Source organism: Lynx rufus, unplaced genomic scaffold (genome assembly GCF_022079265.1).
Source record: "Lynx rufus isolate CCGP_SWC_20201006 ecotype Redwood Valley unplaced genomic scaffold, mLynRuf1.p SCAF_4, whole genome shotgun sequence".
Lineage (NCBI taxonomy): Eukaryota > Metazoa > Chordata > Mammalia > Carnivora > Felidae > Lynx > Lynx rufus.
This window is the reverse complement of record NW_025814856.1, coordinates 16118662-16394932: the sequence shown is the minus strand read 5'-3', so window position 1 is coordinate 16394932 and position 276271 is coordinate 16118662. Positions and strand designations below refer to the sequence as shown.

The 276271-nt window shown below is 46.6% G+C and overlaps 5 protein-coding genes, 2 long non-coding RNA genes and 1 other non-coding gene across 11 annotated transcripts; 4 read left to right on the top strand and 4 right to left on the bottom strand.

Annotated features, from left to right (window-relative positions):
• The first annotated feature begins 843 nt into the window (after window positions 1-843).
• ELP6 (elongator acetyltransferase complex subunit 6) lies at window positions 844-13463 on the top strand. Of its 2 annotated transcripts, none has more exons than XM_047095970.1 (7): window positions 844-957; window positions 3011-3089; window positions 4315-4385; window positions 7242-7360; window positions 8776-8977; window positions 11029-11175; window positions 13045-13463. In XM_047095970.1, exons 1-7 carry the CDS (start codon window positions 904-906, stop codon window positions 13171-13173), a joined length of 801 nt encoding a protein of 266 aa, XP_046951926.1. In that variant the 5' UTR covers window positions 844-903; the 3' UTR covers window positions 13174-13463. The 2 variants fall into 2 exon arrangements, with proteins under 2 accessions (XP_046951926.1, XP_046951925.1); XM_047095969.1 differs by having other exon boundaries at window positions 7242-7399.
• An 18415-nt stretch (window positions 13464-31878) lies between these two features.
• LOC124525201 (U6 spliceosomal RNA) lies at window positions 31879-31981 on the bottom strand. Its single transcript, XR_006965424.1, has one exon. It is a non-coding gene; the product is annotated as a U6 spliceosomal RNA (small nuclear RNA).
• A 25593-nt stretch (window positions 31982-57574) lies between these two features.
• Window positions 57575-96575, top strand: SCAP (SREBF chaperone). Its single transcript, XM_047094759.1, has 23 exons — window positions 57575-57795; window positions 59912-60131; window positions 73457-73586; window positions 82820-82977; window positions 83760-83980; window positions 84158-84263; window positions 84903-85075; window positions 85472-85598; window positions 87144-87256; window positions 88266-88360; window positions 89571-89669; window positions 89818-90036; window positions 90871-91247; window positions 91735-91923; window positions 91994-92195; window positions 92274-92389; window positions 92495-93017; window positions 93113-93198; window positions 95144-95226; window positions 95337-95494; window positions 95652-95732; window positions 95915-96121; window positions 96203-96575. Exons 2-23 carry the CDS (start codon window positions 60010-60012, stop codon window positions 96446-96448), a joined length of 3831 nt encoding a protein of 1276 aa, XP_046950715.1. The 5' UTR covers window positions 57575-57795; window positions 59912-60009; the 3' UTR covers window positions 96449-96575.
• A 332-nt stretch (window positions 96576-96907) lies between these two features.
• Window positions 96908-132523, bottom strand: PTPN23 (protein tyrosine phosphatase non-receptor type 23). The gene is made up of 25 exons (XM_047094758.1): window positions 132390-132523; window positions 124038-124112; window positions 105616-105743; window positions 105287-105363; window positions 104590-104639; window positions 104300-104431; window positions 103953-104033; window positions 103727-103858; window positions 103579-103626; window positions 103168-103224; window positions 102970-103028; window positions 102731-102810; window positions 102502-102616; window positions 102343-102408; window positions 101826-101971; window positions 101218-101538; window positions 100989-101143; window positions 100750-100901; window positions 100477-100656; window positions 98612-100403; window positions 98324-98508; window positions 98133-98237; window positions 97917-98055; window positions 97705-97818; window positions 96908-97625 (listed from the first exon to the last, which is right to left on the bottom strand). Exons 1-25 carry the CDS (start codon window positions 132471-132473, stop codon window positions 97146-97148), a joined length of 4953 nt encoding a protein of 1650 aa, XP_046950714.1. The 5' UTR covers window positions 132474-132523; the 3' UTR covers window positions 96908-97145.
• On the top strand, window positions 101902-104610 carry LOC124523020 (uncharacterized). Its single transcript, XR_006964895.1, has 4 exons — window positions 101902-101992; window positions 102288-102892; window positions 103391-104051; window positions 104225-104610. It is a non-coding gene; the product is annotated as an uncharacterized LOC124523020 (long non-coding RNA).
• A 27565-nt stretch (window positions 132524-160088) lies between the features above and the next one.
• KLHL18 (kelch like family member 18) lies at window positions 160089-215422 on the bottom strand. 3 transcript variants are annotated; one of them, XM_047094468.1, is made up of 11 exons: window positions 215270-215359; window positions 208717-208821; window positions 182154-182284; window positions 179585-179725; window positions 175336-175534; window positions 172363-172523; window positions 171012-171148; window positions 169417-169654; window positions 166178-166282; window positions 164063-164174; window positions 160089-163321 (listed from the first exon to the last, which is right to left on the bottom strand). In XM_047094468.1, exons 3-11 carry the CDS (start codon window positions 182216-182218, stop codon window positions 162935-162937), a joined length of 1545 nt encoding a protein of 514 aa, XP_046950424.1. In that variant the 5' UTR covers window positions 182219-182284; window positions 208717-208821; window positions 215270-215359; the 3' UTR covers window positions 160089-162934. The 3 variants fall into 3 exon arrangements, with proteins under 3 accessions (XP_046950424.1, XP_046950422.1, XP_046950423.1); XM_047094466.1 differs by lacking the exon at window positions 208717-208821 and having other exon boundaries at window positions 215270-215422; XM_047094467.1 differs by lacking the exon at window positions 208717-208821 and having other exon boundaries at window positions 169417-169639; window positions 215270-215422.
• Window positions 215423-215692: 270 nt separating this feature from the next.
• KIF9 (kinesin family member 9) lies at window positions 215693-273458 on the top strand. The gene is made up of 22 exons (XM_047094464.1): window positions 215693-215858; window positions 216856-217100; window positions 220728-220825; window positions 222573-222738; window positions 224512-224618; window positions 227191-227415; window positions 234280-234363; window positions 234493-234585; window positions 235357-235504; window positions 236575-236639; window positions 239226-239303; window positions 246619-246687; window positions 247435-247539; window positions 248700-248755; window positions 249761-249851; window positions 250308-250441; window positions 251767-251958; window positions 253967-254181; window positions 258255-258431; window positions 258879-258994; window positions 259404-259508; window positions 271206-273458. The coding sequence occupies exons 2-22, from the start codon at window positions 217064-217066 to the stop codon at window positions 271254-271256; spliced, it is 2412 nt and encodes an 803-aa protein (XP_046950420.1). The 5' UTR covers window positions 215693-215858; window positions 216856-217063; the 3' UTR covers window positions 271257-273458.
• Window positions 220813-265679, bottom strand: LOC124522828 (uncharacterized). The gene is made up of 3 exons (XR_006964867.1): window positions 265630-265679; window positions 242202-242286; window positions 220813-220904 (listed from the first exon to the last, which is right to left on the bottom strand). It is a non-coding gene; the product is annotated as an uncharacterized LOC124522828 (long non-coding RNA).
• Window positions 273459-276271: the final 2813 nt, after the last annotated feature.

The following is a 276271-nucleotide window of genomic DNA, read 5'->3' as shown; positions in this document are numbered from 1 at the left end:
TATAATTGAGTACCTTAATAGATTTCATCTACAGGGAGGCCAACTAGAGTGAGGCTAAACCTGGGACTGGTAAAGAAGCCATAGTCCTCAGGTTGGGGAGAGGATGTCTAGTAACTTGTGGTTTGGACAATGCTCATGTTTTGTGTTCAACATAAAAGCAGGGGGAAAGGATAGTTTGCAAATTTAAACAGGATGGTCAGGGAAGGCCTCGAATATAGTGACATCTGAGCAAAGAGACCTGAAGTAAGTGGAGGATTTTTTTAATCGTCTCAACATCTAGAGAAACAGCATTCCAGTAAAGAGGAACAGTTGGTGCAAAATCCCGGGCAAGAGCATGGGTGTGTTCCAATCATATTTTCATAGGGAGTCTACCCTCACAACCTCTTTACGAAACCTACCCCTACCCCACCATTACTCCCTCATCCTGCTTTTGCTTTTTTCCAAGAACTTTTCAACGTACAATTCTGTGTTCATTGCGTTTGCGAGAAAGAGCAGGCATCCTCACTCATCTCGTTCCCTATGTAGCCCTAGCTTTGAGCAGTGGGGGACACACAGCAGGTGCTCGACAGGCACGTGTGGAGGGGCGAACTGCATTGCCCCAAATCCCAGCGTTGGGGAGAGAGCGAGGCCAAGTGAAGGAGCAAAGCACCAGCACCTAAGACCCTCAGAAAAAGCGCCACAAGACCCGTACCATCCACCACCCCAGCCGGATGCCCGCCCTCGCGCGTGCGCCGGCAGCAGCCCAGATCCAGGCGCTTGGCTGATTGGCTGCGACGGCTCCTCGAAGCGGCGTTGCGCGTGCGCGCTTTCCTCGCGCGGGCTCGACTGGTGTGTAGCTCTTCGTATTCCCCGCCTCCGCAGCCCCAGCTCCCGGTCCGGGAAGGCTCATCCTCAGAGTTCGGAATGTTCCCTGAACTCAATAACCTTCTCAACACCACTCCTGACAGGGCGGAGCAGGTAAGGCGTCGCGCGGTGGGAAGGGGGCGGGTCCCGGAGCGTGGCGGAAGACCGTATACCCGGATGAAGCGCACGCGGACTCGTGGGAAAGGCACGACCTCCGCGGGCATGAAGCGCCTGGGAGTTGTAGTCCAGGGATGGCCGCCCCGGGGACTGGGCTCCGCCCTGGAGCCTGCGGGAGGTGGGGGTCTTCTCAAAGGCTTGTGTATCTTTGAAAGTGCCCAGGAAGGTTGGCCGACTATGCATCGGCTTACGTACACAGACGGATACCGGGGGGCCCTGTGCGTTCTCACTGGGGTGGGGGGCCCGGCGTCTAGAGGAGGTTGCCTGAGAGTTTGATTCTCCACCCTTCATTTGAGACCAGCCTCTTAATCGCCCTCGGTCTCTCTCTGGCCCCTCAGTACTCCGCGGTGAACGCTGCTCCTCCTCCTTTTCCTCATCCTCCTGTTGGTCTTTAACAGTGCTATTCCAAACTGCCTTCAGCCAGCGTTGGCTTGTATCAAGTCTGCCTGAGGCATAGCAGCCTCGCCACTCTTTCCTTCTTTCTGTACTTTGGGGCATCCCGAAATTTTTTATTTTAACCCAGGGGTTATTTCTTTCAGGAATTTACCTGGTTCATTTTATAACCATTGTCTTCCTAAGGAAATGGTAAACTCCAGGCAGCCAAGACATCGTGTGTATCGATCAGGCTTGCTTGCTTGCTTATTTATTTATGAAAAAATTTAAAATGTTATTTATTTTAGAGAGAGAGCCAGAGTGCGAGCAGGGGATGGGCAGAGAGAGAGAGAGAGAGAGAGAGAGACAAAGAATTCCAAGCAGGCTCCAGGCTCTGAGCTGTCAGAATAAAGCCGATTCAGGGCTCCAACTCACAGATTGGGAGATCATGATCTGAGCTGAAGTTGGATGCTTAACCGACTGAACCACTCAGGCGCCCCTCAATCAGGCCTTTTTATGATCCGCTCCCCCCCCCCCCCAGTGTCAGGCAAATTATAGTTTTAAGTAGACCCTTGTGGATTTCAGTTGCTCAAGCCTGAAGATGTTTCTGGTGACCTTGCTAATTACTGCTGGCACCTCCAAACTGCTCAGCCCAAGGCCAGAGTAAAGGAATGGAAGATCAAAGTGGGCACCAGGAAATGACAGCCCTGGAGGTAACCCTCAAGGTCTGATGGTGCGATCTTTCATATTTTATAAGTGAAAAAAAAGTCACAACAGTACAGAAGTGTCGTGTCTGATACCATTTGATTGCGACCTTCCCTATCACTGAAAAGGAACTAGAGGTGGCTGCAGCAAGGCAGTCAGCCACTGTGGAGACCATCTTTAGAGGTCTTTCCAGAACTCTCCATGATCAGAGCTTTTCCTGAAGCAGTGTCTAGGGCCATTGGGATGAGAATTTTGTTATTGGAATTCTCTGTCAACAACTACTCTTCCCTCTCTCCCACCCTATTGTACAGATTTGGTATCGGAATTAAAAATAGGGAGGCGCCTAGGTGGCTCATTTGGATAAGCCTCCCACTCTTGATTTTGGGTCAGGTCACCATCTCACCAGTAGTGAGTTCAAGCCCCTCGTTGGGCTCAGTGCTGATAACTCAAAGCCTGCTTGGGATTCTTTCTCCCTCTCTCTCTGCCCCTCCCCCGCTCATGCTCCCTCTTTCTCTCTCAAAAATAAATAAACTTAAAAAAAAATAGGAAGGAAGTTGGATCATACTACTTTTTTGGAGGTCCATTCCAGTCTTAGCAGGCTGTGATTTTTGTTGGATTCTAATGGTAAAAGCTTCTCTAGTTCTTCCAAGACCGGTCCCTGAGTTACCAAGGTATGAATGAGGAAGAGAAGGGTTTTTATTCTCTCTTTGCCTTGGGAAAGTGGAAGCTGAGATGTGCTTGTCCGTAATGAGTGACTTTAATAACAATCACTCTAACTTTTGGTTTTTCCATAGTTTTGACTTACTTTCTTCTTTCTGGTAGTGTGTGTGTGTGTGTGTGTGTGTGTGTGTGTGTATACTGACCTCTTTCCAGGGAGTCTAATTCACCTTTTTGTGTTCCTCTTAACTCGTAGGGGAAACTGACTCTACTCTGTGATGCCAACACAGATGGCAGCTTCCTTGTGCACCACTTTCTCTCCTTCTACCTCAAAGGTATACGACTCATTGGTGCTATAGAAAAAGAAACCTAAGGCTAAAAGCAATGGGAATGGTATTAACTAACTAGGTCTTAGGTGTTTGGGTAGCCAGATGGCTGTTTATTAGGTAACAGGTTACTTGACCATCTTGTTCCCTGCCCATCCCTGCCAAAGGGTGGTATGTGCTCCTATCTTCCCTTCTCCACCCAGTGTGCAGGCATGGTCTCACTGAGATCCTCGTGTGGCCTCCTGATCTAGTTGCTCCTCAGTCTTTATGTATCTCTCTTTTTTTTTTTTTAAACATTTTGATTTATTTTTGAGAGAGAGAGAGACAGAGCATGAGCAGGGGAGGGGCAGAGAGAGAGGGAGACACAGAATCCAAAGCAGGCTCCAGGCTCCGAGCTGTCAGCACAGAGCCCGAAGCGGGGCTCGAACCCATGAGCTGTGAGATCATGACCTGAGCGGAAGTCAGATGCTCAACCAACTGAGCCACCCAGGCGCCCCCCAGTCCTTGTGTATCTTGAGGTTTTTGGGCTCTGGACCCATTGACATGTTGCCCTGGAAGTAGATGCTTCCTAAAGAACATAGGAAAACTGTGGGGCCACTGCAGTTTACATATGAAAATGGATTAGAAGAAGAAAACAGCCAAATGAAAAAAAAGACTCATTTATCAGCTGATTCTCCGTGAGCCCCTACTGAGCCAGGCCAGAATAGAGGGTACACCTTTGGCACTCTTAGTTGTAATCGTTTACAGCTTTGAAAGTTGTTTTCTTTTCCAGATGATATTATTGTCAGGATTGAAAGAGCAAGAGAATCTATAGATAAAATATTAGAACTAATTATGTTCATTAAGGTAGCTAGAGTTTCTTTGTGTTCCACTTATAATTTCTTGGATCTAAGACCAGTTTTTAAAAAAGTGAGTTGTTAAAAAAAAAGTTGTATTTCTGTACAAACAGAAAAGTATTACTTTTTAAAAACCACAATTTATTTACAATAGAACAAAACAAGGGACCTATTGATACACATAACTGAAGAAGTACATTTCAGGATCAATGAAATAGGTATAATTATTATATATGAAAAAAAGTGCAGCTTAGAATCAAATTGGGGATGTCTGGTTGCAAGGCCTCTTGGGTCTATAGACCCAATAAAGTCAGAGCTTTATTTTCTAGAGGTACAAAGTATATGAGACTGATTATACATAGAGACTTTATTAAAAATCTGTTTATTTTGTTTTCTAGCTAATTGTAAAGTCTGCTTTGTGGCACTGATCCAGTCCTTCAGTCACTACAATATCGTGGGACAGAAGTTGGTAAATATTGTAGACCTGTGTGGTGCAGAGTATGTGGGTCATGCAGGTGTGAGTGGGGCCAAGGCTGGGCTCCCCTGGTTGGGTTGTAGAGAACTTAGCAAGGGAGGGACTGAGGAAATCATGGAGTTCTGAAACCCTTATCTGGAAAGCTAAGGCAGCATCTCTACCTGTTTTACTCATTTAGAATTTATAGAACCAAATCAGTTGTTAATTAATCAAGCCTAGCTCTACTGACTCTGGACCAGTTAAGATTTTCTCCTTCTCACTGTGGGCTTTAATCTTAGTTCTGCTGGGTTGGAGACCCACAGCTTGGTCTACCACCAAGTTGAGTGCCTCCTACTGTTTCTCCCTAAGTCTACGGCTTAGTACTCAAAGGTGGAGAGAGGTGCTTTTGTGACCTGCTCCTTACCTCATCTCGGCCTGCCTTTCATCTTATCAGATGTAGGCAGGCAAGAATAAGATGGCCAAGAGTCTGGCGAACCTTCAGGCCTAGTCTAGGCCATCACCTGTGACCTGTGACCAGGTGGGCTTACTAGTTTTTGTTTGTTAGTTTTGTTTTTATTTATTTATTATTATTTAAAAATTAAAAAAAATTTTTAATGTTTATTTATTTTTGAGAGAGACAGAGACAGAATGCAAGTGGGTTGGGGCAGAAAGAGAGGGAGACACAGAATCTGAAGCAGGCTCCAGGCTCTGAGCTGTCAGCACAGAGCCTGACGCAGGGCTCGAACTCACAAGCTGTGAGATCATGACCTGAGCTGAAGTTGGATGCTCAACTGACTGAGCCACCCAGGCACCCCTATTATTATTAAAAAATTTTTTTTTATTTAATTAATTTATATTTGAGAGAGAGACAGAGAGAGAGAGAGAGCATGGGGGGGGGGGGTCAGAGAGAGAGGGACAGAGAGAGAATCCCAAGCAGGCTCTGCACGTCAGCACAGAGCCCAATGTAGGGCTTGAACCCACAGACTGTGAGATCATGACCTGAGCTGAAACCAACAGTTGGATGCTTAACTGACTGAGCCACCCAGGTGCCCCTTGTTTTGTTTTTAATAGGCTAGCCTCAGAGAGGGAAAGAACCAGACCACCCATTAGCAGTGACTACTGAAATGCCAGTCTTCCTATTGGGCCATTACACTGCCTGATGTCACTCTGATGGGGAGAAACAAATGAGAGAATGGGAGGAGGGTAGACTCTTTCCCATCCTTTGCAGAGAAGGAAGACCTCCTGTGGTAGAGGTCAGAGCATGAGCTCAGGGAGAGCAGTCATGTCAAGAACACACGTGCATTCCAGGTCTGTGAAGCATGTCTCTATGGCCCTAGCATCAGTGTCTCTGGGTGAGAAAGCTGTGTATTCTCATGTCCAGATTGGCTCTTCTTCTGTTGCCTTTGAATCATCAGCACAGCAAGAATGACAGACATGGTACTGGGCACGTGAAGTCCATGAATGTGAGCCTCCATACTCTTGGCGTATTATTGAACTGCCATTAGTAGAATTGTCATGAGCAAGAGCAAAGGTGAACAGGAGTCTTTCTCTCTGCCAGGGGTGGCTGTGGAGCTCATGGTGCTGCATAGCGGAGGACACTGGGGTATAAATGAGCAGTTGAGACCTGGTCTAGGGGCATGAGGAATCTAAAGAGTTCCACGTGACCTATTTCTGCACAGAGAGAGCAGTGAGTTGCAGATTTAGATTGTGTCTGTCCTTGGGTGTTTGTTGAAATGCAGATTCTTGGGCCTTGCCTGCAAAGCTTCTGATTCTGGAGGTTTGGAATGGTGCTCAGGGATCTGCATTTTAATTGGGTGTTTCCTAAGAAAAAGATTCTTAATTGGGTAGTTTATAAAGAGCCATATTAAGGAGTTCTGGTCTAGAGGTGCCTGGTGGCTCAGTCGGTTAAGTGTCAGAGTCTTGGTTTCATCTCAGGTCATGATCTCATGATTTGTGAGGTTGAGCCCCGCACCAGGCCTGCGCTGACAGTGTGGAGCCTGCTTGGGATTCTCTCTCTCTCCATCTCTTTCTGCCCCTCCCCTGTTCATGCTCTCTCTCAAAATAAATAAGTAAACTTTAAAAATTTTCTAGAAAATAAGTTTTAAAAAAGCTCTGGTCTAGAGGAGGGCTAGACAGAGTGTAGCCACTGCCATTTGTTTATGAATCATGTGCGGCTGCTCTTCCTCCACAGAGTATTGCAGCGTAGATTGTCTCGCCCTTTGCAAAAAAAGTTTGCTGAGCTCTGAACTAGTGCATCAAGAGCTCGTATTGTCCTAACTCTCATGGGAGTGCTTCCTCAGAGGTAGAGGGAAGAGAAGGAGAACTTGCTGGTAATGCAGTCTTCCTGTATTCTAGGCAGCCTGGCAACTCCAATCTCTGAGTTATGTTATTTGAAAGCCTCAGAGCAACTCTGAGGTCCTGTGCCACTGATGCGTAAACAAGAGGGTTTGTGAAACTCAAAGCCAAAATCTGTCCCTGTCTCCTTCACCAGCATTTTTCAGACCTTGGTCATTCTCCCACCATTTTATTGTCATTATTATTGTTTCTAAATATACTTAATTTTATAAATATGTGCATTTGTAATACTACTGCAAATTAGAACCAAGTATTGAGTAATCACAAAAATGAGCATATAAACAAAAATGTCAGTTTTTTAAAAAGTGATAAATGTAGAGGCTCACCTCAAAACCGTGGGGATCGTGGGTTGGGACACGCAGTGGAAAGAAGGCGTGGGCCCCATACAAAGGTGTACAGGTACACATTTGCAGGGCTTAGAATGTGCCCTGTACCTTTTTGTGAGCTGGAATCCAGCCTCTGTGAGGGGTTCCTCTGCAAGGCACAGTAATTCACTCTCCTCTGTGTTGTGTTTAGGGTGTCAGCCTGACTGTGGCACGGGAGTGCGGGCAGCTTGTGTTCCTAGAAGGTCTTAAGTCTTCGGTGGATGTTTTCTTCCGGGCTCAGGCTGAGCCACACCCCTTGCAGTTCCTCAGGTCAGTCAGCCTGCAGCCCAGCCCAGAAGTGCATGCCTGGTAGGTGGACCCAGACCAGCTTTGCTGGGTGATTCCTCCCGTGCATGGGTGGGGGGACAGAGCTGGCTTTCAGAGGTAGCCATTTCCCTGGTGTTACAGCATTATTGGAAAGCTCTTGGCTCTTACCATGGGCTAGAGGGTATATGGCTGACCCCAAAGCTACAGAAAGCATTATTTGCTGGGAGTATGGCAGAACGGTATGTTTTTCTAACCTTGCTCAGAGCCCTAGCACACACCTTTATTCTGTTTTGGGGTTGATACAGGGATCGGCACACTATGGGCCATGGCTAGCTACCTGTTTTTGTAAATAAAGTTTTATTGGAATAGCTGCATTCATTTGTTTGCATATTGTCCCTGGCTGTTCTCTCCCATAGCACAGTTGAGTAGTTGAGACAGAGATCATTTGACCCACAAGCCTGAAATATTACTGTTGGCCTTTTAAGAAAAGTTTGGTGACCCCGGTTTGCTATTCTGAGATTGGTTTTCCTGCTTTTTGTCTTTTATGAGTGTCAGCCACAAACATAGCTCTGTGCAGACTCCCCACCTGTTCTTCCTTCACCACAGAGGAGTCCGTATGGGAACTCTCCCTGCTGCCCCCTCTCTCAGATGCCACCTTTTGCAGTGGCTGGAATGCAGTGTGGAGTCAGAAGGCCCTGTGCCCTGACCCTGTGTGTGTGATCTCTCACATAGCTTTTAGCATCTCTGAACCTGGGTGCCTTCGTCTGAATGATGGGCCTGGCGACACCTGACCCCAGGTTGTGGGAAGTTGTTGTCCTTGCTGTTAGTGGGCCGCAGACCTGGAGCGTGAGCAGGTGCCTGGGCCCTGTGCTCTGGTGCTTTTTGAGCCTCTCTTGCTGGGAAGTGACTGCCAAGGTAGTCATTGGAGAGATGGAGGTAGCTGGGCCAGCTTCTTTAGAAATAGGTGGAATCCGGTAGGTACACAAACTGCCCTTAGACCTTGGTTCTCACCACCAGGTCACCTGAATGGCTATTTAGCTTTTTGCACCCATTATGACCTCCTGGGAAGACGTCTTCTGCCTGCCCAATCCAAATTAATCTTCTAATACCTTAAGGTCTTGGGTTGAGGGGCTGGCTGCATGGTGTCTCTTAAGGACCCAGGAGGCTGTTTATTTTTGTGTACCCCAGTTTCTAGCACAGTGCTTTGTACCTACTAGGCCTCAAGGAATATTTGAAGTACAGCTTGCTTGTGTATGCATGCATGCCTTTTCTTTCCAACCAGATCATGAACCCCTTAGTGCCAAGGACTATGATCCAGTTCTCTGCCTCCCCCAGCCCTTTCCTGTGGGGCTGCTTGGTCCCAGATAAACATTTGTAGACAGAGTGAACTCTCTGGTGACTCTCGCTTGATGTTCCAGGGAGGCCAATGCTGAGAACCTGCAGCCACTGTACGAGTTTGTGCGGGAGGCTCTGAAGCCCGTGGATGATGGAGACGCTGCGTGGAGGTGCCCAGTGCTGCTGGTGGACGACCTCAGTGTGCTGCTGAGCCTGGGCATGGGTGCGGTGGCTGTATTGGACTTCATCCACTACTGCAGGGCCACCGTGTGCTGGGAACGAAAGGTACCGACCCGCCTGCTCTCCGTGCTGCTGCCTGTGATCTCCATAGGCCCAGACAGGCCCATACCTCCCTTGCTTGCAGTGATCTTTTTTGTTTATTTGGGGGTTTGGCTTTACCCTGGTAGGCCCAGAAATCTTTTGGTCTGCCATCCTTCCCTCCCCTACTTGCCACTGCTAAAAAAATAAAGCCCTCAAAATTAAAAGATTGACCAGTACTGTCTCAAATGGGACCAGTCGTGTGTGGTACCATGGCAGTCCCAACTCTGCCACCCATTGCCTTGTGTCCTGGGAGGAGTCATTATCGCTCTGGGTGTGTTTTGAAGATCAGTTGAGATATAAACTGCATTAAAAATTGTGAGATGCAGTATAAGTACAGGATGTAACTTTTACTGTCAAATTATGAGGCAAAAATGGGGATTTTACCATAATAGTTAAATAATGATAGTAGACCCACGTATAAAATAGGAATGGCTGTGGTGCCCACCTCGCAGGAACCAAGCTGCAAGAGTTAAGTGACATGAAGCTTACAACACTCCCATGCAGCGTCTGGCCCCCAGTGGCAGCTCTTCAGCGTGCGATGGTGCCCCTGGGAGGGACCTGCGGCCCTTAGCACGGTGTGGTCAGGCCGAGGGTGCTGGGCGGTTGGGATGAGCCAATGGAGTCAACCAGGGTGCATATACCCAGCACTGTACGCATAGCACCTCCCAGGTGCAAGAGCTTACCTGGCAGCTGTGTTTAGGGGAGCTCCTGGGACTGTGTGGCTACAGGCACGGGGTGGGAACCAGGTGATGGGGAAAGAATGGGAGGAGGAGAGAGTGGAAGGGGCGTGGAGGGCACGGCTCGGTGACAGTGAAGTGGCCACAGCTCCTGCAGCTTAGCCTGCTCTACTAAGTGCAAGTGCCCACTACCTCCCTCGTTTGGTTAAAAAAACCTCTTTTAGCTGAAAAAGCAAAACTTGGGAATAGTTTAAAAAAGAAAAAATAGGGCGCCTGGGTGGTTCAGTTGGTTGGGCAGCCGACTTCAGCTCGGGTCATGATCTCACAGTTCTTGGGTTTGAGCCCCGCATCAGGCGCTGTGCTGACAGCTCAGAGCCTGGAGCCTGCTTCAGATTCTGTGTCTCCCTGTCTCTCTGCCCCTCTCCTGCTTGCACTCTGTCTCTCTCTGTCTCTCTAAAGTGAATAAAAATGTTAAAAAGATTTTTTTAAAAATAAGTAAATAGCATAAAGAGTACTTTAATAAAAAGTAATGATCTCTTTCCTAACGTGTATTCTGGAGAGTGTGTTCAATTATGAACATGTTTTATGTGTATGTGTTTCTGCATTTTTCTTCACATTACTGGTAGCCTGCCTTTTTTCTCATTTCATAATGCACGGTGTCTTTTGATGTCCATTGCCCAAAACCAGAATAGACAGATCTGCTTCATCCTTTTTAACTGGACGGTATCCCTTTGAAAGGACTTACTCTTCAAGGTATCCCCTTCAGTGGGTCAGCCTTCCCCTCTGGTTCTGGTTGGGTAACTCCTACTTGCTCTTCTGACTCGGCTCAGGTGTGCACACCACGTCACCCTCCCCTCCGGGCCAGACGTGATGCCTCTTCCCTGGGCTCCCCTAGCCCCCCATGCTCCCCTTTCTCCTGGCTTTGTGTCCTGTGTTGTTAGTATCTTTCTGTCTCCAGGGTCCATACCGGTCCCCTCTTATCCCCACTGTGGTGTCTGACATGTGCTGTGCACTCAGGAGCTGCTGACTGGATGAATTGGTGCCTAGCAGAAAGGTGGCACTTTTTGCTAACATTGAGAACCACAGACTGAGCTGAGCTTGGTTTAAGAGGGATTGAGCTGGCAGTATAGGTTGGATGTGCTGGTGAGACTGTCCAGCAGGTGATTGGAATTAGGACCCTAGAGCGCAACAAGGGTCCTTCCATGGAGGGGGTGGTTGCAGCGGCAGCCAAAGGCTGCTCTGGGTGAGGACATGCAGGGGAGTGGAGGCACTGAAAGCCCAGTACTCCCTGGTGACCCTGCCCGGAGGAACGGTTTTCATCTTCCATCTCTGTTGCAGGGAAACATAGTAGCCCTGGTGCACGACAGTGGAGACACCGAGGACGAAGAGAACAACATCCTTTTGAACGGCCTTAGCCACCAGAGCCACCTGATCCTGCGGGCTGAGGGGCTGGCCACTGGCTTCTGCAGGGACGTGCATGGGCAGGTGCGCAGGGGTCACTAGGCCTGAGCCTAGACTGTGTGTGGGATAGTGTCAGGCCCTGGGGGTTGTCTGGTTGGGGTGTTCCTTCGGACGGACGGAAAACCTCAGAAGTTGTGAGAACCCAAATTAGAGTCTGTTCCAGATGGTGCTAGCCTCATGTACCTGTTCAGGTGTTCCATGGTGGTCCCGTTTGTGACCAAAGTGCAGCTCCTAAAAAGGAGACCAGATTGCCTTCTGGAACAGAATGCAGGGGCCCTGCTATCAAATAGCAGAATGCCTCTGCAGGACCACAGCAGGCTTTGTATACTCAGGTCAGTGCTGCTGCTTTTATTTTTTAATTTTATTTTAATTAATTTATTTTTTTTAAGTTTGTTTATATTGAGAGAGAGTGTCTATGCAGGTGAGGGGCAGAGAGAGAGAGGGAGAGAGAGCAAATTCCCAAGTAGGCTCCTCACTGTCAGCATGGAGCCCAATGTGGGGCTCAAAATCACGAGCCACGAATCATGACCTGAGCCGAAGTCAGACACTTAACCAACTGAGCCACCCAGGCACCCCAGTGCTGCTCCTTTTAAAATACAAATGTGGAGGCACCTGGGTGGCTCAGTCAGTTAAACTTCCGACATCAGTTCAGGTCATGATCTCTCAGTTCGTGAGTTCGAGCCCCGTGTCAGGCTCTGTGCTGACAGCTCAGAGCCTCCAGCCTGCTTCAGATTCTGCCCCTCCCCTGCTCACACTCTGTCTTTCTCTAAAAAATGAATAAACATTAAAAAATTTAAAAAGTAATAATAATAAATAAAATACAAATGTGGGGGGACCATGCCCATGGCTGGGGTTGTTGCTGCCCCACTCTTGCCTCTGACCGAAATATTTGAGAACTCAGGCAGAAGCTGAGAGCCCTGCCTTAGAGGGAGGTCAGGTTCTACCCCTCCCAAGGGGCTACCATGCTTCTGTGCCTTCTGGAACTTTTTTTTTTTTTTAATGTGTATTTATTTTGAGAGAGAGAGAAAAGTGCAAGTAGGGGAGGGGCAGAGACAGAGGGAGAAAGAGAATTCCAAATAGGCTCTGTGCTATCAGTGCAGACCCCAGCGTGGGGCCGGATCCCATGAACTGCAAGTCATAACCTGAGCCGAAACCCAGAGTTAGACGCTTAACTGAATGAGCCACCCATGTGCCCCTGGAACTTCTCTTTTGGAATCATCCCCCAAAGCTGTCATGGCTTCCAGGTTAACTTGATGTTGACCACTCTTGGCACATTAGAGGTGGGTGGGAGTTTTGGCCCAGAGTCATTCAGGGGTAGCTATAGAAAATAAAACAAAGGAGCAAGCTCAGAAATGCTGTGTTGGTCGTGTTCATGTGCATGGCATGAGGAGAGGGTCCTGCCAGGAAGCTTGTGTCCTGGCTCTAAGGCCAGTCCCCCTGAGCATTCGAGCATGTCAGGCATTGAGATATCATCAGAATAAGAATAAATGTCTAGCCTTCCTGAGCCTCTGAATTGGATGTACTGATTTTAATGAGTCGATTTTCCCAATTATTGTAGCCAACAGATATAAAACCATGCCTAGGGAAAAGAGCAAAAGAGAACACATAAAAATACTTTAAGGGTTTGTATCTGGGGGGCTTTTTTTCTTTTTCTTTCTATTTCACACTTCCTGTAGTGAGCAAATATCACTACTGTAATGAAGGGGAAACCTTTAGTTTTAGTTAGCTGGTCATAAGCTTTGTTTTAGAAGCCAGCCCCTGGCTGCATGGCACATGACTGTGATCTCAACTTAGGGGCCTTAGTTGCAGGTTACAGAGGAGGCAGGTAGGGTTCATAATGGAGCAGGTAACTTGGGGGCTGCTTCTCTCTCATCCTGCTTCTTGTCACTGTAGCTGAGGATCCTCTGGAGGACGCCATCACAGCCCACAACCCAGCGGGATCGGAGCCTCACTTACCAGTACAAGATACAGGACAAGAGCGTGTCCTTTTTTGCCAAAGGAATGTCTCCTGCTGTTCTGTGACCTGATTGAGGGGCAAATGTAGCTACCTTGGACTGTTTTCAGATGTGAAAGATGAAACAACGAGTGGGAATGGATCTGCACACCTTTGAAGTGGTATTTCAGCCTGGATTGCCACCACTGTGACCCGATGCTGTGGAATGGCTCTGTGACAGTATGCCTTTGTTGCCCAGGGCCCTATTCCGGAAACACATAAGGAATTGCAACCCGGCCTCTGCTGAGAGAGATGCCACATATTGAAACCAGGTGAAAGTCATCCCAGGAGCCTTTCATTAAATACACTTTAGCCTCAACTGCCCATTTTTGGCTTTTGAGCCTTTCAGAGCCAGAGAAGGTATAACTGTGCCAGCCAGGGGACAGTCCTGGGTGGCAGGCATACGAGGTGACAACTTGGGTAATTATGGCTGTGGTAAGGCGAGTCCTACATCATGGCTTCCTCACGATAGATTGTCTCATTTAATTTTCACCTTCATCCAGCAAAGGTATTTTTCCTTCAGTCCAGTAAGAAAACCGGCTTAAAGAGGTTTGGAAACACGCTCACAGTTGTAGAGCAGGCTGTAGATAGTGGAGCCTAACTCTGAAGTCCACACTTGCTGACTGACCCTCAAGGAAACCAGGGGCAGGCTCCCTAGCCGGTTCACAGCCTCCTTGGTTGTGTGGTCCCTGACCCAGGTGTCATGAAACCGCGGCCTTGGTCACATGAGGCTTCATGGCCTTGGTGACAGGGGTAAGGAGTGTTCTTGCCACCAGGTGGGATAGGGCCTTGGCAAGTTGCTGCCTCCCTTACCTGTAAAGACTGAAGAGGTGAGCACTTGACCCAGCGTCCCATAGATGCCAACTTACCACACTCTGCCCGTCGGTCAAGATTGCCTCAGTAGACACCGGGGGTATTCCCTTAAACTGGGTACATTTTGTTGTACCACAATGAATTATTTTTAAAATTAAAAGTAAATAAAATGAAAAAAATAACACTGCAGGGACTAAGGAAATTTCATACCTGTTGTTTAATTGTAACTTTTTCACATTTTGTAGTCTTCATAAGAGGAAACAATTTATCACTCCTCCCCTCAAATCATTAAAAAAAAAAAACTTAAAAAACTAAAAAAAACAGGAACGCCTGGGTGGCTCAGTCAGTTAAGCGTCCGACTGCAGCTCGGTCATAATCTCATGGTTTGGGAGTTCAAGCCCTGCAACAAGGCTCCTTGCTGGCAGTGCAGTGCCTGCTTGGGATTCTCTCTTTCCCTCTCTCTCTTCTCCTTCCCCACTTGCACTTTCTCTCTCTCTCTCTCTCTCTCAAAATAAATAAATAAACAAACAAACAAACAAAAAATAAAGCAGGGAAGGGGCCTAGGAAAGTGAGGGATAATGAAATTTTAGTTTTTTTCCCTGTAGAGGAATTTCTGAATTAAAGCCTGGATTGGCCCTCACGTGGTATCAAGATTGTTCTTTGGAATGATGGAGCCAGTTAACAGTGACCTCTACGTTTTCCTCCACCAATGTTGGATTTGGATTTAACTTAATTTTTACTAACTTAATAGTTGTGTAAAGTTTGTAAAAATGAATATCTCTTTAAATTTTTTTTTTTTTTAACGTTTATTTATTTTTGGGACAGAGAGAGACAGAGCATGAACGGGGGAGGGGCAGAGAGAGAGGGAGACACAGAATCGGAAACAGGCTCCAGGCTCTGAGCCATCAGCCCAGAGCCTGACGCGGGGCTCGAACTCATGGACCGCAAGATCGTGACCTGGCTGAAGTCGGACGCTTAACCGACTGCGCCACCCAGGCGCCCCTAAAAATGAATATCTCTTTAATGGCTAGGATATAATTTTCTTTGTATTTTCCCATGTGTTGAGAATGTATTCCTCACTTTTAATGACCTATCAATTAGAATGTGGTGTCAACTTTGTTTTCTCAGTTCTTTGTAATATTTTGAAAAGGATTTTATCATTGTCTGTGTTCATGTATATTTTTTTCTATATTTGGGTTTTTAAAAATACTTTATCTTGGGGCACCTGGGTGGCTCAGTTGGCTAAGCATCCGACTTCTGCTCAGGTCATGATCTCTCGGTTTGTGAGTTTGAGCTCCGCATCAGGCTCTGTGCTGACAGCTGAGAGTCTGGAGCCTGCTTCGGATTCTTTGTCTCCCTCTCTCTCTCTGCCCCCCTTCTATTCTCTCTCTCTCTTTTTCTCTCTCTCTCTCTCCCATTTCAAAAATAAACGTTAAAAAAAAAGTTTTGGGGCGCCTGAGTGGCTCAGTCGGTTAGGCGTCCGACTTCAGCTCAGGTCATGATCTCACAGTTCGTGAGTTTGGGCTCTGGGCTGACAGCTCGGAGCCTGGAGCCCACTTCGGATTCTGTGTCTCCCTCTGTCTGCCCCTCCACTGCTTGCACTCTGTCTCTTGCATTGTTTCAAAAATAAATAAACATTAAAAAAATTTAAAAAGTTTTGTTTTCTATGCAGATATGCATTAATTCATGAAGTTTTTGTGGAGTTCCTGTTTTATATGAGGGACTCAAGATAAAGACGGTCCTCAAGTCACCTGCTGTGCTGTGATGGGGGCTAGGGAACAGGCATTGAAATAAATAACGTGCAGCTGTGGAGAAGATGATGCGGGCCACAGAAGCAACTCAAGTAGTGAGTGGGGACAGATTGGTGGTCACAGGAAGGAGTAATTATTTCCCATCACGTTTTTGTTTTTGTTTTGTTGTTAAGGGAGCAGAAAACTGGGGAAGAATTTACGGAGGCAGTACTATTTGAACAAGACGTTGGAATGTTCCTATTTTGTCACTGATGTTACCTTTGTTCTTCAGGATTCAGGAATATATTTTTCTTCCTGAATGGAATGAAGGTGCTGTTCTTTGTTGTTGTTTCTGGTTTAAAATAATGTAAGAAAATTAACTTCTTTAGAATTTGCTACAGTACTGTAATTTGTCTACCTGCTGATAACTAAATAGCCCGACAGTATTTATAGTATTTACTGAAAAGTAGTGATCCTCTCTATGTAGTTTGGCTTTATTTATACGTAAAGTTCTTAAAACTGAGCTTTTCTGAAATTTATCCTTTTTTAATTTTTTATTTAAAAATTTTTTAATGTTTATTTATTTTTGAGAGAGAGAGAGAGTGAGTTGGGGAGGGGCAACGATAGAGGGAGACACAGAATCCGAAGCAGGTTCCAGTCTCTGAGCCCAGCGTGGGGCTCAAACCCATGAACCGCGAGATCGTGACCCGAGACAAATTCTGATGCTTAACTGACTGAGCCACCCAGGCGCCCCGAAATTTATCTTGTTTTTTAATGTTTGCTTATTTTTGAGAGAGAGTGCATGTGCATGCACAGGCACGCACGTGAAGGGGGGGAGGGGCAGAGGATCTGAAGTACAGAGCCTGATGTGGGGCTCATATTCACGGACTGTGAAATCATGACCTGAGCCAAGTTGGCGCTTAACCAACTGAGCCACCCAGATGCCCCTGAAATTTGTCTTTAATTGATACTGAAAGTTTAGTATATGTCTGCTCTCAAGAGCCTTTATTAAAAGGATATCGTGCCCTCTTGTTTATCCAGATGAATTTTACCAGCACTTCATTCAAGCTCTAGACAGTATTCTTCAGTGACTTTTTCTCTTGTTTTTAAAATTGTCATCGTGTAATTTTATTTAAAAAAAATAGTGAAGAAATTAATACCCTCTTATTAATTTTTTTTTTTTATTACTCGACAAGAAATGATCCCATTTTGTGGATATTTCTTTGGTGTCTTTGACATAGGGATGTAGTTGACTTCTTAAAATTTATAACTTATCCTACAGTTTTTCTCAACTATTCTAATAATTTTCTGATTGAGATTCCCGAATTTTTTGATATTTTTTTCTTGTTTTTCTTTTTTCGGATATTAACATCTGCAAATAATGCCACCCTTGCTTATTTTTTCTTTAAATAGGGAAAAAATTTTTTGTTGAAGTTGACATACAATATTAGTTTCAGGTGTACAACATAGTGATTTGACAGTTACATACATAATGAAATACCAGGATACAAGTATTGGTAATTAGCGTCTGTCACCATGCAAAGTTATTAATTATATTATTGACTATATTCCCTATGCCATACTTTGCATCCCTGTGACTTATTTATTTTATAACTGGAAGTTTGTATCTCTTAATCTTCTTCATCTGTTTGGCCCATTCTCCTACCCCCGTCCCGTCTGACAACCATCAGTTCTGTGTATTTATAAATCTTTTGTTGCTGTTGTTTTTAAGTTCCACATATAAGTGAAATCATATGGCATTTGTCTTTCTCTGCCTGACTTATTTCACTTAGCGTAATACCCTTAGTCCATCGTGTTGTCACCAATGGCAACAGTTCATTCTTTTTTATAGCTGAGTTATCCATTGTGTGTGTGAGAGAGAAGGAAAGTGAGAGAGTGTAAGACATCTTTATCCATCTGTCAATGGACACTTGAGTTGCTTTTAGATCTTGGCTGTTGTAAATAATGCTGCTGTAAACATAGGGGTGCCTTATCTTTTTGAATTAGTGTTTTTCTTTTCTTTGGGTGAGTACTCACATATAGAATTACAGGGTCATATAGAATTTCTATTTTTAATTTTTTGAGGCATCTCCATACTGTTTTCTACAGTGGCTGCACCAATTTATATTCCCACCTACAGTGCATGGGGTTTCCTTTTTCTCCACATCCTCTCCAGCACAGGTTATTTCTTGTGTTTTTGATTCTAGTCATTCTGACCAGCGTGAACTGATAGCTCATTGTAGTTTTGATTTGCATTTCCCTGATGATTAATGATGTTGAGCATCTTTTCATGTGTCTATCGGCTATGTGGATATCTTCTTTGAAAAATGCCTATTCGGGCACCTGGGTGGCTCAATCAGTTAAGCATCCAGCTCTTGACTTTGGCTCAGGTCATGATCTCACAGTTAGTGGGTTCAAGCCCCATGTCAGGCTCTGCACTGAGAGTGTGGAGCCTGCTTGGGATTCTCTCTCCCCATCCCCCCACTCGTGTGTGCGCTCTCTCTCTGTCTCTCTCAAAATAAATACACTTAGAAAAAAATACTTGTTCATGTCTTCTGCCCATTTTTTAATTGGACCTTTTTTTTTGGTACAGAATTATGTGAATTTTTTATGTATTTTATTTTTTTTAATTATTTTTTTAAGTTTTTTAAAGTTTTTATTTATTTTTGAGAGAGAGTGAGGGCACATGCACAAGTGGGGAGAGGCAGAGAGAGAGGGGGACAGAGGATCTGAGCAGGCTCTGTGTGCACAGAGAGCCCGATGTGGGACTTGAACTCGTGAACCATGAGATCATGACCTGAACCAAAAGCAGATGCTTAACTGACTGAGTTACCCAGGTGCCCCAATTTGATTTTTTTTTTAAGTGGGCTTCATGCTCAGCTTGGAGCCCAACACTGGACTTGAACTCCTGACCCTGAGATTAAGACCTGAGCTGAGAGCAAGAGTCAGATACTTAGCTGACTGAGCCACCCAGATGCTCCTTTTTATGTATTTTAGATATTAACCCCTTATCATATATATCATTTGCAAATCTCTTCTCCCATTCAATCAATTGCTTTTTAATTTTGTTAATGGCTTTCTTTGCTGTGCAAAAGTTTCTTTTAGTTCAACGTTGCTCCAATATTTGGGAAATTTGTTAAGAGTGGTGTGAGGTGGGGCACCTCAGTGGTTCAGTCAGTTAAGTGTCTGACTCTTGATCTCAGCTCAGATCATGATCTCATGGTTTGTGAGTTCAAGCCCCTTGTCAGGCTCTGCACTGTTTAGCACAGAGATCTCTGTCTGTGTCCCCTAAAGCTTGGGATTCTGTCTCTCCCTCTCTCTGCCCCTCCCCAACTCGAGCTCACTCAGTTAAGTGTCTGACTCTTGGTTTAGGCTCAGGTCATGATCTCACCATCCTGAGATGAAGCCCTGCATCAGGCTCAGAGGGGAGCTTGGAGCCTGCTTGGGATTCTGTCTCTCTCCCTCTCTCTGCCCTTCCCCCATTTGTGGTCTCTCTCTGTCTCTTTCTCTCAAAATAAATAAATAAACTTAAAAAACAAGTTTGTCATTATCATTGGCACTATCATGGCCTTTGTTGTGACCACTATCATATTGCCTATAAGGTTCTGCTTGAAGGTATGCACAAAGACAACTTCTCTAGTGCAGGGAATTAACATCTTATATTCCTGGCTTCTGATAACATGGCAGGAACTTGCTAGGTAATGAAGGCACTGAATGAGTATCAACACAACTTGGAGATTTTAAATATTTTTAATGACTGTATCATGGTTACAGATACCATGAATGTATCAGAAATAGAATGGCTACTGTTTATTGGAGTCTTGGTATTTTACATGGGTTCACATTGATTCAATGTTTTTGCAGGCCACAGAGGTTGGTATTTTTGTTATTCTTGGTTGCATCTTAGAACTGGACTTGTGAGTCAACGTTTCCTGAGGTTAATTTTCCCAGCCACAGGACAGTCACTGCTGCTCCGTGTAAGGACCAGGATTCAAATCCAAGGAGTCTGGGGCACCTGGGTGGCTCAGATGGTTAAGCATCCGACTTCGGCTCAGGTCATGATCTCATGGTTCATGGGTTTGAGTCCTGCATCGGACTCTGTGCTGACAGCTCAGAGCCTGGAGCCTGCTTTGGATTCTGTGTCTCCCTCTCTCTTCTGCCCCTCCCCCACTTGCGCTCTTTCTCTCAAAAATAAATAAACATTAAAAAAATAATAATAACAAATCCAAGGAGTCTGGTCCTGAAACAGTCTTTTCCATTTTACCATGCTGCCGGCTGCTATCACTAATGCTTAATTCATGGTGGACATGGTCGTGAGTGCAAATGATTGCAGAGACAGACCTGTGTCGTTATAAAACACCCTTCTCTGTGTCCATGACATGTGGAGGTAGCTAGACAGAGGGCTGAGAATCCAGAGCCCTGGGTCTTAGCCTGTGGCCACCTGGTCAGTTACCAGAGTGACTGTAGGCAAACCTCCTCCCTCCTCTCTTTAGACGTTTTCTTCATTTGTAAAATAGACCAAGCCGCTATTTTTAAGATTGTCATAAGGATTGGCCCAGTGTGGAAGCTCAGGTATGGGGGACTGTTATCACTTCTTGATGATCTCTCTGCTCCACTGAGTTTTTAAAGCTTTTGGATTTATCATTCCCGTGGGGAGCAATCTGAAGTAAAGTTGAGCTTTGAGCTTTGGCTAGTTAGGGCTAAATGAAGATGTTTCACCTGAATGTGTCATGGGGTGCCGGGGTGGCTCAGTTGGTTAAGCGTCTGACTTCAGGTCATGATCTCGTAGTTCGTGGGTTCGAGCCCCACATTAGGGTCTCTGCTGTCAGTGCAGAACCTGCTTTGGCTCCTCTGTCTCCCTCTCTCCTGCTCTCAAAAATAAGTAAACATTAAAAAAGAAAAAAGCTGAAGTTGTATCTGCAACTTACCTGGAAATGCGTAACAAATTGAATGGATTGTTGGGTGGATAAAGGAAGAGAAGTTTTATTTCGTGTGTGTGTGTGTGTGTTTGATAGGTATAAGATACTAAGCAAAACATTAACAGCTCTAGGGTATATAGTTGTTAACTGTGTGGTCCTTTCAACTTTTCTGTTTTCATAATAAAATGTTGGAGGAGCCCAAAAATCATGACCACTTCATTCCACTCCTAGGGAGCAGCTTCACCAGGAGCCCAAGAACCTCAGCTCCCAGCCATGAAGGACTCTCGGCAGTGGGTGCTGCAAGGTACATAGACGCTTAGCTAAGTGCTCTTCCGTTTTGGAGGCTCTTGTTTTTGGAGGCAGTGTCCAGACCTTGCTGAGAGTCAGTCCCCTGCAGACACAGGTTTGGTGGAGTGTTTGGGTGGGGAGGGGTTGGCTAAGAAGGGTGGGGGGGTGACAGCACTTCCCAAAAGACAGTCTAAGTCTCTATAATGGGGGTTGTGAAAAGGCAGGCTCCTCCCCCTCTCTGGAGTGGACCCTGATCCAGTGTGCCTAGGATAGGGCTCAGGAAGACAGATTTAACTTTAAATATTCCCCAGGTGATTCTGCTGTAAGGCAAGTTTGGAACCACATTCTTTGTAGAAACTTGGCAGTAAAAGGAAAGGATTGGGACTGAGTCATGCAGGGTCACAGTAGCTTCACCAAGAAAACTAAAAATAAACTGGATAGACTTTATTTTTGCCAAAAGGAATGAGACAGTGGAGAGAGAGAAGGAACAGCTGAAGGATAAGTGGGATCCCTCTTGCTCAAGGTTTCTGAGGGGCCAGAGGATGGCATTTCAAGGGCCAGATATGTAGAGAGTGATGTGAGAATGGATGAGGGATGTAGGTAAGGCTCTCCACGCTGCTGCCCATTGTGGCCTCTAATTTATTTGTTTTTAAATTGTTTTTTATCATTTATTTTTGAGAGCATGAGGGGGGAGGGGCAGAGAGAGAGAGGGACAGATGATCTGAAGCCAGCTCTGCAGTGATAGCAGTGAGCCCATGTGGGGCTTGTATTCACGAAGTGTGAGATCATGCCCTGAGCCAAAGTCAGGTGCTCAACCAACTGAGCTACCCAGGTGCCCTCCTCTCTCTCTAATTTAAAAACAAGCAAGACGTGTGTTTCCCTACCCCTTTCCCCCTGGTCTCGGCCACTCATGGAGACAGTACCAGTAAGGGACCTTCACGTAATAAAAAAAACACATAAAAATAAAACCAAAAACAAATTCTTCATAGAATAAAAATTACCATGTAAAGCCAGAAACTAATCCTGAATACAGGGCAAAATCTTCAAGGTCACTTTGGGCCTAGGCCACTTGTCCTCACTATTGTTTAATTTCCCTGTGACAATAGTGTGGTGGGGCAGGGAGGGAGGCAAGCCTTAGGCGGCCTTGGAGAGGCGGTCCAGAGTCCAGTGGAAATGAATGGGCGTGAGGGAGGAGTATGACTCTTTGAAGAAGGCTTAGGAGGGGCTGGGGGCTGGAGTCCCATCTTGCATTGTCCCATCCACTCCTGAGTGCTGGATCAGGATCTGCCCCGGGGTTGGTGCGGCTGAGCTGAGCATGCCTAGGGCAGCAGGGTGGGGGCGGGTCCGACCCCTGGCACTCGAGGGCGAAGGGGGTGCGATCCAGGTCCCTGCGCGTGGGCCCCGGGCAGTCGCAGCGCGCAGCATCCCGGGATGGTCAGCGCTGGGCTGTGTCCCCAGCGCGGGCGAAGGCCCCTCCTGTTCCGCTTGGGTGAGACCCAGTAAGGAGCCCTACATAAGGGCTTTCGGGACGCTCAGATGAACGCTCAGCTCAGCACCCGGCACATAGTAAAAAACTCAGTGGACGCAGATGTGCGGTTCCAACAAAGACACACAGTATGTGTAAAATGAATGGTTAAATGCCCCTCGGCGGATAGAAAAGCCCAGCACCCTAAACCCGCCCGCCACTCAATCATATCTGCCCACCACACATCAGCAGCACCCAGAGCCTTCCTTCTCTGTGGATGACTTTTCACAAAAATGAGATCGTACTGTACAGCTCATTTTGAACCATCTTTCAAGAACAGGTTTCAACATCAGTAAATATTCATAAAACTTATCCTTTAAAAAGGCTGTAGGGAAATCTGTTTTATGGACAGAAGTTATTCCAGCCATGTGTATTTGTTGTGCATCTGCATGGTTGTTTTTAATTTATCGCTGTTCCAAACGGGGCCATAGGCATCTGGTGCACGTTCTTGATAAATTCTCTGGAAGGTGCTGTCTGTCAAAAGCCCTGGTGCAGTCCTCAGGGCCCTGCCCCATCTTCACGCCCCGCCCCGCTCCGCCCCGCCCAGCCCAGGACCGCCACTTCTCCCTCCCTCTGTGTGTTGTGGCGGGCGTCCGCCAGGGGGCAAGCGGGAGCCGCGGGCGGGGCTCGACTACGCATGTGCGCGCCTCTGGAGCACGTGCGGAGGGCGGTGAGGGCGGGAGGGGAAAGGTAGGAGGTGAGAGGTGAAGGGGCGGAGAGCTGCGCGGGCGCCCGGCGGCCGGCATAGAGAGGGCGGGCACCACGCACCGGACCACGGGCCGGGAGCGCGCACGCCGCGCCCCGCCCCCGCCGCCGCCGCCACCGCCGCCTGGGAGCTGCTGCCGCCACAGGTACCGCCGTGCGTGTCCCCACGGCGCCTGTCCACGGGCTCGGGCTCGGGCCTCCGGCCGCGCGGTCCCGGGAAGTCGGGGGTGGGGACCGCCAGGGGCACTGGCGCGCGGGCGTGGGCGCTGTCCAGCAGCCGTGCGGGCCGGGAGACCGCAGCCCGGAGAGGGGGGCCGGGCCGCCGCGTCCCCACCCCCACCCGGGCCGCGCCCCCGCCCGCGCGCCCGTGCCCCCACCCAGTCCCTGGTCCCGCGTGACCACTGCCGGGGGAGGGGGTTTCGCCGTTGCGGCCGGCCCCTGGCCCGCGGTCCCGGGAAGCCGCCGCTTCTAGAACCTGCTTTGGGGCTGTCTGGGTTTTCTAGAGTGCGGGGGAGAGCATGCTGTCCACTCCTGTCTCTTTTGGGCTCTCTGGTTTTGAGGCAACACGTAGCTTCTTTGCTGGGTTTTGCTTGGCTTCTAGTTTTATGTTTTGCCGAAGCCCAAACTTTGCTCAATCACGTTGCCTGTGTTTACCGTGTTGCTTCGTGTTTATTATTACCTTAGTATATCGTACAGGATTATACGGTTTATGTCACGTTGCAGGGAGCCTGGACCGTTTGAATCGCAGAAAGTTGTACAGGTGGAAACGCTGTTGGCCGGAGGGGGCGGCGGGTCCCTGTGGGGGTTCTGGGAGGAGTTCTCCTCGGTCTGGCTTCTGGCTGTCCCACCTCTTGTGGTGACAATCAGAGCTGCGTGATTACACTCTTTGGGGATTTTGTGATAATATTTGTGAAAAAGACCTACGAAAGGTTTACTTAATGATGTTAGATTTGTGTTTCTTTTATCCGACCAGACCTTTTGCGGAGTTTGGTTATATGGTGGCTTATTGGTGTGCTGCTGTCTCAGGATATCGTGCTAAGATTGAAGGCTAGGGTCAAGGATGTCTGGTTAGTGCCGAACACACCCTAGTGTTCCTGAATGCTGCTTAAATGATGAACTATTTCTTTTCCTTTTTTTTTTTTTTTACAGTGCCACATTTTAAGATAAATATTTGGAGTATGGTTGACTTGCAATGTTACATTATTTTCAGATGTACAACAGTGATTGAACTTCCTATGTTTTGCTCACCACAAGAGTAGTTGCCATCTGATCTGTATATTGTTTTTGAACATTTATTCATTTTCGAGACAGCGAGAGCGAGAGAGAGAACGTGGGGGGGGGGGGGAGAGGGAGGGAGACACAGAATCTGAAACAGGCTCCAGGCTCTGAGCTGTCAGCACAGAGCCCAACGTAGGGCTCGAACTCACCAACTGCCAGATCATGACCTGAGCTGAAGTCAGATGCTTAACTGCCACCCAGGTGCCCCTGACCTGTATATTTCTAAGTGAATGTTAATATAGTTTTGGTTTTAAGGTGTTTTTACACATTTGGAGCATTCCCACTAAGCACATGATGTAAAAAACAAAATATAAATGTATCTTAATATTCATTCTTTTGGTCATAGATTGAAAGCATTACTTCTCATTTATTATGAACTAATTGGGTGTTTGAGAGCTCTCTTTCTCTCTGTCTCTCTCTCTCTCTCTGTCTCTCTCTCTTTTTGCTGTTGTGCAAAAGCAGCATGAGTCCTGAGGTCCCCATGTGCTTTATAATCATTGGTATCCCCCCCCTCCCCCTCACCGTCCCAGCAATCTAGACTAGTTTACGGTTGTGGGGTGGATAAAAAGTCTACTCCTAGCGGGCAGAAAGACTATGAGTTGCCTGGGGTCATTATGAGTTGCCTGAGCAAGTAAACTGTCCAGTTGGGAAGCAAACCATGCCTGTGGGGTTCAGTACTCGTGCATTTATTAATGTTTGGTGGCAGACTTTAGAGATGCTTACTCTCTTAGTATCTAGCCATGCACATGGATGTGTCTTAAGGACCGTGGAATGACACTTAGGTTTCTGTGCTGTTTGTTTAACCTCACCATTGGTAGCCATTTGCTGTCGCCAGGGTTAGTTATATTGGCTCTGACGGGTACTTTGTATACGGTTTATGTCATCACTTCCATTTGAGCAGATGAGAGGTTGCCTCTTGTAGAGAAAGTGGATTTCCAGGGTCACCCAGCTTGTAAGTGGTGGATCAGGCCTTCAGATCTGCCAGACCCTGCTACTTGAGCTACTTCCACTGTAACTTAACTTGCTCCCTTCCTGAGTTGGCTGATGAAACAAAGTCCAGGTGACTTTGTTTTTTTTTCCCCCCTGCCTGAAGTAGTAATTTTGAGTGAAATATTTATTGAACGTGTGTACTGTCTAGATACTGTGTTAGGTGCTCTAATAATAGCTTATCTCACTTAATCATCGTAGTAACCGGGGGAGATGATACTGTTATCACCCCCTTTAATGATGAGTTTTACAGATGTTATCTGCCTGGCCCCGGGTCACCTGCTGAGTTAGAGGCAGAGCCCAGGCTCTGCAAACCTAGGCTTGCTTGACGAGTCTGTACTTTTATGTTCTTCTTGCGCCTGCTGGCTTCACAGTCTCCTCCGTTGCCCGTTGGCAGGTGAGAGGTAGCAGAAGAAGGTGATGGGGTGAAGGGTAGAAGCCAGCATCACAGACCCAAGTCTCAGATGTGGAACTCAGCAGGAAGTAGACTGCAGTTCGGCCCTGCATTTGACAGCTTCCTCTTGAGTGGTCAGGGGCACTGCCAGAGAACGCTTGCAGGGTTGCTGGCCCATACATGAGTTTTGCAGTGGAGTCCAAAGATGGGGAGTGCATGCATCAAAGGTGCACATGGGTCTCAGGGAAAAAAAAATCAAAACTGACTTTCGTGTTTATTTTAGATTTACTTAATTTTTATTAGGTTATTTTATAATGTACACTGTATAGTAGTATATACATATAACATGTACTAATATATATATATTGGGATGTTTACTCAAATTCTTGTTGGGGTTTCATAATCAAAAACATTTGGAAACCTCTGATTTGATATTTAGCATTTGTATCAAATATGTAAGGTGTTGTGCTAATCATTTGTTCCTGAGTTGGAAGTTTAATGAAGTTCATTGTGATTCCACATGAAGAGGGAGAATGGTATTTCATATTAATAACCAATTATAAATTATTTTAAAAGTTGCAGTTACAATTTTGTGAAAGAGGATATGGTTATTTTAATGGTCTTTGTCTCAAATATAGCAGCAGTTTTAAGTTTGAAGCTATAGTAACTGAGATAGCCCTTTAGAAATTAAAATTTTGTTGAATCTCTTCTATTTTAAACCTGTTAATGTCAGAAGTGAGACACTAAAACAATCAGTTAACGTAAATGTGGCAGTTGTAATAGTCATAGCTGTTAAGCAACTTCAGAGTATTTGCAAATTTTAGATGATAGTTAGATATATTGAAATTCCAGATACGTTGATTCCTTACCACTTTTTACAAACTAGATTTGATTTTCTTCAGGTCAGTCCTCTGCAGTGATTGGTGCATTATATTAAAACAAGAAATTCCAGAATTCTAATTTAAAAAATATATGTAAGTTACTTCCAGCTTATTTCACAGTTGAATAGATTAGTGCATGTTTAGGAGTTTAGTTTAAAATAACAGAAAGAGGTTTGAGCAAAAACTGTATTTCTTTGGCTAGACAAGCTTTTTATTTATTTATTTTTAATCCAGGTGGGACATGATTCATACCAGCAGTTCTTACTTTAGTGTGAATCAGAATCACCTGGAGGGCTGGTTTTAACCTCACTTCACTACAGTCCCTGACTCTGTAGTTTAGAGCTAGGCCTTGGAATTTGAATTTCAAACAAGTTACCAGGTGCTGCTGCTGGTCTAGGGAACTATACTTTGAGAGCTATGGCTCCATACAGTGCACCTAAAACCAGAGCATGATGCCAGTACTTATGTGTTTCACACTGAATCCCATCAGCGTTAGTCGTACACTATAGTTTTGCCAAGTACATAACTGGCTCTTGTTCTTAGCCAGTTTTCTCATTATTTTTAGATGATGTCATAATTCTCAATTCTCAGTTGAGAATTTCATTCTCATTATATTGCTATTTTTATTTTTTACTGCAATCCTATATTTCTAAATTTGTTGCGGGGTTAGAGATGTTTAAAAAATACAAGTTGTCTGTTGAAGAACAGTTAATAGGCAGGTGTGCATGTGCACAGGTTTTTTTTTTCTATAATTCCAGTGGCAGGCTTTATTCTTGCTCATTTTCTTGTTCTCACGTGTTCTTTCTCTATAATGAGATCATACTGTCTTGTATCCATTTTTTGTTATTGCGTAAACATGATTTTATGTAAAACACTATTCTACAGCATTTATTTAAAAAAAAATTTTTTTTTTAATTTTTTTTTTCAACGTTTATTTATTTTTGGGACAGAGAGAGACAGAGCATGAACGGGGGAGGGGCAGAGAGAGAGGGAGACACAGAATCGGAAACAGGCTCCAGGCTCTGAGCCATCAGCCCAGAGCCCGACGCGGGGCTCGAACTCACGGACCGCGAGATCGTGACCTGGCTGAAGTCGGACGCTTAACCGACTGCGCCACCCAGGCGCCCCAAAAAAAATTTTTTTTAACGTTTTATTTTTGAGACAGGGAGAGACAGAGCATGAACAGGGGAGGGTCAGAGAGAGGGAGACACAGAATCCGAAACAGGCTCCAGGCTCTGAGCTGTCAGCACAGAGCCCGATGCGGGGCTCGAACTCACGGACCGCGAGATCATGACCTGAGCCAAAGTCGGCCGCTCAACCGACTGAGCCACCCAGGCGCCCCTATTCTACAGCATTTAAAACATTTTTTTAATGTTTATTTTTGAGAGAGAGTGCGTGCATGAACAGGGGAGGGGCAGAGAGCAAGGGAGACACACAATCCGAAGCAGGCTCCAGGCTCCGAGCTGTCAGCACAGAGCCCAACGTGGGGCTCCAACTATAGAGTGCGAGATCATGACCTGAGCTTAGGTCACACACTTAACCGACTGAGCCACCCAGGGACCCCCATTTTTGTTTTTTTAAACTTAAAATTTCATTTATTTTTATGTTTCCCAGTAACTTTCAACTTTGAGCAGCTTGCTGTGTTTGGCTGTGGGTTGGGATTGCACCTTTCAGAAGACTGCCCTATCACTCAAAGTCTCCAATCATGGTCCTCTTCAACAATCTTTAGTAGCTCCCTGCTCTCATGATCTTCCCCAAAATGATGTACCCAACTCTTCTCTCTACCAGCTCATGTAGATGCCGCCTCATCTCCATGGGGTGATTAGGTGCTTTCTTTCAGGCCTGACCTCTGGTTGGATGTGGACGTTCATTCTGATTTGTCATCCCTGCACCAGTAACTGTTGGAAACATCAAGACCTGCCTTTAGCAAACAACAGAGAATGTTGCATCTCATATTCCTGTCAGGGAGGATAATCTTGAATTTTTCACTTCCCAAATGCCATCCCAAGCACAACTGTGAGAAAACATTCGTGAGACTGTGCTGGAAGGTGTTTCAATGCACATGTTCTGGGCAGTGTTTTGTCTTTGAGTGAAGCCAGATCATTAGGAGGCAACATAATTTTGGCCCCTCCTCCAATTGTTTTTTAGTAAACTGACTTTGCATGGTCCCAGCAGCTTGCATGGAGATCCGTGTGAGAAGTCCCTAAGAAAATCTCTGAGGCCTACTGGAATTTCCTTGAGGTTTAATGCTTGGAATGACTGTGCCTCTTCGAAGCCACTGTTTTGATTTTGTCTAAAGTATAGTGTGAACTAAGTCAGTAATGGTTCCCTCTTTGCATTGGCTATTTGGGAGTTCAGAGTCTGATTTGTACTCAGAGTTCTATGGTGTGTATTTTCTATATTAAGGTTACTTTTGGCTTATGATGTTCTTTTTAATGGCTAGTTATTTTGCTCTTTTAGATTATACCATAACATATATAACACATTTGGGGCACCTGGGTGGCTCAATCAGTTGAGTGTCCACATTTGGCTCAGGTCATGATCTCACAGTTTGTGAGTTCTAGCCCCGCGTCGGGCTCTGTGCTGACGGCTGGGAGCCTGGAGCCTGCTTCGGATTCTGTGTCTCCCTCTCTCTCCCTGCCTCTCCCTTGCTCATGCTCTGTCTCTGTCTGTCTCTTGAAAATAAACGTTAAAAAAAAGTCTCCCTGCATAAAAAAAAAATATATATATATATATACAAATATATATAGACACACATACACATATATATATATAAAACACATTTCATCCCTATTCTAAACATTACTGTAACTATATTGTAACCGAATCTCTGTTCCCCTATTTCCTTTCCTTCTAATACACTTAATCCCTCCTAGCCCTGTCTTCCTCCCCCCCACCCCCTCCTGTGTGCTCCTTCTTTTTTGTTGTTTAATTTTTTTTATTGTGGTAAATATATATAAAACTTGTCATCTTAAGCATTTTAAGTGTACAGTTCAGTGGTTTAAATAAATTCATAATGTGCAACCATTAATACCGTTCATCTCCCATTTCTCTTTATCTTGGAAAACCAAGACTCTATACCATTGAACAGCTTCCCATTCCCTTCTTCCCCAGGCCCCTGGCAACCACCATTCTACTTTCTGATTTTGTCTACTCTAAGTACATATAAATGGAATCATACAGTATTTGTCTTTTTGTGACTGGCCTATTTCATTTATCATGATGTCCTCGTGATTCATCCATGTTGTAGCATGTGTTAAAATGGAATTTATATATCATATTTTATTTACCCATATATCCAGTGATGGATATTTGGGTTGTTTGTACCTTTTGTATATTGTGAATAATGCTGTTATGGATATGGGTGTACAAATATTCAAGTTCCTGTTTTCTGTTTTGGGTATATACATAAATGGAATTGTTGGATCATATAGTAATTCTTTGATTAATTTTTTAAGGAACCATCATACAGTTTTCCACAGTGGCTGTACCATTTTACATTATCACTAGTGATGAACAAGGTTTCCAGTTTCTCCACATCCTTGCCAGCACTTGTTATTTTCTGGGGTTTTGTTTTGTTTTGATGGTAGCCATCCTAGTGGATGTGAGATGATATCTCATTGTAGTCTTGATTTGCATTTCCCTAATGGTTAGTGATGTTGAGCATCTTTTTATGTGCTTATTAGCCATTGGTGTATCTTCTGTAGAGAAATGTTTATTCAAGTCCTTTGCCCAGTTTTACATCAGATTGTTTGTTTTTTTGTTGTTTTAGGAGTTCTCTGTGTATGCTGGATAGTAATCCCTTACCAGGTACTTGATTTGTAAATATTTTCTCCCATTCTTTGTGCTGCCTTTTCACTCTGTTGCTGGTGTATTTTGGTGCACACCATTTTAACATTGTTAAGAAGTCCAATCTGTTTTTTTCTTTTGCCTGTGTCCTTAGTGTCATATCCAAGAAATCATTGCCAAGTCCAATGTTGTGAAGCTTTTGCCATTTTTTTTTTTTTTAAGTTATCTTACACCCAACATGGGGCTTGAACTCATGACTCTAAGGTTAACTGAGCCAGCCAGGTGCCCCTTGCCCTAGGTTTTCTTATAAGAATTTTATAAGGATGCCTGGGTGGCTCAGTTGGTTGCGTGTCCACCTCTTGATTTTGGCTCAGGTCATGATCTCATGGTTGTGGGATTGTGTGCGTGGGGTTTTCTCTCTCTCTCTCTCTCTCTCTCTAAATAATAAATAAAGCATAAAGAAAAGAATTTTATAGTTTTAGGCCTTCAGCTTAAGTCTTTTAACCTTTTTTTTTTAAGTTTATTTTTTTTAGTAATCTCTACCCAATGTGGAGCTCAAACTCCCAACCCCCAGATCAAGAGTCGCATGCTCTTCCAACTAAGCCAGCCAGTTGGAAGGTCTTTGAACCTTGCGTATTCATTCTTGCTAAATTTTGTAAGGGGATAAATTCTAAAAAGGTTTCACACATTACAAAGACTTCCTTGTTTATTAATGTTTATTATGGTAAAATTCAAATATATGCAAAAGCAGAGAGCAGTGAGCTTTTGTGTGCCTATTATTCAGTTATATCTGTTATTTACTAATTAACTCAGGGCACTCTTGCTTCATCTGTATCTTTCACTCTTCCTCTTTTTATATTTTCATTTTTTCTCTCTAAATTGTTTTATTTTTAACTTTTTAATTTTAATTTTTTTTACATTTAAAAAAATGTTTATTTTTTTTTTACTTTGAGAGAGAGCATACATGCGTGCAAGCAAGGGAGCAGAGAGAGAATCCCAAGCAGGCTCCACACTCAGCACGGAACCCAACATGGGGCTTGATCTCATAACCATGAGATCATGACCTGAGTCAAAAATCAAGAGTTGGATGCTTAACCAACTGAACCACCCAGGCACCCCCTTTCTAAATTATTTGATGAGTTTTTTTTTATTGTGATAAAATATACATAACGTAAAATTTATCATTTTAACCATTAAATTTTTTTTAATGTTTATTTTTGAGAGAGAGAGACAGACTGTGAACAGGGAAGGGGCAGAGAGAGAGGGAGAGACAGAATCCGAAGCAAGCTCCAGGCTCTGAGCTGTCAGCACAGAGCCTGACATGGGGCTTGAACTCGTGAACCACGAGATCGTGACCTGAACCAAAGTTGGACACTTAACAGACTGAGCCACCCAGGCACCCGTAACCATTTTTTTTGTTTGTTTTAATACATGAAACGCTTCATAAATTTGTGTGTCATCCTTGCACAAGGGCTATGCTGATCTTCTCTGTCATTCCAGTATTACCATATGTTACTGCTGAAGCACCATTTTAACCATTTTTAAGTGTACCTTTCAGTGGCATCAGATATATTCACAGTATTGTACAACCATCACCACTGTCCATTTCCAGAACTTTTTCATCATTCCAAACACAAACTCTGTACTCATTAAACAACTTCCCATTCTTCCCTCCTCCTACCCCTGGCAACCACTATTCTCCTTTCTGTTTCTATGAATTTGCCTATTCTAAGTTCCTCGTATAAGTGGAATCATACTGTGTTTGTCCTTTTATATGTGGCTTATTTCACTTAACATAGTGAACATTGTTCATCCATGTTGTATCGTGTCAGAATTTCATTTTCTTTTCATTCCTTTTGTAATATTTTCCAAATATTCTCTTGTATATATATCCACATTTTATTTATCTCTTTATCTGTCGGCAGACATTTGGGCTGTTTCTCCCTTTGCCTATTGTGAATAATGGTACTATAAACATGACTGTACAGATATCTGTTCAAATCCCTACTTTCAGTTCTTTGGATATATACCCAGGGGAGGAATTGCTGGAACATATGGTAATTCTGTATTTAACTTTTTGAGGAACTGCTAGATTGTTTTCCACAGTGGCTGACCCATTTTACTTTGTACCAGTAACTTACAAGGGTTCCCAGTTGCTCCACATCCTTGGCAACGTTACTTTCCATTTTTATTTGTTTTTATTTATTATTTTTAAAGATGTTTAAATGTTGACTTATTTTTGAGAGAGAGAGAGAGAGACAGAGGGAGAGGGCATGCGTGCAGAGCAGGGGCAGATAGACGGGGGGAGAAAGAATCCCAAGCAAGCTCTGCACTGTCAGCACAGAGCCTGACATGGGACTTGAACCCATGAACCACCAGATCATGACCTGAGCCGAGATCAGGGGTCGGACATTTAACTGACTGAGCCACCCAGGTGCCCCTGTTTTTATTTTTTAATAATAGCTATGCTTGTGGATGTGAAGTGATATCTCATTATGGTTTTTGTTTTTAATTTTTTTTTTCTCATTTTTTGGAGACAGAGACAGAGTGCGAGTGGGGGAGGGGCAGAGAGAGGAAGACACAGAATCTGAAGCAGGCTCCAGGCTCCGAGCTAGCAACACAGAGCCCGACGCGGGGCTTGAACCCACGAACCACGAGATCATGACCTGAGCTGAAGTCGGACACTTAAGTGACTGAGCCACTCAGGCACCCCACTGTCATTATGGTTTTAATGTCATTATGGTTTGCATTCCCTAATGATTAGTGGTGTTGGGCATCTTTTCATGTGCCTCTTGGCCATTAGTATATCTTCTCTAGAGAAATGTCTATTCAAGTCCTTTTCCCATTTTTGAATAGGCTTTTTTGGTTTTTTGTTGCCAAGTTATAAAAGTTTTTTTTATGTGTTCTAGATATTAAGTCCCTATCAGGTATGATTACTTTTTCCCACTCTGTGGGTTGTCTTTTCACTCAGTAGCTTCCTTTGATGCACAGAAATTCAGTTTTTGAGGTCCAATTTTTTTTTCTGCCTGTGCTTTTGGTGTCATATTCAAGAAATTCTTGTCAAATCCAGTATTCTGAAGCTTTTACTCTACTTTCTTTTAAGAGTTTTATAGTTTTAGCTCTTTGTTTAGGTCTTTGATGAATTTTGAATTTTTATATGTGATGTAATGGTCCCATCTAACTATTTTGCATAGTGGCTGTCCAGTTTTCCCAGCACCATTTTTTGAAAATGGCTGTGTCAAGGAGAAGAGCTCCAGGTGAACTTCATCTCAAGCTCTCTCTCACAGTGCTTTTGCAGATTTATGTTGGGAATGAAACCATTTTCTGTGTAGCGTTTATATTAAAAGCTTTTGTGACAGTAATGAAAAAGAGTCTCTTCACACTCTCACTTTAGGGTAAGCTATCAAGAACCGTGGTGCCCTCCGTCAGGCCACACTTCTGTCAGGAAACCAGGCAAGGGGCCTCTGTCCTGTGTGGATATGGCTGTGCTTGCCCACGGTTAGCTGGGAGCAGGCGGCTGGTCCTCGCCATGCTCCTGCCAGCACCTGCTGGGACTGAGACCGAGGGCACCCTCCCCCTCAGCCAGAAGTCTTATGAAATGACTGGGCTGTCCCATTGGGTTCCTGGGTTGCTTCTAGGTTTAAAACAAATTTCTTTGCCTACATTCTTAGCAGGGGTCAGTTCAGTCCCTTTGTTAGTCCTTCCTGACCAGGTCAGAAGGGAATAAGAATGTGGTAGCTGGCACTGTGGAAGAAAATCTGTAATATATTTGTTGTTGTCCAGTTGTGAAGAGAGTCGGCGCATGTACGTGGTTACTTGTGATGACCATCACAACCAGTTAATATAATTTGGTCTTCCCTTCAATCTGGGTATCTGGGTATTGCTGTGCCATCCTAACAGTTACTCTAAATGTGGCAGTAATCATCCTCTTGAATATATATGTATTTTCAGGCTTCAAGTTCTCTGAAATCAGCTTTCATTCATGAAGTGAAACTCCTCTCTCTGTTCATTTACTTTTAACTTGGTCTGCTGAGAATTCTCTGGATTGTTTGGCTAATTTTGATGCTTTCAGAAGCAGAATTCCCTGTCTTTATCATTGGGCCGCCTTGCAAAACAACTTTCCGAAAAATCTTCTTTCCCCCAAGGATGAATTGTTTGCACCAGTGGACTAGTTTAGCACAGTGAACAGACTTGCAGTGACTTTCCGCTCGGCACCAAATGAGATGCTGGGTACTCTAGGGAACACAAAGGCGATTCAGCTGTGACCTTCTTCCCAAAGGGACCATAATCAATCAGAGGAGGCTCAGAGAGTCAGAACGAACACAGGCATGGGGGAAATACACGGTGACAGAAATTCAGGGAAGACTGCTGCTTCCACAGGGAAGCATTGTTCATTATTTTTAATTTTAGCTTTTCAGTGCAGTAATACATTCACATGGCACAAAATTCAAAAGGAACAACAGAGTATACACAGGGAAGTTTCCCTTCCATCTTGCACTGGCCACCGCATCCTCTCCCTAGAGGCAGCCAGTGTTACCAGTTCTCCAGTATCTGTGCAGGGGTGTTCTTTGCATAATACAGGCAGATACACAGAGAGCTCTTTGCTTTTACATGAAAGTAGCCCACTATATCCCTTGCTTTTTTCTCTCTCTGTTTGTGATAGTTCATTATTGATACATAAGAACTTTCTCATTGTCTTTCACAACTGGATAATTTTCCATTGTCAGGATATACCTTTATTTAGCCAGAGCTCTGTTGATGGACATATAAGGTGTTGTCAATTTTGCTAGTGCAGAAACACTTCTGTAGGCATCATTTGATGCATGGCCAAGTGCATCTGTCTGGTCACTTAGCAGAGGCAGGATTGCTGGGTTGATGAGTATGTGCTTTTGCAATTTTGATAGCTCTTTGCAGATAAACCTCCATAGAGGCTGTGTCCAGTATGCTCCTCAGCTGTGTGTGGCGGTGGCCTCACCGGCACTGTGATAGCACACAGTTTGATCTTTGCCAGTTTGATAGGTGAAAAAATTATTCCTCTGTATATTTTTTCTTCCAAGCTTAGTTCAACCTATAGAAAAGTTAAGAGTAGTAGAGTGAACACTCCTATCAGGTGTAGTTTTAATTTGTATCTCTCCTGTTGCTATAAGGTTGAAGGACTGTTTTCCATTTTCTTTTCTGTGAATAAGTTGTTCATATCCTTTGCCCATATTTCTATTGGGCTTTGGTGTATTTATTATTTTTTAAAATTTATTTAGAGAGAGAGAGAACATGAGTGGGGGAAGGGCAGAGAGAAAGGGAGAGAGAATCCTGAGCAGGCTTCATACTGTCAGTGCGGAGCCTGATGTGGGGCTTGAACTCACAAACTGTGAGATGGTGACCTGAGCCAAAACTGAGTCAGACACTTAACTGACTGAGCCACCCAGGCACCTTGGGCTTTGGTGTTTTTAAAATTGATTTTGTAAAAGTTTTTTGTATATGGAGGAACGTAGCACCTTGCTAATGATATAACTTGCAGTTATATTTTTCCAGCTTGTTATTTATCTTTTTATTTAGAATGATTTTGTCGTGAAAAAAATTTTAATTTAAATTCACGTTAGTTAACCTACAGTGTAGTCTTGGCTTCAGGAGTAGAACCCAGCAATTCGTCTCTTACATATGACATCTAGTGCTCATCCTGAAAAGTGCCCTTCTTAATGCCCATCACCCATTTAACCCATCCCACGACCCACCTCTCCTCCAGCAACTCTGTTCTCTGTATTGAAGAGTCTTTTATGGTTTGCACCACCTCTATTTTGATCTTATTTTTTTTCTTCCCTTCCCCTATGTTATCTGTCAAGTTTCTCAAATTCCACATATGAGTGAAATCATATGATATCTGTCTTTCTCTGACTGACTTATTTCACATGGCATGAATACCCTCTAGTTCTTAATTAGGTCATACTCATTGAACTTTTAAGGCTTCTTGGTTCTCTATCATACCTAGAAAGATCTTCCCTAGTAGAAGAGTATGAAAAATTATCCTGTGGTTCCTTAAAGTACTTTTAGAATTTCATTATTTACCTTTAAATCTCTTATCCATTTGGAATTTATTTTGGTGAAAAGTGTGGGTCCAACTTAATTTTTTCCCAAATGGCCCCCCATTTGTTGCAATGCCTTGTATTAAACAGGTCATCTTTCTTGCACTTGTTCAAATATCCTTTACTATATGTTATATACTTTGCCGCATGTCATATACATTTGGGTGTATTTCTGGACTTTCAATTCTGTACATCAATTTGTGTATTTATGTTTCAGTACACGTTTTAATTATTCTAGCTTTAGAGCATGTTTTGATATTTGGCAAAGTGAATTCTCATTCATTACCTTTAATTTTCAGAATTTTCTTGGCTATGCTTTACTATATGAAATTTAAGGTAGATTTGCCTGTTTCAAAAAAATCCTTTTTGTTTTTATTGGTACTGTGTTACATTTTTAGGTTAATGTAGGAAGAATGACATTTAGGTGATGAGTCTTTGCCACTGAGAAGATTGTATGCCTTTCTCTTTGCTCAAGCCTTCTTCTGTGTCCCTCAGAGTTTGAGAGATTTCTTGGCATTTCTTGTTAAGTTTATTCTCAGGTCTTTTTCTTTGTTTTTGGTGGTATTGAAGCATTTTATCTTCTACCTTCTTGTTGATGGTGTATGTGAAAGCATTTTTTATATATTAATTTTCACCACCTTACCTGATTACAAAACTATAAAGGTTTTTAGTTGATTCTCTAGGTATATAATAATATCATCTGCAAATAATGGTCATTTTACTTTTTCTTTTACATTTACATTCCTGTGTTTTCTTTCAGTCACCTAATTGTGACGGCTCATACCTCTACAACAGTAGTAAAAGGGATAGGCTTGTTTGGCCTTTGACTTTGATGGAAATTATTCTAATGTGTTCTCATTGGACTTGATTTTAGCTTTAGGGTTGAAAAGGATATAAATATGTAGCTGAAGTTTGTATCTTTGTGTGTGTGTGTGTGTGTGTGTGTGTGTGTGTGTACAATGTAAATGACAGGATTTCTTTCTTATGGCTGGATAATATTCCATTGTATATATGTACCACATCATCTTTATCCACTTCTCTGTTCACATTTAGGTTGTTTCCATATCTTGACTCTTGTGAATACTGTTGTACTGAACATGGAGATGCAGATAGCTCTTTAAGATAATGATTTTGGGGGCGCCTGGGTGGCGCAGTCGGTTAAGCGTCCGACTTCAGCCAGGTCACGATCTCGCGGTCCGTGAGTTCGAGCCCCGCGTCAGGCTCTGGGCTGATGGCTCGGAGCCTGGAGCCTGTTTCCGATTCTGTGTCTCCCTCTCTCTCTGCCCCTCCCCCGTTCATGCTCTGTCTCTCTCTGTCCCAAAAATAAATAAACGTTGAAAAAAAAAATTTTTTAAGATAATGATTTTGTTTCCTTTGGATATACCCAGAAGTAGGATTGCTAGATTATAAGATAGTTGTTGTTGTTTTTTAATTTTTGTGGAACTTTCATACTGTTTTGCTTAATGACTATACCAGTTTACATTTCCACCAACAGTGTACCAGGATTCCCTTTTCTCCACATCTTTCCCAACATGTTATCTATTGTCTTTTTAAATAAAAGCCATCCTAACAGGTGTGAGGTTATAACCTGTGGTTTTGATTTGCATTTCCCTGATGATTAGGGATGTTGAGCACCTTTCCATGTACCTGTTGGCCATTTGTATGTTTTTTTAAAATCTGTTAGCAAATTATTAGAGCTACAGTTACTAATAGTTTTGTCTTTTAACTTAAAACAATTTTTTTAATGTTTATTTTTGAGAGAGAGACAGAGTGCAGATGGGGGAGGGGCAGAAAGAGAGGGAGACAGAATCTGAAGCAGGCTGTCAGCACAGAGCCTGACACGAGGCTCGAACTCAAGAGCTGTGAGATCATGACCTGAGCTGAAGTTGGAAGACACCGACTGAGCCACCCAGGCGCCCCTTAACTTTTATATTAGAGTTAAGTAATTAGCAAACCACCATATTCTGAATTTGATGGTATACTTGCCTTTACCCAGGGTATGTTTTCCTTTTCCTGGTTAGTATCCTTTCATATTGGCTGAAGAACTGCTTTGAGCATTGCTTGTAAGTGAGGTCTAATGGTGATGAATTCTCTGAACTTTCGTTTATCCATGAAAATCTTTATCTCTCCTTCATTGCTTTTTTTTTTTAATTTTTAAATTTTTATTTACTTTTGTGATAGAGACAGAGTGAGAGTTGGGGAGGGGCAGAGAGAGAGGGAGGCACAGAATCTGAAGCAGGCTCCAGCCTCTGAGCTGTCAGCACAGAACTGGATGTAGGACTCGAATTCACGGACAGTGAGATCCGTGACGTGAGCTGAAGTCAGACGCTTAACCGACTGAGCCACCCAGGTACCCCTTTCCTTCATTTCTGAAAGACACCTTTGTTGGATATTCTTGGTTGGCAGTTTTTCCTTACGATACTTTGTGGTTTTTTGTTTGTTTGTCCTAAATCTTTATCTGAATCGCCCAGTACTCATCACAGGTGCACTTCTTAATCCCCATTACTTATTTCACTCTCCTCATCCCTCCTCTCTATAGTTAAGAGTCTGTTTCTTGGTTTGTCTCTTTTTCCCTTTTGCTAGTTTGTTTTGTTTCTTAAATTCCACATATGAGTGAAATCATATGGTTCTCTGACTTATTTCACTTAGCATTATACTCTCTGGCTCTGTCCATGTTATTGCAAATGGTAAGATTTCATTCATTTTTTTTTTTTTTTATGGCTGAATATTCCATTGTGTATATATACCACATCTTTATGTGTTCATCTGTCAATGGGCACTTAGCTACTTCCATATCTTGGCTATTCTAAATAATGCTGCTGTAAACATAGGGGTGCATATATCTCTTTGAATTCGTGTTTTTGTATTTGTTGAGTAAATACACAGTAGTGCAGTTGCTGGATTGTAGGGTAGTTCTATTTTTAATTTTTTGAGGAACCTCCATACTCTTTTCCACAGTGGCTGCACCAGCTTGCATTCCCACCAACACTGCAAGAGGGTTTCTTTTTTTCCATATCCTTGCCAAAATCTGTTGTTTCTTGTGTTTTTGATTTTAGCCATTCTGACAGGTGTGAGATGATATCTCATTGTAGTTTTGATTTGCATTTCCCTGATAAGTGACAATGAGCATTTTTTTTATGTTGGCCTGTTGGTCTGTTGGCCATCTGAATGTCGTCTTTGGAGAAGTGTCACTTCATGTCTTCTGCCCATTTTTAAATTGGGTTAGTTTTTTGGGTGTTGGGTTTTATAAGTTCTTAATACATTTTGGATACTAACCCTTTAGCAGATAGGTCATTTGCAAATGTCTTCTCCCATCCTGTAGGTTGCCTTTTAGTTTTGTTGATTGTTTCCTTCGCTATGCAGAAGCTTTTTATTTTGATGTTGTCCCAATAGTTTAGTTTTGCTTTTGCTTCCCTTGCCCTAGGGGACATATCTTAAAAAAAAAAAAAAAAAAAAGCTGCTAAAGCTGATATCAGATTAATTACTGCCTGTGGTCTTTTGTAGGATTAAAAAAAAATTAATGTTCATTTATTTTTGAGACAGCATGAGTGGGGGAGGGGCAGAAAGAGAGGGAGGCACAGAATCTGAAGCAGGCTCCAGGCTCTGAGCTGTCAGCCCAGAGCCTGATGTGGGACTCGAACTCACAGACTGCAAGATCATGACCTGAGCCAAAGTCAGATGCTTAACCAACTGAGCCACCCAGGCACCCCTCTTTTGTATGATTTTTATGGTTTCAGACCTCACATGTAGGTTTTTCATCCATTTTGAATTTATTTTTGTGTGTGGTGGAAGAAAATGGTCCAGTTTCATTCTTCCACATGTTGCTATCCAGTTTTCCCAACACCATTTGTTGAAGAGACTTTTTTCCCATTGCATATTCTTTCCTGCTTTGTCAAAGATTAATTGACAATATACTTACGGGTTTATTTCTAGATTTTTTATTTTGTTCCATTGATCTATGTGCCTATTTTTGTGCCAGTACTTTGTGATTACTACAGCTTTGTAATGTAACTTTAAGTCTGGAATTATGATGCCTCCAGCTTTGCTTTTCTTTTTCAAGATTGCTTTGGCTATTCAGGGTCTTTTGTGGTTCCATACAAATTTTAGGATTGCTTGTTCCAGTTTTGTGAAAATTTCTGTTGGTATTTTGATAGAGAGTACATTAAATGTGTAGATTGCTTTGGGTAGTATAGACATTTTAACAATATTTGTTCTTCCAGTCTATGAGCATGGAATTTTTTTTCATTTCTTTGTGTCATTTTGGATTTCCTTCATCGGTGGTTACAGTTTTCAGAGTGATAGGTTTTTCACCTCTTTGATTTAGGTTTATTCCTAGGTATCTTCTTATTTGGGGTGCAGTTGTAAATGGGATTATTTTTTAAATTTAATTTATTTTTTAAACTACATCCAAATTAGTTAGCATATAGTGCAACAATGATTTCAGGAGTAGATTTCTTAATGCCCCTTACCCATTTAGCCCATCCCCCCTCCCACAACCTCTCCAGTAACCCTCTGTTTGTTCTCCATATTTAAGAGTCTCTTATGTTTTTGTCCCCCTCCCTGTTATTATATTATTTTTTGCTTCCCTTCTCTTATGTTTATCTGTTTTGTATCTTAAAGTCCTCATGAGTGAAGTCATATGATATTTGTCTTTCTCTGATTCGCTTAGCATAATACCCTCTAGTTCCATCCACATAGTTGTAAATGGCAAGATTTCATTCTTTTTGATTGCTAAGCAATACTCCATTGTATATATATACCACATCTTCTTTATGCACGTATCCATCAGTGGGCATTTGGGCTCTTTCCATACTTTGGCTATTGTCGATAGTGCTGCTATAAACATGGGGGTGCATGTGCCCCTTTGAAATAGCACACTTGTATCCCTTGGATAAATGCCTAGTAGTGCAATTGCTGGGTCATAGGGTAGTTCTATTTTTAGTTTTTTGAGGAGCCTCCATACTGTTTTCTAGGGTGGCTGCACCAGTTTGCATTCCCACCAGCAGTGCAAAAGAGATCCTTTCTCTCCACATCCTTGCCAACATCTGTTGTTGCCTGAGTTGTTAATGTTAGCCATTCTGACAGGTGTGAGGCGGTATCTCATTGTGCTTTTGATTTGTATTTCCCTGATGATGAGTGATGTGGAGCATTTTTTCATGTGTCAGTTGGCCATCTGGATGTCTTCTTTGGAGAAGTGTCTATTCATGTCTTTTGCCCATTTCTTCATTCTGTTTTTTGGGTGTTGAGTTGGTAAGTTCTTTATAGATTTTGGATACTAACCCTTTATCTGATATGTCCTTTGCAAATATCTTCTCCCATTCTGTCGGTTGCCTTTTAGTTTTGCTGATTGTTTCCTAAGCTGTGCAGAAGCTTTTTATTTTGATGAGGTCCCAGTGGTTCATTTTTGCTTTTGTTTCCCTTGCCTCTGGAGACGTGTTGAATAAGAAGTTGCTGTGGCCAAGGTCAAAGAGGTTTTTGCCTGCTTTCTCCTCGAGGGTTTTGATGGCTTCCTGTCTTACATTTAGGTCTTTCATCCATTTTGAGTTTATTTTTCTCATGGTGTAAGAAAGTGGCCCAAGTTCATTTTTCTGCATGTCACTGTCGAGTTTTCCCAGCACCATTTGCTGAAGAGACTGTCTTTATTCCATTGGATATGCTTTCCTGCTTTGTCAAAGATTAGTTGGCCATATATTTGTGGGTCCATCTCTGGGTTCTCTAGTCTGTTCCATTGATCTGAGTGTCTGGTTGTGTGCCAGTGCCATACTGTCTTGATGATTATAGCTTTGTAATACAGTTTGAAGTCTGATAAATGGGATTTTCTTAATTTCTTTTTTTGCTACTTCATTACTGATGTATAGAAATGCAACAGATTTCTGTATATTGAATTTGTATTCTGCAGCTCTACTGAATTCATTTATGAGTTCTAGCAGTTCTGGGGTGGAGTCTTTTGGGTTTTCTACATATAGTATCATGTTATCTGCAACTAGTAAAAGTTTGACTTCTTCCTTGCTGATTTGGATGCTTTTTATTTCTTTTTGCTGTCTGATTGCTGTGACTAGGAATTTCAGTACTATGTTTAATAAAAATAGTGAGAGTGGACATCCTTGTGTTGTTCCTGACCTTAGGGGAAAGGCTGTCAGTTTTTCCCCATTGAGAATGATATTAGCTGTGAGTTTTTCACACATGGCCTCATAAAAACAACATGTTTTTATGTTGAGGTATGTTCCCTCTAAACCTACTTTGTTGAGGGATTTTATCTTTAAATTTTTTTTTTTTTTCAACGTTTATTTATTTTTGGGACAGAGAGAGACAGAGCATGAGCGGGGGAGGGGCAGAGAGAGAGGGAGACACAGAATCGGAAACAGGCTCCAGGCTCTGAGCCATCAGCCCAGAGCCCGACGCGGGGCTCGAACTCACGGACCGCGAGATCGTGACCTGGCTGAAGTCGGACGCTTAACCGACTGCGCCACCCAGGCGCCCCATGAGGGATTTTATCTTGAATGGATGTTGTACCTTGTCAGATGCTTTTCCTGCATCGATTGAAGTGATCATATGGTTCTTATTTCTTTCTGTTATTGATGTGATATATTACATTGATTGATTTGGGAATATTGGACCACCCTTGCAACTCAGGAATAAATTCCACTAGATCGTGGTGAATGATTTTTTTTCTTTTAAGTTTGTTTATTTATTTTGAGAGAGAGTGCGAGTTGGGAAGGAGCAGAGAGAGGTAGGGAGAGAGAATCCCAAGTAGACTCCATGCTGCCAGTGCAGAGCCTGGTGTGGGGTTTGGACTCATGAAACCACAAGATCGTGACCTGAGCCGAAACCAAGAGTTGGACACTTAACCAACTGAGTCACCCAGATGCCCTTGAATGATTTTTTAAATGTATTTTTGGATTTGGTTTGCTATTATTTTGTTGAGGATTTTTGCATCAGTGTTCGTCAGGGATATTGGCCTGTAGTTCTACTTTTTTTTTGTGGTGTCTTTATCTGGTTTTGATATCAGGGTAATGCTGGCCTCGTGGAATAAGTTTGCAAGTTTTTCTTCCCTCTTCTGTTTTTTGGAATAGTTTGAGAAGAATAGGTATTAACTCTTCTTTCAGTGTTTGGTAGAATTCACCTGTGAGGCAATCTGGGCCTAGATTTTTTTTTTTATGAGTTTTTGGATTACTATTCAATTTCTTTGCTGGTAATTAGTTCAAATATTCTTTTTCTTCCCGTTTCAGTTTTGGTAGGTTCTATGTTTCTAATAATTTACCCATTTTTTCTAGCTTGTCTGATTTGTTATGTAATTTTTCGTAATATTCTCTTTTCTGTGGTATTTGTTATTCTCCTGTCTCATTTGTGATTTTATGTATTTGGGTCCTTTTTTTCCCTTGATAAGTCTGGCTAGAAGTTTATCAGTTTTATTGATTTTTTCCCCCCCTAGAGAACCAGTTCCTGGTTTCATTGATCTATTGTTTTTTAAATTTCTGTATCCTTTATTCCTCTTTTTTTTAATTAAAAAAGTTTTTTTTAATGTTTGTTTATTTTTGAGAGAGAAACAGAGTGTGAGCGGGGAAGGGGCAGAAAGAGAGGGCAACACAGAATCCGAAGCAGGCTATAAGTTCTGAGCTGTAACACAGAGCCCAATGCAGGGCTCAAACTCGTGAACTGCAAGATCATGACCTGAGCTAAAGTTGGCCACTTAACCAACTAAGCCATCCAGGCACCCCTGTATCATTTATTTCTGCTCTAATCTTTATCATTTCCTTTCTTCTGCTGGTTTTAGGTTTTGTTGTTCTTTTTCTAGCTCCATTAGCTGTAAAGTTAGGTTATTTATTTGAGATTTTTCTTGCTTCCTGAGGTAGACCTGTATTACTGTAAACTTCCCTCTTACAACAGCTCTTGATACATCCCAAAGGTTTTGAACCATTGTGTTTTCATTTTCATTTGTTTCCATGTACTTTTAATCTTTACTTTTTTATTTTTTGTGAGAGCATGGGCAGGGGAGCGGCAGAGAGAGGGGGACAGAGGATCTTAAAGTAGGCTCTGTACTGACAACAGTGAGCCTGACATGGGACTCAAACTCACCAACTGTGAGATATGACCTGAGCCAAAGTCGGACCCTCAGTCGAGCCACCCAGGTGCCTCTCCATGTACTTTATAATTTCTTCTTTTGTTTTCTGGTTGACTCATTGATTTTTTTTAAAGATTTTTTAATTTTTAGATAATCTCTATATTGAACATGGGGCTTAAACTTACAACCCAGAGATCAAGAGTCGCATGCTCCATTGGCTGAGCCAGCCAGGCACCCCTCATTCATTGTTTAGTTGCATTTTTTTTTTTTTTTAAGTAGACTTCATGCCCAGCATGGAGTCCAGTGTGGGGCATGAACTCATGATCCCGAATTTAAGACCTGAACTGAGATCAAGTGTCGGTTGCTTAACTGACTGAGCCACCCAGGCACCCCTAGTTGCATGTTATTTAAACTCTATATATTTGTGGTCTTTCCAGATTTTTTCTTGTGGTTGACTTCTTGTTTCATAGTGCTGTGATCAGAAAAGATGCATGGTATAAATTCCGTATTTTTGAATCTGTTGAGGCTTGTTTTGTGGCCTAATATGTGATCTTCTCCGGAGAATGTTCCATATGCACTTGAAAAGAATGTGTAGTCTGCTGCTTTAGGATGGAATGTTCTGAATAGATATGTTAGATCTACCTGGCCCAGTGTGTCATTCAAAGCCATTGTTTGCTTGTTGATTTTCTGTTTAGATGATCTGTCCATTATGTAAGAGGGGTGCTAAAGTCTCCTACTATTACTATATTATTATTGGTTTGTTCTTTTATGTTTTAACTGTTTCACGTATTTGGATGTTGCCATGTTGGGTGCATAAGTATTTATAATTGTTATATTTTCTTGTTGGCTTTTCCTCTTTATCGTTATGTAGTTCTCTTGTCTCTTATTACAGTCTTTGTTTTTATGTCTATTTTGTCTGATGTAAGTATTGCTACTCTGGCTTTCTTTTGAAAGCCGTTGCGTGACAAATGTTTCTCCATCTCCTCACTTTCCAGTCTGCAGGTGTCTTTAGGTCTAAAATGAGTCTCTTTTAGGCAGCATATAGATGGGTCTTTTTTTTTTTAATCTGTTCTGTCACCATGTCTTTTTAGTAGAGTGTTTAGTCCATTTGCATTTAAAGTAATTATTGATAGACACATATTTTTGCCATTTTATTACTTGTTTTGTGGTTGTTTGTGAAGATTTTCCCCGATCCTTTCTGTCTTTCATGTGGATCTTCTTTATGCTGGTTTTCTTTAGTGCTATATTTGGATTTCTTTCTTTATATTCTTTACATATTTATTAGTGGTTTTTGATTTGTGGTTACCATTAAGTTTCTATTAATATATTCTGCATGTAGCAGCTTATATTAAGTTGATGGTTGTTTAAATTTGAGTCTTATTCTTTACTTTTCCCCATGTCTTAGGTGTAAGATGTCATATTTTACATCATTTTGTGTTCCTTGACTGATTTTTTACAGAAATACTATTTATTTTTTAAAGTTTATTTATTTTAAGAGAGAGAACATGCACACAAATGGGAGGGGCAGAGAAGGAGAGAGAAGCCCAAGCAGGCTCTGCACTGTCAACATGAAGCCTGACGCAGGCCTTGAACTCACAAACTGCAAGATCAAGAGCTGAAACCAAGAGTTGAATGCTTAACTGACTGAGCTACCCAGACATGCTCAGCAATATTTATTTAAAATTTTTTTTCATGTTTATTTTTGAGAGTGAGAGAGAGAGTGAGAGTGAGTGGGGGAGGAGCAGAGAGAGAAGGAGACACAGAATCTGAAGCAGGCTCCAGTTCTGAGCTGTCAGTGCAGAGCCCAATGTGGGGCTCGAACCCATGAACTGCAAGGTCATGACTTGAGCCAAAGTCAGAAGCCCAACTGACGGAGCCACCCAGGTGCCCCTGGAAATATTTATTTATTTATTTATTTATTTATTTATTTATTTATTTAAAAAAATTTTTTTAATGTTTTTATTTATTTTTGAGACAGAGACAGAGCATGAGCAGGGGAGGGGCAGAGAGAGAGGGCGACACAGAATCCGAAGCAGGCTCCAGGCTCTGAGCTGTCAGCACAGACCCTGACGCAGGGCTCAAACTCACAGACTGTGAGATCATGACCTGAGCTGAGGTCAGACGCTTAACCAACTGAGCCACCCAGGCACCCCTGGAAATACTTATTTTTAATGCTTTTGTGTTTCCTATCTTCATACTGTCATTTTTCATCTTTCCTTTCACTCAGAAAAGTCCCCTTTAAGTAGGTTCCACTCTGGGCATGGAGCCCAACATGGAACTTGAACTCACAACCCTGAGATCAAGACCTGAGCTAGGATCAAGAGTCAGAACTCAACCAACTGAGCCATCCAGGTGCCTCCTCCAAAAGTCCCCCTTAGTATTTCTTGCAGGGCTGGTTAATGGTCATGAACTCCTTTAGTTTTTGTTTGTCTGGGAAATTCTTTCTCTCTCATATTCTGAATGATAGCCTTGCTGGACAGAGTATTCTTGGCTGAAGGTTTTTACCAATTAGCACTTTGAATATTGATTCATGCCACTCCTTTCTGGCTTAGAAAGTTTCTGCTGAAAAATTCACTGATAGCCTTATGGTATTTCCTTTGTATGTAACTGTCTTCTTTTGTATTGTTGCTTTTAATACTTTTTTTTTTAATTTTTTTTTTAACGTTTATTTATTTTTGAGACAGGGAGAGACAGAGCATGAATGGGGGAGGGTCAGAGAGAGAGGGAGACACAGAATCTGAAACAGGCTCCAGGCTCTGAGCTGTCAGCACAGAGCCCGACGCAGGGCTCAAACTCACGGACCACAAGATCATGACCTGAGCTGGAGTCGGATGCTTAACCGACTGAGCCACCCAGGCACCCCAGCTTTTAATACTTTTTTATTTACCACTACATTTTGCCATTTTAATTACAATTAAATTTTAATAAATTTAAATACAAATTAAATGTCTTGGGGTGGATCTGCTTTTCTGATTTTGTTGGGGGTTCTGTGCTTCCTGGATCTGGATGTTTGTTTCCTTGCCCAGTTTAGGGAAATTTTCAGCTATTATTTCTTCATATAGATTCTTTGCCCCCTTTCTCTTTCTTCTTCTTGTGGTACTTCTATAATGCTGTTATGTTTGAGGGAGTCACAGAGTTCCCTAAGTCTATTCTCATTTTGCATAATTCTTTTCTCTTTTGTTCAGCTTGATTACTTTCCATTGCTCTGTCTTCTAGGTCATGAATTCATTTCTCTGCTTCTTCCAGCCTGCTGTTCATTCTATCAGGTGTGTTTCTCATTTTGTTTATTGAGCCTTTTAATCTTTGCTGTGTTATTCCTTATCTCTATGTTAATGGTTTCACTGATGTCCTCCATTTTTTTCAAGTCCAGTGAGTATCTTTATGATTATTACTGTAGATTACTGTAGGGTTTTTTTTTTTTTTTACTGTAGGTGTTTTTTTTTTTAATATTTTTAAAAGATGTTTTTGTTTATTTTTGAGAGAAGAAGAGAATGCAAGTGGGGAAGGGGCAGAGAAGAGAGGCAGAGACAGAATCTGAAGCAGGCTCCAGGCTCTGAGCTGTCAGTACAGAGCCTAATGTAGGGCTCAAACCCATAAACTGCAAGATCATGACCTGAGCTGAAGTTAGATGCTTAACCAACTGAGCCACCCAGGTGCCCCCCCGCCATTATTTTTTTAAATAAGCTTTTTATCCCTTTCTCCTTCTGTTTTCCTTCTAGGATACCAACAGGGCTCAGATAGTTTCGATGGTGTCTTATAATTCACATGGGCTTTCTTTTCTCTCTCTCTCTCTCTCTCTCTCTCTCTTTTTGCTCTACTCTGACTGGATAATTTCAGGTGACCTATAAATTCACAGATTCTTTCTTCTGCTTTGATCGCATCTGCTGATGGTATTCTTTACTGCATGTTTAATTTCATCCATTGCATTCTTCACTTCCAGGATTTCTGTTTGGATCTTTTTTATAATTTCTGTCTCTCTGTTAAGCTTCTGGTTTTGTCTGCGCATTGTTTCCTGATTTCACTGAATTGTCTTTCTGTGTTTCCCTGTAGCTTACTAAGCTGAATTCTTTATTAGGCAGATTGCAAATCTCTATTTCTTTGGGGTCAGTTACTGGGAAACTGTTCTTGGGTGTCTTGTGTTGCTGTCTTCGCATTTGAAGAAGCAGTCACCTTCTCCAGTCTTTACTGACCGGCCTTGGGAGAGAAATACTTTCTTCTGTCAGTCTGCTGGGGATTCTGAGGCTTTCCCAGTGCATGATATTCCAAATGCTTTTTAAATGGTTGTCAAGTTGTAGAATCAACCTATACAAAATGTACTAGAGATTTTTGTAACAGTTTAAGAAGTAAATATAAACGTTTACAACATATGAAGAGATAAGCATCACAATAGCTAAAATCAGAAATGTGTTCCAATAAGGGCACCTGGGTGGTTCAGTCAGTTAAGTGTCCGACTTTGGCTCAGGTCATGATCTCATGGTTCATGGGTTTGAGCCCCGTGTCAAGCTCTGTGCTGACAACTCAGAACCTGGAGCCTACTTTGGATTCTGTCTCCCTGCCCCACCCCACCCCCACCTCCCTGCTTGCACTCTGTTTCTCTCAAAAATAAATAAACATTAAAAATATATGTGTGGGGGCACCTGGGTGGCTCAGTCGGTTAAGCGGCCGACTTCGGCTCAGGTCACGATCTTATGGTTCGTGAGTTCGAGCCCCGCGTCGGGTTCTGGGCTGACTGCTCGGAGCCTGGAGCCTGTTTCAGATTCTGTGTCTCCCTCTCTCTGACCCTCCCCCATTCATGCTCTGTCTTCCTCTGTCTCAAAAATAAATAAACGTTAAAAAAAAAAATAAAAAAAAAAATAAAAATATATGTGTGTTCCAGTACTATTTGTATAAATGTATATGTACTACTTTTGTAACTGAAAAGCAATCACTATTGGGGCGCCTGGGTGGCTCAGTCGGTTAGGTGTCCGACTTTGGCTCAGGTCATGATCTCACAGTTTGTGAATTCAAACCCCGCATCGAGCTCTGTGCTGACATCTCAGAGCCTGGAGCCTGCTTCAGATTCTGTGTCTCATTCTCTCTCTGCCCCTCCCCTGTTCGTGTGCGCGCGCTCTCTCTTTCTCTCTCTCTCTCTCAAAAATCAATAAACGTTACAAAAAGAAAATAAAAAAAAAAAGAAAAGCAGCAGTCACAATTGTGGCTGGTAATGGGGAACTTTTGGGTAATACTCCTTGATGTGAGTGGTATTTAGGTTAAATGACTGTGTTTACTTTCATGGAGCTGTATGCTTGTAATTTGTATACTTTTCTGTAATATTTATGCTAAATTTAAAAAGTTTAAGATAAAAAGGCAGTACTCATCATAAAAAATGTAAAAGTACAGAAAGTTGACTTAAAATGTCTCTCCACATACTCATATCACATGAAGACCAGCAACCAGTACTAACATTTTCTTCCATTCTTCTGATGTGTATTTTTTGCCTATAACCTTTATTTCATTATTTCAGATTGTAAAAAGATTCTGTGAGATTGTAAAAAGATTCATGTAAAAAGAATACATGCCCTGTATAGAAAACTTGTTAAACACAGTAAGACACTACATACTTCTCACAATGGAATATGATTGACAGAAAGATGCCAACAAGTATAGTGTAACCATTAAGTTTCTTTAATGGCAAAGAATATAGGAATTTATGAAGATATTTACATTAAAAAATGAAAGGGTTCAGGGGTGCCTGGGTAGCTCAGTCAGTTAAGGGTCTGACTTTTGATCTCAGCTCAGGTCTTGATATTAGGGTAGTGCGTTCAAGCCCCATATTGAGCTCTACGCTGGGTGTAGAGCCTACTTAAAAAAAAAAAAAAAAAGGTTTCTGATTCTGGTCAAGATGTAGTAAGCACATTCTATCCTTTCTCTCTGATTGAATACAACTAAAATCTCTGGACAGATTGCATGCATCAGTTGAGTATCCTGGAAGATAATGGTAGCAGGTGGTTTGGGGAAGGAAACTTTTTGTTTTTTGTTTCTAAAGAATACCTTTCAGTCTTGGGGCACTTGAGTGGCTCAGTTGGTTAAGCATCTGACTTAAGCTCAGGTTCAGGTTGTGATGTCACCATTTATGGGTTTGAGCCCCGCATCTGGCTCTCTGCTGTCAGTGCAGAGCCTGCTTGGGATCCTCTGTCCTCCTCTCTCTATGCCCCTCTCCCGTGTGCACGCTCTCTCCCTCTGTCAAAAAATAAATAAACACTTAGCATACCTTCCAGCCTGGACTCAAAGGTAGAGGAAAATCTGGAACTGGGTGCATACAGAATAAGGTCCAAGAGAATCCCTCTCTTTCTAGTCTCAAGAGCAGGAAAGGGGATTCCTATGGGTCAGAGAGTAGAGATGGATGAAGATCTTTTTGTTGTTGTTGTTCACATGCCTCCCTCCCCCATTTTCTCCTGCCCTAGCCCCCATGAAAGTCTGTAGCAGTGGAGGCAGCAGTGACATTGGCAGCCAGATGGGAAAGGAGCCCTTTTATTTTTAGGGATTATGGTCCCAAGAGCATGGTGACATTCACTGGTTTTGTTTTCTCTATCCTCTCACCACTTTACCCTAGGGACAATCACAGTAGTGGGAGGTACTCAGCAGAGAAGCTAAAGCCTTTCCTTTTTAGCCAAAAGACCAGGAAAGGGGCCCCTGAGAGCTGAAAAGTGTTAGGAAGATTGCAGAGAGGAAGGAACTCAACAAAGTGAACCCATAGTATTGTGTATGAACTCCTGGGCTCTCCTTTGAAATAGCATGCATGCATCTGACCCCTGAACAGCATACCAAGAGCTTTGAGGATTCAGCGGTGAAGTGTGCTGGCCACTGCATGGTATACCTGGGACAGATCACAGTAGTATTGCAGGGGCTGTGAAAACAAAACTGACATCACAACACAGCCCACAAAAGATGGATAGGAACTTGTGGGTTGGACCTAATCAATGTAGTTACTGTTCAAACAAACAAAAATCCACTGTTTTCCATTGCACCTAAACAAGATCCAGAGTAACATAGCATAACATCCAGAAATTCAAAATTGTCCCGTATATGAAGAGTTGGGAAAATCTTACTGTCTCCTAAGGAGAAGAGACAGTCAACAGATGGTAACTATGACATGTTATAGATGTTGGGATTATCAAAGAATTTAAGGCAAAAAGCATAATTAAAATATAATTAAAACTTCAAGAAGTAGGGGTGAACACCCTGGAAACAAATGGGAAATTAGACATTTAAATTTAAAATTGTAGGGGCGCCTGGGTGGCTCAGTTGGTTAAGCATCTGACTTCAGCTCAGGTCATGATCTCGCAGTCCATGGGTTTGAGCCCCGCGTCGGGCTCTGTGCTGACAGCTCAGAGCCTGGAGCCTGTTTCAGATTCTGTGTCTCCCTCTTTCTCTGATCCTCCCCTGTTCATGCTCTCTCTCTCTCTCTGTCTCAAAAATAAATAAACGTTAAAAAAAAAAATTAAAAATAAAATTGTAAAATTTATAACTAAAACTAAATTAAAAATTCCTTAAAGGGACTCAGTAACAGGGTGGAGAGAAAAGAAGAGTGAGTTAACTTGAAGGTAGAACAGTGAAAATTATCTGGTCTGACCCAATAGGAATTATTAAACTGAAGAGAAGTGAACAGAGCTTCAGGGAATTATGGGACGATAACAAAAGGTTTAGCTTTTCATGTTATTGAAGTCCCAAAAGGAGAGGAGATGGAGTAGTACCGAAAACTGTTTGAAGAAATTATGGAAAGGAAGAAATAAATGCAACCCTATTTGCAGATGACATGATAATCCACGTCGAAAATCCCAAGGAATCTACAAAAAGGACTCTAGATCAAACAGTTTTGAATGGGAGGAATCAGAATACCCATTTCAAAACTTTTTTATAGTTTCAGTAATCATGAGTAGTATTGGTAGAGGGATAGACACATAGATCACTGGACCTAGGAAACCTAGAAATACATCCACACAAGTACAGCCAACTGCTTTTTGAATGTTTGTGACTCCCCCAAATTTACATTTTAAAATCCTAACCCCGGTGTGATGATACTAGGAAGGTGGGGGACTTTGGGAGGTGATTAGGTTATAGGGTGAAGCCCTCAAGAATGGAATCAGTGCTGGGGCGCCTGGGTGGCTCTGTCGGTTAAGCATCTGACTTCAACTCAGGTCATGATCTCGCGGTTTGTGGTTTCGAGCTCTGCGTCCAACTCTGTGCTGACAGCTTAGAGCCTGGAGCCTGCTTCGGATTTTGTGTCTCCCTCTCTCTCTGCCTCCCTCCTGCTCCCACTCTATCTCCCTCTCAAAAATAAATAAATAAACGTTTAAAATTTAAAAAAAAAAAAGGGATCATTGCCCTCATAAAAGAGACCCCAGAGAGCTCTTACCTCTTACTCTCTGTCATGTAGGGACGCAGAAGATAGCCATCTGTGAACCAGGAAGTGGGCCTTCCCCAGAAATGTAGTCTGCTAGTGCCTTGATCTTCTATTTCCCAGCCTCTGGAGCTGTGAGAAATAAATATATATATGTTGTTTAAGCCACCCAGTGCATGATATTTTTGTTGTAGTAGTTCGAACAGACTAACATGTGTCAGGACAGTTCAGTGGAGGAAGGGTAGTCTTTTCAACAGTTGCTGTGGGAACAATTGGATATCTATGGGGTGGTCGGGAGAGAACAACCTAGGCCTAAGCTTCACAGCATATAAAAATAACTCAAATGGATCATAGATTTAAATGTAAAACTATAAAAAATGCTAGAAGAAAACATCAGAGAAAATTTTCAGAAGCACAGCAGGGTAAAGAATTCTTATACATGGCAAATAAAGCATGATCCATAAAAGAAGAAAAATGGATAAATTAGACTTCATCTAAATTAGAAACTTTGGCTATGTCAAAAAGTTTGTAGAAAGAATAAAAAAGGAGACAAGCTACAGAGTGGGAGAAAATATTTCCAAAGATCATATCAGACAAAGACTCCTATTGAAAGAATATAAGGAAACCTCAATAACAACCCCTAAAAACCCAGTTATCAAAGAAGAAAGCATAAGAGAAATGAGAAAATACTTTGAGGTGAATGAAAACAAAATCACAAATATGAAAACTTACAGGATGCAGCCAAAGTAGTTTTTGGAGGGAAATTTATAGCTGTCAGTGCTTATATTAAGAAAAGAGGAAGAGGGGCACCTGGGTGGCTTAGTTGGTGGCTCAGGTCATGATCTCATAGTTCATGAGTTCGAGCCCCACATTAGGCTTTGCACTGACAGCTCAGAGCCTGGAGCCTGCTTCAGATTCTGTGTCTCCCCCTCTCTCTCTGTCCCTCCTCCATCTGTGCTCTCTCTCTCACCCTCAAAAGCAAATAAATAACAAAAAGAAGAGGAAGATATCAAGTCAATAACCTCAACTATTAAGGAGGTAACTATTCTTCAACTTTAAGAAACTAGAACAAGAAGAGTGAAATAAACCCAAGGCAAACAGAAGGAAGAAAATTATGAAACTAGAGTGGAAACAAATGAATAGAGAATAGGAAAACAACAGAGTAAGTAAAACCAAAAGTTGATTCTTTTAAAAGATCAACAAACTTGGCAAGCCTTTAGCTAGAATGACCAAGCAAATAAGATTCAGATTACTAGAATTATTAATGAAAGTGGGGACAATACCACCCACCTTCCAGAAATAAAAATGATTGCAAGGATATACTATGAATAGTAAATACTACACCAGTAAATTAGTTAACTTAGATAGAATGGGCAGATCCTGAAACAAACTAAGAAAACTGACTTAAGAAATAGATGGGAATGCAAGCTCGTGCAGCCACTCTGGAAAACAGTATGGAGGTTCCTCAAAAAACTAAAAATAGAACTACCCTACAACCCAGCAATTGCACTACTAGGCATTTATCCAAGGGATACAGGTATGCTGTTTCCAAGGGACACACACACCCCCATGTTTATAGCAGCACTATCAACAATAACCAAAGTATGGAAAGAGCCCAAATGTCCATCAATGGATACAGAAGATGTGGTGTATTACTCGGCAATCAAAAAGAATGAAGTCTTGCCATTTGCAACTATGTGGATGGAACTGGAGGGTATTATGCTAAGTGAAATTAGAGAAAGACAAAAATCATATGACTTTACTCATATGAGGACTTTAAGAGACAAAACAAATGAACATAAGGGAAGGGAAACAAAAATAATATAAAAACAGGGAGGGGGACAAAACAGAAAAGATTCATGGAGAACAAAGGGTTATGGGAGGGGAGATGGGCTAAATGGGTAAGGGGCACTAAGGAATCGACTCCTGAAATCATTGTTGCAATATATGCTAATTTGGATGTAAATTTAAAAAAATAAAAAATAAAATGAAATCACAAAAAAAAGAAGAAATAGAAAATCTGAATAGCAGGAAACAAGGAAAGAGTTTGAGTTAATAATTTTAAAATGTCCCACTAAAAACAAAACAAAAAACTTGCCACTAATAAAAGCCCATTATCTGATGGCTTTACTAGTGAATTCTGCCAGATGTTTAAAGATTTATCATGAACTCTCCCAAAAAATAAGAAGGGAGCACTTCCAAATCATCCTGTGAGGCCAGCATTACCCTAATACCAAATGCTGGACAAAGATGTCATAAAAAAAGAAAACTGCAGGGCAGTATCTCTCATGAATACAGATACAGTAGCCCTCAACAAAATATTAGCAAACCTGGTCTACTAACATTTAGAAGTAATGCAAAGTTGGTTCAAAATATGAAGAAAACTCAGTCTTTATAAACCTTGTTAGGATAAATAAACACAAGATTATCTCAAAAGACACAAAAAACAATACTCTTTAATGATTTTTTTAAAAACGTCTCAAACTAGGAATAGAGGCCTGATAAAGGCATTTATGAAAAACTTCCATGTAATGTCATATTTAATGGTGAAAGACTAAATGTTCTCTTCCTGAGCTCAGGAATAAGATGAGGATTCATTCTCACCAGTGCAATTCAACATTGTACCAGAAGGTCTAGCCAAGACAGTTTTAGAAGAAAAACACATAAAAAACATCGAAATTAGAAAAGAAATTAAACTAACTGTATTTGCAAATGACATGATCTTGCATATATAACATCCTGAGGCATATACACACAGACATGTGGCACACGTGTGTGTTCAGTGTCACTGGTCATTAGGAAAGGATAACTTAGGACCCAATTAGCTATCAGTACACACCTGTTGGCACAGCTAAAAAAAAAAAATAGTGGAAATACTGAATGATGGTGGATGAGAAGAAATAGTTTCATATGTTGCTGGGGGGAATGTAAAGTGGTACAGGCACCCTGGAAAATATTTTGGCAGTTTCTTAGAAAATGTAAACATAACCATAGTACCCTAGGTGTTTCACTTCTAGGCGTTTATTCCAGAGAAATGGGATAGTCCGTAAACCTTTGTGGTAAGAACAAGTGTGACAGTTCCAATGTAGCCAAAGATTGGGGGAGATGGTGAGTATTTTCAACAAACAGTCCTGGAAAGCTGTGGGACAGAGCCTGTAGTCTGTATAGTTTTTTACATCTTTTTTCCCTATTCCTCCACCTTCCTTTGGCACATTTATTTTTCTTGGTTGATTCTTTTTTTTTTTTAATCTTTTTTTAACATTTTTTTATTTATTTATTTTTTTTTAAATTTTTTTTTCAACGTTTATTTATTTTTGGGACAGAGAGAGACAGAGCATGAACGGGGGAGGGGCAGAGAGAGAGGGAGACACAGAATCGGAAACAGGCTCCAGGCTCTGAGCCATCAGCCCAGAGCCCGACGCGGGGCTCGAACTCACGGACCGCGAGATCGTGACCTGGCTGAAGTCGGACGCCTAACCGACTGCGCCACCCAGGCGCCCCAACATTTTTTTATTTTTGAGAGAGGGGAGAGGGGCGGGGAGAGGGAGACAAAGAATCCGAAGCAGATTCCAGGCTCTGAGCTGTCAGCACAGAACCTGACGCAGGGCTTGAACCCACGAACTGCAAGATCATGACCTGAGCCACTGTCAGGAGCTTAACTGACTGAGCCACCCAGGTGCCCTTTTCTTGGTTGATTCTTAATGTGTGAGTTGGTTGAAGAGAATTTTAAATGTTGAGTGGTGAATATAGGCGCAAAAAGACCATCATCTTAAAAAAAATTGTGTCTTATGTTAACATATCGTGTATGTGTGGATTTTTCTGAAACTTTCACATGTATTTTCATAATTTGGCGCTGGTTCAGAACTGTGGGCACCTCAAGCGAGCTCACAGCAAAGTGGGATGCGCCTGCCTCCCCAGTCTGTCCTCATGGACTCATTCCATTCCTAGTGCCCTTTATTTTCTGAGCCAGAGTGACTGACTTGATCTATGCTTGTTCCTCTGTAAAATTCCTGAGGGCTGTTTTGACTGGTTCTAGGAGTTTTTTCCTTCGTGTGCACAGCTCTGTAATTTAGGTGTCTAATAACAAACCCCTTTGTTTTTGCTTATAGTGGGGTCTCCCACAAATGCAGGCAGCAGGGTCGTTTACATTTTTATGTAATGTGGTCCACTCAGGCCTCCTGGCCTCCATCCTTTGTGCATGTTGTGTCTCTCTCTTTAAATTCAAGGAGAGCCATAGGTTTTGATCTGAAGAAACCTATGAGTATGGGGCAATGTAAGAAAAACAGGTTTTTGGATCAGGTTGGGTAAATTTTGCTTTGGAGTAGCTTTGCATTAAAATGTGTACAGTGGAGTAGAGATGAATAATGTCTCCTCTTGGTAGGTTCAGGTAGGTTGGCTGTGTCATGAACTAGAATTTTTTTTTTTTTGCTTTGTTTTCCAGGTGCTGTGAAAATTAACTATTAGTATAACTACTAAAGGTCAGTGGGAGGTGAAATTAACTAAGATCATATCAGAAAGAGTTGCATTTGCTGCAAACCGGAAGTGAATTGGATAGTTTTTTTCTCTTGTCTATAGTTCCACTTGTAAGAGCTGGACTGCAGGGGTGCGACCTGACCCCTCCTGTATTGCCGATGTGTGTGCAGAGGCCAAGAAGGAGATTGGAATTACAAAATCAGAATTCCCTGGAGGGCTTGGTTTTGCGACACTTCAGGGAAGTGACGAGAGATTTGTCAGAGGACGGAGGTTGGAAAAGCTAGTTTATGGCCTTCGGTCTTCAGGGATCCTCTTGATAGTGTCTCTCCACAGGTGTGCGTCTCATCAAGGTTTGTTTCCCCACCCCCACCCCAGGGGCAGGATGGAAGGCCGGTGGCGCAGGAGCAGTAACAAATGCTTCCCAGAATCCTTGTTTATGCTGGGTGGTGAGCACTATTGTGGGTCGCCTGCTGTGGGTGCACTGCTAGAGACTTCTTTGACCTGTCACGCTCCAGGTGAGCCTTGTGAATTGTTGAGCTATTGTGAACACCTCTGCTACTTGGGCCAGCAGCTGCTACCTGCTGGCTCCTCTATCCATTTCCTATTGAATTGACCCACAGAGGATTCTTTGTATTTCCTTAGAGGGTTGCTGGACTGGAAAATTGCATATGCACTGAAGGCTTGTGTTTCCAGGAAGGTGGAAAGATTGGCAGCCATTTGTCTTCTTGTGAATTGGCTGTCGTGTGACTCCTTTTGCTTCTCGTTTCTGGTCTTGACACTGCTGGAGTCACCTCTTTGGCCTAGGTTTCCATCAGTGAGCCTGATCAAGCCAAGACACAAGTCCCAGCAGGTTCCCTGTAGCACAGACCAAAGAAAACAGCAACGGGGAACAGGAGAAGTAGGTTTGTTCTAGGGTAACATTGGAGAGCTCAGTAAGGAAGGGAATTCTAGATCCCTGGCTTCTGCTGGAGTTTTCTATTCTGAATTTACTGGTTTAAGGTTTTCTGGTTGGAAGCAACAGAACTTAATTTTGACTCGTACAAGCAGAAAGGATTTATTGGATATGGGATGGCTCACAGACTGGAAAGAAAAGCTGTGGAGCCTCATCTTCAGAAAGTGCTGGTGTCAGAGGAGCCGTGATCTTAGGAGCGGGAACCTCTTGGGGTTGAATAAGCACCACCACATCCAGTTCCTGCTGCTGTCTGTTCAGAAGTCAAAGTCCAGGGACAAAGGCCCAGCCGGCCTGGTGTGGGTCAGGGAGTGGCACCTTGACTGACAGTCTGTCCGGGCCCAATCCTGTGGAGGGAGGTGGTTCCCTTGTGCCAGAAAGAAGACAGCTGCTGGGCAGGCAGCAACAGGATTGTGTCCCAGGAACAACTGCCTCACCAAGAGCAGCAGCTTCCACCTAATGATGCAGCCACAGTGAATTTGTTTTCTATCAGGAGCCTGGGTTTTTTGGTGTTTTTATGTTAAAGGCTGACTCCACTGAACATTTTTTTTTTTTTTTTTTGAGAGAGCGAGTGCACAAGTGGGGAGGGGTAGAGAGAGAGGGAGAAAGGGAGAAAGAGAATCCCAAGCAGGCTCTGCACATTCAGCGCAGAGCCTGATGGGGGGCTCAAACAAACCATGAGATCATGACCTGAGGCAAAACCAAGAGTGGGACGCTTAACTGACTGAGCCACCAAGGTGCCCCTCCACTGAACATTCTTCACCAGTGGAACACTGTGCAAGAATATGTTTTCTGAGGGGTCACCTCTGTGTGAAGTTTTCCCCCAAGGATTTCTGTCGATCTGCCTGTGCCTAGAGAAAGGTGGGGAGGGTGTCCAGAACACCCCTCTGTCAGAGGGCAGCTGAAGGTGATATCTGTTACTCAGCTGTGCTTTCTTGTGCCACCTGTGAGAACAATGCCCTGTCTGGGGAGTGGTCTTTTTTTTTTTTTTTTTCAAGAGAGAGGGGGCACACATGCGTGTGTGCGCATGTGAACAGGGGAGGGGTAGAGGGAGAGAGAATCCCAAATGGGCTCTACACTTAACTCGGGGGCTTGATCCCACAACCCTGGGATCATGACCTTAGCCGAAATCAAGAGTCAGACACTCAACTTGACTGAGCCACCCACCCAGGAGCCCCTGGGGAGTGGTCTTTTAGAAATTCCTTCTATGGAAGAGGGTTGAGAGTTAGTTATCAGAACTAGAGGGGCAGTCTTTTGGCCTCTTTAGTTAGACTGACTTAGAAACTGCCCACAGTCACTAAGAGCTGACCAGGGGTGTGTGTGTGTGTGTGTGTGTGTGTGTGTGTGTGTGTGTGTGTGCGCGCGCGCGCGCACGTGTGTGTTGGGATTGAGGTCTCCAGATTTTGCATGTGGGCATCCTGAAACATGTCTCCACCCATGTCACAGCTGCCTCCCCCAGCAGCCCTAGTGTGCAGAACCAGTACTAGCTGTTAATGTTGGCTTTTCTCCCTTGCCAGGTATCTGCAGATGGTGTCCATTGTCAGTGCTGTCCAGCGTGCACCAGGCTGATCCATGGTCACTTTCCGGGATGGCAGCAAGGTGACTTCAGCTGAGGATGACCCTGACTGAAAGGCTGCGTGAGAAGATATCTCAGGCCTTCTACAACCATGGGCTGCTCTGTGCATCCTACCCCATCCCTATCATCCTCTTCACGGGGCTCTGCATCTTAGCCTGCTGGTATGTTTCTGAGTTGTCCTGGATATGTTGGGCCAGTGTGTTGGGACAGTAGGTTTCCTAATTCTGACTGCTCCGTAGCCCTTGGACTGTGTATACTTTTTATACACTGACTGGCGGCTGGTTGAAGCTGCTGGTTGGAGAGCTCTAGTCCTGGGGTATTTAGCCACTAGACTGAAACAGACCAGTCTGGCCCTGACATAGGGATTCTCCAGATTTGTTCAAAATTATTTCAGAATAATGTTTAAATGCTTTTAAGAAACCACAAGATGATTGAAAGGCATGATTTTTTAATTTTCCTTCTCAACAGTGACAGTTTCATTTTGGTACATTTTGGTACCTGGTTGAGAGCAGGAGCATTTGAGTGTGTTGCAAAACCAAGTCCATTTGAACAATTTCTTGGACACCCTCGTTCAGGCTCACCCAGAGACTTGGTTCTGTGCTCTCCATTTTCTTATGGCCACGAGGAGCCTCTTTCTGATCTCTTGCTGATTCTCAGGGCCAGCTGTGGTCACCAAGGACTGTTGTGGTAGCTGCCTTCTATCCACATCTGTCTTTCTGTCACAGGGCCTCACAGAAACTGAAGGCTGTGGCTTATAAAAGGATAGGCTCGGTGTAAGAAGATATCTGATGGCCTTTTTGGCTCCAAAACACTGACACCCATGAAAAGAGCCAACTGTATGATCCTTGCCTCTGGAAAGAATTCTGGTTTCCATATTCATTGTACATCTGACATTTGTTAGATGTAGTCATTGCTGTGCTGGAAGGAGGGTGGCTCAGGACTGAGCTCACTGTTCAGTTTGTTAATGATCCCAAGCTCTTTTCTAATTAGGACTAAGAAAGATGAGCATCTTTCATTGAGAATTTCCTGCTGGGTGCTTCATAATAACCTTGGGAAGCAGTCCAGTTATATTTCCATTTAACCAAAGTGAGGTCGAGGATTGAAGACTTGCGTGATGTGCAAAGTTAATAAGCAGGGACGCTGGGATTTAAATCTAGGCTTAGGGATTCTGGTGCCAGCACTATGGCACTCTGTCACCCTGACTGTCCTTGCTGTGGATGTGTATTTATACTGACGTTTAAATTTTGTTCCATTGTGTTGTACAGGATACTTATGGCTACATCCTATAGGAGATAAATTAGTAGAACATAGCTCTTGTTTTTTCCTCTAGGTTAATTATTTCTTTCAGAATCTCTTTCAAGATCATACTTTTCAAAAATCGTCTCTCTCCTTCAAAATCATACTTTCCCAGGCTTGGCCTGTGTGATAAGTCCATGGCTCTTAAACCTGAGCTAGCAATAGAATCACCTGGACGGCATGCTAAACACAGATTGCTGAGCACCACCCTAGAGTTTCCATTCATCAGGTCTGGGATAAGCCCAAGAATTTACATCTCTAACAAGTTCCCAGGCCTGGGGACCATGTGCTGAGAACCACTAGACTGTGTCTTTCTTGAAAATTTCTCTGAAGTTCTATCACCTTTAAGTGAAAAGAGTTTTCTCTCTTATTCTGATTCTTGGAGCAGCAGTGTGTGGGGACACTCATGGTTATTATCACTGATGTTGCCTTCTGTTGAGGGTGGTAGAACTTAGCTTCCCCTCCACTAAGTTCTCAGCTCCTCGATGGCCTCTTTACACATGCCTCAGCACATGGGAACATGGTAAGAAATACTTGATGGATGAGTACATTGGATTAAACTTGTCTGCTCGGTGAGCAGTTTGAGTTGAGGAGGTGGTAGTTGTGATTCCCCTTCCACAAACACAACTCTGGCTACGGGAAACGGAAAGTATGTTTCCTCTTTGCTGTTCATCTTCTGGGTATTGGGTGTAGCCAGCTGAGACCAGGCAGCTTCCTGGACAGGGAATGTAGGATATGTGTAGCAGCTGCTTGGGTGCAGTTGGGCCTTATCTTTGAATGAATAATTTGATATTACACAAATGTTTCAGAACAGACAGTCCTTGGATTTATGATATGAGGGCCTCTGGTATGAAAACCTTAGGAGACAGCTGACATGTCAGGTTTGGAGAACTCCCTCTTGACTCATGGTGAATTAGAATAGGATGGAAGTTGGGGAAGAGGCAGATGTGATGAAAACAATATTTAACAACCAGTACAGTCCAGATGCAGCCAAGCCTGCCTTATATTTCACAGGTGCTTCTGGCTGAACATCAGTCTAGAGGAAGAGGTGGGTGGTGAGGCTCAGGGTAGGACTAGGCTGATGGGAAGGAAAGGAAGACTGATCTTCATTGACCTCCGGCTTTGTAGGTCCTTTGATGCTTTTCCTTTCACACACACACTGTTCCATTTGGTGCCTGACATCCTTGGAGGGGGTGGTTGTGTCCTAGATTTTTTTTTAAGGGTGATTAAACTAGTGTGGAGAGCTGGTAAGTGGTAAATATTATGACTGGCAGGTCCCTGTGGAAAGCCCTGTACTTTCTCTACTTCACCCAGGTGATAGGAACGTTTTGAAGAATACTATTTGGTGCTGATAGCTTTCATTGCAAGATGTTTGCTCTCTGAACAAGAAGCCTGAGAGAGATGGTCTCAGTTGCAGTGGGCCAGGATTAGGGCCTGGCAGGATCTGCCTAGACAGAGAACAGTCTTTTTGAGGCAGTAGCCCTATATAACAGAAGTTGGGGAGAGAGCACAAAGTTGGGTTTTCTCAATAAAGATGGCTTAAAAAAACAAAAGATGGCCATAATAAATGCCAAGCACTATGCCAGACCAGTGATGCACACATCATTCCTCTCAGAAGTGCACAATTGTGGGTCTAAGACATTGGATATTGTGCCCAGCAGATGTGACCTGGCCTTGGGGCAAAGGGAGACAATGTCAGGGAGGCTTCTTTGGAGGAGAGCCTCTGAGCTGAACCCTGCGGGAAGAGTAAGTGGTGTCTTCGTCTTCATCATTTAAGGTCATCAGTCAGCTCGTTCAGCAAATGGGCAGGGAAGGGAGTATCCCGGCAAGCCCCTCCAAGAACCTGCTACCTCCTCTGGTCCCGCCCTCTGACGGCACCACAGTTTCCTCATGTCTTTGCAGTCCAAAGTTTTTCTTTGAAGAGAAAAATCAGCCTTGTACTCTCCCATTCTTAGTGCTGTGTACTTACTTTCTCAAACCAACATCTTTGTCGAGTTATCTCAAAAGAGTTTTTTAACAACTTTTCTTAAAATCTGATTGGCTTAGGAAACATTTTCCAAGGCTAGATGAAGTCTGTTAGCCTCCAAAAATGATAAAGTTTGTATCAGAGAATCCACGGGTTGTGGGTCTTTTGGGGCAGGAGATGAGATGTTGTGGACTCAGGGCACAAGCCTCCGTGTCCTCTTCTGACCCGGGAACCTTCCCTCTGCAGAGCAGCTTCCTGCTTCTGTTCAGAGCCTCGGGTTGCCTGCAGAAAACAGAGTGTGAGTAATAGCATTTAGTAGTTTCATTAGATACCTAGATTCTGTTTAGTTGTTCATCTTGTATTGTTCCTGGAATGAGACCCTTGTGCAGCTTGAACTCAAAGGGCCCCTGCACTTGATGTCCTTGTTCAGATCTGGCAGCCACCTGAGCTGTAGACCCCATTCTTCAGCACTGGACCACCCTGGGAACAGTGAATGCTTTTTCCTCCAGGAAAATCTGATGAAACTTGCAGCACGTAGACACTGGAAAGAGGTGTCTTCACATTTCCTAGAGGTTAGGCCATCAGGACCTGAGGGTGTGGCCCAGCAGCAGCCCAGCAAGGCAGAGGGCGCCGTTGCTCCCATTGCGCCCTGGGATGTGGTGGGTGCACTGTTGGGTGAAGAGAGAGTGCTCGAGCGCCAGGCTAGCGGACTGCCTGTGTGCAGAACAGAGGTCAACGTGAGGGTCATTGGGTCACTTGTTGATCCTACAGCCTGCTGCTCATGGCTAGAGATGGTGATTTTCATTTGGAGAGCAAGTTAAATCATAGTGAGGCCATTCTAAACCTCATGAAGGACGGTAATCTTGCAAACTATGTGGGTATTCCAGAGCAGGCTTGGCCCCTTTCCTCGTCCATTTTCTCTGGCAGAATGCAGTACCTTTGAGCTGAGGCTGCACATCTCCGTTGCATGGTCTCTGTCCACCTCTCCCCCCATCTCCCCACATCTCAAGTTTCCCCAGATCACCATGAGTCCTTGGGAAGTGTGCATACAGGGGCCTGTATTAAAGGTTTCTTCTTTCTACGCCCATGTGGTCACCGTAGACACATTTATATTCTCTTTGTGATCAAGAAAGAAATCTAAGTAACTGAAGCCTTATGTGCAATTGTGCTTTGGAGAGCCAGCTGGGTAGCTGAGAATGAGTCCCAGAGCACCCCTCGTCTCTGCCCTGAAGCCTGCACTTGAGAGCCCAAGGGACCAGCTCCTGCAGCTGCTCCAGGATGCTGACCTGTTCAGCATGCCAGAGCCAAAGCCTCCCCCCAGCAGAAGTTAACTCCTGGCCTCACAAACAAGCTCTGGAAAAGTTCTGAAATGCCTGTGGGAGATCAAAGACTCCTTTACCACCCCAAATTTCCTCAAGCAGGAAAGGGCAGGAGATCTCAGAAATACCGCCTTCTAGTCTTTTGCTACCCCACCTCTAGCCCTGTACTGTTCTCCCCTGAGAGGCGAAGAGAGAAAACATCTCCCACCCTGATGCCTCCAGATAAGTGCCTTGTGCAACATCTCTGAGTGTCATTTCTGAGGCTGATGTTTCCATCTGTCTTCGGCATCTCCTGAACCTCCATCCTAGATGACTGGGAGTGAGGAGGAGTTGAGACTAGAGCCAGTAGCATCCGTGTAATTGTGGGATGCAGGGCAACAGGACAGTGCACGGAAGCTTGGTCAAGAAGCAGGGGAAAGGACCATTAAAGGTCCTAAATATACTTGCATGGGAGTGGTTGAAAGGTCCCCCCTCCCCATCCAAAAGCCCACCCTGGCCCAGGGGATGGCCGTCGCCTCACCCTGCCCCAAGACACAACGGGATGTGTACATCTGACCCTTGTTTTTATATTCAGGCCCCTGCCAGGGTGGCAACAAAAGGGATATATGGACAAGAAGGGCAAGGCCAAGTCCTGGGATGTGAGAGGGCAGAGGAGCTGGTGGTCAAGAACCTGTCCCAGGGAGGAGGGACCATGGGTGAGCCTACAGTCCGTACCCTCAGCACATGCTGTGTTGTGATGGACTTCACTTCAAAAGCAAGTTTAAAGATAAATTTATTAAGAATTTCCATACCAATGAAGACATCCAGATGGCAAACAAACACATGAAAAGATGTTCAACATCACTCATCATCAGGGAAATAAAAATCAAAACCACAATGAGATACCACCTCATACTGGTCAGAATGGCTAAAATTAACAACTCTGGAAACAACAGATGTTGACCAGGATGTGGAGACAGGGGAACCCTCTTGCACTGTTGGTGGGAATGCAAACTGGTACAGCCACTCTGGAAAACAGGAGATTTCTTGAAAAATTAAAAATAGAATTACCCTGTGACCCAGCAATTGCACTACTAGGAATTTATCTGAAGCATACAAAAATGCTGATTTGAAGGGCACATGCACCCCAATGTTTATAGCAGCACTATCAACAATAGCCAAATTATGTATATACAATGGAATACTACTCAGAGATGAAAAAGAAGGAAATCTTGCCATTTGCAACAACGTGGATGGAACTGGAGGGTAGTATGCTAAGCGAAATAAGAGAAAGACAGATATCACATGATTTTACTCATATGTGGAATTTGAGAAATTTAACAGGATCATAGGGGAAGGTAAGGAAAAATAAGATAAAAACAGAGGAAGGCAAACCATAAGAGACTCTTAAATACAGAGAACAAAGTGAGGGTTGATGGGCATGGAGGGTGGGGAAAATGGGTGATGGGCATTAAGGAGGGCACTTGTTGGGATGAGCACTGGGTGTTACATGTAAGAGATGAATCACTGGATTCTACTCCTGAAGCCAAGACTACACTGTATGTTAACTAACTTGAGAATAAAATAAATAAGTAAGTAAATAAATGAGAATTTCCATAGAGCTACTGCAGAGCATTAAACCCCAAGCGCCGAGACCTTCTGAGCGCGGAGTCCTGTGCAGCCATATGGGTTATGAAGCCAGCCTCGTGCGTGGAACATCTGGTAGATAAATAATCCTGAACATTTCCTGAACATCTTTTATGTGACTGATATTGGGGATGCAGAAATTAAAATGGCATAGACCCTCCCTGTACATTTCTTATATTAATCATGCAGATGAGAAGTCTCTAGGATCAGTGTTTGCAGGCTGCCATGGAGAACAGAAGACATGTGCCTACCTGCCTGGGATTGGAGGAATACAAAGGCTGTGTTGCCCTGAAGGACAAGCAGGAATTTGGCTGGCCTTGGGGAGAGCAAGGGGAGCCATTTCGTTTTGGGCTCCCCTGAGACAAGGATTTGAGTACATACATGTAGCTAATGTGTAAAATGAAGTGAGCACTGGTAGGAAGGTGGAAAAGTGAAATAGGAAGGAGCATCATCCAGCAACTTACCACCACAGGAAGCTGTGTAATCTCACTGGGGAACGCTGAGAAATGGTACAGGACGTCCACCTCAGAGCTCGTTACCTGGGTGTGGGGGAGCCAGACTGTGCCAGGGTCAGCAGACTCTTTCCCTACAGGGCCGGTTGGTAAGGCCACATACGGTCTCTATCACGTAGTTTTGTTTTGTTTTTTTAGTAACGCTGTAAATGTGTAAAAACCATTCTTAGCTCACAGGTCACACAGAAACAGGCCAGGGGCTGTAGTTTCCCAACCCCTGGTCTACACAACATCAGCCACTGGTTGAGGGCTGCCTCCAGCCAGCATCAGTTCCCACTGCCTAGTCAGAGAGGCCTCCAGCGGCAACAGAACAGTCTCAAGCGAGAGAGATGCAGATGCTAACAGTTGGAAGTTGAGCCAGCATGCCCAGAAGTAAGAGTAGAAGGGAGAAGGGGAGGGCAGCAGCCTCTGGGGATGTGTTGGGCGGCCAGATGTGGGGAGCAGGCCATACAGGCGTGGTAGCAGGTGGTGTGTGGGCTGGGTGGGGGGGAGATTGGAGATTTTAGTTCCGTATTTGATTAAGAGATAAGTGATTTCAGGGGTAGAAGCGGAGAGTCTAGCTGGGCTAGTGCATTCATTGCTCTAGGTGAGAGGTGATTGTTGCTTAGTCTAAGCTGAAGGTCTGGAGGTGGTGAGATGTGGTGGTGTCTGGATATATTTTGAAGGTGGAGCCTTCAGGATTGTCTGAAGACCAGATGTGGAATATGAGAAAAAGAGGATCAAGATCAAAGTGCTTGGCCTGAGCAGCTGGATGGGTGGAGCTGAGACAGGAAAGGCAGGGGAGGTTTTGGAGACCTGGTTCATTTCCTTTGCCCCTGTAAGATCAGGCCAAGCCAAGATATAATCTGGTCTTAGAAACGAGTTTTGCGGAAGCAACATGGGGGTGGTTGTAGAAATCTCCAGACAGTTTCTTTCTTTAAATGTCTAGTCTGTTTTCCAACCTTGGAAAAGTGAGTGTTTTTACTTTTGAAAATTGCCTGACGGTTTTCTTCAGGTTTTCCTTTTGGCTAGAATTTGGTAGCTGTGGATGGTGATTATTCCCTTGCATTTTGCAATTTTGTAGACTCTTTTTCTTGCGTGTTTTTCTTTTGCCTATGTTAAAAGGAATGTGTGGATGTTTCAGTTTTTTAACAAGACAGAAATGCAATACACGGTATTAGAGTATGACGTTAAGAGCACAGACTCTGATGCCTGTGCTGACATCCTGGTTTTGTCACCTTCTGGTGAGGATATAGCTTCTGCATGTCACACTGGGTTGTGCTGAGGCTTAAATGAGCAGATAGATGGAAGGCACTTGGATTGGTGCCAGACACATAGTAGGTGCTCAGTGAGAGGAACCATGGCTAGTATAGAGACAGAGACAGGCAGGTCCGCTGCCAATGGTAAGAACCATGTTGGGGTGAGTGTAGGGTCCTTTGGTAGCTCACAGAAGGAGGGGCCCCAACCCAGATTTGGGGAAAGATTTCCTACAGCAAGTGGTACTGCAAGTGAGGCCGCCAAGGTGAGTTATCTAGGAGAAGAATAGGCAAGTGTGTTCCAGCAGGGGCAGAGCCTCAGAAGCAAGAGAGCAGTTGTGTGACTCCGAGGCAAGGTTGGGGAATGGCTGGGAGCCTTTTGAAGAACTTCAAGGCCTGTAGACTTCATCCTGAGAAAGCTGGATGCTCTGGAGTGTGCTGCCCTTCTTTTTCTTCCTGCTGCCATGTTTAGATTCCTGGAATTCACAGATATTTTTTAATTCACAGTTTGAGAAGCAGGCTGCCTTTGGTTCAGTCAGTGTGTTTTGGGCAGCTGTGGTATGGAAAGTGAATGTAGATGTAGAGTGTACTGCCTGCTTTCATCTTGCAGTGAAGCTAAAGCTCCATCATTCTTAGCTCTGGGCCCCGAGACTCCTCTCCACATTCAGAGCCCAGAGGTTAGTCTGTGTTGTGCAGGGCTTTCCAAAGCAGAACCTTTGCTGAATCTCCAGAGACAGCCTTTGACGCCTGTCTCCAAACAGCTGAACCTTGGCTTTTGGAAGCATCGAGAGAGAAGCAAGTGTTCATGTACAAGGGAGTCTCCATGTGATTGACAGCTGATTTCTCCTTAGAAACCATGGAGGCCAGAAGGCAATGAGAAAACGTTTAAATTTTGAATGAAAAAAATCAAGTATCCTATATTCTACAAAACTAGTCTTCAGTAATGAAGGAGAAATAGAGATATCCATATAAACAAAAGCTGAGCGGGCCTGCACTACAGGAAACACTAAAGCAAGTCCTTCAGGCTGAAGTGAAGGGATACTAGACAGTAATTTGAAACCATAAATAAAAGTAACACTAGTAAATATAACCAGACTTTTATATTTTTGGTTTGGTTTGTAACGTCTGTCTTTTATGATTTAAAAGGCAGGGGCACTGAATAGTAATTTTAGATCTGTAGTGATGGGCATACAATGTATAAATCGTAATCTGTGGCAATAACAATATAGAAGGGAAGAAACAGATATATAGCAAAGTGTTTAGATACTATGGAAACTAAGCTTCTCAGGCTGGATAATTTTCAGCTGTCTTATTTTCAAGGTCACTGATCTTTCTCCTGCCTGCTCACATCTGCAGAACCCCTCTTTAACAATGCTATTCGATCTGGGTTGTTAATAATAATTGTAATCCCTATGGTAACCAAACAGTAACTTGAAAATACAGAAAATGAAAGAAGAAGGGAGTCAAAGTGGCACATAAAAAAATTAGCCAAATACAAAAAAGGGCAGCAATTGGAGGAATTGAGGAACAAAAGTCATACAAGACATAAAATGGCACAAGTAAACCCTTCCTTATTAGTAATCACATAAAATGGGAGTGGATTTAACTTTTCTATTAAGAGAGACATTGGGGTTGCTTGGGTGGTTTGGTTAAGTGTCTGGCTCTTGATTTCAGCTCAGGTCATGAACTTACGGTTGGTGTGATCGAGCCTCGCACTGGGTTCTGCGCTGACAGTGCTGGCTGCAGAGCCTCTTTGGGATTCCGCTCCTTCTCTCTCTCTGCCCCTCCCCCACTGGCACGCTTGTACATGCGCTCTCTTTCAAAAAATAAACATTAAAAAAAATAAGAGGGGCGCCTGGGTGGCTCAGTCGGTTAAGCGTCTGACTTCAGCCCAGGTCATGATCTCACGGTCCGTGAGTTCGAGCCCCGCATCGGGCTCTGGGCTGATGGCTCAGAGCCTGGAGCCTGCTTCCGATTCTGTGTCTCCCTCTCTCTCTGCCCCTCCCCCATTCATGCTCTGTCTCTGTCTCAAAAATAAATAAACAAAAAAAAAAATGAGTAACTTTTAAAAAAAAAAATAAGAGAGAGGCACCTCGGTGGCTCAGTCAGTTAAGCGTCCAACTTCGGCTCAGGTCATGATCTCACGGTTTGTGGGTTCGAGCCCCACATTGGGCTTTGTGCTGACAGCTCAGAGCCTGGAGCCTGCTTCGGATTCTGTGTCTCCCTCTCTCTCTGCCCCTCCCCCGTTCATGCTCTCTCTTTCTCTCAAAAGTAAATAAACATAAAAATTTTTAAAAAAATAAGAGAGACATTGGCAGATTAAATTTACAAAGAATCTATATACTGTCAACAAGACACTTCAGATACATAGTACACTTGAGATATAAGAACACAAAGAAGTTGAAAATAAGGATGGAAAAATATATTCCATGCCAAACAGTAACAGAGAGAGAGACCTAGAGTGGCTCTATGATTGTCAGACAACATCTAAAAGGTAACAAAATAAAGGACATTACATATTGATAAATGCTTTAGTACAGCAAGAGTGCATCACAGTTATAAACATTCACACACCTAATAACAAGGCTACAAAATAAATGAAGCAAAAACGGACAGAATTGAAATGAGAAATTGAGAAATCCACAGTTATAGTTGGATATTTCAGTTCTGTGCTGTCAGTACTAGATACAAGAAGAGACAGCAAGATAAGGAAACGGAGGAGTTGAGCAACAGTGTCAACCAGCCAGACCTAACAGACATGCAGAGAACACCCAGCAACAGCAGAAGACATGTTCTCAAGTGCTCGTGGAGCAGTCTCCAGGATAGACCATCCGTTAGGCCACAGACAAGTCTTGATGAATTAAAGAAGACTGAAATCAGATAGAATATCTTTTCCAATCGCAGGGGAATGAAACTAAACATACTAGAAGGAAAACTGGAAAATTCACAAGTAGGTGGAAGTTAAACAGGATATTCTAAAACAACCAATGAGTCAAGAAGTCAGAAGGGAAATTCAGAAAATACCTTGAGGTGAGGACAAAAACAAAGACCCGAAATACCAAATCTTTTTTTTTTTTAATTTTTATTGTTAACGTTTATTTATTTTTGAGACAGAGAGAGACAGAGCATGAATGGGGGAGGGTCAGAGAGAGAGGGAGACACAGAATCCGAAGCAGGCTCCAGGCTCCGAGCCGTCAGCCCAGAGCCCGACGCGGGGCTCGAACTCACGGACCGCGAAATCGTGACCTGAGTTGAAGTCGGACGCTAAACCGACTGAGCCACCCATGCGCCCCACGAAATACCAAATCTAATGGGATGCTGTGATAGTCGTACTACGAGGGAAATGTGTAGCTGTGAGGACGACTCAGTACTCCTGTCTAGAATATATAAAGAACTAAAAATCAATGAGGAAAAGACAGCCAACCCAATTAAACAGAAGAGGGACTTCACAAGAGGTTATGTCTGAATGGCCAGCAAGCATATGAAAGAATTTTCCACATTGCTGCACATTGAAACCGCAGGGAGATACCACTACGTCCTCTTCCACGTGGTTACATTTAATTGGCCTGACAGTGTCAAGAGGTGGCAAGGATTTGGAACAGTTGGAACTCTTGTCACACTGCTGGTGGGAACATACGTTTGTACAACTACTTTGGAGAATTGGTATTCTCTACAAAGCCAAACACATACACTATAAAATAACACTTCCTTCTGGGAACACACCCAACAGAAATGAGTGCTGATGGCCACCAAAAGCCATCTATGAAAATGACCGTAATAACTCCATTCTTCATAACTGAAACCAGAAACAGCCGCAGGTTCCTCGACAGTGGAATGGATAAATGCAGGGTAGTGTATAATTCAGCGGAATAGCACATACCTACGGGAAAGAATGATCTGATATGTATGGATGAATCTAGCAGATAAAATTTAGGTGAAAGCAGCCAGTCACAAAAGAGAACACCCGTAGCATGGGTGATTTTATGTATAAGTCATTACAAAGGCAAAACGAGTTTATGGTGATGGAAGTTCTGATAGTAGTTTGGGGTGCTCTTCACTGGGCAAGGGCACAAAGCTGCCTTCTGAGGTCCTGGAAATGTTCTATAGCTTGATCTAGGCAGCGGTTACCCAGGTGTGTGCCTATGTAAAAGTTCATTGCACCAGATAGTTAAGGTTTGTACATGTATTGTATCAAAGTTGTAAGTTAAAATTAAAAACAAAAGTTTTGTTAAAAAGTGAGACATGACACAAAATGAAAACGTACATGGGTTTGCCAGCTTTTTGTTGTAAGGCCAGGGCTTTTCCTGTGTGAGTGGTGGGTCTAGTGTAAAATCTAGTGTAAAATACACTCTCAGTGTGTTATATACAATTTTTGTGGTCTTTTTAAATTGGAGCAGTTGGCCAGCAATGTACATCAGGATCCTTCTGGATTTTTATTTTTATTTTTATTTATTTATTTATTTATTTATTTATTTATTTATTTATTTAATGTTTATTTATTCTTGAGAGAGACAGAGACAGAGTGTGAGTGGGGGAGGGTCAGAGAGAGAAGGAGACACAGAATCCGAAGCAGGCTTCAGGCTCTGAGCTGTCAGCACAGAGCCTGACACGGGGCTCAAACTCACAAACTGGTAGATCATGACCTGAGCTGAAGTCGGACGCCTAACCGACTGAGCCACCCAGGCGCCCCTCCTTCTGGATTTTTATACATCCCCCCCCCCCCCCGGTTTCTTATTGTTGTCTTACTTTTAATTTGACAAGGTTTTTTTTTTTTTTTTTTTTTAGCATCTTTATTATGTCTCTAAAAATATTCATCCAGTCTGTTTTATCAATTGGACTTCCTTGTAAGCTTTCTGTGGCTAAAAATAAGCTTGAAAGTTTTTTTTTTTAATGTTTATTTTTGAGAGAGAGAGAGAGAGAGAGAGAGACAGTTGCGAGCAGGGGAGGGGCAGAGAGAGAGGGAGACACAGAATCTGAAGCAGGCTCCAAGCTGTCAGCACAGAGCCCAACGTGGTGCTCAAACCCATGAACTGTAAGATCATGACCTGAGCCGAAGTTGGATGCCTAACTGAGCCATCCACGCATCCTGTTTTTTTTTGGAAAAGTTCTTTTTTCTTTTTTTTTTTTTTTAAGTTTGAGAGAGAAAATGGGCACATGTGTGCAAGTGGGGAGGGGCAGAGAGAGGAGAGAGAGAATGAATCCCAAGCAGGCTCCATCCTGTCAGCTCTGAGCCCAACATGTGGCTTGATCTCACAAACCATAAGATCATGACCTGAGCTGAAACCAAGAGTCGGACACTTAACTGGCTGAGCCATCCAGGTGCTCTGAGCTTGAAAAATTCTGATATTCTGATCTGGGTGTCTTCTGAGTGTCTTTCTAGTTCCGAAGTTTTATGACTCCGATATTGTGCACACACATACAGTCCCAGCAGGGAGAATGCAGTGCGACTGTGCTGGCCCCTGTGTCACTCATTTCGGTGCAGATTGTGCTCCTGCCGTGTCCTAACCCTTCTCTCCTTCTTGTTCGTCCCAGCTGCCCACTGCTGAAACTGCCCCTACCAGGGACAGGACCGGTGGAGTTCACCACTCCTGTGAAGGACTACTCGCCCCCACCTGTGGCCTCTGACCACAAACCAGGGGAGCCCAGTGAGCGGCCAGAGTGGGTAGGTGCTCAGTGTGTGTCTGGGGAGAGCCCCGAGGGTTTGGGTGGAAATTGGCCAAGGCAGGGGTTCTGGGAGTGAGAGGGTGGCCAGCTTCGGATTGGTGGGCACATGTACTTGAACAGCTTTTACAAAGGCACCACAAATATTTCATTACACAGTTAATGAATAACCTTTTTTGAAAGGAAACGCCAAGTGACACAAAAATGTGACTGTCCTCAACAGCCAGGTGGGATCTGTGGTGGTTGTAGCTATGGCCAGATGGGTCTGGAGTCCTACCTGGACTGCTCACATACCATGCCCGGGCCCAAGCAGTGCTCTGGCAAGCAGGCCATCTCCTCCTTGTCCCAAGTGGTCACGAGAGCCATGGAGCATCCTTAGAGAATTTTCTGTGATCAGGGTCTCATATATCAGTGTGCACCTCATGTTTTCAGATGTCACGTCTGATTTTCTCCTCACAATGAAGTTTGGTAAAAAGTGTTGAGTTTTGTGTTTTGGGTTTTTTAAATCTCTTTTATAGTTAGGAAAGGGGGCCCAGGGTGATGAAGTGCCTCAGTTACCTAGTTATAGATGGGGTCAGCACTGGATCAGAACTCCAGGACTCCTGACCCCAGGTCCCTGCTTGTTCTGGGCCATAGTATTCTCAGTTGATTGCCTCTGAGCTGAGCACTGATGTAGCGGAGGATGTAACGGTTGCTCTAGCTGAGGGTCTCAGGTAGAGGACTTAACCCGCTGTGACGCTGGACTCGTTATCTGGAAATCTTACAAGCTCGATTAGCCCGTCTCGAAAGCTTTTACCTGCCAGGTAGTAGATGAAGTGTCCTTCCTTCATACATTGTGCTTTGGTCCCATGGATTTGTGCTGGACTGAGTGTATTGTTGAGGAGGAAAACCAAAGCCTGGGGAACAGAGCTCTTCCTTTTCCGCCCTGTCTCTGACAATGATGATACATTCCTCTCTGTCTTTTATAGGTAATATAGCAGTCAGGTAACTTGTTGTAAACTTGCCCCTACTGTTGCTGAAATAGAGACATAGCTGGTAAGATAGGTGTGTGTTAAACCATATATTAATCTGGCTTAATGGGACTCTGTCCATGAAGGTCAGAGGGAGCATGGTGTGGTGCTGGCAGAAACTGGTTCTGTAACTTCATGTACCAGCTTGACCATTGGTTCACTATGGGACCTTCTTGGTTCAGACCTTTTACCTTCATTAATCTCTTGAAGCAGTTATACCACATTATGGAACTGATGGTTTGTGGTCACAACAGGGGAGTCTGTGTTTGTGGATGTTTCATGACTAGAAGAGTTCGGTTGGCCTGATAATACATGGTAGGTATTTAATGGTACGGCTGTTGGGGAGGTGACTTGTTTGTGAGCTCTTTAAACTTCCTTAATGCCCTTCATTGGTCGGGATGATGATAGTAAGTAGGTGTACAAATAACTTCAGGGCTCAGCAGTCAGAAGATTGGCTGTTTTCTCTCTCTTTGGAGCCCTCACCCCTTGAAGGATTGAGAAGGACCCAGGCCTCAGTGCAGTCACCTAGTGTTTTGCAGGTCAGGGGTCAGTTCTCTTACCTCCACTGACCATCCATGATAAAAATTCAGGCCAGCAATATAGGAGCAGTAAGGACTGATTTAGTTATAAGGAACAGAAAACTCAGCTCAAACCAGAGTAATCAAAAGGAATTTTTTAGAGTCCTAGAACTCAAGAACACTATGGTTTGGGCCTCAAAAGGAGTTCACCTCTCGGCTCTTTTGGCTCCACTCTTGATCTGCTTAAAAGCTCCAGCAGCTTGAGCCTTATGTTCTTGCAATATCTAATCCAGTGCAGGACAAGAAGGTGCCAGGTTGTATCTAAGTGAGGTAGCTTGCCTGTCCCCAACCCAAATCCTGTGATGAAGGTGATGCTTTGTTGACTGGCTTCATCAGCTAGTTGTCACCATCACTAGGCTTAGAACAAGAGAGGACCATTTCCAAAGGAAAATCAGGAGGCTCGGGCACTGGGCACAACAATGCAAGCACCTGCTGCCCACTAAGGAACCAGAACATCCTTCATTCCTCCATTCATTCCTGTATTCAGCATATGTTTACATTCTGCAGTGTACCCGGCAGGATGATCTAGGGGACACGTAGAGCCTCACAGCTTCTGGGGAGATCTGTCTGGTTAGAAAGAGAAGACAAAGATGTCAGTTCAAAATAAATATATGTCAAAGGGACACAGGAGCCAACTGAAAGAGTTCCCAATGGCCAGTGCTGGAAAACAAAAGATATTTTGCAATAAAATAAAGTAGTATTGGATTATAACCCAGAGTGTAAAATATCTTGAGTTCATGTGATTAAGTAAATGGGGGAAAATAGATAAATCCAGGCAAAAATTCTAAATAATTTATGTAAATACTCTCCCTCAAGGGATTAGAATATAACTTCTCTTCCTTAAGCATGGACTGTATGTAGTGACTTCCTTCCAAAGAATACTATATGGAGAGAGGGAGCAAAGAATCACTTTACAGTAGAGAACCAGACAGTTACCTCCCCAGCAAGGAGGTCAGGGTCAATGTCAGCAGTGATAGATCAGGCTGATAGTACATACCCTTGATATATGACAGGTGAGGCACTCTACCTCTGGTCTTTCTCCCAGAAACCCATAACCCCAGCCTAATTATGGGAAGTTGGATGAATCCCACTTGAGGGACTTTTTATACAGTACCTGACCACTACTCCTTAAAATTGTCAAGGTTATCAAAAACAAAGAAATTCTGAGAAACTGTCACTAAGGAAAACTAAGGAAACCAAATTTTCTTAGTTTTTACCTAATGTCCTTTTTCTGTCCCAAGATTCCATTTAGGGCACCACATTAAATTTAGTGGTTACTTTCCCTGTGGCCTCCCTTGGCTACAACAGTTTTGCAGACGTCCCTTATCTTTGATGACCTTGACAGTTTGGAGTGGCGGCCAGGTATTTTGTAGAGTGCTCCTCCAGTGGGATTTGTCTATTTTTTTCTAGATTAGACTGGGGTATGGGTTTGGGGAAGACCGCGGAGGAGAAATGCCATTCTTTCCACATCCGTCAGCCTCTTAAGTTATTTTTTACATTCCCAAACATTAAAGTTCAGTCTTCAGGCCATAAAACTCTTGGCACAAAATTTTTAAAAAGCTTTCTAATGGATGTATAGAGTAATCTCCCTATGGTTTTAATTTCCGTTTCCCAGATGACTAATGTCGTGTTTATTGTATTTGCATATCTTTCTTTGGTGTTTTTAGGTGTTGCCCATTTTGAATGAAGTTGTTTGGATTTCTTTTTATTGAATTGTAAGTCTTTCCATATGCTGGAGGTGGCTTTCTGTACAGTCGTCTTTCTCCCCTTTAGCTGTAGTGGCCCCATAGTGTGATGACAGCTGCAGTGTGCATTTTTGCTTTTGTGTGTCCTGCAGAGGGGACTCTGATCCACCCTGCCAGGTCCTGGTGCTCTTAGGCCCATCCTCTGTTGGAATCACTAACCAGTAGCCTTGTTGGGTTCAGAGGGACACTTCTTTCTGAAAGAGGGATGTTTCTACCAACGGAAGGGAAGAGCAAAGCAGAAATGGTAGAGACTTTCCATTTTGCACACGCGTGTGACCTTGGGCAAGTTACTTAATACCTTTGTTCCCTCGTTTCTGCATTCAGAAAATGGGGATGATAATCATACGTACGTTAGACGTTGTCAGAGGATTACATGAAGGCATGCAAAGGCTTAGTGCAGTGCCTGGCCCATCACTTGCACTTGACACATGTTTGTGGCTAGCACTGTTGTCATTGTCCTTGATCAGATCTGGCCAAAGTTCTGGAGGGTGACCAAAGTTCACATGCTTGGACTGCCCTTTGGGGCGCACCAGGCTTGCACTCCTTATCCTTTAGCCTGAGCTCAGATGCCACTGTCTCCAGGAAGCCTTCCCCAGCTCTCTTGCAGATTCGTGACCTGTCTCCCCTCTGTGCTCTGTTTCCACCCACTAGAGATCATTTTCCATTCAAACGTATATAGTCCAACATTTTAACATAGTAGATGCTCAAGAAAGTCTTCTTGTTGAATAGAGAAACAGCACGGCTTATTTAGCAGACCAAGAGTGTAAAGTGAGGCATTTTTCTTGGAGCATGATAGTTGATAAGGTGGGACCAAGTTGAACCCCAGGTTGTGGGGTTTCAACTTTAATTGGGCAGTGGGAAGCCAGTCCCCCAGAAGCATCAGCTTGAGGAAAGTGGCGATAAGAAGATCAGTTGTATTGAACTTGGAGAAACTTAGAGACAGAGGTGACCACGCTTAGGGAAAGGGTCGGGGTGTGCAAGGGATGGAGAGAGAGATCCTCAGGAGATGCCAAATCCAATTATAATAGTTTTAAGCCATGATAATGTAACTACATATAAGTGACCTGTTTTTGGTCACTTTGCCAGATGGTTATGTGTGTTGTTTTGTTTGGTCTTCGCAGTGATGAGGTGAGGTCTGGGACTCCATCCCTGTTCCCTAGTAAGAGACTGGGGCTTAGAGAATGTAGACACCATTGTCCAAGGTGCACAGCCAGGGCTGACACTGGAAGTTGAACCCAGGTGGGTCCCCTGAGACCGCCATTCCCACCACACCACACCCGCTTACCTGCCCAGGGCTGGAGGACAGATCAGCAGCCACGTTTTCCAGAAGAGCTGAGTTAACAGGAGTCCTCTGTCATGTTCTGAAGAGAGCTTCTGGGTGTGTCAGTGTGAAGGTAAACACCCTGGAGTTTGCTCTGTCTGCATGTAAAGGAAGGACTGTGTTTTAAACAAAACAAGCCTGAGGTCTCTTGCACTGGCCTGGCTCTCCCAGACCAGGTCATCATGAAACCTGAACTTCACACTAAGCCCTACCTGGCAGGCCGCAGAGCTGGTTAGGCTACCAGGGGCAGCATTGCAATGTTTGTGGTGGCTGGCTGAGCCTGGACACAGGAATTCCAAGGAGCCCTGGTCAGGGGCCTCATACTGTCAGTGCTGGTGGCCAGAGACCCCAGGGATCCCTAGGACCTCAGCTCCCCTCCTACACTGTTCATGTTGGGCCTTCCCATCTGTTTCCTGCGGGAACTCTCATGGTTGCCAACCACCCAGGCATGCTGGCTGTTGAGAAACAACAGGATTGAGAATTGGGCAGCCCTGGCTTTAATCCTGGCTCGACTGTCTGTCAGCTGTGTCCTTGGACACATCCTGTTGTCTCTCTGGGCCTTGGTTTTCTTATCTGGGTCCCATAGCTCCCGGTCTCCCAAGGCTGAACTCAAGGTGGCAGCCAAGGCTGCACTCTTCTCCAAGCCCGGTGCGGGGACACCTGACTTGCAGGCTCTCTCAGCACCCACCTGGCAATAGGCTCCTTGCAGGCTGTTGAGCTGAGGGTCTTCATTCCTCACCGGGTGTTGGCCGAGGGCCCCTTTAATTCCTTGTTTCGTGGACCTTCCAGAGCAGCTGACACATGGCTGACTTCATCAGAGTGGTGGTTCCAAAAGAGGGGGGCAGAGGAAGAATCATAGTCCTTTTTTCCTTCCAATTTTTACTTTTGTGTGTGGCAAAATACAACATAAAATTTATCATCTAAACCCTTTTTAAGTGTATAGTGCACTGGTATTAAATACATTCATGTTGTGCAACCATCCATCTCTATAACTTTTCGTCTTGTAAAACAGAAACTTTGTACCCATTAATACCCCTGCCACCTGCCATTCTTTCTGTCTGTATAAATTTCACGACTTTAGGTACCTCATATAAGTAGAATTGTACAGTACTGACTGGCTAATTTCACCCAGCATAACGTCCTCAAGAATCATAGTCTTGTGTAACCAAGTCTCAGAAGTGACACGTCATTACTTTTGTTGTAGTCTGTTTGCCAGAAGCAGGTCGCTGGGTGTAGTCCTCTCTCCAGGGGGATTGCCTGTGGGCGGGAGCACCAGGAGGTGGGGGTTACTGGAGCCGTGTTAGAAGACTACCTGCCGCAGCCTCCATCTAGTGAGGAGTCCGCCCTCTTTGCCCACGGGCATCTGGATCCACTGGCCCTTATGCTTCCTCCATCGCTCACTTTGGATATCATGTGTTGTGTCTGTTTCTCTCTTGAACGTCCAGTAGTGATTATGATAGGGCCTAGTGCAGTGAGTGGTGGACCCTGCCCACATCCCGGCTACCCGTTTATTTTAGTGCCTGCCTGCCTGCTTTCCAGCCACCAGTTTGTGCATCTCATACATCAGAGCATCTCTGGTGAAGTGCAGAGGAGTGCACCAGGTGCATCTCTGGTGAAATGCAGCACCAGGAGGTGCTGGAGGATTCATGCCCCCTGGGAGCAGCACTCAAGCAGTAGCTGCAGGGGTTGGTATGTAATACCTCAGCTCTCTGATCTTTCAGATGGGATGACTCAGCTAAACCCCATTACCGACAGAGGTCACTTGTCCAGTAACACCCTTTGTTGGCTGCTTTCCCTCCCTTGTTCCTGCCTTTACTCCCCTTCCTGTATTTTCTGTACCTTCCAAATAAACCACCACCCAGCTTAGGGTCTGCTACTGGGGATCCCAAACTGAGGTAGTGAATGACAAGAGTCAGGCGCATGCCTATTGAATAAACCACTGTAAGAGAATTTTGATGCCCATAAGAGGGGGTTGCGGGCACATATGTTGGGTGACGAGTTTGCTACGATCGTGATAAATGAGGGGACTCAAGATCTTGGAAGAGTTGGAAAAACTTGGAATAGCTGCTTGAGAAGTTCATTTGGAAGTCAGGGAGGGTGTATCAAGAGCTGCCAGCAGAAGGAGGCCAGGCTGGGAAGCAGGGATGTGCAGTAAGAATCACTGGTACATGGTTCTTGTTTGTTGAGGCTGGCCACCTGAGGCGTGCAAACAAAGGAGCTGTGGATTTACCCAGCGCTGGTGGAAGGACAAAGGAGAGAGAGGTCTGGGGTGAAGGAGTTACATGTTCCTGTGAAAATCTGATGAAAGCCTGGATCCTCTCCCCTAAAACTGATGATGGTAGTAGTAATATGTACACTTCCAGGCAGAAACTTAAAAATATTTGGGAAGCAGTGTGCTCCTAGAACTCCTAGAGCCATCCCTAGAGCCCAGGGAGAGGGCTCTAGTTTCTGAGATGTTCATTAGTACTTCATTGAAATGGTGGTCCGAATGGTCCTGGCTGGGGAGAAAGTGCCTGGGTGGGAAGGAGGCTGGAGAAGAAGCGGAGGGCCCAGGAGCTAGAAGGAGTTTTGTACCCAGAAACTAAGGGCTCAGTTGCACAGGCTCGGTGGGCCTGAGGGTGGAGGTGGAAGTGGAAGGCAGAAGAGGTGGTATGTGCAGTCACAGCCTTGTGCCCAGTGGGAACAAACCCAGGTCTGGAGGCTTCCTGGTGTCATGCTATCCCTGGATGATACGCTGTGTCCTTCACAGGGCTTGAGGATGATTGCCCTGGGGATGGCTCTCCTCGTAGAGCTGTTCGTCTCCAGACAGCTCCTCCCCATTCAGGCCTGTGTGAGGACTTGAGTCGATGAGCTGCTATTCAGGTCAGAGCCTGCGGCAGCGAGCTCCATCCAGGTTCCTCTGTGCCTTTAGGCAGCTTCTAGCAGCCTGAGTCCGGTGCAAATGACAAAGCAGGTGCAGCCTTCTGTCCCCAGAGCCTTTGTAAGACATGGCTTCATAAATGTAAACTTCACAAAGGCGTAGGTGGTTGCCTTGAGTTGTTCCTTTGTGTCCAGGGGCCCAGGAGGCCTTAACTTGCCATTCGTGTTCAGCATCCTGACCTTCGCCCGTGCGATAACCTGTAGTCAGGCATCATCGAGAGGCTAAGTGGCCTTTCATCTACTCCCCCACCCTGTGGAGTCCCTGATGGCGGCACAGGTGTGGGGATCGCCCTCTCAGCTCCCTCCAGCCGGCACCACAGTACGTCACGGCCGTGGACGGTGTTCCCTGCCTCCAGTTGGATGACAGTGTAACTCCAGGGCAGCCTTCCAGAGCATTGCGTTCATCTGGTCACCATCTCAGAGACACTCAGGGGCTTTTCTTTGGCAACTGGTTAGAATCCAGGCAGCTCAGTCAGGCGTCATCATAGCCACCCCTCATTTTAGCTGTGATTTGTGTTACTACCTGACAGGACTCCTTAGTGCTATCTAGACCGTCTGTGCTCTCAGTGTCCCTGGCACCCCTGAGGCCCTCACCGTCCCTCTCCTGCCAGTCCTTGCCCACCTCGTGGCTCCACTCACCTTCTCCCTTGGCTGTAATCCTGCCACGGCTAATCCAGTACCTCATTATGGGGGTGCTCCATGACCGCTCCATCACTGGGAGTTCCTGGCTTGCGTGAGACATGTCTGAACACTTTGGTTACTTAGGTGCTTGTTGTTAGCTCTTTCAGGGCAGATGGCAGGTTCTAGTGAAAAAGTGTGTGATGTCCATTGAGGAGACATAGGTTTGAGACCTTGCAGCACCCTGCGGGAGTTATGAAGCCCCAGCTAGTCACCTTGCGTCTCAGAGGACTATTGTGGGGGGTTGATGAAATGATGTGCCACACTGTCTATTGCTAACATTTCCATTAATACCTGTCTCTGCACGTGCTATTTGTATACACACGTGTGTCTGTGTGGTGTGAGATGTGTGTGCATCTTGATGCTGCAGGGTGAATGTCAGTCACCCCCCTTTCACAGTGAGGAAACTGAAATCCAGAGAAGTCAAAAATGTTTCCAGGGCCATACACTTGGAGAGCTGGGATTTAAAGTTGGGTCTTTCGGTCTTTAAAAACCGCTGACCTGCAAATGGCAGGATCAGTAAGACAGGCTGCACCCTGTTGGGAGCTGATGGTCTACTGTGAATTCGGCAGACGTTTTCCATAGAGGGCTAGATGATGAATGTTTGAGGCTTTGTGGGTTACACGGTCTCTGTTGTGAACACTCACCTCTGCCGTTATTGTGGGAAAGCAGTCGTGGACAGGACGGAATGGAGTGGGCCTGGTTGTGTTCCAGTAAAACTTGATTTAGAAAAGCAGGCGCTGGGCTTGATTTAGCCTGTAGCCATAGTCTGCTGACCCCTGATCTATGGGGAAGTGTGTAGGAATGTGGTTCATAAATTGCAAAGAACCCCTTGGAGACGTCTTCACTTTTGAAGGCCCATCCTTTGGGCCCCACAGTGCTTTACCCATAGTAGATGCTCAGTAAATCCTTATTGAGTGTGGGCCCGTTTCTCCCTCATGTGCCGAGCTGACATTTTCACCCCTGCCCTGTTTCTTCTGCAGTACGTGGGTGCCCCGGTGGCTTATATCCAGCAGATATTTGTGAAGTCTTCAGTGTCTCCCTGGCACAAGAACCTCCTGGCAGTAGATGTGTTTCGTTCACCTCTGTCCCGGGCATTCCAGCTGGTGGAAGAGATCCGGAACCACGTGCTGAGAGACAGGTATCCCTGTCAGTGCCCCCAGCCTCCCTGAATCTGTTCCCTACTGAAGGTGGAGGGCGTACGGTCCTCGGTGTGATTCCACTGCTCCAGCCAGTGCTGCAGAAATTGCACAAGTGAGAATGGCGGGTGAGCCACTTTCACATTGTGGCCCCACTACCCCTCGACCTACACGGATGGCACACATAGTTTCATCCGCAGGTCTCAGAGTAGGTGTCCACGGGGCTGACCCTGTGATGAGCTGACGGGGAACTGCCTGCCTCGCGCCTCAGATGGCTTATTGCCCAACGGTTATGAGATGTGGATATGGTGGTGGTAGCCGAGCTGAGGAGAAGCACACTTCCCCTGGGGATCGCTTCTGAAGCCCCAGCCCGGGTGGCGCTCCCCAGCCTGTGCTGGCTTCACAGGCTGCTTCACCCGCTCCGCTGGGTTTTAGTTAGCTGAGGGCTTTGACATGCATTCTGGTGAATGAAATGAAGCCCCTAATTTTCACCCTCGCCTCTTTGCCCACTGAATTGGCTGAGGTGTCTTCATCGGTGGGAGGTTGTGCATGTTCCCAGAACTTACTTAGAGAGGCTTGGGCCCCAAATGTACTTTGGAGGTCAGTCAACCACATGGTTTGGTTGTTGGCCACCTAAAAGAACTTTCTCCTGCTGCCCTAATCCTTAGGCTCTTAGAGATACCAGGCATCTGGGAACCTGATGACACAGGGTCCCTCTGTAAGTGCAGTGGGCCTGCCCTGTGCTCGCAGACATGACAGATGCCTTGTCCTATGTCCTGCACAGTTCCGGGACCAGGGGCCTGGAGGAGGTATGCCTGCAGGTGACCGACCTACTGCCTGGCCTCAGGAAGCTCCGGAACTTACTTCCTGAGCATGGGTGCCTGCTGCTATCCCCTGGGAACTTTTGGCAGAATGACCGGGAACGCTTCCATGCTGATCCTGACATCATCGGGACCATCCACCAGCATGAGCCCAAAACCCTACAGACCTCAGCCACGCTCAAAGGTACCCCAGGGCAGATTCCCTAGGGGCCCGCAAGGGTGCCTGTTGGTCACTTTGTCCTTTTTGATGGGTGCTCTGACAGATCAGGGGTTACCCTATGTTTTTTAGGGTGGGAGGGGTCCTTGGCGGCTCTACGGCAGCTGCCTTTTTCTGTCAGTACCCCCTGGTTTCCATCTGCAGACTTGCTGTTTGGTGTTCCTGGGAAGTACAGCGGGGTGAGCCTCTACACCAGGAAGAGGATGGTCTCCTACACCATTACCCTGGTCTTCCAGCGCTACCATGCCAAGTAAGGCTGTCGGCTCGGGGCTCCTGGCTGGGAATGGTATGAAGCTTTGAGTAGTCCCTGTTCTGGTCTAGGGTGTCCAGAATGCCCCCCTGGGAACTTAGAGTTTTCAGGCCTCCTGTTGAAATGTTTCTCTCTCTTAGATTGAGGGATGCTGTCTTTTCACATTTGAGCGGGGTGACCTGACTCCTGGTTAAGAATAGGGACTAAGGCAGGGCTGGCAAATTTAGTGTCTTGATGCCTCCACACGGCTTTCTTGAGCCTGTGGCAGGGGTCCCCAGCTGGAGACTACTGAGCCTCATGTGGCCTCAGGCCTCCCCAGCAAAGTGCTGTAGGCAGCTCCCTAGCAAGGGAGAGAGTGCTTGAGATGCCTCTGGTTGGCTGTCCTGGTGGGCGTTTGGCATTGATAGGTTGAGAAAGGGACGTTGAGGAAGGAGCAGGGCAGGGTGGGGTGGGGGGCTCCTGAGACAACTTGAGAATTCTTCCAAGACCCCTTAGAGACTGCAAGGAAGTTCGGACACCACAGAAAAGCCCCCTCCAACATGGGGAGGAGGGAAGCCCTGATGGGCCTTCCTTTCAGGGATTGCCTTTGCCCCTGGCCCAAGAGGGCCGGTCCATCTATCCCACCTGCTCCCTGACCAGGTTCCTGGGCAGCCTGCGGGCCCGTCTGATGCTCCTGCACCCTAGCCCCAACTGCACCCTTCGGGCGGAGAGCCTGGTCCACGTGCACTTCAAGGAGGAGATTGGCATCGCGGAACTCATCCCGCTTGTGACCACCTACATCATCTTGTTTGCTTACATCTACTTCTCTACGCGTAGGTCCAGAGCACAGAGGCTAGGGGCTTCCTCCAGGCTAAACGGGCATTCCAGACCGCCTGCTTCCCTGCCTCTGGAGGTGGCTTGGGGAGAGATGTCAGACACGCCCAGGGCTTCATCCCCCAGCAGAGTCTCAGGGGCTTGGGTGGGTCCATGGCTTTTCTGGCTTCTCAGGAAAAGATCTTTCCTGGGTTAGGGTTCCCAAAAGACACACTCCTCCTCTGAGACTGGGAAGTATGAAGTATACATGGTCATCCTTTTCTTAGGTTAAACCAGGGGCCGTCCCTTCCTCAGCTGTCAGGGCACACTCTACTCCTAGGAGCTCTGCACAGAAGGGCCCTGTGAGTCTGGTTCTGGGAGAGATGCAGCCCTGATGTGCCCTCTCTGCCCTCCAGGCAAGATCGACATGGTCAAGTCCAAGTGGGGGCTGGCTCTGGCTGCCGTGGTCACAGTGCTCAGCTCGCTGCTCATGTCTGTGGGGCTCTGCACACTCTTCGGCCTGACACCCACCCTCAACGGCGGGTAGGTCCCCACTAGGCTCCGCTGAGCTTCAGGGAGTACCCTCAGGCTGGAGAGCCCCTGGGCTTGCCGTTACCCTATATCTTCACGTTGTTATTTTGACATTTAAGAGGTACACTTTTTACCTTTGAGTTACTGGGCTTATATTCATATACGTGTATATGTAGTATATCTATATATACATATATATAGGCATGTGTGTGTACATACATGTGTGTATATGTGGAACGTGTATTCGTGTATGTGTATATAAGTGTGTATGCATATGTATACCCTTGTATTGCATGTGTGTGTGTGTATATAGGTGTCTGTGTGTTCACATATTACATATACTCCTGCATTCTACTCCTTGATGGCTTAAGGCACACACGGGTTTTCCCTTTTTTTTTTTTTTTTTTTTTTACTATTAAAACATTTAAGTGACTAATAGAATAGGTCATTTCAGAGTAAGTTTTTAAAAGACCATAAGCACAGGGGCACCCAGGCGGCTCAGACAGTTGAGTGAGCGACTCTTGATTTTGGCTCAGGTCGTGATCTCATGGTTTGAACCCTGCATAAGCTCTGCACTGTCAGTGTGGGGCCTGTTTGGGATTCTCTGTCTCCCTCTCTCTCGGTTGTTCCCCTGCTTGCACTAGCATGCACTCTCTGTCTCTCTGTCTCTCTCTATCAAAAATAGATGGATAAACGTCATTTAAAAAAAAAAAAGACACAAGCACACTTGAATTTGCCGCCTTTCCAATGATATTTGCTTTCTTTTGTCCTTTATCTCCCAGTCGGCTGGAAGCCCTGTCTCCTAGGCCCCGCCCACCTGTCTGTTAGTGGTCACTGACTGGCTGTCCCCTCCCTGGCTTGTCAGGCCAGTTGCAGGAGCAGCAATGTTGTGTTCTCTGTTACTTCCCTTACTCGTAGAACACTTGCTTCCTTTCCTGAACCTGATGCTAACACCCCTCCCCCGTGGCTGGCTGCTGTGCCAGAGCCTCCTCAGAGCCCTCATTTCCACTGCCCCACAGCAGAGGTCCCATGAGGCACACACCTCAGCTGGTGCGCCCTGTTCATCTCCAGTGGTGTGAGCCTGTGGTCCCAGAGAGCTTAGTAGTTTTCTTTAGGACCAGTTCTCCAAACAGTCTCTCCAGAGCCGAGCAGGGCTTGGAGCTCCTCTCGTTCCGCTTCCACTTAGTCCCGATGGCTTGGCCTGCAGTGCTGCCGAGGGGTCCTGGCCACGGTCCTTTCCTCTGGCCAGCAGAGTCCTGTGTGGGAGAAGGCTGCTCCGACAGCTGGGTGCTCCTCTGGCCCTCCTTCCGCTGTGCTGCATAGTCAGAGGCAGGGATGCTTGCCGGCCTGAAAGCCGAGAACTGGGTAGGCAGAAGCCCTATGTAGCACAGCGGGGGAGTCTAGGGTTTCTGCTCTGTGCTTCTGGAAGTCACTCAGCTGCCTCTCACTACAGGCTTCAAACCCCACAGCCTTCCTGGGGCCCAAACCTGTTGAGAACCAGCCTGTGTTGGGGGCCCTCCTCAGCACTGTCCTCACCCTCTCCCTCTCTGTCCTCAGAGAGATTTTCCCCTACCTTGTGGTGGTTATTGGGTTAGAGAACGTGTTGGTGCTCACCAAGTCCGTGGTCTCGACCCCAGTGGACCTCGAGGTGAAGCTGCGCATTGCCCAAGGTAACACGGCCGGCTGTGGGGGTGCGCCAGGGCGGGCGGGCGGTCTGTGCTGGGCTTCCTCCTGCGGGGGAGATGGGGAGCCCCAGACGTCACCCTCGCTTTGCCCTCTAGTGTAATCTGGTGTGGGCCACCAGGCCTTGGCAGCTTGTTAGCGTGTGCCCTGAGGAACCACAGAGTCGCTGGACTTTACCGTGTCCTGGTTCACATGTCAGTAAGAACACAAACTGGACTCTGCTGCGGGACTCGTGTGTTCAGTGGCCCTTTGTCCAGACTGGTACCTGGTGCTTTCTCTCCCTGCCACACTCCACCACACTAGGTCCAGGCTTCTGTGGCTGCTCACTTCAGAGACGCTGTCTCCACAACTGCCAGAAAAGGCCCCGTGGACTCAGTGCCAGGAGCTGGGGATCGGGGTTCTCAGGAAAGTGGGCAGGGAGCCTAGGCCTGAAAGTCTGAAGTGTTGCACTTCCTCCTCCGGACCCCAGGTCTGTGGCAACAAGGCCAAGGGTAGACTGTTTATTCATTCGAGGAACCTTCGTGAGCTCCTGTGAGAGGCCAGGCCCTGCACTAGATGGGGAGCTCTGAGGATGTGAGGGGACATGGCGCCTTTCCCACCAGGGGCTCGCTATGGGGGAAGGGCTGGAGGAAGAACAGCTGGCACTTCCATTGCTCGGGCCTCTGCCACGTGTGGGCAGGCACACTCACACCATGCCCGTGCTGACCGGACAGGACAATCCGTGGAGGCCGGCTGTGCCAGAGTGGGTGGCACTGCTCACCTTGGCACCCTGCCTCTCCCTGCCTCTGTGCCCCCCTCGGCCCCTTCTTCATGGCGACTGTGCAGTGACGGCAGCACCTGGAGCCTGGGCCCCGGCAGCGTCCCGAGCCAGGGGCGCCGTGGTGGAGTCGCCGCCTCAGAAGGCTGGGCGCCCTCCCCGTGCCTCTCCCCTCTGAGGAGCACAAGGTTGTGCGCAGACATGTGCTGGCCCCAAGGCCCTGTTGTTGTCCTCTGCAGGCCTAAGCAGCGAGAGCTGGTCCATCATGAAGAACATGGCCACAGAGCTGGGCATCATCCTCATTGGCTACTTCACCCTGGTGCCCGCCATCCAGGTAAGGCCCCAGGGCCCGCCACTCGGGTGAGTGCAGAAGCGGTTGACCAGTTCCCCAGCTGTGCAGCTCTGTGCAGGGTGCACCCTTCTCAACACAGGCACCCTCACCTGGGAGATGGGACCTCTCTGCTGCCGGGATGGTGGTTCTGTGCACAGTGCTCCTGGCAGCCCTGGTTCAGAGGTTCTCAGCCCAGTTCCAGTCACACCTGTTTCTCTTTTCTCAGGCAGAAACATTGTGGGGTCCCTGAATCTGTGCCCTCCTCTTTCCTAGGCTTAGCCCTGACCCCCATATGTGGCCTCCAGACACATGGCCACCACCCATTGCTCAGAGTGGCTCCTCCTCTTGGCCAAGTGCCTCACTCAGCTGTGGGGCTGTGAGCAGGTGGAGGAGGACCTCCACTGAGCCAGAACCTGGACTCGATGACTGTTGCTTGAGGGGTTGACGGAAGGGAGTGATGTCCTCCCTGTCCTTCCCCAACGCTGGTGGGCCTACTGAGTTGTGGGGGTGAGCAGAGAACAGAGGGCTGCAGGCTTTTACCCAGAGGGCATCTGCAGGACATATTGCCATCTTGTGACATAGGAGCGGACTTGGCCACTGTGCCACCGTGGGCTAGATCCCTTCTCTGCCCCCCAGATTCGAATGGCAGCTGTGGTGAAGGGCAGGGGAAGAAGGCTGAAATGTGAGCAGAGTTTGGGGAGCAGAGAGACTACCTTTATTCAGTTTCAGGGCAGAAATTAATTCCCTCCTGTCCTCTCGCCCACTTTGGACCCTTGCAGTCACTGGCCAGGAAGCTTTCTGAGAGTCCTGATGATGGGTCAGCCTGGGCTCCAGGCAGGTGTTGGTCATAGCATTTGAGTAGGGCCAGGGGGTTAGTGGGGGAGGGCTTTTTGGGGGGCAGGCTGGTGGGGCTCAGAGCTTTCAAGATTGGATCAGGCCCTCCTCTCTCGGGGGATGGAAGATGTAGGGAAAGCTCACACCCTTCAGCTTTCTGTGCATAAAGGTGCATGGGGTCTCTGCTGCCCCCTGGTGGGGCGGTAGGAGCAGCTGGCACTGTCCCTCCTTGGCCACTCCCAGACTCAGAACTTACCAGCATCTTTTTGCTGTGCTCTGCCTGCCACTGCCTTGCAGATTCTGAGGTGCCTGCAAGCAGGGAGCTGCTTCTCGGGTGCTAGGCCATGATGTCATCATGTCCCCTCATCTCTGATTCCAGGAGTTCTGTCTCTTTGCTGTTGTGGGCCTGGTGTCAGACTTCTTCCTTCAGATGCTGTTTTTCACCACTGTCCTGTCCATTGACATTCGCCGAATGGAGGTAGGAGTGGGCTGTGCCTTGCCCCACCAGCCTCCCCCCTGGCCCTCGCCATGCTCAGGGCTTGGGGTGAGAGCAGTGCGGGCTTTGGTCAGGGGCGGTCCCCCGCCTCCCGTGCAGCCTTGAGCCCTGACTACCGTGCCCCCAACAGCTAGCAGACCTGAACAAGCGGTTGCCCTCTGAGGCCTGCCTGCCCCCAGCAAAGCCAGTGGGGCGGCCGGCACGCTTTGAGCGTCAGCTGGCTGTGCGGCCGTCCACACCCCACACCATCACACTGCAACCGTCGTCCTTCCGAAACCTGCGGCTCCCGAAGAGGCTGCGTGTCATCTACTTCCTGGCCCGCACTCGCCTGGCACAGCGCCTTATCATGGTACCTGCCACCCCTGCCCTGCCCTTCGAGGGCCAGCACTCAGTTCCCTCCAGACTCTTGCACTTTGCCTTGGAGGTGGGGGTGCTCCTTAGGCCATCATGGCCCCATGAAGCCTGACTTTGGGAGGCTGCCCACCGTACCTTCCTGGCCAGAGCCTGGTGGCTTCTGAGGTGAAGCCTATCTCTGGGAGAAGCAGCCCCGGGGGCATCAGGTAGAAGAGTCGTCATCTCCCGAGAGGGACCCAGGACAGGAGCCTGGTAGACAGGGCGGAACCACCATGGTTGGAACTACCATGGTTCCCTGAGCAGGGTTTCCCTGCTACATAGTGCGCAGGCATCAGAAAATTCTGGCCCAAATAATTCACTGGCTGGACTGGGGAGCAGCAGAGGAGCAGGGCTGGCCGTTGGCCAGCCGTGGTGCCCCCATGGAGCTACAGTGAGAGGGAGCAGGACTGAGGTCCTCTGAGGATGGGCGCACCCGTAAGTGTCTCTGGAACAGGTCAGCCAACCCGTCCTTCTTGCTGTGCTGACCATGGGAATGGTGGCCACTTTTTGATATGGGGGTTGGGGAAGTTCTGAGGATGTTCTTTGTATTTCTAGGCCAGGAAACCCAAACTGTGACCATGGAAAGGGAACTAGGTCCCTTTAATGGCAGTTGGCCCAGGTGGTAGTGAAAGGACATGACCAGGCAGAAGGGAAGACAGATTGGGGCCTGTGTCCTCTCCCCATCCCCAGACGTGAGGTCCCTGTGCTGCTGCTTCCTGGCACGACGGCCAACGCTGCCGGGGCTCGGGGCCACCCAGAGGCCACACTAAGCACCCACTGCCCCCTGTAGGCTGGCACGGTTGTCTGGATCGGCATCCTGGTGTACACGGACCCGGCAGGGCTGCGTACCTACCTTGCCGCGCAGGTGACAGAACAGAGCCCGCTGGGCGAGGGCGCCCTGACTCCCATGCCCGTGCCTAGCGGCGTGCTGCCTGCCAGCCACCCGGACCCTGCCTTCTCCATCTTCCCCGCTGATGCCCCTAAGTTGTCCGAGAACCAGACGTTGCTGGGAGAGCCACCCGAGCCTGGGGGTCCAGCAGAGGGCGCCCAGGACAGCCCAGTGCCAGAGGTAACCTGGGGGCCTGAGGATGAGGAACTTTGGAGGAAACTCTCCTTCCGCCACTGGCCTACGCTCTTCAGCTACTACAACATCACCCTGGCCAAGAGGTGAGCTGGGCTGTGCCAGGTGCCACCTCCCCACTCGGTGTCAGCTCACCCGCTCCAGAGGGGGAGACCCACCGGTTTGAATTCTGCGTTTCCTTTCAGAAAAACAGCATAGGGTTGTGAGGTAGGAACTAGGGCTCAAGTCAGCAGCATTGCGCTGTGCTCCAGGGAGTCCCAGGACGCTGCCAGCCCCTGGGCTGGAATGAGATCGACTCGCGCGGGCCTTCGCCCGCTCTGTGCCACGATGGGTGGTGGGGGCGGCCGGCATTCGGTGGCGGCAGTATGGGTACTGCTGCCTGTACCAGAGCAGGGTTGGGTGCCCTGAGCTGGGCCGGGAGGGACAGGACTCTGTACCGCCCCCACCCACCCAAGACCGTCCCCAGAGGGTGGGCTTGGAGTCCGGCAGGTTGAGCCAGTCTGCCTGGCAAGCGGGGAAGGCCCTTCTGAAGGCACCCCGCCGACCGCGCCCCCCTCCCCCGCCCTCCCCCAGGTACATCAGCCTGCTGCCCGTCATCCCGGTCACGCTGCGCCTCAACCCCAGGGAGGCCCTGGAGGGGCGGCACCCTCAGGACGGCCGCAGCGCTTGGCCCCCGCGGCGGCCCGGGCTGGGTGGGCCCTGGGAGGCCGGTCCCAGGGCGCCGGGGACGGCGCAGGCCCACGGCGACGTCACCCTGTACAAGTAAGGCCCGCGGGGGGGTGGTGGTAGGCGGGGGCCGGCGGCGCGCCTAACCACGTTCCCACCCGCGCAGGGTGGCGGCGCTCGGCCTGGCGGCCGGCATGGTGCTCGTGCTGTTGCTGCTCTGCCTCTACCGCGTGCTCTGCCCGCGCAACTACGGGCAGCCCGGCAGCGGGCCCGGCCGGCGGCGGCGCGGGGAGCTGCCCTGCGACGACTACGGCTACGCGCCGCCGGAGACGGAGATCGTGCCGCTGGTGCTGCGCGGGCACCTCATGGTGAGCGTTGCGGGCCGGGGGGGCGGGGCCGGGGGCGGGGCCAGGTTCTGCCCATGCCCACGTGCCCCGTCCCCGCAGGACATCGAGTGTCTGGCCAGCGACGGCATGCTGCTGGTGAGCTGCTGCTTGGCGGGCCACGTCTGTGTGTGGGACGCGCAGACCGGGGACTGCCTCACGCGCATCCCGCGCCCGGGGTAGGTGCCCGGCCCCACCCGTGCCCCACCCTCCTCCCACACTCCCTGCCCGTCACCCCCTTCCGTCCTCACTCCGTCATCCCGGCCCCCCCCCCCCCCCGACAGGCAGCGCCGCGACAGTGGCGTTGGCAGCGTGTTCGAGGCTCAGGAGAGCTGGGAACGGCTGTCCGACAGCGGGAAGGGGGGCCCGGAGGAGCCGGGGGACAGCCCTCCTCTGCGGCACCGCCCCCGGGGCCCTCCGCCGCCCGCCCTCTTCGGGGACCAGCCAGACCTCACCTGCCTGATCGACACCAACTTCTCGGCGCAGCCTAGGCTCTTGGAACCCGTGCAGCCCGAACCCCGGCACCGGGCCGGCTGCAGCCGTGCTCGTGACGGCCCGGGCTATGACTTCAGCCGCCTGGTGCAGCGCGTGTACCAGGAGGATGGCTTGGCGCCGGGGCCCGCGCCAGCCCTGCGCCCGCCCTCCCCTGGGCCCGGGCCGCCCCTGACCCCTGAGGAGGACGGGGTCTGTCCTCTAGAGAAGGGCTCCCCGTCCCTGGCCTGGGCTCCCAGCGCAGACGGCTCCATCTGGAGCTTGGAGCTGCAGGGCAGCCTTATCGTGGTGGGGCGGAGCAGCGGCCGCCTGGAGGTGGGCAGGGACCCCGGGAGTGGGCAGAGGGCAGTCCCCACGTGGCTTTGAGGGCCTCACCGGCCCACAGGTGCTCACCGCCTCTGGGTCTGCAGGTGTGGGACGCCATCGAGGGCACGCTGCGCTGCAGCAGTGAGGAGGTGTCCTCGGGTATCACTGCCCTCGTCTTCCTAGACAAGAGGTGAGAGCACTGGGCTGCTTGCCCTGTCCCTAGATGTTCCCTTCCTCGTCCCTTCCCGGTACTCAGCCCCACATCTGTGAACGGGTAAACCACACAGTGGGAGGTGACCACTAAAGCCCTCAGAATAGGCCCTTGACCACTGTGACAGCATGCAAGAGGGAAACCACAGAGTTTTCTTTCCCCCATTAGCCTATCACTGCTGACCTGATCTGGTCTTGGCTGCATTTTCAGTGGCAGATAAATGCTTTTTCAGCAGAATTTTTGTGTGAAAACTTCCCTTCCTGGTTGGTGCTGGACACCTCCCTCGCCTCCTTCCTTGGCATGCCTGTTGGCTGTGGGTGCTCCCTGGACTCCACCTGCTCACACTGCCTGCGGGCCCGGCCACCAGAGCTTTTGCTCCCTGTTCTGGGCTGATAAACCCAGGACTCGCTGCGACCAGATGCCTCCTCAGCACTTCACCTGTCCGTCCGTGCTGGCCCTGCCCTCCGGGGTCCCTGATATCTAAGCTAGAGCTGGAGCCTTTTTCTTCTCGGGGCCAGGGTACCCATTGCCCTTAGCGCTCAGGTTCTGGTGGCTGCTGTTGTTATTTTTGCCCCGTTAGGCTGTGATTGCAAAGGCCATGGCTGATACCCTCCCCTTCAGCCTGGCCAAGTTCTTTGGGTCCCTTCACACTTGTAAATTCTTCCCCGCTGTTTGTTTCATCAGGTTTAGGGAAGGCCCCCAGGTCTCGGCCGAGCCCTCTGACACGATACTTTTGCAGGCTTTGGCTCAGGCCCTTCAAAGTCAGGGCTTGTAGGCCTTTTGCTGGAGTAAGATTTTATTTTTTTTTTTTACTTTTTTTTTTTTAAGTTTATTTTTGAGAGCGACAGAGACCCAGAGCTCGAGCAGGGGAGGGGCAGAGAGAGAGGAAGACAGAATCTGAAGGAGGCTCCAGACTCTGAGCTGTCAGCATGGGGCTCAGACGCTCAACCAAGTGAGCCACCCCTATTTTGTTTTTTAAAAATTTTTAATATTTATTTTTGAGAGACAGCAAACAGGGGAGGGGCAGAGGGAGAGGCTGACAGAGAACCTGATGAAGGAGCTCCAACCCACAAACCAGGAGATCATGCATGACCTGAGCCAAAGTCATGCTCAACCAACTGAGCAAGATTTTTTTTTTTTTTAATGTTTTTATTTTTGAGACAGAGCATGAGCAGGGGAGGGGCAGAGAGATGGGGAGACACAGAATCTGAAGCGGGCTCCAGGCTCTGAGCTGTCAGCACAGAGCTCGATGCGGGGCTTGAACTCACTAGCTGTGAGATCGTGACCTGAGCTGAAGTCGGACGCTCAACCAACTAAGATTTTAAACTCCTGGAGTTTAAAATCCAACCCCTGGAGTAAGATTTTAAACTCCACTCACTTTGAGGTTTTGGGGCCACTGGGCAAATGCCCCCACCTCTGCTTAGGAATTCCTGGGCTGTGAAGAAAATCTTTTCTTTGTGAAAAAGGACGTAGATTGGGTGGTACTTGGACTGAAGCTGCTTTAAGAGGGGACGCCCAACAGTACCTCCTGTGGCTCCGACACACAGCCTCTCCTTGGGGCTGATTTCCCCTCCTCAGAAGCCCCTCTGTGAGCTCCAGGCCGTGGAGGGGAACCCCACCCAGCACGTGCTTGTTTTTTTAACTTCCAGTCTCACATGATGTTCTCCAGGTACCACCTCACACACTATCCCTCGTGACTACCCTGTAAGGTGGGCAGTTGTCCCCATTTCACAGATGAAGAGACTGAGACACAGAACAGAATTGTAACCTGGGTCCCTCGGCTTCAGCATGTTCCCCAGCCCCTGCGCTTGCCTCTTGGCCACGGTCCCTACGTCTGGTGGAGTTGACCTGGCGGGTGCCCACAGTGCTCGGCCCCGGGCCTGGGCGTTCTGAGGGAGAGCCATCAGCGGCCACTCTTTTCCAGGATCGTGGCTGCCCGGCTCAACGGTTCCCTCGATTTCTTCTCCTTGGAGACCGGCACTGCCCTCAGCCCCCTGCAGTTCCGAGGTCAGAGGGCCCAGGCTGGGTGGCTGAGTGCGTGCACCTGGCGGGTGGAGTGTGGTGGCTGCCTGCACGGTGTCTTCTCGGAGATCCCTGACTGGGCCTGTCGTCCCCAGGGCGGAGCAGTTCCCCCGCATCCCCTGTGTACAGCAGCAGTGACACGGTAACGTGTCGCCTGACCCACACCGTGCCCTGTGCACACCAGAAACCCATCACGGCCCTGAAGGCAGCAGCTGGGCGCCTCGTGACTGGGAGTCAAGACCACACGCTGAGAGTGAGTCGGCTCCATCTCTTGGGTGCCGGGTGGCCTGCCACAGGTGGTGGGGGGCATCCGGGGGTCAGCCAGGGAGGGGATGCAGGAGGGACTTCCTGGCCCACATGTAATTGGGAAAATGCCAGAGGTCAGAACCTGATGCCCGTCCCTGCCCCAGGTGTTCCGTCTGGAGGACTCGTGTTGCCTCTTCACCCTGCAGGGCCACTCGGGGGCCATCACAACTGTGTACATTGATCAGGTGAGGGGGCCGTGTGTGGGGTGCAGGGATACCAAGCCATGGGTTTTGTTTCTGACTCTCAACAGCTGGCCCTCAGAACCTTCTGGGAAGCAGTGAGGATCCCTACTCCCAGGGCACCGGGACACCCTTGGGTCCAAAGGTGTTCCACCGGTGACCCAGCTCCCTTGGGCCTATTCCTTTAGACCATGGTGCTGGCCAGTGGAGGACAAGATGGGGCCATCTGCCTGTGGGATGTACTGACTGGCAGCCGGGTCAGCCACATGTTCGCTCACCGTGGGGATGTCACCTCCCTCACCTGCACCACCTCCTGCGTCATCAGTAGTGGTCTAGATGACCTCATCAGCATCTGGGACCGTAGCACAGGCATCAAGCTCTATTCCATTCAGCAGGTGGGCACATTGGGGGCCACAGGAGTGTTGGTGTTGTAGAGAGGGATTCAGGACACTAAGTTATCCTGTCTTTGCCTCTAGGACCTGGGCTGTGGAGCAAGCTTGGGTGTCATCTCTGACAACTTGCTGGTGACTGGCGGCCAGGGCTGTGTCTCCTTTTGGGACCTAAACTACGGGGACCTGTTACAGACTGTCTACCTGGGGAAGAACAGTGAGGCCCAGCCCACCCGCCAGATCCTGGTGCTGGACAATGCCGCCATCGTCTGCAACTTTGGCAGCGAGCTCAGCCTGGTATATGTACCCTCCGTGCTGGAGAAGCTGGACTGAGGCGGGGTGGGGGGGGGGCGGGGGGGCAGGAGCTGCGGTGCAGAGCTGAGGCTTCTGGAAGCTGCCTCTAGAACTGTTCTGCCTCGTTGACTGTAATATTAAAGGTTTTTTTGTTTTTTTTTTTTTTAAATCGCATCTGTCACGGGCCTTTCAAACCACTTGCATCTTCTCCTCGAGCTGCTCCATCACTTCTGCGTGCCCTCCGTGTGCCTGAACCCCAGCACTTAGTCACATGCTTCTGAGAGCTGCTCCAGGCAGGAGCTGTACACGACTGTAGAGGGGTGGTTACAGGGTGGAGCAGTCCAGCAAGCCAGTGCTGCAGGCCTTCTTTCTTAACCTTTCCGAGGTGTGGACACCAGGGGAGACCCCACTGTCGTCCTCCTACCTGTCCACGTCCAAGCTTGCTAAGAGGTTCCGGCTCCCTCCCTAAGGCAGCAGTGGGCAGACACTGGCCACAGAACGGGTTGGTTGATTACTTTAATAGCAAAGAGCTGAAAAATGTCAGGTCCCACAAAGGAGAGCTTGACCCAAGGGCCGCGATACGTCTCAACCCCACAGGGGTGCGGGCTGGGCCAGGTAGGGCTGAAGGCAGTGGGAATGGGAGTGAGAGGCCAGGCCCACCTGAGAGGCCCTGCTAGGCATGGGCAGACCGGCGTGGGAGATGATGTGGCGGAAAAACCGGGTAGGCAAAGCCTGTTCAGGTCTTGTTGAGCGTCCAGAGCGGATCCAGAAGACTAAGGGGGTCATCGGTGGGCCTGGCAGCCCGCAGACCCTGCCCATTATGGGCCTGCAGAAAGTTCTGCTTGCTCATCCGCTGCTTTCCTCGCAAGGAGCTGTCCAGGGAGAAGGCCTCCGGAGTTAGGGAGGCCAACAGCTCCAGGGAGGAAGAGGGGGGCCCCAGGCTGGGAGGCGCAGGTGCTGGCTGTTCCTCCTCAGGCTGGGGGACCTCGGGCAGCGGTGAAGAGAGAGGGGGTGGGGAGGAGGACGGGAGCTGGGCAGACTCCGGGAGGCTGGCTGGCGGCAGGCCTGGGGGCTCTACAGGGGCAGGGAGGCCGGCAGCCGGAGAATCTAGGCCCCCAGCAGGCCGAATGCTGAGCTTGGCGATGGTGGCCTGGATGGAGCTGATGGGCACGTCTCCACCGAGAACCAGGTCCTGGGAGTCCTGAGGAAGGTGATTCTGTGGAGACAGAGGCACGTGAAAACGAGTCCACGGGGCTGTGGCCGGCCCAGCCGCCCCCCAGGGGCGCCTTCCTCACCTTCTGACTGCTGCCTGTGCTGGCCGGAGCCCTGCCCGGAGGGGGCACACCGTGGCGCTGCAGCACTTGCTCCACGTGTCTCACCACCGCCTCGTGGCAGAACCTGAGGTGCAGCTGCAGCGGTGCCCCCGGCCCGGTCAGCTAGGCGGGGCCTCGTCACCCCCGGGGCAGGCCCCCCGCCCCGTCCAGCGCCCACCGGCCCAGCCCCTTACTTTCTCCTGCAGCATGTGTTTCCTCTGCTGCCGCATGCGCCGCACCAGCCGGGGCAGCTCGGGGATCCCGTTTCCGGCCTCTACCTCCTGCACAGCCGCGTAGAGCAGCGCAAAGGCCCCGGTCCGGCCCACCCCGGAGCTGCGGCGGAAGGGGGCGTGAGGCCGGGGCCGGAGGACCCCCGCGGGCGAGTGCCCGCTCCCCGCTCCGTGCCTTACCTGCAGTGCACGATGACCGGCGTGTGCAGGGGCCGCTGATGCAGGTAGTGCGCGTGCACCTCCTGGATGAAGCGCAGCAAGTTGCTGGGGCTGTCGGGCAGGCCTCTGCGGGGGTGGGGGCAGGACCCGTGAGCCGGAGGGGGACCCCATCCGACGCCCCGACCGTCCCCACCCCGGGGCAGCAGACGCACAACTCGGGCCACGTGGGGAAGTGGAGGTGCACGAGCGAGCGCTTGAGGCTCTGGTCGCGGAACTGCAGGCTCAGCACGCGCTCCACGTGGGTCTCGGTGGCGCGGACGCTGCTCAGCGCCAGGCTCAGGGCACCGTGCACCATGGGCTGGCCCCTCTCAGTGGGGAAATAGCGTGCCACCTTTTGCTGAGAGAAAACAGATGAGGCAGTTAGGGCTCTTTGCAGGGTCCTTCTTGGGCACCCCCTGCCCCCTCTTACCTTCTCCGGCACCCCTCCCTCCCCCCCTTACCTTCTCCATCTCAGCCTCAGACACCAGCATGACAATGACCGACACCTTCTGCTCGTGCACCATGAGCCAGAAGTCAGCGGCTGTGCCGGGCAGCGGTGCCTGGGTGGCCACCAAGGGCGGGCAGTACGGCGAGAGCCCCTCCACGCGGCTGGCGTTGATGTAGTCATCCTTGCCCGAGCGCAGCACCACGCGGTTACTGTCATAGGGCATGACGTCCTGGTGCCGGTTCTTCAGCGAGTAGCAGCGCGCGATGGCGATGGACCGGCCCCGGGCGTCCTGTTCCTGTGCTTCCTGCAGCTCTCGCCACACGGCGTCCAGAGCCCCTGCGTCGCCCAGCTGGCCCCTGAAGGCCTCCAGCTCCTGCTGCAACTGCTGCAGCCTCTCGGGGCGCTCGTAGGGGTCCCGCTCAATCAGCCGCAGGGCCTGTGGCCGGCGGCCCTCAGCCGCGTCCACCTTCGTAGGCTGCAGCAGGGGCTGCCCACCCCCGGGGGGCTGTGCGCCCCCGTGCTGACTCTCAGGGCTGGAGGAGAGCAGGTCCGCGGTCGCGGTGCCCCGGCGCGCGCACGGGGGCGGCTCTGCTGCAGGGGGCTGAGGAGGTACTGGGCCAGGCCCCGGTGATGGGGCTGGAGAAGGCACCAGGTGGGGGTTGGGCGGGGGCTGGCCAGCAGGTGAGGGACCTCGAATGGAGAGAGGGGCTGCCTGGGGGCCCAGAGGCCGGGAGGAAGGGGCAGGACCATATGCCAAGGTGGGATGGGGAGACTGAGGTGGCCCAGGGCTGGGGAAGGGCAGAGCCCCTGAATGGGGGGGCAGAGGGTCCTGAGAGGGGCCCGGGTAGAGCGGTGTGTGCAGGGGCGGCGTTGGCTGTCCCAGGACACCAGGCTGAGGGGTAAAGGGATAGGGAGGCTGGGGGGGCTGGGAGGGCTGGAGGGGTACCCGCCCTGGAGCCTGGGGTGGGAAGAGGTTCGGATGCTGGAGTGGAAGGGGCTGCTGGGGGGGCTGGGGCCCAAATGCTACTCCTGTGGGATGAGGCTGGGGCTGGGGCCCCACCCTCGGGGCTGGAAAACCTGGGGGAATCCCAGGAGGAAAGTGGTGCTGGGCAGGGGGAGCTGTGAGGGGTTGCTTGGTCCCCAGAGGGTAGGTGTAGGGTGCAGGGAGCAGTTGTGGCTGCGGTGGGGACACCGGGAAGCAGGGCTGGGGAGGAGCAGGGCTAGGGTTTGGCCGTGGTGCCGTGTGGCTGGAGATGGGGGCCTGGATGCTATCTACCGTGGTGGTGGCTGGCCGAACCCCCATGGCCAACTCGGGGCCCGAAAACTGGGGAGGTGGGGCTGAGGGCAGACCTGCCACCGGTGGGGGTGGCCCTACCCCCACATAGGGGCCGCTCACCACGCCGTGCTGTGGGGAGGATCGGGGCACGAGGCCCAGCTCCGGTGCGTAGGCAGGGGCCGGGTAGAGGGCAGGTCCGGGGGCCATGGCCATTGCAGGGTGTCCTGGGGCCTGGGGGACCCTGGGTGGCAATACCTGGGTGTGGCCCGAGTAGGTACCAGGAGGTAAGGGTCCTGAGAGATAGTGGGGTCCCGGGCCTGCAACACTGGGGAAGGGGCCGGGAGGAAAGTGGAGAGGGGCGGCGGCTCCCAAGTAGGTGTCGGGTGGCCGCGGGCCGGCCACCATGTCTGGAGGCAGGCTACGCAGCTCTTCAGGCAGATCTCCTGTCTCTACCACCTCTCCTTCCTCCCTCCGGGGCAGCAGTGGCTTCGGGGCGGTGGGCCGTGGGGGTGGCTTCTTCTTCAGCTCCCTGCAGAACGAGGTGAGGAAGTCATGGAGCCAGACCCCTGTCGGCCTAGCCTGGGGTGTGGGGCCGCACCCACCTGTCCAGGAGCTGCTGGCGGGCAGCCTCTCGGGCCTGGCAGGTGGACTGGGCCCGTTCCAAGAGGGCAGCCACCTTGCTCTCCAGGTCGGCATAGAAGTCCTTGCCCTCCTGGGACTTTTTCATCAGGTCCTCATAGGCTTCACAGGAGGCTACCAGGGTCTGCAGTGTGGACTTCCACCTGGGGGGCAGAAGGGCCAGCGCGAGGTGAGCAGCTTAGGCCCCGCTCTGGGCGGGAGGCTGGGCAAGAAAGAGCAGGGGGCCGGACACTGACTTTTGGTCCAGGTCACTAAGCACCCGCCGCACGGCCGCGTACTGCACGTTGGCCTCTGTCAGTGCCCGCAGGACGTTGTCCTGGGCCGCCAGGTTCTGCTCCAGGTACACCCTCAGCTGGTCATACTTCTTCAGCTGCTCCTCGAACAGCTTCTGCGGGAAGGAGGCGGAGGACAGACACTCAGGGCCTCGCCGCTTACAGGCGGAGCCCAGAGACACTCCTCCTGCTCACCCACCCACCTTTATCTCCGAGTGGTCCGTGGTCACCAGTGACGCGGTGATGTCATCCTTCTGGATAAGCTCACGCAGCTGCTGCTCCAGGGACACGCGCTGGTCCCGCATCTCCTGCACCTTGGCCAGGATGCGCTTCAGATTCTGCAGCACGGCCTTGTCCTCTGGGAGCAGCAGTGGTCGTGAGCCTGGAGCCTCCAGCCCTGCCTCCCTTGCCCTGGGGAGGGGAGGGACTCACCTGGGGTGAGGGCTGGCGTGGGCAGGGCAGCCCGGACCTGGTCCAGCGGCCCGCTGAGCAGGCGCAGGTTACCGACGTGCAGATTCATGGCGCGGTGCAGCTCGCTGTTGGTGAAGGAGGCCTTCTCGTGGACCTCCATGTACTTGGCCCAGTCTCGCCTCACCTCGGCCAGCTCTGCCTTGGAGCCGGCCCCTCCCGCCAGGCTGGCCCCGGCCTGGCCCAGGGTCTCCTGCAACTTCTGCTCAAGCAGCTCATCCTCCTCCAGCAGCTCCCTGATGTCCTTCAGGGAGGCCTCCACATCCGTGAACACACCTGACAGCACTAGGGGGTGTCGGGGGAGGGGGGGCGCAGTTCCTGAGGTAGGCACACTAGGCACCCGTTTGTGTCCATCCTCAGGGAGACAGAACCACCCACTCAGTCAAGGGCCCGTGTGTGACCCAGTGCTCGCCGAGCAGGGCACACAGGGTGCAGGGATCCACGGAGGGATGGAGGTGGGCGCTCGTGCCTAGTGCTCAGAAGTCTAACCTCTGTCCTCGGGGAACAGAGGACACGGAGGCGGCCACTACAGGTGACCTCCACCACCCACTTGTTTCTCCCCACTTGCTCACCCTGCATGGACTGGACAAGGTTCCTGACGGTGTCGGGCCGGACACTGAGAGCGGCACACTTTTCCATAAGCTGGGGCGGGATGTGGCTGTACGCATCAAGGTTGTCCACGGTCTCCGGATCCAACTGCATCGAATCCATGAACTGGCTATGAGGGCAAGAGGACCAGGTGGGTGTTGACCTAACTTCTCACTCCTCTCCCGAGAGCGAGCCCCACCACTGAAACTGGGTCTGAGGTCCTAGCAAAGGGCAAGTTCGCATCCTGACTCTACCACTGGAGGTCTTGACCTGGCCCCACAGAACAGACCCAGGGCACTGGTGAAGAAAATGCGACAGAGGGACACTGTCCTCCCAAGACATGTGACTTTCACCCTCTAAATCCAGCACCCGAGACCACGGGCAGGAAAAGCAGTACTAGGAAACCTGGGGCAAGAGGACATTCGTTATTCCTTTCCCTGCTGCAGGCAGCACTGGGGACCCCACAGACATCTGCTGTGTCACCTCCAGCCCCACACTCACTCCAGGACTTCATTCTTGTCCTCAATCTTGGCCATCATCTCCCGAAGCAGCTTGGCCTTCTCCTCACTGCAGAAGTGACAGAGCAGTTGTTGGAAACCTATGTCCTGAGACATCCCAACCCCACGTGTGCTAAGAACGGGGCCGGCCCCTCCCGCCCACCTGTACAGTGACGACGCTTCGTGGGCAGCCATGGGTACCAGTTTGGCAAAGATGTCAGGGCCCGTGACGGCCGGGTCTGTGGGGTTCACTGGTAAGGGCTTTACCAAGGGGGCACCTGGGAGGAAGAGGAACAACTGGAGACCAAGTCCACACAAGCGGAGTCTGCCTCTGTTCTGTCCTCCCGTCTTCACCCCCTACCCCAAGCCTCAGCCGCGGCTCAGCTCCAGACCTTTCACGGGCTGCAGGGTGTCCAGTACTGGGACAGCCTCGTGGTAGATGAAGTCATTGTCCTTTTTGGCAGAATTGTACCTGGGGTCAGAAGGGGAAGTGGAGAGTCCAGCAATCAGCAGGGATCCAGGACCTAGCCTCCCAGGGGGCCCACTATTCTCAGGTACATGATGCAGGCAAAGGGCCAAGACCCTTCCCAACAAATAGGAACCAGGGCCACCACCAGCCCCACAGACTCACTTTCCCCCAATGACATCCATAGTGAAGCGAAGTGCATCTTGCACAGTGTCAGGCTGGCCCTGTAGGACAGGGAAGGTGGGGGGGACGGGGAGTGGGGAGGACACTCAGCACCAAGTCAAGCCGGCGTCAGGACAACCCTCAGTCCCACCATGTACTCTCAGGGCTCTGAGGGGCAGCCATGCTCTTCCTCAGCTTTACCTTGGCTAACTTGATGGCTTCATTAAGCTTGTCCAGGGCACTCTGGAAGTATGCGACCTGTACGGGGCAGCAGGCAGAGCCCGGTCCATCCTTCCCTCCTCCTGCCACCCCATTAAGCCCTGCCTGGCCATCGGGTGACCCATTAGAAGACCAGAAGCTGAGGAAGCAGCCAGGCACCAGCCAAGCCAACAGCTTAGTGTCACCCCCTGCCCCACCTCCTCAGGCCTCTTGGGATCAGGGTGAAAACAGATGGGACAACATAAAAGAAACACCAGGCCTACAGCCAGCGGTGGCCAAGGATGTGGGCGTGAGGGACGGCCAGGACAACCTCTCCTACTCCGTAAGGGAAGTTTCCCCTCTAGCACCCCCTAGGCTGCACTTAGTCCTAACCCCCTGCCGTGGCTCACTCACCCGCTCCCCGAACTTCTGCTGCTCCTCAGCCTGCTTCCCCATGTGCAGCTGGCGAGAGAGAAGAGACGCCACCACTTACTTCCCAGCTGTGGCAGCCCCACCCCCCGCCCATCCCCCCCCCCCCCCCCAGTGGTCACAGTGCTCGCACATGAGCCACAGCTGCAAAGTAGTAGATCTTCATCTGTACGAGCTTCTTCCAGTCCTTCTGGATCCGGCCCAGCAGCGAGGCGGTGTCAGGGTTCTCCAAGGCCCGGCATGCCTCCTTGTAGTAATCCACCACCTGGGAGCCAGGATGGGGCCGTCAGTGGGGGTCAGGAGTGAACTGAAGGCCTGCTCTCAGTCCCTTGAGGGCCACCACCCACCCCCGTCCCTACCTGTGCGCTGATGCGGGCCACCAGAAAGCTCTTCCTGTTGTCCAACATTGACTTCTCCAGAAGGCACTCCTGAGCCTGGCCCTGGACCAACAAATGCAGGTGCGTTCGCTTGTTTACCCAGAGATCTTACCCTTCCCATCAGGGGGACCACAGAGGGATTCCCCTCCCCTGTCCTCGCTCCTCCAACCTCCCCTACTCCAAGAAGCGCTGCCCTGCTCTGATCCACCGGGGCTCAAAAGCTCAAAGCCAAGGCCCCGCTGCCATCTGCACAGGGCCTGGTCTAGGAGCTGGCACCAGCCGTCCCCATCCCCGGATTCAACCGGGCCCCAACAAGGGCACCTCCTCACCAGCATGAGGTTGACATTGAGAGTGAGGATCTGGCGGCTCATGTCAACGCTGTAGGCATGAGGGAAGTGCTCACGCAGGTAGGCAAAGGCGCCTGCCGCGCACTGGAAGTGAGTGCAGGAGACCTTCATGCCCTGGGAGGGGAAGAGGCGGAGGATGGCCAGAGGCAGAGCCAGACAGCTGCCCGTGTCCACTCCCACAGGACAGGACGCAAACTCTGGAGGTGAAGGACACTCAGCACCCCTCCTGGGTTATGTCCTCTGTCCCACCCACTGCCCCTCCCCCTCCTCACCTCCTCAGACACCCGCTTGTCCATGGCCCCCAACATGGAGTGCAGTGCCCCTGGGGAGTCAGAGAACATGGTGTCAGGGCTGGCCCGGGGCTGCTCCCCAGGCTGCCCACACCTTTGTCAAGTGTAAGGCAGAGGGGGCAGTGTTGTCACTCACAGGAAAACAGGGATCTGAAAACTGCGGCTGCTGGCCCAAGGACACACTCAGAAGTCCAGCCTAGCCCCTCAGTCTACTGCTCTACACCAGGCAGAGGTGTGGGTGTTGGAAGGAGGAGCTCCCATCCATAGCCCCTAGCCTACAGGTCCAGTCTTGAAGCCCCAGGGGTGCCTACACAGGACTCTGGGGCTCCCCAGGCGCCTCCCCTGAGCCACACTAAGGCCAAGTCATCAGGGCTAGCTGAGAGCAACCAGAAGCCAAGGCAGTGCTGTCCAGTCTATGAAGACAGGTCGCTACTCCTGGCCAGAGCACACAGCAGCAACACCATGTGGCAGCCAGCCCAATGGAGCTTCTCCCCAGCAGGTGGCTGCCCACGGCCCAGAAAAGAGGTGCTGGCAGAGCTATGGGGGAGGCAGTGAAGGGGTCAGAATCCGGGGACCTTCTGTCCATGAGCACACTGCCTTTGTGACTTTCTGCTGAGCTGAGATCCTGGGTTGGCGGGCCTGGGAGGTAGGGACATGGAGAAGGGGTTAGGCAGCTCACCGAGGTTGTAGAGAATGCAGGCCTGCTCATACTTGATGTCCTCATGGGCCACAGACTTGCCAGAGAAGATCTCGGTCCTGCAGACAGGCCACCCCCATCATCTTAAGGGAAGGAGCTGGCCGGGACCTTGAGGCCAGGTGATGGGACCAGCTACCCCACTGCAGGTCAGAGGGAGGCCTGGGGAGACCACACCAAGCCACTCCCCATCCTCGGCAGCAAGGAAGGGGGCGGGGAGGAGAGTAAAGGGAAGGGACACCCCCACCATCCAAACACCCTGGGCTGCCCAGGCACCCTCCAGGCTCCCCCCAGCCCTGCCTGCCAGCTCTTACCAGGTGACAGGAACAGCGGCCTCTTGGCCCGAGCCCATGGGGACCCGACTCTGCAGGTAGTGGAGCTGGCCTAGGTACTTGCGGAGGACACTGCAGCCCTCAAAGTCCCGTGGGACACGGACCGCATTCTGGGGGGCAGATGGGAGAAGCAGGCCTGCCATCATTTGGGGTAGAGTACAGGCAGGTCTGTCTGCCCACAGATGCCCAAGAAACATACATCTGAGCTAGGAGACTGCACACTCCAAGGGATGCAAAGAAAGCCCACAGCTATACCTGTAGTTGTTCAACACCCATCCCACCAGCCAGGGCTGGCTGGCTGGCTCAGTCCCACCTTTCTGGAAGGCAGTTTTAAAACATACATTAAAAATGTTAATGTACGATGTGTCTGGGTGGCTCAGTTAAGCATCTGACTTCAACTCGGGTCATGATCCCAGGGTTTGTGAGTTCCAGCCCCACATCAGGCTGTCTGCCGTCAGCTCGGAGCCTGCTTCAGATCCTCTGTGCCCCGCCACCCCTAGCCTCTCTCTGCCCCTCCCCGCTGCTCTCAAAAAAAATAAATACTAGGAAAAAAACGTTAAAGTACTTAATGCTGACCCACAGTTCTGTATCTAAAACCTACAGTAAAAGATACCCAGTAAAGCAAATGCTTGGAGGAACACACAGGGTATTTATCACAGTATTATTAACAGGGCCAAATACTGGATGCCACCAAAATTTCCATTAAAGAGGACTGTTTAAATAAATTATGTCAAACCTACCCACAAAAGAGAATACTCTACAGCCACAAAGGCTGAAGACAAGAGTCTCTATTATGTTTAGATGTTTATGACATATTTATCGTTGGGGGAAAAAAAAAGTAACCGATGAGCAGTATGATTTCATTTATGTAAAATTACATAGATACTGAGAGCCAACTAGGTATATACACAAAGACAAAAGATTCTAGAAGGTTATACACCAAAATGTTACGTGATTACCACTGGGTCTAAGTAATTTATCCTATTCTCTATATACATAGGGATATGTATTTAATACTCTATTTTTTATATTGAATACTTTTACTCTTTTTTTTTTTTAATTTTTTTTTTCAACGTTTATTTATTTTTGGGACAGAGAGAGACAGAGCATGAACGGGGGAGGGGCAGAGAGAGAGGGAGACACAGAATCGGAAACAGGCTCCAGGCTCTGAGCCATCAGCCCAGAGCCCGACGCGGGGCTCGAACTCACGGACCGCGAGATCGTGACCTGGCTGAAGTCGGACGCTTAACCGACTGCGCCACCCAGGCGCCCCGAATACTTTTACTCTTTATAAAAAACAAAACTTTTCCCATTTTGGGGAAACAAAACAAAGCAGACAAAACCTGTGCTCAAAGAGAAGAGTAGACAACATACTCTCCAAGAAGCAAGTGCCCAACACAAAAAAGGGCTGGGTCGGAGGCACTGTGCACGCCCTCGCCCCCCAGCTGGGTGAACCAGCCCCCCCCCACCCCCGGACTCCAGGGGACAGCTAGCCAGCACCACCTGCTAGAAGAAACCCTCCAGGACACCACCCTGTGGAGCTGGGCTCCAAGGCCCCTGCCTCAGAAGGGAGAGCTGGGGCCCGTCCCACTCGGCAGCTCTCCCCCGGGCCCCGTCGTCCTCTCGGAGCAGGAATGTAAGCTCCCTTGTGGAGCAGCCTCCAGAGGGCGCAGAGCAAGGCGAAGGCTCACGGCCATGCTGGTAAGGTGTGACCGGTCCCTCAGGCCAGGGCGTCTGGAATCTAGTCACCACCCCCTCCCCATCAGAACCTCTGCTGTCATCAAATACCATGGGGACTTAACCTTTCCCTTCAGGCTGACGCCATTTTTCAAAGCGGGAGCCACATCTTAAGCAGCCACCTCTTTGAAACAACAAATCTGATGTGCTAGCTACACATTTTTTAAAATACTCGATAAAGCACATATAAAAAGGTTAAAATAGAGAAGATTTGTCTTTGTACTTCCTAACACCATCTTTGGGAGACAACGGAAGCAACCCTCCCTCCAAGCCACACAACTCCACTGGCACTTTTAATCCAGCCAAGAAACGCGGCCCTCCGTGTCCCACCTGCCATGTTCTCTGTCGCCTACACACGGAGGAGCCAAGCAGAACAGGAGTCAGAAAGGAAGCTCTGAAGCCACAGCACTCCCACCACCCTCATGAGCCCCTCACCACGCCTGCCAGCTTTATGCCCTGTAGTCACAGAACTGAGAATTTTGGAGTTACAACTGGAAGGTCTTCTTAGAGGACGACTCTTCCAGCCCCTGCTTTTCAGGTGAGGAACCTGGGGCCAGATCGCACAAAGAGGGTTGCCCATAGCTTCTCAACTTATATCCACCCTCCACTTGAACTACAAATCACAGAGTCATGGTAAAAGCTTAACTTCACTTATGCTGACTCTGCTTTGCATGTCTCTCTGCTTTGACACATTTTCTGTAATTCACTAGACCAGTGTTAAAAAATTGCTGTAATAATTTAGTTATTTTTAAATTTTTTTTTAACATGGAATTTATTGTCAAATTCATTTCCATACAACATCCAGTGCTCATCCCAACAGGTGCCCTCCTCAGTACCCCTCACCCACCCTCCCCTCCTAATTTAAACCCTTATTTTCACTTCATGTACTGCTGAACTTGGGAGGTTTTTTGGTCTGGATTATACACAAAAGTTTGTTTGCTGAAGAAACACGAATCCAGTCCAATTCTCACACTTTCTGGATAAAAAAAATCAAGTCCCGGCTAGAGGAAGTAGCTATCCTAGTCTCTGTCCTCCCAGGGCCTGGGAAGAGCCTTGGGTCCCGGGCCGGTGCTCTCCAGCCCACTGCTCTGTGCAGGCCGCCTGCCCCACACCTGAAAGAATGTGGCACAGAAGAGGTTTTGGAGACCAGGAGGAGTGCTGCTCCCAGGGCGTGGCATGTGCACACAATGGTGGCAGTCCTGGGGGTTAAGATTCTCTCACTAGTTTGCAAACTGTCCAAGTAAAACCTTTTTAAAAAATTTATGAGGAATATTCTGGGAAGTGGAAGAGCAGGGAGCAGCAGAAACCTGTGCCCACTAAAACAATGGCACTGGTGGAATCTGTCTGAGGTGACTATTTTGGAACTCTGGAGTCTACTGAAGGCTTGTAGCTCACAGAGGAAGGCTTAGGTGGTAAATTTTGGTGAATTTTAGCTCTTGGCACAGTAGCAGCTACCCAGCCCCCAGCCCTGCACGTGTTTCTGGAGCAGCCTGCACAGTCTGTGGGAGCCAGAGTAGGCAGCAAGGACTCTGTCCTCCAGATACGGGGGATCTGTGCTCTGATCACGGACTGCTGCTTCCGATCCCAGAGGAGCAAAGGGGAAGGTGGACAAACACCTCCCTCCACTGCTGCACCTTCCCTCAGGTGGAAGTGACTTCAAAGGGGATTTAAAGCTCCAGTGCTGGGGGACCTGGGTGGCTCAGTCAGTTGAGTGCCCGACTCTTGATTTTGGCTCAGGTCGTGATCTCACGGTCTGTGAGTCTGAGCCCCATGTCAGGCTCTATGCTAGCAGTGCAGAGCCTGCTTGGGATTCTCTCTCTCCCTCTCTCTCTCTCTGCCCCTCCCCTGCTCACACTCTCTCTCAAAATAAACACACATTTTTTTTTTAATTTTTTTTTTCAACGTTTATTTATTTTTGGGACAGAGAGAGACAGAGCATGAACGGGGGAGGGGCAGAGAGAGAGGGAGACACAGAATCGGAAACAGGCTCCAGGCTCCGAGCCATCAGCCCAGAGCTTGACGCGGGGCTCGAACTCACGGACCGCGAGATCGTGACCTGGCTGAAGTCGGACGCTTAACCGACTGCGCCACCCAGGCGCCCCAACACACATTTTTTAATAAATAAAGCAACAGTACTTCTCCTTCCACTCACCCCTCCATTTGTCTTTTTTCCCTTCTCTGAGCCAGAGTGACATGTGGGAGCCAGACTGACATTCAAAAGCAACCATATACACAGGGGAAATGAGAAAGTCACCATGCGCATCCAGGGAAAGGCACAGGCTTAGAAGACTTGAGAAGACCTTAAGTTCAGAAACCTCAGCTAATTCTTTTTCTTTTTTTCTTTCTGATATTTATTTTTGAGAGAGAGAGAGAGAGAGAGAGCGAGCGCGCAAGCCAGGGTGGAGGGGGTGGGAGGAGGTTTGCAGACAGAGAGGGAGACACAGAATCCGAAGCAGGCTCCAGGATCTGAGCTGTCAGCACAGAGCCTAACGCAGAACTTGAACTCATGAACTATGAGGTCATGAGGTCATGAGCTGAAGGTGAATGCTTAAGTGACTGAGCCACCCAGGCACCCCTAAACCTCAGCTAATTCTTGACACACAGGCTACAACAAAAAACAAAAAACAAAAAGCCCAGCAAACCCCGAGGAAGGGAGAGATTCTGATTTCCAGAGTCACCGCATCATTAGATTCAAATGTCCAGTTTTCAACAAAAAAGCACAAGGCATACAAAAAAACAGGAAAGTGTGGTCCATTCAAATGGAAAAACAAAACAAAACAAAAAAACAGAAATTGTCCCTGAAGGGGCACCCGGATGGCTCAGTTGGTTGAGTGTCCAATTCTTGATTTCAACTCAAGTCATGATCTCACTGCTTCATGAGTTTGAGCCCCCCATCGGGGCTCTGTACTGACAGCACGGAGCCTGCTTGAGATTCTCCCTCTTTCTCTGCCCCTCCCCTGCTTGCACTTTCTCAAAATACATTAACTTAAAAAAAAAAAAATTGCTCCTGAAGAAGACTTGGTGGTAGATGTACTAGACAAATACTTTAAAACAACTATCTTAAAGATGCTCAAAGAACTGGGGCACCTGGGTGGCTCAGCTGGTTAAGCATCTGACTTCAGCTCAGATCATGATTTCATGCTTTGTGAGTTTGGGCCCCACACTGAGCTCTGTGCTGAAAGCACACAGCCTGCTTCGGATCCTCTGTCTCCCTCTCTCTCTCTCTCTGTCCCACTCCAGTTTGTGTGCTTACTCTCTCAAAAATAAACATTAATAAAAATAGAAATAAATTTTAAAAAGAAGATGCTCAAAGAACTAAAGGAAGATGTAGAGAAGGCCAAGAAAACAATGTAAGGAAAGATGCAAACATCAACAAAGAGAAAATGTAAAAAGAAACCAAAAAAAAAAATCTGAAGCTGAAAAGTACTATAACTACACTGAAAAATTCACCACTAGACTGAAAAGCAGATTTGCACAGGCAGACAAAAGAATCAGTGGACTTGACAATAGGACAACTGAAATTACCAAGTCTAAGGAACAGAAAGAAAAAATACTGAATAAAAGTGAAGACATCTTCAAGCAGACCAACAAAAGCACTGTAGAAATCCCAGAAAAAGAAGAAAGAAAGGGACAGAGAAAACATTTGAAGAAATAATGGCCTAAAACTCCTTAGGTGAAAGACATGAAACTTAAAAAACTCAAAGTAGGATGAACTCAAAAGACCCACACAAGACGCTGTAGTCAACTGTCAAAAGCCAAAGACACAGAGAATCTGGAAAGCAGCGAGAGAGAAGCGACTCATCACATACAGGGGATCCTCAAAAGAGATTCTCAGATCTCTCGCCAGGAACTCTGGAGACCAGAGGCAGTAGATCCATACATTCAAAGAACTGAAAGAAAAACGCCTGCTAAGGTGCCTGAGTGGCTCAGTCAGTTAAGCATCCAACTCGACCTCAGCTCAGGTCTTGATCTCAGGTCTTGATCTAAGTTCAAGCCCTGCACTGGGCTCCACACTGGACATGGAGCCCTACTTTAAAAAAAGAAGAAGAAAAAGAAAAAAACCCTGCAAACAAAAATCCTATATCCAGCAAAACTGTCCTTCAAAACTGAGGAGACATTAGGACATTCCCAGATAAACAAAAGCTGAACAAATTCACTACCACCGGATCTCCCCGGCAAGAACTGCTAAAACAAAAGGACACTTGATAGTAACCTGAAGCCACATGAAGAAATAAAGATCACAGTAAATGTACATACGTGGGCAATTATAAAAGCTAAAATTATTTTTTTTAATTTTTTTTTTCAACGTTTATTTATTTTTGGGACAGAGAGAGACAGAGCATGAACGGGGGAGGGGCAGAGAGAGAGGGAGACACAGAATCGGAAACAGGCTCCAGGCTCCGAGCCATCAGCCCAGAGCCCGACGCGGGGCTCGAACTCCCGGACCGCGAGATCGTGACCTGGCTGAAGTCGGACGCTTAACCGACTGCGCCACCCAGGCGCCCCAAAGCTAAAATTATTTTAACAAAGATGTGTGACTCCACTTTTTGTTTTCTACATAAGAGACTAATATATTTCAAAACAAAGGAAAAAATTCAATTTATACACAGTAGTTTACCTCTTTAGTATATATAAACATAGCAACTGGGGCACCAGGGTGGCTTAGTCAGTTGAGCGTCTGACTTTATTTTGGCTCAGGTCATGATCCCAGGGTCATGGGATCAAGTAGCACATTTGGCTCCACACTGGCTGTGGGGCCTGAGTAAGATTCTCTTTCTCTCTGCACCCTCCTACTGGCACATGCTCATGTGCTCTCTCTCTAAAATAAAACAAGAAAAAAAAAAAAAACAATTATCCCTGCTTTGAGAGAAAGATACAATCTCCTACACTTTGAAATTGTAAGTAAAATTTTTATTTCAACTTTTTGTTATTCAGATAGGAAAAGTTGTTTTTAACTTCTTTGAAACAGAGTTGCGAGATATTTCACCTTTTGGACAAATTTCCTAAGAACAGTGTCACCTTCTACAAAAGTCAGTTAAGTTCCTCTATTTCAACGTAATAAAGGCCATATGTGAAAAACTCTTAACTAACATCATATCAAACTGGTAAAAGCCTGAAAGCTCTTCCTCTATGACTAGGAATAAGACAGGCTTCCCACTTGTACAACTTCTATTTAACATCATACTGGATTGCCAGAGCAATCAGGCAAGAAAAAGAAATAAGAGGCATCTAAATTAAAAAGGAGGAAGCAAAAATTATCTCTGTATACAGACATGATTTTATATATAGAAAGCCCTAAAGAGTTCATAAAAAGCCTGTTAGAAATAAATTCAGCAAAATTGCAGAATAAAAAAATCAGTACACAAAATTCATTTGTTTGTATATAATCACAATGGACAATTAGAAAATGAGAAATTTAAAAAAAATTCCATTTACGATGGCATCAAAAAGAATTACACAGAAGTAAACTTAACCAAGAACACAAAAGACTACAAAATTTTGCCAAAAACTTTAAAATTAAAGACATAAATAAATGGATAGATATCCATATTCATGTATTAAAAAAATTTAATACTAAGGTGGCAAACCTCCCCCAAAATGATCTACTTTTTTGGATTTTTGATCTTTAGGGATTCAGTGAAATCCTTATCAGAATCCCAATGGCATTTTTTGCAGAAAGAGAAAAATCCATTCTAAAATTCATATGGAATCTCAAGGGACTCCAAAGAGCCAAAACAGTCTTGAAAAAGAAGAACAAAGCTAAAGATTTCACAATTAATTTAAAAAAAAAATTTTTTTAATGTTTTATTACATTGTGTGTGCGGGCGCACCAGTGGGGGAGGGGCAAAGAGAAAGGGGGACAGAAGATCTGAAGTGGGCTTCCAGGCTGACAGCAGAGAGCCCGATGCGGGGCTTGAACTCATAAACCATGACATCAGAACCTGAGCCAAAGTCGGACAATCAACCAACTGAGAGTCACCCCGGGAGGGCCCCTCACAACTGCTAATTTCGAAACTTATTACAAAGCTACAATAATTGAAACAATGTGATACTGGCATAAAGAGACATATACACCAATGAAAGAGAGGAAAGAACTCAGAAATAAACCCTTGCATATACGATGTTATGAGCTGAACTGTACTGCCCCCAATTGATATGTTGAAGTCCTACCCCCGTCATTATCTCAGAATGTGACTGTATTTAGAGATAAAGCCTTAAAAGAGGTAAAGTAAACTGAAATTATACAAATGGGCATTAGTCCAATAGGACTGTTGTCCTTATAGGAAGAGATTAGGACACAGACATGCACAGAAGGACAACTATGTGAAGATACAGCAAGAAAATGGCCATCCACAAGCTCAAGAGAGAGGCCTCAGAAGAAATCAACCCTATCAACACCTTGATCTCAGACTTCCAGCATCTAGAACTGTGAGAAACTAAATTTCTGTTATTTAAGCCACAGTCTGTGGTACTTTATTATGGCAGCCATAGTAAACTAATACATGGGGTCACATGATTTTTGACAAGGGTGCCAAGAGCATTCAACAGGGGACAGCCTTTTGAGCAAACGGTGCTGGGAAAACTATAATCTACATGCAAAAGAATGAAGTTGGACCCTTACCTTATACCATTTACAAAAATAAACTCAAAATGGATCGAAGACCTAAATTTAAGAGCTGAAGCTATAAAACTCTTAGAAGAAACAAAGGAGAAGAAACAAAGGAAGGACATCTTTGTGACATTGGATCTGGCAATGATTTCTTGAGTAGAACTCCAAAAGCACAGGAAACAAAAGAAAAAACAGATAAACAGGACTACATCAAAATGTAAAACTTCTGGGGGCGCCTGGGTGGCGCAGTCGGTTAAGCGTCCGACTTCAGCCAGGTCACGATCTCGCGGTCTGTGAGTTCGAGCCCCGCGTCGGGCTCTGGGCTGATGGCTCAGAGCCTGGAGCCTGTTTCCGATTCTGTGTCTCCTTCTCTCTCTGCCCCTCCCCCGTTCATGCTCTGTCTCTCTCTGTCCCAAAAATAAATAAACGTTGAAAAAAAAAAAAATTTAAAAAAAAAAAAAAAAAAAAAAAAAAAAAAAAAGTAAAACTTCTGACTATCAAAGGACACAATCAACAGAGTGAAAAGGCAACCCATGGAATAGGAGAAAATATTGGCAAGTCATGTATCTGATAAGGAGTTAATACCCAGAACATATAAAGAACTACAACATAACAACAGAAACTCTGTTCAAAAATGGGCAAAGGACCTGAATAGACATTTCTCCAAAGCAGATACACAATACATGAAAAGATACTAAACAACACTGATCATTAGGGAAATGCAAAATCAAAACTACAATGAGATACCATCTCACATTCCTCAAGGTGACTACTATAAAAAAGATGGAAAATAATGCATGCTGGCAAGGATGTGGAGAAACTGGAACCCTTGTACACTGTTGGTGGAAATATAAAGGTGCAGCTGCCGTGGAAAACAGTATGGAGGTTCCTCTAAAAATTACAAATAGAATTACCATATGAACCAGCAATTCCATTTCTGGATATATACTCAAAGAATTGAAGGCAGGGGCTCAAACAGATATTTGTACATGAGCATTACACATACAACCCATTCACACCCACGGTGGCATTATTCACAATAGGCTAAAGGTGGAGGCAACCCATGTGTCCATCAATGGATAAATGAATAAACAAAATGTGGTATGTATATACAATGAAACATTACTCAGCCTGAAAAAAGGAAATTCTGAAACATACTAAAACACAAAGGAACCTTGAGGATATTTTGCCAAGTGAAATAAGCCAGTTATAAAAAGATAAATACTATGTAAGTCCACTTATGTCAAGTAGTAAAGTAGTCAAATTCACAGAGACAGAAAGTGGAACAGTAGTTACCAGGGTGTGGGAAGCAGAAATGGGGATTTGTTGTTTAATGGGTGCAAGGTGTCAGGTTTACAAGATGAAAAGAGTTCTGGTTGCATGACAATGTAAACGTACTTAACAACGCTATACACTTAAAAATGGTTACGATGCACACACAAAAAATGCTTAAGATGTGGGACTCATCAAAATAAAAAGCTTCTGCACAGCAAAGGAAACAATCAGCAAAAGTAAAAGGCACCTGACAGAATGGGAAAAGATATTTGCAAACGACATATGAACTAAAGGGTTAGTATCCAAAATCTGTAAAGAACTTATCAAACTCAACATCTAAGTAACAAATAATTCAGTGAAGAAATGGGCAAAACACATGAATAGACACTTCTCTAAAGAAGACATCCAGATGGCCAACTGACACATGAAGAGATGCTCAACATCACTCATCATCAGGGAAATACAAATCAAAACCACAATGAGATACCACCTCACGCGTATCAAAATGGCTAACATTAACAACTCAGGCAACAACAGATGTTGGCGAGGATGCAGAGAAAGAGGATCTCTTTTGCACTGCTGATGGGAATGCAAACTGGTGCAGCCACCCTGGAACATAGTATGGAGGTTCCTCAAAAAATTAAAAATAGAACTACCCTATGGCCCAGCAATTGCACTAGGTATTTATCCAAGGGATACAGGGGTGCTGTTTTGAAAGGACACATGCACCCCCATGTTTATAGCAGCACTATCAACAATAGCCAAAGTATGGAAAGAGCCAAATGTCCAAAAGTATGGATAAAGAAGATGTGGTGTATATATATACAATGGAGTATTACTTGACAATCAAAAAGAATGAAATCTTGCCATTCGCAACTACATGGATGGACTAGAGAGTATTACGCTAAACGAAGTCAGAGAAAGACAAATATCATATGACTTCACTCATATGAGGACTTTATGATACAAAACAGATGAACATAAGGGAAGGGAAGCAAAAATAATATAAAAACAGGAAGGAGGACAAAAACATAAGACTCTTAAATATGGAGAACAAACAGAGGGTTGCTGGAGGAGTTGTGGGAGGGGGGATGGGCTAAATGGGTAAGAGGCATTAAAGAATCTGCTCCTGAAATCATATGCTAACTAACTTGGATGTAAATTTAAAGAATAAATAAAAGTAGTTTAAAGTTCAGTTAAAAAAAAAAAAAAGGCAGTTGAGTAAATCTGATTTAATTATTTTAGATCTAAGAAAACATGGCAGGTTTAATCCCTAAGGATTGCAGATAGCTAAGTAAAATAATAATGATAGCTAATACTCACTGAGTGCTTACTGAATACCAGACATTGGACCAATACTGGATTATCTCACTTAATCCACACAATGATAAAATGAAGTAAGGATCATCGGGAAACCCATTTTTTGGACAAAGAAACTGAGGCTAAAGGAGTTCTGAGACATTTCTGGAAAAGGAAAGTCTACACAGACAGGAAGCAGACTGGTGGCTGTCTGGACTGGGAATAGGAACAGGGAATGACCACAAATGGGCAAGAAGTTTCTTTTGGGGATATAACAAATGTTCTAAAATTAGACTGTGATGAAAGCTGCATAACTCCATAAATTTACTAAAATTCATTGAACTATACACTTAAATTGAGTAAATTTTATGGTATACAAACGATACCTCAATAAAGCTGTAAAAAACAATGTTTAAGATGTTAAATTTTACATTACCTGTATTTTACCACAATGAAAAAAATGTTTTAATATTTTTTAAAAGTCAGGTAAGTTCCTTGTAATAAGGTTTCTAACAAATTACAAATAATATATTTTTATATATTATCTTCCTAATCATTTTATGCTCTGTTGTTAAGACGTGTTTCCCCCTGGGATTTTTGTTAGAAGTCTGAAGGTCTGAAGTCTGTACTGGCTTGACTGAGCTCGGGTCTCAGAGATGTACATACGTGCTGTAGAAATCATTAGCTGTTAGTATTTTCTGGTCTATCACCGGCCACATATCTAAGCAGTCATCCTTGCAATAAACCAATAGTACTCGTGACTTTTTAGTACACAAGTGACCTGTTAACTTTGGATGTATTTTCAATTAGACTACCAACATTTTTTTTTTTTAATTTACATCCAAATTAGTTAGCATATAGTGCAACAATGATTTCAGGAGTAGATTCCTTAGTGCCCCTTACCCATTTAGCCCATTTCCCCCCCTCCCACAACCCCTCCAGTAACCCTCAGTTTGTTCTCCATATTTATGAGTCTCTTCTGTTTTGTCCCCCTCCCTGTTTTTATATTATTTTGGTTTCCCTTCCCTTATGTTCATCTGTTGTGTCCCTTAAAGTCCTCATATGAGTGAAGTCATATGATTTTTGTCTTTCTCTGACTAATTTCACTCAGCATAATACCCTCCAGTTCCATCCACGTAGTTGCAAATGGCAAGATTTCATTCTTCTTGATTGCTGAGTAATACTCCATTGTATATACATACCACATCTTCTTTATCGGTTCATCCATCAATGGACATTTGGGCTCTTTTCATACTTTGGCTATTGTTGATAGTGCTGCTATAAACATGGGGGTGAAGGTGTCCCTTCGAAACAGCACACCTATATCCCTTGGATAAATGCTTCGTAGTGCAATTGCTGGGTCACAGGGTGGTTCTATTTTTAGTTTTTGAGGACCCTCCATACTGTTTTCCAGAGTGGCTGCACCAGCTTGCATTCCCATAGACTACCAACATTCTCTATATCAGCTATTCAGAAATTAGTACTAGCAAGGACTGGTAAAACTTTAACCAAATCGAAAAATGTATGGATAGGATCTGCAATGGAGGGGCACCTGGCTGGCTCAGTCTGAGGAGAGTATAATTCTCGATCTCAGGGTCTTGAGTCTGAGTACACATTGGATGTAAAGATTACTTTCAAATATGTAAATAAATAAACTTAAATTGCTCAGTTGCTTTTCTCTACACCAGCTCTTAACAGGTGAAAAATATATATAATAGAAGGGGGAAGGACACTCAATAGCAACAACAACCAAAAAAAAATCTGGAAATAAACTCAACAAGACATATGAAAAACCTACATGAAGGAAATTTTACTGAGAAGCCTGGGGAGGAAAAAAAAAAAAAAAGATGTACACACACACACACACACACACACACACACACACACACGTGTGTAATATATATGAATAAATGCAGAGAAGAGCAACCTCATAAAGATATTAATTCTATCTCATCAACCTGTAAGGTGTATGAGCTCACAAAATTCCCAACACTATTCTGCAGAACTTGACAAAAAGATTCTAAGTTCACTGAGAAATACTCATTTGAGAATAGCCTTGGAAAACTTGAAAAAGAAAAGTTATCACCAGGAATTAGTCTTAGCAGATAGAAAAACTACAATAGATACAAAACTTAAAATACTGTGGACCTGTCACAGGCAGATACATGGTGGAAGAGAACAGGAAATTCTGAAAAGACCTAAAGTACATATAAGAATTCAGTATAAGAGTGTTTCCAACAAGTAGAAAACATATGGAGAAAAAGTTAAAGTACAAGCTTCCCCTTACCTATCATATACTTAAATATATGTCATATAAAGACTTAAGTAAAAATCAACCAGTACACGTACTAGCAGAACATATGTAACTGCTCACAATTTTACATGGGTGACAAAGCTTTTCTGGGTGCATAGCAAAGCCAGGTAAAAGGAAGGATGGGATGGACCTTACACATTTATATATAAAATCTGAAGTGTGCATTAAAAACATAATAAACAAAAACAATGAACTGAAAAAAATTTGTATCATAGAAGATAAAGGAGCAATATCATTAATGTGTGAATAAGTCTTACAAAGTAGTAAGAAGAAAGGTAAAGGCACACATCAGAGATATTGCAGGTTCAGATCCAGACCAAAACAATAGAGTGGGTCAAAATAAATTTTTTGGTTTCCTAGTGCATATAAAAGTTATGTTTATACTACACTGTAGTCTACTAAGTGTGCAGTAGCATTAGATCTTTAAAAAGTTCATACCTTAATTTAAAAGCACTTTATTGGGGCGCCTGGGTGGCTCAATCATGAAGCATTCGACTTCAGCTCAGGTCACGATCTCACAGTTCGTGAGTTCAAGCCCCACATCGGGCTCTGTGCTGACAGCTCAGAGCCTGGAGCCTGCTTCAGATTCTGTGTCTCCCTCTCTCTCTGCCCCACCCCTGTTCATACTGTGTCTCACTCTGCCTCTCAAAAAATGAATAAATGTTAAAAAAAAATTTTTTTAAAGCACTTTATTGCTAAAATAATGCTAACCATCATCTAAGCTTTCAGTGAGTTGTAATCTTTTTGCTGGTGGATGGTCCTGCCTCCACACTGATGGCTGCTGACTTGTTCAGAGTGGTGGTCACCGATGGCTGGGCGGCTGTGGCAATTTCTTAACCAAGACAACAATGAAGTTTGCCGCACTGACTGGTTCTTCCTTTCAAGAACGATTTCTCTGTAGCGTGTAATGCTACTCGAGAACATTTGACCCACAATAGGACTTCTTTCAAAACTGGAGTCAATCTTCTCAAGTCTCGCTGTTTTATCAACTAAGCGTACATGATACTCTAAATCCTTTGTTGTCATTTCAACAATCTTCACAGCATCTTCACCAGTATATTCCAGCTCAAGAAACTTTTTTTTGCTCATCCATTAGAAGCAACTCCTCATCCATTCAAGCTTGATCACGAGATCACAGCACTTCAGTCCCATCTTCAGGCTCCACTTCCAGTTCTCTTGCTGTTTTCACCACACCTGTGGTTACTTCCTCCACTAAAGTCTTGAACCCCTCAAAGTCATCTGTGAGGGCTGGAATCCACTTCTTCCAAACTCCCATGAATGTTGACATTTTGACTTCTTCCCATGAATCATGACTGTTCTTAATGGCATCTAGGATGGTGAACCCTTTCCAGAAGGTTTTCAATTTACTCCGCCCAGATCCATTAGAGGAATCACTATCTATGCAGTTATAGCCTTAGAAATATCTTTCTTAAAGGGGCGCCTGGGTGGCTCAGTCGGTTGAGTGTCCGACTTTGGCTCAGGTCATAAGCTCACAGTTGGTGGGTCTGAGCCCTGCATTGGGCTCTGTGCTGACAGCTCAGAGCCAGGAGCCTGCTTCAGCTTCTGTGTCTCCCTCTCTCTCTACCCCTCCCCTGCTCATGCTTGTCTCTTTCTCTCTCAAAAATAAAAAAAAAAAACATTTAAAAAATTAAAAAATAAAAACAGGAGGGGCACCTGGGTAGCTCAGTCAGTTAAGCATCCAACTTCAGCTCAGGTCATGATCTCACGGTTCATGGGTTTGAGCCCCACATCAGGCCCTATGCGGACAGCTCAGAGCCTGGAGCCTGCTTCAGATTCTGTGTCTCCCTCTCTCTCTGCCCTTCCCCTGCTCATGTTCTCTTTCAAAAATAAGTAAACACTTAAAAAAAAAAAAAAAAAAAAGAAATGGATTTCTTAAAGAATAAGCTTGAAAGCCACAATTACTCCTTGATCCATGGGCTGCAGAACAGATGTTGTGTTAGCACGAATACAACATTTATCTTGTACATTTCCATCAGTGCTCTTGGGTGACCATGTGCATTGTCAATGAGCAGTAATATCTTGAAAGGAATCTTTTTTTTTTTTTTTTTTTTGAGCAGTAGGTCTCAACAGGAGCCTTAAAATACAGTAAACTACATTGTAAATACATGTGCTGCCATCCAGGCTTTGTTGTTCCATTTATACAGCACGGGCAGAGTATGTTTAGCATAATTCTTAAAGGCCCTAGGATTTTCAGAATGGTAAATGAGCACTGGCTTCAACTTACAGTCACCAGCTGCATTAGCCTGTAACAAGAGAGTCAGCCTGTTCTTTGACGCTTTGAGGTCAGACATTGACTTCTCCTCTCTAGCTGTCAAAGTCCTAGATGGCATCTTCTTCCATCAGAAGGCTAAGTTTTGTCTCCATTGAAAATCCGTTGTTTAGTGTGGCTGCCTTCACGAATTATGTTAACCAAACTTTCTGGATCACTTGTTGCAGATGCTACATCAGCACTTGCTGCTTCACCTTATATTTTTATGTTAGGGACATGGCTTCTTTCTTTAAACCTCATGAACCAGCCTGTGTTAGTTTCAAACTTTACTTCTTCACCTCTCTCAGCCTTCACAGAATTGAAGAGAGTAAGGACTTTGCTCTGGACTAGGCTTTGGCTGAAGGGAATGTTGTGGCTGGTTTGATCTTCTATCCAGACCACTCAAACTTTCTCCACATCAGCAATGGCTGATGTGGTTCTGTTATTAATCACGTGTTCACTGGAGGAGCACTTTTAATTTGCTTCAAGAACTTATCTTTTCCATTCACCACTTGGCTACCTGGCTAACGAGCAAGGGGCCTACCTTTCAACTTTTCAACATGCCTTCCTCCCTAGGCTTAATCATTTCTAGCTTTTGATTTAAAATGAGAGACATGTGGCTCTTCCTTTCACTTGAAAACTTAGATGTTATTTTAAGGTTATTAATTGGCCTAATATCAATATTGTTGTGTCGCAAGGAACAGGGAGACCCAAGGAAAGAAAGACAGGGGAACAGCCAGTTAGTAGAGCAATAAGAACACACCCAGCATTTACTGATTAAGTTCAGTCTCATATGGAGTCTGTAGTACGCAAAACAATTACAATAGTAACATCAAAAATCACTGATCACAGATCAGTGGGGTGCCTGGCTGACTCAGTTGGTGGAGCATGGGACTCTTGATCTTGGGGTGGTGGGTTCTAGCCCCCCATGTTGGGTTATCGAGATTCTTAAAAACAAAATCTTAAAAAAAAAACACAATAAAGCAAAGCACAATGCAAGGCATGCCTAGGGGCGCCTGGGTGGCTCAGTTGGTTGGGCTTCCAATTCTTGGTTTCGGCTCAGATCATGATCACTTGGTTTGTGGGTTCAAGCCCTGCATCCGGCTCTGCATTGTCAATGCATAGCCTGCTTGGGATTCTGTCTCTCTCACTCTCTCTCTGTCCCTCCCCCATTCTCACTCTGTGTCTCTCTCAAAATAAATACATAAGCGTTTTTAAAAAAAAGTCTTAAAGAGAAAACAAAACAAGGTATGCCTATATAGAATAGAAAAATAGGGGCACCTGGATGGCTCAGTAGGTTAAGTGGCCGACTTCAGCTCAGGTCATGATCTCACACTTCATGAGTTTGAGCCCCATGTCAGGCTCTGTGCTGACAGCTCAGAGCCTGGAGCCTGCTTCGGATTCTGTGTCTCCCTCTCTCTCTGCCCCTCCCCTGCTCGCACACTCTCTCTCAAAAATAAATAAATATTAAAAAAATTTTTAAATAAAAAAAAATAGAAAAATGGCAAAGGACATTGACAATTTCTAAAAGAAGGTATACAACAAACACACTGACAACTGTGAAACCTTACTATTAATGAAATAACTGAAAATTAAAATTAAATACCCTTTTCAACTACCAGACCGCCAGAAGTGAAAAGTAACAGCAGGAGTAGGCATATATATCATCAGAGTTAGGGGTGCACATGAAAACAAGTATATCCCATCTGCCCACTAATTCCTACAGAAACAATCCCATATGTGCCCAAGAATGCAGACAGGGATTATATTCACAATGCCGAAAACTGAAATAACCTAATGTTCTCTGAGACAAGACTAATTAAATTCTAGTGCAATGTGATGATTACAGGACGTTAAAAATACTACTGTTCTACTTTCATCAATACAGAAACAAATCTACAATACATGAAGTGAAAAAAGCAGACTACATAAGCAGTTTGGGTGGTGTATGATCCTACTGTGGTTTTATACAGTATACACAGTTGACACTTAAAACAGTGAGGGGGGTACTGGGTAGGGGCACTGACTCCCATGCAGTCAAAAATCCACTATAATTTCTGACTTTCCAAAAACTTAACTACTAATAGCCTACTGTTGACCAGAGCCTCACTGATAATAGTCAATTAACACACATTTTGTATGTTATATGTATTATACACTGTACTCTTACAATGAAACTAGAGAAAAGGAAGTGTTAAAGAAATCACAAGGAAGGGGCATCTGGGTGACAGTTGGTTGAGCATTGGACTCTTGGTTTCAGCTCAGGTCATGATCTCACAGTTCAGGAGTTTGAACCCCAAGCCAGGCTCTGTGCTGACAGCATGGAGACTGGTTGTGATCCCTTCTCTCCCTTACTCTCTGCCAGTCCCTTGCACGCAAGCATGCGCTCTCTCAAAATAAATAAACTTAAAAAAAAATCATAAGGAAAATACATTTATAGTACTGTACTATAAAAAAAATGCATATAAGTGGACCCACACAGTTCAAACCCATGTTGTTAAAAGGTCAATCATATTATATATGTATATGTATATATATATATATATATATATACACACGCACATATACATATTTATATAATTTAACATATATATTTGTTATAATTATATATAGTATATAAACATACATACACATTTAAATATAAGTATATAAATTATATATAAATATGTATAAATTATAAAATATATATGCAAAACTTTCTGAGAAGGATTTTTAAGTTTATCTTTTACTTTTTACATTTTTTTTACTTTTTACATTTTCAAACTTTTCTATCATTAATTTTGCTGCTTTTACAGAGGAAAAAATACTAAATTAGAAGAAGAACACAGTTCCAGGTGGTTTCTTTACCTCCCTATCAAATCAATCCTGTTCATATGTGCATAAAAATACTATCCTCCTACCTGTCTGAGCAACTCCAGTTTCTTCAGTTCCTCATTATAGGCTTCTGGGTTCTCCCCATAATTCTTCAGGACAAACTAGAGAGAGACACATAGAGACACACACACACATAGAGAGAGAGAGAGAGAGAAAGAGAGAGATGTAAGCCAGGAATACAAAACACTCCCCGGCTCCCACTCCTGCCCAGAGTCCTTGGAAGTCACAAGTCAGGGCTCAGGATTGGGTCCAGACCCACAAGCATGAGCTTACCTCCTGGTCCACCGGGAACTCTACCTCAGTAACAGGGCAGCACTAAAAGCTGACCATGAGAGCCTCCACCTTTGAGCAAAATGGAAAGTAAGACTGGATGACCCTGTGTGAACACCCTGGCTGGTCTTTGTCATGCTACTGCCCTCTTTGTAAAGTCCAGGGCTCTGGCAGGTCAGGAATTGGGGAACTTAGCTGGCTGAAATAGGATCCTACTGAGCATCCCAAAACAGGCCACAAATTCAAGACTCCTTCAAGGACTGGACCCTGCTGTGTTCTGAGATCACAACCATAATCCCAACCCAACAGCCAACACAGACAAGAGATACCAAGTAAGAGTGGGAGTGCAAAGGCTTCTTCACCAGCCAGCCCTTCTCGCTAGGAAAAAGCACCACAGAATAAAGGATTTACATGAGGACAGGCCCACAGGTGTGTGATGGGAATGATCCAGACAGGAGACGGGAAAGTCACTGCCCGCATCAGAGAGGGGACTGGCATGCCCGCCCACAACAGCACTCTTCACCTCTGGAGCTGACTCTCTAGGACAATGAGCACACTCATCGGTCTGGAGGCAGAGCCTGGGCCAAAAGGCCCCTTGTTTACCTAAGATCAACAGGCTAAGGCAGCTGAACTATTGCCATTGCAGTTCCCGCTGCCTGAGTTAGCAATCTGGGTGGGGGGAGGGGGGCAGATGCATCCATTCCACAAACACTGAGCACTGATGCCCACCTCACAGGTTCCCTGAGGTTCAAAGACTGAAAAGAGGTGGCCTCTCTGTCCAGCAGCACACTCGCACGATGTCTGTGGCCCACTCACCTGTTGTGAGGTCCCTTCCCAGGACCTATGCCTCATGGCTAGGGAATTGGCCACATGGAAACCTGGAAGGCTGTGGAACAGCTCCTATCTGCCCTGGCAGGGAAAGGGAGAGGTGGGACAGACAGAAGGGAGGCTACTGCTGAAATTGTTTCAGCATCACCCAGTCACGTTCCCAAAACCTCTGACCCTGACCACTCTTCTGTTGGCTTTACCTCCTGAAAGTCCCATGTGCCCATGAGCTCTCCTTTCTATCCTCTTGCAACCCCTTCAAAGCTATCGCTTACTTAGAGGCCAGAATGATCTTTCTAGCACAACTCCAATGTCACTCCTAACTTCAGAGCCTTCTGAAACACACATGCACCTGGGGAAAAAAATAAACCAAAATATGCTTTTCTTAGGATAGTGAGATTATGAGAAATGAGTTGCAATCTAAAGAGAAAAATTGTAATCTAAAAAGAATGTGCAACAGTAGCTCCCCAGAGCCTCCAAGTCCAAATCTAATCTCCTAGGCACAGAGTTCAGGGCTCTTCACAACCTGCTCCCAACAGCCTTCAAAGACTGTCCTCTAGCATGTTCCAGGGACACCCAGCCAACAGTCCTATGGAATTGCTCTCAGGTCTCAATACCTGTCCCCATGTTGTCACCTCTTCTCCATTAAGACTCAGATGAAATGTCACCTCCTTGAACTTCAGCTGCTGCTCTCTCTACATTCCAAACATGCCTGCACCAGACTGTGCCTTGTGGCAGGGTCATGCCAGTGACACCCCTCCAATCCACACCAATCAATGAGTGTGTCAGGAACAGCAGGGGCCTCATTAGTATGTGTTAGATCCTCAGCAAATGGCTGCCTTTACAGGAAATGCAGAGGAGGGATGAACAAATTGAAAATACTAAAAGGAGACACTCCGAAAAATTCAGAAGATGGGACATTCTGCCCAACAGGGCCTTCTGTAAGTCCTTTGACAATATGATAAAAGCCATGAAAGAAATCTTCCTAGAAATACTCAACTATGCACAAACGCAAAAATGTGCAAACAATGTTAGGAGTTCGCAGACACTCTTAAGCCCGTTTATGGGCTCCTGGTTTGCAATCCTCGCTTGGATCTAGCCAAACCTCTTCTTCTCAACCAGCCCTCCAAACACCATAAATATAAAGTGTGGCCTGGGCTGTAAGGTAGAACTTGACTAAAATGGGAATGTATTCCTTGATTAATTCCCTTTTGGTAAGAGGTTTTAGAGTAACAGTACACACAGCCTGGAGGCCCCATGGGATAGAGGGATACTGGAGTCTTAGAAACAAGGCTTCTCCTGGCGTCGCTAAAAACACCTGTCCTTGCTGTTCACACATGGTGAAGGAGAGAGAAAGGCTGCTCCCAACCCCAGCAAACTGTCCTTAAGAGGTCACCTTCTACCTGTCTCATTCCTCCTCTAAGATCAGCAGCAGGAAAAACTGACTGAGCTCCTGCCACAGACCAGGCTCTGTGGTGAGCACCTAAAAAGTTCCTCAAACCCTGTAACAACCCAAAGCAGTAGATACTATTATCATCACCATTTTACAGATGAGGAAATGAACAAACTGAGGCAAAGAGGTCAGGGCATCTGCCGAGTTCACAGCACTAATAACTGATGGAACAGTAACTAAAACCCAAACATTTGGGTTTCAGAGCCCAGGTTCTTAATCGCACATTAGACCAATTCATTCCCTCTATTTTTAATACAGTTCTCATAAATAATTCTGGGGAAAGAGTTAGAGAAAATGAATCTCTAGCCACATAGTGAATCTCATAGCCACAATAGAGCAGCCAGGTTATTTTTTAAACTCTGATGGAGTCCTCTATGACTGCAGATCACTCCCCCACCAAAGAGAGGAAAAAGGCTGGCTGAAGGTTCTAGAGCAAAAAACAGAGACCATCTTGCAGTCTGTGTTCTACAGAGCTCAGAACAAAGTCTGGTCAGGATGTGAAGCTCCCGACAATCTGAGATAGAAGGCCTAGCAGCAGGTCACTAACACCATAGAAGGCAATGACAGGACCCCAATGCACCCACACAACCAACAGGTAGTTAGGGTCAACAGGACCCAGAGAACCTCCAGAGCCCGGCCGGACTTTGAAGAAGTTGGGGATCCTTTTCTGAGGAAACAATAAGACCTATGGACATGCCTATGTTAATTGAGAGCATGTCTAAGGATCAGAGCCACTGGGGGGGGGGGGTGGAGAAGAGAGGAAGGAGTTACAAGTGCAAACAATAAGAATACAAAGGCCATTTCCAGAGAAATATCAATATAGTATGCGAAGACCTCTCATAGGGACCCACATGCATTAATTCTTGTTCTCACAGGCTTAAGAGGTATATTATTTCCATGTTATAGGTGAGAAAAATGAGGACCAGATTAGTTATATAATCATTTGTAGCAGCTGAAGGTCACCTAGCAATTAAGTGGCAAGGTCGGTCTGATTCCAATGTCTAGGCTATTTCCATGATACTACTCGGCTCTTTTACTGAGCAACAAATGGCACAGAATTTTGTAGGCAGATAAGATCACATTCATCACAGATGAGAAACATTCATCCTAGGTCCTGCCATTCTTTTGCAGATTGGAAAAATGGAAACTAGAGATCAGCAATGGCTGTACTAGAACTCCAAGCCAGGTTTCCTGACTCCTGACCCAGGGATATTCCTTTTGTGTCACTTTCTCTTGTATTAATTAGCATGTTCTCATTCTTCTGTGCATGCTTCCCACCCCCCCCCCCACCCCCAGATGCTGGCGGTGTTTAGCTTTTGCTCTTAATTTGATAGAACATCTTGGAATTTCACGGAACTAATTAAAGCAATAATCCAAGAAGAAAAGAGAATAAAAGGCATCACAGGTGTAAACATTACCTTCGTTCACTGTACATATACTTCTCTTTTCTCCACTTGCAGGATTTACTCAAATATGGGGAAATGGGGGATTCCTTGGGGGTCCATGGAAATACACACAAAACTAAGTCCCACATATAGGATTATTAATAAATACAATACGATATATGTTTTGCTACTGAATTTCACATGAGATTAATTTTATTCAGAGAAAGGAGTTGGATTGCCCCTTGGTGTCAGCAAACCTAAAACCAAATAACAAGCCAACAGTACTGAGGATGAGAACAGAGTTTCATCCTCGCCTAGTCTAACCTCTGTCTCTACACTCAAGGAATCTCTCCCACATCTCTTCTAAACAACACCAGCAAGGACAACTCAAGTTACATCTCCTGGCAGGTGCCAGAACTAGACTAGGTCATTCATCCAACACTTATGAAGCATTCTCCACACGTAAGTATTTATTACTTCCCGAGGAAAGGAAAGAATCTCAAGTGAAATGGATACAGGCTTTTGGTGTAGGAGATTAAAATCAGAGAAGAATGAACTGGACAGTGCACGTCATCTGTTCCTGGAGCCATTCTGCTGTAAAACACAGTGGGCAGACAGGCTCGGTAACTCCAGATCTGTGATAAGAGAAAAGACAGGTCATCACCACAGGTAATTGGCAATGTCCCATGCTCCTCACTGTTGAGAAGGCAGGGCCCCCTTTTAGGCCTCTGGCCATTTGATTTCCTTTTCTATGTAGCAAGTGTTTCAAAGGAGTCAACTATCCCATGAGAAATCGCAGCGGGGAGGATTCCACAAACCTGAAAAGGAGGCTTTACCTACACGTGAATAAGATCAACAGTAAGAAGAGGTAATAAGAGTGTGCACTCTGTGGTGCAGGTCAACTGAGTGTTAACAGCGGTAGGCCTGGTCTGAATTTAGGAGTGTGGTATAACAGCCAGGCAGCTAAAGGGGCCCTGAGGAGGTATGGTTCAACCTGAGTGATGAACAGGAAGAAAGGAATTCCAGTAAGGACCAGAGCAAGAACAATGACCAGATGTGGAAGGAAAAGAGACTGAAAGTTCCTATAGGAGAGGTCTGGGGGAATGAATTAGAGAAGGAGGCTGAAGCCAAGTGGTGGCAGGCCTTGAATAGTGGGCAGATTCTCTGGAGGAACCTGGTGGAAAAGTGGAGATTCAGAAATCAATCCAGCTAAGGGTGGGGAAGAGAGAGGCCAAGAAGTCACTGAGTTGGCAGGGTGGCTACTACATGATACGTCTGCCCTTGAGGATAGATAACCATGTGGACCCTAGAAGGTAAGCTCCATGAAGGCAGGAATTTTTATAACATATAGCCCTGAATTCCCAGGGCTGGCACATATAGTCACTCAATAACTATTTGTTCAATGAATGAATCAGAGATGGATGTTAACACCTAAGTCCAAGTGAGCTTGACTTAAGCTCTAATGCAGTTGATTAAAGGCAGATATTTGAGACAAGAGGAAACAACTTCAAACACCAACACCTGTCACCAAAATCACTCAGTGATGAAAAGTATCGGTCAGCCTTCATTAGTTGCCAATGAGTCAGCACTGTGGGCTCCAAAGCACAGGAAACAAAGTGAAAAGACAGCAGCATTTTCCCACTAAAAAATTATGTGGGTCCAGGTATCCCAACCTAAAGCTTGGCACTGCAGCTCAAAACCAGCTTGCTGTTCTCTTGGCTCTTATTTCACATTATTCCATAATTGAAGGCATGTCCATCAGGAGCGAAAACTAATACTAACCACTATGAAAGGTCTTTTCAACAGCCCAGGCCTCACAAAGAAATAAGCCCTTTAGCTATCTAGAAAATTCCTATTCATCTTTCAAAACCCACCAAGCCTTCTCTGATGGCCCCTCCTTAGGCTGGTACTTCTGTATAGTGCACATACACTTCCACTAATATTACTATTTAATTTTAAGTTTCCTCTACTAAACTGAATTCTTTAAAAAAGAAAAAAAAAGAAAGAAAGAACAGTCTCTTATTCATCTGTATTACCAAGGCTCAGCATAGTGCTCAACAGGTTGACCTCAACAGAACCATTTTTACCCTAGTATTCTACATTAAATTCTACCTCTCAGCTCCAAGTCATTGGTGAAGGTTCCCACAGCTGAGAGAAAGGGTAGAAGACGACAAGGGTACGAGTGGCAGAGGCAGAGTAGGGGCTCTAGGGCTGAGGAGAGGAGTCCAGGTCAGGAAGAGTTCCCAGGCTGCAGTGGCTTCCGCAGTCTTCTCTGCAGGAAGAGATCCAGGGTACTCCGAGGGAGCTGGCCCTTCTCGAGCCCAGCCTACCCACAGGCTGCTGTTCCTTTTCAGTGGGTTCACGCAATACAAGCCCCAATCTTAACCTATCAAATAAACTGGTAGTATCTTCCCCAATCCCAAAGAGGAAACAAAAAGAGGTGATGTCTGCAAAACGAAGTTTCTTCTGCATCTGATACCACCTCAGGCTAAATGGTAATGAGCAACTACTCCAGCGAAGTCATTACTCACATAAAACCTTGTTGGTTAGGCAAGAGTGATCAGAATATCAAAGGATAAGTTAAAAACAAAACGTCTCCTAGGATTTTCTGGGCTAGGATTTTATCCACTGGATTTCCACAAATGTATAGTCACCATGTCTAAATTCCCTTTCGACTGTCATTCAATCATTTGAGAAATGTTTTCCTGAATGCCAACTACGTAGAGGGGGCCCTGCTAGGCTTCGAGCAGCATGCAGATGCCTCCCAGGTCACTTAGAATTGAATAGAGGAATTAAAACATAGCACACATACTAACACCAGGAAAAGAATGGAAAAAGGGATTCAGAGAAGGGAAAGATTAATCCAGATGAACGGATTCAAGAAGCCTTTTGGAAGAGACAGAACTTAAACTGGACCTTGAAAGATGGACAGAATATACAGACATTAAAGAAGGATCTCATTCCCATCCCACAAGGCAAAGATGAGAGTTCTTCTGGGTGGGAGAAAATCCACAACCAAAGGCAGAGAAGAGCAAATATACAGAGAATGTTAAGGGAACAGCAAATGGCTGAATGTGAACAGAATCTGTAACAAATACATAGATCAAGCACACACTGGACCCTCAAAAAATACTGAAAGAACTGGGGTTGGTCAGGCAGACCTCTAAATGGGTTGGAACTGAACTAGAAAACAAAGGAGTTTTGTTGTTTTAGAAAAAGTCATCTAATTGTGCTTGTATGAAAGAGCAGATAGAAGACCAAAGTCTGAGGAAAAGGTAACAAAACTCTTAACTTTTAGATTAATCTAATTTCCTGTCTTTACAAATGAGGAAACAGACACCCAAAGAGATTTAATGACAGAATCAAAGGAATACAAACTGTGAGTGTCTGAACTAAGGCAGGGGCAGTATAAAGAGGAGGGAGATAGTTTACTGGGGTAACTACTTCCAAACCTACTGTCTTTCTTCTAACCCTCTTCTTCAGCACCCTGCTGGGTGGTGCACTGCCTAGATTACCTGGGACTTACTTTGGTAGCTGCTCTACTGAAAACACAAGGATGCCAACCCGCAACAACCTGGCTCCTTTTCTCTTCTGCTCTGACCCACTGCAACTAGGTGGCCCTCCCCACGGGAGATGTCTCAGAGGGCACCCGATGCTCATTCAACACACCTGGCCCCTCTCTGTACCAGCCCCACCTGATCTCGCCAGAGGTCTCTTCCTCCATCACCACCAAACCTGCCTGTTTTCCCCGTCCAACTGACGGTTCAACACAACGACTGCAAATGTTTCTTCAGGAGCTACAACTGGTATCCCCTTCGGGCAGTTAAGAAAAGCAATAACCCTCCCCCAAAATGACAAGGACCTGTATCTTTCGGCCCAAGGGGGCTCCTGAATATGGTTCTTATTCTCAAGAGACCGGAGAGAATCGCACTAAGTGTCAGAGAGACCCCAAACGCAGAGGTCAGGCATTCCTCTGGTTCCCATCTTGAAACACATATGCTGAGCCATCACCGGCGTCCATCCCAGTCCGCTCCTGGACTGATAGCGCACGGAGGGCACAGTTCAAACTAGACGGCCAGGGCCGCCCACCGCTCCCCCGCGGGGCGGTCCCGGCGTGGAGGAGGGGCGGAGCAGAACTAGGTCCGGAGCGTCACACCGAGGAAGTCTGGTGCCTCGGTGGGAACCGTGGATGGCCCGGGGCAGAAGTAGGGAAGCGGGTTTTAAAAAGGCTGCGGATGCTGGCCCCGAGCGGGCGAGGAGGGGAGAGGAATGTCTGCGGAGGGCGGAGGAGGAACCAGGCTGAGAAAAGCCAGGGGAGGCCCCTCCTGGCCTCATCCGACCCTGCGACCAGGGCCTAGGGAGATGATGGACGCGCAGGGGGCGTCACGCGCTGGCAGACGGAGCTACGCCGGAGAGGTAGGAGGGTGGGGGGGGGATGCACTTACCTTCTTCACCGCCGGCTGGAAGAGGAAGTCACCGGCCTCCTTCAGGTCCAGCCAGATCATGGGCATGCGGGGCACAGCCTCCATGGCGGCTTGTGCCCGCCGGCCACCCGGCCGCTCCCCTAGCTGCCCCAGCTGCTGCCTCAGCCTCGCGCCCCGCCCCTCCACGCCGGAAGTCACTCGTCACGCGGGGCCGAAAATTGCACGCAGGGCCTGTTGGGAAATGCAGTCCTCCCCCGCGCAGCCTTCAGCTCTAAGCACAGCTGCCGTTGCGCATGCTCACTCCTCCGCGGGGAGGGCGTGGAAAGCGAATCTCTAGCCCCCTTCGAAAGGGTGTCTGGGAATGATAGTCTTCCTCCATTTAGCTGCGGAGCTGGGGCAGGGTGGTTTTCTCCTCCCTCCCTAGCCAGGACCCGGGTCCTGGCCTTGGCCTTGGCGCTCCTGTGTCGGAGCAAGTGCATTGGAGCCCATAAGCTTATAGTCCCAAGTAGAGTCGGGGACATAGAAGACAGGGGCAGGCGTTCTATAAAGATAACGTGGCAAGGGGAGCCTGGCTGGCTCAGATGGTGGAGACTGCCACTCTTGATCTCTGCGTTGTAAGTTCGAGCCCCAGGTAGGACGCAGAGATAACTAAGCCTGGGTGGCTTAGTCGGTTAAGCGACCAACCTTTGATTTCGGCTCAAGTCATGATCTCAACAGTTTGTGACATCAAGCCCCACTTGGGGCTCTGCGCAGGGAGTTAGTGTTTAATGGGCATAGAGTTTCAGTATGGGATGATGAAATAGTTCTAGAGATGGATGGTGGGTTGCAAAACAATGTGAATGCACTTAATGCCAAATTGTACGATTAAAATACAAACTTTATGTTAGGTATATTCTACTACAATAAAAATTTTTTGAAAAGAAAATGCAGGACCTTGCAATTATTTTTTTAAGGGAAGGGAAAAATTGACCAGTACCTTAAAAGAGCTTATTTCTGGAAGACCATCTTGAGGTCACCTGGCCATAGGTGAAGGCATTGAAGATAATGCCCATGCCCTGAAAAATCCCAACCATGAGGAAGAGGAGAAAGTTGCCCCAACACAATTTATAGTAAATGAAATGCAGGAACATAAAGTAGCCCATCTTGGGGTCCTCTGATGGTGTGGTAATGGCCAGCCATAAGGGAATCATTAGACCTGGACACAGCAGCTGGGACCAGAGGAGGCTATGGCGGTGGGAGACATAGCATAGCATCGCTGAGCAAGGAAAGAAGCAAGATAGGACATGGGACTATGAAGCAGGCAGCTACAGGAAGCAATTTGGCCACAGGACAGACAGTTTAGGCCCCAAACACGAGACAGCAAAGGGTCAGGATTAAGCAGTTGGAAGTCAGTATGGACTGGAACAGTCAGAAAGGGACAGGACAGGTTGGGAGTAGGAAGCCTCCTCCTAAGACAGGGAGGACCTAGAGAGGCAGGCATTCCCGGTGGGTGGAACTGCAGCTACAAAAGAGATCTCTGACTAGGCTCCAGGATTCAAAGGAGCCAGGCAGATGGGTCCCTACCTAATCAGTTTCCTAGAGCAGCACCTTTGGCCCTACTGTCCTTCCTTCCCCTAGCTTCACTCTCCTCTTTTCTTTTTTTCAACTTTTTTTTTTATCTTTATTTTTGAGAGAGACAGAGCATGAGTGGGGGAGGAGAGAGAGAGAGAGAGAGAGAGAGAGAAAATCTGAAGTAGGGTCCAGGCTCTGAGCTGCCAGCACAGAGCCTGACACAGGGCTCGAACTCATGAACTGCGAGATCATGACCTGAGCTGAAGTCAGATGCTTAACTGACTGAGCCACCCAGGTGCCCCTCACTCTCCTTCTCTTTAGAATGGGACCACCTTGTCCCCACATGGTGCTTCTGGGGTTGAACTACAATTACAGATATGATCACAGACTGAGTGGCTTTAACAGCAGAATTTAATTTTTTCACAATTCTGGAGGCCACAAGTCTGAGATGAAGGTGTTAGCAGGGTTGGTATCTTCTGAGGCCTCACTCTGGTTTGTAGATGAATGTCCTCTACCTGTGTCTTCGCATGGTCTTCCCTCTGCATGTCTGTGTCCTAATCTCTTAGGACACCAGTCATACTGGATTAGGGCCCACCCTCATGACCCCATGTTAAATTAATAACCTCTTTCTCCAAATACGGTTACATTCTGGGTCCTGGGGGTTAGTACTTCAACATATGCATTTGGGGGAGACACAATTCAGCCTATAACACAGGGTCAGTGATGTAAAGGGCAATTGGTGTGAGATGTATCAAAAACCAAGAGGTTCTGTGAGAGGGCCTTGAATGTTAAGGCAATGGGTAGGGATAGGCCATTGGAGGCGAGACAGCAGAAAGGATGTGCCTGGGGAAAGAAGTGCCCTCCCAATGCACATATTTCCTCACAGGAATGGACAGAGTTGGGAGTCTGGGGAAGCCTAAGACTCCATAGGACTGAGGAAGAGGAGAACCCATCACAAGGGGGCAGCAAACACCCCATTCAGCCAGATCAGTTCACCCCTTTCTCAACACAATCCCATCACACTCAGCAGGGCTGGAAGGTCCTCAGAGACACAGACATCCACCCCCCCATTTTATGGAAATGGAAATTGAGGCCTGGATTGGTGAATGGATCGCTCAAGTCTCCCAGCAAGCGAATTGTAGAGTCCAGGCTGGGCCTGGGTATCGTCCCTCCCAGCTCAGTTATTCAACAAATATTTACTCAACACCCCCTGTGCCCTGTGCCCTGTGCACCGTTCTAGGTGCTGTTGAATAAAACAGGTAAAGATCGAGGTGCGTGGGTGTCTCAGTCAGTTGAGCCACTGATTCTTGATCTCGGCTCAGGTCATGATTTCGTGGTTTGTGAATTCGAGCCCCACATCAGGCTCTGTTGGTGGGAGCACAGAGCCTGCTTGGGTTTCTGACTCTCCCTCTCTCTGCCCCTCCCCAGCTCGCTTGCTCTCCCTCTCTCTCTCAAAAATAAATAAACTTAAAAAAAATTTTTTTTAATAAAACAAGCAAAGATCTCTGCCATAATGAGCTCACAATCTAGTGAGGGGTCACAGACATTAACAGAATAAAGAATATACGGTATGTTTGATGGCAAGAAGAGCTATGGTAAGACAAAACATATAAAGCAGCAGAGAAAGGAGGATGGGAGTATGAGGAAGGGACATTTACAATTTTGTATCTATACGGGGTGGGGTGGGGAGAAAGATTCACTCAGAAGGTACTATTTGAGCAGAGATCTGAGGAAGTAAAGGAGCAAGCCAGGGACATAGCTAGGGGAAGAGGGTCCTAGAAAGAGAGAAGAAAAGAAAATGCAAAGACCCTGAGCCAAGATTGTGCCTGGAGAACAGTAAGGAGGCCAGAGTGCTGAGTCCAGGGCGTGTAGAAAACAGCAAGAGATGGGGTCAGAGAGGGTGGAGGTGAGGTCGGGGGTTGCATGTGGTATACGGTCCCTAAAACCATGGTGTGGACTTGGGCTCTTCCTTGGGTGGTCTGGGGAACCACAGGAGGGTTTGGCACAGAGGAGAGATGGTCGTACATAGGTTTACAGGTTACACTGGCTGCAATATTGATGGACTGGGGAGGAGGGTGGTGACTCGGAGGAAAGGCCCATACCAAGAATTCTGGATTCCCAGGATTCTGTTCTGGGCGCTACAGAGAGGAGGTGGGGGCAGAACTGCTGCCTCAGGGTCTTCACAGAGAGGACCCGGGCACACACAGGAAACGTGGGGGTGGACTTGAGGAAAGAATATACCACAGGGAAGAATGGGGTGGGATTTGGTGTGTGTTTAGGCCACATCGCCTCCACAGAACAGGGTAGAGGGTGGGTAGAGTGTGAATCTCAGGGGTGGGAAATGGACAGAGAGCCTAATGGGGTAGGTGAGGAGAGAAGTCTTCCTAGAAGAAGAGAGGTTATCCTCACACTCTGTGCAACTCCTGTCAAACTCCCAATGTCTGTGTGGTCTGTGTGTGTGTGTGTGTGTGTGTGTGTGTGTGTGTGTGTGTAAGTTGACAAGATGTGTCTCAAATTTATATGGAAAAGCAAAGGTCTAAGAAGAAAGTATACAGTCTTAAAGAAGAGAAACAAAATGAGAAGATCTGTTCTACCAGATGTCTAATCCTGTTAGAAAGATGAGTAATTGGAACAGGGTGGGTATTTCATCAGGAACATAACATTAGACCATTGGAACAGTGTAGAAAACCCAGTAACAGACCAAAGCCTTCCATGTCCATCTTTTATTATTTTTTAAAAATTTATTCATTTTCAGAGAGAGACAAAGAGAGAGAATCCCAAGCAGGCTCCATGCTGTCAGCACAGAGCCTGATGTGGGGCTTGATCCCACTAACCATGAGATCATGACCTGAGCTGAAATCAAGTGTTGGCCGCTTAACCAACTGAGTCACCCAGGGCCCCCTGAACCCTTCCAAGTCCATCTAATGGACTCCAGAGTTAGCACCGCAGGCCAGAGAGGAAAGGGGAGGGGGGGCGCTACTGACAAAATGATGCAGGTCAACTAGTCACCCACGTGGAAACAATTAAATTGGAGTCTGTTAAGGGGTGAATTGTATCCCCCATGAAGATATGTTGAAATCCTAACCCCTGGGTATCTGTGACTGACTGTAGTTAGAAATCAGGTCTTTGCAGACATAATCAAATTAAGATGACATCATATTGGATTAAGGTGGGCCCTAATCCAGCAACTGGTGTCCTTAACATACTTTGTCCTTAACATACCTACATACTTTGGTTGTGGCAAACCCCTCAATCACGTTAGCCAATTCCTTAAAATCAGTCCGTCTATCTACATGTCTATTAACTATCTATCTGTCTTCTTTTGGTTTTGTTTTCTCTGGAAAACCCTGGAGTCTACCTCACATGTTTCCAGTAGTGCATGAAGTCAGGAGAATGGTCATCTTTGGGAGTGGGGGAAGAGAAGTGATTGGAAGTAGGGGGCACACGAGGAGCTCGTGGGATTCTGTGAATGTTCTGTCTCTCGAATGATCAGGGTGCTGGTTACAGGAATTTGTTTCCTTACTTCTGTAAGAGGTAAATAAACCAGGCTGTACACGTCTCTACTGAGCATTTTTTGTATTCGTGTTACAGTTCAAAAGTTAACATAAATTAATTCCAGGTAGAGGCACCCGGGTGGCCCAGTCGGTTAAACTTGATTTAAGCTCAGGTCATGATCTCACTGTTTGGTTTGTGAGATTGAGCCCCGAGTTGGGCTCTGCGCTGACAGTAAGGAGCCTGCTAGGGGTTCTCTCTCTCCCTCTTTCTCTGCCCCTCTCCTGCTCGCACATGCATGCACTCTCTCTGTGTCACTCTTTCTCTCTCAAAAATAAATAAACTTTAGGGGAAAAGTAGTTAATTTTAGGGATATTAAGGACTGAAACGAGAAAGGCAAATACCTCTAACTTTTAAAAGTAGATATAGGAGAATATCTTTATAAGTCAAACAGGGAAAGATTTCTTAAGGTATAGAAAATACCAGCCATGAAGGAAGGTCAATAAATTCAACTTCATCTGAGTTCAGAAATTCTGTTGAGCAAGACATCATAAAACACAGGAGCCAGCTTAAGAGGCTTCGTCCACCAAATCTGGGACAATTTGAGAATCAAAATATAAGGATACTAAAGGATTATACCCCATCAAATAAAAGAATACATGAACTTATACAGGTATAAGTAAATAACAGGACAAACAGCCGAAAGCCAACTGCTAGATTTATTAGGAAGGAAGAAATTAGAAAACCACTCTTCAGCAACCATCATATTAATAATTCAGGCAAAATCATCAATGGACATAAAACTAGTGAACTTAAGAAATAAAGGAACACAGCAATTATATAGTCCCATAGTATCTCCCCACGATATACTTATTAATTACAAAGGGAAAAATAGTAACTTTCAAATAAAGAAACTTGATAGACTCCACTTTAACTAAGTGATGGAATTTAGTATCACCAGCAATGGGATAAATCGACATCATGTGCTTCTAGGTATTAGGCATTGAGGACAAAGCCTCAAAAATGCATTGCTTTACTCTAATCTTGAATCAAAGTTAGACAAACCTACATTAAGGGTTTGATGACATGACTGGTTTATAATCTTCAAAAATGTCGGTGTTATGAAACACAAAGAAATGCTGTTTCAAACTGAAGGACACTAGAGAGACATAACAATGGAATGAAACACATGATATAGGATTTTCTTTTGCACCAAAGGACATCACTAGGAAAACTGCTGAAATCGGAATAGGGTCTGTAGATTAGATAATGGTAGTGTACTAGTGTTAATTTCTTAAATTTGAGACTTGTTCAATGTTATATTGACGTATAAGGGAATGCTCTTATTTTTAGAAAATATACACCGAAGTATTTAGGTGGGAAAAGGCATCATTCTGCCCCTGTCCCTTACTCTCAAGTGTCTGGGAGGAAGGGGCAGGGAGAGAAGAGAAAAAAGTGTGTGTGTGTGTATGTATTATATATATATATATAATATTATAGAAAGAGAGGAAGAGGATGCAAATATGATAAAATATTAACATTTGGGGAATCTGGGTAAAGAGTATGAAGAAATTCTTTACACTACTTCTGCAACTTTTCTATGTAAGTCTGAAATTATGTAAATATATAAAATTAAAAACAGGACACCATAAAGAAAATGGAAGGACAATACAAAACTGGGAGAAGGTATCTGTCAGACATAACCAACAAAGGATTACCATCTAGAATATGTAAAAAACTCGGAGTGTCTGGCTGGCTCAGTCAGTAGAGCACATGTGACTCTTGATCTCGGGGTTGTGAGTTCGATCCTCACGTTGAGCATGGAGCCTACTTAAAAAAATAAAATAAAATAAAATAATAGAATACGTAAAGAACTCTCACGAGTTCCCAAGAAAGACAAACAGCCTGATAGGAAAATAGGCACACAACTTGGAAGGGAACTTACAAGAACAGCCCGACACAAATGGAAAGATGTCTAGCCTCATCAATACCCAGGGAAATGCAAACCCGAACCATGATGAAAGTCCATTTTATACTAATCAGATGAATGAGTAAACATCAGTCAAAAATAAGCAGTAGCACAGCTAAACATGGCAGAACTCTGAGACATCCTGGCCTTTGCAGTGACAGCCTGGAGGTTGGGCAGCACCCCCTGAGGGGGGAGAGGGGTGCCAAACCTGCTGGGCCAGGGCTGGGGTCAACACATGGGATTCTCAGATGCCAAGATCTTCCTAGCCGAGGTCTCAGTGTCTGTGGGTAGTAGAGCCAAACTGCTGGTTCTGGAACAAGTGTGTGTCCCCATGGGCCCAATACGGCCACAGCTGCTTTCTCCACCCCATTTGACACGTGCAGGCCACTGGGCGAGGGCTGTGTTCCTGGAATCTGTGCCCCCTCTCTTGGCCACCCCATTAGAGCGAGGGGGAAGCTAAGGCCCGAGAAGGGGAGGGGCTTGGCCAAGGGTTCACTGGGCTTTTCTCATAATTCTTTGGCCCGTGTGAAAATTTCTTGCTCCAAACATCTTCTCGAGGAGGTGAAGAAGCTGTGGGGACATTCAGAAGGAATTGCAGGTCTCAGCTGCCTGTGGTGCTGGCTGAAGAAAAAACTGGCATAGACCACTCACGTGAATAGGATCTCGCCTCCCGGAGGTGGATGACTTTTCTGGGGAGTGTCCACTTCCTGCTCGCTCCACCCTCCAGAGTCCCCCAGAACCTCACCCACCCCCTGGCTCAACCTCAGGCCCCCGGGCCGAGTCACCTGCTCTGTGGGTCTCGGAGAAACCTCCTGCTGGGCAGACACCTGGAATCCTGTCTTCACCCTGTGCAGCTCGGCTCCCAGCAGGCTGGACCACCCCACAGCCCTCATGCTGAAGACGCAGTAGTTGGGATCCCAGCACCTCCACTTACCAGCTCTGTGCCTGGGTCCAGTTCTTAATTTCCCAGTGCCCGAGTTTCCTCATCTGCAAAATCGGGTCCTGGTCAGAGCCCAGTCTCAGCTACATCTCTAGGCCATCACTGCCCCCCAAACCACCACTGCCCTAAAAGCCACCTCAGGTGACCGAGGTCACCCAGGGTCCTCTAGGTAAGTGGAGCTGGAATTGGTACAGATCCACTCACATGGCTTCCAGAACTAGGGAGTCCACCCCCAAAATATCTTTCTGAGGTGGCAACTTTCAGTGACTGTCCCTATTTGGACTGGCTGCTCAATGGGGTCTCTGGTTTCTCCAGCAATCAAGACTCCCAGGTGTCTCTTACTGGACGATATCCTGGCCAGCGTGCAGTTTCCTCCATCTTTGCCTGCAGGGCAAATATGCGTATTTGTGTAGGTGAAGGCTTGCTATTAGGATGATGCCAGGGACCCCTCAACAGGCCTCTCCCATGAGTCAGCCTTGCCTGACACACTGTCCTGGCTACCCTGATGTGCACTGGCTGAGCATGCACCGGCTGCACGTTATTAGCATGCCTCCGTCTGCAGGGGGCACTCTAGGTCCATGGATCTGTGGCTGGACTCCAAACACCAGAATGACTTCAGGCTGTAGAGTCCACACTTCAGAAATCTTTCTGAGGCTATATTTTAAATTTTTTTTTTCAACGTTTATTTATTTTTGGGACAGAGAGAGACAGAGCATGAATGGAGGAGGGGCAGAGAGAGAGGGAGACACAGAATCGGAAACAGGCTCCAGGCTCTGAGCCATCAGCCCAGAGCCTGACGCGGGGCTCGAACTCCCGGACCGCGAGATCGTGACCTGGCTGAAGTCGGACGCTTAACCGACTGCGCCACCCAGGCGCCCCTGAGGCTATATTTTAAACTTGGTGTCTCTTATCGGATAGGATAAAACTTAAAATTAGGCGGATGCCAGTTACTCTAATTAGCCTGTTCCTGTGACCAGGCCTCTTCCCCACAGCTGACCTGTTCCAGGTCCCTGGTTTCCCTGGCCTTTGCAGTCCCCTTGTGCACAGCCTGCACTATGTCAGCTGGCATTTGGCTGCTGGGTCCTTTCAGGCCACTGGGACTCTGGCCAGCCTCCAACTCCTGGATAGCCTCCAGAATAGAGGGAGCCCACCCCCCAAAAAATCTTTCAGAGGCTCCATTTAAAACATAAGTTTATTTCTTTATTTTTGAGAGAGAGACTCAGAGAGTTGAACTCACAAACCTCGAGATCGTGACCTGAGCTAAAACCAAGAGTCAGAGGCTTAACCACTGAACCACCCAGATGCCCCATCGGAGGCTCCATTTTAAACTGGGGACTGTCAGTCCCCATTTGGACTGGTTGCCTGATCTGTAGCATAGGAAAGGAGGCCTCTTTCAGGAAGGCACCAGCCCTACATGTTTTACCAGCAGGCCCTTGGGCAAAATGGCCAGGGTAGCACCTAAAAGGGATTGCAAGTGGCAATGGATCAGAGAAAGGACAATGGCGGGGGCCTGGAGGACTCTACGGCTAGAGGTAGGCTTGGTAGCAGTGGCCTGTGTGGCCCACTACCAACCGAGCTATGAGGAGACTGTCACCCAGGCTTTCTGGTTCTTCAGCGGGGGCAATGAGGTCAGCCCCTCTTCAGCCTTCTGGAAGCCATCCTGCCGCCTAGTTCGGTAAGTGTCTGAGGGCCCAGGCTGGGGAAGCAGGTACCATCTGCCTTAGAACAGGAAAGAATGCCTGTCAACAGGCACAGAGTGTTTGGTTAACATTAGCTATTGCTGTTATTGATAATGTTTCTTCCATGGTAATGTAAGACAGAGATTGTAATCTCAAGGCCTGACAGCTGGCTAGCTGGTAAATTTGGGGGTTTGCCCAAGGATGAAATGTGGGTCTAGGGATTCAGCCTATACTGAGGCCCTGGGCATAAAGGAATATGCAGAGCTGTTTTTCAAAGGACAGACGAGAATTGAACTGGTCTCTCTAGAGCCTCACACGGGGGTGGGGGACTTCCGGTGTCTGGTGCCAGCCCTATTGCCCTTCTCCCCGCAGCTGAATATGCAAGGCAGGTATTCTTACGTCACAGAAGTGGAAATTGAGGGGCAAAGCCAGGAAGTGACCCCTCAAGGTCATATGCAGCTATGCAGTGGCATCCTGTAGCTAGTTCCCGAAAGCCCCCCACACACTAGATCTCCGGGGAGGCCACTTAGGAGGCCCCTTTAAGAGGTTTTGGTGGGAAGTGCAGACACCTTGGCTGAGCCCCTTCCGACGACGTGTAACTGTGCTTTTGTTCTGTCATCTGAAAAGGGAAATCTGATCACCAGTTTCCTCCTGCTTCTTTGGAATCCCAACACCACCACCCACTTCAACTTCGGGAGAAAAGAGAAGGTGTGCCTTCAGGGAGGGTGGGGTGATTTCCCAGCCCCAGGGAGTGGAAGAGAGTCCTGTCCACTCTCCCACCTCAAGGGCGCTCGCTGTGTGTCTGCCTCCACCCACCTCAACCTGGCCATGTGAGGTTGGATTTTTTAAAAACCTGTTTTTCCGGGGCGCCTGGGTGGCGCAGTCGGTTAAGCGTCCGACTTCAGCCAGGTCACGATCTCGCGGTCCGTGAGTTCGAGCCCCGCGTCAGGCTCTGGGCTGATGGCTCAGAGCCTGGAGCCTGTTTCCGATTCTGTCTCCCTCTCTCTCTGCCCCTCCCCCGTTCATGCTCTGTCTCTCTCTGTCCCAAAAATAAATAAACATTGAAAAAAAAAATTAAAAAAAAAAAACCTGTTTTTCCCTTATCGCTTTTTCTTCTTATAAATGATTATCAATCATGCTTTAAAAAATTACTAAACATAAAAAAGAGAACAAATCAGGACCAAAATCCGCCCAGAGATCATCGTTTTTATAAAATTAGGAAAATGACGTTTTATTATAGCGAATGAACAAAATGTGGAGACGCAAAATAAAATTTTAAATCTCCTGCAACCCCAGGGACCGACATTAACCGTTAGTGTATCGTCCTCTGTATCTTTTCTATTGTACACACTTCTATTTTCCACAAATATGGCCTCCTCCGGGCATGCTAATTTATGGAGGCCTTTTCCCATTTAATCACTTACTGAACGTCCTTTATTTAGTGCACGCCTCCACTGTGGGCCCGGCTCGGGGTCATCCTCTGTCTGCATCCCTGGTTCGAGGAGGGTTCGAGTAGGGCCGCGGAGGGTCGTGCAGCAGGCGGGCTCCCACGGGGATCCCGTCCTTGTGCTTGCTCCCGCAGCAGAGACCAACCAGCCTCCTCGCCCTCTTGCTGCCCGCGCCTCCGCGGAGGGAGCAGAGATGGGCCCCGCCTCCTCCACGCCTCTCCACCCGTCCCGCCCCCTTCTACTCCCCTCCCCGCCTCCTCCCCCAGTCGCTCCCACTCCCCATCTCACCTGCCCCCTCCCCCAGTCCTTCCCACCGCCCCCCATCTCCCCTCCAACTTCCCTACCTCCCTCCATTCCCCCCTACTCTTCCCACGCCTCCACCCACCCCTCTTCCTCCTCCAACCTCCCCGTGATTAGTTCCCATCGCTGGTGGCTTTCTGCCAGGTCACTGTCAGACCACTGAGGGGCCGCCACTGGGGCCACTGACTTCAGCACAGTGGGGCCTCAGTTTCCTCATCTGGGAAATGAAAAGACTCATCAAAGTCTTCTCAAGGCAAGTTGTCTTGAGAAGGTGAGGGGAGGAGATGACTGCCCAAGGCTTGGGAGGTGGTGAGGTGGGGAGACACTGGTGGTCCTGGCTTCCCAGTTCTCAGGACAATGCCTGTGCTCTGGCCCTGAGCTCTGGACCCAAGACTCCTTGGAAACTGACCCTCCTTCACATCCCACGTTTGGGAAAATGGGAACCAGAGGTGGGGCCTCCTGGCCACTGAGTGGAACAGCCAGAGGAGAAACAAGTCTCACAGCCCAGGCCTGGCCAGGCCCTTTGGGTTCCAAGGGGAAGGGCTGACTGGGGACCTCCTCCAGTCCTATCACCTACCTTGCTGCTAGTGCCTCAGTTTCTTCACCCCTGCCTTGGGAGAGATGGGTCACAGGCAGGGCAGGAAAGGGGGTCAGTGAGGATGATGGGACTGACTATCCAGCATCACTTCTCCAGCTCCCTGTACCTGCCTCCCCAGGCATTCTGCTGGGTCCTCTGGGGCAGCCACTCCAGGAACTGAGAGCTCCAAACTGCCACCTGTGCTACACGTACCAGGAAGCCAAGTATGACACTGTGGCCAACATCCTGCAGAATTTCTAGGGCTGGAGAAGGGAAGAGAGGCCCTGCAACCCACCTTGACCTCTTCTCACCCATCCACTTTCCTCTGCTGCCCTAAGCACGCCCCTTTCCTGTATTTCCCCATATCCCTCTGCCTTTGCACACCTACTTCTCTCTGCCTGGAATTCCTGCACCACCCCGTCTATAAATCCTACTCACCCTTTAAGACAGCTCCAAAGTCACCTCCTCCAGGAAGCCTCTCTGCTCTTCCCCAGGCAGAAGTGTTCTTTCCTCATTCATGATCCTCAAACCAGCTGGTGTTACCTGTGTCGCCAGCCAGATAACACTGTGTCTACTCACAGCTAGGCCCTCTGGAGCCAGCTGCAGGTGGCTGTGGAATGAGTTTCTAACAAGGCGCCCCTGGAATGCCAGGAGGGCAATTCTTTTCACGCAGGACCCTGAGCGCCCCTGCACCCTGCCCAGTCACTGTGACAACTAAATGTCCCTTCACATATCCAGGTTCCTCCAAGGGGGTCAGTCAGTCCACACTCTGGTGAGAACCACAGGAGGCTCAATCAAATGTTTCTGAAATAAATGATTGAATGAGTGAATGAATGAAGTGTTAGAGATGAGTTGGACTTGAGGGGAGGAGACCAGTGAGGCAGCCCTGGGTGCAATTCCACTGTGCATCATGGGAACCCAGACTCCTTGAGGTCAGGTCAGGGACGGAGGAGAGAAACGGGCTGAGGGCAGAAGGAGGCTGTCCGAGGGCTGGCCTGGAGATTCAGGAAAGCAGAATAATCTGACCAGCTCCTTCAACTGCCATTGGTTCCTTCATGCTACCTTTATAACCCTCCTTTCTCTCTCCCTGAACCCCAGACTTGTGTAGCAGACTGCCTCCTTCCCATGGATGTCCACAGGGTACGACACACTCAGTATCTTCCTTCCAAACCTGCCTTTCCTCCAGCCCATCCCAATCCAACCGATGGCAACTTCATTCATCCAGAAACCTGAGTGTCAACCCTGGCTCCTCACTGTCTCTCACGACTTGCTCCTTGTCTACCAGCAACCCCCTGGCTTTGGTCACTGGGGCATCCCTCCCTAAGAGCAGTGTCTGGCCTGGCACACCATGATGAAGGCTCAGTAAATGCTTGGTCACAGACATACGCTCGTTCCTTCTCACTAGCCTGCTTCTTCGAGTCATTGCTACAGAAATAGCCAGGAGAAACTCTCTCATCTGAGGGGCTATGGTGCACAGCTCCTTGGGGAAATGGACTTTTTAGGAATAGTCCCACGGAGGCCAAAGACTCCTCTCTGTGAATGAGAATACTAGCCATTAGCATTATGAATGCCACTTCCCATACAGTCTTCTCAGGACTCCCTTGCAAGCTGCAGGTACCATCTACAGCTCTTGGGGAGGAAACGTGTCCAGGAAATTGGTTGACTGAACAGCAGCCCATACTCCACCCCCTTGCCACCTAAATCCTGGATAGCACCCACTGGTGGGTGAGAGGAGGAGAGGGATGCTGCAGGGGGTGAGCCTTGGGTGGGGTTGGGAAATAGGTAGGTTTGGGCTGAGCAGGATAAATAAGCCCCTCAGACCCTCTCCCCATAGTGGGGAGACGATGTTTAGCTGGAGGCTACTTCGAACCCTTGCAGCCCCCACAGAATGCACGAGCACCTCATTCACACCCGCATGCCACTTCCCTGCCTGGCCCCCTGCTCCTGAAAGGGCATACTCCCAGTCCTCCCAGCCCCTTGGGCCCTGGACACTGGGCTGAGGAACTTCTCCCAGGAGGCTCCAGGCCCATCTGCGATGGTCAACAGCATATCACACAAGGCCTGGGGAAACTGGCCCATCATGCTATACCCTGCAAGAGAGGGGGGCCCATAGGACCAGCCACAGGCCCTGCGGGGGCCTGCTACACTGCTACACTCTCACAGCCCGAGATAACTCAGAGGCTCCAAACTGCTCAGTTTCTTGGCCTGGCAGCTTCTGAAAGCCTTCAGGGCCACAGAAGCAAGATTAAGAAGGAAGCATTCACTGGATTTGGGGGTGGGAACACAATGGGTGAACAGACCTCTAGGGCAACATTTAAATGGCTGCAGGAATCAAATTTTACTCCATACATGTGCAGATATACACACGCACATGTGAGTTTTATATTTTTTATTTTTTTTAATGTTTATTTTTGAGAGAGAGACAGAGAGACAGAGCGAGCGAGCATGTGCACAAGCAGGGGAGAGGCAGAGAGGGAGAGAGAGAATCCCAAGCAGGTTCTGCACTGCCCGACATGGGGCTTGAACCTACAAACCACAAGATCATGACCCAAGCTGAAACCAAGAGTCAGACACTTAACTGACTGAGCCACCCAGGTGCTGAGTTTTATTTATTTATTTATTTATTTATTTATTTATTTATTTATTTATTTTTATTTTAACGTTTTCAAATTTTATTTTGATTTTATTATTTTTTAATTTGAGGCAAGGAGGGGCAGAGGGAGAGAGAGAGAATCTTTTTTTTTTTTTTAATTTTTTTAACGTTTTTTCATCCTTGAGAGACAGAGCATGAGCAGGGGTGGGGCAGAGAGAGAGAGGAAGACACAGAATCCAAAGCAGGCCCCAGGCTCTGAGCTGTCAGCACAAAGCCCTTCGTGGGGCTCGAACTCATGAGCAGTGAGATCATGACCTGAACCGAAGTTTGGCGGTCAACCGACTGAGCCACCCAGGTGCCCCCTGAGTTTTATTTTTTAAACAAAAATGACCTCATGGTATATGCTCCATTTTATAACCAGCTTATCCTCATGTAAACATATCAGCAATTCAGTTGCTTCTGATCCAACGTATTTTTTATCTGCCCGATGCAGATATGATTTAAATCACTTCTGCTGCTGAACACAGAAGCCGTTTCCATGTGTTTTGTTCTGAAATTGTGGTAAACAACGCTGAGATGACAGTAAGTTCCTAGAATGGACGTGGCATCCAGGTGTGTGGCCATATAAGAACTGAATATATTGCTAAACTACTATCTAAGGTGGGGGTAGAGGTGTTTAGGCAGGTTTATTTATGCTACTGGGAAATAGGGAATTGCCTGAGTGCCCAAGAGGGGAATGGTTAAGTAACTTATGTCATATATCCAGTAGATGGAATATTGTGCAGCTGTTAAAATGAATTTGAAGACACTGTTATACCAAGGAAGATGCTTGCGTTTCGTAAGCCTGATAAAGAGGAGAGAGGGCAAAGTGAATTCATGTGACATGAAAGGGGAAGAGCCACAGATACCCAGAGACCAGAGTGATGGAATTCAAGAATTTGCAATAAATACAGACACAAATACATACATAATAAATATTACTTTATGACTGTTTACAACCCTGCCACAGAGAATGAAAAGCTGGAGGAAGTGAACGATTTCCTAGCTAAATATGAATTAATCAACCTTGACCCAGATGGGGAAAAAGTGGAAAGGTCAGTTTTCTCAGACAGAGCCTGGAAAGGTGATGAGAATTTCAGGACAATATGGCCCACAGCTGAGATTTACTTAGGCTGTAGAGGGGGGCTGCTCAGTGCACACAAGGGTCCTCCAAGGACTTGTCCTAAAACACAGCTTCCAGTCCAGTAGGCCTGGGTGAGCCCCGGGAATCTGCTTTTGCCAGTAGCTTTCAGGTGCTGCTGGTTCTGCTGGGTCCAATGGACCACACTTGGAGTAGCAAGGCTTTAAAGGACATCATTCTAGGGACACATGGGTGGCTCAGTCGACTGAGCACCCGACTCTTGATTATCAGCTCAGGTTGTGATCTCAAGGTCATGAGACTGAGCCCTGCATCAGGCTCCACACTGGGCATGGAGCCTGCTTGGGATTTTCTCTCATTCTCTTTCTCTTTCTGCCCCTCCCCTACTCGCTCAGGTGCTCTCTCAAAATAAGTAAATATTTTTTTAAAAAAAGGACATCATTCCAAAGTTATTTAAACTTTGTTAATACAGACAGTCCCTGACTTAACGATGGTCTGACTCATGATTTTCCTTGACAGTGATGCAAAGCGACACGCATTACTACAAACTGTACTTCAAATTTTGAATTTGGTTTTTTCCTGGGCTGGCAACACGCAGTACGATCCTCTCTCCTGATGCTGGGCGGTGGTAGGAGCCGTGTGATCACAGGGTGAACAATTCATATGCTCACAACCATCCTGCACCCATACTACCACACTGCTTTTCACTTTCAGTACAGCAATCAATAAATTACATGGATTTTTAAAAAAAAATTTTTTTAATGTTTATTCTTGAGAGAGAGAAGAGACAGAGTGCAAGTGGGAAGGGGCCGAGAAAGAGAGAGAGAGACACAGAGAGGGAGACACAAAATCAGAAGCAGGGTCTAGGCTCCAAGCTGTCAGCACAGAGGCCAACACGGGGCTTGAACTCACAAACTGAGAGATCATGACCTGAGCCAAAGTCAGGTCCTTAACTGACTGAGCCACCCAGGTGCCCCAAATTACACGAAATATTTCATACTTTGTTATAAAATACGCTTGATATTAGATGATTTTGTTATAAAATACGCTTGATATTAGATGATTTTGCTTGATATTAGATGATATTAGATGATTTTAATACTGTAAGTATCCTGAGCACGTTCAAGCTAGGCCAGGCTAGGCTGAGATTCTCGGTGGGTTAGGCGGTGTATTAAATCATTTTACAGTATTTTCAGTTTATGGGCTAATCAGGACATAACCCCATGGTAAGTCAAGGAAGAGCTGTATTTCTGTAAAATATACACAAAATCACATCTATCTATATATGATAGTTATTTAATTCAAAATCAAGGAAAAAGACAGAAAAGCTCTTCAGTTAATTTTATTAATCTCAGAGTACACTTCACACTAAACCTAAAGATGGTATAAAAATCACTTTATGAAGCAATTCTCTATAGACTATTGGCAACTAATAACAATAGTAATGTTGGGAATCGGGCCTCTTGTACTGCCTTCCCTGGGATCTGAAATCCCGTGTCCCTTACCCACTCTGTTACACTAGCGGACATGAAGTCAAATCTTTTCTGATCTGAAAAATCCCAGTTTAGGGAGCTTCTAGAGGAAGCTCTAGATTTTTGCAGGTTAAATTCAACCAAATTAGAGCCCAATCAAAATGGAAAGAGAAGCCTTCTAAGTTAAGCTCCAAGAGGCAGGGAATTTGATTGGTTTGTTTGCTGCTTTATCTCCATAATTAAAAATTCAGTACTTATTAATTAAAAATAAATCCTGGGGTGCCTGGGTGGCTCAGTCAGTTAAGCATCTGACTCTTGGTTTCGGCTCAGGTCACGATCTCATGGTGGTGAGATTGAGCCCTGCGTCAGGCTCCATGCTGGGCATGGACCCTGCTTGGGATTCTCCAGCTTGACCCTCCCCTGCTCGCTCACTCTCTCTCTCTCTCTCTCTCAAAATAAAATAAAAATGAATTCTGAACCAAAATATTTTCTCAAAATATATAAATTTAATATATTAGAATCCATTAGGATCCTAAAAGAGTTTGTGTGTTTTTGAAGGGAATAATCTTATTTTTATTTATTTATTTTTTTAAAGATTTTAAGATCTCCACACCCAATGTAGGGCTCAGACTCACAACCCTGAGATCAAGAGTTGCATGCTTCACTGGCTGACCCAGCCAGGGGCCCCTAGTCAGCTTAAAATTCATTTGTGAGAGGGGCGCCTGGGGGGCTCAGTCGGTTAAGCGTCCAACTCTTGATTTTGGCTCAGGTCATGATCTCACGGTTCGTGGGATGCCAGGCTCCGCACTGACAGTGGGGAGCCTGCTTGAGATTGTCTCTCCCTCTCTCTGCCCCTCCCTCACTCATGCTCTGTCAAAAATAAACATTTAGGGGCGCCTGGGTGGCTCAGTCGGTTAAGCGTCCAACTTCGGCTCAGGTCGTGATCTCGCAGTCCGTGAGTTCGAGCCCCGCGTCAGGCTCTGTACTGACAGCTCAGAGCCTGGAGCCTGTTTCAGATTCTGTGTCTCCCTCTCTCTGACCTTCCCCCGTTCATGCTCTGTCTCTCTCTGTCTGAAAAATAAAGGTTAAAATTAAAAAAAATAATAATAATAAACATTTAAAAACACTTCATTTGTGAGAATAAATGTTGAAGAACAGCCAAGAAAACTGAAAAAGAACAGTGAGTTGGGTCTGGGAAGGGGGGTAAAGGGCACGAAAGAACCCGGAACCAGGTTGCCGTATATCAATGAGAGGGTGACTCTCATATGTGGATGATGAGGACAGCAGTGCAGTTCAGTGGGAAAGGGTAGTTTTCAAATGAGGCAGGCCTGGGGCGCCTGGGTGGCTCAGTCGGTTAAGCGGCCGACTTCAGCTCAGGTCATGATCTCGCGGTCTGTGAGTTCGAGCCCCGGGTCAGGCTCTGTGCTGACAGCTCAGAGCTTGCAGCCTGTTTCAGATTCTGTGTCTCCCTCTCTCTGACCCTCCCCCGTTCATGTTCTGTCTCTCTCTGTCTCAAAAATAAATAAACGTTAAAAAAAAGAATTAAAAAAAAAATGAGGCAGGCCTTACTGGTTTGCCACTTGGAGGAAAGAAATATATAACATCTATTAATAATTCCAGCTGAATTAGAGACACGGGTGTAAAAAATAAAACATCTTTCTTTTTTTAAAAAAATTTTTTTTCAACGTTTATTTATTTTTGGGACAGAGAGAGACAGAGCATGAATGGGCGAGGGGCAGAGAGAGAGGGAGACACAGAATCCGAAACAGGCTCCAGGCTCCGAGCCATCAGCCCAGAGCCTGACGCGGGGCTCGAACTCACGGACCGCGAGATCGTGACCTGGCTGAAGTCGGACGCTTAACCGACTGCGCTACCCAGGCGCCCCTAAAAAATAAAACATCTTTCAAGAAAACCAAGTGGCCAAAATGTGGAAACATAGAGGCAACCAGGAATGGCTGGCAGAATGGCCGAATGAGCGGTGGGACAAATACGTGGGGTAGATCAGAGCTTCGGCAGAAGGTGCGAGGAAAAGAAGGCTCAACAACTATGTACGGTAGAATCCATTTTCTGTAAAACAGACAAAACCTCGCACATGTGGACAGATGCACACAGATGGTTTGTAGGAATATAGAGAACAACAGAGAAGAAAATACATAAGTGTTAGCAAGGGTCTTTGTTGGGGGGTTACCGATACAAGCGGTAGGAGAGTGAGGAGAAGTCGAGCAGAAAAGGACAAAAGTGGGGGGTGCCCTGGAGCGAGGCACACTTCTTCTTTATGTGAAAGGGGAAGGAGTCCGTATAAGGTGAGTGTATGCATAAAGAAATTGAACAGTGATAATCTTGAGGACTGCTGGAATGTCGAGGAAAGTGTTTGTGTCAAATGGCAAAAGTAGGACCCCAAAGTCTACCTACACAGAGGACATACCAGGCACCCCTTGGGAGCTGCTGAGCTGGGGTTGTCCCCGTGTGATGGAGACTACAATGTCCTGAGAGCCCCCAGGACCCCGTACAGTCCTGGGAGCCCCAGAGGACACAGCTGCCCTTGGGGACTCAGAAGCTGCAGTGAGGTTCTCTGCAGTCAGTGTTCTGCTGCTTTAAAAAAAAAAAAAAAAAAAGAGCTTTATTGAGCTCTACTTGACATACAATAACCTGCACGTATGTATTCCAAGTATGCATTTTAGATACACTTGACATAGTATACACCAGTGAAACCATCACCACCAATCAGAACAGTACACACATCCACCACCCCACAAAGTTTCCTCACACACCTTTATAATCCCTGCCTCTTCCCCAACCCTGCTGTTCTCAGGCAACCACTGCTTTCTTTTTTTATTTTTTTTAAATTTTTTTTTTTCAACGTTTATTTATTTTTGGGACAGAGAGAGACAGAGCATGAACGGGGGAGGGGCAGAGAGAGAGGGAGACACAGAATCGGAAACAGGCTCCAGGCTCTGAGCTGTCAGCACAGAGCCCGACGCGGGGCTCAAACTCACGGACCGCGAGATCGTGACCTGGCTGAAGTCGGACGCTTAACTGACTGCGCCACCCAGGCGCCCCAACCACTGCTTTCTTGATGTCACTACAGATTAGCTTCCAATTTCCAGAGTTTTATATAAATGGAAGCTCCTATAGATTGGATGATTGAGTCCCCTCAAAATTTGTATGTTGAAATCCTCATCCCTAAAGTGATGGTATTTGGAGGTGGAGCCTTTGGCAGGTAGTTAGGTCATGAGGGTGGAGTCCCCATGAATGGAATTTGTGCCTTTATAAAAGAGGTGGCAGTGAGCTCCCGGTCCCCTCCCCCCACCTCCACTCCCACTTTGTGAGGGCGCACACAACAAAAAGTTGACTGTCTGTGAACCAGGAAGCAGGACCTCACTAGACAGTGAATCTGCTGGTCCCTTGATTGTGGACTTCCCAGCCTCCACAACCATGAGAAATAAATTTCTGTTTAATAAATAAGGTACCCGGTCTATGGTATTTTGTTATAGCAACCTGAGTGGACTAAGATCGAATCATACAGCGTACATTGTTTTCATGCCTGGCTCTTTTTCACTGAGCACTATTATTCTGAGATTCATTCATGTTGTATCAATAGTTCATTCCTTTTATTGCCAAGTATAGACGTATCACAATTTGTTATCTACCTGTTGATTTTCTGTTTACCACTTATTGTTGAGTGACCTTGGGGAGGTCTCCTCCCCCTCTCACCTTTAGTTTGCTCATCTATAAGATGGGGATATCCCTGCTGTCTCTTTGGGAGGATCCAACGAGACCTGTTGGACAAATACTCTATAAAGAACCAAGGAGAGGGGCGCCTGGGTGGCTCAGTCGGTTAAGCGGCCGACTTCGGCTCAGGTCATGATCTCGCGGTCCGTGAGTTCGAGCCACGCGTCAGGCTCTGTGCTGACCGCTCAGAGCCTGGAGCCTGTTTCAGATTCTGTGTCTCCCTGTCTCTCTCTGTCTCAAAAATAAATAAACGTTAAAAAATAATAATAATAAAAAAATAAAGAACCAAGGAGAGCTCTGCTTGGGGTGGAGGAGCTAAGTGTCCTATGCCCTCCATCTCTAGGGGCCACACATCTTATCTGTTACAAGAGCTGTGTCTGAACTGCTCCCTAAACCATCCCAACAGAACAGGGCCTGAGGCCCTGGGGAGCCTCTGGAGAGGTCTGAGCAGGGTAGTGACAAGATCTGATTCACAGCTTTACAATTTCACTCTAGCTGCTCTGCTGCCTATAGACTGCAGGAAGCACAAGGGTGGAAGCAGGGAGACCAGTTAGGAAACCATTATAGTGATCCAGGTTCCAAGGGATGTGCTGATGGTGTGGACTCGCGTGGAGGCAGCAGACAGAACTGGACTGGAGGTAGAGTCAACAGAACTAGACCATGGCTTAGCTGATGGAGAAGAAAAAGACAAATGACTCTCATCCCTTCCCCAATCCGAAACCCACCACTAGGTTCCTGAGTGAGCAACTGGGAAGATGAGAAATGATACACTCCTAGGGTGGAGAAAACTAGGGGATGACGAGTTGAGGCTCCACTTGGACATGGTCATATTGGGACACATCCAAGTGACTATGAGAATCTGTGCCCGTCTAGAGATGGACTCCAGATGCCTTCTTCACACAAGAGAAAGGGCAAGATCAGCTAGGGGGAGAATGTATGGGATGAAGTCAGAGCCCAGGACAGAGCTCTAAGGCCTCTTACACTTGGAAGTAAGAAAAAGGGGGAGGTGGGCAGTACAAGTGTGGAGAACAGAGATGATCTTTGAGACAAAGAGATGGGAGCATCACCACAGAAGGGAGAGAGGGTAATCTCAATCCCTGCTGAAGGGGCAAGAATTTCCTGAACCATAAGGATCCAACTCCCTAAGAGAAGCAGATGCCTACCCTCAGGGGGTCACCAGGCAAGTGAAGAAAACACGGAGCTCAAACTCACAAACCATGAGACCATGACCTGAGCCAAAACCAAGAGTGAGACGCTTAACTGACTGACCCACCTAGGTGCCCCTCAAATATTTTAAATTAAAAAAAATGTTTATTATTTTTGAGAGACAGAGACAGAGTGCTAGCGGGGGGGGGGGGCGCAGAGAGAGAGGGAGACACAGAATCTGAAACAGGCTCCAGGCTCTGAGCTGTCAGCACAGAGCCTGATGCAGGGCTTGAACTCGGGAATGGCAAGATCGTGACCTGAGCTAAAGTCAGACGCTTAACCGACTGAGTCACCCAGGCACTGCTCAAATATTTAAAAAATAACACCAATCCTTCACATACTCTTTCAGAAACAGAGGAGTAAGAAACACTTCACTCCTCCCATGAGGGCAGTATTACCAGCCAAAGACATCACAAAAAGGGAAAACTATAGAAAACATCTCTAGTGAACACAGATAGAAAAATACTTAACAAAATATTAGCAAGCCACATCCAGCAACAGAAAAAGGATTATAAAGCCATGGCTGAGTGGGATTTATCCCAGGAATGCAATGCTGGATCAACATCTTAAAAAATCACTGTTATATGCCATAATAACAGGTTAAAGGACAAAAATCACATGATCATCTCAATAGATGCAGGAAATACCTCTGATGAAATCTAATACCCATTCATGACAAAAACTCCCGACAAACTAAGAAGAGAATAAAACTTCCTCAATTTGAAAAAGGTCACTAATGAAAAATCCACAGCTTAACATATTTAATGGTAAAAGACTGTACGTTTTCCTCCCTAAGACTGAGAACAAGGCAAGGATGTCTACTTTTGCCACTTGTACACAACACTGTATTGGAGGTTCCAGCCAGTGTAATAAGGGAGGAAAAAATTAAAGGCATCCAGATTGGAAAGGAAAAAGTAAAACTGTCTTTATTCACAGATGATATATATCTAATATATATATCTTGTATATATCTTATATATATCACAGATGAAAATCCCAAAGAATATACATGTCTTTTTTTAAAGATAAAAACTAAGGGGCACCTGGGTGGCTCAGTCGATTAAGCATCTGACTTCAGCTCAGGTCATGATCTCACGGTTCGTGAGTTTGAGCCCCACATTGGGATCTGTGCTGACAGCTCAGAGCCTGGAGCCTGCTTCAGATTCTCTGTTTCCCCTCTGTCTCTGCCTCTCCCCTGCTCATGCTCTGTCTCTCTCTCTTTCTCAAAAATAAATAAAGAAAGAAACGAATAAAGATAAAAACTAGTAAATGAGTTTAGCAAGGTCACAGGATACAAGATCAAGCTTAAAAAAACATTTCTAGGGGCACCTGGGTGGCTCAGTCAGTTAAGTGTCTCACTCTTGGTTTTGGCTCAGGTCATGGTCTCATGGGTTTGCGAGCCCCACGTCAGGCTCTGCACTGACAGCACAGAGCCTGCTTGGGATTCTCTCTCTCCTTGCTCTGCCCTTTCCCTGCTCACATGCACTCTCTCTCAAAATAAACAAATAACCATTAAATTTTTTTTTCTAAATAACTAGCACCAAAAAAAATCTGAAAATAAAATTAAGAAAGCAATTCCATCAATAATAGCATAAAAAATAAAAATACTTAGGCACATTTTAACAGAAGAAGCACAAGATTGTACACTGAAAATGACAAAATATTACTGAGAGAAATCAAATATCTAAACAAATGACAAACATTCTGTGTTCATGGGTTGGAAGACTTTATATTGTCAGGATGGCTATTCTCCCCAAATTGATCTATAAATTCAACACAGTATCTATTAAAACCCCAGAAGGCTCTTCTGGAGAAGTTGATGAACTGATCATAAAAGGCATGAGAATGCAAAGTACCTAAAATAGTCAAGAGAATTGTGAAAGGAACAAGGTTAAGGACTTACATTATCCAATTTTAGGACTTACTTTAAAGCTGGAGAAATCAATACCATACAATCAATGTGGTATTGGCTTGTGGACAAGCACATAAGACCAATGGCACAGAGTTGAAAAGCTAGAAATAAACCCTTATATTTACGGTTAACTGATTTCAACAAAGATGCCAAAGCAATTCAGTGGAGGAATAATCTTTACAACAAATGTACTGAGACAAATGGATATCTATGCACACACAAAAAATGAATTTTTAAAAGTTAATTCAAAATGGATCATATACCTACACGAGAGCTAAAATTATAAGACTTCTAGAAGAATTTCCTCATGATCTTTGCTTATTATGCAAAAAGTTCCTAGGATATGACTCCAAAAGCATAATCCATAAAAGAAATAATTGGCAAACCAAACTTCATCAAAATTAAAAACTTGTACAATTCAAAAGATACCACTGACAAAATGAAAAGACATACCATATACTGGGAGTAAATACTTACAAATCCTATATCTGGTGAAAGATTGGTATCCAGAATATGTAAAGAATTCTTACAACTCATTCACAGGACACATGACCCAATTTACCCAGATTTGGGGGCACTGGGGTGGCTCAGTCGGTTAAATGTCTGACTCTTGATTTTGGCATGGGTCATGATCCCAGGGTCATCAGTTAGCATGCTTAGCTTCAGTTTGCATGCTTAGCTTACCATAGCTTAGCATGGAGCCTGCTTGAGATTCTCTCTCTCTCCTCTGCTTACGCTCTCTCTAAAAAATAAAAATAAAAAAATCTTTTTAGAAGGGCCAGATTTGAATAGATATTTCACCAAAGATATGGCTAACAAGCTCCTGAAAATATGCTCAAAATCTTTAGTGGTCAGAAAAATGCAAATTAAAATTACACAGAGATGCCACTTCACATCCACTGGAACAGTTAAAATCAGGGGCGCCTGGGTGGCTCAGTCGGTTAAGCATCCGACTTCGGCTCAGGTCATGATCTCACAGTTCATGAACTCGAGCCTTGCAGTGGGCCTTGTGCTGACAGCTCAGAGCCTGGAGCCTGCTTTGGATTGTGTCTCCAGCTTTCTCTGCCTGTCCCCTGCTCACGTGTGTGCCTTCTCTCTCAAAAATAAATAAACATTTAAAAAATTAGAAAACAGCAACAACAAAAAAAGAACAGTTATAATCAAAGAGAGACAATTACAAAATTGGCAAGGCTGTGGAGAAACCCGAACCCTCATACACTGCTGTCAGGAATGTAGAATGCACAACTACTTTGGAAATGCTCATCAGTTTCTTAAACAGTTGAACATTCACTTACCATGTGACAGCAATCTTCTAGGAATCTACTCAACAGGAATGAAGATGTGTGTCCACGAAGACTTGTACGTCATTCTAGTAGTATTCGTAACAGCCACAAACAGGAAACAATCTAAATATTCATCAATTAGTGAAAAAAAAAATAGGGTGTATCCATGCGGTGGAATACTATTCAGGAACAATAAAAGAAACAAGCTGCTGATACATGCTACAGCATAGATGAACCCCTAAAACATTTTAAAAAAGCCAGACACAAAAGATCACATATGATAGGATTCCATTTAAATAAAATGTCCAGAATAGGCAAATCTATAAGATATAGAAAGCAAAATAGTGGTTACCTGAGGATGAGAGTGAAGGGGGGACTAACTGCACGTGGGCATGAGGGAACTTTTCAAAATGATGAAAATATTCTAAAATGGGATAATTCCATATAAAAATCGTTGAGCACTTAAAATGGGTCAGTGTTAAGGTATGCAGATTATGCCTCAATAAAACTATGAAAAACTTAGTGATGGGAGATTGAGGAAGAATAGAGAGAGAAGCATGATTAGGCAACCTTTGAATCTGATATACCCGAGTGTCCTCAAGTTCAAGAAACACAGTTGTTGTGCCTCCTCTATGTGCCTGGTGCTGGGTACACAACAAAAGACCCCATCTACCAGGTAAGGCAAGCAAACAGGCCATTGCCCTGGTGGGATACAGCGGGGACAAGCACAGAGAAGGGGCACCAGGCTGACGAGAGATGCTTTCCTGCAGGGGTGACATCTAAACTGACACCCTGAAGGACGATTTCAGGGAACCTGGTGAGAAAAAGTGCCAGATCACGGTGGCCTTCTGTGCCATGCTATGGAGTTTGGGCTTTTATCCTGAACTGCAAAGCTAGTAGAAAAACAGAATAGGGAACTGAGCTCCATTACAGAGAAAAATATCTATGTATCACTAAAGATGAAATTGGGAACAGTGAGTCTGGGGTAATCACTATGAGAACCGCATGACCCCCCGTTGTCAGTTTTTGGTTGTGTCATGTTACGTGATCGGGAGCAGCAGCAGAAAACAGTACTGCTTGCTTTGGGGTGAAGAGGGGCAGGCTCTGCTGTTGGCTGTGAGGGGAGAGGAGTCCACAGAACAACGAAAGGACATGGGAAGTCAAGCAGATGAATCTAGCTGAATAAAGGTCACAGTCCACTCTTCACCCATGGGCCCTTTGGTTCTGAGCAAGAGGGTGTAGGTTACATGGAAAGGGCAGCTCTTATTTTAGAGACTTTTCTCCCCTAGCACAGAGCCCACAGATAGTCTGGCTTCCTCTGCTTCAGCACAAGGGTGCTTGCCTCTATAATCCGATGAGTTCTTCCCTTTCCCTCACTGCCCAGTCTTCTCCAAGGTCCGTCACGGTACTAGGCAGCCACCCACCACACACAGCACGAGGCCGGATGGACTAGCTGCTTGCAAAGGTCAGACGCTGTTCCCTTCCGGCAAGCTGGACTGAGTGGAAATCCGGTCTCAATTCTTGACAACACTACAAGTCAGCTGATGAATCAGGTCAGTTACTCGGCCCTTCTGAAGCTCTTTCTTTATGCTAAAATGAGCCACGCAACCTACCCTGTGGGGATTCCTGAGGGGACCTGGTGAGAATCAATAGTGTTTATGTGTGAAACGTGCTGGTGGGATGTACGTGGGAGAGACCTACCCTTCTAAAGTCTTGAAAAATAAAAGTTGCCGTTCAAGCATAATCCTTACCCACTAGATAGGACTGACTGTAGCTGGCTTTTGGGAAAGTGTGAATGAAGAGTTTCCTGACATCCACAACCACAGTGACCAGGGTGTAATCTCAGGAAGGCAGCTCTGGAATGTGGCTGTATTTGGAGAAGTGGAAATTAAACACAGGAGTCCAGTTCTCTCACTTTGAGGAGTGGACAAACCACCATGGAAATCTGCCTGTGCCCGTGTACCCGAGCTGCACCCCAGCCGTTGGTCCCACAGGAGGGATCTGTGAATCAGTGTGTGGTTTAAGGATTTGTTAGGGACTTTTATGTACGCCAAAGTTAAGCACCTCTGGCCCAGAGTTTTAAGGAGCCGTCTGGGTTCTCGGCAGTAGACAGACTAGCCGCACTCTGCCAGGGAACTCTTGAGTTTTACGGCACTGAGCGAAAAGGGGAAATCCAAGAAGAGTGCTGATCTGCACAGCAGCAAATACGCAACATGCTAGCGAAGCCTTTCGTGTATTTTTCACCCGAACTCATTCTTATAAAATAAAACATACATGTGTCTCTCCAAAGATTTTGCTATACATCTGGCTCTTCCCTTATTTTCACAGGAATGTTTTTACTTTGTCCAATATATCTTTTCACTGAACTTCAATAAAAACATGATTTACTTCTAATATTTAAAAAATAAAACAAGAAAGGACAAGAAGATATTAGGAGTGTACTTTTTATTTTTCTTTGGTTTCTTAACACAAAAGACATGCGTTCTATAAATAAAAGGAAATAAGATTTTCTGGGAAAGGTTAAACTGCCGGGGGGTGGGGGGGCAGGAAGAATTTCTACCTACTTCCATCTCTGTGACCAAAAGGCTGGTCTTCAGCTCCCATCCTGGCTTTGATCTCAGGTGAAACCCAGAAGGCTCTGTGTGTTATCCGAGGAGGGGAAATGCCCAAGGACGTTGAGTGCCGCAATCCCATGCTCACAGCTGGGCTGGACCCCAAGGTTCACTGAGCATGACATCTCTCCTACCTCCTAGTTACATGCTTTTCACAACATCCTTGGGTGAGGACTCTTCTTTTCACAGGGCTACTGGAAAGGCTCCAACACCAAAGAGCCAGCCCAGTCATTTGCAAACACCCCCCTCAGACTGAGGAAGCGACGGCTGGAAGAGTGTGAAAATGTTGGTGTTGGCTCACTCGTGCTCACAGCCCACCCAGATCAAAGCACTGGCCCCGGGTGCAGCAGTGTTAACTTCCACACCAGGAGGTGGGAGTGGACTCAGGAAGGCCACTACAAGAGCAGCAGATGGTGGGGAAATCATCTATCAGCCTCAATGGCAACATCCGTGCCAGCATCCTGAGGGCCCGGGAGGCCCCCTCATTAGCCCACTGACTGATCCTTAACCCCTCCACAATCCGGGATGGCCAGGACTGCTTCTAGTTCACAAAAGGGCTTCTGATAATAAGAGGAGCACTGACACACGCCTCTCTAACAGGAAACGCAGACCCAACCGCCTTCCGAGTCTACTTCTGTAGGCAAACCCAGAGGGAGTGAGAGAGAAATGCTGAGGCTCCACCACGAGCCCAGGTGAAACTACATCAGACTGTTGGGTCTTTTGAAATAAAAACATCATTTTCAAGTGCTTGTAGCAGAGGCCCGGCTCCTAAGTGGCAGGTAACAAAGGTACATCCTTCTGGATACGTGGCGATTGCACACACTCGTAAACCTTGTGGTGTGGGGGTGGAAAAGACATCTCAGGATCCACACTGTGCCTTTCTGAACAGGCTTCCAGGCCACCCTAGTAGGCAGCAAGGGACAGGAGACCAGCCAGGCAGAGAATGGGATCCTAAGACCCAGTCTTGCATTAAAGGAACTGTGTCCTCGTTTAGTCTGTGCTGGAAGCAGTTTAGAAAACCAGGTTTTGGCAGCAGCAGCTGAAGCCCAGCCCCACTGCCCAGTGCACTGGTAACAGAAGTGTCCTCCTGCTCAGGCCCTGCTGTGTGACGTCAAGGTCCTGTTCAGGGAGGAGGAGGAAGGAGCATGGAGTCTCTTCAAGAGGTCATTTGCTAAGATCAGAAGAAGAAATATAAAATCTGTTCTTTGCAGCAGCAAGAGATTCTTTCGGCCTTTAGTTCTTTGCCATAAAGTCAGCTTTGCTTGAGTGTAAAGGTCCACCTTGCTGGTCGGTCTGCCAAGGGCTGGAGGGAGGCCAGACCCCTGGAATTGGCGAGTGGATGGAGAAGCAGTGGACTGGAGGGTAGACGAGGCTACTGGACCAAGCCAGCCATGGCTGGTGGAAGGACCAAGTCCCTGGTTAGGTTCTAGAGGTACAAATGGTCAATGTGCCCCAGAAGTATCGCAATGAGGAAAACTATCCGAGAATGATAGACGGGCGAGAATCTGGCCAGACCTGCTGTCTCCTTGCTGGTCATATGAGGAATGAAAGTAGGGGTGGAGAGTCTGAGTGAGCGCCATGGTGGCAGTGGGAGGTGACCACAGGGGCACCCTGGAGCCTCTGGCGACCAGCTGGAAACTCTCCCCTAGAAGAGTGGCCGTAATTGAGCCAATTCACTAAGCCTACGATTAAAAAAGTCCTCTGATGGTGAGTGTGAGTACAAACCCCATGAGCACCTTGCTAGAGGACCAGTGGAGAGCGTACTGACCCCAGACACGCGAGGGCTCAGAGGCAACCCCAAGTGCTGTGCGAGGCCTCAGGACCCTGGGACCCGAATGTGGGAGTGGATGCCGCCCGCCCTTTTTCGTGGTGGGCAGTTTTCCATTTAAACTCACATTTGCCTTTAGTGTCTTCTAATGCCTTCTACTCGCAAAAAATGTTCACTTAAAAAAAGGTATTTTTCTTTCCAGTTTCTTTCAACTGTTTCGTTGTTTAAATATCTTTCGGTTTCTTTCAAGTATCTTTTTTCTCCTTCTATTTCTCCTGAACAAGATGAAAAAGACCTCGTTAAAATTCCAAAATTCAGGAAAAGCTTCTGCTCTCCCTGGTCACCCAGCAATGAAGACACAGTCCTCTGTGCCCTAAGATGGAAGAGGGAGGTGCTTGTGTGCAACGGGCATGTTGCTGTGGCTGCACCGCCACAGGCAACGAGAGCCCCTGGGGCGTGTCCTTCCTCCCCTAGCCACACCCCAGCTTCCAGCAGTCTTGGCCACTGCAGCTACCCCATTGCAAGCTGGCCGCCGCGTGGCCAGAACAGCAGGCGAGGAAGAGCGTCAGATGGCAGGCTTTCCGCCAAGTGGCAGGTGGGAGGCCGACCTGGATGGAGCCTGTGTACGCGTGGACCAGCAAAGCAGTCCCATGCCACCAGCTGTGGAACCCGGAGGGGCTTGGTCCCACGCTGTGCATCTTGGTGACCTAGGCTTGAAGGTCACAAGGGCAGCACAGTGAGGGAGGCTGTGAGCACTTGGAAAGGCTGTACCTCCAGCAAGCTCACATTTACCCCGTCCCCTGGTCTACCACCTCTCCCAAGGGGGCCTGTCCCTGGAAGGGAGTGCCTGTACCTGTACCAGATCCCTACCCCACCACATCCCCTGCCTCTGCCTTAGATGGTGAGGAGGGGGATGCAGCCCACGCCAACCCCTCCCTCGTGACACGCCATGGGGGCCATAAATGTCCAGCGGTCCGTCTCCGGGTCATACATCTCCACCGAGCTCAGGTTTGACTGTCCATCATAGCCCCCGACAGCGTAGAGACGCCCACAGCTGGCCACCAGGGAGACCCGACTCCGGCGCGTGTGCATGGGGACGATCAGGCACCACTGGTCTGCCACGGAGCTGTACACCTCAGCGATACTGAGGAAGCCCGAGCCGTCGTAGCCCCCACAGACGAACATCTTGCTTCCCAGGGACGCGGCTCCGTGCCGGCAACGCTTGTTGAGCATGCTGGCCGCTGGATGCCAGGTGGCTGTGTGGTGGTTGTAGTGTTCCACCTGCATTGGGGACAGAGGCACGGGGGTCAGAGCCGAAGCTCAGTCCGCAGGGCGACCTCACAGGGCACGGTGACCTGCATGGTGTCAGACTCCAGTCAGAGGCCAGTGTGTGCCCTGGCTCCCATGCCCTGCTTCCTTGGCTGTGCACCTGCTCTGGGGCTTATGGGACAGGAGAGAGATCACTTAATCTGACCCCCTCTGTCTTACATCTCAGGGAACAAAGGGGTTGCCCAAGGATACACTGCTATGTAGTGACAGAGATGGGATGAGAGCAGGGTCTCCCGAAACCTGTCCAGAGTGCATTCCACCACAGGACTGAGCAACTCCATGGATCTACCACTAGATGGCGGTTGAGAGTTTTTTTGTTTGTTCGCTTTTTAAAGAATAAATGTTTATTTTAAAGAATAAACAAATCATCCAGAATACAACTGTTTGAAACTTCACACTGTGTATAATTGCGCCTACTCTGGGCAGGGATTTTGCCAGGTCTCATGAAGCATTTGTGAACTGGACAGGGTGGGGGTGGGGCTGGCATGGCTATACGCTACCCCTCCTTTGTGTGCACTGGCTCCCATTCTCAGAAGAATTTCAGAGCACGTGGCAGATGGCCTGAAACCTCACTAGATGACGCTTTACCCAGCTACGGCAAGGCTGGAGTTTCTTCCAAAGAATTGCCTTTCAAAATCATTCTCAAAGATGGAAGGAGTGGGTACCCTTTGCCCAGGGGGAGCCCAGACTCACACTGTTGAAGATCTGCAGACCGTCGTGGCCACCCGACACATATATCCTGCCCTCAAACACCGTCACCCCAGCAGCACTGCGACTTGAGCTCATCGGGGTCACCAAGGTCCACCTTCAGGGAAGAGCCGGAGGGGGGGGGGGGGCATGAGATTCGGCGTTGTTGTCCTCCCAGGACAGCTCAGAAGGGCTGGGGTGAAGCGTGGAGTGTTCCTTCTCACCCCGCACAATCTCCCCACCTCTGCAGGCACTCAAAATCAGCACGTCCCAAACAAGGCCCCTCTCCCTTACAGATCTGCACCTCCCTTGCACTGCCCAGTCTCGTTAATGGGACCACCAGCCATTGAACCGCCATACTCAGATTCAGTGTTTTCATGGTCTTTTCTCCCTCATCATCAACATTCCTGTGGTCACCAAGTCCCAGCTGGTTTGCCTTGGTAGTCACTGCTCGTTCCCATCCCTGCTACCTCTGCCCTAGCTCGGGCCTCTCACCTGGTGGCCTGCCACAGCCTCCTTACAGGTGGCCTGGCTTTCAAACCCTCCCCATCCCAACCCTATGCAGCCCACCCCGGTAGTGGCTCCTTACTGTTTTCTCCATGGCAGAGTCCCAGTTCCCTATGCGGTTCTTTATCTCTTGGTCCCCATCTACTTCACTTTCATTTCCTGCCATATGCCATGCATGCTGGCTGCTCGGTCACACTGAGCACTCGCTGTCCTCTGGGCCTCTATTTTTGTTCCCTGCCTACAATGCGCATCTCCCACTATCCATAATGGGTCTCCTCTCAGAAGTCAACCCTGACACCCTGCCTCTCCCTGCCAGCCACAGTAAAGATGAAGGTGCTCCCAACCCTGCACCCAAGAGCTCCAAACAGACGCCCCCAGGGTAGGAGAATCACGATGCACCTGTGGCCCCTGCAGACCAGCTGCTAGGATCTCAGACACCCAGCCTGCCGCCTGATACATAGTAAGTTGGTTAAGTGAATGGAACATTGGCTGAAAAGCATTCTGATGAATCAACTAACTGGCTTTTGAGAAGATTCAAATACTGAAATGAAAAATTTGGGCTAACCTTGCCAGTTGTTTTCCAAAAAGTATTCCATAAAGGAAGATGGTGACAGGCGTTGTGTAAGATGAGATTGAACAGACTTCTTCACTGCAGAATTTTTCAGTCTTTAAAATGTTAATATGTTTTATGGAAAGATAGGAACTCTAGTGGTACATACATCAATGTCTTCTAAGCTTATTTGACCATATAACTTTTTTTTTTTTTCTCTAAATCACATCCTACCCGAGTCATACCTATCCTGCTTTGGAAAGTGTTGTGCATTTATTTCTTATCCCCTTTCACCTGCACTTCCATTAAATGGGCTGATTTAGGGGCGCCTGGGTGGCTCAGTCGGTTGAGTGGCCGACTTCGGCTCAGGTCATGATCTCATGGTTCGAGCCTCACGTCGGGCTCTGTGCTGATGGCTTGGAGCCTGGAGCCTGCTTCGGATTCCGTGTCTCCCTCTCTCTCTGTTCCTCCCCTGCTCGCACTCTCTCTCTCAAAAATAAATAAAGATTTTAAAAAATGGGCTGATTTAACAAAGAGGTATAGATGATTAAATAAACATTTCCAGCTATCTACACAGACTTATCTGTTTTAAAAATTTATTCAATCCATGGGTGCCTGGATGGATCAGTTGGTTGAGCATCTGACTCACGACTTTGGCTCAGGTCATGATCCCAGGGTCGTGGGATCGAGCCCCATGTCGGGCTTTCATGCTGAGTGGAGCCTGCTTGGGATTCTCTCTCTCTCTCCCTCTGCCTCTCTCTCAAATCAAAAAAATTAAAAAACTAAATAAAATAAGCCTGGCCGGCTCAGTTGGTACAGCTTCCAACCCTTGACCTCAGGGTCATGAGTTCAAGCCCCATGTTGGGTGCAAGCTTACTTAAAAAAAATAAAGTAAAATAAAATTTATTCAGTCCTTCATTCATTTAACCAAAAGTTATTAAATACTTATTATATGCAAGGTACTATACGGGCTGAAAAGGCGACTAGGATATTCTCTATCCTGCAGGTCTAATTCTTTATACTGTTTAACAAGTTTCAGTTGTCCTGGGAGCTGGAGTCCTTACTTGTCTGTCTCGGGTGAGTAGGTCTCCACAGAGTTGAGAGAAGAGTTGCCATCGTAGCCCCCACAGACGTAGATCTGCCCGTCCAGCACGACCGTCCCCATGGCACTGAAAAAGACAGAGCTGTCATCCAGATGGGCCTCCGACTTCCAGGGCCAGCCTTTCATGCTCCCTGGGGGATGCCTCTTTCTAGAGCAGACCTAAATCCCACACGTGTGACTAAGTAAAGGTGTAAAATTGAGGGGGAAAGAAAGAAGCTGCCGTGTGGTACCCCTTGCCAGGGTTCGCTCTGGGGCCCGTTCTCAGTCCTCGATCTGTCTGAAATGCTCACCTTCCACCTTGCTGTGCTCAGGGTCTCATCACCTTTGAGGCCCAGGTCAAATTCCTCTTTCTCCTGCTCAAAAAGCCATCTTGGATCCTTCAGCAAGAGTCCGTCCCTCCCGCCCCTCGCTGCCAGGGACAGCTTCTTTATCACAGCTTGGTTGTGGTCACTCGTTCACTCCTCAGATCCCATGAGGTACTCAGGAGGTTCGCATCCCAGGCACTAGATTCACAGTGCTGAGCAAGCCAAAGCTCCCACCCACAGGCCACTACATTCTGGCACCTGTCACCTCTCAACAAGTGGGGACCTCCTGGAAGACAGGGGTCTTCCTCTGTGTGACTCTGACAGTGCTTAGCATGGTGCTTTGTACGTGATAGGCCTTCAACATGTTTGTTGTGTTAGCCTGATTTTATTTAATTCGCTGTGAAGTTCGACAGATGTCTTTTCATGACAGATGTGGCCCCGCTGGCCCCTACTTTGTCTCAGTGGGTGACGCTAGTCTCCTGTTGTGCACTTACGACATAGGGCAGGTACTCTAGGCTTGCTATCTCCCACCCTCACCACACCCTGCAAGGAGGCACCACCATCTTCACTGTACAGATGAGCAGCTGTGGCTGGGGAGGTCGGGTGCTTTTCCAGACTGCCCAGGGAGAGGCATGCTTCCTATCTAAATGCGACAAGCCCACTCCCCTGCTGTCTACCATGCCCCACTCTCCTCAGATTAAAGACCCAGTGGTCTGGCATAATCACATAATCTTCCGTTCTACATAAAGCCTCATGAGAAACATGAGTGCCAAGTTGCCCGATTCACGGTTTTCAAATCTGATGTTGGAGAAGATTAAAAATGAATCTGGGTGGCTGACAAACAGGAAAATAAAATATACCGGGCTAACTGCCACCTTTCCAATGTAAAATCAAGCTGATTCCATGCAATGTCCCTTTGAGGGACTTGGTAACAGAACCCCCCCCACCCCGAACGAGCCTAGAAGAGGAAAAGGACTCTTGCCTCAGGCAAGGACCGTGGGAAGACCACAAATTCACTAGACACATCACTATCCTGCTAGAAGCAGACATACGTAACAACACAGGAATGAGCTCAACAGCAATATGAGAGAAGAGGTGCCACAAAACTGCATCAGGTTAACTGTCAACTAAATGGTAGAGACCAGCGTGAAGGGGGAGGGGGGTGGGGGGCACGCTGACCAGCATGGACTAGAATGGTCCACAAGAGAAAGCCTGAAGGGGAAGGGCTGACAGCAGGGAGGAGTTTGTCACCAACTGGCAAGACAGACTGCCATGTGGGGTGTCAGCAGGCAAGGGACTCAGAACATTTTTAGGCAGCCTGTAATTTAAAAGGGAGGAAATGGAGCTGGATCCACGCTACTAATAACAGGGCATTAGCCACAGTGAGGGAAGGGGATGCCCAGGGGACTCTCCTGCTGGACAACACTCTAAACCCGGGGACGTCAAGGCAAGGCAGTTGCCCAGAGCAGACACACAAGGAAGAACAAGTAGTTGCAGTGAAAGCAAAAAAGGCAGTCAGGCGTTGGGGAAATGGAGCGATGAGTCATTCGAGGCCACAGAAGGCCACAAAGCACCCAAGGAGCTGAAAAGGGAAGCACTGAGGCAGGGAGAGGGAGAGAAAGGAACCACAAGCCTGTTAGCTCAGGGTCTCGAGAGGAGCAGATCGTGTATACAAACTTTATTTTTCCCAAACGAGCCTAATTTGACCCTTTGTGCATCTGGTCTTATCAGTACAGAAGCAGATTCCTTCCGGCTCGAGGCCACGTACTAACTGCACGACGGGGCACATGTGACTCCCGGCCCGACACTTCCACATGGTAAAGGTCTCCCACCCCAATTCTTCCTCCTCACCACATATGCAGTCACTTGATCTTACAAACAGAAAACCCAAAGCAGAGCATCTGCCCCAGTGGTTTTCAAACTATCCCTTTCAAAAATAATTCATTTAACTTTCCCTCTAGAGTTGGGCTTCTGTCAAGGAAGCTCAGTTTATGAAAGAGAAATGCAGAACTGTTCTGGTTATACGGGTAGGGACAACTTCCTCTCCTCTGTCAGCCCCGGAAGAGAAACCTGAATGCCACTTGAAACTGCTGATCCGGGTGGCCCCACGGAGGGCAGAAGAACTTGTCCAGTTATCCCCTCCCACTCTAGAGCTCCCACCGCCCAACCGTGCACATGCTCCACACACGCCTGGTGTAAGGGAAGAGGCTGCCTGCCTCTTCAGCACTAAGAAGGCTGAATGGAGGTGCTATTTGGATGCCCTCGAACCCTTCTTCAGGAAATCTGAGCAGGCAAGCGATGGAGGAAACAAGTATCTGGAAGTTGTTAAGCGACATAAACTTGGTCCACTTCACAAATACCTATGTGCTCACACCTGGGGGTGGGGGCCCTGAAGTAAAGTGCATTGCTGCGGCTCACATACTCCCTGGGGTAGTGGAAGCCTGCGTGTGGCAGAGATGTGGAGGGGGGGGAAGAGAGTATAAGGGACAACATCGCTCATTTCCTTTTATCACTAATAAAGTGAAATCCTACTCATTCTTCAAGTGTCGACTTCATCCCACCTCTTCCCTGAAATCTTCCAGAGGTTCCCATCCAGTTTTTTTCCCCTTCTCGAATCTTCCATAATGTGCATTTTCAGTCCTTATCTGACAAATAATAATACAACTTCCACATGTCTGTGTCTCATCTCCCCAGGTTCCTCAAAGGACAAGGCAGGGATTTTAAAGCAGATGGGGGGGGCTGGCTCCCGGGAGGCGCTGGCTGTGGCTGGCCTGGCCGCAGGAAACTCCCAGGCCAGCTTGTGTTTTACATTATTATGTGCCTCTGCTTGTCTCTCATGGTGCTCCCCAGATGTTCAGTGTGTGTGCTCGGGCTGCACAAGTGGCTTCCAGGATACCTTCTCTTGCTATTCATGCTCCCCACTCTGGTCCATGTGTCCGTCTCTGGGTTGTAGACCTCCACAGTGCTCAGCCGTAGCTGGCCGTCATACCCTCCGATGGCATACAGAAGCCCGTTCACCACAGCCACACCGACACGGCTGCGGGCTGTTGTCATGGGATGGCACTTCTCCCAGCGGTTGGCGATGGGGTCGAATACTTCTACCACATTCAGGGAATCACCTGCATAAAAATTTGCTACTCAAATTAAAACAAATGAGACCACGTGTTTAGATCACGGCTGCTGGGCATTGATTATATGGAACGTTTGACCTGACTCTATCAATTCTTCCCACAGAATTACTGGAGCCAGATGGGCCCACTACGACATTCCAGCTGTGTTAACCTCAAACCTAATTCTTCAAGGAAAATCAGAATCAGACAAGAGGCATGTACTTTCTAGAGAGGGCAGTTTTACAACTGCAGTGAGGTATTCCACCTGCTTAAAGCCAAAGATGGGAAATGGGCACACTATCCCCCCAGGGCAGGAAGCATGCCTGGAGGGAAGGGGTGGGTCCCCTGCTGACTTTCACTTACTAGCATGTGACTCTGGGCAAGTTGCTTTGTATTCTTACCTTCTATTCTCACACATGAAATGGGGATAATCTCTGTGGCAGCTTTGTTGTCAAGATCAAATGACAGAATAGGCAAAGCACCTAGCATAGTTCTAAAACATACTAAGTTCTCAATAAACAGTAGTTACAGTAGCCAGGAGTGATTCCAACCCTACCTTCATACAACAGGTTTGTTTGTTTGTTTTGTGGATCAAATAAGATAATCCACCTTCCCTGTGTTATTCTGTTGTGGGGTACCTCATACCGTCCACACTTCAGCGTGTACTAGTTAAGGACTTCCCTTCTCCAGGTCACATGGTTAACAAGCAGCAGAGACTTGTACCCACCTCTCATTAACCTTCAATTAAAAATGAAGCTGCCCAGGATTGCCCACCAACGCCCCACCTCCACAAACCGAGACTGACACTGTGAACCGGCCTGGCCTTCACCTAGATGACAATCTCACGCCACTGTACCACAAGGGTTCAGGCGCCACGTTACAAATCTCTCCTGCCCTGCAGCAGTGCCTGGGTGGGCAGGAGGGCAGAGGGGCCCACAAGCTTTCCTGAAAACTTGACTGTGTAAGAGTTGCCAACAGCATACGGATTCTGAAGCATGTGTGCTTTTCATTGCAGGTAGGAAGTGAAAACAGCATTACTGATAGTGGCAGAACCTGTGTATATGGAGAATTTTCCTTCTCATGGGGACATGGTCATAGTCATAGTCTAACTCCAGAGATCCGTATGACCAATGTGATTAGCTTGGTAACAGAACTGGGTGTTTAACTGAATTTTACCCAGGGCTGTATTTAGCTCTGATATTCTGATTCAACGGTATTAACATCTGACATGCTTTAACTGCAGTACAGTTGTACAAAATCAAGAGGGACCAGGGTGGTGACACACGAGGGAGGGGAACCAGAGGGCCGGGCTAGGTTGTTTGGGTGCCTTTTCGTCCACAAAGTCCAAGACAGGGCGCTGCAAAGAGGAGCTGCAAGATACCTGCTGAGTTGAGGCCCCCCACGGCGTAGATAAGGCCAGTGATGGATGTGCAGCAGCGAGGCCTAGTTCTGAAAGCCGGCAGGTGGGGCCGGCGCTCTGGCATGAGGTGATAGTCCTTTGCTTCGTCTACCAGGTCCCTGGAACAAGGCACAACATGTTATGACAGGAGGTACTCTCCCCACGTGGTCTACATGTGTATTTCCAATCATGGCTTCCCCACCCGAACTGCAGGGGAAATATGGGAGGAGAAGCCTTCTGGAAGGTTTGGTCTTGAACCCAGGTGAGTCCAGGGGAAACCATACACAGCTATTGAAACATGCTCAAAATTGGAGAGGCAGGGTGAGCAGAGCCCATGTCAGCAGGTGTAATCAAAATGAGTATCTTCTAACAAGCACACACCTGGCAGAAGAACAGGGTGACGGCCACAGCAGTTGGCATTGGGGAGGTTCAACAAGCAGCCTGCATCCTGTCACAACGGAGACCCAGCCCTTCCTATACCTATGGCTCGCACCCTGCAATTCGCTATTGCTCACCTAGACTGTGGCAGCAGAAGCCGACTGCTCCTGGTGGATTTCTCTGCCTCCAGTCCTGCCTCTCCATTCCACCCTCCACACTATAGCCCAAGCTGTCTCTAAGAACCTCCGATAGCTACCCATTGCCTACAGAATGAAGTTCAAATTTAACAGCACCGTTGAGATGGCTGGTTGCGGGGTCCCACCTACCTGTAGCCATACTTCCACCCCTTGCCAAAACACACCTTCATACTGCTCGCACACAGCCACTGACCTCCCTTGAACCCGCTGGGAATATGACAAGCAGTTTGGAGGAAGGTGAACATTGTTCTTTGCTGCTCTGCTTTTATAATGATCCTCCTAAAGGGCTACCGCCTTCTGAGCTGTTTGGGGAGCTCTGCTGTGCCAGGTCAGCATTGATTTACCCAGGGTAAAAGTTTCAGGTGCCGTAAACATGTCCCCCCACTCACTTGCCCATCACTTAGATGGGCCCAAACCCACCCAAGGCCAGCACCCTAATGTTTACTGGAGACAGTAAGGAGCCCCAGGGAGTCATCACCAAGTGAGCTCCTGGAGATGCTAGGAAATCTTCAGGCAGCATGGGGGAGGAAGCCCCTTCTGCCCTGATGCTCCCTCATGGCACATTTCTTTGCCCAAGAGGTCAGACTTAGGCTTTTCCGGGCTCTAGACAGAAGACAGATCAATCTGCGTGCTATAAATTAGAACTGATCACTCAATCCTTCCTCCCCTGAGCTGGAACATAAACAGCCTAAGTGGGGCCACGTCCTCTCCTCTGCCTGGACCCCGGCAGCATCCTGTGCAGGCTGATCCTCACTCACCTGCATTTGTGGCAGCAACGCACCATGTCATCCTGCTGCACACGGTCCGACAGGAACTGGGGCCGGCAGAGGGGTAGGCGGATATTGGACAGCAGCTCAGGCAGGCAGGGCCCCCTCTGCTCCCGGTCGTATCTGACCCAGGCCAACGCAGCTTCAAAGACCTGCCGCGGCAGAGATGCAAGCTGTACAGTAACTCCTCTCTCCCCGGGCCGTATCCCCAGGCACCCCACCCAACCACCCTGTCTCCATCCCTCCACTCCCTATATTCAGCTAGTCCCTTGGGTCCATCAATCTTTCCTCCTCCTTGTTTCCTGAAGCCACTGTTTCTACCTCCCCAAGCTGCCCCATTTGGCCATCTTTTGAAACACAAGCCTCGTGACTATAACAAGCTCCTGGCTTTCTTTATACCTTCCTAATGAAAAGCTAGCTGCCGGGGCTCCTGGGTGGCTCAGTCAGTTGAGCATCCAACTTCAGCTCAGGTCATGATCTCACAGTTCATGGGTTCGAGCCCTGCATTGGGCTCTGTCCTGACAGCCTAGAACCTGGAGCTGCTTTGGATTCTGTCTCCCCGTCTCTCTCTGCCCCTCCCCCGCTCATGCTCTGTCTCTCTCTCAAATTAATAAACATTAAAAAAAAGAAGAAAAGCTGTCAATGGTTCCTTATTCCTTTCTGCATTCCACCCTGCCTGCTTTCCTCCTTAGCCCCCTCCCCCACCGCCTCCCAGGCTGGCTAGTTCTCTGTTCATACTGCCACCTTCACATCACCTCCAAGTCCCCTCACCTCCTCCTCTTCTTCTAAACCCACTCCCCTTTTCTTAACGCTGGCTCCAGATCCACATTCTCTGGAGGTCTCCCTAACAGCTCTAGCCACAAGGGTATGTCCCTCTAAAACCCCTGAAATGTACCACTTGTAACTGAACTGACCCAGGTCACGCTCATTAGTGGAATGGCTAGAGAGGGGCTTGCTCTTGGGACGGAGCTCTTCCCTGTGAATCACAGGGCCCACACGACCACACTCAGGGCCCACTTTCCCCCTGCTTTTCTGACATTAGGGAAATAAGCAGCCTCCTGGAGCCTGGGGCTCCTCCTGCTGAAGCAGAACTTCACGACAGGCCAGGACTCTCCACTGCAAATACCCCAAGCTGCTCTGCCCTGGACTTTGGTTAGTTTCCCAACGACTGAACAGGTGGAGGCCTTGTCGGGTGGTGCTCCCGGTGTCCGCAGGGCCAGATCTAAACACCTCACCCCTGCATTCGAGCCCTCTGCTGTGCAGCCCTCGCCCCACTCCGCTCCAGGTAACATCTACTCCCAGTCCTCTTCAGGCGCTTACACCCACCTCTGCTCACCTAAAGGGTCACCCTTCGCTCCTCTGCTAACACCCTGCACTCCCATTTATTCACATTCTTCTCGACCATTCCGATAAGAGGTCTTCTTTGTCCTTCGAGGACCCTCTGATCATCCAAAGGCTCCGCCTCTTCCATCAATTTCAATCTGCCGGCAGTGACCAACGCCTCCAATCCTTTCTGCTCAGTAACTGATGCCAATGAGCCTTTGACAGTGCTCCCTCTCCCCCAACCTCCCTCTCAGGGCCCCCTGCAGAGCCTGGTTCCTCCCCACTGTCATCCAGCACCGGCTCCATGAGTTATGATGTGGGTGCCCTCAGTGCCCATGCTGAGCCTATCTCCCTTAATCACGCCCACCTGGGAAAAAAGTCTCTACTCTGGTGAGGTCCAGCTCTTTAAGCTCACCCCCACCCGCACTCTGCAGCTGACAGAGCTGGCCCACCCATTCTTTTTTTTTTTTCTTTAAGTTTATCTATTCTTTTTGGTAATCTGTACACGCAGCATGAGGCTCCAACTCACAACCCCAAGATCAAGATGAGTTGCATGCACCTCCGACTCGGCCCAGCCAGGCGCCCTTTGGCCGGCCCATTCTAAATATGTGACTGCTAATCTCATCAGGGCCGCTTCCCACCAGGCCCTCTTCCTTCCTCTAGCTGCATCTTCTTTCCAGCTCCCACAGGGCTGGTGCATGCCTCTTCATCCGACCTCACGTTTTTACTACTCCTCCTGATCCCCATTCTCAGCTGAGAAAACAGAACCAAGCCAGAAGAGAATGTCAATGGAATCTGCCAGCACCTCCCTTCTCACCCCACGCCTCCCCGCTGCCACTGGGTGCGGGGGTTCTTCCTCCTGTGGTGGCAGATGAGAACGGCTGGCACTTCTAACAGGTACACGCCTTGTGCCCTCTGCTCTGCCTCCTCTCGCTTACTGAGGACATTGCTCCAGCAGTCATTCTCCCTTTTCTCCTACATCACCAACTCTTCCCTCTTTTCTGGAAAATTCCCACCAGCAGCCAAATGTACCCGTCATTTCTCTCACCTTAAAAAACAAACCAACCCCTCCTGACCTCATACTCCTCCCCAGAGACTGCCCCGGTGCTCTGTTCTCCTTTAGAATAAGATTCTTTCATGGCAGCATTACTTCCAATAGTAAATGCTGGAAATAACCCGAACATCCAATAAGAGATGCGATGTTGATAAAATCAACTGAATGTTAGACACTAACATGGATACAAATGTTCATGAAAGATGTACGTAGTATAATAAAACAAACCCACAATCAACAAGCTGCACACACATCATGATCTTCATTAAAAAAATAACAACTGGGGGCGCCTGGGTGGCTCAGTCGGTTAAGCGTCCGACTTCGGCTCAGGTCATGATCTCGCGGTTCGTGAGTTCGAGCCCGCGTCGGGCTCTGTGCTGACAGCTCAGAGCCTGGAGCCTGTTTCAGATTCTGTTCTCCCTCTCTCTCTCTGACCCGCCCCCGTTCATGCTCTGTCTCTCGCTGTCTCAAAAGTAAATAAACGTTAAAAAAAAAAACAAAAAAACAAAAACAACTGAAAACAAAGATCAGAAAGAGCAGTAGTCCCGTGTCACCTGCAGACCAGACCGCTGCCCTGCTCTACACACCTGCTCCTCAGATTTTACATTCAGCTCATCCCGAGACACCAGCTCAAGCACGTCTTCCAAGGGCAGAGCCAGGAATTCTTCTGACATGGACACCTCTACAAAGTGCTGGTGGATGAAGCTGTTGGCCGCGTCGTACAGCACCGCGCACATCATCGTCTCAGCAAACTGGCGTACACCCAGGCAATTTTTGGGGTGGAGGCTTTTGGCGTAAGAGAAAATGAAAAGAAACAATTTAGAGGAAGAATGTTCTCTTCGATCATTCTCAGGCTGGTTCCGGGGGGTGGGGTGCTACAGAATGGAAAAAACCCCAGCTTTGCTGGAAACTCCCTGTGTGATCTCAGGGGTGCCTCTCAGCGCCTAAACCGTACAGGCTTAAAATTAAGAGAGTTTATATCCTCAGAGGGCCCTGCCTCTTGGGCCTCGTGCTCAGTGCGTCTAGGGGGAATGAGCTCTCCGGGAAGTCCCGTGAAGCAGCCCTGAGGAGAGAAGAGAGCACATACTGGAAAACCTGTTTGCTTTCCTTCAACCGCTGGCATGCTTTGGTGAACATCTACCTCTGTTCCCCAGGGGGGTACTGAGGTTGTAGGATGAGACTTTAAACCATGTGGGGAGACGACTTCTCTAACATCAGGACCCTTCCACTTTTTCATCTTTTTAGTTGATCTAAAATCTTATTCTTTTACTTACTTTTTTCATCTTTTTTAAATAGCAAGAAGCTCTATGGGTCTAATTGTTCAGACGCCCAGAAGAGACAGCAGCAGCTACCACTCAGCACCATCGGTGAGCCCAGTACTTTGCCAGGCCAGAGTCTCCAACCGCACTGCCAAGCAGTAATCGCCTCCATTTTTAGATGGAAAACTGAGGCTCAGAGAAACTAAGAAACGTGCCCACAGCCTTCTACAAGCAAGTGGCGGTGCCGAGGCTGAACCCTCTGCGCGTTCCCATGGCCCCAAGGCAGACCTGCCCTCACTGGGGCCATCTGGGTAAATCTGGGCCTTGCATGGCACCAGGTGACAGGGGAGGATCCCTCAAGTGCCACTAACAGCCTCACCTGGAAAAAGCCTCACCTGACAACAGCTACCCACCTCCTCAGGCTGTGGCCATGGTTAAGCAAGAATGTGGCAAAAGCACTCAGCGTGGTGGTTGGCATGAAGTCAGGGCAGCTGCCTTCATTTTTATAATGGTTTTCTTACTACTGTTGCATCTCAAATGAGCCCAAAGTGGTGCTGAAATCTTAGTGACAGCAGGAGATCCTGGGGGGATGGGGCTTTTCTTATTTTGACTTTGTGACTGATAATCCATGGAGGGAGAGGGTATGTATCAGAAGGTTTGCTCCCCCCACCCCGCCACCATGTTGTTTAAAGTTCTAGGCAGAGTTGTACTCACCAACAAGCACCCCTGCCCCTCATCAGCAGACCTGAAGGGAAATCTCAGGAGTCTGGCTTTGGGATAGTCTAAACTCCACAAGATGTTGTTTCCCGTCCAGACTGAAATGGCTCTGTCTGTCCATTGCTTTGGAAACCTACATGCATTTCCACAAAGGCCAGGGAAGCATGAGCACTGAGCAACACTTAGGCAAGGCAGCATGTCCAGTGAGGAACACAGGGCTTAAGATCAGAATGTCAGCTCAGTCATCAAATAACGCCTTTCTCCTGCAGTGCTCACAGTGACTGAATGAGACTTGTGCACATTCCCATCCGCTCCCTCTCGGGCTAGGATTCCTGCACCTCACCTTTGCCTTTCACTGGCTTGGCATTAAGAACAAAACACATCTTCAACTGAACTGGGCTTTGACATCTAAAAGGATGGGATGTGGGCAGCCTGCTTGTGAGGCAGCAGGTGGGGAAGGAGGAGGGAATGCTGGCACACAGGAGATGGCCCCGTTCAGGAGCAGGAAGAAGATAAGAGGGAAAATGAACCCAAAGTGTTGATACAGACGCACATCTTTCAGTGGACGACCTCCTTCCTTGCTGGCATAGCTTGTAAGCAAGGAGGCCACCGTAAGATGTAATGCTTTATCAAAGTCAGGAAGCAATGACTTGAATTAAATAACTTACTGGCTTGGTTCACTGATGCATTTGATGTTCTGAGACGAGTATTTTAGAAAATACACAGCTCCAATGCTCACCTAGACACAAGGAGGTCCATACATCTGAAGACGTGGAAAGGGGCCACAAGAAAAAAAATCAACCCCAGTCTCATGAAAGAAAAAAAATCAGGAGAGGCTGAAGACCCAATAGGTGGAGAGACTTCAGGAACGACTGCTCTAAGAACTCTGATGGCTTTGCAGCTTCTCTGTGCCCTGGCACATCCTGTCTTTTCCACCACTGCTCAGAATGGTTTCTCTCAAGTCATTAGCAATCAAAACTTGAAAATGGAAGGTCCACATGCTTCCATGGGAAGCGGATACATAGGAAGGGGGCAGCTGGGACACCCTAACACACTCTGCAGCCAGGCTCAGGAGAACCACCCCAAGGAACAGAAGCAGTGATGGTAACTACTGGAAAGAAAATAGAAAGCAGGCCAAGCCTCTGGGGCCTGTGTGGAGGAATAAAGACAGGCTTCCCACATCCCATTCTTTTAGATGTCAAAGCCCAGTTTAGTTGAAGGTGTGTTTTTCTTGCAGGGCTGAATGGAAAAATGTCAAAAGACAGACATAACATCAGGCTTTGTGTTTAAGTATGTCTTCCTAAAATGTCACTGATGCATGTAAAAATTCCACTGGTCTAAAAATCACTTTTTAAGCATCTTTTGGACAACACTACTTTATAAAAGAGGCTGGTCCAGTATTGATAGTGATGACCTCAAAAGCCCCTAGGTGGAGCTGCTGTCCCCTTGTGAGAGTGGCCAACCTTAATTCTTTCCAGAGTGCCTAATTAATCATTGAGTTCTGTGGGGACAAAGAGACAAACAAGAGTCTCATCTGTGTCCTTAAAAAGCTCACAAATGAGGGGAGCCTGGGTGACTCAGTCTGTTAAGTGTCTGACTCTTGGTTTCAGCTCAGGTCATGATCTCACAGTTCGTGGGTTCAAGCGCTGCATCTGGCTATGCAGCTGGCAGCACAGAGCCTGCTTAGGATTCTCCTTCTTCATTCCTCCCCCACTCATGCTGTCTCTGTCTCTCCCAAAATAAATAAATAGACCAAAAAAAAAAAAAAAAAGAAGAAGAAGAAGAAGCTCACAAATGAGTAGGAAAGACTGTGTGCCCCACACCCCCCGCATTCTGGGGCAAGGTCAGGCGGGGCTCTGGGGCTGTGCTCTCATGTGGTCTCCATCTGTAAAACCTGAAACAGACCATCTACCTCATGATGAAACCACTCACTCTGAGCCCAGCAGAGAGCGCCTTGCATGCTAAGCATCATTACCACGGTTATCAAGACTAGGTGCACACACAGCAGTGCTCAGTGACATCCAAGAACACCGCATGGGCAGGACATGGACAGCAGGTGGGCTCCACAGAGCTGCTAAGTGAACTGGTCTGGTGGAGCAGGAATGGGAGGGGGCAGCTCTACGATGCAATGAGGTTCAGGAGGGCAGATCTGAGGTGGGAAGAATGCTGGTTTTCAGGTCAGGGACCTGTGATCATAGAAGCTCAGGTAGAAACGTTGTTCTGCTTTCTCCCTGCCTATGTGGAGCCCAGTGCTAACCTGCACCCTCAAGTCTCTAGTGGTGAAGGCGCAGCTTTTACCCTGTGGCTAAGAGCTCTGCCTCCGGAGGGGGAGGAAGAGCCTTCTTATCTGCTCTGTCATCAAAAGGTCATTGCCAAATGCTGGACTTAGGTAAGGATACAGTCCATGATTGCTTCTGGGAGACGGAGGGAGACAGAGAATTCTAGGAGGTGAAATCTGGGTAGGCTCCTCAAGAGATGAAGGGAAAAGAAGCCAAGACATTCAAGGAGGGGGCAGGATCTACACAAAGATGGAGACAGGCTAGGCAACAGGTAGCACTGAACCAATCGGCTTCGTGAGAACAGTCAGCTAAATTAGTGGCTGGTCAAACTGAAGAGAGGACCAGAAGAAGAGGTACATGTCAGGCCAGGGGAGTGCAGGCGGGGGTACGTAAATCATGTCCCCTCAAATGTTCATCCCAAATAACTGGACACTACTTGACAGAGATCTGAAGAAAGGTTATTTCTGCAGAGTAAACTCCCTGGCTCACTCCCTTCGGAAAACTCGGCATGCCCCAAAGACTCAACAAGTTCACAGGGGATTCCAGGAACGAAATGGGCCAGGTCCATCGCACGACCTCACCGTTCTCGGAGGAACGTGCAGCAGGCGTCTTTGATGCTCTGCAGCTGCAGGAAGCTCGCCCCCATCAGCAACGACTGCACATTTTGTTGGTCAATGGCAAGGTGGCCGTTGTAAGCAAAGTTGATCAGAGCCTCCAGGGCGCTAGAGGAAACAGAAAAGATACTCTTCAGAGATTCTGGCCCTAACCAAACTGACATGCTGACCTGGAGAATGTGTGGGCTCCTCTCTAAAATCCATTTTGCCCGTGCCCTTTGAGAATCCATCTGAAAGGAATAATTACTTCACCAGGAGCCAAAGATACATTCTACTTCTTAAGCTGTCTTTATTGCCTAATTTTATTCAGAAAATTCTGAAAAAAGAAAGCAAGTGCCCATTATCTTACTACTGAATGAGTCAACAGTGGTTATTTTTCTAGGTTCATTTTCAATCCCCATTTGCCTGCATGTAGAGATGGTATGGATATAATCATGTAATACTTATCAACTCCTTTCCCATGTTGCTATACTGTCCTCATGTTTATCATTTTTAGTGACTGCTATATAGTATTTCAACACATAAACAAGCTATAATTTATTTCCTTTATTGGTAGGCAAAATAGCTCATAGCATTCATTGTATTGCAATCATAAATAATGTTTCTTATTATTTCTTCGAGATGAATTTCCAGAATGAGACTCCAACAAATTTTTCTGCCTTTCTATTCCCACTGAGCATGAAATCCAAATTCTGTTTCTAGGGCCTTATGTGGTCTGACCCCTCTCCAGCTCTCTGACCTCATCACCTTCTACTCTTAGCCCTCACTCCATTCCAATATGCCAAACACACTCTCACCGCAGGGCCTTTGCATTGGCTGCTCCTCTATTTGGAGGTCTCTTTCCCCAGATGGCTCACTCCCTCACTTTAATTAAGGTCTTAGCTCAAATGTCACCTCATCACAGAAGCCTTCCCTGATCACCCTGGAACAGCACAGAAGCCCACCTTCATTTGCTTTACTTTTCTCATATCACTTTCACTTGCCAGTCATATGACGCATGTGCATGTTTAATGCCAGATGCTCACGACTAGAAAGCTGGTACAATAAGAGGTGCTGTCTTCTCAGTGCTATTCCTCAGTGTCTACAGCAGCACACATAACAGGTGCTCAGTCTACCTCTTTTAAATGAAGCGCGTGTGCTGTGCGTGGTGATGAGCACAGCTCCTTCAGACACAGACTTGAGAGAAGAGAGTGCCTAACTGCCCTTGCACACCCACTTCTGTGTCTTTCCTTAGAGGGAGCTGGCCTGAGATTTCTGCCTTGCACTGGGTATATAAATCCTCCCCATGTGCTGGGGCAGATCACCTTCAATCAGTCAGAGCGTACTACAGTTTCCTGGCTCCCTTACCCCTTCTTTCCATCACTGTGAGATTAAGAAGGTAGGCAACAAATGACAGGTTACTGGCTGACGTTTTAGAGTCCCTGTTTTGTTTATTATTTCTCCTCCAACGAGAATGTCATGGCCCTGAGTCACCCTGTGTGTTTTGTTCGCTACTGCATTTCCAGATCTCAGAACAGTGCCAGGCACATAGTAGGTGTGCAGCGGGCCCCTGGATACAGCCTAGGTTATAAACATACATTCTCAGTTCATAGACTTGCATAGAATCAGTCACATAAACATCCATTTCCCTTTCGAGGCCCAAAAAGGCATACTATGGGATATGTTTACATAAAGTCTGCATGCAGTAATCAGGAAAGTATTTCCATGTAGAGGGTCCAGTAGTAAGCGACTCTACATGTAAGGACAACTTTAAGTAAGTGCCTAAATGGCATGATTTCAGGGGTTATGGTACTGCCTTCCGCCCCCAAAAATTCATCTAGCGCAAATTCATCTAGCGGCAGTACTGACATTTGAGGCCAATAACTGTTTGCTAGGAAGGGCTGTGTTGGACAGTGGAAGAAATTTAGAGGGGATCACTTTTGGGCCTGACCTCTTTGGACATCAATGTTCTCAACCATCAAATAACCACAATTTTGCCATCTTCTGAATCTGTGTTGTCTCAATAGAGTAGTCACCAGTCACACGTGGCTATTTAAAAACTGTATTAATTACAATTAAATTTAAAACATTTTAAATTCAGCTCCTTTATCCCCCTAGTTAAAATTCAAGTGCTCAGTAGCTATGTATGGCTAGTAGCTACCACTGTAGAGAGTACAAATGCAGGAAGTTCTGATGGATAACACTTCTAGACTGGTAAGGAGGGTAATGAATGAAGACACTTATTTGAAAAACTGTTTTGCCAGCTACAATGGCTGGCACAAAAAAGCACACAGAATAGTATTCCAGCACCTTGTACCCAGTCCTAGTTATAAAAAATATCTTGGTCTAGTTCCTATTAAATGTGTTACTCTAATAGAGTAAAAACGCATCAGAAAAACTCTCCTCAATTTAACCCTGTCTCGGGCCACTGGGCAGAGGTTCTAACTGGTTTACCAAATCACCTACTGTGTGCGCACAGCTGCGCTAGATGCCGCGTCCCGCTGCAGGCCCCCCAGTGGCACTGCAGGCTGTGAGACCTAGCGGAGACATGGAGTACCTTGGGTCCATTCCTTGCATTACAATCTCATCCTGCTTGCACTCCATCATGTCATTTGTAAACATAGCGTGGAAGTACGGGATTGAGGCCGCTAGGACGATCCGGTGGGCACTGAATTTGTGGTCCCCAATCTGTGGGCAGAGTGAAATATAAACAGAGACACTGAGGAATGCACATCCAAAACCCAAACTGCCCCTTCCCCCGCTTAAGCCTCTGCCCCTTGCAATGGTACTGGAGGCATCCCAGTACATGAGAGCTGAGCCTGTCATAGAGACCCTGAGATTTTCAATTCAACACACTCAGTTATAGTAGAAGAATGTAAGCAATACATCTTAATGAGGTATTAAAATGGTTAAAAAATTAGAAGCCTGAATGCTTCCAGTGGTAGTTTTTACTTATATGGCAGTCTCACTGCACTGTTCCCAACTCCCCGCCAACTCAAACACCTGATTTCTCATGTTATCCTGACCCCGATTAAAGGCAGATGGAATTGACAAACTGTCCAAGAATCCTGGAGCTCCTGACAGCAGGCTCAAGAAGGGTAAATACACAGTGACAGGAAGAGATAAGGAGAAACAAGACCAGACTTGAATAGGGGCACATGTGGGGATGAAGGACAAAGCAAGCATTGTGGGCACAAATGTTGGGGGGTCCTGGGACAACAACCAGTTCAAATGGCTGGTGCTGTGTACTGGCAGGGGCTCTGCATGGCCCACAAGGCTCAGGCCACACAGGGACAGAGACTCTCTCCAAAGTGTGTCAAACCCTTACTAAGGAGACACATCCTTAGCCTGGGGAGTCCTATAAAGAGCTTTCCAACTATCTGTCAAAAGGATAGTCTTTTTCACAAGCTTTGCCATTTATAGCTTCAAACCACATAAACATTTCCACTTAAGAACTTTCTAGTCTTCAGAAAGAACAGTCTCCCCCCCCACCATCCCTGCCCAGTTCCACATTAGAGAAATGCCAGAGCATCTCATTACCCAATGCTCTTCCCTGGGTCACAATTATTTAAGGGTTCTAGTTCAAGTTCTGTCACTATGGCCTCTTTTGCACCACTTTAGGTTTATTATCTGGAAGCTGTTCTTTAAGATCACACCATCTTCCAAACACTGAAGGGGCCTCACTGATTCAGATTCTATGAGTTCCTCGCATAATCCATGTGCTGCTCTCCTACTGGTGTTCAGGGGCATTAAATGGCTGTGTGCTCTGGGGCGGGGGTCAGAAATTAAAAAAAAAAAAAAAAAAAAAAGGAAATATTTCTTTTCTTTTTTTTTTCTTTTTTAAGTTTACTTATTTATTTTAAGAGAGAGCACGTGGGACGGGGCAGGGGCACAGAAAGAATCCCAAGCAGGCTCTGCAGGGTCAGCGCAGAGCCCGATACAGGGCTCAAACTCCCGAACTGGGAGATCATGACCTGAGCTGAAGTTGGATGCTTAACCTACTAAACCATCCAGATGCCCCTGGAAATATTTCTTAAAGTTGTTCTACAAGGTTTTTCACACCAGCAGCTTGTGGTTCCCTGATTCCTGCTCTCAGGGGCAACTTCTTTCTTCTGGTATTTATCTCACCTTTCTTTTTCTTTTTTTTTTTTTTAATTTTTAATGTTTATTTACTTTTGAGAGAGACAGAATGTAAGCAGAGGAGGGTCAGAGAGAGAGGGAGACACAAAATCCGAAGCAGGCTCCAGGCTCTGAGCTGTCAGCACAGAGCCCAACGTGGGGCTCACACTCATGAACCATGAGATCATGCCCTGAGCCGAAGTCCAACCCTTAACCGAATGAGCCACCCAGGCGCCCCTATCTCACCTTTCTAAGTAATGTCCCTATAATAGTTCCTGAGTTTTCACTTCTAGTTATTACTTGTGGCAGCCTAACTACAAACAGCCCCCAGTGATCCCTGCCTCCTGGTGCTCACACCCTTGTGCTGTCCCTCCTACACTGTCTCAGGGTTGGCTTGTCTGGCTGGGCCACATGTACTTCTGAGCAATTGGTGATAAAGTCGGGGCAGGGTTGAGGGGGGAGTGTTCCCTACAACCCTCTTCTCAGGTGTAATAATTTACTAAAATGGCTCACAGAACTCAGGGAAAATGGATTACATACTGTTACTGGTGTAATCATAAAGGGATACACCATAAAGGGACAGTGTAAAGGGATACAAAAGAACAGCCAGATGAAGAGGTACATAGGGCAAAGTCTAGATGGGTCCTGAGCACAGGAGCTTCGGTCCTTATGTGTGCCACTCTCCTCACACATGGCTACCTTCACTAAGCTGGAAGGTTCCCAGGGGTCAAAGGGTGGAACTGAAATTCCAACCCTCTAATCACATGGTTGCCTCCTCTGGGAACCAGCCCCCATCCTGAAGCTATCTAGGGGCCCACAAAGAGTCACCTTATTAGCATAAACTCAGGTGTGGCTGAAAGAGATTTGTAATGAATAACAAAGGACACTCCTATCACTCAGGAAATTCCAAGGGTTTTAGAAGTTTTTGTGTCAGGAACTGGGAACAAAGACCAAATATTATAACAAAAGATGCTTTTATCACCCCTATTCAGGAAATTCCAAGGGTTTGAGGAGCTCTGTGCCAGAAACCAGGGAAAAAGACCAAATACATATTCTTATTATATCAGAATATCATAGGGCATATGCACAATATGTTTGAAAATGTCTTTATTAGCCTTAAACCTGGGTGACAGTTTAGCTGGCTATAAAATTCTAAGTTGGGAATATATTTTTCTATCAGAATTCTGAAGGCATTGCTCCAATGTCTTCTACTTTGTTGCTTTTGAGGAATTTAATGCCCTTCTGAACACTAACCCTCAGTATGTGACTGCTCTCGCTAGAAGCTTTTAGTACTTTCTCTTTATTCTCAGAGTTCTGAATCTAACAGGATTATACCTTGCTGTTGGTGTCCTTTATTCAGCGTGCTTTATCAATCTACAGACTTGATTCTAGTTTTGGAATACTTTTCCATCCTATTTCTTTGATAATTTCCTCCTATTTTCTATTTTTTCTTTTCCAAAATTTCTATTAGTCGGATGTTAGGCCTCTTGGAATGTGCCTATATTTAAAAAAAAAATTTTTTTTAATGTTTATTTTTGAGGGGGGAGGGGCAAGGGGCAGAGAGAGAAGGAGATACAGAATCCAAAGCAGGCTCCAGGCCCTGAGCTGTCAGCATAGAGCCCGACATGGGGCTCAAACCTATGAACCGCGAGATCATGACCCAAGCCAAAGTCAGATGCTCAACTGACTGAGCCACTGAGGCGCCCCATGTTTTTTTCACCTGTTCCCCATTTTCCATCTCTTTCATTTGGTCAGTCTCCTGGGAATCTTCTTCAACTTTATCTTTCAATATTTCTGTGTTGTAGCTTTTTATAAGGCTATGGTGTATTTTTAATTTCCAAGAGGCCCTTCTTGTTTTCTGAAGGTCTCCCCCATCCAGCTTTTTACTGAAAGAATCTTATTCATCTTTCACAAATGCAGTATTTTCTCTAACCTCTCTCAATATTATAGTTAGGGGCACCTGGGTGGCTTAGTTGGTTAAGTGTCTGACTCTAGACTTCAGCTCAAGTCATGATCTCATGGCCATGAGATCAAGCCCTATGTGGGCTCTGCACCACTGGCGCAGAACCTGCTTGGGATTCTCACTGTCTCTTCCCCTCCTCCATGCTCTCTCTTTTCTGAGACTCTCAAAATAAATAAATAACCTTTTTTTAAAATGTTAATTTTTTTTCTTCTTTTTCTCCTCTTCCTCCCTGCTTTTACTGTTATTCCTCTGAGTTCCCCCCCCCCATTTGTTTTGGTCTCTGTCTTTTATGTTAGAGGCTTGCTTTAAATGCCTCATGACAGTGGCTATCTGCTGATACTTAAAAAAAAATTTTTTTTTAATGTTTAAATTTTGAGAGAGAGACAGAGTGTGAGCAAGGGAGGGGCACAGAGAGAGAGGGAGACACAGAATCTGAAGCAGGCTCCAGGCTCTGAGCTGTCAGCACAGAGTCTGACATGGGGCTCAAACCCACGAACCGTGAGATCATAACCTGAACCGAAGTCAGATGCTCAACCGACTGAGCCAACCAGGCACCCCTAACTGCTGATATTTTTAGAAACTGTTTGAAAGTTCTGTGTGGGAGAACTAGGCTTATCAACTTGTGGATGTCACATTGGTGACCAAGCAAGACCCTGCCATTCTGAGGACCCCTAAAAATAGTATCTTTGGAACTTTTTCTCTGTGGCAAACTTTATCAGAGATGGATCTTCCAATCTCTTGGATGGGAGTGCCTGCCTGCAGATATTCTGAAAAGTAGGTTAGAGAGGTGATGGTCCTACCATTCACTATTTAGACCTCTGCCTTAAAGCCTTTATTTTCAGTTTTGCACCATATTCCATCCCCCCTTCTATCCTTGTTATGTCTCTGGTTCAATATGTAAGACTGAAATTCTGGTCTCCTGGGAGAGTGGGGGAGGAGTTGTAGGCAACTAATTGCTTTTCACACAGACTTTCAACTAATCTTCCTGTTTTCAGTATTTTGTTTCTCCAATTCTGGAACTATTCCAGGGTTCTGCATTACAAATCCTCTTTCTTCTTAGTCTCTCCCCCCGGCAGGCACTTTCAGTTCCTCTGGCCCTCAAAGCTCACCACACTTCCTACTTTCTGGTGTCAACATTCCATTGACCTCTCATCTACTGATACCTCTTCTCCCTCTTACTATCATTTTAATGGGATTACAGCAGAGCACGGGGGTTAAAATGTGTGTTCAATTAGCTGTGTTAAACTGCCATGCATTTATTTTTCATCTGGGAAGTAGACAGAAGACAAAAGAATAAACGGTACATGCATAAACTAGGTGACCTGGTTTCCCCAAAAAGCTCAGGTAAAGAGAAGGCAGGCCTATCTTGGGATACATTAGCCAGATTACAACTGAACTCTGTATTTTGTTAAAGGGGACAACAAATTTGTCTTTATCCTGAAGGGGGAGACCAAGCTGGGAGAAGGTCTGGAAGCTACATCTTAAGAGGAATGGCTAAAGGATAGCCCATTTGTAAAAGATAATTTGGGAGGGGGGACACAGCAGCTGTCCTCAAACCCTAGAAGGGCCATCACATGGATGAGGGCAGACCCAGAAATGACAGGGAGGCAGATTTTAGTTTATTACAAAGAATAAGGTCCTATCACCTAAGAATGTTTAGGGCGGTTCTTCACCAGTCCCAAGCCTATGAAAGGATCTTCCAATTCTATAATCCTAAGATACCACATTTTTGTGAAAAGCTTTAAAAAACCCAAATACTCTCATTTATAATCTCAGTTTTAAAAAATCACTTAAAAAATGAGATGATCAGGGGTGCCTGTCTGGGTAGTTCAGGTCGGCTGAATGACCAACTCTTGATTTTGGCTCAGGTCATGATTCCACGGCCATGGGATCAAGCCCCCTCAGGGCTGTGTGCTGAGTGTGAGCCTGCTTAAGATTCTCTCTCTCTCTCCCTCTGCTTCTCTCTGAAGCTTGTGCACACTTTCTTAAAAAAAAAAAAAAAAAAGGAAAAGAAAGAGAGACAGAGATAGAGAGAGATGATCATTTACTGAATTCCTTTTTGTTAAGTACCCATTATGCATTATTTTCTCATTTTGGCCCTCATAGCAACCTGTGCATTAAGTAGCTACTGTGAATTCCATTTTGTAAAAGAGGAAACGAAGATTTAGAAGTTAAATAACTTGCCTGAAAATTAAGTAGCTATTATGTAAAAGAGAAGGAATTATGCTTGAGCTGTTTACTAGTGGAGTTTGAGAGGGACCCAGTAAATAAACACCTCCTCCCAGCTCAAGTTCTCAGCCATGTGGGAAATTTTTGAAATAATAAAAAAACTTACACATGATAAAAAAAATTAGATAGAACTAAACACACATATACATACCAGTGAATAAAAGTAAAGCTGGGGGAATCTGAGTAAGAGTGCTGAATTACATCAATGTCAAAATCTTAGTTGTGATGTTGTACTGAAGTTTTGTAAGATTACCATGGGGGAAACTGGGTAAAGGGTAAACAGGATCTCCCTGTTATTATTTCCTCTTTTTACTTATTTTTATTTTAGAGAGAGACAGCATGCATGGGGGAGGGGGCACAAGGAGAGGGAGGGAGAGTGGGGGAGAGGGAGCGAGGGAGGGGGGAGGGAGGGAGGGAGGGGGAGAGAGAGAGAATCTTAAGCAGGTACCACGCTCAGTATGGAGCTTCATGTGGGGCTCCATCCCATGACCCTGGGATCATGACCTGAGTCGAAATCAAGAGTTGGACGCTCAACCGAATGAGCCACTCAGGCGCCCTGCACTGTTATTTCAAATAACTACATCCAAATCTACAATTATCTCAAAATAAAAAGTTCATAAAAAAAAAAAAAAAGGAATAAAGCAAGGGTGCTTTGGTGGCACCACTAGAACGGAATCAGATCATTAATTTAAAGTATTGGAAAGAGCTAGGTTCCAAGTCCAAGGAAAAAAGTAAATATGTGGTATAATGAAACACTCTGAACTGAAAGAGTTAAATGCATGACCACATATGGAGCTGCCTGGGTTGGATCAGGATATCAGGTCTCTGTGCACAAAGCACACACCTAGTGCCTGTGCTCACACTACTCCTTAGTAAGCGCATGGATCAACACCAGGCACTTAACTGCTCTGGAATGGTATGCGATGACTAGCATCTACAAAGCAAATTAGGGGCAATCCCAGGACTCCCTAGGTACATAAGTGTGCTTCTGAGAAAAAAACACCAATTCCAACTGAAAACCCAAACAACTTCCACTAAAGCTGCAGCAAAGACTCGGCACTCAGGCCATCTGGCTTCTACAAAGAGTGGAAACAGAACCTCTTTCTAAGCAGGGCCTCTGCACAGTAGGATCTGAAGACACTGAAGCTCACCTATAGAGTTCCTCTGTATGGTTGTTTTTTGTTTTTTTTTTTAAATTATGAAGCCCCTGTAACTTAAAATGTCTGTTAATAGCTTTGTTGGGAAAATTAAGAGCTAATGGGGTTAAATGAAGGGGAAGAAGGTAAGGGTAACGTAAAGCCACATGTGTTGTAACTCCTCTATACTTGGTTTTAAAAATCATGAACACACTATTCCGTCGATAGTTGTTAAAAATCAAAGTGGCCTCCGTGATGCAAGTACAGATATGAAAAGGAAAGTGATGTGATGTGAAGCCGGAAAAGTAGATAGGGCACTCAGAAATTCTACATTTTACTTTAAGAGTGTTAGGAAACCAGGAAACAGTACAAGGAAGGGTCTCTAAGGCCATGGAGCCATTCTCTGCAGGCAGAGCATGAACTAACTGGGAGTTGCCATTCACTTAGATGAGAAATGACACAGAAGGGCTATGTTAGGGGTAGAAGATGGAGTCAAGTTTGGGACAAGCTGCCACTGAGTGCCTGGGAGGCATCCGAACAGATACCGTGTAGTAAGTGGATGGCTACATCTGGAACACAGAGAGATGGAGTCTAGGCTCAAATGACACTTTTTGGAGTTGTCAGTGTAGAGACAAGCAGAGGTCACCGAGGGAGAGAGCTTAGAGTGCAAAGAGGGTATAAGAAGCCTTGTGGAACTCTGACAGTCAAAGCCTACCTACTGGGGATGCATCTGCAAGGCAACAGAAGGAAAGTACAGGAAGGAAAAGAAAAGAAGAGAAGCAAGGAGCCGCCTGAAGGAAGAGAAGAGCGTGGGGGCAGCGGTGGCTCATGATGTCATGTAACCATAACACATGGCCATGTGACACAAATGTGCAAGCTAGAAGGCCCAGCCCGTGCTAGCAAGGTCACCTCATACAGGCCTCCTCCATGTTTGGCTTCTCAACTTATGAGATCGTCCCTATTCATCTGACTTCTCAAGAGTTTTTAAGAAGATCAAATAGAAAGATGTACAAATAGAAAGATGCTGCGAACGTCATTCGACCAAATCAGCAGGGTCACTCCAAATTCCTGAAGTTCTAGTGGGAAAAAAGTGTTGCCCTGTGCAGATCATGCTGATGTTACTGCCAATCCTGAGTCTTGTTGGAGGAATGGATCTGTGCTGATTTGTCCCAGCTTGGCCACCAATGGGACATGACTCAACGGCACATTTGCAAACCTGATGTTGGTGCTCCACAACAGTAAATAGATGAATAAATCAATGACTAGATGGATGGGCTCTGGAGCAGATTGAAGCTATTTAGCTTTTTCTGAGCAGAGCCTCAGAATTGCAACATTGGTCTTATTAAATCAAGTGATAGGTAATACATGTGAAAATACCCTAGCACACTGCCAGGCACTTAGCAGAGATTTAACAAAAGTTTGTTTTTACACCCAGCTGAGAGTAACAGCCATAGAAGGCTAAGATATAAATAACTAAAATCCTCACAAGTTCAGTCTGATTCATAGAGATTAAACCTTGAGTTTTAGAGCCAGCTCTACTACAGATATAAGCAAGCTGCCCAATCCTCCTATGTTTTGCTTCTAGGTTGGACTGCATTTCCAGGTAGGATTACTACTTAATGCTGGTATAGCAAGGAATACAGTAAAAACAAACAAACAAATAAAAAAAAACCCCAAAAAACACATTAAAATTCTCAAGAGAAGCACTATAAATACTGGTAAATGTTACTGTGATCAACCACTCTATTAGAAAGTACAGCGCAGTATTAAAGGTCAAAATATTTACCAATCGCTTTATCTGATCATCCCAAGGGAGACAGCACAAGCCATATGGTACATACAAACCGTGCCAACTTCCAGGCCAGCTGTTCTCTTTCTGTGTGACCAAGGCAAATCTCTTCCCTTCACCCCTGAGCCTCAGTTTCTTCATCTGTAAATAAAGGGCTCTAACTGGATCGGGTGTCTCAATAGGTAGTAACTGTATTAATAACAGCCATCTAACACGAATTCAGCAAAGCTTTGCTTTTTGCTCATGATGGTACCTACATATGTTTGAAAAGTAATTACGCCCACCTCTTAAACGTATCATTTATCTGGCTGACAGACTGGTGCACATTTGGATATGAGAGCCCCTGGCAATAACTCTGCTGAGTCCCTGTGGCACAGGAACCTCTTCACCAGAGGTTAGTAGAATCTGAGACTATAAGCAAAAAGAACCAGAAGACCTGAGCACCTCATCATTTACCTAAATTTTGACTTGCTTTAACACACACACACACACACACACACACACACACACACACACACACACACACACACACATTCACACCTAGCTTCCGTTTTTTTCCTTGGAAAGACTGGGAAATTTTCCATTCACAGCCCTGCTTTGGTGGTATCTTTAGATCAACAAGGATAGTGTAGCATGACACCACAAATTCTGTTTCCTATCAACAGGTGGGGCTCAAGATTCAACCAGCTGCTTATTCAAGCAGGAAAAGCAGCAGGGCAAAATCTGAGTTGGGAGTAATCTGAGACAGGTGTTCCCAAAGAAAGCAAAAGATATGCCCAGAATAGATTTCTCTTTGATGGAAAGCATTTTGATACTTTTGCTCCTACCTTCAAACATCTCACAAGGAACATAAATAAAACACTAAGGGAACAGTTAAGTGCCCAGCCTGTGCAGACAGATTACCCTTGGGATAAGTGGGATTTAAGACTAAGCTTTTAGGCAGTCACAAGAGACGCTGAAAGTGCATAAATGGTAATCCATGATTTTACTGAGGCACAAATTTGAATCATAAAGGCTATGCAGGAAGTTGGTGCGTGAGACTGTGTCTACAAAATGGAAATGTAGTAGGGATGGATTAATCTCTAAAATTCCTTTAGGCTAGAAAATCAATAATTATAAATCCTTTAAGACAGATAGCATATCATTGTAGATAAGAGCAAGTGCTCTGGAGCTAGAATACCTGGGTTCAGATCCAGGTTCTGCCATTTGCTAGCTGTGTGACTCTGGGCTAGTCACTCAACCTCTCTGTGCCTCAATTCACACATCTGCAAAATGTTATTAAACAGTACCTTTCTTGGGGCGCCTGGGTGGCTCAGTCAGTTAAGCGTCCAACTTTGGCTGAGGTCATGATCTTGCGGTTCGTGAGTTTAAGCCCTACGTCAGGCTCTGGGCTATCAGCTCAGAGCCTGGAGCCTACTTTGGATTCTGTGTCTCCCTCTCTCTCTGCCCCTCCCCTGTTCACACTCTGTCTCTCTCAAAAACAAATAAACATTAAAAAAAAATTTAAACAGTACCTTTTTCCTGGGGTTAATTGTGAGGATTAAATTAATCTCTGTAAGGCATTTAAAATAGTGCATGGCACATATTAAGTGCAATATAATTGTTAAATAAATGTCCTCAAATACAAGACTGTATAGAAGTTTTCTTAACTATTTATTTATTTATTTATTTATTTATTTATTTATTTATTTATTTATTTTGAGAGAAAGAGAGAGAAAGAGAAAGAGAGAGAGAAAGCACGAGTCAGGGAGAGGCAGAAAGACAGGGAGAGAAAAAGAATCCCAAGTAGGCTTTGCACTGCCAACACAGAACCTGATGCGGGGCTTGAACTCACAAGTAGTGAGATCAAGACCTGAGCCAAAGTCGATGCTTCACCAACTAAGCCACCCAGATGCCCCATTTTTTAATAAATATTTTATTTTTAAGTAACCTCTACACCCAAAACGTAGGGTTCAAACCAAGATCCAGAGTCCTTTGCTCCCAGCCAATAGAAGTTATTTTTAAGATCTTTAGAGAAGGGGTCAGCAAACTATAGTCTATGGGCCCAAATCTGGCCTGCCTCTTGTTTTTGTGTGGCCCATGAGCTAAGTGTAGTTTTTCACATTAAAAAAAATTTTTTTTTAATGTTTATTTATTTTTGACAGAGAGAGACAGAGCATGAGTGGGGGAGGGGCAGAGAGAGAGGGAGACACAGAATCGGAAGCAGGCTCCAGGCTCCGAGCTGTCAGCACAGAGCCCGACTCGGGGCTCGAACTCACGGACCACGAGATCATGACCTGAGCCAAAGTCGGATGCCCAACCAACTGAGCCACCCAGGTGCCCCATTCACATTTTTATATATTTGGGGGGGGTAGGGAATCAAAAGGAGACTAATATGACACGTGAGAATTATATGAAATCCAAATTTCAGTGTCCACATACAGTTTTATTGGAACACAGACATGTCCATACAATCTCAAAGTTGAGTAGCTATGACAGTGACCATTGGCCTACAAAGCCAAAAATATTTACTGTTTGGACCTTTATACAAAAAGTTTGCAAGGGACGCCTGGGTGGCTCAGTTGGTTAAGCATCTGACTTCAGTTCAGGTCATGATCTCACAGTTCGTGAGTTCGAGTCCCATGTCGGGCTCTGTGCTGTCAGCTCAGAGCCCGGAGCTTGCTTCAGATTCTGTGTCTCCCCCTCTTTCTGCCCCTCCCTTGGCTCGTGCTCTGTCCCTCTCTCTCTCTCTCTCTTAAAAATAAATAAACATTAAAAAAAGAAAAAAATAATAAAAGTTTGCTAATTTCTGCTTTAGAGTCACAGGGAACACATATTATGAAGAGGGACGTGAATACATTCTCTAGAAAGGAGAAGATACCGATTGTAACTTAAGAACCCCCTCACCTTACATCACACCTGATTTGCTGGTATTCACAGACTCACTGAACCAGTATGAACTGTCTGCACTTTGTGGATTCAACACTGAGACAAACAGTATCTTATACAAAATGCTCCTTTTAAAAAAGGAAATGAGCTAAGCCCGATATAGAAGCATTCACACTTGAGCCATTAATGGCCTGTTATAGGCCTACTCACCACCAATGTCATTTTTTTTTAAACTTCAGTTTCTTAATCATAGTTACACAATTATTCTCTCTTTCTGCCCCCACCCCCACCCCCATGGAGTTTAAATGCTAATCAGTTTCAGCAATAAAGCAGCCTTGTCCATCAGAAATGGAAGAGGTGGACTGAATGGAGATGCCTTGAAGCATCTGTTTTCCTACCTCAGGTATCAACCAAACCCCTATCTTATGCAGCAACTGCCAAACACAAAGTCAGCTCAACCCAGCTCTCTACCCCTAAACAAAATCTCATTCAGATTTTAGACAAGTAAGGCTATTTCATGTTGGAGATATGAAGCCTCAGTCACAAGCACTGTATTTTTGTTTTTACCCCCTTAGTAGACTTCAGACTCCTTGAGGGCAAAAAGGGTCTCCTACATCCCTCACATAGCTCAGTAAATAAATAGTCATTGGTATTAAAATACCAACTCTATCCTCAACAGCGACTCAGAAAGTCAACAAACAATTCCCTGTGAAAATAAATTAACTGCACATTCAGAAAGATGGCAGTTTCACTGAAGGTTATAGTCAAAATGGACAGCAGGTTCTCTTGGTTAAATTTAGAAAAGCCTATCAAAAATTGAGCAGGAGGGGCGCCTGGGTGGCTCAGTTGATTAAGCCTCAGACTCTTGATTTCGGCTCAGGTCATGATCTCACGGTTCGTTAGGCTCCACACTGACAGTATGGGGCCTGCTTGGGATTCTCTCTCTGCCCCTCCCGGGCTCTCTTTCTCTCTCTCTCTCTCTCAAAATAAATTTAAAAAAAAAAAAAAAAGATTGAGTAGGAGGCATTATGATTTTCTACTCATGTCCTTCAAATTTTTCTTACATATATAAATAGGTACAGTAAGTCTGCAAATAAGTCTAACACTTGAGGGCTACTGCAATGACAATATGTTTATTATTATTATTTACCTTTAACTAGATATATGTCACTAAATAGCCATATAATTAGGTAACTATGTATACTAATAACATATATTAGCTATCAATGATCTGTAATATAACGATGATCTCTTACTAAACTATTTTAGGTTACTTGAAGATTAACAGAAAACACTTGTGGCTTCAACACATGCCACTAAAAACCTTCCAAAAACATGACTAGCTATAGACTCCCTCTCGTGTCAGCTTTGTCTAGTGCTCCTTACCTTCTGGGAACTTCCATATTCATTCCAACCACACTATATAACATATGATTTAAACCCTAACAATGAGGCCCTTCCTCAGGACTTTTCAAATGAGAAAGAGGGACAATCCCCCCCAGGATAACAAGGGCCCATCAGATGCTCCACCACCCTCCATGTATGAAAAACCAGTGTGCAGCGGGAGGAGCGCATTGAACATGCAGGGAAGGTATCTTGACAGCATTTCAGTCCCCGGCACATCATCAATACTGTCTTTTCTCCAGTTGGATTACATGAGCCAATAAATGGTTGGTCTTGCTGAGGGTAGTTCTGCTATTAAGAGCGGAGTTCTGAGCACCGTGATCCAGAGAAAGCCCTGGGGAAGATCAGAAAAGGCAGACCTTCTTTCCCGGCTTTAGTAGATGGGTGGCTTTAGCTCTGACTGGGCCCTTGTCGTGCCTCAAGGCCCCCATTCTGCTCACCAGTCAGGTCTTAAGGGATTACAACACTCAACACAGTAAAGAGAGGTAGGTCATTTCTTCCCCCAACTGATGTGTGGATCTGATGCAATTCCTAACCACAGCGAGATTATTTTTATAGATACAGACAAGATTCTTCCAAAATTCATATGATGGGAAAAAGAACTAAAATATCTGAACCAATTTCAAGTAATAAAGTGCACGCAAATGGTCAATATGCACATGAAAAAAATGTTTAAAATTATTAGTCATCAGGGAAATGCAAATCAAAACTACGATAAGATACCACTTTACACCCACAATGATAGCTATTACCAAAACAAAACAAAACAAAACAAAATAACAAGTGCTGGTGAAGATGTGGAGAAACTAGAAGCCTTGTGCACTGCTTGTACTGCTGGTGCAAATATAAAATGGTGGAAAAGTTTGGAGGTTCTTCAGAAAGTTAAACATAGAATAATAATATGACACGGCAATTCTACTCCTAGGAATATACCCAAAAGGATCGAAAGCATAGTCTCAAAGAGATATTTGTATGCCCATAAATTCACAGCAGCATTATTGACAATAGCCAAAAGGTGGAAACAGCCCACCCAGGTCTCCATCAATAGATGAATGGGTATACAAAATGTGGTATATATACATACAATGGAATATTAGTTAGCCTTAAAAAGGAATGAATCAAGAGAATGAGAAGATAAGCCATAAATGGGGAGCAAATATTTGCAAAGGACCTAACTGATAAAGGGCTGTTAATCAAAACAAAGAACTTTTTTAAATTTTTTAACATTTATTTATTTTTGAGAGACAGAGAGAGGCAGAGTACGAGCAGGGGAGGGGCAGAGAGAGAGAGAGAGAGAGAGAGAGAGAGAGAGACACTGAATCTGAAGCAGGCCCCAGGCTCTGAGCTGTCAGAACAGATCCTGATGCGGGCTCAAACCCACAAACCAAGAGATAATGACCTGAGCTGACTGAGCCACCCAGGAGCCCCTCAAAACATACAAAGAACCCTTAAAACCTAACAATAAGAAAACAAACAAGTGAATTTAAAAAACAGGCAAAAGATTTTAACAGACATCTCAGCAAGAAGATACACAGATGGCAAATACGCATATGAAAAGATGTTCCATACCATGTCATCAAGGAAATGTAAATTAAAAAAGAAGTATCTCTGTGCATCTATTATGATGGCCAAAATCCAAAACACTGAAAACACCAAATGCTGACAAAGATGTGCAGCATCGGGAACTCTCATTCGTGCTGGTGGGAATGTAAAATGGTATAGCCACTTTGGAAGACAATTTGGCATTTTCTTTAAAAAGAAAATTTTTTTAAATCTTTATTTATTTTTGAGAGAGGGAGAGAGAGACAGAACGTGAGCAGGAGAGGAACAGAGAGAGAAGGAGACACAGAATCCGAAGCAGGCTCCAGGCTCCGAGCTAACAGCACAGAACCCGATGCAGGGCTCAAACCCACGAACTGCGAGATCATGACCTGAGCCCAAGTCGGATGCTAACCGACTGAGCCACCCAGGTGCCCCTAATTTGGCATTTTCTTATAAAACTAAACATATTCTTATCATACAATCTAAAATCACACTCCCTGAGATTTCCCCAAAGGAGTTAAAAACCTATGTCCGCACTAAAACCTTCACGTGAATGTTTATAGCAGCCACATTCATAATTACCAAAAGTTAAAAGGATACCCTGAAGATATCCTTCAGGAGCTGAATGGATAAATAAGCTGTGGTCCATCCGTCCAGACATGGAATATCATTCAGCGCAAAAAGAAATGAGCTATCAAGCCATGAAAGGATGTAGAGGAACTTTAAAACGTATATTGCTAAGTGAAAGAAGCCAATCTGAAAAGGCTACATACTACAGGATTCCAACACTCAGGAAAAGGCAAACTATGGAGACAATAAAAGGATCAGTGGTTGCCTGTGGGTGTAGGGAGAGAGAGATGAAAGGTAGAGCACAGAGGGGTTTTAGGGCAGTGAAACCATTCTTTATGATACTATAATGGTGCTTACATGTTATTATATATGTCAAAAATCACAGAACATACGCAACTAAGAGGGGACCTTGATGTACACCATAAGCTCTGATCATGATGTATTCGTGTGGGTTTGATTATGACAAGTGTACCACACTCTGGTGCAGAAACTGATAGTGAGGGGTGCTGTGTGTGCTGTGGGGGTAGTGGGTATACGGGAAATTTCTATACCTTCTGCTCAATTTTACTGTGAACCTAAAACTACTCTAAAAAATAAAGCCTTTTAAAAAATTTTTAAGTAAATGCTGCCCCCAATGTGGGGCTTAAACTTATGACCCCAAGATCAAGAGTTGCATGCTCTACTGCCTGAGCCAGCCAGGTGCCCCAAGTCTTTTTTTTTTTTTTTTTTAAGGAATTAAATTAGAATACATACTACAATGTGGATGAACCTTGAAAACATTATACTAAGCAAAATAAACCTGACACAAAGGCCAATACTGTATGATTCTACTTACAGGAGAGGTCTAGAATAGGCAAATCAGAGACAGAAAAGGAGGCTCAAAGGGTTATAGGGTTCTGTTTTGGGTGATGAAAAAGGTTTGTAATAGACAGTGGGCGAGGGTGATGGTTACACATTTTAAGTGTATTTAATTGAGATAGGGAGACTGAAGGATTCCATAAATATCTGCACTTTACTCCTTTTCCTACTTCTATTCTTGCTAGGACCTAAACGTCCACCCCACTTTACACAGGCCTTATAAAGCAAATAGTGTATGTCCTCTTGTAAGTAAGGGACAAGTTAATAATGATTTCTTTAGAATAGATAACATCTAAGGAAGAACCAGATGAGAATGGCTGGGAAGCCCTCGTATGCGCATTTCAGACCACCACAGCTCTGGACATCTTGACACCCAGGCCCTATGGCTCCTGGGAATAACACCTGGGCCCCCCTCTTTGTTCCAACCAGTTCCTGGATGTGTGAGTGGACACGTAATCCACCACACCACAGTCTTCAACAAAAACCCCAAGACCATGAGCAAAGACGAGACTCCCTCTTTTCCCTTCTGAGTCTCCAGAATTCTCTGTACCTGCACTCTCTCTATACCTTCAATAAACTCTGCTTTCACCTCCTGCTGGCTTACATTTAAAGTCCATCCATCCTCTGGGTCTCTGGACCCAACTTGCTGGCATCATAATGACAAATGAATTATACATTTAAAAATGGTTTAAAATGTAAACAATAATAATAATTAAAATAGTATAATAAAAGGATAATGTGGGAGGAATCACTCTCTCCATGTCAAGATTTACTACATAGCCAGAATAAGTGGTGTAGGGATGGGGACCTTGACCAATGGAAGAGAACTAGGAACCCAGAAGTAACCCCACCCAAGTATGACCAACTGATTTTTTTTTTCTTAGTAGGCTCCATGCCCAGCATGGAGCCCAAAGCAGGGCTTAAACTCACAACCCTGAGATCAAGACCTGAGCTGAGATCAAGAATCAGACGCTTAACCGACTGAGCCACCTGAGCATCCCCCGCCACTGAATTCTGACAAAGGTACGAAAACATCTGTACCTCAAATGGAGGAAAGATAGGTCTTTTCAGCAAATAGGGCTGAGCAATTGGAAATCCACAGGCAAAGAAAAGAACGTCAGCTTACACCTCAGCACACACAAAAATTAACTCAAAATGGATCATAGATTTTTAATTTTTTTTAAGTTTATTTATTTATTTTGAGAGAGCAACCAAGCACAAGTGGGGTAGGGGCAGAGAGAGGGTGAGAGAATTCAAAGTAGGCTCCGCACCGTCAGTGCAGAGCCCAACACAGGGCTTGAACCCACAAACCAGGAGACCTGACCTGAGTGGGGACCAAGAGTCGGACGTTTAATCGACTGAGCCACCCAGGCACCCCAGATCATAGATTTTTAAATGTAAAACTTAAAAATATAAAACTTAGATGAAAACATAGGAGAAATTCTTCAGGACCTAGGGCTTGGTAAAGAGTTATCAGATAGGAGACCGAAAACTACAATCCATAAGGAAAAGATTTAATAAATTAGACTAAATCACAATTTAAAACTTTTGTGCCGCGAAACACCCTCTTAGGGGAATGAAAAGACAATCTACAGATGGGGAGAAATATTTGCAAACTTGCAATATAAACAAATTTTATTTGCAAATTAAATACAGGCCCAATTTTTCTGGGCCTCAACTTTATCTGCTATGAAATGGGGAGACTTATATTGACTTTAAGAAAATATTTTTGGGGGGCACCTGGGTGGCTTAGTCAGTTGAGCATCCAACTTCAGCTCAGGTCATGATCTCATGGTTCATGGGCTCGAGCCCCACTTCAGGCTCTGTGCACTGACCTCAAAGGAGCCTGCTTTGGATTCTGTCTTCCTCTCTCTTCCCTCCCCCACTTGTGTGCACTCTCTTGCACACTCTCTCAAAAATGAATAAACATTTTAAAAAATATGTTTTTCAGAAAAGAAAGAAAATCTTTTTTTCAAAATTAAATGATACAAAAGAAATAAAAGCATTGTTTAAATTAAAAAGACACTCAGGGGTGCCTGGGTGGCTCAGTTGGTTAAGTGGATAAGTGTCCAACTCTTGATTTCGCTCAAGTCATGATTTCAAGCTCCACTTTGGGCTTCCCGCTGACATCGTGGAGCCTGCCTTGGACACTTGGGATTCTGTCTTCCCTCTCTCTCTGCCCCTTCCCCACTCGGATGCACGTGCATGCACTCTCTCTCTCTCAAAATAAATAAATAAACTTAAAATACTTTATAGGGATACTCAGCAGGATCTCACTTAAGAGTTCAGATCTTGGATCTTGTCCTTTCTCTGCAGGAATCCAAGGACAGGGGATCAGCAAAAAGTATGTTTTCTGTATGGTAGGAACAGGTTTCCCCAGAACTGAATAAGTGGCAAATTATCAGATTCATTACAAAGGCAGACCAGGCTAGTGTAGAAATCCTCTCACTCTGAGAGGTGTGGGATTGAAAGAAAAATGAAAGTATTATTATTTGCAAATTACACTTGTAAATTTGTATTACTTGCAAATAATACTATTTAATAATAGGACTTGATGCTATTTAACACTGTATTTTTGACCTATTTGCCAAATGTGAGTCCATCTGACAAAGGACTCCTACCTCCAATACATAAAGAACACTAAATGCACAACAGTTGTCTAACAAAAATAATCCAACGAGAAAATGGGCAAAAGACAAGAAGAGACAGTTCATCAGAAAGGATATACAGCTGGCAAATAAATACATGGGATGCTCAACCCTACCACCCGTTAGGGAAATGCAAATTAAAGTCACAATTAGATATCACTATATATTTAACACAATGGCTACTATAAAGAAAGTGGTAACACCAATTGCTGGTGAAGATGCAGAACTCAGTCACTCATTATATTAGTCAGGGTTCTCCAGATAAACAGAAGTGTTGTGTGTACGTATGGGGAGGGAGCCAGAGAAAGGAGGGAAGGTGGGAGAGGGAGGGGAGATTGATTTTAAGGAACTGGCTCACACAATTACAGGGGCTGGTAAGTCTGAAATCTATATGGTGGGCTGACAGGAAGGAGATTCAGATCAGATTTGATGTTGCAGTCTAGAGTGTGAAATCAGCAGGGCAGGCCTCCAGGTGGGAAAATCAGACAAGGTTTTTATGTTACAATCTCGAAGAATTGTTTCTTCTTCAGGAAACCTCAGTTTTTGCTCCTGAGATCTTCAACAATTTTATGAGGCCCACCCACATTATGGAAGGTAATTTGCTTTACTCAAGGTCTACCAATTTAAATGCTAACCACATCCAAAAAAATACCTTCACTGCAACATCCAGACTGATGTTTGGCCGAACAACTAGACACCATAGTCTAGTCAACTTGACCCCCAAAATTAACCATGGTATTCATACATGCCGGTATGAATGTAAAATGGCACAGCCACTCTGGAAACTAGTTTGGCAATGTCTGTTAAAACTAAAACTCCGTTAAAAAAAAAAAAAATTAAAAAAAAAAAGAAGGGGCGCCTGGGTGGCTCAGTCGGTTGGGCGGCCGACTTCGGCTCAGGTCACGATCTCGCAGTCCGTGAGTTCGAGCCCCGCGTCGGGCTCTGTCTGGGCTGATGGCTCAGAGCCTGGAGCCTGCTTCCAATTCTGTGTCTCCCTCTCTCTCTGCCCCTCCCCCGTTCGTGCTCTGTCTCTCTCTGTCTCAAAAATAAATAAAACGTTAAAAAAAAATTTTTTTTTTAAATAAAAAAAAAACTAAAACTCAATTTACTGGATGACCCAGCAATTGTACTCTTTGGGCATTTATCCCAGAGAAACGAAAACCTATCTTCATGCAAAATCCCGTAAATGAATATTCATAGCAGCCTTATTTGTAGCCCCAAACTGGAAAGAACCTAAATGTCTTTCAATGAGTAAACGGTTAAACAAAACATGGTACATCCACACCACGGCATACTAGTCAGAAATATTAAGTTAAAAACTATCAGTACATTTAACAACCTGGATGGCCCTCAAAGGCATTATGCTGAGTAGAAAAAGTCAATCTCAAAACGTCACGTACTTCATGATTCCATTCATACAGCATTCTTGAAATGAGAGAAGCAGAACAAATTCGTGGCTGCCAGAGACTAGGGATGGAGGGTGGGAGGGGGATGGGTGTGACTATAAAGGGGCAGCACAAGGGAAATCTTTGTGGTTACAGAATAGTTCTATACTGTGGAGGTCATTCTGTATGTGGAGGTCACGGGCAACCTTGACAAGAGCAAATGGTGGCGGCCTGACGTAAGTAACTTACCTATCTTACTAAATCATGAGGTCTACCAAGGGAGCAATCTTTGTATGTTTCCTGAACTAGTTCTGGCAATGAACGCTCAGTATTTGTTGAATGAATAAAGTTTCTGAACGAATCAACTCAAAATATAATGGAGTCCATCATGTCAGTCCCCATTTTGTTGGGCTCCCTATTGCCTACAAGTCAGATCCAAATCCCGAATTAGCCTCTATCTACCCCAAATCCCCACCATGCCTTTCTTCTCAGCTCTTGGCAATTCCCCTAAATCACCCTATTTCCTCTGCTGGGATCCTTATCCCATATTTTTCTGTCTGGTGAACTACTGCTCATCTATGAAGATCCAGCTCAAATGCTCCCTCTTCTATGGGGCTTCCGAGACTCTCAGGCAGTGGGCATCCCCATCCTGTAGTGCCTGGTACAAGCCTCCAGCATAACTTGTAGCATTTTTATATTGTCTCTAATGAATGTCTCCCCATCCAGAACGAATGTTCTTCCCGCAGAAAGGAAAGGCTATGATGTCCTAGCACTTAACACAGTAACTCATTGCCAAGTGTACTTAATGAATCCCAGAGCCCATTTCATCTAAGAGATAGCTCTCAGTCTTTCATCTGAGATACAAACAAATAACAAAACTTCTGATGAGTGCCATCTCTTCTTTTTAACCTTGATCTTTTGGCTCAGGACTGACAGAGCTGGTGGGAGGAAGGCACTGAAGCATCAAGAGGGTTACTATCTAGGGGCCCCTGGGTGGCTCAGTCGGCTGAGTGTCTGACTTCAGCTCAGGTCATAATCTCACAGTTCCTGAGTTTGAGCCCCGCATCAGGCTGTCAGTGGAGAGTCCGCTTCAGATCCTCTGTCCCCATCTCTCTCTGCCTCTCTCCTGCTCACACACTCTCTCTCAAAAATAACCTTAAAAAAAAAAAAAAAGTTCAGTGGGTTACTATCTAACATCTGGAAATTCAGTTAGCTGAAGTAAGAGGCTCAACAAAAAGATGGTAAAGCTTAGGGACGACCAGAGGAGGACCTGGTGTCCAGGCTGACAGTGCAGTCCCAACCCTAGAAGAAATAAACAAGCCACACTATAGTTGCCTTGTTCAGGTGCATTTCTAACAGGGTGGCATGTAAGGAAATGAAGGTAGGGGGTGTGTCCTTTCATTTTGAATGTTGGATGACCTGCCCCCAGCCCAGAACATGGGCTGAGGGATGCTAGTCCATCCCACCAAAAGGAAAAATGATTAGTATCCCAAACCCACAGGGTTGAGAAGCAGACAGCAGGCATAATAGAACACACTGGGTTCAGTCTGGGGTTTTGATGGCATCTTAAAGCTCACTGTGTGAAACCCTCTATTGATGAGCTATAGGGAGCCCCCACTGGCTAAGTGACTCCGGAAGGGGGTGAGGGAGGAAGTGGCTGACCAGCTAGGACTAAAAAAAGACGTGGGCCATGGTCCCATAAAGAGCCAGTAAAGAGCCAGCTACAATATTCAGGCCTGTCCCACTGCTTCTAAACCCTCCCCTGCCTCCCACCATGTCCAGCAAGGTAGAATGGGAGAGAGGGAGAGAGGGAGACAGGAGGGCAGAGTCCCTAGAAACCACTGAACATCTAACTGCAACAATAGCATGTGATTTTCCAGTTCCTCACCAGTCCAGACTCCTCACCACTAGAATTCCAGGAGTTCAGTGCACACGCACGCACCTCCCCAATCACACCTTCCACCTCTACGTCTTACTTGTTCAAGGAACATCCTGTCTGTGCACTTTCATGCCTAGGCCCTTGAACAGGCTCTCCCCAGCCTGGAATGCCTCCTCCCACAAAGTCTGTTTGTCAAAGTTCTATTCATCGTGCAGGGCACCAATCGGACACTATCCTCTCCATGAAACTATCACAAATCCTGTGAACTGGAAATAGCTGCCATTCCTTTGGCATTCCCTTAGGCCTCTGGTAACAGCTGGGTACTTACAGAATTTACCACACTCCACCTTGTCTCATAATTAATTATGGGTATCCATCTCACCCACCGATCTCTCAATGCCAAAGTTAGGGGCTGATGCCCACTCAACAGCAGGGTGCCTCGTGCACTGGCAAAGCACCATGCACAGTTAGGCACTTCATTAATATGTTGACTGAAGGAGCATCTCAAACATAACACCAGGGGCCCTTTCAGATAATACAGCAAACACTTTTGAGCGCCTGAAACATGCTAAGAACTATGTTGGATAATAGAGGCTTCACAGGCCACAGGAGCTCAACGTCTGGATGGGAAGAGTGAACACTCAAGCACGTCTACACTGTGTTCAGTATGGTAAGGGGTGCGAAGTGTGAAGGCAATGCTTCTCAAATTTTCATGTGCACAGGATGTAAGAACCACCAGATTCCGGTTCAGCAGGTCTGAGGTGGGGGCAGAGAGTGTGCATTTCCAACGAGCTCTCAGGGGACATGGAAGCTATCAGTGCAAGGGCCATATTGTCAGTAACAAGGGGGTAAGGTACAACAGAAGAAGGAGAGATTGATTGCACCTGGAGGGATATGAGAAGACTCCAGACAGACGGGATTTCACACCACCCCCCACTGCAACAGGGCAGCGCAAAAGAGAGAAGGTGGCACAGGCCTATGCCTCACAAAAACACAGATTGGCAGGGAGGCAGGAGTGCAAACTTGTGACCACAAGACAATGCTGAACAGAAACAATGCAGCGTGCCTTAGGAGAACAGAGGAAGGAGTGTTTGGCCACTTCTTTCCCCTTAATTGGGGAAAAAAAAATATGAAAGGAGCCTTGCACACGGGTAAGAATGCTGGCAGATGTGAGCGATACTCTAAGCCAGAAGAATGCGGGAGCAAAGGCTTGGAAGTTGGAGAACACAGATCACAAAGACACAGTCGGCAGGAGGAGCCTACAGACGACTAGGAGAGAAAGGCAGAGAAGGGCCGGTCTGGTGGAATGTGTATATCAAGGATGCCGCTGGTGGCCCTAAAAAAGTCAACCAGGAGTAGCGGTCAGCACCAACAGGGCATGCTTAAGCTTCTCTTACGTCTCACAGACACAGTGGCAGATTTCTGTGAGCAGCTTAGAATAATCAGAGAAGCAGTTAAATCAGCAGTCTTTCCTCTAATCCCACCGAAAACCAGCCACCACCTGCTGCTCCTGCACTCCCACCAGCCAGTGGCTTTCCCCAGATGTCCTGCTGACTTAAAAGTACAGCCTATGGACAGGGGGAGAAAAGACAAGCTTTCCCAAACATGGGTAGGAGCACCTTTTAAACCACCAAGAGTTCTACTTCCTGTTCCCCTGACAAGTTTCTAACTTCTGATGTTCTCTGTGGTGAAGAGAAGTTACTTCAAGAACAAGCCAGGGGCGCCTGGGTGGCTCAGTCAGTTAAGTCTCTGACTTCGGCTCAGGTCACAATCTCACGGTTCGTGGGTTCGAGTCCCACATCCAGCTCTGTGCTGACAGCTGGAGCCTGCTTCAGATTCTATGTCTCCCTCTCTGCCCCTCCCCTGCTCATGCTCTCTCTCTCTCTCTCTCTCTCTCTCTCTAAAATAAATAAACATTAAAAACACACACACACACGCCAACATTGGTCTCTCTAGCTCTGGCCAGAGAGCTCATGTCTCCTGAATGGGAGAAGGGAAAAGTCCAAGTGAAATCCTGTGCTCTCTTCACCAGTGAATAATTCAGTCACAGTCCCTGCCCTCTCCCTACGTTTCTTATGTGTACCCCAAACACCCTGCCCTGATTCTAAACTCATAAACCAATAAACGAATAATTACTGTCTAGCTTCATTCACTCATTCATTCATTCATTCAACAAGTATTCACTGAGCCACACAAGGAACTATGTTGGGCCTGCGGATCTACCTCTCCAACCTTGTGTTCTTCCACTTGTCACCCAGGTCACTCTCTTCCTATCACACCAGCTGCCTGGTGTGTCCCCAAATACCAAGTAAGCTCCTGTCTCAGGATTCTGTGCTTGCTATTCCCTCTGCCTAGAATACTTTCCCTTAGATATGCTCATGGGTCAGTCCCTCATTTCATTCAGACCTCTACTCAGCAAGGCTGGTTCTGGTCTCTCTGACAAAAACAACACCCTCAGTCCCCTTTATCGGGCTTTATTTTTCTCCATAGCACTTATCACCACGGGACATTTTATACCTATTTATCTGTTTATTGTCTGCCACTCCACCTCCCACCAGAACGTGAGCTCACGCTCATGGAGGCGCTGCCTACCCTGCCTAGGGCTGCTTGCTCAGCACATGGAACAGTGCTTGGCACGCGGAAGGCGCTGACATATCTGCTGAGCACACTGCTGAATGAGAATGGAATGGGAGGTCACTCACAACAGGAGAACGAATGATCAGACCAGAGCCTGGGGAGAAACAATCCGGCAGCTGCACAAGGACCATTCCCTAAAGGGTCTGTAAGAATTCTCTCAACACACTACTCCAGAAATCCTGGGTTTAGGGAAAAGATGAAGAGGACCTGAATTAGGACAGTGGCTTACTAGACACATTACATAGACACATCGGTGAATAATTCAGTCACAGTCCCTGCTCTCACGGAGTTATGATATTGTAAGTAATGTCATTATTATTGTGATAAATGCCATAAAATATACAGAAGAGAGAGAGGATGAGCCAAAGCCAATTCCAGAGCTTCCATTCTACCTGACTACATGGATAGTGTGCCATCCATACACAAAGTGAACAAAAGAAGAGATAGTTTAGGAGGGAAAGAGCCTTCATTTGAGACATAATTAGCATGAGGATCAACAGGACAGGTGAAACGCAGGTCTAGTATTTAGAAGCAAAATAAGCAAAACAGAGATACTGATTTGAAAGCCACTGTAATTTACAGATTATGCCAACAAACCTTTAGTGGGAAGACAGGTTAGCACAGCATGTTTTGCTGGTCCTCAGAACAGCTCTGTCAAGGTTACAGGACATTTAGATTTTACAAATCAGCACAGGAAAAATAAGCTTACGACACGTGTGCATCACTTTAATATGTATCTCTCAGAAATCGATTCCTTTTAAGTGACCATTTGAAGTGCAGCTCCAGGGCTGAGCTAATAAAATCTGGCTCTTAACAGCTGAGGCAGCACACTACAAAGCAAAAGAACAGGAGAGATCACCCCTCAGTATCTGTGTTTCTCCTCAGTGGGTCTGGACACAGAGCCAGATTCTATCTTTAGTGTCTCCACAATCACAGCACTACAAGCAGTCTCACGTGCCCACCTGGTAACAAGTCTTCTTGAGCTTACTAGCTTTTTAAAAAATTGTGGTAACATACACATAACGTAAAGTTTACCATTTTAACCATTCTTTTTTTTTTTTTTTTTTCAACGTTTATTTATTTTTGGGACAGAGAGAGACAGAGCATGAACGGGGGAGGGGCAGAGAGAGAGGGAGACACAGAATCGGAAACAGGCTCCAGGCTCTGAGCCATCAGCCCAGAGCCTGACGCGGGGCTCGAACTCACGGACTGCGAGATCGTGACCTGGCTGAAGTCGGACGCTTAACCGACTGCGCCACCCAGGCGCCCCCCATTTTAACCATTCTTAAGTGTCCAGTTGAGTGGCGTGAAAGACATCCACATTGGTGTGCAACCAGCCCCACTATCTGTCTCCAGAACTTTTCCATCTTCCCAAACTGAAACTCTGTCCCCTCCTCCCAATCCTAAGCAGCCCCCACTCTACTTCCTTTGTGCACTCTGGTTATGTCATTCAAGTGGAATCTTATGCTGTTTGTCCTTTTATGAACGGCTAGTTTCACTCAGCATAAATAAAGTCTTTAAGGTTCATCCATATTGTAGCAGGTGTCAGAGTTTCTTCCATTTTTAAGGCTACATAATATTCCATTGTATGTATGAAATATTATTCCATCGTGTATATTTCAACAAAATGGAGTAAATTTTATCCATTCAACAGTCGGTGCCCCTTGGGTGGTTTCCATCTTTCAGCTACTGTGAATAATTCTGCCGTAAATATATAAAAATATCTGTTCTTGAGCTTGTTTTTTGGAAAGCATTTTTGTGTTCTTTTTTTTTTAATTTTTTTTTCAACGTTTATTTATTTTTGGGACAGAGAGAGACAGAGCATGAACGGGCGAGGGGCAGAGAGAGAGGGAGACACAGAATCGGAAATAGGCTCCAGGCTCTGAGCCATCAGCCCAGAGCCCGACGCGGGGCTCGAACTCACGGACCGCGAGATCGCGACTTGGCTGAAGTCGGACGCTTAACCGACTGCGCCACCCAGGCGCCCCTTTGTGTTCTGATCAGATATGCAGCACACTCTGCCCAGATGTATTGGGCCATATGTGAACTGTCTACTTTGCCTGCCGGCAGGCAGCCCCAACTCTGGCCCTTACCTTCACGGCCCTGAACACAGCCGGTCAGGTCCACTGGAACACAGGAGCCATCACGGTCTCCTCTGGCCTGCCATTCTGCAAGCAGCTAAGCATCCTCAGCTTCAACTGAGACAGAAAGGGAGCATGGTGTCTTTAGTTAATGCTTCAGAAACAGTCTGGTTCAAGCTCCAGCAGAGCTAACAAGACTTTAGAGATGCAAAATTTAACAGTAACTTCTCCTATGTCAGTTATTCAGTCACCAACCAGGATAGTCCCATGATCCCCTGCAGTGAGCTGGAAAAAGAAAGTGCTTCACTTCGGGCTCATTTGTACTCTTTAACAAGAGATGCTTCCCACTGCTAGATACTGTGTTGAAACCACAGAAGTATATGCTGGGGCAATAAAGCAAGTGGAGCCTACTTCAAAAGCCTTTAACTTTACAAAGGCCATATCACTCTACAACAGGGGTCAGCCAGCCACAGCCAATGGGTTAGGCCTACACCTGTTTTTGGTAGATAAAGTTTTAACAGGACAAAGCCATACCCATTTGTTTATGTATTCTGTACAGCTGCTTTGGTGCTACAACATCAGAGTTGAGCAGTTGCAACTGAAACTGTATGACCTACAAATCCTAAAATATTTACTATCTGGCTCTTTACAGAAAATGCTTGCCAACTCCTGGTTCACGCATCTTGGTTCATTCTCTTCTCCCCTGCTGGAAACAGGTGATGTGGTCAGTGGTTTGTGCGGAAGGGGCCTCCCCAAACTGACTGTGGGGAAACTGGCTGGCTCTACACCAAGGAGGCAACAGGAGTGCCAACACGCAACAAATCAAGAGTAGGAAGGGACACGCCATGCTTGCAATTTAGAAGGGGCGAGGAACACACCTTTAGAAAGATGTGATCTCATTTTCCATCAACCAGCCTCTAAGCTGAACCAGGTGTGGCCAAGGGGCAAACGATGGAGTCTCATGTACAAAATAATAAAGGAACCACCTGCATTAAGAAGCATCCCCAACATAAGCTTCTTAAATTCACACAGCCGGCTGGCCAAGCTCCAGAAGCCTCAGGGTGAACCCCAGGAACACTGCTTGGGTGGTAACTGATTTTCCAGGATGCCTCCGACTCCCTTTCCCTCCCTACATCAGGCAGCAGCAAGTTCTCTCATCCTCTGCCCGGTGTCCAAAGGTAACAGCATTACCCACCACATTAACTTGAGGAAGAAAGAGCAAAACTGACTTTTCGATGAATATGAATTCATATCCCAAGTGCACACGTGCTCTCAAGGAGCACACTCTTCCTCTGAGGTCTAACTCTTCACTAAAAAGAGGAGAGGCTGGAAATGAACACAGACGCCTGGAAAAAGTCAGTAGAAAACACCAGGAATGAATGACATTCAGAGGCTCAAGTTTTCCAATACAGTGTCATTTCAAATTCAAAAGAGTTCACAATCCATACGTCCAAAAGACTGGCAGCATACCCATCACTGTCCTCCCTGCTCAAAAATGACACTGCAGATGGTGTTCCCTGCTCTGCTGCATAACACCAGCAGGGCAGGTGAGTAATCTGATAGAGGACACAAAGGCATTCCTTCCACCAACAAACAGCTATGTTGGATCCCAGAGAATATAGCTTTGTGCCTTGGGCAGTCCCTTAATATCTCTAAGCCTCAGGGTTTTTTAATCTGTAAAATGAATGGCTTTGATAGAGGACCTCTATGGCTCCTTTTCATAGGATTCCTCCAGCTCTGTAATTATACCTGTGTAACACCACACACAACATAAAAGTGGCATGTATCAACAAGTTCTTACTTCACTTCCTGATATCCTTCTCCACATACTCCTTCATCACAAAATCAGTGTGAGAGAAACTTAGGCAAGATTCCACTCAAATGTGTGGCTTTTGAAGACAGTCTCAATGAAAATTGCGTACTTGGGTTTAGTGGGCCAAAAGGAAATATTCTAATACTGTGCCTTTTACCCATGGAAAAGACATTTCTTTCCAGAGGATAAATTCTCAGATCTGGGCTCAAAACTTTAGCAAGGGCCTTGGGAAAATGCTAGAAGACTGATGCCAGAAAACTGTTGGAGAACCATTCATTAGTGGTTGCAAATCAGGGTGTGAGAGAGAGAGAGAGAGAGTGAGTGTGTGTGTGTGTGTGTGTGTGTGTGTGTGTGTGTGTGTGTAGGAAGCTGTTCTCCTAAGCTGATGGATCAGTGAGTAATATTCAGGTTTGGTGACCCCATTCTGTCCTCACAAATAAAGAAAAAGGAGTATGTGAGGTGAGAGGAGAACAGACAAATGTTAAAGTGGTGGGTCTAGATCTTATGAATAACAACCCGTGGTGAGCACTCACTGAATCTGCTCAACTCGCTGGACGCACGTGAGCCTGACAGATGTGGCCTGAGCACTGGGCAGCTGGTGGCCCAGAGGAAAGGACATGAAACCAGCTGTTGGAAAGAGGGGCTAAGAGCCTTGACCGGACGCAAACCCCTCTACCCAGACCAAGCCTTCTGCTATATGTTGCCAAGAAGTCCTGCACTGCTATCCTCCGTACCTTCAAGATAAAATGATTTGTCAAGTAGATGGACCATGGGTTTTTCCTAATAGGAGAACAATACTCAGCTGGATTCATGACCCATGACCCAAAGGTGGGCTTCAGGGGAATCGCGCCTATGACTGAATGCAAAATTTTGTATGCACATTTTTCCGGGAAGAGGGTTCATCATTTTCAGTTTTTAAGAAAAAGGTTCAAGTCAACATAGATACAGAATATGGTTTTAAAAATCCAGCATTATTGCCCTTTCTGTTATGCCTCTTCTTAATTATCCAACAGGTGCCCAAGGAATTTAAATTTCAAATATTTCCAAAAACAAAACTAGGAAAGGTTTAGGAGTTGGCAGTGAGCTTACAGACTGCATCATACCTGCTAACGCTAACTTGCACACTCTCACTAAAACTCGGGAGGACAGAAAAGATGACATGTTGTTAAGGATGAGTGAGGGTTGACCTGAGGTAGATTAATCCACTTTGAATCAGCAGCTGGAATCAGTTCTGCCACTGTCAGTGACAGAAGAGGCAACAGGAGAGCACGAAAGAACACTTGGCCAGGAGAACAGAGACCAGGAGTCCAGTCTCTAGTCCTAGCTCCACCTAACTCAGTCTGTGACCTTGGACCAGTCCCTTCTTCTGGGCTTGGGTCCTCATCTGTAAAATGCAGGCTACTGAAGCAAAGCAGTGGTTTGCAAACTCTTTTAAGGCAATGAACGTTATGTTTAGATAAAATCATCCAGAATTCGTCAGAAGCTAAAACAAATTCAAAATGGCAGGTTGAACATACCCAATTATTTCCCCTCCCTTCTAGAAGCGCCATCAAATTATTAGTCATAAATATCTACTGCTTACTGAACATTTACTACATGATTGTTTTAAGTGCATTAACTAATGGAATCCCTAACACACTTACTAGGTAGGTGATGACACCCATTTTAAAGATGAAGGAACTGAGTCACCAGTGTTCAAGAAACTTGCCCAAGTTGTCACAGCTAATAACTGGCAGAGCCAGGGTTCAAACCCAGGCAGTCTGGCTTGAGTCTGTACTATATACTACCTCTCAGACTGACAATCAAGAAACAGCAAAGCTCCCAAGGAAAAAGAAGCTGAAAGAAAGAGGATATTAAAAGCATCACCAAATTTTGGAAGATGAGTAGTAGCTGATTTAGATGGAGAATACTGAGTGCTACAGATGGCAAGTCCCTGCAGAGCCCCCTCCAAAACTCAACTGTTGGAGACTCAGGCTTCCTCTGAAGGTGTGGGGATAAGGGAGGCCACAATCAGACAGTACTGTTCCCCTCCACTAGGCAAGCAACTGTTCCGTTGCTGGATAAACGCTGGAGGTTTATCATCTGGACAGGACGAACTAGACTCCAAACTTGGGCAGCCAGGGAACCACTGAAGACAAGAAAGTGGCACCATTCAGGGGACTAAGTGAAAGTCTGCACACAGAAGCAAGAGCCCCCAGTCCCCTCCCATCACAAGGCTCCTCGAATGGTAACAGCCAAGGTTATTCCACTCAGGCAGAAGCCTGAATGAAGATCCATGGACTCTGAACACATCACATTGAAAAGGTCAGGTCCATCACCCTACAGTTTTGGCTCTCAGAATGCAGCTCCAGGCCAGCAGTAGCATCACTGGAGAATTTGTCAGAAATGTAAATTCTTGGGCCCATGCCAGACGAATTGAATAAAAAATTCTGGGGTGAGGTCCAACAACCAGTGTGTGAACAGGCCACCGAGTGATTATAATACCTGCTAAAGATTGAGAAGCACTGCCCTATAAGGAGGACCACTAGTCAATAAACCCATCCCACACCAAAATGCTTCCAACCAGCTTTTCAGTACCCAATTTATTTGGAAGATAGGAAACATCAGAAGTTTCAGGAAAGACTCTATCTTGAGGGACAGAGAGAGAGAGAGAGAGAGAGAGAGAAACCAAAACAGATTTCACAGGGCAGCTTTAGTGAAGCGGAGAGAAATGAGAGAGAGCCTGGTTTGTATGACCTCTCCCTGGCCTCCGACCTCACATTGCCACTGAGCTACTCCTCAAGCTGTACAGAAAAGTTAGAAAACCAATGAAGCAAACACTCTCTAGGTCCTGTTCAGTTCTACTCTGTGCCTTTATACTTTATCCTTATGTGCCGGATGCTCGAAACTAACACAGCAATTTAGACTGACACTCTGGGTTGGAACTACCTCTGGTAATTATCTTGTCTCTTTGAATGAATAAATAGCATTTTAATGGAAAAAAATCATACGAGCATTGTTATGCCAAAGGCTTGTTATATTCTGTGTTTGCATTACATGCAGAGGCAAACTGCACTGCTTTATTTTATGTAGAAATATCTGTAATCATCCCCCTGTATCATACGCTTTTGCTTCTCTCTCACAGGCTTTCCATGGCTCACCCTTACAGCCTAAATCTTAATCCAAAAACCCTCCCCTATTACTGCTTTTTACCAGTCTCTACTCACCCTAAGTGTCACCGCCACAACCAGATCATTCTTGTGCTTACAAACCTCTAGTAGCCGTGACATCTACATGCAACCGCCTGATTTATATTTACTTCCTCTGACTCCTTTAGTCCAGCTCATTTTTCTCAAACCCCTTGGTTCCCCACTAAAGATCCTTTTCCCTCTCAGGCCACCTCATGCCTCTCCTGGAAAACTGAGCCCCCTCAAGGGATGAAAACGTAGGCCAGGCCTCATGCAAAGAACACCACAAATTGTCTCATTTAATTCTCACACTAATAAGAAAGCATCCCTATTTTTACATTTGGAACACTGATGTTTAGAGACATTAAGTAACTTGCCCAAGGTTACGACTAGGATTCGAATCCAAATCCTTCTATCTCCACACTCTTAAATCTACTCTCATGTCTCCAGAGGTCTGACTCAAATATGGGAAGAAAAAAAGTTTCCTTAATTCTGCAGAAAATGAGAAGAGCAAAAGGAGCTCTGCATGTGTGTGTGTGTGTGTGTGTGTGTGTGTGTGTGTGTATACACATATATATGTATATATGTGTATATATACTTATATATATACACATATGTATGTGTATATAAGTATATATACACATATATAAACGTATACACACATATATAAATATAGATACATATATAAATATGTATATATACATGTATACATATATGTATACATATACACACACACACATGTTTTAGCGTGGTCTTCCACAGATGCTCAGAGCCTCAAGTCAAAGCCCAACAGGGAACACAGTTCACAGCAGTCTCTCCCCACCTGGAGGGCTCCTGAGGGCTCAGGAATCTGGCCAAGGAGCAGCCCAGCATGCCTCCCCAGCAGGAATGGATGCAAAGCACAGGAGGAAGGCTGGCTCTTGCGCCCAGAATACCGGTAGGAAACAGGTGGTTAAGAGATCCCTCTCCCCACGCAGACCCAGTCCATCCTCAGAGACCCTTGTGGAGGTGGTAGTGGTGGTGTGACTTCCAGTATGGGGTGGGGGGCAGAATAGATGCCCACCTCAAAAGATGTCCAGATATGATTTTAAAAGCTCTTAGGAAACAAGGTAGTAATCTAACGACCAAGGGCAAGCAATGACTCCTAAGGTGTAGCCTGCGCCTCTACAACAGCACAGCTAACTTCGAGGGGCACAAAGAAATGTCTATGGTGACAAGAGAAGGTGCTTCACTGGTGCCCATCAGAATGTAGAGGCGGCCACCGCCCCCTCCTCCAAAGAGGGGCTGCAAGTCCATTTTCTCCTGTCTGACAGAAAAGGGAGGCGGCACCCCAATGTCTCCCACGCCGAGGGCCTCAGTCGCGCACCTCTCAGCCTTTCCTTCCAAGGGCTAAGAGGCTGTTCCTGTCCGTCTCCCCACTCAGCCCCAATCCCCTCTCCCACTCGGCACCTCTCTCTCCCCTACTCGGTCTCCAACCTCCTTGCCCCACCGCTCTGCCCGCTAGACCTCTCTTCCCCTACCCCCCGCCCTTTCCTCCCCACTCGGTTCCTTATCCCTCAGCCTCGCGCTGCCCAGCCCTCGGTACCTTGAGCGTCACGTCGCACAGCTTGCCTTGCCGCCGGATCTCCTCCATGACGCCGTAGCCGCGACTAGGCAACTCGGACACGGAGAAGTGCACCAGGTCCTCCAGCTCCTCCGCGCCGTCCTCCACCATCTTCCCCGGCCGCCGCGACTGCGCAGGCCTGGGCGGCCGGCTAGAAACCAAACGGGGCGGGGCGGACTGCCGCCGCGAGCACACGGCTAGAAGCAGACGGACCTGCACGGCCGCCGTAGTCTCGGCTGCTCTGCGCCGGAAGCGCCGCTGCCCCGCTTCCTGGTGCGAGCGCAGCCTTCTTTCCCTCGCTTTCCCGACCGTGCTGTCGCGCCTGCCGTTGCCGCAGTCTTTCTGGATTAACCGGTCCCATCTCCCGCCTTTCCGATTCGGCCCTGACCTTACTCGTGTCTCCACCCAGGGCCGCGGACTTCACTTCCGCCACTACCCGACACTTCCGGAATCTGCGGAAACGGTCCGTTGCCATGGCGGCTATGTACACAGTTCTGCAGCCGCGAATGCAGGGCTGCGGTCGTTGCTCCTGCAGCGGTCGCGCGGCGGGAGGGCCTCTGCCTCGGGAGCGGTGAGCAGCGACCACGCGCCGCACGGATGGGGAGAAGGGAGGCCCGAGAGGGGGTATACGCCCAGGCGGTGGGCAGGGGCTGGGATCCGAACACCGCCCTACCCGGGAGTCCCCCAGCTTGGCTTGTGAAACCCGAGCGGAGGAGAGGGCGCGGCATCGTGGGGGCTCTTTCAGGCTGGCTGCAGTTTAGGGTCTTCGGATCTAACGTTCCCTGGCCCCACGAGACCTCTGCGTCTCTGCCGAGGTTGAGAGGGCGTGAGGTGGGTGGGGGACCAGAGGTCTGCTGGACCCTTTCATACACGGCAGTTTTCGAACTGGAGGGGGCTTCGGGATCGCTAGGTAGAGCCCTTCGCTTTATGGATGAGGAAGCCGCTCCAAAGAGGGACAAGAATGGTCCCAAGTTCCACTGCCTCCCACACTCCACACAGGGGTCCGGTATGTTGGGTGAGGAAAAGGGAGAAGACCAGGTCTGTCGGGAATCGAGTCTTTGGTTTAGCCTAGGGCCGGGTGCGTTTGGACCCTGTTGTTTCGGGGTTCAGGTGCTGCCGCCGCTTTAAAACGATGAGGGTTCCATATGAGAGCGTCTGGTCTGGGCAGGAGCGCTGGAAGGTAGGGATTCACCTGGTGCCCACCATTCCAGCAGACGCTTCCTCTTCTTTAATCCAGCTTTCAGAAACGCTTGGTAGCAAATTCTGTTCATTCCCACCACTAAAACGAATAAGGAAACCACGAACCTTCAGGGAGATCTGCTGGTGGCCACTCCGAGGTTCATTTATTTACACCAGAAATATCTAAGGGTGGTGCCCATGAGAGAGAAGCATTCCCCATAAGATCCTGAGGGAGGAAACCCCTGCTAAAAGAGAGGGCATGGTGAGGGGCTGAATATGGCTTGTTGTAAGTGGTGCCTGGAAGCTAAGCCCTTCTGGAAGGGCTGTGGGCTCAGGGGTTGGATGTGCTGTGGGAGGGAAGTGACATATGCCCCTTGGGACTCTCTCAGTAGTGACCGAAGATGGACCCACATGTGGAGATTCAGCCAGCCACCCTCTGACTTCCAGCCATGACCATCACTACCAACCACCATTTCTTGAGTACCTGTTCTGTGCTGGGCACTGTTCTGGACATTGAGGGGGGATTCAAAAGAGAGAAAGCACAGTTCTGTCCCACAAGCAACTTGTAATTTAATTTGGGAGCGGAAACCCACTCAAATGATGCGGCGTAAGAATGGTAACAAGCGTTATTTCAGTAAGTGCAAGATGGCATGGGGTCTCTGAATGTCTGGGTGTTGAGGGGCTGCTGAGTAGGAGCCTTATAGGAGGAGTTAAGTTAATAGAAAAAGCTTGCAGAGCGCCTGGCTGGCTCAGTGGGTAGAGCATGCAGCTCTTGATCTTGGGGTTGTGAGTTCGAGCCCCACATTGGGTACAGAGATTACTTAAAAATAAAAAAAAAATCTTAAAATAGAGAAAGCTTGTCTTAGGTGGGTATGACTCCTGGCATACTTGAAGCTATGGATGTGAGCACGGGGAGGGTCTGGGGAGGATAGGGGAGCTGCATGTGCATGTGCATGTTGGCAAATTACAGGCCCCACTCTGAGGGGAGGGCGATGCTCAGGCTGTCCGTGCTGTTCCTGTGCTTGGTGGGTGGAGACTTCCAGGAGGGAGTCCTGGGCACCTGCCACCTAGGCTGGTTCCTTTCAGAGGGCACCTTGGCCAGGAGGCTGGGTCCTCAGACCCAGAGCTATTGACCTTCAAGCTATTTGTGGCTCTTTATCGCTCGACCTCAATGTTGTAGACAAAAATTTTAGGACTGAAATTGGATAAGCCATCATCCTTGATCACCTGAATAACTTTTCAGCTTCGTTTTCTAAAAATTGAAAGGTCTGAATGGTCCCATAGTGGCTGGGAAAAGACTTCCATGAATTAATTACTTGAGGAATGTAGCAAGCAGACACACAGTTCTACAGTTGGCAGATGTGAAAGTGTCATGTTTGCTTATTTGATTTTACATCTGAAGGGCTTGTAACAGGGGTTAGAGTTTCGTTTGTCTACATCATTGAAACTGTAGACTGAAAGGGCAGGACCTGTCTCTATTCAATTTACTTCTATAGAGATATTTCACACCACTGATGATAGTTAATATAATTGTAATAGGAAATCTACCGGTCATTGCAAGTTGTGTCTAGAAATATGTTTAATATCCTTAAAATCTATCAGGTAACATTCAGTGAGCCTGTCTTAGATAATACAGGGAAAATGTTAATATTCTTTATTTAATGTGCTTTAATTTTTTTTTTATATTTATTTATTGAGAGAATGAGAGACAGAGCATGAGCAGGGGACGGGGAGAGAGAGAGGGAGACAGAGAATCCAATGCAAGCTCCAGGCTCCAGCTGTCAGCTCAGAGCCCGATGCGGGGCTCAAACCCACGAACCATGAGATCATGACCTGAGCTGAAGTTGGCCGCTTAACTGACTGAGCCACCCAGATGCCCCTTAAAGTGCTTTTTTTAAAAAAAGTGAAATAATTAACTGTATTTCAGAGAAGAAATCCCTGTCATGCATGATTTTTTTCTTTACAGTACAGGTCTTAACATTTCATTTTTTAAAAATATTAAGCATCATAGCAGTTTATTAGAGTGCTTTGCAGTAGTTCAAGCAAGCTATTTTTCCTTAATTGCTGTGTTATTGCTCTTTTCCAATTTGAATATGAAATTGAATCAGCTCCCTATGTCTCATGTTTCCCTAACTCTTCCTAAATTCAACAAATTCCTTTGCTGGTTGTTGTTGTTGTTGTTATTGTTGTTGTTGTTTACAAAAGCATACAGGTGATTTCTTTGGCCTTAACTCCTCTTTCCTGCCCTATGAAGATGCAAGTTATTTTAGCATCAAATGCCTCATCTCTTATTGAACTGATTCAACCCCAATAGGAAGGTCAGAAGAGAAGTGTACCAAGCAGCATACATCCTGACCCTCAGGCCTTGTCCCTATTCCAAATGTGTTTGGTACATTTGGAACATTAACGCTGAATGAGTTTTTTTTTGTTTTTTGTTTTTTTTTTCAACGTTTATTTATTTTTGGGACAGAGAGAGACAGAGCATGAACGGGGGAGGGGCAGAGAGAGAGGGAGACACAGAATCGGAAACAGGCTCCAGGCTCCGAGCCATCAGCCCAGAGCCTGACGCGGGGCTCGAACTCACGGACCGCGAGATCGTGACCTGGCTGAAGTCGGACGCTTAACCGACTGCGCCACCCAGGCACCCCAACGCTGAATGAGTTTTTAACATTCTTTCTGTATATTCATAGTTCCGTAAAAGTGAAATTATTGAAATGTGAGAGCCCAATGTTCGGACTGCATGACCATAGACCACTTGATGATACTGTTCACATCATTTGAAAAAGAAGGAAAGAAAAAATATTAGGTTGATATTAGGAAAATGTATATGTAAAATTAGAAATGTTTCCCCTTTGAACAAATTAAAATTGTATTATGTTAATTCCCCTAATAGTTTCAAATAACAAAGTTTAGTATATTTTCATAGATTTTCATCTTGTTTAGTGGTATTACTTAACTAGGTTAAATGTATTGATGATGATTACAGGTTGATTTTTCCTTAGCTTTCCTTAGAGCTTTTGACATTTTCTCCCAATATTTAATCCTTTGTCATCAGGGTATAAGAGGCACCTAAAGAACTAAGTTTTGTTTTTTATTTTTTGAAGAACTAAGTTTTAAGTTCCCCTTAAAGCAATAAAAATAGCACAATTGTTACTTCTGTTTAATAACCCTCTTTGCTTTTCCACTCTATGTCAATGTTGGAACCAAAATTTACTGTTTGATTAGTATTTAATATTTTTACACAGGCACTCTCAGGAAAGGGCCTAGTGTGATTTCACCAATGAGACTAATAGCCAATAAAATACAAGATTTCTTGGTTATCATTTGATTGTGCAATCAATTTTTTTAAATTTTAATAAAATACTTCAGTTGGACAGGATCTTAGAAATTAATTAACTCTCCCCTCAGTGCAACAGTCCCTGCTAGCAACATCTCTGCTAGCTGGCATCTTGACCTTGCTTGAGTCTTTTCCATTATAGGACAGCTCTACATAGTAGGAAGGTCATTTACCTAAATCTCCCTCCCTAAACACATACACCTATATGCTTACATCCTATTCCATGAAGCCACACCAAGCATTTATTTTGACATTTTGTTATACACGGTAATTATCTGTGGTAGTATAAATAAAGGAATACAGATTAAGTGGATCTACCTGAAAGAAAATGATGAAACTCTAGTTAGGTTGACGAGGAGGTAGAGGGCTGTTTGATTTTTTCTCAATGGACTGTCAGAAAAGAAAGAGTATCTGATTGTGGACTAGATTAAATACACTTCTAGGGAATCATTTTCTGATCTGAGCTGGTCAAATGGAGGTAAAGGAGGGGCTGCTGCATCTGAAATAACATATGTTCGTGAAGACAAGAAAATTAAGTTTAAATGCATTTCATAGTAAGTATTTTAGATGAAAGCATAATGAATGAGGCAAAGCATAAGCGGACATTTTTAGGTACAGACCATTTTTAGGAAACACGTCTAAGATTAGGCCACTAAAGGGAGTGTTCTTCTTGCTTCGTGTTTCTGTCTCTTAGGGGGCCATGGTGGAAAATGGTGAGGCAGCCTGTAAAGTAGGAAGCGCCTGTACTTGTTGAAGAGCGGGTCCTGTGGGTAGAGCACTGACACGCGAAGGGGTGAAAAGGAAGACTGGGTCTCATTGGGACAGAAGAACACAGACCGAGTGTCAGTCACTCCATTCTGATCTTCTTAATGCGTTGCCACTTGATGATAACTACTGAAAGCTGCACTGTTTTCTTCTTTTTAGCTAGAATGGGTACTAGGAAAAAAGTTCATACCTTTGTCCGTGTCAAACCCACCGATGACTTTGCTCACGAAATGATCAAATACGGAGATGACAACAAAGTAAGTGGATGTGCTTGCTTTCACCAGCTTGGTCCTCTCTGTCCCACCTTGCTGCGGTGGGACCCTGTTTCCAAACAGCCTTTAAGGACCAAGACAGAATTGATAAAAGTTCAGATGGAGTCCAGACTTCCAACAAGTCCAAACCACTCCCCTTGAGTCACTTTTGATAAGGAAACTCCTGAAGCTCCCACTTGTTTTTGTTTTAATTTTTTTTAATGTTTATTTTTTTTTTTTTGAGAGAGATTGAGACAGAACGTGAGCAGGGGAGGAGCAGAGAGAGAGGGAGACACAGAATCCAAAGCAGGCTCCAGGCTCCGAGCTGTCAGCACAGAGCCCGACGTGGGGCTCGAACTCATGAACCGTGAGATCATGACCTGAGCCGAAGTCAGGCACTTGACCGACTGAGCCACCCAGGTGCCCCGAAGCTCCCACTTTTAATTGTATTTGTGGTTAATAAGTTTGCCTTCATCCTTGTGTCTGACACAGAAAAGCTGACATTTGTCCACACTCATAAAACTCTGTGGGGATCAGATCTGCTGTTACATGATCCCTCAGGGAGGGGGTCAAGTAAGATGTCTTAAGTTGATAACTGTTCAACTTACCAAACCAGTGGGAGAAACTCTTTTTGAAAGAACTGGAAAGATGTATCCATCCCTGTGTCCCGACCACACATGAAGCCCATGACAGGCTTAGGACAGGTTGAGAGAGTTCTATGTTTTCATTGAGCAAACATCTGTGAACCTACATGGGCAGCATGAAGACATTCTTTAAGGGAAGAATCCAAGAGCAAACTGCCCAAGCTTTGAAAGTCTTGACAGTCAGAGAGAAGCTCATGTGCAGCAAATCCTGCAGGACATGGTCTCAGTGAGCACAGAAACACAGAGCATTTCATGTGTGAATGGACAAAGCCCCTCCTCTTGCTTGATCTTACTTTTTCTGCATGTGGCTGTGTGTTGGCTCCTGGATTAGGGCAGCCAGTGTAAAATTCCAACAAGAGTCTCTTTACATCAGAAGGCCCCACGGTGAAGATTGGAATCTCCCCTTGACCTAACCCAATATGTTCCTAAACCAGCTGTTGCCTTAGTGGCTTGCTATGGAGAGATCTAAAAGTCTAAAAATGTTTTTAGGAATCGTTGCATCTAAAAAAAAAAAAGAAATCTTTGCACCTGAAGATATGCTAATTACAAGTGGTAGACACCCTTGATTTGCTATAATACCAGTGAGGAACTGTCTGAGAAGCCAAGAGCCATTTCTGTGGTTATTAATTCATCATTCCTCACAATGCTCCGTAGCATGTAAAAGATGTGGCCCAAGCCCAGGCCTCTGTCACCAAGCCCAGTCTTCTCTCTGGCCTAAGTCAAGGCCTCCCTGTGCTTATTAAATGTGTCTAAAGCTTGTTTAATAAAAAAAACATGATAAATGTGCTTGACCTCGTATCATAGATGCGGGAATCAAGACAAACAGCACCCTGTAACCTAGGGTGACAAGGCCTGAAACCAGTAAGTGCTCCAGTCTCCTGATCCTTCCACCGTAAAGGTGGTGTGGCCTCCCTTCTCCTCTCCCATCCCAAAGAAATCATCTGAATATCAGCCCATGTGTGAGAATCCCTGTTCTTCCTAAAGTTTGCTTCCTCTTATTTTCTCCAGGTCAGGCCTCAGCTATCAGTGAGTTTTTCGTACCAGTTTCCTAATACCTAACTAGCTGGCTAACTCTCTCTCTCTCTCTCTCTCTCTCTCTCTCTTTCTAGAGCATTGATATTCACTTAAAAAAAGATACTCGGAGAGGGGTTGTCAATAACCAGCAGACAGACTGGTCGTTCAAGCTGGATGGAGTTCTCCACAATGCCTCCCAGGACTTGGTTTATGAGACGGTCGCAAAGGACGTGGTTGCTCAGGCTCTTGACGGATACAATGGTAATTTAGTTAATTGACTGTTATTAATTGACTGTAAGAACCTGCAGAACCCTTCCTGGAGGAAGAGGTGCAAGTATTTTATGGTGAATAAAATAAAATATAACCTCTTGTGCTAACTTTTGTTTATGTGTCTATCTCATATTCTTATAGTAGAAAACTTATTATTTGCTTGGTGGTATTGTGGGCATGACTTGATCCAAACTTCTGGGGTCCTATTTTCCTAGGAAGACTAAGTGACTGTGGCTCTCTATAGGTCATGGGGATTGAACTATTATCCTGTTTCAAATCTCTCAAATACTAGTTTGAAGATAATGGCCTTATGAATTTGATGGAGTCCAAATACTTCTCTCTTGACTACCTGCCAGGAGTTATTTCCATTCATTTTGCCAGCAAAATAAATCTACTCTTCCTATTTTAGCATAGAGTTATTTACATATAGCATGAAAAAATGGAGTAGAGTTTGATTTTCTTAACAAATGGAAAGCAGCTTTATTGGGAGATTTTTACAAACTAGTTTGGTCTAAGATTGCTTTAAAATCTTAAGATTTGAAAATCTGTAGAAAGAATCTATCACAGTTTGTAAACTTTGCCCATGTGACTAGAATGTCCCCTGTCTGCAAGTTTTAGGTCTTCTGTTTAAAAGTCTCTTTTAAAGTCTGCTTAGTGTTGATAACTAAACATTGTAATGTATCCCACTTGTGAAACATAGACGTGGTCCTTATTAATCCTGCGGGGATATGGCCCTGAGGAGGTAGAAGAGACAGAGGAACCAAGAAGGCCAAGGAAGTTAAGAGTCTTGAGCCCTGGCTGCTATAGAATTACAAGTGGGCTCTGAGTCCCAGCTGAAGTGACTCCTTCCTGCACATCTGTGCTAATAGGCACTGTTTCTGACCTCAGCTCACATGCTGAGTTTGAGCCCCGTGTGCAAAACCTACCAATCCCAGGAACTAGAGCATTGGTGTGGTGAAGGCAAATGCTGATTTCCATGGCCCAGCGTTGCCCGGAAGCGGCATTTGGGATGGGGTCTGGCTCAGGTTGGCCAAGCCAGGAGAAAGAGCGGATGGGAACCGGAGTCCAGGGTGACAGTGTGGTTCGTGTCCCAGAGCCTGGTGGTGACAGTAGACCTAAGAGATGTGAGAGGTGCAAGTGGAAGGCTTTCCAGAGAGGGCTGTGGGACCAGATCAGGACCTGTCATGGTCTGTGTTTGGAAGTGGCTTGGGGCCAACTAGTAGCCCTGTTTGATCCTGTGGGAACTTGCAGTCTACAAAGAATCCTCACCATCAACAGGAAATTCTCTTCCAACTCCCATCTCTTCCTGGGGATTTTGAAAGCTCTCCTTGTCTCCTGCCTGGCCAGCCCCTGGGAGGCCTACCCCGAGATTCTTGACAGTTCATGGCTTTGCTAAAGAAGGGCTGGAGTTCAATGTTCTATCTCCCTCCCTACCTGTCTAGAAAAATTCCCAGTTCCTCTGTTCCCTGGGATTCGCCACTCCGCTCAGCAGCCCTAGGGTCTGATCTCTTGGCAGAGGGATCAGTAGAACACTACCTGGGCCACACATTCAGAGCTGCAGTCTGTGTTTTGACCATTTATGTCCTGTTTCCTTGCCCACTCACCCTGCCCCCCAAGGCAGGAATCCCTCCTGTCCCTGGCTGCTCCTGATGGCCACCTTCGCGCCAGGGTCCAGGCTGGCACCAGGCATGCTGGGGGATAGGAGAGCTATCCTTGGAGCTATTTTCCTGGACATCACCAAGACATGCTTCCAAATGTTTGCAGGTACCATCATGTGTTATGGGCAGACGGGAGCCGGCAAGACATATACCATGACAGGGACAACTGAGAATTACAAGCACCGGGGGATCCTTCCTCGTGCCCTACAGCAGGTAGAGAGTGGGCCCACAGGCAGGGTACCACACAGGTCCCCTTTCTACCACACCTGCTGCTAACCCGAGGCCTGCTACTAGGGACAGGATACACATGGTGGGGGGTGGGGGGTGGGGGGCAGGGTGGTGCAGAGGCCTCAGGAAACTAGGAAACTGGGACTTCAAGTTTCAGGGTCTGACCCAAGCCCATGAGGAACCTATTTCCTCATTGCAAAAGAGGGAGTTGGACGTGCCAACCAGCTTCTTGCTGCTGTGATGGTCTGTGAACCTGTAATTGAGGATTTGGAAGTCCTAATCATGTTCCTGCCTCATTTTAATGAGGGGGATATGGCCTCTTGCAAAGCTTCCTCCCTGGCCTGCTCTGGCTTCTTCCACTGCTACAGCCCCAGAAAGAACAAAGGGAAGAATCGGGGCCCAACATGAACTTTCAGGATCGAGTGAGTCCCGGGGGTCTGGGAAGTATGACTGAAGACGGTACACAAGGGCCTTCCTTTGGAGTTCTGTGAGGACCTTCTGTTGGAAGGTAGGAGGCAAAGGGCCTTTCCCCAAAAGCATCTTGAGGTTTTATAGCCCTGTCCTATAAAAAACGTAGATGACCGTCTAGTGTATAAAGCATCCATGCTCTAATTTATGAAGCAGTAGCCTTCACATCCCACTGTCCAAGCTTCAGTATCTCGGTATCTTAGACTTCAGTAGTCGAGCCCAGCACTGCCCAGTAGAGACACGGTGTAAGTCACACATGCAATTTTGAGTTTTCTAGTAAGCACAGTTTAAAAAGTAAAACAGGAAGGGGCGCCTGGGTGACTCAGTTGGTTGGACGCCCGACTTTGGCTCAGGTCATGATCTCACAGTTTGTGAGTTCAAGCCCCACATCAGGCTGTGTGCTGACAGCTCAGAGCCTGGAGCCTGCTTCGGATTCTGTGTCTCCCTCTCTCTCTGCCCCTCCCCGGCTCACACTCTGTCTCTCTTTCTCTCTCTCAAAAATAAGTAAACATTAATTTTTTTTTTAAGTAAAACAGGTGAAATTGATTTTAATAATATATTTTATGTAACTGAGTATATCCAAAATATAATTTCCACATATAATCAATATAAAAATTCTTGAAATACTTTACATTATTTTTCTCACACTAAGTCTATGCAGTGTGTATTTTACACTTATGGTCCATTTCAATTTAGACACTAAGTACTTATCAGGAATACTCAATCTGCATTTAGATTTCATAAAATTTACAGTTGAAAAAGTAGATTTATAAACTCAAGTTGTTCCCAACATTCTGAAAAGTTTACCAGTAACTGAACTTAGTGGCCATTTTTTAAAGTTTATTTATTTATTTTGATAGAGAGAGAGAGAGAGAGAGTGTGTGTGTGTGTGTGTCTGTGTGTGTGTGTGTGTGTGTGTGTGTACGCATGCGCATACACATGCTGGGGGGGAAGGGCAGAGGGAGAGGGAGAGAGAGAATCCCAAAAAGGCTCCTTGCTGTCAGCTCAGAGCCTGACGTGGGACTCAATCCCACAACTGTGAGATCATGACCTGAGCCAAAATCAAGAGTCAGATGTTCAACTGACTGAGCCACCCAGGTGCCCCTTTAGCAGCTAGTTTTAACTTTCAATTCAAATTAATTACGATCAAGTAAAATTTAAAATTCCATTCCTTATTTGCATCAGCCACATTTCAGGTGTTCAGCAGCCACCTGTGGCTAGTGTCTACTGTGTTGGATAGCACTACCCTCGACTGTTAGAGCAAGGTGGGGGCCTCAGGGATCATCCAGCCCAACCCCTCCCTTCATGTGGCAACTAAGAAAGTTAAGGGGAAAAGACCAGTCCAAAGTCACCACCTCTTCAGAAGTACCAGGAAGGGTATTTGGAAGTTATTAGTTGGGAAGGCTGAGTTTTGGCTTGGCTTTTTCTCTTACTAGCTGAGGCCACAGACAGATAATTTCATTGCATGGGCCTTTCCCCAGATGGGCATTGCCCCTATCCTTCTTCAATCACAGGGGAGTTGTAAGAATAGGATTAAATAATGGATGTGTAAGAGGCTTATGTATGGCGAGACTCCATAAAATGAGGGATCTTCACTCCAGAGTCCTTTCCATTCATCATGGCCGTACAATCTGTTAAGTCAGTCTTCAAAATTCTACAAGATGTGGGGCACCTGGGTGGCTCAGTCAGTTAAACGTCCGACTTCAGCTCAGGTCATGATCTCATGGTTTGTGGGTTCGAGCCCCGTGTCGGCTCTGTACTGACAGCTCAGAGCCTGGAGCCTTCTTCAGATTCTGTATCTCCCTCTCTCTGCTCCTCCCCCGCTCACACTCTGTCTCTCTCTCAAAAATAAATAAAAACATTAAAAAAAAAACCTCTACAAGATGATAATAAGTGCCACTCAATGAACTATTAATAGTAATTGTTGATGATGATGACCATTAGGCCAGCTAGACTGTAAATTCTTTTAGGACAGATTTTTTTTTTTAATTGTACTTCTTGATGTTTCCTGCTGAGGTAAGAACTCTCCTAACACTGGTTGGTCATTGGAGTTTTGCTCTTGGTGACTACTGTCCGATATTCCATGTAGGTTTTTAGGATGATTGAAGAACGCCCCACACATGCCATCACTGTGCGTGTTTCCTACCTGGAAATTTACAATGAGAGTCTGTTTGATCTCCTGTCCACTCTGCCCTATGTCGGACCATCAGTCACACCAATGACCATCGTGGAAAACCCTCAAGGGGTCTTCATTAAGGGCTTGTCAGTCCATCTTACAAGTCAGGAGGAGGATGCATTCAGCCTCCTTTTTGAGGTGAGATGACCAAGTCTAAGGATTCCTTCTGCCCTTTCTTCCTTCCTTCCTTCCTTCCTTCCTTCCTCCCTCCCTCCCTCCCTCCCTCCCTCCCTCTCTCCCTCCCTCCCTTCCTCCTCCCTCCCTCCCTTTCTCCTTCCTTCTCTCTCTTCCTTTGTTCTTTTTTTTCTTTTCTCCCTCCCTCCTTAGTTTTTTTTACTTACTTTGATAACCAGAATAAATGTTAATATATGCTCATTTAGCAAGTTCAGATAGTAATGAAAAAATACAGGAACAAAAATTAACATAGTTGAAATTGTCTTTCAGTTAATGTGAAACATGGCATTTGTGGTATAGAAAAAAAAAAAGAATTAACATTCTTAGTATATAAAAGCTCTTATAAATCTATAAATTCCTCAGCATATGTTATTCTTTTAAAAGTCATATAGGGGGCACCTGGGTGGTCAGTCAGTTAAGCCTCCGACTCCGGCTCAGGTCATGAACTCACAGTTCGTGGGTTTGAGCCCCACGTTGGGCTCTTTGCTGACAGCTTACAGCCTGGAGCTGCTTTGGATTCTGTGTCTCCTTTTTCTGCCCCTCCCCCACTTGTGTTCTGTCTCTCTCTCTCTCTCAAAAGTAAATAAACATTTAAAAAATTTTTTAAAGTCATATACATTGGAACTCTTATACCTCACTGATGAAATATAAAATGGTGTGGCCATATTGGCAGTATCCTAAAAGGTAATTAATTTTATCATAGAACTTAGCAAATATCCTAGGTATTTTTCCAAGAGAAATGAAAGCATATGTTCACACAAAGGCTTGTAGGCAAATATTATAGCAGAATTATTCAAAATAGTCATAGACTGGAAATAACCAAAATTCTATCACCTGGTGAATGGGTAAATAAAATGATGCAAAACTATTTAACAATAAAAGAAATGGAGTACTGATATATGCATGCTACAACATAGATGAATCTCAAAAAAATGCTAAGTAAAAGAAATACAGAAGATCACATCCCGTTTGGTTCCATTCATTTGAAATGTTCCCAATAGCCACATCTTTAGAGATACAAGTAGATTAGCTGGGAGGAGGGGGTGGGAAATGGCTACAGATGAGCCCAGGGAACTTTTTGGGTGATGTAACATTTCTAAAACAGGATTGTGGTGATGGTTGCACAGCTCTAAATTTCCTTTAAAAAATCACAAACTGTATACTTAGAGAATTTTATGCCATATAAGTTATATGTCAATAGAGGCACCTATGTGACTTGATTAAGCCTCCGACTCTTGATTTCAACTCAGGTCACGATCTCACTGTTTGTGAGGTTGAGCCCCGCATAGGGTTCCACACTGACTGTGCAGAGCCTGCTTGGGATTCTCTGTCTCCCTCTCTCTCTGCCCCTCCCCTGATCCTCTGATCTCTCTCTGTGTGTCTCTCTCTCAAAATAAATAAACAAACATGTTAAAAAAATTATTAAATTGGGGCGCCTGGGTGGCGCAGTCGGTTGGGCGTCCGACTTCAGCCAGGTCACGATCTCGCGGTCCGTGAGTTCGAGCCCCGCGTCGGGCTCTGGGCTGATGGCTCAGAGCCTGGAGCCTGTTTCCGATTCTGTGTCTCCCTCTCTCTCTGACCCTCCCCCGTTCATGCTCTGTCTCTCTCTGTCCCAAAAATAAATAAACGTTGAAAAAAAAATTAAAAAAAATTATTAAATTATATGTCAATAAAAGTTTATTTAAAAAGTCACATAGGTGGAGCGCTTGGGTGGCTCAGTTGGTTGAGTGCTTGAACAGCCAACTTCAGCTCAGGTCATGATCTCACAGTCGTGAGCTGGAGCCCCACATCAAACTCACTGCTGTCAATGCAGAGCCCGCTTCGGATCCTCTGTCCCCTCTCTCTCTGCCCTTCCCCCCTCCCCTCCCAGTCAAAAATGAATAAACATTTACATATTTAAAAAAAAAAGGTCACATAGGAGTCCTCAGGGTGATTTAAACCTGGAGCCCTTGGATCTACAGGGAGGAAAGAGCATCCCAGGAGGCAGCAATAGAGCATTCTTAAAAAATTTTTTTACTACATTTCTTTATTTTTTGAGAGGCAGAGACGGAGTGTGAGTGGGGAGGGGCAGAGAGCTAGAGGGAGGCACAGAATCCAAAGCAGGCTCCAGGCTCTGAGCTGTCAGCGCAGAGTCGGATGCGGGGCTCAAACTCATGAACTGTGAGATCATGACCTGAGCCGAAGTCGGACGCTCAACCGACTGAGCCACCCAGGCGCCCCCAGCAATAGAGCATTCTCATTATTGCTCCTGACATTTCACCATGACTAATGGTATTTGCTGTGGGGCTTTGGTGGCGTAAGGTTGAAGAATGTCCAAGTTTGGGAAGAGTTTTTACCATTAATAAGTATTTATTCATACCCTTAGTAGTAACCACTCTCCTGACTTGTAATCATTTCATTGGTCTTCTTTATAGCTTTACCACTTCTAGCATACCATGTATGTTTTCTCAAACAGCATAGTTTAATTTTTTTGAAAACTTTTATATAAAAGGAATCACGTAGGATGAATTCTGATTACTTTTCCCTCTTATCTACTTTTTATGTGAAATTCATCTATGTTCTTGCTATATATTTTTCATTGTCATCATCACTGTATTACATTGGGTGTTAGGTGAATATACTACAAGTTAGTTATCCACTCTCTTTCTTTCCTTTTCTTTTTTTTTTTCTTTTAGAGAGAGTGAGTGTGCTCATGAGCAAGGGAGAGGGGTAGGGGGAGAAAGAGAGAAAATCTTAAGCAGGCTCAATGCTCAGTGCAGAGCCCAACACAGGGCTTGATCCCACGACCCTGGAATCATGACCTGAGCTGAAATCGAGTCAGATGCTGAGCCGACTGAGCCGCCTCGGTGCCCCTATCCACTCTACTTCTGATGGACATGTAGGTTTTCCTAGTTTGAGGGATATTTCATACAATGCCACTGGGAACATTCTTGTATGTCCGCCTCGTGTACATAAGCATGAATTTTTCTAGGTAAAACCAAGGACTGCAGTTATGGGTCATTGAGTGTGTCTTAAACTTTCTTAGGCAATGCCAACTCTTTCCCATAATGGTATACTCCCACAGTGGGTTAGACCTTAAGACCTTAAAATTTTGACCAATCTGGCTGGTGTGTGGTTTTTCCCACTGTGATCTTTGTTTTCTTCTCCCTAATTACTAATGAAGTGAAGGGCCTTTTCATATGTTTATTGACCATTTGGATTTCCCTTCCCATATTTTTATCTTCTTTATAGAGGTCTTTTTTTTTTCTTTGTCTTGTTTGCATGAATTCTTTATATACTCTGAAAACTAATGCTTTTTCAGTTATATGTATTGTGAATATGTTATATTTCCCATGGCTTGCTTTTTTTTCACTCTTTATGTGTTATTTGATGAGCAAAAATTCTTGATTTTAGGTTAATTGAATGTATGTAAATTTTTTGTTTTGACTTTTTGTGTAAAGAGCACATAAGAGGATTTTCTTTTAAAAATCCACAGGTAGAGGGCCACCTGGGTGGCTCAGTCAGTTGGGCATCTGACTTCAGCTCAGGTCATGATCTCACTTTTCTGGGTTTGAGTCCCACGATGGGCTCTGTGCTGACAGCTCAGAGCCTGGAACCTGCTTCAGATTCTGTGTCTCCCTCCCTCTATCCCTCCCCTGCTCGTACTCTGCCTCTCTCTTAAAAATAAATAAAACATTAAAAAATTTTTATTTTTTTAAGTTTATTTATTTATTTTGAGAGAGAGTGAGCAAGCAGGGGAGGAGCAAAGAGAGAGGGAGAGAGAGAATCCCAAGCAGGCTCTGTGCTGTCAGTGCAGAGCCTGATGTGGGGCTCGAACTCATGAACGGTGAGATCATGACCCGAGCCAAAGTCAGATGCTTAGCCGACTGAGCCACCCAGTTGCCCCCCCCCCCAATTTTTTTTTTAATCCACATGTAGAATTCTCCAGTTAAGTCATCTGACCTTGGACTTTTATTTGTTGAGAGGTTTTTGATTACTGATTCATAAATTGGTCTGTTTAGATTTTCCTTTTCATCATAATTCAGTCTTGGGAGTCTGACAGTCTTTATCTTTTAACTGAAGCATTTCATTGCATTTGCACTTAATGTAATTACTGATATATTGGGGTTTACATCTGTCATGTTATTATGTGCTATCTCGTTGTTCCATTTGTTCTACATTTATTTTTCTTACCCGTTTTGCCCCTAATTTAATTTAATTTCATTAATTTATTTTTTTTAATTTACATCCAAGTTAGTTACCATCCAGTGCAATAATGATTTCAGGAGTAGAATCCAGTGATTCATCCCCTACGTATAACACCCAGTGCTCATCCCAACAAGTGTCCTCCTTAATGCCCGTTACCCATGTTTTGCCCCTTTTTTATTAGATATTTTTTATTATACTTGTTTTCCCTTTTACTAATTTAGAAGTTGTATGTTCATTCATATTTATATTCTCTCACTCTCTCCGTTTAGCCCAGAAATAACAACTTGGCACATTTAGTTAATACATACACACCCAAGTGAGTGTATCTAACTAGTGAGATGTGAATAAGCTCTGTGGATTATCCAAAGTCAGCTTCTTGGTTTTGATATTGTGCTATAGTTTTGCAAGATATTATCTTAGGGAGAGACTGAGTGAAGAGTACAGGGGACCTCCCTGTACATTTCTTCAAAACTCCTCTGGATCAAAATAAAGTGTCATTTTATCATAATTTTTATTATATTTTACTATAACATTATCATTTTAATTGTGTTATAATTATGTTAAAATATTTAAAAATAGGGGTGCCTGGTGGCTTAGTAATTTAAGCGTCCGACTCTTGATTTCAGCTCAGGTCATGTATGATCTCACTGCTCATGAGTTCAAGCCCCATGTCAGGTTCTGCACTGATAGCTCAGGGACTGCTTGGGATTCTCTGTCTCTCCCTCTCTCTCTGCTCTTCCCCTGCTTGCTGTCTCTCAAAATTAATAAATAAACATATATATATTTAAAAATAAAACCTCTGTGGTGCACCTGGGTGACTCAGTCGGTTGAATATCTGACTTCAGCTCAGGTTATGATCTAACACTTTGTGAGTTTGAGTCCTGCATTGGGCTCTGTGCTGATAGCTCAGAGCCTGGAGCCTGCTTCAGATTCTGTATCTCCCTCTCTCTCTGTCTCTCCCAGCTCATGCTCTGTCTCTCTCTCTCTCAAAAATAAATAAACATTAAAAAAAATTTTAATAAATAAAAAATAAAACCTTTAAAAATCTAAAGTTCATGAAAACCTTTTACTTCCTCCTGCATTCTATAAGAACCTTAGGATTGCTACCTTGTCTTTTATGTTTTTGTTTTTTGACTCTGCAGGGGCATCATTATTAATGTTTTATATAGTACACATTCTTTTACATTTACCCTCGTATTTACCACCCTCATTGCTTTTCCTTTCTTTTCTCCATCACCTTCCACTGGAGATTGTTTTCTTTCTTCTGTTGTATGTCCTTTATAGTGAGCATGCTGGTGACAAAGAGTTTCTTGTTTTTTGAAATGTCCTTATTTTAGCCTTAGTCTTGAGAGATATTTTTGCTGGGTATAAAATTCTATTTTCACATTTGTTTTGTTCTACCATATTTATTTTTGGGACAGAGAGAGACAGAGCATGAACGGGGGAGGGGCAGAGAGAGAGGGAGACACAGAATCGGAAACAGGCTCCAGGCTCTGAGCCATCAGCCCAGAGCCTGACGCGGGGCTCGAACTCCTGGACCGCGAGATCGTGACCTGGCTGAAGTCGGACGCTTAACCGACTGCGCCACCCAGGCGCCCCTGTTCTACCATATTTAAAAAAAAATTTTTTTTAATGTTTATTTATTTTTGAGAGACAGAGAGACAGAGTGAGAGTGGGGGAGGGGCAGAGAGAGAGGGAGACACAGAATTTGAAGCAGGCTCCAGGCTCTGGGCTGTCCACACAAAGCCCGACATGGGGCTCAAACCCAAAAACTGTGAGATCACGACCTGAGCTAAAGTCGGACGCTTAACCAACTGAGCCTCCCAGGCACCCCTGTTTTGTTCTACCATATTAAAGAAATCATTGCAGAGTTATGGTTTCCATCATTAGTAGTGAGAAGTCAATGTCAGTCTGTTCAATAGTCCTTTAAAAGTATGTTAGTCTGTGCCTTCTGAGAAGCAGATGCCAAGATGGGATTAAATGTGCAAAAAAAATTTTTTTTAATGTTTTTAAATTTATTTTGAGAGAGAGACAGAGAGATTGAGTAGGGGAGGGGCAGACAGAGAGAGGGAGAGAGAGAATCCCAAGCAGGCTTCCCACTGTGACCGCACAGCCTGATGCAGGGCTCAAACTCACGAACCGTGAGATCATGACTAAAATCAAGAGTCAGACACTTAACTGACTGAGCCACCCAGGTGCCCTGGTACATGATCCTTTTAATGTGCCATTGAAGTCAGTTTGTTATGATTTTGGATTCTGCGTTTCTCTATTATTAAAAAAATATTTGTCAACATTTTCCTGGCTATATAACATTCCATTGTACAGATAGACCTAATCATTGGGTATGTAGGTTAATTGTTAGTCAATATTCGTGAACATTTTTAAGACTTTTTCATTCTTATTGCTACTTGGCTTCTCAGAAAGCTCTACAAATTCACACATCCCTAGCAGAGGGTGAAAGTCTAGGTCTGGACTCCAATTGGTCTCCCATTCTACTAGTGTATAAATGAGATATCTCTGGAAGGTCTGATTGCAGTAACATGAAATCACTTGTATACCTGTCAGAATAGTTGAAAATAACCCAAATGCTTTATTGTTTTAATTCTTCAAAGTGCTGTCTACTTTTCCTCTCCTCTTCAGGGAGAGACCAACAGGATTATAGCCTCCCACACAATGAATAAAAACTCATCCAGGTCGCACTGCATTTTCACCATCTATGTGGAGGTGGGTCTGAGCTCCTTGAATAGCCCAGTGATGGGGGGATGGGGGGGGGCACAGCCCAGTCCCACTGGACCTGCTGCAGACTAGAAGCTTCTCCCTGTGACATCTAACCTCTGTTTGGATGTTTTGTAGGCTCATTCGAGGACCTTATCAGACGAAAAGTACATCACTTCCAAAATTAACTTGGTGGATCTAGCGGGCTCAGAAAGGCTGGGAAAGTCTGGGGTAAGTGGGAGCAGGACATCCCTTCTCAAGCCACAGCCCTGTTTCCTGCACAGTGCCTATGCACATGGGACGTCCCTCATGGGGCATTTGTGCGCCCAGCCCTGAGCTGGGCGCAGTGGAGCATGTGGGCATGACCCCATGGAGCTTTGAGGGATGGAATTAGTGGAGGGGAAACAGCTGCACCATAGTTGCATCCTACCTAAGAGGATTTTTGTAAATATTAAATGAGAGGAAAGCCCCTAAATTCTTAGCCAGGTGCCTAGCCCCCCATAAGTACTCAGAAAATGCTTGGTGCTGGTAGTAACATTTCTCTGCATATAAGTAGCAGTGTCCACATGAGTCTTTCCATGAGTATTTCAGCTCAGCTATTCATGGGCTTGGCCATGAATTAGTATAAGTATTCACACAAGTATGCAGTGAGCATTCCTATGTGCATTCAGCTAAGTGTTTGTATGTGTATGATAGTCACAGGATGATTTGCCCAAGTGTCTGCACAAACATTCCTGTGCGTATTCATATAGATGTGACTCTTACGTGAGAATTCATGTGAATATTCACAGGAGTATTCATATTCCCGTGAGCGTTCCCATGAATATTTGCATGAGCATTCCTGTGAGTATTAGTATTAGGCCATGATGGAATACAATCCCATGATATTGAGAAAAGAGCTGGCTCTGGAAAGGAGGCTCCGGCCTGGCCACCCACCCACAGTGTTCCCAGTGAGGCAGCCTCCCCATTTGGTGTGAAGTGGAATTGACCTTTGGTTTGTAGTCTGAGGGCCGAGTCCTGAAGGAAGCCACCTACATCAACAAGTCGCTGTCATTCCTGGAGCAGGCCATCATTGCCCTCGGGGACCAGAAGCGGGAGCACATCCCCTTCCGGCAGTGCAAGCTTACCCACGCCCTCAAGGACTCATTAGGTAAGGGCAGGTGAGGGCGAGGTCCATGCACAGGGAGGAGGGCCAGGCCGGGTCTAGCTGCTGCTGGTGGTAATGGAATTGCTCCCTTCCGGCAGCTGGCACTTCCCTGCAACCTTTTCACTGTGATCCCAGACACAGCTGAAAAGGCAGAGTCATGCATGGTCCCCTCTTTCACCCACAGCATGCAGTGCTGCTCCCTCAGAAGCTTTGCTTAAACTTTGGCCTCTGTTGGGACTACCTTCTCACTTCCCCTCATCCCTAACCTGGCAGAATCCTTCACGGCCTTCAAGGTGACCAGGTGGAGGGTCTCTGTCATGCCTCCTTCTCTTCCCCCACAGCCTCCCTGACAGATGAACAGGGGTTGTGTTTGTCATATTTGTGTCGCCTGATGGCACGGTCTTGGGTGTCTGATTACTAGTTGAGAGCCACCAGTAGCAAAGCCCTGGCCCACAGCCCTCTCCCCTGCCCCATGCCATCTCTCCTCTGCTGTTCCCCCGGGTCCTCTTTTAGGTACATCCAGTGGCCTCTCCCCTTCCCTGCCCTCCTCCAGTCTAACACATGCTTGGGCATGTCCCTCCTGACTCTGTCTGAGTCAGCTCAGGTGGCTGTAACAAAACGCCACAGTCTGGAGTGCTTCAACAATAGACATTTATTCCTCACAGCTCTGGAGGTTGGAAGTCCCAGATCAAGGTTCAGCATGGATGGTTCCTGGTGAGGGCTCTTTTTGGCTCATACACAGCTGCTTTCTTTCTGTGCCTTCACACGGCAAAGAGCAAGAAAGAAAAGAGAAAGGGACCAGAAAGAGAGACAGAGTTCTGGTCTTTCTCTTTCTCTCATATAAGGGCACTAATCTCATTATGGCAGCTCCGCACTTAGGACCTCCTCTAAACCTGATCACCTCCCCCAGGCCCCATCTCCAGATACCATCACACTTGGGGATAGGACTTCAACATAGGAATTTTGTCAGAACACAAACTCTCAACCCATAGCAGACCCCCACCAGCCTTAAAAGAATCTCTTGGCAGAATACCCACATGGTTCATGGCCCTTCTGTGTCCTGCTTTCTGCAGGGGGAAATTGCAATATGGTTCTCTTGACAAACATCTATGGAGAAGCCGCCCAGTTAGAAGAGACGGTACGTAAAGATAGCCGAGGCGACCTGGTTGGAATCCCTTCTCGTGGGTTCCAGGGCTGGGTAAGGCTGGCTCCGGGCTGGCTAAGCTGGCGTACTGGGCCATAGATATTGTCAAGAGGGAAGAGATCCGGGGACCGAATCAACCAAAATTGTTGCGGGATCCAAATACCAAGTACCAAGGGGCAGAGGCTGTGTTGAGGAAGAGGCAAGGCAGGGAGCAGGCGCAGCGTGGGAGTCTTATGTGAAGAGGGTTTTGTGGGGGCAAGGACCATGCTTCCCACGGTGCTGCTCCTGTGAATTGGGATCTAGGGCAGCTGATTTCTTGTTCTTCATAATTACACGCTGAAAAATCTTAGAAGCACCACAGGGTTCCAGGCTGTGGTTATGAGGCTGGTGCAAACTGATGGGCATTGAGCACGTACCGTGTGTGCGTGTGGGGGGAGGAGCAGCTCGGTAGAGGTGACTTATACGTGGCCTCGCGCCTCAGAGTTCCTTGCCATGGCCCTGAGTCATGTGAGAGGTCTGGATGAAAGAATCCTTCAGAGGAAAAGGTACTTTTCCTGAAAGTGGGGTGAGGAAGGTGGGCACCGAGCTGGCTGGGTTTAAAGGGTTGGTGGTACAGAAAGCAGAGAGGCGGGTTGCCTGGGTGGCTCAATTCGTTACGTGGCTGGCTCTTGGTTTTGGTTCAGGATTAGGCTCTCATGGCTTGTGGGTTCAAGTCCCACATCGGGCTCTGTGCTGACAGCACAGAGCCTGCTTGGGATTTTTTCTCTCCCTCTCTGCCCCTTACGCACGTGTGCGCGCTCTCTCTCACAATAAGTAAACATTTAAAAACAAATAAAATAAAATAAAAAGAAAGCAGAGATGCTTCTGGCAGAGGCAACTGTGGGCCTGATGGTGTGGCCCATGCCGGGAACACCTGGCTGCTGCAGGGGGAGTGGGGGTGGTGTTCAGGAAGGAGAAGGGGGAGAAAAGACTCCAGAGGCTGCTCGGGTCCTGGCAGCCAGGGTGCCGCCTTGGCTGTTCTGTTGGTTGCTGGGGTGTCATGGGTTTGAGCAGGGAGGGCTGTGGCCAGAGTTGTGACTCAGGAAGATTAACCCAGCAGCAGGACCCAGGGGACCTGGGAGGGGACAAGCTTAGGAGACCCAGAGGCAGGAATATGGGCTCTAATGGCTGAGGCAATGACACAGGTGAGCTCACACAACTGGGCATTCCGGCTGAGGCTTCCCTTCTTCCTCTGAAGGGCCACTCATCATAAATAAGACAGATTTGGAAAGCGCTCCATAGACGTTTTGTCAGGTGTGGATGTTTAAGGCAAGCCTCAGTCATCTGGCGAATCCACTTAGGTGAAACAGGTCCTTTCCAGGCACGTTGCAGGGCAAGATGCTCCTGCAGGGCCTCCCAGTTTCTTGCATCAGGGACCATCCCAGCTTCCAGAGAGAGCACCCTGGGGCTTGGGAGGCCGGGGAGGGAGCTCCCACTGACATGCAGGCAGCATCCCCAGCGGGGGAAGGCTTCAGGAACCGCATAGTATAACAAAGCACGAGTGAACCCCGAGAGGAGCCATATGAAAATTGGGCCTCCTGACTGCCTTGTTGAGCAATGCCCTCCAAGACGGTGGAAGGCCCCTCTCTCTCATTCCCACCCCTAAGATGGTCACCGCGTAGAAAGCCATTCTGCTGGTACCCCGCCATCCCGTCCTGTGACTCAGGACGGTGCCCACGGAGCCCAGAGGAGCTGCTGGAGGGGCCTCAGGGGGTTGGGACGAAGGCATATTGGGGTGTGGAAGCTAATGAGTCTCTTCTCCAAACGCTTTAAAACCTTGACAGTGTTCCTGTCGTGGATCACATTGCTTTATTCAGGGCCGCTGCACATATGTGTGGGAGTAAACACAGCGAGGGGGTCGTGGCCACACTCGCTGCTGTGTTTGGAGCAGGAGAGTCCGAATCCACCCCACACAGAAGCAGCTCTGACTAGTGACAGGGGCCTCCTCCGGAGGGCCTCCTGTCAGCTCCATCCAGAGCACACCACCCACCTCTTCATGAAGTCTCCCTGACTTTACAGAGAAGCTACAAAACCTGTCTGAGGTCGCGTGGTGGGTCAGCGGTAGGGTTCTTAATCACCAGGGTGGACTGAAGAGCACTTTTGGGCCTTCTTCTGGGCCACTTCTGGGTGGCCCTCCCCCAGGCCCGCCCCCCTGTTTCGGGGCCCTGCGACAGCCCACCATCGTGTGAGGCTGGGATCTCAGGGCCCGCCCCGTGCTACCACTGGCAGTTCCTCGTTGCCAAGGGACAGGCCTCCACCTGTCGTGTAACATCGGTGCAGTGGGGCACGGTGCCGGGGCTGTTTCTCAAGTGCCTACTTACGTGGCTGCCTCCTGGGCCTGCGGCCATAATTACCCCTGCCTGGCTGCCCCTCCAGAGGGACTCGGGTGGAACCCCCAAGGAGACCCCACACTTCACATTGGAGTAGACTTATATGCAGAAGTTCATCTTTCCTAGTGGACTCCTTTGGCCTGTTTTGAAAATATCTCTATTCATAAGCAATTGGCCAAAGACATAGAGGGCTGTCTGATCTGTTTTTCAGCTGTCTTCACTGCGGTTTGCCAGCAGGATGAAGCTGGTCACCACTGAGCCTGCCATCAACGAAAAGTATGATGCTGAGGTAGTAAGGGGTTTGTGGGCAGATGTCTCACCGTGGAGGTGTGTGGGTTTGTTGCCTGGGTCACACAAGCCTGGCTTCCCTTCCTGCCTCAATGCGATCCCGGGTCAGTCCCTTTCCACTCTGGGACAGGCCAGAGTCTTCAGAGCCCCTGGAGACCCCCCCACTTGGGGGCCACCACACAGGTGAAAGGACTAGGTCAGGTCCCCACCCAGTTCATGTGTGAGGCTTCAGGGCCTCTGACTACCCTGGGCTTCTATATGAGAGTTCCTTAGAGCTGTTTCAGAGTTCAGTCAGTGTGGACGATCTCTCAGACTCCTCTGGTTATAACGCTACGGAACCTCTTTGCTGCCGACCTGTGTGATCCCTCTCAGCAAGCACAGCTGACCGATCAGAAGGAGTGCTCAGCACCACCACCAGGGAGGTGCAGGTTGAAACCTTAGTGAAAGTCCACCCTCAGACTAGCAAAAATTAGCACGTTTCCACAATGTAGAGTGGTGGCGAGAATGTGCAGAAACGAGAGCCTTTGTCTGTTCCTGGCCAGAGCATAATCTATAAAATTGCTTTCGAGAGCATCTTGGCAACTTCTTGTAAAGTAAAAACTCATTTACCTCATTTTCCTTCAGGATGCTTGTGGAATCATGGTTACCAGAGACAGGAGCATGTACGTGCCCTGAGCTCATGACAAAGTAGTTAAACCTTCCAGATTCCAAATCCTAAAGGAAAATAGTGGTCCCCGTGGCTCTGTGTAACTAACCCATGGTTTGGAGTTTGAGGAGGGGGGTGGGTTAGAGCAGTGGCTCTCAGACCGAGCTGGTAGCAGAACCCCAGGCCGGCTTCTTTTTTTTTTTTAATGTTTGTTTGTTTGTTTGTTTGTTTGTTTGTTTGTTTTGAGAGAGAGAATGTGAGGGGGCGACAGGCAGAGAGAGAGGTGAGAAAGAATCCCAAGCAGGCTCCACACCATCAGAGCAGAGCCCCACACAGGGCTTCATCTCAGGAACTGTGAGATCATGACCTGAGCAGAAACCTGGAGCCTGTCGCTTAATCGCCTGAGCCACCCAGGAGCCCCTCTAGGCAGGCTTCTGGAACCACAGGTCACTGAACCCATTCAGAGTTCCTGATTCCATTGGCCAAAGGGTGAAGGGTGATTCACGTTTCTAATAAGTTTCCAGATGCTGCTGCTGCTGCTCTTTCGGGGCCACACTCAAGAACCACTGGCACAGTAGTTAAGAGCCATGGCCCCCACATTGGGGGTTCAGCAACCTGCTCTTTCCTTCCATCAGCTGTACAGCTTCAGCAGGATACTTATTCTTAGTAAGCCACCATTTCTTCAATAGTAAATTGGGGGAGTGGCAGAATCCACTCTCTAAGAGAGACTGTGGAGAATCGTACAATGGGGAGAAACCTCTTCCCACAGTGCTGTCGTGGAGTGAATGCTCAGTAAATGTTAGCTAGCGCGCTGCTCGCTGTATGGGTCAGCAGTGTTCCCTTTCCCGGTGGACAGTCTGGAGGCATTCCCCGCATATGTACGTGAAGAGCCTCGAGGCAGAACAGTGCCTGTGCTGCTCATTGTACTAGTGAGCAGCTGGGCACGGGACCGCTAGCCCGTCACCAGAGAGGAGCTGAGTGAGTCAGGGAGGGAGAGAGCCAGGGCTCGAGCTGCCAGCTGGATAATCTCAGGCGGATTGAAGCGGGCCAAATGGTAGCATCTGTCTAAACACATGTGAAGCATAGCTGAATATCGTTCATCGATACATGTGTGTGCATTAAAAAAAAGCAACAACAACAAAACACAGGGGCAAAAAGACCAACCTGAGGCTGGGGGTTCCATCTGGGATGTCGGGGGGGCGGTGGACTTGGAGAGAGGTACACAGGGGCTGCATATTTGTCTGCAGTGTTTTATTTCTTTAAAAAGGTGGGGGGGGGTACCTGGGTGCCTCAGTCGGTTAAGTGTCTGACTCTTGATCTAAGCTCAGGGCTTGATCTCAAGGGCTGTGAGTTCAAACCCTGCAATGGGCTCCATGCTGGCTGCGAAGCCTCCTTAAAAAATGAAAAATTTTTTTAATTAAAAAAATTTAAGGGGCGCCTGGGTGGCTCAGTCGGTTAAGTGTTCGACTTCAGCTCAGGTCATGATCTCGCAGTCTGTGAGTTCGAGCCCCGCGTCAGGCTCTGTGCTGACAGCTCAGAGCCTGGAGCCTGCTTCGGATTCTATGCCTCCCTCTCTCTCTGTCCTTCCCCTGCTCATGCTCTGTCTCTCTCTGTCTCAAAAATAAATAAAAACATTAAAAAAATTTTTTTTAAATTAAAAAAGAGCTTATCGGGCTCTGCACTGATAGGGCAGAACCTGCTTGGGATTTTCTCTCTCTCCCTTTCTCTCTGTCCCTCATGCTCTCTTTCTCTCTCTTTCTCTCTCTCAAGATAAGTAAACTTAAAAAATGATAAGCATTTATAAGCATGAGTTCTTGAGAGAGGCATGGAAAATTACCTGGGCTGCCGCCTTCCATAGACCACAGCCAGTCTGCCTGTGTTGTTTCTAGCGCCCTCTTCAGTATAGATGCCTGTTTTCTGGACCATGGGGTAGCTTCTGTGGAATTGCCTCAGAGTTTTCACCTATGGACTAGGAGGCTGGACTGATGACCTCCAGGTGACCCTCGTACTCTGTCAGTCTGATTCTGTGAGGTGGTGTAAAGGTTGTGAGCCTTGAGTGTAAACAGGCAGCAGACAAACACTTGATATTCTGCTCTGCTGAGAGAAGATCATACCTGCAGGCTGCAGTGGGGTCAACCAGGGAAGTTTCCCGAGCGGAGAGGTGCTCCTAGCCTGGTGTGCTACTTAAACAGAAGGCGCTGAATTATCCTCATTATGTTTATGATGAAAACCCCTGACCGTCAGGGAACTTACTTGAGTCTGTGCTGTTTCCAAGGCATTAGTTCCATCCAGAAAATGTCCCTGATCTTTAAAGGCATTGGTCAGGTTCGTGTTCCATCTGAGATACAAAAAAACAAAAGGAGTTGGTCAGCCAGGAGGTGCTGCCAGGCCCTGTTCTGTGGGGTCTGGTGCTCCAGCCCTGTGTTTCCAAGCAGCTTCTTTCCAGTCAGTACCGGAGGGCGAGTCTGCCAGGCTTGAGGAGAAGCACCTATGGTCTCAGGATGTGACATGGAGGCTGGTTACAGGGGGAGCCAATGACCCATTTCCTCACATCACCTGATTGGCCCAGAGATCTAAGCCTGGCTCCCCGCGCCACACTGGACAGTCATCCAGCTGGAGGCCCTCAACAGCCCGACTTTCCCTAGCGGCGGCATGATGTATTTTTTAGAACTGAGGTCCCTCAGCTGAGGGGAGGGGCTTGGCCACCAAGCCTCTCCCGTTGACCTCATAGGAAGTCTACCTGAAGGAGAACCTCTTGGGGCTTCCCAGAGGGGCAGAGCCGGGATTTGGACCCTGGTCATGCGCTTTGAGTCTTAGGCTTTGTGCCCTGAATTGCCACAAAGACACCAGAATGCCAGGGTTCTGTCACCTCTCGCTGCAGACTGGTCACAGCCCTGGTCACCAGTACCAGGATCCAGTTGTCAGGGGCTCCCTCCAGTGGCCATTTTTTGACAACTGAAGAACGCCCTGTTGTTCACAGAGAAGGTTCTCAGCATAAAATCCCTTGTGCCTCTCATTTGAAAGACAACAGGACAGTATCCACCAAATGTAAAATGACTCAGCAATTCTGTTTCTAGAAATATGTCATTTATTCATTCACCTAAAATCTATAGAGCACTTACCATGTGCCAGGCACTTTTTGAAGCACCTGGAGTGTGTTAATATACAAAAAACACAAATCTGTGTCCTCAAAGAGCTGACTACTGGGGGTGGGAGAGAGAGATATGATAAATATAAGAAATAAATGAGCCTGGCTGGCTTAGTTGGGAGAGCATATAATTCTATTTAAAAAAAAATTTTTTTTATTAGTTTTCTTTATTTCTGAGAGGCAGAGAGAGACAGAGCATATGTGGGGGAGGGGCAGAGAGAGAGGGAGAGACACAGAATCGGAAGCAGGCTCCAGGCTCTGAGCTGTCAGCACAGAGCCCGATGCGGGGCCTGAACTCACCAACTGTGAGATCATGACCTGAGCTGAAGTCGGACGTTCAACTGACTAAGCCACCCAGGCGCCCCAGGGAGAGCATATAATTCTTACTCTCGGATTTGTGAGTTTGAGCCCCAGATTCGGTGTAGAGATTACTTAAATAAATAAACTTAAAAAAAATAAAAGAAGTGAATCTAGATCCTGCCATTTGCAACAACATTGATGAACTTAGAAGACATTATTCCAAGTGAAATAAACCAGATACAGAAGGAAAAATACTGCAAGATCTCACTTACATGTGGAACCTAAAAAGTCAAATTCACAGAAGCAGGGAGTAGAGTGGTGGTTACCAAGAGTGGGGGTAGGGGCTGAGGAAAGGGGAAATGTTGGTCAAAGTACACAAATTTTCATTTATAGGATGGATAAGTTCTGGGGATCTTATCTTATCCCCAGTTCAGTACAGCATGGTGACCATAGTTAATAATACCATATTGTAGGGGTACCTGGGTGGCTCAGTCGGTTGAGCGTCCGACTTCAGCTCAGGTCATGATCTTGCACTCTGTGAATTCAAGCCCCACATTGAGCTCTGTGCTGACAGCTCAGAGCCTGGAGCCTGCTTCGGATTCTGTATCTCCCCCTCTCTCTGCCCCTCCCTTGCTCATGCTTTGTCTCTCTCTCTCAAAAATAAACATTAAACATTTTTCAAAAAATAATACCGTATTGTATACTGTATTTAAAAAATGCTTTATTGCTCAAAAATGCTAACCATCATCTGAGCTTTGCTGGGAAAGTAGATGTCAGATGCTCTTAACCACACACAAAAAATTGTCCCTAGGTGAGGAGATAGATATGTTAGCTAACTTGACTATAGTAATCATTTTACTATGTATGTGTATATCATGTTGTACACCTCAAATATTCAGGCATACCTCCAGAGATATTGTGGGTTCAGTTCTAGACCACTATAATATAGTGAATATCACAATGAAGCAAGTCAAATGAGTTTTGTGGTTTCCCAGTGCCTGTAAAAGTTACTTTTATGCTATACAGTAGTCTGGGGCGGGGCAAAGAGAGACAGGGAGAGAGAATCCCATGCAGCCTCTGGAACTGTCAGCATGGAGTCTGATGCAGGGCTCAATCTCACAAACTGTGATATCATGACCTGAGTTGAAATCAAGTGTTGGATGCTTAACTGACTGAGCTACCCAGGCACCCCTATACTGTAGTCTGTTAAGTGTGCAATAGCATTATGTCTAAAAAAACAATGCACCTACCTGAATTTAAAAATACTTTATTGCTGGGACACCTGGGTGGCTCAGTCAGTTCAGTGTCTGACTCTTGATCTCAGCTGAGGTCTTGATCTCAGGGTCATGAATTCAAGCCCTGTGTCGGGCTCCATGCTGGGCATGGGGCCTACTTCACCCCAAGTCTGAGCTTTCAGTGACTCATAATCCCTGATCACAGATAATATAACAAATAAAATAATAATGAAAAATTTGAAATACTGCAGAAGTTACCAAATGTAACACAGAGACAGGAAGTGAGCAAATGTTGTGGAAAAATAGTGCCGATAGACTTGCCTGATTCAGGGTTGCCACAAATCTTCAATCTATAAAAAACAGTATCTGAGAAGCTCAGTAAAGCAAAGAACAATGAAATGAGGTATGCGTGCCTACAATTTTTCTTTAAAAAATGTTTAAAGGGGTGCCTGGGTGGCTCAGTTGGTTGAGCATCTGACTCTCGATTTCAGCTCAGGTTATGATCTCATGGTTTGTGAGTTGGAGCCCCACATTGCGCTCTGCACTGACCGTGTGGAGCCTGCTTGGGATTCTCTCTCTTCTTCTCTCTCTCCCCCTGCTCTCTCTCTCTCTCAAAATAAATAAATAAATTTAAAAACAAATTAAAAAAGGGGCGCCTGGGTAGCTCAGTCGGTTAAGCAGCCGACTTCGGCTCAGGTCATGATCTCACGGTCCATGAGTTCGAGCCCCGCGTCAGGCTCTGTGCTGCCAGCTCAAAGCCTGGAGCCCGTTTCAGATTCTGTGTCTCCCTCTCTCTCTGCCCCTCCCTTGTTCATGCTCTGTCTCTCTCTGTCTCAAAAATAAATAAACGTAAATAAATAAATAAATAAATAAATAAATAAATAAATAAAAATTAAAAAATAAAAATATAAAAAAAAAAAAAGAAATAGGTAAGTTCTAGAGCTCCACCATCCAGTATAGTAGCTGCTACTCGCTTGGGGTTATTTAAATTAGTTACATAAAATTAAAAGTTCACTTCCTTGGTCACCCTAATGACATTTCCAGGGTTCAGTAGCTACGTGTAACTCAGGGCACAGATATAGAACATTTCCATCATTACAGGAAGTACTGTCAAACAGCACTGCTCTAGGGTGTGTTGGTGATAGGTGCTATAAAAAAATTTAGAGCAAGATTTGAAAAAAGAGTGGTGTGGGAGTGGGGAGTGTGTAAAACTGCAGTTTTACATCGAGTGATTGAAATGTGCCTAATTTAGGAGCTTTTGAACAAAGACTTGAAGGAGGTGTGGGGGTGTGCCAGGGCAACACCTGGGGGAAGAGTGTCCTGGGCAGCGGGGACAGGCAGTGTAGAGGCGGGAGTGTGCCAATTTGGTAGGAGTGGAATGAGCTTGGAGGAGAACGGTAGGGAAGAGTTAATGGGGGCAGATCACAAAGAGCCTGTGTTATCCTACAGAAACCTATAAAGACACAAAGATGTAAGTACAAAAATGTTGTGCAGCCTTGTTTGTAACAGCAAAACTTTGGAGGTGACATACATGCTTATCAGCAGGGAATGTGACATGTTTGTGCAGTGGTTGGGAAGGATGAGGGTAAAAGGTACGACTGCGTGGAGAGCCTCCTGGAGGCAGTGGGCTGCAATGAGAAGGCCTTCACCCTGGTAGACTGGAAATAACCCGAAGTTCCTGGAAGTTGAGGTGTGAGGTTGCCCTGTGGGTGCCTGTGCTCACTCTGTTAAATCTCCTCTGTCTGCTGAAAGAAGCAGAGGCCAGAGGACTTGTGAGGCCCCCGAAGGCCCTAAACTCACCCCAGTTGGGGAAGAGTCACTGGCGGGGAAGGAATTGTCCAGATGCTGAGATCACACTCCATGGATTACCAGGAGGGGCCAGGATGTCCGGCCACAGGTTGGGGAACTGTGGGCTTGATGTGGAAGAGGCAGAGTGGCCTCTCTGACTGTCCTCCCTGCCCCGTCCCAAACTGTGTTTCCCTGGCAGCGAATGGTCAAGAACCTGGAGAAGGAGCTGGCACTGCTCAAGCAGGAGCTGGCCATCCACGACAGCCTGGTAAGGGGCTGGAGGCAGGTGGCTGGGTGAGGGGCTGGCCGGAGTGCTGGAGGGACTGCGGTCACAGTACCAGGTGGGCAGAGGGACTGGGTGGACAGGCCCCAGGAGGGCCAAGTAGGCAGGGAGACTTTGGGGTCAGAGGGGCTAAGGAGCCAGGGATGCCTGGTGGGCAGGGGAATTGGAAGAGCAGGAGGATGTGGGCAGGGGTGTCAGATATCAGGGAGCAGAGGCAGACAGTTGGCAGGAAGATGAGGGGCAGGGGGCCAGGTGCCAGGCAGGTAGGGCAGGGATAGATAGCATGATGGTCAAGGTCAGAGGAGGTGGGGCTTACTGGGCAGTGGGGGAGGGGCAGCAGCATAGAGCCCTGAGGGCAGAGGGTGGGGACAGGAGACCTCTGGTGGCTTGCCTGGGCCTGCTCATGGGTGGGGGGGGGGAGGTGTCTCAAGGCAGAGGCAGCCACCTCCCGCCCATGGCTGTCATCCTAGAGTCTCCTGAGACTCAGCCAGCAGAGCCCTTTGCTTGGAGTGGCAAGCTCATGACAGGTGGCTTTCCTTCCCTCCAAGACCCAGTTGTCCCTCTGTGACCCGAGCACCTGGCCAGGACCTGATGGTGAAGGGAATGGAGCTGGCTTAGGTGGCCAGGACCTGTGCCCAAACCTCTCCACCTTGATTCTCAGAATGACCCCTCCTGCCCCTGTCGGGCTCAGGTATTTGGAGCTCGTTGACATGTTCTTCATCCTCCTCCAAGGCCAACCGCACCCTTGTGAACTACGATCCCATGGACGAAATCCAGATTGCTGAGATCAACTCCCAGGTGCGGAGGTACCTGGAGGGGACACTGGACGAGATTGATGTAAGGAGCATCTCCTTGGGAACACCATGCCCAGTGGCCTGGGTCTCCCTATCCTGGGCATACCCCCACTTGTGCTGTGCTGGCCTTAGAACCTTACACTGAGTGGGTGCAGTGGGTGTCGGGTGGGTGGTGCTGGACCGCTGGCCTTGGGCCCTGCAGCCCACTGAAGCCTCAGCATCCGTGTTTAGGGTTACAAGGATGGGTGTGCCCCACAGAGTGGCCAGAAGCCTTGACCGGCCCTGACCACACAGGGGGTGGCCCATCACAAGTGCAGGCCCTGGAGCCAGGCTGCCCTGAATCACGTCCCAGCTCAGCTGCCTCCTTGCTGAGTGATGTCAGCAAAATGCTTAACCTCGTGGACTTTGGTGGCCACACTTGTACAGTGAGGAGGGAAAGCAAGCTGGAATTAACTGAGCTGTAGGAGCTCAGGTGCTTGGCTGTGCCAGGTGGGGTGAGGCCATTCAAGGATGATGGTCATGCTGGTTTACAAGGCAGACACCCAGGGCCCGAGTTGGCGTAGGCCAAGGAGGAAGAGACGGCAGCCACATGGGGAAGGGCCCTCAGGAGGAAGGTTGCATTCTTTTTTCACAGTGCAGGCCAGCAAACCCTTCATCAGGGAGCTACGTGACAGACGCCTCCCCATCCCTAGCCTGTCACTGTGGCAGCTATAACTGGCAGGCCTCAGACGATGGAGGGGCAGGCCCTTCTGGCATTGTAACAGTGCTAGTCCTCGACTGACCCTCAGGGGTAATGCTTGTGGTCCCTAGGGCCGAGAGGGAAGCCAATAGCCTTCCCCCAGCCATAGATGTATATGTGTCTGTAACCACACAAAAGTTCATAACAGAACCTTTCAGCAACAGGAGAGAGCTGAGGACAATACATTTTATTAAAATGTTTTTTCTTAGTATTTTCAAGTACCAGAGACATTCTAATTTTACAGAGATCTTCCTTTAGAAAAGGTCATTTTTATAGCCTCAATAAATACTTAGCTTGAAAACTATTAACCAATTGTGTCTTTGTTCTTGAGGAGAACAGATATGCCATTCTCAAGACAGAGGATCAAAGGGTTAGTCAAGGAGTCCTGGTTTCTCTATGAACAGAGACACACCCTGTGCTGTGCTGCCAGAGGCCTAACCTCTGCCTTGCTCTCTTCCCTCCAGATAATCAACCTCAGACAGATCCAGGAGGTGTTCAACCAGTTCCGGGTGGTTCTGAGGTAAGGGACCCTCCCCACCCACTGGATTCCTACATCAGGCTGCCATTTTCATTTCCCGTGGTCAGGGCATGGCCTCTAAGTGCACTGCCTTGTCTCTCGTGGGTGAAGAGCCAGATCAGAGTTCTTGGGGTGTGCCCAGGCCCCTGAGCTCTCAAATCCTCCAGCCCTTCCCTTCCCCTGGGGGAAGCAGGGAGGACAGACATCCATTTAAGGACAACACAGAGAGGAGTCCCTGGTAGTCCCTGGTAGATGTTTCTTGAGTTCATTAACTCAACAGGAGGTCCTTAAGGAGTGCCGGCCCTGAGTGCCCTGAGCATGGCCAGAGCAGGGCATCGTGAATGCTCCCTGCTCCCCACCCCCACCTCAAGAGGCATTTGTGGTTTATATGGGTGCAGGCATACCTGTAAACTGAGTGGCTTATGCTGGGTGGATCACAGAAGTGGGTCACGCGATTCCAAAGGGCCCTTTTTAAATAATTTTTAAATGTTTATTTATTTTTGAGAGAGAGAGAGAGGGAGCTTGAGTGGTGGAGGGGCAGCAAGAGACAGAGACACAGAATCCGAAACAGGCTCCAGACTCTGAGCTGTCACACAGAGCTCGATGTGAGGCTTGAACTCACGGACCATGAGATCATGACCTGAGCTGAAGTCGGACACTTAATCAAGTGAGCCACCCAGGCACCCCCCAAAGGGCCTTTAAAGATAGCACCTAGGAAAGCATGGTCCTGAGGCAGGCTTACAGTCCTTGTTAAAGTTATCTTGGAGCAGAAGTTCCTGGCAAGCAAGGGTGGCCATTACAAATTTGGGAGGCTGGACAATAGATGTGTGCACTGAGAAATCGGGATGTGGCATGAACTTGTTTTGTCTGGTCTGGTTCATGAGGAGGGTGTGGTTCCATCAGAGGGGGGCCACACCCACATGAGTTCTACCTCCAGTACTTGGTTCTTGCTCCAGAGGGTTCAGCATGGCCCCAGGTGTCAGGTGTTCTCTCATTCTCTCTCTCAAGCCAACAGGAACAGGAAGTGGAATCTGCTTTGCGCAGGAAGTATACCCTCATAGATAAGAATGACTTTGCAGCCATTTCTGCGGTCCAGAAGGTATGCATGGTTGCTTCTTGTTGACAGCATTCATGTCAGATGTTTCCATCCCCAGACCTTTTCAGAAGCAGCAAGTGTTCCACATTAAAGCAGATCTAGGGTTGCAACAGGTAAAGGTAACACCAGGATGAGTGTGACCCGCGCAAGAGTCTGCCATACAGGAATTCAAAATGGTCTCCAAAATTAGAGACATGACCACAGACAAGACCAGTTCCTGGAGTCACGTTGGCAACAGGACTCGAGATTCTTGGTATGGTGTGGTGTTGATGTGGAAAGTGGACATTTGGTAGAATGGCCAGAGATAGTGCTGTTGGGGGCAGCTTGAAGTCAGCGGCACTGGCGACAGCTATCTTGGTGTGTGGGGTCAACGTGCCCACCAGAGCACGCATGCACTTGGGTCCCCCACAGGCCAGAACCCTTCAACTAACTCCTTGCCCTGTGGCTGGCCTCTTCCAGGCAGGGCTTGTGGACGTTGATGGCCACCTAGTAGGTGAGCCTGATGGACAAGGCTTCGGACTCGGGGTCACCCCTTTCTCTGCCAAACCTGGGAAGAAATCCAAGTCCAAGAAGACATTCAAAGAGCAGCTCAGGTGAGTAACCTTCCTGCTGCTCTACCTGCTCAACACCTGGCCCTCCTTGGCTGGTGAAAGAAGAGAGTAGCTAAGCTAGTGTCTTAGCTACTGGCTGGTCACAGTTGCTCCCATTACTGCCAGTACTAGCAGTATCCGCTGGACTCAGGTTGGGCTGGTTACCTCTTGTCCACACAGCGACCCCATGAGGTGGGCATTAATGTCTCCATTTTACTGATGTGGAAACCAAGGCCCAGGGGTGTGGTCCAAGGCCACACCACTGATGAGTGGTAGAGTAGAAGAGAGAGGCCAGGCTAGCACTCCCCACTCTAGTACTGCACGCGGAAACCACCTGTGACCCAGCTGCCTGGTGCTCATGTCACCTAAAAACCACAGTTCACCTTTCAGGCAAGGATCATTTGTGTATGCAAGGCTCACTTAATGAGACACTCTCCCTGGGAGATGCTGGTAGCAGTGGACAAAGAGCATAGGCTCTAGGAAGCGCCTTTCACCCTTGTGTGAGGCATGACAGCCTCTCTGTGCTTCCATTTTCTGGTCCCTAAGTTGGGACTCATAATGGTAGCATCAAAATCACGGGGGTTGTGAAGATGTGGGTGAATGCAGTCCCCGTACCTAGAAAGTACACAGTGGGAATGTGTTGTTGTTGTTACTATCACTTGGTAAAGGACACAGTCCAAAGCTGATTGTGCAAAACCATCACATGCAGGACAGGAGTCAGGTAGCGGGGGTTGCTGAGGCCTCTCGCGTCCTCCTGATGATTCAGGCCTGCTCAGACGTGCTTCTCTGAGAAGGAGGACCCTGGGCACCGTCACTCGGAGGGGGAGGGCAGCTACCTTCCTGGGAGCTGGTGTGGGCACCCATGTAGGTGGGAGAATGCAGAACTCATGGGCTGGTCAAGGTATCAGGGCAGACATGTCTTGCTTTACCTTCGGTCCCCAGACCTAACCTGGATGGGGGCTCTGCCACTCCTTCCCAGGGGTGCCTGTGTGATAAGTGCCTCAATGGCCAGGATATTCCCAGGAGCCTGTGGCCCACCCCACAGGTGCACCTGCTTCCAGACCTGGAGACTGCCATTTTCCCAGGTGTCTCCTGCTGAGGCTGCTGAAGGGAGGGCTACTTATTCTGATGAGGAGGGGAAGAATGCTCTCCTCTTCCTATCCATAGGGTCTTACTCTTTGTGTTTGGGCCCACATGTATGATCTAAATAAGACTGAGTGGGATGGGGCTTCTGATATAAGAGGGTTTGGAAAGGTCACTCTCCTCAGCACCAGAGACACCTTACTGCCCATGACTAAGCCTGGGGTCTCCCTGCCTTCTCCTTCTAGCTCCTCAGCAAGAAAGGAAGGTGCCAGCAGCCCTGTGAGTGGCAAGGAGTTGGATGTCTCTACGTCCAAGACCCAGCTGACCCCATCCTCCAAGGAGGGGGATGTCAAAGACATGACTATACGGGAACGGGAGACCTCCAGCATTGAGCCCCTTCCTTCAGACTCCCCAAAGGAGGAATTACGCCCACCCAGGTGACCCTCTAATGGTAGTTCCTGCTCCAGATCTTTCAAAACCAGAATGTGATCCTCAACATGTGAATAGTGCCTGTAGATACATGAGATACAACAGGGGATAACAGGCAAAGACTAGGAGTACAATCCAAAAAGAAGTAACCAAAAAAAAAAAAAAAGAAGTAACATGATGGCTTATACACATGCAAAATGGTCCCGCCTCAGGACTCCTCCAAGATATGCAGTTACACATGGAATCATTTTAGACCCTTCAAATAGCCATTATTTAAATAAAAATTTTTAGGGGCGCCTGGGTGGCTCAGTCAGTTGAGCGTCCGACTTCAGCTCAAGTCATGATTTCATGGTTCGTGAGTTTGAGCCCCACATCAGGCTCTCTGCTATCACTGCAGAGCCCGCTCGGTTGCTCTGTCCCTCTTGCTCTCTACCACTCCCCTGCTCGTGCTCTGTCTCTCTAGAAAATAAATAAGCATTAAAAAAAATTTTTTTTTTTAAATAACTAATGCATTTAAAAGGCCTCTCAGGGTGCTTGGGTGGCTCAGTCAGTGTCTGACTCATGATCTCAGCTCAGGTCTTGATCTCAGGGTCATGAGTTCAAGCCCCATGTTGGGCTCCATGCTGGGTTTGAAGCCTACTTAAAGACAAAGAAAAAAAAAGGCAACAAATTCTCAAGGTATGAGACCCCTTCCTCTGGCTACACAGTTTCTCTCCCTGGTGAGTCAGTCATTGAGTGTTCAGTAATCCGTCCTGAGGAAATACTTAGAGATGTGTACAAAGATTTGTGCAAACAGATGTTCATTGCATCAATTTAAAAAGGTGACAACAGTTTTTTGTGAAATACCTTCAGGAGCTAATGTGATGGCAAAGGCACTAAATGAGTTATTATCTCTGCCCTTGGGATGTACAAGGATGTGCATGAAGAATTTTTTCCCCAGCAGGTGAACAGTTCTAAGCACTCAGAAGTTGGAAGTACTGGACAGTGAATACTGTCTTGAGTCTACATTTAACATATTACTATACCTATTTCATCACACATCCATCTTTCTCTCCATCCCTCTTATTTAAAAAAAAATTTTTTTTAACATTTATGCATTTTTGAGAGTGAGAGAGACAAGAGCATGAGCAAGGGAGGGGCAGAGAGAGAGGGAGACACAGAATCCGAAGCAGGCTCCTGTCTCTGAGCTGTCAGCACAGAACCTGACGTAGCGCTCAAACTCATGGACCACGAGATCATGACTTGAGCTGAAGTCGGACGCCTAACTCACTGAGCCACCCAGTCACCCCAATCCCTCTTATTTTTTCGATGCATTTCATAGGAAGTTGCAGACGATCTGCTTCTCCCTGCCCCAGCACTTCAAATTATATCTTGTTAACCAGAGTTCTCGGGGCTCCTTATAACACGAAAGAATGGTTCTGTGAATGACGTAAGATGTAAAATTACATCTACTGTGTGACCTCAAACATTAAAAAAACTTTAATTATTTATTTATTTTTATTTTAGAGAGAGAGGGAGAGAACATGTGTGAGCGGGGGAGAGGAGCAGAGGGTGAGAGAGAATCCCAAGCAGGCTCCATGCTCAGCATGGAGCGCGAGATGGGGCTTGATCCCACGAGCCTGGGATCATGACCTGAGCCGAAATCAAGAGTCAGATGCTCAACTGACTGAGCCACCCAAGTGCTCCTCAAACATTAAAAAAATTATCGAAGAGATCCCTGAAGTAGAGACACCAAAGTGTAATTGCTAATAGGCAGTGAGTGGTTTTTTGCTTTGTTTTCTGTTTTTTACACTTTTCCTTGCTGTCCTCACTTTCTGCAATGGTCATGTGTCCTTGCTTGCTGAGTGAGACAGACACTGGTGAGCGGTTCCCACACAGGGTAGCTCCAGTGCAGGATAGGTGGTGCCTGGGAGTTTCGGCCTTCTACCCACAGAAGCCCCGGCGAAGAGAGGCCAAGTGCCTCTAGGCTCTAAGACCCTGCCCCACTTTCTCCTTCCCCTCCCCCTCTGTCTTCAGGCCCAGTACCCCACCCCCCAAACCTGTGGCCTTCGAGGACTTTAAGAACGAGCGAGGCAGTGAGATCAACCGCATCTTCAAAGAGAACAAATCCATCTTGAACGAGCGGAGGAAAAGGGCCAGCGAGACCACACAGCGCATCAATGCCATCAAACGGGAGATGGACGTGACCAAGGAGGCACTAAATTTCCAGAAGTCACTCCGGGAGAAACAAGGTAAATATGATGGGAAGATAGTGGGGTGGGGGGGCGGCTGTGGGAGCTGAATATCCTGCGTTAAATGGGGCAGCCCTGGGTACTGGAGGACTCAGATGGGAGGGGGCCGCAGGGCATGTTGGGGTGCAGTCTTCACCCCTGGGTCATCACGTGGCTCTAGTCAGCCCTGGGAATCACAGGATCCTTCCCTGTCAGTCAGCTTCTGCCTGTGGGCCCCTCATTATTTTGTTATCTCAGACCTAGGTGCTTCTCCCAGTGGAGAAGCAGGCCGTGGGCTTATAGAGGCTTCCCCAGGAAGATGGGCAGCTGGTGTCCCCCACAAGGCCCCGAGATCCTGGTGTGGTCTCCTTACTACCCAGGGTAGTCTGACTGACATGAGGGTGCTGATCAAGACACAGGAAACTGAGGAAGGAAAGAGAATATGGATACCAGAGAGCCTGGGGATTCATTGTCACTAGGACCATTCCTTATGCCAAACCCTCAACACCCAATGCTGGCCTGGCAAAATCTCATCCCCTAAGCCAGGTGGTATGGGGGGCCCTCAGGCTCAGAAAGCAGGGACCTTACTGTGAGGAGGGTGCTCACCTGGTTACCCTGACCTGGTGCCCTTGTCACAGTGGCAGACACTGCCCACACCTGCACTGTGGGCCAGGGACCCTCAAGCTTGAGTATTCAGAGAACTCCTCTGGGAGGGCTAGTCAAACACAGGTTCCCAGGCCCAGACTGCTGGTTCTAACTCAGGGGATCTGGAGCAAGGCTCAGAACCTGCATTTTAATGAGTAACCATCCTGACTCTGAGGCCAGAGGTTCAGAAACCACATCTTTGTTCACATTCCTGGCTTGGTCCCATTGTCCTTTCAGCAGAGCACACCAGAGGTTACTGGGCTTTATCTTGCTAAATCACAACCTTTTTCTAGGTGGTTATCAGTGGGGACATCTCTAGATGTCATCTGTTTTATTTCTGTAGGCCAGGTGGATCATGTCACAGTGAGACACGTACCTTGCTCATTTACTTCTCAGAGGGCACCTCCAAATTCTTGAGGCCACTCTGCTCACACCCTACAGAGCAACTGTCACACACTATTCCAGAGGGCAAAGCCTCCAAGGATCTGGGGACAGGGAAGGGCTGGTGATGGTGGCTCTCATGCCCCCACCCAGAAGCTCCAGGCGCCCCCAGAGCCAAGTACTTCTTTGTCTCTTCTGCCCACACCTTCTTTGAATATACAATTTCTTATTACATATTTACATACCTTAAATAATATATACTCATGCTGTGCTGACATATCATCTATGCCTAAATATACCTGAAAACAGATGTTTTTAAAGGATGAGATGAAGAATAAATAAACAGTATTTTAACATATTTTAGGGGCACCTGGGTGGCTCAGTCAATTGGGCATCCAGCTTCGGCTCAGGTCATGATCTCATGGCTCGTGAGTTCAAGCCCCGCGTCGTGCTCTGTGCTGACAGCTCAGAGCCTGGAGCCTGCTTCATGTTCTATGTCTACCTCTCTTTCTGCCCCTCCCCTGCTCATGCTGTCTCTCTCTGTCTCTCAAAAATAAATAAACATTATAAAAATAAAAATAAAAATAAAATATTTTAAATTAGGGGCACCTTGGGTGGCTCAGTCAAGCATCCAACTCTCGATTTCAGCTCAGGTCATAACCTAACAGTCGTGACATTGAGCCCTAAGTTGGGCTCTGCACTAGGCATGGAGCCCACTTAGGATTCTCTCACCATCTCTCTCTCTCTCTGTCCCTCCCCCGCTCATGCATGCACCCTTTCTCCCAAAATCAATAAACATTAAAAAAATTACATTCAATTGATTAAAAAAATAGTAAAATAAAATACTTAAAATTTTATCTGTCAGGGGCACCTGGGTGGCTCAGTTGGTTTAAGCATCCAACTGTGGATTTTGGCTCCGGTCATGATCTCATGGTTCGTGGGTTTGAGCCCTGCATCCGGCTCTGCACTGATGGCACAGAGTCTGTTTAGAATTCTCTCTCTCTCTCACTCTTTCTCTGCTCCCCCTCATGGTCCTGAACTCTCTCTCAAAATAAATAAACTTATAAATAAATAAATAAATAAATAAATTGTATCTATCAGTACCAAAGAAAACATTTTTGCTCTTACCCCCAACATCACTTGTTTTCCCATTGGTCGTTAAAATACCAAATAAAATACTTTTATCTTGAGGAAATAGATCAACTGAATTCATTTTTTGATTCATTTTGATTGATAGCCACTTATTGGCCCAGAAGGTCAGCAAATTTGGCATGTTGATTAGTGTTTTGTGAAAGAAAAATGAAAAATCATTTTAATTTAAAAAAAATGTTTGTTTTGAGAGGGGCGCCTGGGTGGCACAGTCAGTTAAGCGTCCGACTTCAGCCAGGTCACGATCTCGCGGTCCGGGAGTTCGAGCCCCGTGTCAGGCTCTGGGCTGATGGCTCAGGGTCTGGAGCCTGTTTCCGATTCTGTGTCTCCCTCTCTCTCTGCCCCTCCCCCATTCATGCTCTGTCTCTCTCTGTCCCAAAAATAAATAAACGTTGAAAAAAATTTTAAAAAAAATGTTTATTTTGAGAGACAGAGAATGCGCAAGCAAGGTAGGGGCAGAGGGAGAGGGAGAGAGAGAGAATCCTAAGCAGGCTCCATGCTGTCAGCGCAGACCCCGACACGGGGCTCTATCCCATGAACTGTGAGATCATGACCTGAGCCATAACCAAGAGTGGGATGCTTAACTGACTGAGCCACCCAGGTGCCCCTGAAAAATCATTTTAGGTTGAAGTGTTTTCCTTGCAGATAATCAGAGAACCCCCCTCCCCTGCAGTGGGACACAGGGTGCTCACAGTCCCTCCCCATGTCAACAGAATACCGTAAAGACTCTGTGAAATAGAATACTGTAACGACTTTATAAAGGATTTGTGTCTGTCACAGTGACCACACTGGGGACTGCCCACAGTACACAGACCAGGTCACTCCACACTGTACCCCCCAACTCAGACTCTTTGAATTGGGACCAATTCAAGGTCCCAGTTGCCTTTCCATATGTGGTGTCTGTGACAGCGTCTTAACTTTTCTGCAGTAAATTTCAGCGGAAGGGCACCTGGAGACTGCCTCGCACACCCCCGCCACACACCTCAGTCGCACGCAGGACTCACTCTCCAGGGGTCCTGGGGTGGAAGCCCCACACTCCCTGCTGGGGTTGACATGATGCCTATATTGAGCTTTCAAGGTGCTGTGGGCAGTGGCAGTGTCTGAGGTGCGTGACTCCACAGACCATGTTATGTTGTCTTAACTCAGCAACCCTCGTCAACTGACAGACCTTCGAAGGTCATGCAGAGACCGTGAGTGGAGCTGACGAACAGCGCAACTGACCCCTCTCCTCCTGGAGCTTCTGACAGCCACTCGACATGATACAGATTTACAGCCACTGTTATTAATAGGGAACCTTGCCCAAGTGCTGGCAGTTCATGTATATAGCTTACAAAAAAGGAAAACATCCATTTAATCCAGGTGCTTACTAAATTATCTTTGGCCACTGAGGTTTAAGATCAGTGTAAGTGTGAAACATGGGCCATCTCTACCCTCTCCTCTGCCACCCCTCTTGTTCTTTTTTTTTTTTTTTTTAATGTTTATTTTTTGAGAGAGAGAGAGAGAGAGAGAGACAGGGCATGAGCGGGGGAGGGGCAGAGAAGGAGAGAGGGAGACACAGAATCCGAAGCAGGCTCCAGGCTCCGAGCTGTCAGCACAGAGCCCAAGGCAGGGCTTGAACCCAGGGACTGTGAGACCATGACCTGAGCCGAAGTCGGATGCATAACCGACTGAGGCACCCAGGCACCCCCACCTGTTCTTAAAGGTGCCAGTGTGGCCCCTCCGGCCTGAGTTCCCTCTTCCACATATGTCCTGGTCGCCTGGCAAGTCCAGGTGCTTTGTCCACCCGCACACCACACCCCAGCCTTTCCTCTGGTTTCTGGTCTTCAGGCTTTGCCAGCACTTTGTTCTGTCCTTCCAGAATACCTTCCTCCCCACACCCCAAGTGAGCACCTCATTCTCTGACTCCTGTGTCCCTGCAGGTGAGTATGAGAACAAGGGGCTGATGATCATCGATGAGGAGGAATTCCTGCTGATCCTGAAGCTCAAAGACCTCAAGAAGCAGTACCGTACTGAGTATCAGGACTTGCGAGACCTCAGGGCAGAGATCCAGTACTGCCAGCACTTGGTGGATCAGTGTCGTCACCGCCTGCTCACAGGTGTGCCATTTGGGAAGGTCGGCTGGCCACCTGAGGTCCTGGGAGACAGAGGGCAAGACCACCACCTGGGTTCTAGAAGTGGCTTCAGAGCGTCTCTCTGACAGAGGCTGGGGCTGGACAGGGGCTTCAGAAGTGTTTCCAAGAGGGGCGCCTGGGTGGCTCTGTCAGTTTTTGGCTCAGGTCATGATCTCGCAATTCATGAATTTGAGCCTCTCATCAGTGGGGGGCCTGTTTGGGATTCTCTCTCTCCCTCTCTAAACAAACAAACAAACAAACTTAAAAAAAAAAAAACAACACTCCGAGGGCAGGGGAGGGAGATCGGAAAGGGTGAGACCCTGGGACAGGAAGTGAACAGAGGGCGAGCCTGTGACCTGCACACATAGGCTGTAAGTGCTCCCTCAGAGACGCCCCCACAGCTCACAGTGCCGTCTGCCTGCCTGCTTGCAGAATTTGATATCTGGTACAACGAGTCCTTCTTCATCCCCGAGGACCTACAAGTGGCACTGAAGCCAGGCGGCAGCATCCGGCCAGGCATGGTGCCTGTCAGCAGGATCATGTCCCTGGTGAGTGGCACAAGGGCAGGAGTGGGGCTAATGGACGAGCACGGGGTAGTGAGTGCGCAGCGCCCTTCATCCTCTCTTTTCTCCGCGAACATGGCAGTGTACAGGCTGCTCCTGGCCTCGCCCATGGCGGACCCAGGCAAACAGACAGGTATAGGTCTCTCCCCAGGTATCGAGAAGATGGGGACCCAGGAGACATCACTTGCTGCCGTCACCTCTCTGGGGCGGCTCATCCTGCCCCGAAGGCAGTTGCGGAGTGTCTGGCAAACTTGGGGCTGGGGGTCGTGAGCTACCTTGCGCAGGGGTTTGCCAACCCTGCGAGGGGCTGCCCTGATGCCCCCCACAGGCCGTGTCAGGGTCGATCTCGACAGTGCCAGGCTGAAGGGACTGTACTGAGTTGAGCCTCTTCTAGGGAGAAGATGCCCAGGACAAGTTCAGCCAGCTGCAGCAGGTACTGCTGCCCGAGGGCCCTGACTCCGTCGCCTTCTACAATGCCAAAGTCAAGACAGAACAGAAGGTAACTTGGGGGTTCATGTCTCCAGGAAGGTGAGGCCTCGGGGGCCACATTACTGGGACACCCAAGATCACACTTCCTACTTTGAAAAGACAAAGAAGGAATATGCCAGCCGCGGGAAATACAGAGTCACCTGGAGTCACTGGGATCTCCTGCTGACACCAGAGTCCTGGGAACCAATAGGAGCCCCACAGACCATGGCCAGGCCTGGACATGGCTATTGGGAGCTAAGCTGGTCCACGTGTGGTTCGTAGCCCAGGACAGGGTCTGCCTGCTGGGGACAATGTCTCCATGGGGACCATGAAGAGGAGGCAGGGGACAGAGGACCACATGCAGCTGAGGCAAAGCTAGACCAGGTGTTGGCCATGGGGTGGGCCTGCACTCTCCTCCCTGAGCAGCTTGGGCTGGAGCAGAAGGGTTCGGTCTACTGAGGCTCAGTCTGGAGCCAGAACACAGAGGGCCTGTGTGCTGTGTACTTCTCTGTGCCCACAGACTCCTATACGCAAGTGGCAGGTGCACATGGGGGACTGCTTAAGAGAGCTCATCATGTAAGATATATAAATACAGGGCACCTGGGTGGTTCAGCTGGTTAAGTGTCTGACTAGATTTCAGCTCAGGTCAAGATCCCAGGGTTGAGGGATCGAGCCCTGTGTTGGGCTCCACGTCCAGTGTGGAACCTGCTTAAGATTCTCTCTCTCTCTCTCTCTCTCTCTCTCTCTCTCTCTCTCTCTCTCTCTCTCATTGTCTTCTCCCTCTCTCTCTCTCTCTCTCTCTCTCTTTCACCAGCCCCAGTGCCCCTCCCCTGCTCACACTCTTTCTCTCTGTCAAATATATATATATATATATATATATATATATATATACACACACACACACACAAAATATAAATACAAATACCCAGTCCCCATCCATCCAGTTCCCACCAACCCGCTCTGACAGGGAAACACTGTCACTTGTTTCTACTGTTCCCCTTGCACATTGTGCTATATCTTGGCTTTTTGCACTTAACAGTGTATCCTGAAGATCATTCTATGTCAACTCATAGCTGCTTGTTTTCTTTTCTTTTTTTTTTTTATAGCTGTATAGTGGTACTCCATTGTGAGGATGTATCAAAATTTATTTAACCCATCTCATATTGAGGAACATTTAGGTGATTCCATTTCTTTACAATACAAACATTGTTGTGATGATTAACCTTGTAGAAATGTGAATTCACGTATGAGTGAATATATGTGAGAGAGAAGTTTGTAGAAGTGAATTTCTTGGTCACAAAGACGTATACTTTTTTTTTTTTTTTTTTTTGAGAGTGCCTGTGCAAGCTAGGGAGGGGCAGAGGGAGAGGAAGAGAGAGAATTTTAAACAGGCTCCACACTCAGTGCAGAGCCCAACACAGTCCTCGATCTCATGATCTGAGCTGAAATCAAGTCAGGCGCTCAACTGACTGAGCCATCCAGGCACCCCAAGGACATGTGTACTTTTTTCAAACTTTTTTTTTTTTTTACATTTATTTATTTTGGAGAGACAGAGAGAGACAGAGCACAAGTGGGGGAGGGGCAGAGAGAGAGGGAGACACAGAATCTGAAGCAGGCTCCAGGCTCTGAGCCTTCAGCACAGAGCCCGACGCGGGGCTTGAACCAACAAATCATGAGGTCATGACCTGAGCAGAAGTCAGACGCTTAACCGACTAAGCCACCCAGGCACCCTAGGACATGTGTACTTTTTTTTTTTTTGTACTTTTTTTTTTTTTTAACATTGATTTATTTTTGAGACAGAGAGAGACAGACCATGAATGAGGGAGGGTCAGAGAGAGGGAGACACAGATTCTGAAACAGGCTCCAGGCTCTGAGCTGTCAGCACTGAGCCCGACGCGGGGCTCGAACTCACAAACCGTGAGATCATGACCTGAGCTGAAGTCGGCCGCTTAACCAACTGAGCCACCCAGGCGCCCCAGGACATGTGTACTTTTTTTTTTTTCAGTATATGAAATTTATTGTCAAATTGGTTTCCATACAACACCCAGTGCTCATCCCAAAAGGTGCCCTCCTCAATACCCATCACCCACCCTCCCCTCCCTCCCACCCCCCATCAACCCTCAGTTTGTTCTCAGTTTTTAAGAGTCTCTTATGCTTTGGCTGTCTTCCACTCTAACCTCTTTTTTTTTTTTTCCCCTTCCCCTCCCCCATGGGTTTCTGTTAAGTTTCTCAAGATCCACATAAGAGTGAAACCATATGGTATCTGTCTTTCTCTGTATGGCTTATTTCACTTAGCATCACACTCTCCAGTTCCATCCACGTTGCTACAAAAGGCCATATTTCATTCTTTCTCATTGCCACGTAGTATTCCATTGTGTATATAAACCACAATTTCTTTATCCATTCATCCGTTGATGGACATTTAGGCTCTTTCCACAATTTGGCTATTGTTGAGAGTGCTGCTATAAACATTGGGGTACAAGTGCCCCTATGCATCAGTACTCCTGTATCCCTTGAATAAATTCCTAGCAGTGCTATTGCTGGGTCATAGGGTAGGTCTATTTTTTTTTTTTTTAATTTTTTTTTTTTCAACGTTTATTTATTTTTGGGACAGAGAGAGACAGAGCATGAACGGGGGAGGGGCAGAGAGAGAGGGAGACACAGAATCGGAAACAGGCTCCAGGCTCTGAGCCATCAGCCCAGAGCCCGACGCGGGGCTCGAACTCACGGACCGCGAGATCGTGACCTGGCTGAAGTCGGACGCTTAACCGACTGCGCCACCCAGGCGCCCCGGGTAGGTCTATTTTTAATTTTCTGAGGAACCTCCACACTGCTTTCCAGAGCGGCTGCACCAATTTGCATTCCCACCAACAGTGCAAGAGGGTTCCCGTTTCTCCACATCCTCTCCAGCATCTATAGTCTCCTGATTTGTTCATTTTGGCCACTCTGACTGGTGTGAGGTGATATCTGAGTGTGGTTTTGGTTTGTATTTCCCTGATAAGGAGCGACGTTGAACATCTTTTCATGTGCCTGTTGGCCATCCAGATGTCTTCTTTAGAGAAGAGGACATGTGTACTTTTAATGGATGGTGCCAAATCGCCTGCTTAGAGCTGGACCCATCTGTACCCCCACAGCCTCACTACAAGATGTATTATCCTGCTTTTTGTTTTTTTTCCAGTCTAAAAGGTGAAAAATGGTCTCTCAGGTATTCTATTTTACATTTCTCTTATTATGAGTGAAGTTGAGCTTCTCCTCATATATTTAAGGGCCATTTTATTTTCTTTTCCTATAAATTGCCTGTTCATATTTTTGCCTATTTTTTTTTAATTTTTGAGAGAGAGAGAGAGAGAGAGGTGAGGGAGGGGCAGAGAGAGAGAAGGAGACACAGAATCTGAAGTAGGCTCCAGGCTGAGAGCTGTCAGCACACAGCCCAATGAGGGGCTCAAACTCATGAACCATGATATGACCTGAGCCAAAGTCAGATGCTTAACCGACTGAGCCACCCAGGCGCCCCTATTTTTCTATTGTATATTGGTCTTTATTCTTATTAATTTGTAGGAAGTCTTGATATACTGGGGAGATTGGCTCTTTATGATATGAATTGAAAATATTTTTCCCTGTTTGTCATTTGTCTTTACCTATTTTTTTTGTAGTTATTCTGTTGATTTTTATGAAATCAAGTGTATTAGTCTTTTCTTACTTGGCTTCTGGATTTTGTGTCATAATTAAGTCCTCTCCTTATTGAATTCATTCTCTTTACACTTATAGTTAAGCTGACATCTGTACTGACTTGTTAGATTGCAGATTCAGACGTAGCATGTCTAGGGTGGAGCCTGAGATTCCACATTTCTAATAAGGCTCCGATGATGCCCATGCTGGTCGTCCGAGATCACACTTTGAGTAGCAGGCCACAGAGCTCATCTGCAGGAAACACCCTCCGGCTCCTCTCCCTCCAGGCCTCTCTCTGTCCCTGAGCTTCTTCCTGAGGTCTACTCCTTCCCCTATCTGTTCTTCCCACTCACTTCTCAATTTTAGCCCCAGTCTTTGCCCCCAGTCTAGCTATTTTCTAAGACTTCCCAGCTCCAATGTCCAGTATATCACCTGACTACTTACTTTGTGTCTCTCCAGAGGGAAAGCCTAGATGACTCTTCTCGGGTTAAATGTACATTCCTGGCCTAATTAGTGGTGGTTTGGAGCAGGTTCCCCTGCCCACTCCAGCTGCCTGGTCCAATTCCCTCAGCAGAAGAGAGGATGGGAGCTAAATTTAGCCATTTAGCTTTGTGCTGTGAGCATCAAGCTTTATTAACCCTGGCCCCTGGAGGGATGCCCAGAGCAGTGGACAGGGCCCTGCCTCTCTGAAAAAGTTTGCTGGAATGCAACCACTTTGGCTGGGGAAGGAGACCCTGGCCAAGCTGTCCCCCTTGACCCCACTACCTGACTCCAAAGAGCTCACTCAGGGTTGTCCATGAAAATCTCTCTGTGGGGAGGCAGGGCTCTCCCAGAACATTTGGCAGAGAATGGAGTAGGGGCAAGTAGGCCTAGATAGCCCAGCCTCAAAGATCATTTGACTGTGACCACCATGTAGGAATTTCCTGCTTTGGCCATAAAGAGGCCTGCCCCTGCTGGGCTCAGTGGAGGGGGCACATGGTATGAGGCAGGGGTCCAACTTTATTCTCTTGCAGGTGGATATCCAGTTTTCCCAGTGCCAATTATTGAAAAAAAGTCATTCTTTTTTGAATTATCTTGTTACCCTTGTTGAAATTCAATTGATCAGAAATGTGAGGTTTTAATTTTTGGACTCTCAGTTCTATCCCATTGATCTATATGTCATTATGCCAGTACTATACTGTGTTGGTTGCTGTAGATTTGTAGTTAGTTTTGAAATTACAAAGTAGAAATTCTCCATCTTTGTTCTTTTTTAAGATTGTTTTGACTATTCTGGGTTCCTTGTATTTCCAAATAAATTTTCAGACCAGCTTGTCAGTTTATGCAAAGAAGCCAGCTGGGACAGGGGTTGTGTTGAATCTATCAGTTGCTTTGGGGAATATTGACATCTTAATATTGTCTTCAAATCTATGAACATAGGCTATCTTTCTATTTATTTAGGCCTTTAATTTCTTTCAGTATAATTGTACTTTTCAGAGTATAAGTTTTGTACTTTTAAAAAAAAAGTTTATTCCTAAGTATTTTACCCTTTTAAAAAATAATTTTTTTTACATTTATTTATTTTTTGGGAGACATAGAGAGACAGAGAACAAGTTGGGGAGGGGCAGAGAGAGAAGGAGACACAGAATCCGAAGCAGGCTCCAGGCTCCAAGCTGTCAGCACAGAGCCCAATGTGGGGCTCGAACTCACAAACCGTGAGATCATGACCTGAGCCGAAGTCAGATACTTAACCGACTGAGCTACCCAGGTGCCCCTAAGTATTTTATTCTTTTTGATGCTATTATGAATGGAATTTTATTAAAATGTTTATTTATTTTTGAGAGAGAGTGAGAGAGCGGGAGAGGGACAGAGAGAGGGAGACAGAGAATCCCTTGTCTGCACTGTCAGTGCAGAGCCTGAATCAGGACTTGAACTCACAAACTGTGAGATCATGACCTGAGTTGAAACCAAGAGTTGGACACTTAACCAACTGAGCCACCAGGCACCCCTATTATGAATTGAATTGTATTTTAAATTTCACTTTTGGATTGTTCATTGCATGTGTATAGAAATACAATTGATTTTTTTTCTAAAGTTTTTTTTTTTTAATGTTTTTTTGAGAGAGAGAAAGAAAGCATGATCAGGGGAGGGGCAGAGAGAGAGGGAGACACAGAATCCGAGGCAGGCTCCAGGCTCCCAGCTGTCAGCACAGATCAGCACAGAGCCCAACACAGGGCTCAAACTCACAAACCGTGAGATCATTACCTGAGCCGAAGTCAGACACTTAAGCCGAAGTTGGACACTTAACTGACTGGGCCACCCAGGTGCCCCCAATTTTTGTATAATGATGTGGTATTCTACCACCTTGCTAAACTAATTTATTAATTTTAATAGTTCTTTAGTGGATTCCTTAGGATTATCTCTATATAGGAGATCATGTCATATACAAATACAAATAGTTTTACTTCTTTCTTGCCAATCCAATGCCTTTTATATCTTTTTCTCACCTGCTTTGCCTGGCTGGAACCTCTAGTACGATGTTGAAATAAGAGATGAATGGGGCGCCTGGGTGGCGCAGTCGGTTAAGCGTCCGACTTCAGCCAGGTCACGATCTCGCAGTCCGTGAGTTCGAGCCCCGCGTCGGGCTCTGGGCTGATGGCTCGGAGCCTGGAGCCTGTTTCCCATTCTGTGTCTCCCTCTCTCTCTGCCCCTCCCCCGTTCATGCTCTGTCTCTCTCTGTCCCAAAAATAAATAAACGTTGAAAAAAAAAAATTAAAAAAAAAAAAAAAAAAAAAAAAAAGAAATAAGAGATGAAAGTCGCCATCTTTGTCTTGTTCCTGACCTTAGGGGGAAGGTGTTCATTCCTTCGCCATTAAGTATAATGTTGGCTATGGGGTTTTCCTAGAAAAAAAAAAAAAGAAGAGCCTTATAGCAGAACTTCTCACTCTGCGCAGTACACATGAATCACCAGACTGTTAGAATAGAGTCTGATGCAGCAGCCCTGGGGTGGAGCCTGAGATTCTGCATTTCTGATAAGCTCCCAGATGATGCTGATGTGGCTGGTCCAGGGAACACACTCTGAGTAGCACACTTTGAAGTTTATTCTTAGAACCTTTCTTCTATCAGGGTGAAAAAGCTCTCTTCTGTACCTAGTTCACTGAGTATTTTTATCACGAAAGGATATTGGAGCCTTATCCTTTTTTTAAAGGGCATGAAATAAGAGTTTATTAAAAATGACCAAGCAGATTTGAAGAAAAACGAAGTACAGTTTTTAGATATGGCTGACTAGACACAGCTGAAGAGGGCATTAATAAACTGAAATAGGAATGTAACAAAATTACCCAAATTACAGCATAGAGAGGTGAGAGGCTAGAAGAAATGACAGACTTTAGGAGATACACAGGACATAATGAGAAAGTCTAACATACATCTAATCATAACCCTAAAAGAGAGAATAAAAATAAAAAGAAACAAAGGGGGTCATCTGGGTGGCTTATTCAGTTGAGTGTCTGACTCTTGATTTTGGCTCAGGTCACAATCTTGTGGTATGTGGGGTTGAACACCACATAAGATTTCCTATTGATGGCTCAAGGCCTGCTTGAGATTCTCTCTCTCTCTCTCTCTCTCTCTCTCTCTCTCTCTCTCTCTTTCTCTGCCCCTTCCCTGCTGACAGTCTCTCTCTTTCTCTCTCAAATAAATAAATAAATAAATAACCATTAAAAAAAAAAACCTTTGAGATATAATTTAAATACCATACAATTCACCCATTTATAGTATACAACCAGTGTTTTTTTCATATATCCACAGTTAAATGCAACCACAACCACAGTGAATTTTAGAACATGTCATTCTCTTGGTTTTTTACTCCTAAATATTTCAGTGCTTACTTTTTAAGAACAAGTACCTTCTCAGGGTGCCTGGGTGGCTCAGGCAGTTAAGTGTCCGACTTCAGCTCAGGTCATGATCTCACGGCTTGTGAGTTCGAGCCCTTCGTTGGGCTCTGTGCTGACAGCTCAGAGCCTGAAACCTGCTTCAGATTCTGTGTCTCCCTTGCTCTCTGCCCCTCCCCTACTCACGCTCTGTCTCTCTCTCTCTCTCTCTCTCTCTCTCTCTCTCAAAAATAAACACTAAAAAAAAAAAAGAGCAAGTACATTCTCCTACATAATTATGATATAGTAATTGAAATCAGGAAAATTAACAATGATGCAACAATATTATTTTACCCAAGGTCCATATGTAACTTTCGACAGTTGACCTAATGGTGTCCTTTATAGTTGTTTTCCTCTCACACCCTGGCCAGGATCAAGTCTAGGATTACACATCACATTTAGGTGCCATGTCTCCTTTAATCTAGAACAATTCCTGGGTCTTTCCTTGTGTTTCGTGATTTTGATTTTTAAAAACATTTTTTTTATGTTTTTATTTTATTTTTGAGAGAGAGAGACACAGTGAGAGCAGGGGAGGGGCAGAGAGAGATAGAGACAGAATCTGAGCTGTCAGCACAGAGCCTGACATGGGGCTTGAACTCATAGACTGCAAGATCATGACCTGAGCCAAAGTCAGACGCCCAACCAACTGAGCCACCCAGGCGCCCCATGATTTTGATATTTTTGAAGAGTACAGGCCAGTTATTTGGTTGAATGTCCCTCAGTTTAGGTTTGTCTGATGTTTTCTTGTGATTTAAGTTCAAGTTCTGCATTCTGGGCAGAAATACCACAGGAATGATGTCATGTTCTTCATGTACATCATATCAGGACATGTCTTATTCAGCCTGGGATGCTATAACAAAATGCCATACACGAGTGTCTTAAACAACAGACATTTCTTTCTTATGGTTCTGGAGGCTGGGAAGACCAAGATCAAGGTGCTGGCAGATTTGCTTCTTGGTGAGGGCCTTCTTCCTGGCTTGTAAGCAGCCATTTTTTTGCTGTGTGCTCACATGGCCTTTTCCTAGACATATATTTGTGTAGAGAGAGTCTTCTCACTCTTCCTCTTTTTATAAGGACACTAAACCATCATGAGAGCTCTACCCTCATGATTTCATCTAAACCTAATTACCTCCCAAAATTTCCCACCTCTAAATACCATTACAGTGGCGATAAACAAATGTGTTTTGAGGTGGTATAAACATTCAGTCTGTAACAAGAGGCACAAGATGTTGCTTTGTCCCCTTATTGGTGAGGTTAATTTTGATCAATTGGCTAAAGTCATCATATATATTGAATAAGAGGACCAAAAGGTCTTTGGCTTTGAGGAAAGAGCTTCCAAAATTTTACTCCTTATTGTAAATTGTTGTGAACTTGTTTTGACTGGCATAAATCATTTCAAGATCACAGAAAAGATGGACCAAAGTGATTTGCATGGCTACCACCATGAATTTCTCTCTTGACATTCCAGGCAAACCTTCCTTTTTCTTTTTTCTTTTTTTTTTTAATGCTTATTTATTTATTTTTTGAGAGAGAGGTAAGTGCATGTGCACAGGGGAGGGACAGAGAGAGAGAGAGAGAGAGAGAGAGAGAGAGAGAGACTCCCAAGTAGGCTCTGTGCTGTCAATGCAGAGCTCAATGTAGGGATTGAATTCACAAACCATGAGATCATGATCTGAGCCAAAACCAAGAGTTGGAAGCATAACAGATTGAGCCACCCAGGTGCCCCATAACCTTGTGTTGTCTTTACTTCCAAAGTCTCAGATAAACATTTAAATTCTAAATCATTCAACAGGGCAATCCTGCATTTCTATAGGTCAGTATTATATTCTCCCACCATCCCTCAATCTCTAGGAGAACTCTGCATTGGACAATTTTTATGTTTAAGATGTGCCCACATGGGGTGCCTGGATGACTCAGTCAGTTAAACACCTGACTCTTGATCTCAGCTCAGGTCTTTATCTCAGGGTCATGAGTTTAAGCCCAGTGTGGAACCTATGAGAGGAGAGGAGAGGAGTCAAGGGTAGGGTAGGGGAGGGGGAGAGGAGGGGGGGAGGGGGGGAACAGAAGAGAGAAAGGAAAGAAGGAAGGAAAGAAAGGAAAGAAGGAAGGAAAGAAAGAAGAAAGGAAGGAAGGAAAGAAAAAGACATGCCAACACAGAAACTTGATATGTAACTGTTATACTTGAGCCATTCCATCTTAATATTTATTTAAACTTTTCATATATATTTTTATACGTAAAGTACACAGGATCAGATTTTTCAAGGTCAAAATGTTTTCCATTTTGCTAAATTTCTCTTATAGTGGCTTTTATCTCTCTCTCTGTGTGTGTGTGTGTGTGTGTGTGTGTGTGTGTGTGTGTGTGTGTGATAAGTTCATGTTTGATTGAACTGAAGGTGTAGGAGTCATGAGTGCATAAGTGCATTCTGTCCCCCTGATGGCATTTGCACTTGATTTTGCAGTTAGCCACAGGGCATTGCCAACCCAGAACCGTTTTAACTTCCCTTCAAAAATTCCAACTTGATAAGGTATTAATATCCTGAATATATAGAGAACTTCTTTTTTTTTTTTAATTTTTTAATGTTTATTTTTGCAAGACAGAGATAGAGTGCAAATGGGAGAGGGGCAGAGAGAGAGGGAGACAGAATCTGAAGCAGGCTCCGGGCTCTATGCTGACACAGGCTCAAACCCATAAACTCTGAGATCCAACCCGAGCCGAAGTTGGATGCTTAGCCAGCTGAGCCACCCAGGCCCCCCTCTAGAGAACTTTAAAACTAAAAAATGGGCAAAGAGTAGACATTTCTCAAAAGACAATATACAGATGGACGGTAAGCGTATGAAAAGATCTCAACGTCACAAATCATCAGGAAAAGGCAAATTAAAACTACAAGATACCTCCTTATACCCATTAGGATGGCAATGATCCAGAAAAAACAAAACAAACAAAACAAAACAAAACAACAACAACAACAACAACAACAAAATAACAAGTATTGGTGAGGATGTGGAATAATTGGAACTGCTGTGTGTGTGCTATTGGCAGGAATATAAAATAGTCCAGCCACTAAGTGAAATAAGCCAGTCACAAAAAGGCGAATTAGCTATATGATTCCATTCACATGAGGTGCTTGAAGTAGCCAGAATCATAGAGACAGTAAATAGAATGGTGGTTGGTGGGGTCTCGGGGGTAGGGGAATGAGGAGTGAGTGTTTAATTGGTATGGAATTTCAGTTTTGCCAGATGAAAAGACATCCAGAGATGGGTGATAGTGGTGGTTGCACATTATCAGTACATCACCAAACTGTACACTTAAAAATGGTTAAGATGGGGGGGCCCAGTTCGTTGGGCATCTGACTCTTGGTTCTGGCTCAGGTCATGATCCCAGGTCAGGGGATCGAGCCCCACATCAGGCTCCACACTGAGCATGGAGCCTACCTAAGATTCTCTCTCCTTCTCCCTCTCCCCCTCTCCCACTTGTGCACGCACCCTCTCTCTAAAATAATAATTTTAAAAATTTAATGGTTAAAATGGGAAATTTTTATGTAAGGTAGGTATTTTGCCACAATAAAAACATTGGGGGTAGAAAAGAATTCTGGCTGAATACGGGAGCTTCAGTTTCCATTCCCACATTGTGGAGGATCGAGGATTCATACCTACATTTCAAGTTGGTTTTAGGACTTGCTTGCTTACTGCCCACTGTTTCTGTTTCAGCGTACCTTTCCCACCTGCTTTCTGAGAGCCTAGAACTGCATTAAAAGGGAAGAATTTGTGAACATCAATCTGGTTTGCAGAGGGAGGGCCCTTCGGAATACATGTGTGCCCACCCCTGTGGAGACAGAACCCTCTTCTTTTCTTTTTGAACCTAATTCTTGCCAGAAACTTTCAAGTGGGCCTTTGAAGCATACACATCTCCTTTTAAACATGCCTGCCACACCATTTTAAAACAGTTTTACACACTTTCTCTAGGATGAAAATATGAAAGGGGATGAATGGAACATTATTTCTCAACAGAATTGGGGCTGGTCAGTGGGCATCCTCGTCCCCAGAATGTGATGTTTGCAGGATGAATGGTGGGGTGGGTGTAAGCGGCATGGCTTCTGGTTCTTAATTCCATACCTGCTAATCAATTCCTGTTTTCTCCCCCTTTCTGCGTCCAGCACAATTACTTGAAAACCATGATGGGCCTCCAGCAGGCACACAGAAAATAGGGATTCATCACCAGTGCCTTCAAGGACAAGACCCCCAGTAACTCCTGCTGCTCTGGAGTGGGGCTGCCAAACCCCTTGCCCAGAGTTCCAGATAGCCTGCTCCAATGCTGGAGCCCAGCCCAGAGGACTCACAATGGCCTGCCTCCCAACAGGAACATCCTTCACAGGACACTCATCTTCACAGACCACTTTTGGTTTCAATTCACTGTTTTATATGCAGGGACAGGATAAAATAATTTTCTAGCTTGGACGTTCAGTGCTCACTCAAGAGCCTGATTTTATTTCCCGTCAGGAGGATGCTTCCCTATGCACAGGTGGGGTCAGAACCGAGTCTCCGGTAAGAAAGGGAAAAAGTAGCTCAGCCACCTTCCTCTGGCATGCCTTTGTCCCACTGGTCACCCTCTTTCCTTCCTTGGATGGGCATTCTTGGGGGGAGCTAGTTCTGAGGAGCCCTGGTTCTCTCAGTCCCTGTCAGACTGTAGGTTCTCTTGGGACATCCTCTCTGTGTTCCTGAGCCAGTGAAAGCGGGAGGCCCTCCTTCCTCAGCAACCAGCAGAGGAATGGGTCTAGGTGGAAATGGCTGAAAGGCAGATTTTTATCTCAGAATAAGAAGAGGCTTAAAATGAGCACAGCCCTACCTGAAGTTAGCAGCAAGAGCCCCACAGTGGGAGGCTGTCTGGCAAGGAGGTTGCAGACCTGTACCAGATAGAAGGTTGAACTGGATGGCATCAGTCTATTCAAACACTCGGTGACCCTGTCCTTCAGCCCAGCAGTGAGCAGATGGATGGGGGTTTGTGGAACAGAGAAAGTAGAAAGGCATCGGTGAGGTCTCTGCCCTCTTCCTCTTCAGCCCCTTTCACTTTCACTGACTGATACATAATGGTCCTAAAACAGCTTTCAGAGGCTCCTACTACACCGAGGCTTCGCAGAGCGGCTTTGAAGTGCCCCCGCTCCCTCACCCTGGATGACACACATGGGGACTGTCACTGATCGGCACTAATGGTGTGCACACAGCCCTACTGGTCAGTCCTCATGTCTCCTTTGATTGTGGCCAAATAGACGAGTCTGCCCAGGCTCTGCCTGCCCTCCCAGCTAGTGCAGGCCTCGGGCTGCACCTGATTCTTTCCTTTCTCGGCTTCCCCTGCTCTTACCGGGACTTGTTTGGGGTTCCCAGGTCTTTAGGGCATCTCAGGAAATAGGCCATAGCAAATGGGGTACATCATCTTTTGGGGGCCATAGGAAGCAGCTGTTTGTGGCATTACTGGTCCCCCTTCCCTTCATTCTCTGCCACTGGCTGCAATGGCATGGCCCTACTGGACGTCGCTCCATAGGATTTCTAGACAGCCAGTCCTGGGGCCTGCTGGCCAGGGCGAGCTAGGCCTCTGTCATGGCAGCTGGGCACATTGGTCTCTAGCTCAATTCATTACGACAAAGGCCTCTGTGGCACAAAGTGAACCAAGTAATCATCAGTGTGGGCAGAGCCAGAGAAATAAGCCAGGATGGTGCCTGGCAGATCACCCTCCACAAACTCCTCACGGGAGCAGATGCTTCCAACATGACAGGGAGCTAGGGGGCATCACGTCCACTCAAATGGGCCTGTTGTTCTAGAAAATAGTTTCTGCTGAGCTAATCTGACCACCAAAATCATCCCTGAGGGGACTTCCAGTTCCAACATGGGACAGATAAGATAACCTGAAAATACTCCTGCTACAAACAGAAATGCTGGCTCAAGTAGAAATTCTTTTCAATGCAAAGCTAAATTCACAGGAAGAGACAGAGAACTGCCAGGAGCTGGAGAACTGAAAACCCAAGTGGTCAGCATGGGAACTGGCTGTGGCTGCTAGGGGTAGGAAGGGGTGTGCGTGGATTGTTGCCCTTGAGTGTGAATGTCCACACAAGTGTGAGAAATAAGGCTCTGCCCATGCCCCATAGGAAGTTGGAAGTGGGACCTTGGGCATAAAGCTGGCACCTTGAAGGCTTCATCCTTCATAAAGAGGTAAGCTAGAAAAAGTTCCCCTGCTTTTGGGGGAAAAGTTTCTAGAGATGAGGGGAAACAGGTCCTGAGAGAATTTGCAACCATGCACAGGTTTGGGATTCAGATTTACACTGTGTCCAGGAACCCCAGCCTGAGGAATTAGTGTAGAAATTAGCCCAGAGAGGGGCGCTTGCGTGGCTCAGTTGGTTCAGCGTCTGACTTTGACTTGGGTCATGATCTCACAGCTTGTGAGTTCAAGCCCCACATCGGGCTCTGTGCTGATGGCTCAGAGCCTGGAGCCTGCTTCAGATTCTGTGTCTCCCTCTCTCTCTCTGCCCCTCCCCCGATCATGTTCTGTCTGTCTGTCTCTCTCTCAAAAATAAATAAAAACATTAAAAAATTAAAAAAAAACTTAGCCCAAGGATAAAACACCCAGCAGAGTAAAAAAAAAAAAAAAAAAAAAAAAAAAAAAATCTGTACATGCCCTTACTGAGCCACACAACACTCCTACAAGACCCTCATAAACATGAGCTCCAAAGATTAAACACACACACGTGCATGCACATGTGCATGTGGAAACAGCCTGTCATAGTGGAGGCATAATGAGAGCATGGTCAGATTTTAAGAACTTCAGATAACAAATTATTGAATAAAGATTATACAACATATATGTTTTAAACAAAGACAAAAGTAGGAATCGATATGATAAAGGCTATCAAAATAGAGCACAGATTTTTTTTTAAGTGAAACCTGTGGGAATGAAAAACTGTAGTTCTAAAAGTTTAAATGACAGACTAGAAACAGCAAAAGAGAGAATTGCTGACCTGGATGTTTGATCTGAAGAAATTGCCTGGAATGTAGCATAGTGGGATGAAGAGAGAGAAGATTGAATGTGTGGATAAGAGACATGGTAGACAGCATGAGAAGTGCCAGGATACAGGTAATCACAGATTTGGAGGCGATCTCAAGGAGATCACTCTCTTAGTGAGCTCATCCAGCGTTCATAGCCAATTATCCATCTTATATATCTAGACTAGACTGCTCTCCTGAGCTCCAAACCTGTTAACGTGGCATCTCCATTTGAATGTCTGTTAAGACATCTACAAATCACCATGCTTAAAACTAAATGCCTAATTGTCCCCCAGATATGCCCCACCCAAAGTCTCCCTAATCTCAGCCCAATTGCTCAGGCTAAATCCTTAGTAGTTTTATACTTCTCTTCCCCCCAACACCCCATATCAAATCCGTCAAGAGATCCAATGGACTTTACCTTCCTACTACATTAAAAATTTGACCACTTCCTACTTCTACTGCCCCTGTTCTGACCTAAGCCATTGTCATCTCTTGCCTGGATATTGCAGCAACTTCCTATGTCCTTGCTTCCTCCCCTGCTCTTATGTAGTCCATTTCCAGAACAGCTGCCTGGTTGATCCTTTTGAAATAGAAGTTAAACCACGTGACACATCTTTTCAAACGTCACATGGTTCCTGTTTCTCCCAGAGTGAAACCCAATTCCTCAAAGCAACTCGAAGGCCCTACATGATTTTGTCTCCTATGACTTCACTCTCTTCTCTCTTCTCCCCCTTGCTCACTATGCTCCAGCCATGTGGGCCTCCTTACTGTTCTTCAGACATGCCTGGGAGCTCCTGCCTCAGGACCTTTGTACTTACTGGCTGTTTTCCTCTGCCTGAAATATTCTCCCAGATGTCCACATGGCTCACTCTCTCACTTCCTTCAAGCCTTTGCTTAAATGTCACCTTCTGTAGCAGATACTGCCATGCCTTGATCATAACCCCATGCACTTGCCATTCCTGCTAGTAGGTTCCCACCGAAAGCATCTGTAGCTTTCTACATAAAGGCTTTCTCAACCATAGGTACTTATTTGCTGCAAAGTGGGCCCAAATGCCAGAGAGTTAACACATTCAGGAGCAACTCAACCAGTGAGTTGGTAGATGAGCACCCTTACCTCCTCTCTGAGGGGGACAACTCTGAGACAGGTTCTCCACTATTCCCTGGGACTCCCCAAGAAAAGTACAAATTCACACACAGATGAATGGAACCAAAGGGGGAAAAAAGATGGTTGCTATGTATCGTGGGATTTTTAGTGAAATAATATGACAAAATCATTAAAGTAATTAATGATAGAATTTTTAATGATCTATGTTATGAAAGTATAATGAAAAGGATAAGATTGGACCATTATAGCACCCAAGTTTCCTTCAGAAGTGCAGAGATTCAAGATAGGATAAAGAACTCCGGGTAGTCCTTCCATGTCCTCCACAATCTGTAACCTGGAGGGCTCAGACACCTCTGTTGTTGTGTCCCTGGCATCGTAAGGAAGGACTAATCCACTCACTGCCCCCCACCCATGGCCCCCATCAGCTGGGCCTGGGGAGTCTCACTCTGGACTTGACTTTTTTTTTTTAATGTTTATTTTTGAGAGAGAAAGAGAGAGACAGATCGTGAGTGGGGGAGGGGAAGAGAGAGAGGGAGACACAGAATCCAAAGCAGGCTCCAGGTTCTGAGCCATCAGCACAGAGCCTGATGCAGGGCTCAAACTCATGAACTTCAAGATCATGACCTGAGCTGAAGTCAGACGCTCAACCTACTGAGCCACCCAGGCACCCCTGGACTTGACTCTTGATAGCAGGCTGCACATATCTGAGGCAATACATCATAGGGGTAGAGCACAGGCTTTGGGCCAAGACATACAAGTTAAACTGGGACTCCATATCTTACTGGCATGGAACCTGGGTCAAGGTGTCCAATTTCCCAGCCTTTTTTCATGTGTAAAACAATGATTAATAATCCTGGCACCATGTATGTCTAGCGCACAGCTGGGCCTCAAACAAGTACAAAAGAAGGATATGAATGTGCCCAGCATTACGTCTGATAAATGGTGAACGTACAAACATACACCCCCCCCCAAACGTTGGGCTCCGTTTCCACTCCCCAAAATGGATTTTGAATTTGAAAAGGCAGCATTGAGACTGGCATTATCTTTCTTTAATTAACTGATTCTGATGGCCTTTAAAGACCA

Excerpts from the sequence above, each read along its gene's own strand:
- ELP6 (XM_047095969.1), top strand. The coding sequence starts at position 904 with ATGTTCCCTGAACTCAATAACCTTCTCAACACCACTCCTGACAGGGCG. Across the intron at positions 7,400-8,775 it reads AGCCCAGAAGTGCATGCCTG|GGAGGCCAATGCTGAGAACC; the intron begins GTAGGTGGACCC and ends TTGATGTTCCAG. Across the intron at positions 8,978-11,028 it reads CCGTGTGCTGGGAACGAAAG|GGAAACATAGTAGCCCTGGT; the intron begins GTACCGACCCGC and ends TCTCTGTTGCAG.
- SCAP (XM_047094759.1), top strand. The coding sequence starts at position 60,010 with ATGACCCTGACTGAAAGGCTGCGTGAGAAGATATCTCAGGCCTTCTAC. Across the intron at positions 82,978-83,759 it reads AACCACGTGCTGAGAGACAG|TTCCGGGACCAGGGGCCTGG; the intron begins GTATCCCTGTCA and ends TGTCCTGCACAG. Across the intron at positions 90,037-90,870 it reads TGGCACAGCGCCTTATCATG|GCTGGCACGGTTGTCTGGAT; the intron begins GTACCTGCCACC and ends TGCCCCCTGTAG.
- PTPN23 (XM_047094758.1), bottom strand. The coding sequence starts at position 132,473 with ATGGAGGCTGTGCCCCGCATGCCCATGATCTGGCTGGACCTGAAGGAG. Across the intron at positions 103,225-103,578 it reads AGCAGAAGTTCGGGGAGCGG|GTCGCATACTTCCAGAGTGC; the intron begins GTGAGTGAGCCA and ends TGCCCCGTACAG. Across the intron at positions 102,811-102,969 it reads ATGGATGTCATTGGGGGAAA|GTACAATTCTGCCAAAAAGG; the intron begins GTGAGTCTGTGG and ends TTCTGACCCCAG.
- KLHL18 (XM_047094466.1), bottom strand. The coding sequence starts at position 215,398 with ATGGTGGAGGACGGCGCGGAGGAGCTGGAGGACCTGGTGCACTTCTCC. Across the intron at positions 182,285-215,269 it reads TGTGCGACGTGACGCTCAAG|ATTGGGGACCACAAATTCAG; the intron begins GTACCGAGGGCT and ends CTCTGCCCACAG. Across the intron at positions 164,175-166,177 it reads TACTCACCCGAGACAGACAA|GTGGACCTTGGTGACCCCGA; the intron begins GTAAGGACTCCA and ends TCTTCCCTGAAG.
- KIF9 (XM_047094464.1), top strand. The coding sequence starts at position 217,064 with ATGATGCGGCGTAAGAATGGTAACAAGCGTTATTTCA. Across the intron at positions 224,619-227,190 it reads TTCCTCGTGCCCTACAGCAG|GTTTTTAGGATGATTGAAGA; the intron begins GTAGAGAGTGGG and ends TATTCCATGTAG. Across the intron at positions 234,364-234,492 it reads TTTTCACCATCTATGTGGAG|GCTCATTCGAGGACCTTATC; the intron begins GTGGGTCTGAGC and ends GATGTTTTGTAG.